General features: G+C 37.7%; 2 protein-coding genes across 8 annotated transcripts; one reads left to right on the forward strand and one right to left on the reverse strand.

Moving 5' to 3' along the window:
• Nucleotides 1-14,588: 14,588 nt before the first annotated feature.
• On the forward strand, nt 14,589-112,038 carry KLHL32 (kelch like family member 32). Of its 7 annotated transcripts, XM_072857858.1 has the most exons (10): nt 14,589-14,611; nt 17,318-17,498; nt 39,775-39,882; nt 50,684-50,782; nt 73,173-73,388; nt 95,465-96,191; nt 105,252-105,310; nt 107,731-107,923; nt 109,971-110,065; nt 111,877-112,038. In XM_072857858.1, the coding sequence occupies exons 1-10, from the start codon at nt 14,589-14,591 to the stop codon at nt 112,036-112,038; spliced, it is 1,863 nt and encodes a 620-aa protein (XP_072713959.1). The 7 variants fall into 7 exon arrangements, with proteins under 7 accessions (XP_072713959.1, XP_072713963.1, XP_072713960.1 ...); XM_072857862.1 differs by lacking the exon at nt 73,173-73,388; XM_072857859.1 differs by lacking the exon at nt 50,684-50,782.
• A 4,704-nt stretch (nt 112,039-116,742) lies between these two features.
• Nucleotides 116,743-217,398, reverse strand: MMS22L (MMS22 like, DNA repair protein). The gene is made up of 25 exons (XM_072855528.1): nt 217,308-217,398; nt 215,456-215,643; nt 213,054-213,179; nt 209,801-209,853; nt 206,711-206,798; nt 206,437-206,614; nt 205,224-205,317; nt 203,125-203,255; nt 199,047-199,160; nt 196,505-196,684; nt 190,373-190,435; nt 183,936-184,055; nt 183,284-183,510; nt 180,252-180,761; nt 148,901-149,091; nt 146,275-146,425; nt 141,504-141,646; nt 140,604-140,746; nt 140,286-140,445; nt 137,871-138,040; nt 130,024-130,235; nt 127,482-127,648; nt 125,944-126,040; nt 124,593-124,760; nt 116,743-122,334 (listed from the first exon to the last, which is right to left on the reverse strand). Exons 2-25 carry the CDS (start codon nt 215,632-215,634, stop codon nt 122,253-122,255), a joined length of 3,747 nt encoding a protein of 1,248 aa, XP_072711629.1. The 5' UTR covers nt 215,635-215,643; nt 217,308-217,398; the 3' UTR covers nt 116,743-122,252.
• Between the last annotated feature and the right edge of the window lie 70,960 nt (nt 217,399-288,358).

Here is a 288,358-nt window from a genome sequence, read left to right on the forward strand (position 1 = left end):
TGCATGCCCCAGATCACAATTTTGTGAGACAGTAACTGCTATGCAGCAAGCAGTATTGAAGGTGACTTGTATATACCTCTTCAGTCTGTCTTCCCTCTGATTAGACCTTACAGGTTTCTTCTTAAAGACAAGCATAGAATTATAACATACAGGAGCATCTTTACAGTTACTGCTGCATGTTTAACTGTGACAGTGCCAGTATGTTCATGTATGTATAACTTATACTGGAAGAGTCCTCTACAAAATCTCACAGCTGTCTCTTTCTAGGAGAAATAAACAGTAAGGTGTCGGTCTGTCCTGTACATCCTGTCAGATTATGTCTTTCTGAAATATATCATATTTCAAAAATGTAGTAGTAAGTAGTAATAATTGGGGTAGTCTACTACAAGGTGGGGGAGAGAAACTTCTGGAGGAAAACTCTTTCTGCGACTTTCTGTTGGAGGGTAATTAACTAACTTCCCATCACAGAAGAGATGGTATGTGATTAGTGTGTGGGGCAGATGGAAGGTGGCAGAAGTGGTCATTCCTTCCTTGGGGCAGCTGATCATCCTGGAAGGAGTATTTCCACCTGGAAGATGGGTCTGGCAGGATAAGAGAAGTGCAGCAAGGAGCTGTGAACTTTCAGTGCAAGGGACAAGACCCTAAGAGGCCACCAAGAGGAGCAGGGAGCAGGTGCCTGTCAGGCTCTCTGTGACTGAAAGAGGATATTTCCAAAAAGCGGAGATGTCTGTGCAGACTTTATTGCTTATGGCTTTTGTGATTGCAGTGTGTAACAAAACTTGGAGATGGGCAGCCCTCTCCATTCTCTCCCCCTACTTCTCACCCACAAACAATGGCCAGAAATACTTTTGTCTGTAAGTCTTATTTATTCTGGTCATCTAAGTAGTTTGGATTTTCTCTTTCAAACTAGAATTCTTTAATGTTTTAATCAAATCTGGCCTTTTGATATAGAAGTGTTTTAATCGCTCTGACTTTGTTGTAAGGAAGAGATCTAGATTAGATGGCTCTACTTCAGAGCTCTAGCTAATTTCAGGTCCTGTCACTCCTACTTAAACTTGTAAGTCAATTAGAAGTGAGTAGTATGAAAAGCTAAATGTGAAAATTCCTTTTATACTTAAAGCAGCTTGCAGCTCAACAGTAATACAGGCATCACTGTAATACAAGAATTTGTGCTGGAATGGCATTAACCAGGCTTATAGAAGTTTTGATATAATCTAAGTGTGGAAAAAGGGCCCTAGGGGAGTGTGTATGTCTTCCTAATATTGTTACCCCTCATTGACTTTATTTTTAACACAAACAAGTCATATGAGAAGAATTTCAGTTTGCCTTTTTTTTTTTTAATCAAACATCACGTGTTAGGAAGTGTTGGAATTAGAAATAGCTATGCCTTTTCTTGTAGTAAGATGGTAATAGGCAACTTCAATTTGGGCATTGGAGCACTTAGCTTTTTTCCTTTTCTAGCATTCTTAGCTTCATGGGCATGTAACCTTTTAACACTTTTTAAAAGGTTAACTAAAGAAAAAAATCTGGAAGAGCTGTACTGACTGCATGGAAGAGTAGCATAATTGGAACCACTAGCACTGAGCTCTGCTGCCCGAGTAAAGGTATTATTCATTATAATCCAGGTATTATTCATTATAATCCAGCACAGATATTGTCAGGTATTATTCATTATAATCCAGCACAGTCAGCAGAAAGTGAAGGCGTGTTCTGCAGATACTTCTCCACAAAAAAGATGTGAAACTTGGTGATCTTGATTTCTATTCTAAAACCTAGAGGGAATGGGTTCAACAGGCATTGATTCTTTTGGTTGCTTTCTTCCAAATCTGATATTTTTTTGTCACATGCTGGTTTTAGTCCAGGATCTTCCCTGCCCTTGGCTCTTTGTCTGTCTTCTCTGTGCCTTCCCAGTCTTCACTCCTGAACTGAGCTTTCAGCCTTCTTGCCCAGCAATTAGAATTATTCCCAGCTGACTTCTGGCTTCTCTTCCTATGATCGTGCTGTAGAAAAATCCATCCTTTCTCTTCTGTTTTGCCCAGATACTAATCTGATTTTAGTATTGTGCACTATTCCACTGTTTCCCCTCCCCCTTTGCAAAAGAGGAAAACAAAGAAACAACTGGAAGCCATCCCACCTGGTCATCATCACCAGCTTGCTCCTTATCATCTTTTGTTTCCTCTTCCATCTTCTTTCCCACTCTTCATCATCTTCTTGGCCTCGTCCAAATCTGCTTCATCATCAAGATGAATGACTCCCTGCCCAATTTGCTTAAAGCTGCCAGAAATCTTTTGATGCCCTCTTCTCTTTGCAGAAAGGTGTTTGCAAATATCTTTGTTTTCTTACATTGAAGGGTGGAGGAATAGTTGGTAAGCCAGTTATGTTGCAGCAGGCTAGAAAGCAACTCCTGTTCCTCCAGAGCAGAGTTCTGTACTTTAGTGTTTGATTTAAATGGCAGATTATTTTTTCTGTCCAGAAAAAGTGTCAAGAACCCAGAAGCTCTGTAATAAAGGAAGATTCTGAATGCCATGTTCTGTCCTTGACTTGACTGGAAATTTTAACTTTGTGCAAAGCCATGTTTTAAATTAGCAGTGTATATGTTAACAAAGGATCTCCAATTACATATTGGAATTTTTTAAAAAATATTCATTAATAACTGGTTCACATCTCTTACATTCTCCCCCCCCCCCCGTTTCCATGTATTTATGAAAGACAAAACATCATAAATAGAGAAAAACACATTTATAAAACTGCCTAAGATGGTTCCTATGTTAGGAGTTTGCTAGAACTTTGAATGTTCTTGCACAACACTTGTGTTTGGTGTGGGGATTCAAAAGCCTTGTTTGTGCTAATAACATTGCATGGCCCATTCCAGGCCAGAGCTTGAAACTCAAACATCCTTATCAGTAGACCTTTACAACGATCTCTGGCAAGTTTGTGACCTGAGCCATCTAATGCTCTCCCAAAACATTTCCAGGCATGGCTTGGGAGTTAGTCAGTGACTTTTCCCAGTTAGTTGTTTGGATGTAGCCATGTTATTTTGGAGGCCACAAGAGACCAAATGTGGGCTAGTTGGCTGTATGGGCAATGGAACCAGCACTGGCACTGTTAAATTTGCTAATATTGATGAAACTTTCCCTGCCTTCTGAGGATGCATGTAGGTGAAATTATCTACACTTCCAATGAAGAATTGTCTAGGGTTTCCTTTGGTTTATTAACGTATATGAAAAATTTCATGCTAATTTAATGATATGAGGTAAAATTGATAGTGATTTTAGTGATCAGTTACTGTATGACTTGAATAAACTGTCAAAATAGAAACATGGAGGTCAGTAAGCTGTTGCAGTGCTCTGATGTTTGGAGAACTGCCAGTTGGTTGTACTGTTATGTATAGGCTTTTTTTTTTTCTGATTGCTGGTGTTGAAAGCACCCACTGAACACACAGCAAGTATTTTATGCTATTGTAATTATGCTGGGCAGGGGAAAGACTCCTTGAAATAGTCTGGTCACTGTCCTGGAGGTATAGATTAGAAGTATAGTTCTGCCACCCTGTGGCTACTGAAGGTCATTCTTAGAAGGTGCATGTTTACTTAGCTACTGGTACTCACAGCCTTTTTCTTTTAAACTTCATGAATGCTATTTTGTGGAGAAAGTTGAAGGATTATTGTAGGTCCCATAGAGATGTATAAACTCTCTATGCTTTTATTAAAAGATATAAATACTCATTGACTGGAAATGCCATTAGTTAATAAATCTCATGATGGTGTAGTATGTAGACATGTAACTGGTCACTTCAGTTGTGCAAGGCTGTCTACTATCCAGCAATCACTTATGCTTTTCTTAGTATTTTGATGTGATTTAAAGCAGAAAATGTGATCATTTATGTTTCAGTCATAGATATAAAATGTATAAGTTCATGTAGACTAATTGACAAGATTGTAGACTATCTACAGTACTGTATACTCCTGTCTGGCGTAAATACTCCATATGCAGATTTGAAGTGGTTTCAAAAACACACCCATGTATTTTTGACTCTTACTAATCTAGAAAAGAATGATTGTTGTGTTCAATAAAAGTGCCTTGATGGTTGTGACAGTTAAAAATCCAAGGCTTATCTGAGTGAGGCTCTGAAGTTGACAGCATTTCAGAGCACACCTCACTCTTGTGTGTCCATTTCAGTGTTCATTTCTAGAGTTATCAGGAGAAATAATTATGATCTCTCTAGTTAAATTTCTGTTCCTCTCCACTATAAAGCATTCTGACCTCATTTAGAGAAGCCTTCCACATTTTGCAACAAACATGTTGAATTTCCCAGAAGGAAAATGCTTAGGTTTAAAAAATAGGGTTTTTTGTTGTTTTTTTTTATCCGATGCAAATGCCATTCCAAAAGAAAGTTCAGTTACAAACTACTGAAGTCACCCTGTCTCTTCTTTTCTTTTTTTGAGCTCTACAGGAAAAATCTTGAAAGCATACTTTGGCAAAGTAACTGAAGATTTAGGTTCATGCCAGCAGCAGTATGCCTTAAAACTAAAATGCCAGAGAGCTTTCATCCTGTCCCTTTATGATGACTGTGGACTCAATGTATGGTTTAGATACTTTCTCATCTTTCTGAAACTTGGGATAACAAATATGCAAAGCACTCTCAAAGTGAAGTAAGTTCATAGAATCATAGAATAGTTTGGGTTGGAAGAGACCTTTAGACGTCATCTAGTCCAGCTCTCTGCAGTGAGCTGGGACATCTAGTCCAACCCCCTGCAGTGAGCTGGGACATCGTCAACTAGATCAAGATCAAGTTATAATATTGTTCTCCCAACCATTCCCTAACAATGGCACATGAGTCAGCTGTAAGGAATGGCCTTCTCCTTTTGCCAGGTGAGTAATTAGTACCATAGCTTAAATGATAGCAACAGTGAGTGGCTCTAAAAAGCTAAGCTGATAGTGCACAATGGTATGTTATTATAGCTGTATAAAACTGATCTTTTTTTCAAATGAAAGATGTTAAAGAGTATACACACATCCTGGAAACAAATGTGTTCTTGAAAGTCATCAGACTCCAAATACCTGGTTTCTAGCAGAACTGCAGACTTTTTCCTTTCATGGGTAGTATGCTACTGCATTAAGTTATATGATTGCATGTGGTTTTATCAGTAGAATGCAACAACCTCTTGCTCAAGCGGTAATGTAGGTAAAATATGCCTTAAGTTACACAGACGACCATAAACCTGGCTTGCTTTTTTTAATCTGAATGCCTCTTCAGAAAAAATGTTCTGAATACTCATATGCAGGTACATAGAAAGTATAAAGCCACAAAGGGGATATAAAGACATAAAGATGTGGTTCTGCTCTTACAGCCTTTACGCCTCTGATTTCATTTTATATTTCTGTGGCTTAAGATCTTAATGATTTGTGAAGCCAGATGGCAATTTGGTAGTGATAGACAATAAACTTCATGATTCTAATTGACTGTAGCTGATGGCCTAAAGATAGCAGTGACCTTTCCAGTCTCACAAGAAAATAGTTTCTAACTAATCAGAAGAGTGTAACAGTTTTATTTTTCTTACTGTGTTTTTACTTTATTGATTTTGCTGAATGTTTTCTTGCACTGTTTTGACTGACTCGTATTTTTCCACGCAAATCCAGGTTTTCAGTTTTTTCACTCCCTTGGTATTATAATTTTCCTTAAATCTAAGATTTTTTTTTATACTATAAATGCTTTCTCTTGAAGGCCACTATATTGAGGCACTAAATTAGATGAGAAACTTGTGGTTAAGCTGAGTTACGGTTTCACTGACAACATGGGGCAGTGGCAGGGTTTTCCTCACAGTTGTGATGTTCTTGAACATTTTTGTATGGAATGAGAAAAATCTTTCAATTCTCAAAGATCTTAATGAAAAAGGGAAAAAGTAGTGTCTCCCAGGCAAGCGGCAGAAGTGTGTTAATATATTCAGATGAGCAAGTTTGCAATCAAATTTTTTTTAGCTGTTTTCGAAGTGTTTCCCTTTTGACAAATTAATTTGGCAGAACTCTGACAAAAAATGGAAGATAATGCTGTCCTTTATTTTCTGTGAATAGTGAGCTTATATAGTCTTGTTTCTGAAGAGACTCTTACTCTGAGAGAAGGCGAAATACAGCTTGAAAGGATGATTTATTCTGACCTACTAAAACCAGAGTACTTTAAAGACAAAACCAGAAGCTCCTACGAATAAGGATCTAAACTAGGACAGAAAATTGCCATGGGTAAATCTTAATGGTCTTATTCTGCATTTGTGACAGCCTCCTTCAGGATGTGCTATGAAGTCATTCTGGAAGGAAATGGATGTAGTGTACTTCTGATAGTTTTTTAAATGTTGCATTTTCTTTTTAAATAAAGATGAAATTTAAATCAGATATTTGAAGTTGTCAAAGGGAAAATAACATTTCACAGCGTCCAAATGCTTTATCTTCATGACATATCTAGTTGGTTCAAAATTTTGCTTTTTTATAGTAAAGAGTAATGTGATGCTTATGATCCCTTTGGTTCATTTTTGCACCTGGTGTATGTTGTTATTTCTTCTAACTTAAAGTGAAGAAGTGTGGGTTTAAGTGAAATTGTTTTTTCAATACTTAAAATACACATTTTGAAATGGAGTGACTTGAGGGGAGGAAGGTAACTACTTGAAAATGCAAAATCTCTTTTGAATTCTTTATGTATTGAGTACTTTTAGTATTGTTAACAAATCTTTATGTATGTGAATTTTCATAAGTTTCTATCTAATCTAGTTTGGCACACTGCAAATTTTGTGAAAAGAATGTTGTTTCACCATTTCCCAACATAAGAGTCAGAATTAAGAATATTAATAAATATATTTAAATGAAATATTGCTAACTGGAAAGATACATTATCTGTACTCATAGAAACAAAAAAAAAATCACATTTAGTGGGAAGTTTTACAAATCAACAGGTTTTAATGGTTACTGACAAGTCAGACAACCTCAGTTTAGGAAGATAACTAAAAGCTACATATGTGAAATAAGATTAAAATCTTTACTTAAATCCTCAGGGTTTGGCTAGCTGGTTTGAATGGGTGTTAAAATTAATTATTTAAAATATGTTTTTTAATAGGCACTATTAGTTTAGATAATGGCAAAATAGATAAATGAGTGGCTTTCCCAATTCAAAGTAAAAAATTAAAGGAGCAGAAATTAGAGGGCTTTTCACACACTAGAGGAGTTGATAGGCAGAGTAATACTTAACTAATGCAGTGCCATTCTGTGAAGTTTAGTGGTAAATAGGAGACCAGGAACCTTATTTGTGATCAATGGGGTGAAAGCCTTAAGTGGTACAAGTGTAAAGGACTCCACAGTTCCCAAACTTTCTCACCACATCCTGTATTAGGAGATGAAGAGCATAGATCTTCCCAGAAAGGCAAGCCAGATTTTCTGTCGCTGAGTGGATCAGAAGCAGCAGGAACAGCTGTGAGGAGTGAAGCAGTAGCTGCTTCATTCCACTTGAAGACATCCCCAAGGACTCTCAGCAGCCTGCTCTCCTACCTTGCTCCAAATGTGGATCATCAAAGGAGCAGGGATGTCACAGCTGGTTGCACTGAAGATTTACGTGTGATAGCTGTGTGGATCTCAGTGAGCTGTTTGAAAGATATTTGGCTCGAATTTCTTGTTGCAGTTTTCACAGTTATACTCTTTTCTTTAGGGAGGGAAAAGGCATCAGTTGCTGTGTAATTTTCTGACCTGTCTTTTAAAGGAGTTCTGAGACTGGCCGTGTTTGCAAGAGGATCTCTTCTGTCTGCAGAAGCATCTTTCGGTATCTCTTGAATATTGTATTAAGCTGGACTCTGTGAAGCGGTAGCTGCCTGTGTTTCACTTTGATTTTTCTCAAATTACAATTTGTCAGTCTTGCCAAATTTCTGGGAAGGGCAGTCTCACTTCTCCCACAGCAGCACAATGTGTTACTTAGAACTGTGGAGGCAGCCAAGAGGGCAGCAGATGGATGGAAAGAGCAGCTCAGCCCAGGTGGAAGAGGATCCTCCTTTGTAAACTGCTAAAGACAATGAGCAATGATTAAGTGATCTGTACAGCTCCATTGAAATGGAGTTTTCTGACTTCTAGATAGGCAATAAACCCCAGGCTGGGGCTCAGGGGATGGGAGAGGAGTGAGCATCTTGTGGGGAGGGGCATAATTTAGTAACTGCTGCCTCAGATGTAATTGCCTTAGTAAAGAAGAGAGAACTCATTTCTTGTCAAACACTATCTTATTTTTGTAATAAGAACACATTTAAAATCAGGATTTTCAAATTGCTTAATTTCTGACTTGTTAACAAAAATAATGCTTATGTCATGTTCTGTAAGTGAGTTCACAATGAGGTAGATTGTAACTCAGTTCTTATTTACATGAAGTAAATGTGAAAATTATTGATGAAACTGCCAAAGTGATATTTATTTTATATAAGCTGGAATTATGTAGAAAAGCTTTATGTTTTCAGGCATTATTAATAGACTGTAGTTTCCATTATTAATATATATTTTTACTAGTTTGCAAGACAAAGCAAGCATGATTAGAGGGGAAAAAATGTTTTTTAGGCACCAAATCTAAAATACAGAGCCTGTTTATGCACAGAATTAGTTCTGTGATGATCTGGACTATGGTTTAAGTCCTTCTGTAAAATTGGATGTGTAAGCTAGAAAAAAAAGCTTATTACTTGTGGGGAAAAATAGTGAATTTTGTGGCATTCAAGTTATTTTCAGTAGTAAACTAGACTAAATGTGAGTTTTGTTTTGATTTCCAGTACCCCTCCCTGCCTTAATCTCGTCCATATTCTGTTGGCATGTAGTTTCAAGAATTAATCGGGAATAGTTTATTTCCTGCAGTTCATTTCTAAATGATACAAGGAAAAAAACCCCAAAATTATGAGAAAAGGCGTGACTGAAATTCTCTCAATGCCTCAGATGCATTCTGTGTAAATCTTGAACGTGGTATTGGTTCCTCAAGATTAAACTAATTTAAATGAATGAGAGCTTTTTCTGAAAAAGGACACATGCATTCTGCCAGTAAATTATTTTTGGAAATAAACTGCTTTGTCTAGTATTTCCAAAACAATATTACAATCAACTAAAGTAAAGAAATACTGCTTGCTTAAAGACTATTTTTTAATAATCTTTGAACAAATAATTGAACTATACTGCTAATTTAGATTAGAGAAGCATAGCCTGGCAATATGTGATGGATGCAGCAGAGTGGCACACTGTTCCAAGGTTTCCTGAGAGAGTAAAAAACCTACTTTTTACTCTGCTGCATCATAAGACTAAGACAAAAAATGTATAGAAAGACTGACATTTTGTGAGGCTGCCACAGAACAAACACTGCTTTGATATATTAGTTGGACATAATAATTTGTATGGACAGTGTGATTTCTTTTGAATTGCTTATCTTTGAAATTGCTAGATATACTGTGTTTTCATGGAAAACTACTGGTCTCCCCCCATTCCCCACCAAATTATTGTTAAATTCTTTCAGCACTAACTGGATCATTACTGGGTTTTTTTGTTTGCAAATTTTTAATTTTTTGAAGTTTTCTAGGATGTGAGCACACTAATGAAGCAATAAGAAAATAAAAGTTAGTTGCAAAATATAATAGGATCAGTGGTTAGTGATGTGCACTGTAAACTTGTAAGAAGTGAATGTCTCAAAGAAATAACATGCAAAAAATGTTTTATGGCAAATTCAGCGTGTATCTCAAACCTAAGATCTAGAGAGCGTTTTCTGTTTGGCCTATATTTTTCCTGTTAATCTCCAGCATAATGGAGTATTTCACTAGAACAGAAGGATTTAGGTGGAATTAAAGTTTTCCATTTAAACCAAAAGTCTTATCTTTAAATTTATAAACTAATCTTTTAAACCGATTTAATTACTTAAAGTAGTTAAATAGAAAGACAATAGTATATCTTAAACATTCTAATGCAAAGAGTTTCCTTATGTACCAATGACAGTTAGTTTACATAAAGAAGATGGATCCAGCTATCTGAAACAGAAAAAACTGGTTGGTACAAGCGATTTTGGAACTGTCCTGGCACAGCACATCCATGTAACAGGTGGAAGTGCCTTTTTTTTTTTACAAGGATAAATATATCATAACTTCCAATTATGAAAAATTTTGAGCAGCATTAAGTAATTTTGTATTGCTAAGCAAAATCAGTGCAGTATTGATTAAATTATTTACACACTGTTGTAGTACTCTTGTTATTAAATCTACATCACATATACAAGTGAGGCATGCTGCGCTGGCACTTGAGAGGAGAAAGGATGTATGACAAAACTTAGGAAAGATTGATTTGTCTGGGTAAAACATTGAACTCAATATGGGACTGTCTGGATGTTTTGTTAATTCTTTGAAGCATATGCCTTAGTTATTTTAGAAGGAAAACTTTTACTTCCAGGCCTTGGCCCTCCTCCTGTTTGCTTTCACTGCTGCTTGGGTTTTTTTTATGGGCCAGAGAGTTTGGATCTTTTGAAAAGGTCAGAGAGAGCTTGAATTTCTTCCCTACCAGTCTCTGGCTGGTGTAGGATTTCCTAACTGCAGCCAGCAATATCAGGACTGTTGGACATTTCTTGACTTAAAAATTGGAAGATTGGAGAAGATGAGGAAGAAAAATTTATTAAAGTTTCCTATTCATGTTTGTAAAAATGTGAATTTTTACAGTGGCTTTACTGTTTTCAGGGGATTTTATCATGATAAGAATACTTGTTTCTACAGTGCTGTGATGAGTAGGAAGGAGGGTGGCCTGCTGAAACTCAGGGTGATTTGATCAAGAAGCTTAACAGTTTGTTGAGCTGTATTTCTGGTAGTGCTGCCTCTGGATCATGAGGGGGACAGAAATAGAGAGAAAGTCCTTAGTAGCCTGTGTGCACTCAAGGGCCCAGTTAGGCCCATGTTTTGAGGTGCCTCTGGATGTGATTGCAGAGCGGCATGAAAACAAGTCCAACAATGTGGAAAAAAACAAAGCAGTGTATCCTAGACATCTTTTGCAAACCTTGATGAAAGCTCCCTTGAAAATGCTATCAAGGTGTTTGAAGGCATTTGAGAGACTTTTCCTATTCTGAAGCTTGAGTTCCTAGGAGAAGAATGGCTTTTTTCCTTCATTCTTCAGAAAGTGTTAAGTTCTGATCCCCTGAGACTGAAAAAAGTAACTTTGCTCAGACATGACATCAAGGTGGATTGCTTTGGACAGTGGCTAGAAAACCAATAAGCTATGTTCTTTGTATAGAAAACACTTGCATAAGAACAAAAATTTCTATATACATATTATATCTTTTATATGTTATGTATTATATATTTCAACAGAATGTCTGATAAGTGTATCTGCATAGACTTGATTATTGTAAAAGTTCTCATTTGTTTTAGCAGAATACTCAGACACCTTCTTAAGTATATTTCTGTTTTCTGTTTGTAATGCATTGATTTGTGATACAAGGAATTCTGCATATCTGAGGTGAGTTGCTTCTGGCCACTGTCTCTCCAAACAGCAGAGTTCAAACTTTTGATTTGGATGTCCATATTCACAGCTGTGGTGGAGTAAAGAATTTTTGCTCTAGAATTCTTTGTACCAGTGTGGGTAGTGCTGGCACGTATATGGATGTTGTAGTGGTGTAATAGTTATGGATATTAGTTCTGTATTAGCAGTTCTGGTGTAGGACTTAGGCCATTTAAGGACCTAGTTAAAACTTTTGTGTATATCAGTCAAGTTAACTGTTGAGTCTCTCCTTTTGGTACTGATGAATGCAAAATTTGAACTTAGAAGCCTGTTCCGACCACAGAAATGTTGCATAGGTCACATATGGGTGTATACAATAGCAGGTACATTGATCAGGAGATGTGTTTGCTTCATTAGTTGCCAGCACCTGGACCACTAACTTACGGTCACTAATATGCTGTGTTTTTCTGTCTCTTGAAGGGTAAAGTGAATTGTCTTAATATAACTAGAAACCGAGTTGATGGTGAGAGTGAAATTTTCTGAAACCATCATTGGGAAGCACTGCATACCAATTTGCTGAGCATGCAGCTGAATCATTGGCATAAGTTCTCAAGGACCTCATCCCCTTGCTCAGCATTATAGCCTTTTGTGAAAAGGGAGAAAAATATGAAAACATTTCCGTTCTTCAAATGTTGCTGAATTGTAATACTTAATTGTTAATGAGTTACATTAAATGATTCACTTATGGTCTAAATAAGCAGCCAAAGCAGTCAAACCTTTTTTGACTATTCTATTAAAATCTATTTTTTTTTTCTTTTGTACCTGATATATGAAGTTGAAATGTCATGTGTCAGCTGTGCTGGCTGTTACACCAGTTAACAATTTGCCATACAACCCTGTTTTCAACAACTTATTTCTTTGGACACTTCTGCTGTTCGGGATGTAGTTTTCTATGCCAGGTGCCTGTCCCAGGCTGAAGTTTTAGAAGTTGCTGTTTTTGAGATTGAGATGGAGGAAAACTATATTTTACCTAGCTAAACACACAATTGTATCTGAACTGAGTGGATGTTACTCCTTCTGTGGTTTGGAGTAAGGACTTGAAATCTACAAGGAGTTCTCAAGAGTGTTCCTTATATTGTCAGGACAATCCAGCTAAACAAAGTTATCAGCCTCCAAAATTCAAAACTCTTGGATGGGTCTACTTGGTCCTTCCACTGCTGTGGTGCAGGTGACAGCACTTGCAGAAAGGTAGATGTCACTGTGCCTCTCTATCAAGTAGTAACTGTAGTTTTGTCTGTAGAATGAAAAATTGTAATTCAGGAGAATAGGAAAAGGATTAATAGTCCTTTCTTGCAGGTTGCTTTTTTGTTATCTGGGGAATGACTAAGGGCTTAATTCTGCCTTCACACATCCATTGCAGAGTCTCCCTGAAATTAGTGTAGTGGCTTTCAAAGTAAAACTACCTGTCAGCGTAAGGTTAAGGGGCAAAATTAAGAACAAATTAATATAAGCAAAGAACTGGATTATTTGTACTTTTGTTTAATTAGTAACACTACAAAAGGGTGTTTGTGGTGTTTGAGTACTGATCTCAGTGGAAGCCTCTGAGAGCACCTGGAATAGGGCATCATTTTAATTGGAAAGCAGAACAAACCCCTTGTATTAAAGATGACTGCTTTTACAGGGGCACACTGGCAACCAGCAGAGATGGAAAAGTTCTGTCACCTTGTTCAGGTACTGGGAGGTCAGTGTGAGATCTGTAACAGTTTGACAACTTTGGGGAATAATTATCTGTTAGAACATCCTTTATCCTTTTTGTTGCAAAAGCAACTTTCAGTAGTCATTAAGCAGCATAGGTTAATTTGTATGGTCACTTTAATATTTTGCCTTTTATAAAAGCTATAGAGTTTATAAATCTGATCATACTGCTTGTATGTACTGTACTGTTTGTATTTGCCAGAGGGTTTGTTTATAGAATCATAGAATCATTTAGGTTGGAAAAGACCCTTAAGATCATCAAGTCCAACTGTTAACCTAGCACTGCCAAGTCCACCACTACACCATGTCCCTAAGCACCACATCTACATGTCTTTTAAATACCTCCAGGGATGGTGACTCCACCACTTCCCTGGGCAGCCTGTTCCAATGCTTGACAACCCTTTCAGTGAAGAAATGTTTCCTAATATCCAATCTAAACCTCCCCTGGTGCAACTTGAGGACATTTCCTCTCATCCTATGGCTTGTTACTTGGGAGAAGAGACTGACACCCCCCTCGCTACAACCTCCTTTCAGGCAGTTGTAGAGAGCAATAAGGTCTCCCCTGAGCCTCCTCTTCTCCAGGCTAAACAACCCCAGTTCCCTCAGCTGCTCCTCAGAAGACTTGTGCTCTAGACGCTTCACCAGTTTCGTTGCCCTTCATCCAGGTTGACACTGTTACTTGGTCATAGCACTGATTAGTTGATGAAGAATGTTGCTCTGTGGGAAGCTGGAGCTGTCTTTTGGAGTATACAGTAGACCTGTCCCCTGTCCCCTACCAAATTGTGTCTTTAGGAAAAGTTAATATAGTCAAAACATGAGTTTAGGTGTATGGCAAACCTCTTAGACCCTAGACATGCCTGTGAGATTACCCTGTGAGAGATGTAAGATTTTTATAGCTGTATGTTTTTTAGGGAAGTAAGCAAACACCAGTAGATGCTTCTGGCCTTCTCTTCAATTTGAGGTATTTTTGTGAAGATACTTCCCTCCTCACCATTCTTCCATGTTTTTTGAAATAATATGTATTCCTGAGTTTGCAGAAAGGAGACATGCCTCAAGGGCAGTAGTGCAGGAAGTTCAGATGGTAGGGTGTGAAACTCTAGGAAAGACTAGAGGAAAGGCCGCTTTCAGACTGTACTCAATCTAGCCAATAAAATTTCACGTGCACCTAATCTATATGGTATGTCTTTCTGCAATAGAAGAATTGAAGAAAGTTGCTTTTGAATTACACATCCTGAAAGTATTGATCTTTAAGGCTGAGGCTATGTATGCTTTGAATTGTAATGTTCCTCTCCTTTCTCTCTTTCTAGCTGGAATGCTTGCTGCTTTTCCTACAAGATTATAAGCTTTGATATTCAGAAGAGCAAAACTGAAAGATGCCATCTGAGAGGTGCCTGAGGTATAGTACTTGGTAGCGTGCAGGAAGTCATTTACATTTAGGATGATGTTTACCAAAGCATCAGTTAACAGTAGAAAAGTGAAATTAATATTTTTGTTCATTAGGTAGGAATTCACATTATTAAATACATATCCATGTTGTAATCTGCAAAATATTACTTTCTTGTTGCCACATATCTCTAGCAAAGAGAAGCATGCCTAGGATTGATTTGGGACCCACAGTCTCCTCATATGTTGTCTTGTTTATGCTTTTGTCTATACTTGGAATTTTTGATTGTGGAAGCAACTGGCATTTTACATTCATGCATTTGAATTCGTGGCTGGTGATCATTTTTGGTGTGTGTAGTATTCCACAATTCAGGAGATATATTACTCTTCCAGTTCTTTGAAATGGCTTCAAAACATTCTCTCCAAACTCATCTTCCTGCCTTCCAGAACCTCCCATTCTGTCTCTTTCCCTCTTATAGAGTCTTAATCATCTATATGTACTTGCCAGTCTAGCCTTTCTCATTTATTTGTATTGCCCACTGTCTCATCAGAGAATTTGATATTTATAATTTAATTAGTTTCTGGGAGCACTTTCAGACAGAACACTGAGCAGAATTTATTAATCTAGTTGCTTTTCTGCAGAACCTTGCACTAGTCTGATATACTGGTAGTTGTTCTGTTTTACAGGGTAGTTAACGGGGCTGATCTGGGAGCTCAGAGATCTACCTAATATTACTGGGACATCATATCATTCCAGTTCTGTTCCCCTTTCCCTCCCATGCTTCTGCAGCAGAAGACAATCAGGCATTCCTTGCATTTTATAGATAGCTGTTGAGCTCATCAACTGACAATATCACTACAAAGTGGCCATGTTATGTTTAATGAATCAGTGCTTTTTCATTCATAAATTCCAGTTCAATTGCCTTGCATGGGTATACATTCTTCATATGTTGTTATCACGAGGGTTACAGGCAATTGATTTTTTGCTTTGGTCATTGAATTGAAAAAAGGATTATGATAGAGCTCAATTTAAAACCACAGATGCCTGATTTTATGTGTGTGTGTCTACGTACACACACATATATAAAATTTCCCCATAAAAATTACCCTTGTGCCTTATCCCCCCGATCTGTTTTCTGTTGAGTGAAATAGTCCTTTTCCACAAGAAAAGGACTTCCTTCTCTGGATGATGGTGAAAAAAGCAAGAGGAATGGAGGTCTTGGTTCACAGCACTGGGAGAGAGGCTAATAAAAACAGAAATAAAGAAAAACCATTTCTAGGTATAATTAGCTTATTATACTCGCACTAGTTTGATTTAGTCACTTTGCTATAGAAATTACAGAAGGGAAATAATTGTTGGAAATAATTCCCTTGTATTTTAACAAGTTACATTTCTTGATAATTGTAATTTAGAATATCAGTGGGGTTCCACAAATGGAACAGCTGAAGGAAAAAGAATCGAGTGAATCATTTTGAAATGTATGTAGGGTATGTCCATGTGTGAAACCTGAACTATTAGAGAGGGGGTGAAATTCAGATACAGATTATTCCTGTGTAATTCCAATTTGGCCATCCTTCTTCTAGAAGTAATGTCTTAGTTCTTGTGTTTTTAAAAGATTAGGTTAGATTAGAGCAAACGGTCTGCAAGGCAGGTTTGCATTAGTTTACAAATGCCCAAGGTGCAGAAGGTGGGATAAGCAGTACAGAGAGTGTGTGTTGATGGAAAGGAGAATATAGCAGCCACACAGCTGCTGCATAGCATGTGTATGGAGTGAATTACATGATTGTAGTGGAAAGAAGATAGCTTATTTACCCCTTATTAAAAAAAAAAATTTGTACCTTCACTTTGATTTACTCAGGAATGACTCTCTGTAAACTCATCTTCTATAAAGACCTAGATGCTTGGGCAATATAAATTGGTATAGTCTCACAGATTTCAAATAAACTGCATTGTTTTGTGCCAAAGAGGATTTGCAGATTTGTTTGATTTGTTTCTGTTTGCATCAACAGTTATATTGTCTCTTCCTTCTGCTGTAGAAAAGGAAGCTGCAATCAGACAGTCCTAGGCTGGATGACATGGAAATCTTGTATTCATACAAGGAGATATTCAGAGGTGGTGGCAGGCCTCAGCATTTTAAAAACAAGCAAACATCCTCCCCCCCCCCAATACAAAACAGACAAACAAAAAACCCCCACAACACTTCATAAATGTGAATAACCTGAAACAGTCTGAAAACATTCAGTAATGCAGTATCAGACTTCAACAGCCACCTGAGACCATGATCTTCATTCTTTTTAGTAGGACTAGTTATGTGCATACATACTCCTTTCCACTAATGCATCAGTTTGACCACTTAAAGTTTTCTGTTGCTGCATTGGCCTAGGCCCTTTATTCTTCTCACTTAATTCTAAGATGATTCTGAATTAATCCTATGAGTCTAGCTGACTTCCAGAGCAGCAAATGAAAATCAGAACAATTGAGGTTTTTAAATTCAAGTATATAATCAGGTTTCATAATACTTTGTTATAACAAAAGTTATACTGAGCTTTTCTTGTGATGTCTATACTATGTAAGGATTTTTGCCTGACAGGGTGCATGACTCTTTTTTTCTGTCCAAGAATTATGAATCTTGTCTTAGAAAAAGTTTTTCTATATTTCTGACAGAATCTACTTGTTTCCTACATTTTTTGACAAAATTTTTCCCCTTTTCCTTCTCAGCGTTCAGGAAATGCTGACAGGTCAGAGGCTTTGTCAGTCCAGCTCCCATAATGATGCTGTCCTCGCAGCCCTGAACCAACAAAGAAGTGATGGCATACTTTGTGATATCACCCTTATTGCTGAAGAGCAGAAATTCCATGCACATAAAGCAGTCCTGGCAGCCTGCAGTGACTACTTCCGAGTAAGTCCAAAGATTTTTTTTATTTTCTCATAATGATATTAAAAATTACCCCGGGAGGGTGGGGGAAGCAGGGATGGTTATAGATATCATACTGAACAAGCTTTAAATTTGAGCTTATAGAAAATTCAGGATTATTGTACATTCAATAGAGTATACAACTTTAAATATCCACATACATGTCATAGAAAAGAAATATTAAGACCATAATTAAGTTTTTTATCATTATTTATGATTATTCTTCCCCCCCCCCAAGATAAGCAGTACACATCTTTCTATGAATCTTATGCCCCACTAAAGTCAGAAAGTGGAAGATTTTTTTGTAGAACCCAGACATTTGAGACAGTTGTGATTAGAGCATGGAAGGATGGGGAGAGGAAATGTAAATATTAATAAATGCAGTTTAAGTCAGCTTGAGAGTGGATTTTGTAGGGATGTAAATGGTTACTCTTAAAGAGGAGAGACCATAGTAATTTTTTAAGCGTAATAAAACTCCTTTTCAGAAACAAATGTGTCTGAAATGTAAAGATTAAAATATTCCCTGGGAAATCTAATTCAGGTAGTCAGCATGGAAAATTGAACCCAGGTGCTAAAATTGGAGTAACTGAAAAATGGAGTTTTCTGATAGGAAGAGCATTCTTCATATGAAGCAATTCTACTAAGCTTCGTTATAATGTACCTGTTCAAAAAGTTGGACTGTCTATAGCTTTTTAGTTGGCTGGTGTTTTTAAGTGTGAGTCATCCTGTTGTTATTCAGAAACTAAAGCTAAATTAATTTAAAGGTCCGTTTTCTCTAACAAAGTAAGTTTATTTAATATTTTGCCTACACTGTAATTGTAGTGCTACGAACTTCTTTATGGTGACCTTTTTGTTTTATTACAATAGTAATACAGTGTATGACAACTGTTCTATATCCTTGTAATATAGTGTATGACAACTGTTCTATATCCTTAATCATCTGAGCAGAATTTTTATCTTCCTGTCAACACTCTCTCTCCCTTTTGGTTAGAATTGAGACTTAATTTATTCTGTGTATTTAAGAAATATTGTTAACCTTGATGTTACTTTCACTGTGATGATGTTGAGCCAATTGATTGCTCATTTTCTGAGCTTGTCTGCATGCTTATGTGTTCCACTACTGCAGACTTTGTACTGCCATAGCTGCTAATGTTGCTTTGTGATGGTGCCCTGGCCTGTTGTAACACAGATTGCTTACCACTTTTTTTCCTTTTATCCCAGTGCACAGAGAGGGATTTTGGAGCTCTCTAGCTCTAGCAAGTGATATATATACTTGTTGATGATAGATATACTACAGGGCTGCTGTTCTGGTTTGATTGAAATATTTTAATAAGGGTGCCATATCATTCTTCCGCACCTGTGACATACATTCCTTCCAGAGCTCGTTGTACCCTGTGCATAGAATTATCGTAGAGTGGGCAGCTGTACCCAGTGTTCAAGCAGTATGATAGGAACAGCTTCTGCTTTGGTCGCTTATGGATTGACCTTGAGATTTGGGGCACTGTGACTCACCTTGTTATTTCCAGTTAAGTTACTTGGTATTTGCTGGACAGTTATTGCAAACTAAAATCTTAATGCCCTATGGAAAAGAAAAAAACCAGTTTTACAATGGATCAAATTCCTAATTGCTATGTAAATCTTCTCAAGTAAAAAAAAAAGTGATCTATGCAGCATTTAGTAATTTGATCTGCCTCAAAATTTTTGTAATTTGATATGATATATTCTTCAGACTTTAAGTATCAGCTATAAATACGGAACTTGTGCTTTCTGAAATCAGCCAAACAGTTTCTATTATTAATGGACAAAAAGCTTTGTTAGAAAATTGTGGAATGAGATTTATGTTCTGTAGGAAGGTGGCAAAAAAGTTACTATATACTGTGTTCCTGATTCTAATAATTTAGAAAAAAGCACAAGTTGATTAATAAGTAATAATGTTTTGTATTTAAACTGAGATTATTAATGGTTTTATATCTAGGGGGATTTTGCCCAATTTGAGCTACCCAAGTATTCATTTTCTAAGATTTAGGAGAATGATGCCAAGCTTCATTCAGAGTCAGTGAAGAGAAACGGGCATTTCCAGAGGATGATAAAGGCGGATAGAAGATTTATTTAAAATGAAATGAATCACCATCTGGAAGTGCCAGATCTCCCTCCACTGGTCATAAAGACTAGACTCACATGCTTCAAACTTAGCTGTTAAAATTACCTAAGATTATTTCTACCCTTTAGTTTTTTCTGGATTTTCTCAGAGGAATTCTTGGAAGAACCTTGCAGACTTTCTAACCCTGAAGAAGCCATTGCCGCTGGAAACTTAACCTTTCGCTAATTTTTATGAGGGTTTTTTTTTTTTCCATATAAGCACAGGACTGCAGTGGACAGGATTCTGGGCACATCAGATGTTGGAGTTGCCTCGAATAAAACTGAGATGACAACACTATACATCAGTGTGACAGAAAGAACTTGCCTACTGTAGCTTCTGGTTTCTAAGGCTTATAGATTTGATTAATATACCAGCCTACCTTCAGCTCTGTCTGGAGAGGCTGTCATGCAATTCTTAAGATCTCACAGATTACTCAAGAAATATGTTCATTTCTACGTGGGGCTCTATCAGAATGAATCAGCATGATTTTTTTCTGTTTGTTTTCTTTTTTGCCACTCTTGTAAAACAGCTTGTACAAGAATCTGGATATTTGCTTACTACAGAGCCCTTTTACGGTTTTCTATGTGTTCTGTGTCTACTTTGATTTAGATGGAGCTACTTCTGAAATTGTGGTGTTTTCTTGATGAGAATAACAAGTCATCTGAGTAGCAGGTTTTTTTCAAATTGCCACTTATTTCTTCCTTTACTGCAAAGAAGTTTGTTAACACTTTTGAAGGATAACTAAATGTGTGTTGTTACAGACAGAGGGAATTGGAGCCACTGTATGTGGAAGAGTGGAGAAGGTCACACAGAGGTTGCCTTACAATTTTTTCTTTGAGGTTGTAGTCTGGAGTAAAATCTTCATTTGCTTTTCTAAGACAAGCCAGAGGCCTGAGCATCAGCAAAATAAAAAGGGCCAGCCTTCTAGGGTAACAGCTTGCCATCCCTTCTTCTAGTTGCTATAGTAGTTCCAGTGTTTCAGCACAGCTGGAATTTAAATCCTAAGAATAGCACCTGATTTGGGAGTTTTTAACACTTGTACACCAAAATGTTGTGGGTTTGGTTTTTCTTTTTTAAGAAAAAAAAAGCCCTTAGGAAATTGCGTAGAAAGACTGCATTAAAAATACAGAGTTAAATTGCAAGATTTGACACCTGAAAATTAGGGTTTTCAAATTTTCTGTTCAGCATCTCCTGAAGGACCTCTTCTTTCAAAATGAGCTAAGGAATACAGTAGTCAGCTCCATACCCTAAAAGATTCATATAGAGAATAGTGAACATATGTATTTTTATGAATTATTTTTTTAAGCAACAAACAGCATTTTAGGCCAACTTTTCCATATGACATGCTGCAATTTGCTATTTGTCTCAGTCTATTGCAGTGAAACAAGGCAGTTGAGTTAGTGAGTGACTGTGATAGCTCTAGCAAGCTAACTGATTTCCAATTAAAAGATTCTTTTTTTTTTTTTCCCCCTCTGGGAGCAAAATGAAATGTTACTGCATGACTTCATTAGCAGGCATTTACAGTGTTGGCAGCTGATTATATAACCTCAAGATTTTCTTGTACAAAATGCATTGGTTTTCCAGTCAGAAAAATTCCTTTCTTCTTCCTTATTTTTCACTTGAGTGGGTTCATAGTCACAGGACTTTGATCTTTCTCAAAGATGCAGATTTTCCATGTAATCCGGATGAACAAAATTATATCAATTAACTAGAATAGATTTTAAAATGTCAATAATATTCTAATTTTTTCCACAGTGAGCATGTTCAATTCTTAGAAGAATCTTTCTTCTCTGAAATGAACTAGTAGATATTAATTTTACATACAGACTTTGTACTTATAACTGTCACAGTTGATTCTTAAGCAGTTTATTTTCAGGTTCTTTTCTGTGCTGTCTTTCCTCCCTGTCAACAGATAATTTCTTTGTGTGTACACAACATTGCTGATTGATTGTGTTTTGCAATGTATTGCATTGTTTCTTGATAAGATTAGAGAATTAGTTCTTATAAACAAATCCTTGCGGTATGAAAGATTGTATGATGCAAATAGCTTTTGAGGTCTTGTTACATGAATCATAAAGAGGAAAAGGCTCTCCCTAACACATCTTAGAGAGAGGTCTAAGGACCTAGTTCTGAGGAATCAGAATTACCTGCTGCTCTTGCAGTATAATGTGATTTTGTTTTTCAGTATTTTACCATTGATGTGCATGTACCAAATAAACAGTATTTTCCTTGCTATTGCACCCTGGAAGTGATGCTACCTAGAAATTGTCTTTCCAGAGCTAACATTTTTAAATGTTATCTTTCCATTGGACTGAATCAACTCTCTTATTCTAGTAATATTGTTACTAGAACAACTCTATTATTCTAGTAACATCTAGTAGTTACTGAGACTTTTGTGCCAAAAGAGGCTCTTACCCTCCCTTTTAGCTTCCTGTGTAGGTTGATAAATACTTCCTCTTCTTACATGTCTAAACTTTTCCTGGGATAATTTTAAATTCATTTTCTCAGTTGGAAATTATGATATATTTGAGAAACTAAAGTATTTATTCTGTATTAATTGCCTAACACAGCTTTTGTAGATCTCAGTCACATAGATTCACTGTATCATCTAATATTGTTTCTAAACTAATGCTTTTTTCATTTTTCACAAGCATATAGAGTCACTGCTTTTGTTAAATGCTGTAGACACTTTTTTTTGATAACTACTGCAGGTTCTTTAACTCAAATCATTCAAAGTATACCCTTCATAAGGATATTACCTTCTTGTAATAACTGCCTAGCAAGTAACTTGAAGTGAATTCCCGTATGTCTGTTGTCTACCTGCAACTTGCACCTGAAAGCAGTGTTTTAATGAATTTGAAACCTGAAGTTCTAAGTTAGACCAGTCTTTGTGAAGAAGATAGCAAAACAAAGGAAATGCAATTGAACAACAGCTCCTGCTTCAATTGATGGAACTGGTTGGCTCTTGTTCAAATGCATCTCCTTCTTGTATACAAGCTATTGTAAGCAGAATTCACAAATGTAGATCAATGTTTGGAATGGATTTTGGTTTTGTTGAGTTCTGAGCAACTCGGGCAAGTAAGGCAGTGCCAAATGCACTCTTTGTAAATACAATGTCAACAGAAGTCTACTGTGGAGGAAAAGCCTCCAAATGAAAATAATTAATTATTGTAAATCAAACAATGTTATCCTAATTAGTACTACTCAAATATTTGTTTATATTTTTTCATTATGTAATAGATATAGTTGATCACCACTAGAATATGTTAATAACCCACAGTTGTCCTTTATTGGACTCCTTGGTAGAAGAGAGATATAGAGCTACTAGAGATAGTCCAGCAAAGGGCCACGAAGATGATGAAGGCACTGGAGCTTCTCTCCTGTGAGGAGAGGCTGAGAGAGCTGGGACTGTTTAGCCTGGAGCAGAGAATGCTCAGGGGGATCTTATCACGGTATATAAACACTTGAAGGCACGGTGCGTAGAGGACAGAGACAGGCTTTTTTCAATGGTGCCCAGTGACAGGACAAGGGGCAACGGGCACAAACAGAAACACTGGAGGTTTCCTCTGAATGTCAAGAAATGCTTTTTTCCCCTGTGAGGGTAACTGAGCACTGGCACATGTTGCCCAGGGAGATTGTGGAGTCTCCATGCACAGAGATATTCAGAAGCCATCTAGACATGGCCCTGGGCAACTGGCTCTGCTGGAGCAGGGGATTGGACAAGATGACTTCCAGGGGTGCCTTCCAACCTCAACTGTTCTATGATTCACAGTGGGACTAAAACAATAAAGACAGTTTCCTAGAACGTTTTAGTTAAACTGAAGGTCTCCTTTTGTGTTAAGGTACTAAAAATGTAGGTGTAACTGATGTGGTATGGCTATGATCTGTAGCTGAAATGACCATGTCTCCCCTTTCCCCATCCATGTTCTTTTTGTGAAACCTACCCTTTTAGGATTGACCAAGGACTGAGGAAGTGCAAAAACCTGGTAGATTCTGAACCAACGCTATTTTTCACCAACTCCTGAATGCATATCTGATACAGACTTGTTTGGAATAGTACAGGCTGAAATCCAATATTCTTTTAGGTGTAGTAGGATAATACTATAGGAATAGTCTGTGTTACATTCAAACTATGCAGAATATCATAATGGGTTTGGGAAAATCTGTGTACTACTTGTAAGGATTCAAGAGGGCAAAGAAAAGCAAGCCTATTTGTGAACCTGACTCTTAGTACAAAAATCCTCCTCTAGTGCTCAAGTTAGAAAGCTAGTCTGTTAGTTGTTCAGAAGCAGTCATACCTATCCATATATGGCTTGGGACTAGAGAAGCACCGTACGTGGACATAACTGTTCGTTTGGAAATTGGCACATCCATGATACACCGATGCACATACAACAGATAAACTACAGGTACAATTGTAGGGGTGTCGGATGAATATCCCAGAGGTGGCAAACCGTGCACCCTGTTATGATTCCTTTCATCCTTGCCTTCTTATCTTTGTTCTCACTGATGATAACTTACATGAAAATTGAAACATTTTCCATGAAATACCAAGCAATCTTTCTGCTGCCATCGTGATTTATGCACAGCTAGTAATATCACAGCTATGTGGCATCTCTCATTTACTTATACATTCTTGCCATCTTCTTACTCTTAACATTCTTCCCCACAGTCTGAGAAGCCTCAAGACTTTTGCCCAATTAATTCCTTTGCCGTACTAATTCATATTGTGCTGTGCCATTCTCCAGTATCAATGCCCTAACTCAGAAGCAGTTCCCAATTGCCCTACAAAACTTCAGAACAGGATATAGTATTCTCATTTACTGTCACACCAGCAGTTTTCTTGTCTAAGAACTTTGATAAAGATGTCTCTTTTAAATGTGCTTAACACTGAGATAAAACTGTTTTCTCCCCTTCTTAACCCTCTTTTTAATCTCTCTTTTTTTATTTATGCATTCTTCCCATGTAAGAATACTAACTGCAAACTTGGGAAGGAATATAGTCTTAGTCTTGCAATTATTGACCTGGTAGTGTTCACTACCATACAGTGATGCTGTAAGAAATCTAAGGAATATTTCAGCATGCTAAAGGTTTAGCACTATATTTTAATTCTTCTGCACGTGAAATCAGCTAAATGTGGCCCAATACACATGGTTTTGGGTGATGCCAACAATGCACAAGATATTTGAAGATTCATAGTAGTGTCTGGTGTTGTGAACATGTTACTTATACGTCACCTCTTGAGAAATGAGAACTCAGTGCTGCTTGCTTCTCATTGGGAAAAAAACTTGCCTAAAATAAGAGAAGGGCTGGAAAAAATAAGTTTGGTTTTGTTTTGTTGTGGGTTTTTTTTTTAAATTGTCCTCGTAGCATAATATAAAGGTTTAAATACAAATTAGAGTTTTGTTACTAATTATTCAGTAATCTAGTTATAGTTGAATGTCAAAAAACAGCACATTCCTTCACTTCTTAAAATATTGTTTGATATAGGGATTGTCAATATTTTTACTAAGTTTAATCAAATTGTTGGAAGTAATGTAGCATGGACAGTTGTGAGGTGGCTTGTATAAAAACCTTTGTAATGTTTATCTGAACAAACTTTTTTACTTCTGAAGTATACACAAAAATGGTTTGCAAAAGTTTTAAAGCTTTCTAAATAATTATTTTACTATTCTTTCAAAGTGGACAAAATAAGGGAGTATATCTGGGTTATTTTACTTTGTTCATCCTTATCTTTGCAATTAATGTTTTTTTTTATTTTGTGAGACTCTGAAGTAGTTTTCCTTTGCTGCAGACAGAATTCCCACAGCTCAGCAGTGTGGGTGCTATCAAAAACATTTACAAGAGTCTTCTCTTTTCTGAATTCTATTTTCGAATTCCCAGCAGTTGTTATGCTGTCAGTGTAAAGATGTTTCTGTTGCAATTCTCATAGTATGTAAAAGAGTTAATTGCAATTCCGCCACTGCTGGATGGTAGACAATATGGTGTCTTATATTCTGAGTTATCCTCTTGATTTTTTCTTTTTCTTTTTTGAAGCCCCTATATGGTAAGTATGTGCACTATGAGTAAGTATGGCAGAGTCAACTCTGCAGTTAGTGAGATAGGTCATAGGAGACTGTGGCTCATTGTCTCTAATTAAATTAGTGTTATAACAACACATGGTGTTTGGTTACTATTTCATTGATGCATTTTCTCAGTATAAAAGCAGGACAGAAAGGAGTCATTGCAGCCATGTTGCTGTGATTGCCAATTTTCTTTGTCATCTTCTTTGCTTGCACCAGGCTACCTCAGGTCAGTTTTGCAGTGCTGCTATAGCAAGTGTTCTGAAGCTGGGCTGGGCTCAACTGCAGTTTCTGTGTTGCTAAGTGTCTGCCTGTGGAAAGCCGATTTCTTGGAGCAGGCTTGTGGTAGAGAAGTGTTTCATACCTGTTTTCTTCTATATAGTCTAGTGAGGAAGTCTTACATTTTAGAACATTGTTGGATGCAGTAGACACTATTCTATATTTTGCAGTCTCCATCAGTATCTTCCTACACAGCCTCAGGAGAAATTAAAGCTATTATTCTGTGGGTGTAGTAAAGCTGAAAACACCTTCTGCTCCAACCACCTGAGTGAATTATTTGGGCAGTGTGTCACTTTTAGCTTCAGTGAGTAGGATCCACATACCATTTTAATAACATGAGAAGTACCCAAAGAAAGAGGCAAGACTGCTGAAGAGCTAAAAATATGATCCATATGTTGCACTTGTACATATAGCAGGTGTTAGGATGTTTTAACACTATTGAAATAGCTGTTTTTCCTTTGGATGCTCCCTCAGGGTTTCTTGCATTCCCCTCCATTTGTATAAGAAGCCTATCACAATGCACATGCTTTTGCCTTTTTTGTTGCACATCGTGCTCATTGGAAGTTCTAGAAGAAATATCTTTCTTTAAACAAATCCTTCAATTGCTTCATTGTCAACAGTGCCATTTTTTTACACGCTGTTAACAACTTCATTTCAGTAGAGTGAAATGTGATATTGGCTAGCTGTATTCACATCACTGTAGGCCTTCATCTAGTAAAAGGTTGGATTTAAGCAGTGGAACCTCTACATTTGACTGTCCCGAACATCTTTGTAAAATGCTGCTGGTTGCTTATCTTCGGCAGGAGTTAATCTGCCTAAGTCAACCTGTTTTCAAATTTAGACATCTAAAAACCTCTTTAAGTCCCAATCCACTCTTACTGGGTGACTAATGTGCAAGTGCCAAATTAATTAAACTGCCTCTCTGTCTACTACTGAATAGGTAGTGCCTCAAAAGAGGGAGGTGCCCTTAACAGCTTTGGGTGAGAACGTAGGAATGGCAACACTATGTTGGATCATTGACTAGTTGCTTTAGCAGTAGCTGTTTTGTGATACCTGGAGAAAAAGAGTAAAACCAGGCTAAGTGTATGTGATGTGTCCCTGAGAATTCCCCAGCTGTTTTCAGCTCAGGGGCGTTTCCTGAGCAGGGTGTGATTCCTGTCTATTCAGCCATCCTAAATAAGTCTCTCATCCAAGCTTTTATCCTCTTTCCCATTGAGCCTATGTAAGATTTCTCATCCACAGTGTTCTCTGACAAGGTAGCCCACTGCCTGTTTTGTGAAGAACTATTTTGTTTGTTCTGAATCTGATTTCCACCGGTTTCACTTGATTCCTTCTAGTTCTTCTATTGGAAAAGACATCGAACCATCAGTTCCTAGGTATTCTTCTCATGGCACTCAATCATCTCTTTTCCAGGTTGGAGATTTCTGACTTATTCAGATGCTACTCAAATGGAAGCTGTTCCATATTCTTGATTACGCTTTTTGCCCATCTCTGAAGCTTTTACAGCTCTAGTATATCTTGAGATGAGGGTAAGAGAATTGCGTGCAGCAGCAGGCAAAGCATAGATTTCTGCATGGGTATAGGGTTGACTTCTGTTTTATTCTCTCTTGCCTAACAATTTCTAAGCTTTGATTACTTTTTTCCTATTGCTGAGCACTGGGATGACTTTTTCATTAAACTCTCATATGCTAATTTTATAGCTGCTATTTCATAAACCAACCACTCCCTTTTACAGTTTATCACATTTTGCCCATGTCCTTACTACCTTGAATAGCTTTGTCTCAATGGACTTTCTAGCCACACTGCTCTCACCCTTGTCCAGATCTTCTCTGGATATGTTAAATAGCCCAAACTGAGATGCTCCACTGGAATCATCACTCCCTGTGAAAACTGGCTGTTCTCTTTTCTTGTTCACTGTTTTATGTCTTCAGTCACTTATCCAAGCAAAGGTATCTCCTCTTTTCTCTCTTGCCTGGTTTGTCTTCAAGGCCTTTGAAGACCTTTGTCAAAAGCTTTTTGTGAATCCACTTTGTGGAGAAGTAATGGTTAGAGCCTAGCATAACATCCTCTTCACCAGTAGGCTGCAGCTATTACTTTTATATGTACAAAAACAATTTTATGTTTGTGTGCGTATGTGTACAAAAATCCAATTACTAATTACCTTTTGCTTAGACATATGTAGCATTCTTAGCTACTGACAAAATAAGAGCCTGGCCTTCCAAGGTTATAAGGTACCAGCTATACAAGTAGGCAACAAATGTACATAAAGCCCATTTGAAATAAAAATTACTGAATATTAGGACACATTATGAAATGTCCATCTGCATTTTCAGAAGCTGTCATACCTGGCATTTAAGGATCTAGCTTGCCAGAGTTAGATTTCAACCCAGAAGGGGTAGGTCTCAAGCCTACAGAATTTATGGGGATAATTAAATTGACATAATCGTGGTCTGTTAGTTTAGCGGTGTTTGTTTGTTGGAGATGAAGGGAGAGCCAAAGGATAAATGAGCACAGTCAAATGTAGACTACTAAAAATAAAATGAAGAGATGATTTTGTAGAGGCATTTGTTCCAGAGGAGATAGCTGGTGGAGGGCAGAGCTCAGCTAATGATGAAAGCTACTGTGACAAATGACTGCAGTATTAACACAAGCTTGGTTAGCCAAGTCATTCTTCTTTTATTTAGTAAATTGTTAGTGTTTCATTACTTTTGTAGGTTTTATCAGTAAAAGGATGTGGAAAACCAAAGAAAAATGGTCAGTGAGCTGGTTTTATTTTCTGGCCTTTGTACAAAATAATTTAATAAATATGTTGGTGGGAATTAACGTTACTTTTTAGCAAAATTATGCTGTAATCTTAATGGAAAGCAGGATTTGTAATCATAATGGAAAATAGGATTGTTTTAGAAGATATGAAGGGTATCTAGTTCAAACCCTCATAAAATGGACCAGATATGAAAGGTATCTAGTACAAACCTTCATAAAATGAACCATTTCAAATTTCAACATTAGGCTTCTCACATAACAAGTATGCTTTTGCAGTTATGCTGCAGAATAGAAGATAATTGTTGTAGTTTACTATTGGTTGGAACATTTGGATGTCAGTGTCTACTGACATTTATGTCACATTATAAATGGCTTCTGAAGAAGCTAATTATAATAACTAAGATTATGTTACTCCAGTTCTGTTAGACTAAGCCTTGCTGTACAACTATTTAGTTATGGCTGGTATGCGCTGAGGTGGGAAACTTGTCTTGATGGTACTGTATGAAGTATGTTTTAAAAATAAGCCCCTTAAAGGTGTCAAAGTTTTGATCGTGGTTTTCCTGCAAAAAGACATCACAAGAAGCTTTGCCTCCCTGAATGAAATGTATTCTGGTAGTTAAAGTGCTAGTTCAAGAGCTAACTGACTTTTATTCCAGTTTTATTTTCGGCTTGCTTTTGATATCACTTGCTAAAATCATCAAAGGACACGAACAATAGGCTTATGCATTCACTGGGAAACATTAAACCAATTTAAGCCAAAATTTGCAAATGTGACTCATACTTTTCTTTGCTTGACTGGAGATGCTGGGAAAAAAAAATCTGGTTTTAGTTATGCTGCTCCCTTTATATTCCAAAAGGCAGGCCTGCTCAAGAGTGACTGTTGTTAACACAGACTGTACATTACTGCAGATTTCTGTGGTGCTTTGTATAGTACTGTTCTTACAATTCAGTTTTCTTGCTTTCTGCCACAATGAAAACAATAATTTTGGTATTCAGGACCACCTATGACAACTCATTTTGAAATATTGGGACTAATAAGGTTACTGTAGCTGTAGTAGTTCACTGTTAATTTTTTTTTATTCTGATATGGGGTTGCACATGAAAATTGTAGAATTATTTTGTTTCTACAGCACAACTTAGACTACTTTTGAATATAGGTCTTTTTATCGATGATGCAGCAACTCGTTAGGAGTAGTATGCTACAATCTGTCCTTTTTCTTTGTGTCTTAAATTATTTTTGTGCATCTAAGCAGAAATTTGGGGAAGACACATTACACTGATTATTAAACTCTGACTGTCAAGACATGAATTAGGTTTGATGCCGGTTCAGCCAAAAATGTAACTTGTTGGCAACAAATGCTTATATTGTTGTTTATTTTAACTGGGAGTGAAGACCCTGTGCCTTGTTACAACCAAGAAAATTACTTTGTTCTTGCCAGGTTACTCCCAAAAAAATGTGCACTATACAAACAGGAAAAAATATCACATCCTTAGGTCCTCTAAACAGTAGGGTAGCTCATTACTTCAGTTTTCATTACTTATTTCTAAAGATACTAAGAATTGTATTAACAATGCAATGCAACAAGTGCATTGCATATATAGTTGATTTGGTAAGCTCACAGGGGCTGCGTAATCATGTATCACTGTCTGACTCTGTGGTGTACTCAAAGAAACACGAAAGGTTCAGTGGTACTTGCTTTGCTAACAGTAATATGTGAGACTTCAGTACTGTGCATAAAATTGTATATTTTGCTCAGTTTTTCTTTTATTTCTTTAACTATATTCCCTTAAACTATGAATGGTAGCTGACCTTTTCATTTTACAGGATTCACTTTAGTTGCATGGCAAATGCTTAAAAAACAATATTTAGGTAGATTTCATTGAACAGATGAATTACGGCAGGCTCAGTTATCACTGATTGACATTATGTGACATTTTCTCAGGGAATTTACATAGAACTTTTTCAGAAGAATCACGTAATGAGCCTCTTAATCATATTTCATGCAGCTGGTATTGATGGATATGTTTTTCAGTGTGTGAGAGACTCTAGAGGACATGGCTGATGATTGATTTAGGATAGGCTTAAACTGGGAGGAAAACAAAGCAAAAATATAACATGCTAGTTATGAGAAGAACAAGCCACATTTTTACATGCAGTAAGGAAACATTCACATATTAAATTCGTTATTTGGAAAAGTATATGTTACATATCTAGAACATAGTTGATATTTGAGGGGGACATTGTCATCTCTCAAAGCAATATTTTGACTCCTGTTAATAGATCCTGAATATTTTTTTTTGTTCTGATAGGTGAACACAGCAAAGAAGAAATAACATTGCTTATGTAATGAAGGATTAGAACATGGAAGTTAAGAGCACCTAAAGGTTAATTCAGGAGTAGTACAACAAAGGGGATTAAATAGATTATGATTTATTTATTTAATATTACTGTTACATGAACAGTGAGGTGCTATTTTTAGTACAAACTGCAAAGGAGAATGTTTTGGCCTGAAAGAGTTTATAGTCCAAATAGATAAGACAGTCTCAGGACTGGATACTTGCAAGTTTGAGGGACCTATATACAGATAGGCTTAGGTCCCAAATCAGCAAGAATGCACGACTGAGCTGTTGCATTGATGTCAGTAAGATTTCTCACAGGCTTAAAATTACACATGTGATAAAAAAAAATCTGGAGGTATCACATCATAACTGAGTTCCCTGAGTAGTGTAGGAAATTGATCCAAGATCTCTGAAGTGTTAGTTTACTTTCTTCATAGCTTTTCTGATGCATGAGATGAGAAGTACAATCAATTTCCTGTGAAGAAAAAGATGTGAAACAGGTGAATACAGAAGTAAGTGCATATACTGTGGGAAGTTAATTTGAATAAAACACTGCACTTAATGAAGATGCCTATTTTAAAATAATTTTAAAAAGAACTCAACCAATATCATTGTGGAATTGTGGAGGCAGAAGTTTGAGATGACAATTCTGCTCTTCTAAAACATTAAAACAATGCTAGATAGTATTATTTACCTTAAAAATTCAGTGCAAGAAGATAGATAGCTAGGGAAAGCCTTGGTGATTACATTGATCAGTTCTTTACCAATTAGTTTGCTAGACAGACAGAATAGATGTTCACTCACTTTCAAAATTGTTGTGGTTTTTTTTTCAGCTATGAATATATATTAAGTTATTTATTTTCTTCAGACGTGTTTCTGAATGGGGTGGGAAAAAGTTAGTTAAATTGTTAACGTGACTACAAAACAAGTTGTTCAGTGCATTTTAACTTTTTCCCATAGAGCTCAGCCTCAGTAATAAGAGGCTGGGTGGGATGGCATACTTGAGGTTTAATTTATGGTAAGACTGGTTAAAAATTTTTCCCATAACACTTGACCAGAGTGCTTACAATATAGTTGATAAGTAGAAAAGTAGGAATGAGTTTTTCATACAGAGCTCTATTGTGCTGGTTTTGGCTGGGATAGAGTTAATTTTCTTTATAGTAGCTAGTATGGGGCTATGTTTTGCATTTGTGCTGGAAACGGTGTTGATAACACTGATGTTTTAGTTGTTGCTGCACTAGTCAAGGACTTTTCAGCTTCCCATGCTCTGCCAGGTGCACAAGGAGTTGGGAGGGGACACAGCCAAGAGAGTTGATTCAAACTGACCAAAGGGCTATTCCATACCATATGATGGCATGCTCAGTATATAAATCTGGGGGAAGAAGAAGGAAGGGGGGGACACGTTCAGAGTGATGGTGTTTGTCTTCCCAAGTAACCATTACATGTGATGGAGCCCTGCTTTCCTGGAGATGGCTGAACACCTGCCTGCCGATAGTAAGGAGTGAATGAATTTCTTGCTTTGCTTTGCTTGCGTGCACGGCTTTTGCTTTCCCTATTAAACTGTCTTGATCTCAACCCACGAGTTTTCTCACTTTTACTCTTCTGATTCTGTCCCCCATCCCACTAAGGGGGGAGTGAGCGAGCAGCTGTCTGGTGCTTAGTTGCTGGCTGGGGTTAAACCACAACGTCTATACTGACTTAGAGATGAGAAAGCTCATGCGCATTGAGCTTAACTTGCTGTTAGTTCATCTTGACTTCCTGGGTGTTCATCTTTTTGACTGTGGTGCAATGAAAGGAACTACAAGAATGCTAGTTCACTCTGTGCCAACTTTCCACTCTCCCTATCTGGTGGTGATTGTGAGGAAGTACAGCAAATGCTTATGCACTTTACAGGAGAGAATGTGTCAGATTTCTGGACAGCCACACAAGAGCAACAGCTGAAAGTAAAGGCAGGCTCTTGTACATCAGTTGCAAAAGCTTTCAACTGTGAGTTGTCAAAGATGAAAGGTGATGGTAAGTGAGTGGGAGATGGACTGAGTTGAGATATTTGCATTGTGTTGTGCAAAACAAGCTTCGCCTTGCTGACACCCTATGAACATCATGTGAATTAAGCTTTTAATGGAGGCAATTCTAAAGTATCCCAGGACTTTATTATTGTGCTTTTTATCTGCTGCTAAGTCTGTGGTCTAACAAGAATTTGTGTAGTTCAGAGCTATGCATTGATGGGGATGCATATCCAAATGTTCGTTTTGTATTGTAGTGGACTTGGAACTAGGGCTGCTGGTAGTTATCAAAACAATGTTTGAGAAAATGGAGGAAATTTGGAAATGTTGCTCTTTGGGTTGCTGTAGATCACTGTAGTAAGCTCAGCTTACTTTCTGATTTTTGAAAGCTTAGATTTATTTTGAAAGTTGCATTTAGAGTTGAATCAAACAAAAATGGATAACGATGAATGTCTCTCCATATTCTTGCTGAGGGAACTTTGAGATGTTTTAGAGGTAAATGCGATGCACTGGAACCATGTACTTTATTCTTAGAAGAGCCAGGGTATTTCTTGAAGGCAGTAATTTAAATGGTCATTTGCTCACCTCCCATTTGGAACATATCAGAAAAGTCGGTTAGGGACTGATGCAGCTGAAATAAGGGATGAACATAGAAGGTCAAGATAGGCAAACTGAAGGCATTTTGTGTGGATTCAGCCTGTCATAATTGGTGATCTGTAACTTTTTTTTTTAAAGACCCATTCATCTAAGGCTTTTAAACTAGAAATGACTCTATGTGAATTCAGAGAAGTGAAAGAAAATTCTGGTTCTTATATATAGTAATCTGTCACAGGAAACAAGGTGCAAATATTTCTCAGTTTACTATTGCTATCATTGTTTGTAGCTTTCATTCCAGAAATACTTATCTTCAGAAGTTCTTCTGTTGTCCTAAAATGAATATGCTAAAAGGACACAGTTCACTCTTACCTCTTCAGCTTTCATTCTTCAGTTCAGTTCACTCAACCCATTACTCTTAGTATTAAAGTTTTCATCTATTTTAGCCATCTCAGCTAAGCTAAGTGTTTAGGCTTCCTCTACAGTTACAGCGTAGAAAAGATATTTCATCCCACTAAGTTCTGTAAATTGGTGTCTAAACATGCCTATTTCTATCTATTTATTACCCAGAAAACACTTTCACTCACTTTTGTTTTACAGCTACCTAACTTCAGATACTGTTATTACAGGCCCTGATGATAATTTCCTCTCCTTTTCTCTCAAGTTTCCAGGTATTTTACCAATTTCCCTTCTATCCAGTATTTACCCAATGTATTGTATTATTGCTTCTTTAATGACTCTATTAATTTCCTTTAAACTTCTCTTAAATGTTAAACAGGTTTTATGCAGATTTATATTAGAATCCAGTGGTTACCTCAGTGTTCAATTTTTTTTTAACTCCCAGCAGAAAGCTTATAAAAGCTCAATAATAAGAATTCCAGTTTGTTTCCCCAGGTATAGCAGTAAATTACTTATAATTTTGGTCACTATATATTTTTTTTAACAGCATTTGTTCTTTTTCTATTCATTTACCTGTCTCCTGAGGCTGCATATGTTTTATGATTCTGTTTCTTGCCTTTAAAAGGCCACGAAGTTGTGTGGAATTCACTAAAAGAGTTTACTTGTGTAAAATATCGTACAACTTGGTTAAGTTGTTTTGTGATGATTTACTGCTTGCTATGCCTGACATGGCTGGAAGATTGATGTGTACAAATGAGGACAAGCTCATTACTCTCATGGATATGGATCATCTGACTACATAAGAAAATGACTTAAAGGCAAGGAGCAATTTTGTACCTCACCATTGCAAAAGTGAGCAATTTGTATTTTGGGGATTTTGAATATCATCTTGTGTTTCTGTGACCCTGGTGTCTGTTCTTAAAGCTATGTGTCATGAAGGAGTCTGTACATGTTGCTGCAGTGCTGCCTAAGTGATTAAATCAATGTATATAGACATTTTTTTGGTCTCATTTATACTTATTTTAACAGTAATACATTATTCTGATTTGGTGGTGTTTTACACCCATCTCACATTTTGCTTTTGAAAGCTAAGCAGGAGCAAAAGCTGAGCATGGATAGTTAAACCCAATGACTGTGTTAAGCATCTTTTACTTAGGCTATTCTGCCTGGTTACATCAGATCTGATCACATCTGAGCCTAGTCACCCTATTGTTGTATGCCATTCAGTTCTGAGCTCTTGTCATCTCTTGTGTTCTATGTCTGCAGGAGAAACCATTTTAGAAAGGTGCCTTTGGCTGCTGAGGGCAAAGTAGCGAAACTGCATGCAAGTGTGCAGTGTATTAAACGCCCACCAACTTGCCATGTTACTTTGAAGTCAAATTTTCGAGAGTCTGAGAGTTGTTTTATGGCTTGATTATTTTTATCTAAGGACTGTGTGCTTTGTCTTTTTCCTTTGGTAATAGTTTTCTAGTTCTGTTTCTGTTTCAGGCCAAGATTAGAAGAAGAATGGAGGGTTGATTCCTCCCATCCTCCTCTTTTTACAGCTAATAAAGTGTCTGCCCACCCCAAAAACATGAGGCCATCCTAATTTGTGGCTTCTTAAACAAGTGTGAACTCAGGTAGAGCTCAAATGGAATATATCCATTTGTGACAGGATGTTGATCCCTGAATTTTGGAACAGTTGGCACAGAATGGCAAGTGGATTGTGTTTACTTAATCACTTTTTGGGGAATTGGTTTACTTAATTAAAATCTTGACTAAAACAGCAGAATTTTAAAAAATCACTGTATTTCCCACAATATTGGCTCATTGACTGATTGGATGGCAGAATGAGACCTGGATATTTAAAGGAACTGGAAGAAAAGATGGGTCCTCTCACCAATGGATTTCTTTATAAAAGGGATCTTTGTTTAACACATTGGCAACTTGTACTGTCCATTCTCATGAAGGTCTTGGAGGAGAAATGAGGCATTTTCAAAGAAGATTTTATTTTGTCCAAGCAGAAGTATTTTAAAATAAACTATGAAATATTAGCATTGTTGAAGGAAATTAATAACTAAAAATAATTATCATTTCATGCTTAGCCAAATTTGGTAACTTTTCTGGTAAGTTTGACTTTGAATTGTGCACTTGTCCAAATATTTTATTTCATTGTTTTTCTTGTCTGTCACTTGTACATCCACCTGAGATGTTTATCTTATTGCCTTGTTTTTAATGTACCCCAGGGAAAAATAAAGTAGCCTACTAGCCTGGCATTAAAAGCATGACTGATGGATCTATTTAAGCTCACAAAACCTCAGAGTGTTTTCAGAGATGCATCTGAAATTGGAGTCTGACAGCCCAACTGTAACTCACTCTCCAGGTATTGGTGAAGTCTCAAGCCAGAATTTAATGATCCATGTGTTTCTACAGTGAAAACTATAGTATTCAAGTACAGCAATGCAAATTAAAGACCTGAGTTTGAGCTCAATTTCTGCCTGTGATTGAACAGATTTTTTTTCATTCTGGATTAAAACTTTAAACTATCAGGCTGAGAAGGAAATTTGCCTGCTGGTGAAGGCAGTGTGGATCACTGAGCAGTATTAAGTTCATCTGTGTGGGAGACTACTTTCCTGGAGGCTAATCCACTTCAGCTGAATGTGAACTGTCTGAGGACTGTTGCATACCTTATCTTTTGATTACATTCTTTGGCCTTGCCCCCTGAAAAACAAATGTAGTTCATATTCAGTATCAAAAACTTCCACAGAATACTCAGAGGATAGTATGAGAGAAAATGAACTCCATATAGCAGATGGCACGCAAAGCCATAGTCCTGTGGTTTCCTGGCAGCTACAGTTCTGATAGCCCATTGCACTATTTAGACTATGCCTGTACTAGTAAATAAGATGCAAAAGGGCTTGTTTTCTGGCCCTAAAAGCAACTGACACAGCATGGCTTGTGTCCATATGGCTAAACCTTCTCCCCTCTGCAAACAGGTTGGCTTTATCTGTGCTGTCTATTTGGAACAGTGGTGGCTTGAGTTATCCTCTAAACCATAGTCTGGGCATTGCCTGGGAGAGTGCTAGTTGCAGGGGGTCAAGGCTGTGCACATTAAACTCTGTGGATGATTATAGAGAGTAACTGAGTTAGCAGCCTGATCCTGCTGAGTTTACTAAGGTAGGTGTAGTAATAAACCCTGTGTAAGGACCATGTTGGAATCCCTGTGATACAATAGAATGATGTCCTAAAGGTAAATTTAGTAAGTCTACAAAGAAAAACTCTCCCAGTTCTTCGTAGAAGTGACTCATGGTCTACAGATGAGATTCACTGAGTTTCTTTGTATCTGTAAGCTTAGAATCATAGAATCATTAAGGTTGGAAAAGACCTCTAGGATCATCTAGTGCAACTGTCAACCCAACACCTCCATGCCTACTAAACCATGTCCTGAAGTGCCATGTCTACATGGTTTTTTTAGCTCCTCTAGGGATGGTGACTCTACTACTTCCCTGGGCAGCCTGTTCCAATGCTTGACAACCCTTTCAGTAAAGACATTTTTCCTAATATCCAATCTAAACCTCTCCTGACGCAACTTGAGGCCATTTCCTCTCATCCTAAGCTTAACCCATTGTGTGGGACATCCAGCCCTTGATCAGAATAGAAACTTTATTAGTAGCCACACTTTTTTGATGGTTCCTATGTACAGGTAGGCAGTGTACAGATAGTTGCTGTAGCACAGTTAGAGAATGCAGAGCATGCAGAATCTTGTATCACTGAGTATTTCCAGCCTTTCTGCAGGCACTCTGTGACAGAACTGAGTGCACAGAATGTGGGCAAATCTACCCCTGTACAAGCTATGTAGACAGGTGTTGCTTTGAGACTTTACTCTCTTTATTCAGGAATTTATGTGGGAAAGGGAATATTATCCAAAAAGTTTATTTAGTAGTGAATTTCTGAGAAGAGAAGCTTGTCTTTTCCACACACAAACTGAAGGTCTGCCTTTGCAAGGAGCAGGTGGCTGTTGGGTACCTTGCAGCTCTTGGCAAGCCCTGAAGCCTCACAATAGCTATTAAAGCTAATTTTATACAGTGACAATGAAATGACAATGAAATGTCCACCTCTGATTACATTTTTAATTGAATTAGAAAAGTGTCTGAACTTGTTAGAAAAATTTTTTTCTATCTAGGTATATTTCATGGCTGTGTCTTACTACATTTGTTTGATAAACCTTTTAAACTTTTTGACACTTCTTTTCTGTTGCCAGTTTGGAAGAAGCCCTGATATCACTTTATTGAAATAGAAATTGCAAAAATACAAGGAGTGACCATGTGATAAATGTCACTCTTGCTTATACTGGATGATTTCCAGGCAACAGACTTATGTCAAATTATGATGATTTAATGATGAAAATGCTAACACTTTCAGAAGAAATTACTTTCAGGAAACACTCAGCTCTTGAAAGAAGCCACCTGGGTCTAGGTGAATGCTATGTGCTAAACTGTTAGAGGGGGTAGGACTTATTTCGTAAGAAGTGCTCCTTTACTGGAGTTCTCCAAGGTGATGTTTGGTAGCCTCTGTAGAGACGTTAACAATTTGGCACAAAACCTACTGGGGATAAGTTTAGACTCTCTTTAGCAATGACAGATGGTAGAACTGTTCAGTTTATTTGTTCGCAGTTTACTGTCTGAAGACTGTGAGTGGTATATTTTGTTAAAAAATGTGTGGGAGAGTGACAAAGATAAAGGTTGCTTTTCTGGAAAAGTATTGGACTGGAGAATGTGACTGATAAGAGGAGGGAAGGAGTGGTAAGTAGGGATACTGCAGCGGGAGTGCAATCTGGGAGGGAAGAGTGAGGGACAAAGACAGGAGTCTAAGTTTAACAGGGGTGGGAAGAAAAAGATTCCTACAGGGACCCAAAGTCTGAGTAGGGTTGCTTCAGTCTAGGCTCTGAAGACTGATGGTCTGGAAAGCAAGACTGGATGAAAGGGACAGTTGCTCTCTTCAGTGTTATTTTCTGGGAAGTTCCATAGCACCTTGCCATTCTCCAGTTTAGGTTTTATTATCTGAGAAACTGGAGCAATAACAAGTAAGGAGAGGTTGTAAGTTTAGGTGACTGCATCTCCATCCTTGCTCCTCATTCAATGACTTAAGTATTATACTGTTCACATTCCAGTCTGAGGTGCTGATTTGGAAAGGGTTGTTTATAAGAGATAGTGTGTTAATGCCCTTTCTTCTCATACAAGTAACTGTATATGGCTTATTGTTTCTTCTTATATATAATGATACTATACATAAGTATTATTTCTAGTGGTGCTTGTGTAGACTTTTTTTTTCCCCAGAATCCAGTTCTTTATCTTTTTTTATTGAATGATACCTTATTGTCTGACTGTTTCCATTCATTGCACCTGAATTACTTAATTAGGAAGTATAGATACATGGATGAAAGGGATTTGTTTCAGTTTTTTCAGAATAAGTTTTTGTATTTCCTTATTGATAAAAGGACTCAGTTGCAAGATTGATTGCTATGGCGTTGGTATTGAAAACTTGGTATAGATTTCATTCTAACTCGCAAGTCTGTTGCTATTTAGAATTCTTATCCAAGGAAAAACAAAGGGTAGTGAAGGTGGAAAAATCAATCCTGTTCTTCCTGGACCTTCACTGGGGGTTGTTTTCAATGGTTAATAACATTTCTTTTCTTTCCATAGGCAATGTTCAGTCTCTGCATGGTTGAAAGCGAAGCTGATGAGGTGAATTTGCATGGCGTCACAAGCCTCGGTTTAAAACAAGCCCTGGACTTTGCATATACTGGACAGGTACTGTACGGTTCTTCAAATTAAGAGATACAAATGAAAGCAAACTGCAATAAAAACTGAAGATGAGCTTTACAAAGGTATTAGAAATAATTTTTCTTGTGCACTGCCCTGTACAAGGTCTTTTGATTTAACAGATCTTAAAAGATTTTGGAAATATTGGGGTTTTTTTTCTTTCTCTATAGGGGGATTGTCTAATAAAAACACTGTTTATGTGCATTTTTACCAGGTAGTGAACCATGTAGGACTCATATGCTACTTTTATGGTGGCCTGGTTATTTATAAGAACTTAATGTGAGTTGATTCTGCATGCTAAATAAATGTAAAGAAAGGAAAAATACCCTAGGTGTTTTCCTAATAATAAATATTTATAAACTCTTCTGTGTTTGGAAAATTATATAATTGAGGGGAAAAGTAGTCTGTTACTCTCTGGACGCAAGCGGTCCAAGCATCTTTGTAAATGCTTAGAGGTACTCTACATCTTTATTGTAGTACTTTTCATGATAGCAGGTTAGGTATCACGTTATGTTACTTCAGAAAATGTAGAGTGATTCTCCTCTTCCTGTCCCGTCGTCCCCCCGTCGTCCCCCCGTCGTCCCCCGTCGTCCCCCCGTCGTGCCCCCGTCCCCCCAAAAAAAAAATAAAATCTGCCATATCTGTACACTGTATGCTTGGACAGTGTTGCTATATGACTTCATCTCAGTTCAGAGTTCATGGATAGTGAGCTCAGAACTTCTTAACATCCAGCTATTTTTGCCTTGGACTCTAAAATTTTAGATAACCAAACTATTTCTGGAAATATTGCTAGAACAATTGAATTTGTTGATGTATATTTGTTAGTTAATTTTGAAAATGAAAGCTTAAATCCATATTACATTATTCTGGAAGAGTTGTTGGGTTCTATAAATTTAAGGCATCTGTTTCCATACTGTGGATTGAGTATATGGCCTTCATTTTTTCAAAGGGAATTAAATAGAAATAAGGAAAGAATTTTTTTTTTACCTGTTTTAAAGGAGCTATTTTTGTCACCAGCCCACACAACAGTTATACTTTAGCATTGGCCTTAAAGATTAGCACTTGAAATTTCTGTGTTTCTGCTATTGTGGAAAACATAATTTATTCAAAGATTTCTTTCATACAAACAAGAGACAGAGATGTCATGCTATATTACTGAATTGGCCGAAGATCTCAGTACGTGGCTTGTCATTGGCATGCTTTTTGTTCTTTCAGTTGAAAGTTTTGATATACAAAATCAAATGTTTCCTGTGCTGTGGAGCACCTGTATCATCTTAAAGTCATTTGAGACTATAGGTTGATTATTCTGAAAATAGAACTCTTGTTGCTAAACAGAAGTGTCCAAAAGATACTTTCCAAAGCCAATTTTGAGAAGATGGGTTGTAATTGACTTCTATCTGACCCATCCTGTCCACTGTGAATAGAGGTACACTCCCCTATCTTTCAGCAAAATTCAAAGTCTAATAAACCTGTGTAAAATATGTGGAGAACCCTGAAAGGATGGAAAGAATGGTTTTGTGTTATTGTAAGCCAACAATCCACCCCACCTTGCTTCCAGGATAGTATCCTCAGCTCCCTAGTAAATAATATGTGCCTTCTATCCTTGATCCTTTAGAGACTTTTGAGTCTTTCATTTTGAGGTATAATCTACTTTGAATAAATGAGTGGGCTTCTTGAGTTAAATATACAAATAAATATATATATATATATATATATATATATATAAAAGTGAATATAGGGCAAAATTTGCACTCTGTTGTGCCTATCAGATACACCAAGTACTACTTCGAAGCACAGAGAAATGAGAAGGTTTCTCTAGGAGTTCTCTTGTAAAGATGCCTTTGAAGCATAACTTGGTGATATGCGGGTCTGAGAATTAGCAGTGTTGAATTTTCCCTTTTCTCCTTGAAATTCTCTTCTGGCACTACGTTTATATGTATTGAGCATTGCTTATGTACTGACTCAGGCTGACAGAATCTGGGTGAACGTTTCAAGGTAGTGCATGGGAGTAATCCACAAAGGCTATTAATAAATAACTGGATTACTGCATGCTTACATCAGAGAGAGTTCTGAAAACAAAGTCGTCTTTAGTTTGGGTCTGTGAACTCCTTCTGATTTTAAAAAACAAACAAACAAAATATTTCTTAGTAACCCAAAACTCATTCATGCCAATTACAACCTTATATTGCTCTGAAAATGTAGGTATCAAGACATGATCTGATGTGCCTCATAAAAGTGAAAGCCATGCACTCTTTTATTATTTTTTTAACATGTTTGGCCAAAATGGTAGTCCAAAAAAATTGCTGTTTCTTTATGTGGAACTGTGGAACTGACAACAATTTAGGGACAGTCCTAAGGTATCCATGTCTAAACAGATAAATATTTAGTTTCAGCTTTCTTCTCTTTATTTCTTTAACATTTTGCTAAACTTGCATTCAATTTGAAGTGTAGTAACTCAAATGTAACTTTCTGTGTAAAATAATATATTGGAGACATCTGGTGGAAATATGTAATATTGCATGATGACAATATTTGATGCCTGCAGTTTTTGAAAGTTATCAAAATTAAGAAATCTAATTTTTAGCATGACATTGCAATCTGAAATGAAACTCTGACATCCTTGCATCTTTTTTTTTTTTTAATTTGAAATATGCCTGTAGACTTAAAATGCCAACTTTATCTTCCTGTCTACCTAGGCAGACAGTGCCTTATCGTAATTACTGCTGGAAATATTTTGCTTTTAAGTGAAAATTGATTGTTCAACAGCAGAAAGGATTGTAGTAAAACTCAAATTAAATATAAATAATATTAATCCATTACTATGGTCCCTAATAATCACAAAGAAAGAAATGTTTTATAGAAATAAATAAAAACTAACAAAAGGAATAGCAACAGAATTTGGTCTTGTTCCATGCATGTAGGCTCTCAGTAGTCCTCTAATAATGAAATCTTTGGCAAAAAAATGTCTTAAATGCCTTCCCTTTTGCTCTTAGGCATTTTACCATGCACTCCCCATATTCAGAATTCGGAGATACAACTCTCTTCCTGTTGTAGTTGATGTATCCTTTCTTCATAAAAGGGCTTTAAGGTCATTCTATCTTTTACTTCACAGCTGGCAGCAATAAGGCCAGTGACTGGGTTACTCAGTGACTAGATTACACTTCCTCCTCACAGGCATTTTGCAAGTGCATTGGCATTGGAAGGAAGGTGGATGAAGTACAATCAATACAGAAACTATGTATTTTAGATATTAATATAGAGAAACAGTTGTTGGTGCAGGGTTTGGAGCTCACAATTCCTTCTAAGTAAGAGTCTTAACCACTGGGTTAGAGTGTCATAGGCACTGTTGCCTGCTCTTTTTGCCTTTGTTTGTTTGTTTTTAACTAGGCTTTTACCAAGAGACATAATCTCATTTGGAGGAATGGGATAACCCCTAAATAGGCCAGTGTAGTTGCATCACTCATCATTACAAGAAAAGGTGCTTTTGATCAAAAGAAAACCTTTGGGCATTTGAAGTTTCAGTGCTGAAAACAGGCTCTTATAAGTGCCATGGGACTGAATAAGCTGTTTGAACTGAAACTTTGAGGGTCCTAATTTTAGATGAGGCTCTTGCATTCCTCCTCAAATTTAGGTCCAGCAAGGTACATCATTTATGTTGATCTCATGTACCTATATAAAATCTAAGTGATACCATCATTTGAATTGGCTGACAGACACTGCAGTATAGTTTCAAGAAAGAAGAATTGTGCAAGAACACTGGGTTTAATTTGCAGTAGATGATTGTGATCCTAATTCAACAAAAATACAAATACATAGTTGGAGTCCTATGTATACTGAAATGCTTCGCTGACTTGGATCTTCCTTCTTTGTAATTATGTTCTATCATATGTCTTTAGTGTATGGTAATAGAAATATTTTGCTTTTAGATAGAATTTTGTTTGAGGACTTCAAAACACATTACAAAAGCAAGTAATCGCTGTCCTTACTTTGTGGCCTCATAGACAGGAAATTATTTTGGGAGAAAATAACTTTCCAAAGACCACACAGCAAACCAGCAGCTTTAATAGGGCTTAATACCAAGTTCTCCTGACCAAGTCCTGTTTTCCGAACTGTCTGGTGTCTCTTTCTTTTTCTAAACCATAATATTTTGTTTCTGTATTAATAGAAATTAAGTTGTCTTCTTGAAGTTATAAATTATTCTAAATTACCAAAGCTGAAATGAATCAGTGAGGCAGCCCTAATATAAGAGATGTTTTATGTTCAGCTCTTTCTCCAAAAATGAATTTTGGGATAAGTCGTCCTGTGGAATCTTCTTATCCCAAGATTGACACAGCCTTACACCCTGCCTATAGAAAGAATGTTGAAATGTTTCCTTTTCTTGAAAGCCACATACGAAGTTCCATTTGTAATGATTCAAAAATAGTCTTTAAACTTTTTCTGTTTCTTAGCATATTTAACAGATTTTTCTTTTACTCACAAAATGCTAACATAGCAGCAGTCTTTAATAAAGGTGATATCAGTGTATTATTCTAGTTACAAATCTAGAACTTCATGGTATTTTCAGATATATTGTTTTTTCATGTGCTTGAGTTGCTCTCTGTTACTTTAATGCATTATCAATGTAAGTCCTACTTAATTACTGCCTTTATTTACTAACTTGACCTTGTATTCAGTTAGTTTAAAAACTATCATCCTGTAACAGCTATTATCACTTTACCAAACAGGTTTCTTGAACTGGTAGGGGCACCATCTGGAGATTTATAGTTATTTCTTTAACAAAAAAACCATGAAAGAGTGAAAGGTCTTCTCAGATAGTAAAGAAATAGTAGAAATAAATATTTGTAAGTACAACTATTTCTCCTGATAATTGCTTTGATTCCTTTATAGAATCTTGGCTTTCATCTCTCATCAAATCCACCCCCCCCCCCCATTTGTTGGTGACAGTTTTTGTAGTGATCAACCAGTATTTCACCTGTCATTTTCAGTTAAAACCAGGGGGACAGAGCTCTCAATATCTTAGCACCTCTTATTTTGTTAATCCTTTCTAGCTCACTTGTGGATGAGGTGTATTGCAAAGCTGTATTGTGATGTTTGGTTTTCTTGGGTAAGTGACCTCCTGTGTCCTGTGCATGGCAGTTCCACTGGTTGCCTTTTGATTAAAGTGAATCATAGGGTTCGATTAAACTGCCTGGTGTCCCTACCAAAAGTGACTTCAACTATCCTTGTTCTTTTCTACTGGGGACAACATGCTAAGGTCCTGGAAAACTGATTATGGCAGTATTATGTCTTACTGTAAATACTTAACATCATTTTTCAATGCAATTTCAAAGCCAAAAATATAAATTTGATACTTGGTTTTGGACACTTCCTCTTTTACTTCTATCAGGAGGATAATCTTGTTTCTGTGCCTAGCACTAGGTCACAGCTACTAGGTGTTAGGTTCACAGTTCAGCTACAGGTTGCCCAGAAGGCTTAGAATAATACAGGGCTTGCTTAACTCAGTTTATGCAGTTTATTGCAGAGAACATTAAATGTTTCCTGTTATTTGCTCTTGATAGGTATCAAGCTATGGACAAGACAGCTTTTCTAGAGCTGAAAGTAACCAAAGTAATGAAACGTCATCCCCAATAGTGAATTTGCTTGGAGTCCTACTTATAATAATGGTATTTACTTATTTACTTATAACGGTACTTACTTCATAACAGTGTGAAGCTGTGTCAGGGGAAGTTCAGATTGGACATTAGGAAAAGGCTCTTCACTGAGAGGGTGGTTGATCACTGGAACAGCCTCCCCAGGGAAGTGGTTACAGCACCAAGCCTGTCAGAGTTCAAGGAGCGTCTGGATGACACTCTTAGTCATATGGTTTAGTTTTAGGTTGTCCTGCGAGGAGCAGGGAGCTGGACTCGGTGATCCTTATGGGTCCCTTCCAGTTGGAGATATTCTACGATTCTATGATTTATATGCTGTGCATTTAACATAGATTTTTCATTTAGTTTTCTGGAAAAATATTATGACATATTTTGGAGAAATGCTGGTCATGGTTCCTTCTGGCATTGACTAATGAGACATCCAGGTTTTGTAACGAGTACTATCAAACATTTTGTGCCAGGGCTTTGGGCAGTTGCCCACAGGGGACTGACTAGAACATTCTTCCCCTGCTCACATTTTTTTGAAGCAGTACTTCTCAACGTGCGAGGAGCTCAGGATTCAACTGAAGCACGAATGAACTGGGAAACAGGCAGAAGTGCTAACTGGTTGCGAGTGAAATGCAGTCTAAATTGCTCTAAAAAAGTTACTTTTTTTGATTGCTCTGAAGCACATAGAATTGTCTCCAGAGGGGAAAAACAAGTGGTACTTTTGTTAGATGCCTGTCTCGTTTGAAATGCTGATCACTGCAAGTGGAGTCAAGAAGGAATTTTCTTTTGCATCAGCCTGGCAGGACTCATAGGATTTTTTTTTCTTGTTTTCTGTGTTAAATTCCATATGGTTTACTTTCTAGAATTTTCTGACGTGACATTATGTATTTCCTTATTGTTATAGCATAATGCTGGTTTATTTTTAATGTGGATCATGCCACCACCTCACTTACTCCATGGCCCCTCAAACAGCTGTATGGAAATGAGAAGGAAATACAGGGGTATAAATGAGTAGCTGGAATGAAGGCGATAGAATTGCATTCTCAATCTCTCCATCTTTGTCTGGGCACACAGTTTAGCCTCCTTGGGCCTAAAGTAGCTTTAGTTTAGTGTCTTTAAAAGTGTCTGGATGAAATATAATTGCCTGCAATACACAGGGAATAGATTAAATCATCTAATTGTTCTTTCCAGATAGAAACCTCATGTGACTCCATAGAGGTGATAGTTAATCTGGACCTTACCTTCTCCCTTAGGCTGTAAGTTTCTTTGTTGGGAAGGATGGTTTAAGGAGTTTCCTTCTCACTCTCTTTTGTCTATTACTGCCCTTTTTGCTATGACCATACAATTTTTTTGTTGGCCTATACTGGTTTGTTGGTTGTAGGGGGGTGGGAGGCATTAAAAGAGTAGGAGGATGTTCTCAGTCTGGGCAATGTGGAGGTGGGGCATGAGTAGTTGTCCTTGAGAAGATGGTGGTTCATATACTGCTCCTAGCCCAAGAGGTCGTAGCTGCTAGTTGCTCCGTGTTGCCAACAAGTCTCCCAAAGAAAACTCATTGAAGAGAGAGGCAAGATTTGTGATCCCAGTTTCTTTTCCACGCTTACCCAGAGCCCTAAGGTGTACTGGGTTGGAGGGGATGCAGGGTGAGTTGGGAAAGGAAGAGGGAAGTCTTGGGGGAAGGAGGAATGAATTCCAGTTTTAGAACTGCTGCCCAGATGGCAGATGTACAGGGGCGTGTTCAGGGCCATGTCTATCTGTGACCATGGGGCTGATTACAGAATTCCCTTTTCTGCCTCAGAATTGTGCTTCAGAAGCTCAGGTTTAATTTACGAAAGTTTCTAATTCTTGCATTTGCAGAGCAGCTTTCCTCAATATATCAGCAAAGCATAAATGGATGCATTTCCATATAGATTTAAATTGTATGTCTAAGAAATGTGGATCTAAGAAACTGTATAATCTGCCTTTCTGGATCTGGTGAACTCAGCATTCTGTTGCAAAGAAACACCAAATCTTTGCATCCTTTCTATCCCTCGGCTTACGGATCTGACCACAAGAGGGAGTGAACTGGATTTAGTGCGTGTTCTCTGAAGGGTTTGTGTGATGATAGAGGGTAGAATGGCTGCCCTGAAGAACAGGATTCCTGTTTGAAAACACAGTCGTTGTGGGGGAGGAGAAAAATAGCTTGACAAAGGAGATCAGTTTGAAAACGGGTGGTACATCAGACCTGGTGGCTTGGGAAAGTACGTTATGCAGGCCAGCCGCAAGATCTATCCATTGTATACAGGGAGAAGATGATTAAGCTGATTTTCTTGAGTAGCATCATGGGCCAGAGAAAAGTTGAGAGCATAATGAAAATTAACCCTCAGAAATAAGGGTTGAATAGAGGATTGATTGTAAGATGCAGCCAGGTGCAATACCTGAATTGCATCTAATTAATCGTAATATAAAAATAGCACCAAAACCAGTCTTAAGATGGCATGTGTCACACAAAGGCACATCTTTCACTGGTGAAGATTGCGAAGTTTGCCAGAAGTCGATGGTTCCAAATTACTCTGAGTTTCTGCCCTGATAATTATGCCTCATTAACCCTTGGGTTGAGGATGGAGTAGGGAAAATGATTAAGCTTTTCTCTTTAGTTTTCACACTAATAATTTGTGATGAATTTTGAAGGTGTGAATCCAAAGTAGATCTTAGTTTCCCTCTCCTTAATTTTCAATAAGCATCACTGAAGACTTCAGAGCTATTGTTTTAAGGGTTAGACAAAGAGAGGAGAGTCAGTCACTGTGTGTACTTGTGGTGAGCACATGGTGGTATTTATGTGCATTTACTGTTAAGATTCAGCTGGATGGCCTATATAGCATATAAACAGCTATGCTGGTAATTAATAAAAATCAAGTAATTGTATTAATGTATAGAAGCTAAGAGGTGTGGAATAATTGTGAGTTACACCAGTTTCAGTAGAAGGAAGGCTTGCAATGTTTTCTTCCTTCTTATTGTTCTCTTTTTCTTGTGGGTTTCCCCAGCATGCAGTTTGCTGATGGTGAACATTTAGCATAGATGAATTAGTATTTTTGCCTATATCCAAATGAGTATCAAATAAAAATTCAGATAGTTACATTTAAGGCAAAGTCTTGGGAACAGACAAAATAGACTTTCCTCAGTTATCTTGGGAAACACAAAGGTGAATATGTTATCTTGGCAGAAAAAATCTTGCATGATACAGAAAAGCTGTAAGAAATGGAAAAACATGTAAGAAATATGTCTGCCACCTTGAAATTAACTTTTGTTGCTGACTTTGTGCAAATCACCTCTAGGTCACCCTCCTTGCCTCTTGTCCTACTTCTCATAATGCTACTAGTGTTATTTGTAAATGGATTCCTGTAGCTTTAAAATACGTTAATATTATCACAGTTAAATATAGTTTGTCTATGCCTACAACACAGTAATCTGCTTAGGGTTCTGGTTCTCTTCATATTGTGTCTTTAACAATGCTAAGCTGGTGGCTGGCACTTAGTAGGTAATATGGCATCAGATGACAACTTCCTCAGTGTAAATGATGTCTGAATAACAAACACTGCAAGGTCTAAACCAGCTTGTTTTGTCAGTCTGACCTTGAGTTCTCACTTGAAAATATTTGACGGTGCTGCTCATTTTTTCTAAATATACCTATTGGAGATATATTTGTAACTGAAATCTTTTCTAGCTTTCCATTGAGCTACCTCTCGTCATGCATAGCAACCTCATTGGCACCAGCCAAAAACCTGGATTGTGCTGGGCCTGATTCTCATTTACATTAAGATCCTTACACATCTTTCTGGCTAGATAAAGAACTTTTATACAGTATGTAAATTACATATATGTTCACTTAAAACCTAGTATGAATATATATAGTGATTTGCACAAGTTTTAAGCATGTCATACACTGACAGAACTCAATGTAAATGAGTTCTTGATATAAACAAGGATCAATCCCTTTCTCTCCTGTTCCTAGTATATCCATTATGTTGGAGATGATTTGTGGTTTTGCTTGAAGAAATGCATACATGTGTTTTTCATTTCCCTCAAAAACAGTTTAACTGCAAAAGATGCAGATGAGTGTCTTTCCTTTTGTTTGCCGTCCTCCTTATTCCACTGCATTTGAGACATACAAATGATGCTGTGAGATAAAACTAAATTGTGTGGGCAGAAGAAAAAAGGATCTGAAAAAAGCTTTACTTCCCTGTGGAGCAGTGAGAGACTGACCTCATGTGGTGTGAAACCAAAGTTGCCAGGGGAAATACAAAAAGTATAAAACTCTGAACAAATTGAGTATCTTTGAAAAATTAATTTTCCTTATGCATTTCTGATTTTTGTTGGATGCTGCACCACTTATATTTAAATGTAATATTAGTTTGGATAGTTTGTAATGTGATTGCTGATGATAAGTTGACCAGTGTCTGTATTCCCAAAGACCTTTTTGTGTCCTGAAAGGGATGCTTTAACAAGCTGACCCCAAGACAGCAGGCTAGGAGCTGAGGCCCAATTATCCTGGCTGCTGCCTGTGTGTGATTTTAATTGAAATGAGTAGGAGTTTCATGTGAGCAAGTGACAGGATAATTGGTCTTGGTTTCTAAGCCCTTTCTGGCACTTCCCCAGCAGCATGCTCACTCTGTGCCTTCACAGCCTTGCTCTGTAAAATTGAAGACAGTGGTTAGGAAAATTATGAAGTGGTACCATGCAGAATGGGAAGGGTGTTCCTAGCCTGTATATTTTTTTACAAGCATGAATAATAGTAATACTGGAGACTTCTGAGTCAGTTCTGTTGGCCTTATTCATCAGTATATATGGAAGCATCCAGGTATATGGATAACAAAAGGAGGTTCTGTTATTTTGAAAAGTGTCCTTTTTAAATAAATAACATGCATTTAGTTTTAAAGGATTTAGGGGGTAATGTTGCTTATGGACTTTCACAGGAAAATCTGATTAAAAATCCTTTGGGCAATTCAGGTGAACTTTAAAAAACTCGGTTCCCATCCTGCAAAGACTTCTCTATATGCTTAATTGTACTCTTTCTGTTCTTTATGTTGACTTAAATGTCTGAAATAACAAAGGCCTGTAGTATTTTCTACAAGTACTCTGAGTTCTACATGACTAACCTTCCATTTTCTTCTTCACAGATCCTCTTGGAACCAGGAGTGATACAGGATGTCCTAGCAGCTGGGAGTCATTTGCAGCTGCTGGAGCTTCTCAGTTTATGTTCTTACTATCTCATTCAGGTGAGGCTTCTCTGCCTGATTATCAGCCATTTCTGTTTGGTAAACTTTTGTTTCAAGCCTAATTTCAGTAGGAGAGTATTAGTACAATACCTGGTGTAACCTAAATGGCAATAAACTGTATTTCAGGAGACCTGAATTTTGAGTGTTGTAATTTGGGTATCGGTTTGTGATAGATGCTTTCTCCTTCCATCCATTTTGTCCATTTCAGTCCTGAAAACAAGGATGGTTCACTGATTAGTATCAATGCATGGGAGTTTGATCCCCTCCTTTACCAGAGAATTTGCTTTCTTCTGCCTCAGTTTACCAAATGTTAAATATTTCCCTATTGTGATCACGAGTACTGTGAAGCATTCAGATGCGTAAGTTCACAACAGAATATTGGTGCGTATTCCGGGGCACTACTACCTCTCACTGAAGGGATATGGCTTATTACAGTGGCACCTTATTCTCAGCTGGCCTCGTGCCCATAATGCTGATAATATTGTCAACATTAGGGCTATCATTATGAAGCAAAAAATATGAATCCAGTAAAACAGTGTTTTGTGCTTGGCTTGTATAGGAGATGGCTCACGATCGTAGCAAGAACGTAGCTTTGATGTGTATCTATTGAAAGCCTTATTAAAAAAAATGGCAATGGCAATTCCACAGAACTGTTTCCTTTTTTTGTAATTTTCCAGTATTGTTTCTGAAATAGGGTGCGTTGGATGTATCCGTGCAACAGTTGGGCACAGAAATGCATGTTGGCACAATCCTCTCTGTATGCACTTGCCTTCCAACAGCATAACTGCTGTTGAACAGTCTGAGTGTGCTTGGCAGCACACTGAGCTACTGAGTACCGTAGGCATGCAGGATCTTATGTTAAGAGCTTCAGGACATACTTGAAGGCTCTGTGTCTTATGGAGAAAGAGTCTGTTCTTTGAGTATTAGCCTTAGGGAAGCCTTCAAAATATATGTTCAGACAATAAGGTGGTATGTATTTGTGCATTATAAATTGATTAGAAAGTTAAAGGAGCTGGTAGAGTACTGCAGTTTGTATCTGTTTGTTTTCAGGAGTGTAAGGAGGATTTAATTTTTCTGAGAAAATAGACATGGACTGTAATGCAAAAGATGGTTGGTTTGAGAAATAAGAAATGTGAGATGCCAAATAAGCCACAAAACCATTTAGCCTACCAGTTGTCAGGCAGGCATGGGGAAGGGGTTACTGTAATGAGAAGGAAGGTAAGAGTCTAACATTGATAGTCATACAGTGTATTTAATGACCCCCTAACAGATCAGTCAGCATGAGCATGTCTCTGCTGCTTGCATGCTCTGCCTTTGTCAGAAATTGAACCAAAGAGACTATTGCAGCAAAGAAGCTAGGGGAAATATTAAAGAGTAGGGAAGAAGCTGAGTATTGTAGTGCTGGTGAGGTAGGGACATGAGAGGACTATAGGAAAGGAGCAGGTACATGCCCAATGTAAGTCCTCATACTAACTTCTTCCGTGGCCTGTGTTGAGTAGCCTCTGGTATTTGTAGCTCTTCCCTGGGCACCATCTTAATCCTTTTAATCCCAAGGTCACTGCAGTGGAAAGACAACTGTAGAATTAGCAGTGCTTTGGATCTCGTCCTTGATGTGCAAGCCATAGTAAAGTATTTAAGAACAGACTGCTAATGAATTTTAAAAAAAAAGCAACCCCCCCCCCAAAAACAAACAAACAAAAACAAACAAAACAAACAAAATCAACCTCAAAACCACCACCCCCCCAAAAAAAAAAAAAAAAGAACAACCACCACCCAACAAAAAACAGAGTGAGCAAACATTGCTGCCAAATTACTCTGTAATTAACAGACCAGTAAAAATTCTCTGGAGGTGACAGTCAATATGCAGTTACTCAAATGATGCAAAAGAGCTCTGTTGTACTCTGAGTAGTGTGCCAAGGTAGGGTAACTGGAGCTACACTGGTGTAAAAATGAAGAGGAAGTGGGACCCAGTGTCCAGATATACAATGATGGAGATAGGGAATAAGGTAGGGGATGAAGGGCAGGGAATAAGGAGGAGAATATATGTTGGGAGGCAGAAAGCAGTGGTAGTTCTGTAAAGTATTTTTGAATGAGGGTCTCATTGTAAGGTTTTGAATCTGCATGGATATCTGTGGGATGACTGTAGCTTACATCATGTCGGGCTCTAGACAGTATTTTACTCTTTTTACAGTATTTTTTTTACCAGGTTCACCCCAACAAGGCCTATCTGTAGACAGATTTGCATTCTGAATAGATCACGGTAAGAATTTATCTGTCTTGTTTGTTCTGCAGAGTTGCAGTCCATACAAGTAGTCAACCTTGAGTAGTTCTGTAAGCCTTTTTAACAGAGGTCAACAAGGTATTGTGCATAAAGACTGCGATATCTTTCAGGGTCCAAATTAATTATATCAAATATCTGTTTATATTCTACATACCTTTGGGTAATTTTAAAAATATCTATTGCTTTATTTTAGTACTACCTAAAAATAAAATCAAAGTAGTTAAAGAAGGCTTCCTTAAAGCCACTTTATCCTTGCTGTAGTTGGTAACTGGGGTGTCTTGTCACCCCGCATGCTATGATACAGATGATGGGAAGAGAATAATGCTTGCCCTTTCTCTTCTTTCTGACGAGTCTGAGTGCTGCAGAGTTCTTCATTTACTGTATTAATGAAATTCTTTTTTGCTGTTTTGAGTTGTTCAGTTATCATGAACTTAGCTTAGTTTAGCATAAATTCAGGAAATATAATATGTGGGATCCAGCTGTCATTTATTATGTAATGATGACGCAGAGTTTTAACTTACTAGGATTGTCTTTAATTGTTTGGATTGGAGCAGGCTTTTCCCATATAAGAGTGCTGCTCTTATTGTTCAAGCTCTTTTCTTTCTCTAGATGTTCCAGCTTGTCAGTTTTTTGGAACTCAAGACAGTTTCATCTCTTCTTGCTACTTTTATCTGGGGCCTGTAATTATTCCATGGATTTCAATAAGGATTTTTTTTGCTACAAATGCAATTGGCATGGCCTGTACACATATCTGTTCCAAGGCATATTTGTAGTCTGTGAGGTTCCAAAGACGACTGTACTGATCTAATTCATCTAATTTATCTTGTCAAAGATGATTTGCAGTGCACTGGGGGCAGATTCATTTCCAGCCAACGCTGACTCTTGTATTCACTGATCTTTAAGGAATTTCGTCTCAGTTGTCTCAGAATAAACAAGATGTTATTTTGACCATAAGACAGATCCTCTTATAGGCCAACCAACTTAGAGCACTTTAATTTGTTGATAAATCTCAAAAAGATTTCTGTAACAAACCATTTGAATCATAATTATGGCATTTTTATGAAGAGTTTTTGATCAAAGGAAAGACAGAAAAAAGGAGAGGAACATTCTTTCCCTCTACCCCTAATTCAGTAATATCCATCTCAGATGTTTATGATAGCATGACACAATGGAAGTTTCTGACAACACTGCTAGTTTACTAAATGTGTTTTATCGTCTATAAACTTCACATTATCGAATGTTCTGTAGCATCTAATGTTGATTCCATTTTTGTCATTGGAAAACTCATTCTCATTTTGGATTGATAATTTACTAATTTTTATTTTAAAAGAATTGTAGATCGTATTTTCTCTACTTGCAAACACGAGAAATGCCTAAGCGTTCCTTACTTTAGGTCTTAATTCCAGCTTTGTATTGTGCAGACTTCTCCCCCTGCCTCAGCAGTGTCATATCTTGAATTATGATTACTCCCCAGCCTTTGCTGTTTGGAGGTTTTGTTTTTAGCTTCTTTTGTAGAGGAAGACTTTTTTGAAGCATGCTGATGTATTTTATTGGAGATACATGCATATTCATGAATCTCTCCCATCATAATATCTGCATGATTCTCAGGTACTTTAAACAATGAAACAAGGCTTGAAATCTCACACATCCATCTCAACCTAAACAAACGGTAAGGCAACATGATTGTTCTTAGCTGTATTGCTGCTACATACATGTGGGAGAGCTAAGCTGAAGACTTGAGCTTTGTGTATCTTGAATTGCGCTAAGGTCCATGATCACGCACACAGCATTTGCTTGCAGAGTGCACATCTAATTCTCTAACACTCTTGTTTCCTGAGTTCCTTTTCCAGCTCAGATTGATTGTCAGTTTTGGCTGAGGTTTTTCAAAGGAGGCTAAGGCAGAGACCTGCAACCAACAGGTAGACTTTGTTGAAATATAACAGGAACAGGTTATCTGAATGTCTTGTTTCCCTTTTTTAAAAGTTTTAGCCTTTAGAGTTCCAGTGGACCATAACTATCCTACTATGACATTGGAGAAGGCAAGAGAAAGCTAGCTGAAGGCTTTGACTGTGATGGAGATCTGAGAATGGCCTTCTTAAATGGAGCTGTAGAGAACATGGTATTAGGTAGTGTGTTTGTGATGACCTATTTTTCACTTTAAAGTTTGTAAATGTTTTTCTGAAGGGTACATGGTGAGTTTATTCTTATGCAAGAGAATAAATATGTTAAAAGATTTATTCAGAACATAGAAATGTTTGTTTCATAAATATGTCTCAGTTATATATACCAATTGTAGATGTAAGAAGTTTTGTCTTTTTCCTCAGCTGTTTGTGTATTCAGTACCAAAGAAGGCCACAAACTGCAAATTATTTCAACAATCAAAGAGTCTTAATAAGGAGGGAATGCTATTGAGAAAATGAGTTTTTAATGGAATTTCCTTCTACTGAGCAACAGCAACTCAATATTGTGTGGGTATAGCTTTAGTAATCAGTTTTTAAACCAGAGGTTGATTTCCACTGGCATTCAGAGACCTGAGATATAAGACTATCCATATCTGAAACCTTAAATCTAAGTGATTTTTCTGTATTTTCTAAAGTCCAGTATTGTTGTTTTCAATGGAGTTCTATATACCTCCTGAGTTACATTCAAGGTAATAGGGTGATAGGTGTGAGTGAGGGGTTTAGAAGTTGCAGAACTGTCCAAAGCAACCCACTTGCTTCTGAGAGGCAGGACATGGCGTGATTGTTAGCACTTATCCCTTTAACTTTCTGCTGCCAGATCAGGCACATTTTGTGAAGAACAAATTAAGTTTACATACTGGACCGAGTATCATTTATGTTATGTTTATTGGTTGGACAGTTGTGTATTTTCAATACAGCCTTATTAGAATTGGTGTTAGCTGACTGTCCTTGTACTCAGTGCTGGAAATCGTTTCCTATTCTCACAGGTAGCAGCAGCAACTATAGTAGACATGAACAGTGATCCTGATTGCCATTAAAGTTGCCCTGACTGTTAAAAATTGTTCTTGGGATCATAAATGTTTTTGTGTCAAGGGAAGTTAAAAGTTTGATGCCAATTTTCCCATTAGCTTTAACTGCATTAAGTTCCCTGCTAAATGATAAATATACTAGGTTACCTTTTAGAAACTTCATTACAGTGGATAGAACTCTGCGACAGGTATATCTGCCCACTTGCTACTGATATCAGTTATAGCAGCTTTAAAGAGCGCTAATTTAAGCTGAAAAGAACATTTTAGGTGAGTGATTAAAATGAGTCTGAAAAAACACAGCACTGTATAACAACAGTTAATTGGAATTTTCTTGGAGCTGCCTCTATACTGTGTGCTCTGGATGCTTGTATACAAAAGCAGACAGTGAGCAGGATCAGGCCTGTAATGCAAAAAATAGATTAATCAACTCGCAAGTGATAAAATAAGACCTTCTGGAATAATTCTTGGTAATAATCAAAGCAGGCAAATTATCTTGGGTAGGGGCATTTGATTTTTAACTTTCTACTGTAATGGTCAATCTATGCTTGTAAAACAAAATTTTTTTTCATGGTGTATGAGCACCTAATGATCTGGATCTTTTCTTCTACTAATTTTAAACTATTTGAATGTGTTTATAGATTGAAATATGTTACTGTTTTTAAAAGGAAGAAGCTACAAATGAATTTGCCTGTGGAATTAAAAGGAGTGTGCATGGTTTGTTTACATATGTGGTGGAGCAAGAGCTTCAAAGCTATTTATTTTTCTTAAACCCAACTTCTCCATTTGGTACCATGCCAACAACACAATCCCAACTTTCACTAAGATACACTCCTTCAGGGATGAATTAATTCTTACACCAGAGATTGAGAGCATCACCTTTGTATTGCTAGAAGCCCCAGCTCAGTTGGGATTTTAGCTCCTGGGTTTTTCATGTGCAGCAAATTAAACTGCTGGAAAAAAATCTAAAGGTCATCTAGCAACCAAAGCTTGCCTTTTTTTAACTAATACTGAGTTTTTAATCTAAGTACATGCATGCACACTCTCCACCCCCCCACTCCCCCAGAATTAGAGTGGTGTTTTATAAAGCCACCACCATCAAACTTGAGTCTACCAACTTTATCCCATGGTGGAAAGAGTGACCATCCCATACCAAGAATACAAAGTAGACAGAAATAATGTCATCTTGCATTTCGCTGGTTTTCAGTGTTATGCAACCAATCGTTACTGTGCTAGCCTGCTATTTTTTTGAAGGAGCATGTTTTGTCAGCTGTTGAGTCATTGAGCTATTGACAATCATTAGGAAAGTTCTTGTACAAAGCTCAAAAATAACTTTGGGAATTTATCTCCTCTTTCTCTTTAACATACAGATACGTTACAGAGATACAGGTTTATATATATGAAACATGAATGCACTACTGAGGATTCAAACTTAGAATGGGACTCAGGAAAAAAAATGGTGGTGGTTTTCTCAATTTTTCAGTTGGTGTCAGTGAGGAAAGTAAAAACGGTATACCCAGTCACTTTGAATCCCATTCTTACTGTAATCCACTTGCTGCTATTTAGCTGCAATGTGATAGTGGACATTCTGCTCCTGGGCTGTTAACCATTAGAGAAAGTGGTGCAGCTATGGTCAGGAACCTGCTGGCTTTGCATGTGTGTGTTCTGCTTTTCCCAAGGAAGTAATAGTTGGCAAAGCTGGATTGGAACTGCTGATGGATGTATGAAAAAATGATGCTGGAGCATCTAGATTTACTGTTGCTGGCAAGATTAAAGCTCCCCAGCTGTCTAGCTAGTTGTATGGATACACATTGCCGGTCTTCTGTGTCAGAATCGCAGGAAAGGTCACAAGTTGGGAAGAGGCAGATACTGCTATGTCTTCCTTCTCTTTGCAATTTCTGTCAGGAAAGGAGACCAGCTGTGGTGTGTGTTTTTAAAATAGGAACAAAGAAGCTGTATTGCTTCACTGTTTCCTTCCCTGACCTTCTCATGTTGTCTTTCTAGCCAATGTGGCCTCCTTACCTGAACTTTCTTTGCCTCAGCCCCTGAAAGATTTCTGCTTCTGCAATCTTTCTAGTATTTTTATAAAGCTGTAATCAGAGGCTGATGAATCCCAGAATGCTTAGTGTACAAAATTCGTCTTTGTTTTTGTTACCCTCAGATCAATACTAATGTTTTATGTCTCCCCGTCCCTCCCGCCCCCCAATGTCTTTAGCTTTCAATTTTCCTTACCAATTAGATGCAAGAACCCCCAAAATGGCATGATTTGTAATTGGGTAGTGCAGCTACCCTTATCTGCTGGTGTCCTCGGCGACATGCCCAGTTAGCAGTCTGGCAGGAAAATTTGTTTGATTGCAAGAGATGAAACCCGAAAGGCCGAATGGCTGCACTGGAGTTGAAACAAGGCAGTTGGTGCCCTTCCTCCCCAGGCGTGGGCAGCAGGTGGCAGTGTGAGTCCGTAACAGTTTGAGCAGATAAACTCAAGCTAAAATCAGAAAAAATGAAAAGAAAAATTATTTATTTTTACTCCGTATTAGTCTTCTGACCTAATCAGTAAAAAAGTCATTATTCACACAACACTGGGCAATATGCATTGTAATTTTTAACAAATAATAGGAAACTGTTAATGTTTTCACAGGAAATACAGTTCTGTCTTGTGCAGCAATGGTCATTTATCACTGCACTTTGTGAAATCACTCATTTGTTCTAATTTGAATGTAAATGACTCTAAGGTTTTACAAATAAGGTGACAGACTCACATAAATGTAATTGCAGGGTTCATCTCTCTCTTTTTATATATCACTCATTAAGTTATGAATTAAATACATCGTATTAAACCAGGGGCATGTCCAATGATGATATTGTAATGGCAAATTACTCTATGCTATTAGAGGTGTATTTTTTATTCATGGACATTAATTTGTCATTAAGCAGCATTAGTTTAGCACTTTTATGTGGAAGACGTGACCTGAAAGAGGAGACTTACAGCTCTAATGTGAAAGAACTGGAATACAGGCAACAGATATACAGAGCTTTTTTTTACCTCCTGTAAAGAAGCAGAGGGACATTTTATTTAAATTTGCTTTGATCTAAAGCAATTTGAGTTGTGTCAAGCTATTTTAGCGAAGGTATTTCTGAAACATGAAAATGCTTTGGTTATAAAGTATTTACCAATAATGGAAAAGCCAGAATGCTAAGTACAAAATGGTGACTATAAATCATTTGTAACCTATGAACCTGAAGAGAACATTGGGCCTGAAGTGAGTTACAATCTGATTTTATCATAGAAGTATCACTGTGGTAGAGAGTTAATTGTCCATCTTTTCTTTCCCCTGTCCTGGCTTAGACAAAATAGAACTGATTTTTTTCCTTCTTAATTATGAAGTTAAATATCTTTTACCTCCTCTATACTTTGTATTTTTAAACACACTATTATTTTCACAGGGATCAATTTCAAGTTTGAAATGTTAAGCAGGAGCAGAATCTTCTTAAGACAATGAATGAGAAAATGTATTATTTGATGGAATTTGAGAGGCTACTTGGCACTTGAAGTACTAAACTGAGGAAAATAGTGAATGACTCGGTCACATCTCTTGTTAAAGGCAAAAAGTCAGAACTTGATACAAATCTATGTAGTTGATTCCCCACCCCCTGTTACATGTTATGTTTTTCTGATGGCTTAATCATTACTGCTTGATCCATCTATCTGAACTGCTCAGAACACACTCAAATAGTGTGGTGTGCTAGTTAAGAAGAAAGATTTGTAATGAAAATGACTGAAGCCCAAAGTATACATAAGTAGTTTCAGAAATGGAAGTACCCCAAATTGTCATCTAGTTTTAACTACTGTTAAGTACTGTTTCAGTACTTAATAGAGAAACGTTTTTCGCTGAATCATTTCAGTTTGTAGGGGAGGACAAAGAAGGAAATGAGTTCCATGTAAGGCTCTTGATGTTTTCAGTAGATCTCTTAGCAGTGGTAAATGAAACAGCGTTTCAGCACGTTCCATCATTTATAGTGGTTTTTTTGCATAACAGCATCAGAGTAAAATTTGCCAGGGAACCAGTATCTTGTTTCAGAATTGTGATGTAGACTAATTCTATTTAAAACAAAAACTCCATCTCTGTCCAGGGTATTGAATAGGCCTTAAACCCAGAAGGAATATAAATGTATACATGCTGTCTTACTGAATCTTCAGCCCATATGTAATCAGAGATTTGAAAGTTATAAATTGTCCTCATTCATCTCACTAACTCTAAAAATTAAAGATACAAACCTAAAGATTAGTGGTATCAACAATTTTATTAACCATCAATAATGTCCTGCAAGTGTGTTATTCCAAACTGAAAAATGTTTGTAACTTTATTCACTTGTTTTCGTGTGTAATCTATTCTAAACATCTGTTTATTAATTTGGAGGAAGTTGCTGCTAAATTTCCTGTCTGTTTCAACAGAGTCTTACAGAATTTGTGATTTCTACCACAGAGTGTGTCTAGCTGCATAGGTGGCATAGGTGGTTCAGCAGGAACTGAGCTGGTAACATGTGGAATTGTCTCTACAGTAATTTTTATAGGAGCTGTTGTGTCCTCTGTATTAGAGGGCTAGTAATATGTTGGCTGGACTTGCCTCGTAAGCACTTTGACCTTTGTTGTGAAAGTTTCCAAAGCCACTCAAAGGAGGTTTTTTCTAAATTCCAATTCAGTGTTTTCTCCTTGTTTACAATAAGCCACATCTGTTCTAATTATATATGCAAAAGGCCTTAAATTTCCATAGCATCTAAGCACACCTGTTTATCATGGGGAAAGTATTGTAGTAACCTCAGGTATGTTCAGCCCTCAAAACAGATTGGGATTGGAATTCCCACTGACTTGAAATGGCATGTTGTGGACATGGAGAAGGCTAGGGGGACAGGCCCAATGTCATATGCCAGGCCCCAAATCAGTGTTTATATGTGGTTGTATTTTGTTTTTGCCTGCCTCACAATATTTTTACTCATATTTGCAGCATTACCATCTTCATGGGGAACTGAAGTGTGCAGGGAGTATATATATATATATACACAATGGTGATGTCAAGGGCTCCCAGAGACTGATACTGAATGTTTCCTGTAACTAAATACTTGAAAGTATTTGATTACCTAGATACTGTTGTGGGTTTTAACTTGTGTGTGTATTATACACCATTGGTAAAAAGTCCTAACCAAGTTCTGGACTCATATAGCACCATTCAGCCCTGGACCAAAAGCTGAACAGATTGATGGAACATCTTGAAAAGGAATAAAACAAGTAGCAAAAATGATCAGTGTGTGTGTGGTGAATATTTCAGGGTGGGGGAAAACAAACAACATTAGGTATGTGTTTGATAAGCTGTTGTTAGCGTTTTGCTTTTAGGTGTCGTTGAAATCTTTGAGATTTGGTTGTTTTAGCAACATTTCTTATTAAAATTTGTATTTGAAAAGGACTAATTTTTATAACATTGCATGGAATAATCATTGACTAAAAACTTTTTCAGTAAGCTCTAGTTCATTTTTAAAAACAGGGACTGTTCTTGTTAGATTAGCTGCAGAAATACATTCTTTTTGAAGTAACTGAGCTATGTCCCTCCTCTAAATGCCTTTCCAATTTTGTGTTAAAGGGTGTCTGGCTTCACTTCATTCTGATTGTGTTTAAAGGGGAATACAGAAGAGGGGCCCTTCATATACTTCAGGATTTTGAGATACTGGCAAGCATCTGTAGTTGTGAACACTTAGAAATTGGGCCTACAATGATCTATTCTGCCTTTAAAGGTGGTGTCTTCAAGGTGAAATCTTGAAGCCAGTGAGAATTTCATAATTTGGTTACGTGTGTTAAATATATGATGCATTGATTAAATATTTTTCTCTTCTATATTTCTGTGGAAAAAAGCCTTGGTGGTAAAGCATGGAATTCTGACCGTTAGCTGTTTGAGATTCGGGAGGGGGGGATTATTTTTTATTCTTAGTAAGAACTTTTAGAAATTAAATGAACAAAAGTTGACATGAACTTTAAAGGCTCATGCCTTCCTGATGCTTAGCACCTTCAGCAGTGTGAACATTCACATGTGTTATTTTGGGGAGGACTTGTGACTTGTTTGGCACTACTGAAGGTCAGATGTAGGAAATGTCAAACTGGACATTGAGTCAAGGTCCATTTTTTACATTTGAGCTTTGCCCTTTCTAGGTTTTTTGTTTTTGAGTATCAGATTTATAATAATTTCTGACCAAGAGAGTGATAAGTGAATCCCTAGTCAATAATGCTTAAAATACAAGTGAATCCCCCTTGATCCTCACACATACTGAATTATTTTTTTAATTCAGTGGTGCTTCCAGAATTTTTTTATTCTTTTGCTTTTCTTCCCGCATGTGGACTACTACTATCCCTTTTTATCCTGTTTACTTCCTGAAATAAGTTCTGATTATTATGTAGTAAACTTAACTAATCAGCACAGCTCCTAGTCATGGGAAAGAGAGATAATCTTTCCACTGCATAAATTTAGGGACAGAGTGTTGTAGAGGGTTTTATTTTACTGAGACATAATGTTTATACAAAGCATGTTACAGATATTTTGCCGATATATTGAGCTGTATAAATAACCTTAAATTGTGTTAAAGTTGGGGGTGGGATGGGGAAAAAAATAATTATCTAACTATTAGAGCACTGGAGTGGGTTCCAGACATTTGAGGTTCTGGTTTTTGTATCTTCTGCATCATGGGAAATCTTTTAAATTATTCTTCTGCTCCTCCTTTTTTCTCTGTAAAATGAGAATTTGCCTTGGTTTAGTGCTGTGAGCAGAAAATTTCATAGTGATTTTTGAGCTGAGGTCAGATATTGCAGGAGCAGAGAGATACCTGAACAAATAATAGTTTTCCAAATAAAATGGAAATGTTGCCCCTTTATCATTCACATACCTATAATCAGGTTCTTTTAACTGCTGAGTACCTTCATATCTTCCTGCAGCTGCAACAAGTCTCTTGCTCTTCAGAGGAGCGCGAAACCCTCAGAGGTCAAACTGCACAAATATTTCCTTCTTTACCTGTACAGACAATTGGCAAAAAACTTGGTTTATTGCAGTCATTTTTTTAATGCAGAGTTGCAAAATGTTTGTAATCACACAAAGGCAATGGAAACAGTCCTGTACTTCCTAGTCCAGTGGCCAGGGTAACTTTGATCCTACATTCATGAGCCAGAAACTATTTTCTGAAAATTTGGTGAGAACATTTTTGCTTTCATATTCTCTCCATTTTATAAATATCTTTGCTCAAGATCAAATCCTCCAGGAGTCTTTCCTTAAAAAACTAAGTTGAGCACCTTAAATCTTGCAAGGTTGTTTTTCCAGCCTAAAATATTTTCATATCCTTAAAGTGTGGACTTCAGAACTGGGACCAATATTTGAGCAGTAGCCTTAAAAATGCAATGTTGAAGCAGTAAGAGGGTTTGTTTCTTTTATTGGACAGTACTCAGTGTGCATTTTATGATATGAGCTTTTTTTTTGGCGCAACACTGTTCTGAGAACTGATATTGCTATTTATGACCACTTCTTAGTGCTTCCTGATGGCCTGTAAGTGTTGTTCCACATAGAGCCTGGTATATTTTCTGTATCAACTATGTTACTCTTTCTCAGATATTTTTTTTTTAATGTGATCATTTTGCCAAGAAAGCCGGACAATACTCATTGTATCATTCTCATAATTTGTTACCCCACTGCTTTTGCAGAGTCTTCCGCAAACTCTGCGGGCAAAACTTACCATTCTCTGGTTCAGTTAAACTGTTAACAGCATTGGACCAAGAATCAATTCCTTGAGGATTTTGCTGGAAAAAGTTGCACTGCTTTATAACTTACCATTAATAACTTAATTTTGAGATTGTCATTGAACAAATCTTTGATCCATCTAAGATGCATCTTTCTAAAAGTATGTAATATGTGAAATTTATGAAATAATGTAACGCTCAACTTTCTTTAATACTCCTTGTGTTAATTTGTCCCATTTTATTCTGCCAATATTTCTTGTAAACTTGGGAAAATTAGCTCTTTTGAGGTTTCAAAAAAATAAGTTCCCCTACTGATGCCTTATTCCTTTCATACAAGTCAAATGTTAGTAGATAGCTGGGGTGATGTAATTCTTAGAATGCATTAGGAACTACCGATTTCAAATTGGTGACTGATTCTGCTTTGTCTATCAAAATTATACTCAGTATTGAGTTATCCTGCACTGGATTCAGCCTTTCTGTAGATAGAGTATCACATACTGCCTTAAAATTCTGAGAAAGTTTTGTTGTTTTGGCTTGTTTAGCAAATATTTCTGAGATTTGAATTTGTCTGTGTTAATTAACACATCATTCCATACGTTTTAGACAGTTTGTTTCATTCTCTGGTGATATTAGATGTCCAGCTCACTACAGTTACCCTTTTCCAATTCTCCATTTTTAGATGTGTTTATTAGCTTTGTAATCCTTAAGCATTTGGTGACAGGCTGTTGCCTGGGATTCTGAAGCAGAGACAGGTTTTTAAGAAAAGTGGTCCCTTGCTGGGTTTATTACAGAGCACATGTATACATCATTGAAATGTTCCAGAAATAAAATGTCATAAAAAGATTCCGAAACACAGTTGTTTGAATCATATTATATATTCCTTGCACATGAACACCTCCCCTGTTCTTATTTATACCTAGAGTGTTAACATTAGTATATTGATAATTTTGGAATATGCTCCCTGTTTGTTCTTTAGCGCAACGTGATGAGTGTTGACTTCCTTTTTTAGTTAGTCACTATCATGCTATTATCCATCTTCATCATTATACATTTACATTTATGCAGAGCAGTTGGAGGAACTGTCACCCAGCCTCCTTGAGAAGCCATGTCTTCTCTGGATTGTGATTCTAACTCCCCTGCTAGATTCCAGTACTGTTTGCCCCTTGTTATCTCTGGGCTTTTTGTCTGGATCTGCTCTCCTGTTCTTTGGTCTGGGATTTGTCATGCTTCTGCATTTGAAAGTGATAATATCTTTCTCTGACCTGTTGGGGCTCCAAAGTGGATCCTAAGCAGCACGACAGAAATGGACTTTTAACTTTCAGGTTTTGTCATTGTGATTTGGCGCACAGTGGACAATGATGCAGACAGGATCTTGCTTAGCTGTGGAATGGATTATGGACAGTGCAGCTAGAACAGGATGAGATTTTAGCTGCAAAGTTCAAAGAAGTAATTACTGAGCATATCCAAATTATTTATTTTTCTAGAGGTTGATGAAGGGTGGGGGTCAAAGGAAGTTTTTCACAGTGACAGCAACTCCTAAGAGGTATTTCCATTTTGAATATTTTTTAATGTGGAAGAGCAATGGTCTTTTCCAGTCAGTCTCATTCTTAGTAATGTGTAAATGCTTTTTGAGATGTTTTCAGGAGATTTGAGAGATTCATTTTGAGGCGGGAAAACTTCAGCTTTGAAGTATTGAATGTTGGCAAAATAGTAAGTTACTGAAAAAAGGCATTGGAAAGGGGAACTGTCAGGTACCTTAATGCCTCTACTAACAGATCTATCAATATTGTTAATTTTTTTTTTTAAACTTTCCCCCTCCCCTCCATGCTGGTAATGAAGATGGGGATTAAGAACAAAAATCACACTTCAACATATTGTGTATTAGAAACATATTTTCTAATTGTATTTTCACTATGTTTGAAAGTTTTCATACTTTATATTGATTTAAAACTTACTTTGTTTTTCAGAATATTAAGGGGATTTCCTTGCCTACTTTTGAAACAAATCTTAAGAAAATTATTGAAATAATTTTTCTGCCAATAAGTAATTGGTATGTACCAGGACAATTACAAGATCCGTTACTCAAATATAGAAAGAAATTAAATAAGCAATTGGAAAATAATTTCTAAGCATCCTCAGTAGAATCTACTGCATCTCAGTGGATCATACTCAATTCCCATTTGTAACATGTCATGTTATTTCTGTCCTGCCTGGCAGACAGAGGGCTGTTACTGTGTCTCACTTGAGGACCAAGTTTACAGAGAATTTTTGTGTATTGAATCATAGGATGGCTTTGAGCTACTAATGTGATACTATCAAGAAAAAGGCAGTTTGAGTCTAGGGTATTTCATGCAAGGTAATTTATAAAGCTAAGGAAATATTAATGCCTGGTGTATAAAGTACTGCTGAAAAATCATGAGTGCTGTGAAGAGTTTGCCCATACAGAAGAATAAATGAAGTCAAACTGGGAGAGGTGTAGAAGAGGGCAGCTAGGAAGGCCTGTTTTACGTGAGGAGATTAAAAGAGCTTGTCTTGTTTAGTCTAGCAAAATGAGGGCTGAGGAGGACTACGACTGCTTTCTGTAACTACATCAAGGGAATAAATACTGGGGGAGGGGGGAGCAGGGCGAGAGACAGTGCTGTTAAAACTAAATGATAATGTTGGCACAGGAACAAATGCATATAAACTGTCTGAGTAAATTAAGCTGGAAATTAGGAGGCAGAGTCTCAAAATCAGCTGAGTCTTCTTGTAATAGTAGTTGGGAGCAAGAATAGGGCAAGTTTTAAGATGTATCTTTCTTAATTTATGACAAAGATGATTTGATGAGCTTGTCCAGTATAGTAGGGGAATAGGCATCCACTCCTGTATTCTCATGGCCTTAAACTGTTATTAGAGTCTGCAAAAGAATTGGAAGCAATAGTATTGTCCAGTCCTATTTTTTATTTATTCTTCTTGTTGATGGTAATTATTTTTTTAACTGCTACTCCTGTGAACTTTGGGTTTCTAAAGGACAAAACTTGCTCTTTCTGGATTTGACAATATTAGCAACAAAAAAAAGTGAACATTTACCATAAAAGATTGTTGGTGGTTGATGGATTAGCAAAGTAGTTTTCAACTTTCCTCAAGCACTGTAGTAACTCTGAAGAGTTAGCAAAAATATAAAGTAATGAAACATCTGTAAAGACTGTGTACCAATATTTTGTGATTTCTGCTGGAGTAAAGAATGCAGGATTGTCATTCCTCATAACATATTTGAAGAAAAGACAGGCTCCCATAAATGGCAAAACCTGTAAACATTGATAAATCTGATTAAATCCTCCCTTTGGGTTTTTACTGTCTGAAATGGTATAAAAGGGCCAGGTGAAGGGTTAGAGGATCTCCGTGTTCCGTTTCATCCCTGTATCTTTATTTGTTAAATAATACTGATAGCTACAGTTATCTTGCCAGGAATACCTGTCAAGATGTGAAGCCAGGTGAGATGTGAAGCATTTCATTTGGGGAGTATCTGTGCCAGGTGCAGTTAAAAAAAAAATTTAAAAAATTGCCACAGCACCATCTGTTTAGCAAGGGAAAGCAGCTATTGAAAACTCTGCAGAACCTTACCTGTGTTTGTTCCAATGGTACTGTGAAACTTTAACTGTGTAGTCTTAATGTTTCATTATTATATTTCTTTCCATGATACACATAATCATGTATGCAATATATGAAAGGTATGTATAATGAGGGTCACTTAAAATACTTAATTGGATTGCCATTTGGAAATATTTGTACTGTTTAGTAACTTAGATTAATCTGTTTGAGATTCTAGATGATGTTTACTGTTTTGGTTTTGCTTTTGAGTATCTGCATATGGCAGGTTTTACTTTCTTTTTTCGAAGACCACACATATGTCTCATCACTTGAGTAATCTGAGAATGTCATGTCTTTCCACTGTGCTTGTGAAGGTCACAGGCCTCCTCCATGCCTTCGAAGAGGGTGCTCACTAGCACCAGCCATCAGGATTGAAATGGAAAACTAAGAAGATATAGGAAAACACTAAGTGAGAAGGGAAATGAATTCTCATAGGGAAGAGGGAAAATAATAGGGCTGAAATGTTTTGATACTATTCCTCTTGTATGTAGCCCCAGACCTACTTTGAAATAACACCAACGATGCAAAATAACGTTTCACGCTTAAAAGAGAAAACAAAAGCAGGTGTTAGAGAAAGTGTTGAGAAAGCAGTGATCTACCAGAAAAATTAATTTTATAAAATGAGTCATTTAAAAAGTGATCTTTTACTGTGCCTATAAATACATCTACAGTCTGCACTGATCTTATAATAAATGTAAACACAGTTTTATACATTGCAAAATTCTGACCCAGCTGTTCCACTGTGACCAGGCTTCAGCAAAATGTCTCTCATGGTTCAACTGGATGGCTTTGGTGTTTAGTGGAGGAAAATTTCAAATAAGATCTAAAATACAGTTTTTGAAGGCTTTGTGCTTATGCTTAGTATGAAATAGGTATGTCTGCTGCTGTGCTGTTGAGGACGTGCATGATCTGTTATTTCTTATGTAAATGTGTAAGGTTTTGCAGAACTAGAACCTTTGATATAGAAAGGAAGAGCTAGAAACAACAGAACCAGATTTCTCTTAAAATTGTGTTGATCCCTTTTGTTGTCAGATAAGTATATTTTTGTCACTACAATTTTTCATTTTGTTACCATCCCTTATCTATTTAGAGTCTGTCTTTGCTATGATTTATGTCAAGGTTCTCTTCTGAATGGTGCAGCTTGTTCAGAGTATTTAACATAGCAGAGAACCTGGAGGACTTGGGGTCAAGACCCTGTTGTGCTAGGTGCTGCTTAAGGATTTTGAATAAACCCATCCCTGTCCCAGAGACCTCACGCTTCCTTTTTTGTTTTAAAGAGGCTGAACCCCTTTTAGGAAAAGGGGAAATAATGTCACCACGCAACTCTCCTCTGTTACAGCAGCAGGGCTAGTCATTTAATATCTTGATTTATAACAGTGTTGTAATCTAAATAGGAAGCAGGTGGAGTTACAACTGGGTACGATACTTTGGATATTAATGGCTTGGCTTGGCAGTGGAATTCTAAAGCTGTATATACTTTTTCTGTCTTAATTATGCATTCATTAAAAGCTTTTATACCCAACAGAATAAAGTAAATATTGTTTGATCTCTGTAGTGTGCTCCCAGACTGTAGATTTGCACAGCGGGGTCTTGATAATCTGAATAAATTGTATTTCCCCAAGGAGTTTATCTTTCAAATAAGGTCATAAAGAAATGCATTCTTTCCCCTTAGTTCTCCTTGTGCTTTTTCTGCTATTTATAACACGGAGCAGAGGAATAGAAGTATATTGTAGTCTGCTGTATACTTGGTTATGATTAACTTTAATTTATCAATCTGTTACTTACATCCTTTTCTGTGGCTTGTGCAAGGCAATTATTCTTTAAAGTACAAACGAATAAAGATGGATTTGGAAGTAATTTAAATACAATGTTTATATCTATTATTCCTGTTTGACAGTCTATCATATCTCTATATTAAAATACACCTCTGTATTAAAACATGGACAATGTCACATAATTTATTTTGAATATTTAATATTGTCATCTTTCAGATTATGTTTGTTCAGAAAACTGATTTTCTTTTACAAGGGTTTTAAATGTCAGCTCATTGTTAAATTGGTTTGGCATCTAAAGGTTGATACTACTGAATCAGAAGACCAGTAGTGTAGAACAATGGATTCTCTTACTTCAGAGAGGGGGGAGGCGGGGGGGGGTGTATAGTAAGTAGAACGCATAGGATCAAAGGCAGTTTCTCGTTTTAGAAGTAGACACTGATAAATAATTTGGCCAATTTATTAAATTGGTTTGAGTTTACTGTGAGATTTTAGAACTATTTAAACTGTTAGTTGTAAGATCTATATATATAATCTTATACATATTTTCTTAGTCTGAATGTGTTTCAGCAGTGTAACATACATCGTATTAGAAGAGATAGGATCGCTACCTTTCCCTAATTCTCTTCAGCTCTTAGTGGCAGTTCTGCTTGTGTTCATATTTCATCCTTCAGTTCAAGAAAGATAAGTGGCATATATTTAAAAGTTTATGAAAAGAAGATTAAAAGTTTCAATAATTTACATAAGCCTATTTTGTATTGCATGTTTTTAAAGAACATATACTTTGATACAGTGCTGGAAGAAAGTTGCACACAACTTTTAAATTTTGTAGCTGCTCTTTTAACACAATATAATGAAATCTGTGGAAAACAAGAGACTGCCAGAACTCTTATTCATGACGACACCTAAATTTAATTTCATAGTAACCTATTTCATTTTTAACAAAGTTTTTAATTCAATTAAGAGTTTAGTTTGAAAATCTATTCAAATTGGACTGAGTTGACAGTGATTGCTTTGATACTTCCTGTTGGATTTTTGTTTTTAAAGCTAGAAGATAAGGTGCTTTTTTTTTTTTTTAGGTAACTTACATACTGCATTTTAGTCTGATGTTTCTAAAAGTCTTACCACATATGAAGAGCTGATCTGTGGTATACATCTTGCAATCTCAGTGTGACATTTTTGCCCTCTAGTATCATGACGGAGACAGTAATGTATAGTACTGTATAATTTTGATTTGACTATTGGTATGACAGTGTGATAATTTTCAATTGTAAAAGCTAATGCACTACTTGCTTCTTTGGCTGTGAAATACAAACCTGTGGATCAACTCTAACCTTACAAAACCAGAAACAAATGTTTCTGATTACAGGCCAAGACCAGTTTTAACAAAATATACTTGCAATATTCATCAAGCAGTAAACCAGAAGTCCAGCAGGTCACTAACACATTATGTTAGGCGAACCATCAAAAATCCTCTGAAGCTTACCAATGAAAATAAGTAAAAACATAAACCCCCATAATAAATAAATAAATAGACACATAAATAAATAAGCAGCTGAAATAAGTGAACACATACAAATAAAAATAAATACTATTGTAAATAAACAACTGGTGAGAGTTTATTTATCCATTCATAAGTATATTTGGCATCTTCAACTGTATGATAGCTTTCATAAAAAACTTCAATTGGTGTTGATTTGAGGGGACAGGGGAGTCTGGGGGATCATCAAAAATACCCAAACTAAAAATGAAGGCTTACCAGTGTCTTTCAGATTTCACTGCAAATGTGAAGATTTTTCAGGGGAAAACTGCATTTGTGTGTCATATTACTGTTTCTCTCTAATGAGGAAAGATTTTATTATGATACCTGCAGTATTGTCATCTTCTGAAGTCTACCAAAAGTCATAAGTCCTCCTCCATTGACAGTGGGGTTTGATCAGGCCTGTATTTTTAGATGGGCTGTTGATCCTCAGATCACAATGCTTGATTCTTTATTTGTTTATTTTAATCCTCTCCAGATACAGCTGTTGACTACAAAAGAGCTCAATAAATATACACTGAGCTCTTCTAAATTTCTTTCTGGATGTTTGGCATTCATTCAATCAGGGAGTTGTTTGAAAAGATCGTCTTCCAAACCAGGGACAATAAACCATGGTTGTTGCTTGTCAAATGCTGTGATGTTTACTTCGATTATACTCCTGTGCGTTGTTGCCACCATTGCATGGCCATCGCAGAAGTGGTGGTGTGAGGTCTGTGATCTGCAGGTATTAAATCACCGAGCAAGCGCACAAACCAGATACTTCTCCTGTAAAAATTCATTCCTTTCTCTTTCTTTCTGCAATGGGGAGGGATTTATCCTTACCTCCTCTACGTTAGTGTGAAGAGGAGCTGACACTAGCCTATCTGTGGCTTTTGGGATGATGGCTGTTAGTGCTTGTTCTGGCAACGTAAAGAGCTTCTCTTTGTTCTTCCAAGAAAACAATGGGAAACTCCTGTGCGGCAGTTTAAGTAGATAATGAATAGGATTTATCTTTAATGTGCAAGCCTGCCAGGGAAGGCGCGCTGTTCAGACTGGGAGATTATGTAACAAGTAGGAGCCTCCACAGGAATTTGATTCCGTTTCCTCCAGTACTGAGTCCTCTAAGCAGGTGAAAAAAATTTTCTCCACTCTCCATTGCATATGCATAAACAGCTCCACAGTCATTGGGACAGCCACCCAATTCACACGTTCAAGATGTAGTCCATAAAACATTCCAAAAAACCCCCTCTTCGCACTTTCCCATCTTCCCTGTTGCTCTGCTCTATCTGCCAGCCGTGCAGCTCATTTGACATTTACAAGATTTCTTGTCAGTTTCATTTGGTGCTGCCATTCCATCCAGCAGAGCAGTGAAAGTGAAATTGACTTAATTTAGTCTGTTTCTCTTTCCTGCTCTAGTCCCTATGTTAACTAACCAGCAAAGTGAAACTGACAAGACTTCTTGTCATTTTCACACATGGAGCTGGTCAAGGAGAAGGCGGCTGATAGGGAGCAATGCGGTAAATTGGAAGATGAAAACCAGGATTGCGGAGGGGAGAGGAAGAGAAGTGTGAGCGTACAGCAAGAACAGAGAAAACGGGTAAACACGCTTATTTCCCAGACGTCCTGGGTGCTTTTCGCTACTACAGATGAATTCTTGGCCTCTCCCCTGAAGAGCGTCTGGTCTAGAATACCAGTAGTTAGCTGTCCAGATGCTAATTTACAAGGTATGCCAAGTTGAAAACATTACCTTGTAAATATAGGTTATCTGTTACCAGGATGGAAAAAACTTCCTGCACTGAGTTACTGTAGCTTTTGTCTCCACAGATTTTCTGCTGCTAGAAGCGGGGAGGAGGAATATGAGGCCAGCATCCACTATAGGTTGATGTCAGTGGCTGGAAAAAAAGGGTCTACTTGTTCATTGAAGATAAATTTATACATAATAAAATGTAGCTCAGCATCTCGTATTTTGTGAGGTTTCATGGAACTAAAAGTCATACTACACAGGTGCTCTAGTTCAATCAAAACAGTAAATAATGAACAAACAATTGCTTTGTAACAAACCATTGTAGTTAACAAATACATTTTTTTTTAATCCACTTGTTAACTCCTGCGAGCTCTTGTCATATAGTGTAAATCACGCTGGTTTATTATTTGATGTACTAATCCATATTTCTTACAGATGCTATATGCGTATATAACCTTAGTGGTTGCAATATAAAGTAGTACTATCATATATATTTTCATATGCACTGGTAACATTTACACATATATTTTGAATGAGGCTGTGTTAATTAATTTCAAGTTATATTACCTTCCTTCTCCGCAGCTCCAAAAGAACAACCTTTTCTCATTATCTGAGACCTATGGAGTTTTTTATTCTGTTTTGTTTTTTTTTTTTTTTTTTCTGAGATGTATTTTGTTTGCTTCACCCATTTAGGAATTAAATAGTTTTAATTACTTGGACCTGTATAAGCTTGCGGACCTCTTCAACCTGACTTTGTTGGAGAATGCAGTGGTTGACTTCTTAGTAAAACATCTGTCTGAGCTATTGAAGAGTCATCCTGAAGAAGTTCTGGCACTCCCATACTGTCTCCTTCGAGAGGTTTTTAAAAGTGATAGACTCACTTCACTCAGTGAAGAACAAATCTGGCAGGTAAGGAGATTGGTGAACAAGCAGAATGTGTGATACTTTATAAACCATAGCAGTAATCTGTTGTTTTGAAACCCTGGAGCAATCTCGAGGGAGAATAAGCACTTGAGCAAAAACTGTGAATAACAACTGAGGGAAATTTTTAAATGAAATTCAGAAAATGTTGTGTTGTGTTAATGCAATTAGTTTGTTTGAAAGAGAAATGTGTCTTGTTGCTTAACTTGTGTTACTCAGATGTGGCCAGAGATTTTCTTCCAGATCCAACTTCGTTGGTGGGAAGAGATGGCCAATCCAGGCAACTCAATTATCATTGCCTCTGGTGAGGCTAGTGCAGCAAGCCTGGCAGCAAACCTGCTTCTGCAGTCTCTCCCATTCACTTCTGACAAACTTAGCTGTGTAAATTCAGTAGTCATTTAAATTGTTTAGGCCACCACAGCTGAGTTTGCCTGAAGCAAATTAGCGAATCATCACACAGGCTGCTCTGCTCAGAGATGAGTGGAGGCATCAGTGGAAGGTTTGTGGCAAGAAGCTGGTGGTGATCGTTTCTTTTAAAAAAGCTGGCTCTCAAAAAGGACCAGGTTGCTAGCCATAGAATATTAACAAGATAAAAGCATTATGTTGTGACCTTTAGTATGGAAGGGGGTGGGGTGGGAAACCTAATACGAAAAAAACATGTAGCCTGTAAAGAGCAACACCAAAACAAAATCTGTCCTTGGAAACATTCCCGTCATATGTCTGTAAAAATTGCAATTCACAATATAGTAGAAGGAAATCTCTATAACACCGGTTACCCAAACACTTCTTTCTGTTTCCTTTTTGCTGTCATGTTTTATAGAAGAAAAGTATTTCAGGGTATTTCAAGGTAGAAAGTAACTTCCTAAAAAGAAAGCACAGGTTTCTTTCAAGCAAGTGGGTTATCTTGGTCCAACGGAGAAGCCTGAGCATCAGAAGATAGGTTTATATTTCAGTCCTTGTTATTTATCTACTTATCTTTTGGATTCTTCTAAGCAAATCATTTCACCTATATGCCATCATTTTCTCAAAGTGTAGAATGTGTGTTCATCTGTGGGGCACTTCATGTTCTGTAGATGAATAACATCATGCCAGAACAAAATATTTATTCTTAACAAATAAAAATGTCTAGTTAAGCTCTTCAAGCCACAAAGACAGTATGCAGATGTAACTTAACCCTTCAGTTCATATTTGTTTCTGAAACTTTGAGGCTTTAGATTATAGAGTATTTTAAAAAGATGACTTTCTGCAAATATTAATATAAAGTTAGACTTTCGCATGTCCTAGTCTCTGGAGGATGTCTGTACGACAGAACCTGCAGTACACTACCCATGATGGTGGGTTTGGTTTGGGTTTTTTAAGCATGATTTTTAGGCCTAACCCAGTAGTACTACACTACTGGGAGTACTAGCCCGTATTCCCTTTATCAGAAAAGGTTTTGTTGTACAAGTTCATATATGGGGCATGGCTGATTGGCCAATTGGGTTTTATCATAATTTCTCTGCCAGGTTAGTGAAATATCCTAGCTACCTGCTTGGGTATACTTTCGCTAGAAAAGTTGCTGCAGAAAGCCACACAAGTATTATTTAATGCTAGCTCAGTAATGAACAAGCATATACAGAGTCGTATGCCCTATGCAACCTGCTGAAACAAAGTTTGGGAAGTGGGAGTTTTTAAATCTTGTGTCATTGTCCTGTCCTGCAAGAAGAACTCAGAAATAATTTTCTTAATTGTGTGCACTCCAGTCAGTGAACACTTCATGAGGCAAATATGACAAAGCTTCTGTTTCTGTTGCAGGGTCATACTGGGGAGAGATACTTATAGGTAATATGCTGCTTTTTGAGTGACAACAAACTCCACACTGTCCGTTTAAGTGTTATCATAATTGCCTCTGTAAAGGTTACTAATGCTGTTCCGAAGAATTTTTTTTAAACTAGTTTTCTGCTGCAGGCAAAACGTGCGTGTGTCTTTTTAATTCAGTCTGTACAACCAGGAATAAATATATATTTATAAATATTCCAGGTCCCCTGAATGAATTAAAAGACACACATAAATATTTACCAATTTAGGCATTCAGAAGGCAATAAGAAACTGGGTTATTTGCTTTATCTTAGTAAATAAGTAATTCCCTCATAGTCAACCCAATAGAAGAAAATCAAATCAGACCAGCTATATTGCCTCAAGTGTAGTTAAGTTCATCATTTTTGCTAAGGTTATAGTGGTAATGCAATATACCATGGAAGAATCTAATATTCAGCCCAGGGTGAAGATTGGGTATGCCAGAGGATTAGTGTCAGGGTGCTTTATAGAAGTGAAACTTGATGGACAGGCTGGAGACAGATCTACAGAATCTCATTAAATTGCTGAATTGTTCATTACTGAGCACTCTCACTGTAATAAAGTGCTCATTGACTTTGACAAATCCCCATCCCATGTCTTAAGGAAGAACAGCAAAGCAAGAGGTGTTGGGGAAGCTGGAGGAAATTGGCACAAAGTGGGGCAGATAATAGAAAAGCTGATGGGGGATGCTACCGTTTGATTTGTCTGTCTTACCTGTGACTAGTGTGGCCTCCTGCGCACACACATGCATGCATGTTATGGCTATATGAATTCAGTGTGTCCCCAAGGCACCTTTACTAGTAGGGCTCCCATGAAGCCCTAAGCACAAATTAAAGCTTCCCTCAGAGAACCTCTGGAAAGGGTGCCACTGTCTGCAGAGCGCAGTTATTTTCACTAGTTTAAATTTCCAGTGTCCACTGGGCGATTCGATCCTAATGCACATGAAGATTAAGGCAGTTATTTTAATGCATCAAAATGTGTACACGGAGTGATGCTTGAATATGATTTAAACTGAAGTGACTGCAGCTCATATCTGGCACATTTTGGGTTTTTGTTAGACTACGTATTCACAGTTGCCCAATTTTAGTGAATATGGTGAAATATAACCTTGAACAAACCAAGTTTGAGAAAGTTAAACAGTAATATTAATGTCAGTATACAGGCTGTGAATTAATGTAGAATACTACAGTAATTCCTGTTGATTCTTTCAGAAAGAAAAATGTGACTTCCAAACCAGGATAAAGTGGACAAACTAAGTAGTTCATTCCTCTTTCTACCTCTTAAAATCTTAGGAAACTCTTTGGCCTAATGTAGGTGTCTGATTTTTAGTGGAGACAATAGACAAGGAATACAATGATGCATTTCTTAAAACAAGTAAACAACAGAAAGCAAGCCCACCAGAAAACCCCCATAGGCTATGAAATTGGAGCAATTTACAATGCCTTTTTTTAGCTAGGCTAAGCCAGTAACAATGATTATTAGGTGACATAGGATTTGTTTTTATATTGATTTTTTACATTTTACTAGCATGTGAGATTATGAAATCTTTTGTATATATGAAATTTATGATTTGTCAGCTGCATTAAAGTGTGAGTAAACTTAAAGCAGTGACATGGACTAAAGGATTAAATAAAAAAATGAAGAAAACTAGGGAAGAATCCTGAAGAAGTTGGAGGGGAAAAAAGCAGATTCTTTGGTATTTTTCCTCTTCACCATGAGCTGTGCAGCGCACTTTTTTTCACAGGAAATGGTCATGATGAGGACATAAACGTCTAGTTTATCATGAAGTGAAAAGTGAATCTTTTCATAATTGGCCATTACTAGAAAGGCTCATTGGCTCTACTTTAAGGAAGCAGATGAATCCTTTCCCTTGATAATTGAAAAGGTAACCAACCCTGTACAACAGAATGTGTTCTCAGAGAAATCTAGCAGTAGAGGGCTTCTTGTTGGAACCTTAGCAAGTAGAAAGCAAGCCAAAGATTTAAGTAATAAACTTAATGTTTATTACTGATGTTAGGCTTAGTTTTAGTATAGTTATACCTTATCGTGTTCATTATTAAAAACTTCAGTGTCATGAGGCTTAAATGTTCATATTTCAAGGATCATACTTATAGTTACAGATAGAAATATCTACTGGATCATTCTGTCTCCCAGCAATCCATTGGTCAAATGATACTGTATTAATTACAGCACTTGATCCAAGGTGAAGTCTTGAATCACGTTTGGCAAAAAATCTTAACGTGACATCATTGTAGATTAGTTTCTTCCTTCTCTGCTACTGGTTAAGTAGGTTGTTAAAGGATATATATTTTTTAAACAGCTAACATGAAAAATAGATGAATTTTAGTATTTGCCAATACTTCTGAAGTTAAGGTTAGGAGGTTTTTCTTGGTTTTTTACTTTACCATGCAACTCAGTTTCTTGGTAATCAACTGATAAGCAAGCAATCTAGGAAAAATTGGTAGATAAAACTGCATGAGTAGTTTATTCAGCTAGAAAGCATGCAACTATGTCGTGTCTTTTCCAGGGCTAGGCTCCCAAGACATTCCAGCCCTGTTAACTTCCTTGTGTGCAACTTGTGAACTTGTGTTCATAAAGCAGATGTTCCACATATGAAAGTGTAGCACAAGTTATTCCTTTTGTTACTGTGGATGTGATGTGCAAAATCAGTCTTAGGTCTCTGTATTAGAGAAGTGTCTTTGCTTGTATAAATAGAAAAATAAAAGACAGGAAGACTACAGTGTTAAAGGTCAATATGAGTTGTTAAGCATCTATTTTATAAAAATAATAAATGTATAAATTCAATTTCCTTATTAAAGTCCTGTTTATCCTTTTCTAAGGGAAAGTAAAATGCCCTATTTTCAACTGCCTTTTCTTACACTTGAGCTCCATTTTGAATCTTCTGGTGGCATTTGTGGAGGGCCAAAAGTATTCTCAGGCAGAAATCCCACAGAGTTCAGTTCTCTTGGAGATTTTGCGGTGTGCGCATTATAGCAGGCTGTTACAATGGAACAGTTCTCTGCTGAAGACAGGCCCACAGACATCTTCCATACATCTCCAGTGGTGCCCACTTTTTCCTATGCAGAACAGCAGTTTCTAAAGTGGGTTGTCATGTTCCCAGTACAAGCTTGCCATTCCTTCAGTGCAGTACTTGAATTTTTTTTTTTGCTGTCAATCTTTTGATTCTACAGAGCAATTTTTAACATGGAGAGAGCAAAATTCATGTTTCTCAGGGGTATATATATGTTTTGATGAAATGTGGACTAAGTGCCTTGCTAAATGTGAACTTAAGTTTTACTGCAAAACAAGTAACGACATAAAAGAGTAAGTGAAGGAAAGCATCTCGGTAATCAACGTTGTGTTTAAACAGTATATTAGCCTTTCACTGTTCAAGAAATAAGCTTAAGTGCTCTCTTGGGCAATAAGTGAAATCACGTCTGGTGGTCTAATGCTCGTCCCTAGTGAGTATTTAGCCTAAGTAGAAAACCATCATACTAAAACATGGCTGTCAGCCTCTTATCAAGAAAGGCATAGGAGAGAAAAAAGGAGTTTGATGCCTATCAAGGCCAAGGTGAATTGCTGAGGCTATATGGGAAAATCAGCATATTTCCCATGCATGTTTTGCTGTGTTTTCACCCCCTTTTTCACACCCTTTTCATGAGTAGTCTATGTAAAAGTGCCAAAGAGCCACCCTTGAATCCCTGTATCCACTGTGCTGGATCTGTGATGGTTGCACTACGTATCATGACTAGCTGCAAGCAAGATTACGTAGTTACTCTCAAATAAAAACTGTGTGAAAACATAACCTATGATAGGATGTAGGTTTCCTTTTCCTAAGGCTAATCCTCATAATCACAGGTATCTCACCTGAATTGACTGTGTGCAATGGTAATATTCTTTTCGGTCTCTCCAGACTATTTGTGTGGGACTCATTTTTATAAACATAGGCATATGCAGCATTTTTGGTAGGATATCTATGATATATAGGCCAAGCTGGCAGTTGTGGCACAGGCTCTGCAAGGAGGTCAGTGTCTACTGGAGCTGCAGACGAGACAGGGTTCATGCAGGCTACAGTGGATCAAGGCAGTGGATGTACACAGCTGAATCTCACACTCTGCTCTGCTGATGTGCTCAGGTCACGCACATTTTTCCTGATATAATTTCTGCATCATTTGTAATAGTAATGGCATTTTGGCTTACAGTGAAAATGAATGCTGCCCCTGTTGGTGCTGTCCCCTTGCTTTATGAAACACCTTCCCCCTATATCTGCCTTAGCTTAAATCTAATGGGCTCTTAATCTTGTCCTTTACAGTAAACTTTTGTGAACTTTATATATGCTTTTGTTCTGAACTTTTGAAAGTTTCTGCCTGTTATTTCTCGAATGTTGGCTAATCTTGTTACTGTTATTTATCAAGTATAGAGGTATAGAAAGGGATTTTCTATATTAAAACTAGGCTTATGTTAGGAGCAACTGTGTGCTCTTCTAATTTTCTTTTTGATACATGTCAGTTCCAATCAGAAAACTTGATTATTTTGCTGCTGTTGCTGTGAGCAATAGAGAAATTGCTGGAGGGCATTACTTTTGCCTCGGTGTCCTACAGTAATATTGCCTCACCTTATTTATCCCAGATTAACTTCAGAACTGCACAGAGCATCACACCAGTATTTAGGAAGGCTGCTGTGCCCACAGCTCTTGAATTTAAGTCACTTCTTCAGCTAAGCAATGAATGTGTGCTTTGATTTAGAAAGCGAAAAAGAGGACGCCAAGGTGTGCACACAGCAAGACCGCTTCTGTGATATTGCTTTCTGCATTTGAATTAGTCTGTTATGGTGGGGTTTGTGTTGACTGTTATGCTCTTTGTGGCACTGATCTATTGGAGATTAACTGAAATATAATTGTATTAATACACAGGTATATGGTTACATAAAAGAAAGCTGCTGAGGCTGTTGTGAAAGCCAGGCGTGATTGGAAATATACATTACATTCATTTTTTAGTTAAAGAAAAGAACAACATAAATGAAGTCTAAAACCCACAGATACCATGGATGATCAAATGAGGCAGTCTGTTGTTACTATCTTAGTTAATGTCTTCCATTCAGAGATACAAATGTTAGTAATCTCTACTCTTTCAAAATCCCAGTAAAGCTATTTAACACTGTTTCTGATGGATTTAAGCTTGTTGAAAATAATAGAAAATGAGAAGCTCTTTTGAGAATTTCCAGCTCCGTATTTCAACAAGTTTTCCATTGTGAGCTGGTAGAAGCATTACCTCTATTTGTAACTATGGAGCCAAAGAAGATGAAGAAAGAAAATTGAATTCCAGGTTGTCTAAAACCATACAAATTGTCATCAATATGTTAAGAGAGCTACAATCCAGTTTTGGGGTTGTTTCCGCTTGTACCTAAACTAAGTGTGTAAAGTTAGATGAAATAAATTTGCGCCCATATGTCTAGACCTGCTATTAAGTGGGTGCAGTTCAGCATGACTGCTGAGATCTGACCAGCTGTTGTCCCTTGCTATCACTCCTGCCCCAGGACCAGGACACTAGTGGCTCCAGGAGGGTGAGGAGGCAAGGAGATGGAAAAGCAGTGGCACTCCTGGCACTCCTTGCTTACTCCAACAGGGAGACCCTTGGCAGCTTCCGTATGTGTGTGAGTGAGCTGCGGAGCTGGGGGTTTCGTTGCCTCACGACAAAGGGTTCCTTATATTCCTTTGATCACCTTGGACTCCCTCGTGCCAGGGAGAAATGGAAGAAATTATGACAAATACATATGTCAAAAAGATCTTAAGGAGCCTCACTGTGAAGTGGCTTCCAAGCTAGAGGTCTATGTGGGATAGTAATGACAGATGGAAAGATCACAGTCTCTGAAGTGAGAATCTGTGCTGAAAAGCTTTCAAACTGCTCCTTTAGGGTGGAGCCTATTTTAATGTTCGTGTGAAACTGTATGGGTCTGAATTTTATGAGGTTCACCTTTTAGCAGTTGCAGTTGTTTCAGTTTGCTTCAGCTATGATTTAGTTGGTTTAAATAATAAATTTATGTTTGTTTAATCTTGTAGTAGGGAAGCTCTGACATTCCCAATTCATGAGATACGTTTGGGATCTTAAATGCATTTACAAATGTGACTCTAAGTGTTTAAGTCACTTTTTAAAAGAAATAACATTCTTAGGACAAATAGTTGATTTTGAAAAATTAACTCATCACTTAAAAATAATATGAGTCCTGCGTTAACCTGAAGCCCATCATGTGGGGATTAAATCAAAGTCAATAAAATTGACATCATTAAGTGGATGTGATTTGATTAAAAGGGAAACTTCTGTTCTCAAAAAAGCTGAGTGAGCTTGCTAGTGTACTTGCTTGTTCTTTTTGTATTTAAAAAAGGAAGGGGAAAAAATATCCCTTTGTGAAAAATTAGCCAAAAGAAACCAGACCCTAAAATACATATGTAACTTTGTTGTTGTCATGCTGTCCTCTGAGGCACATTCTTCACGGGATTTGAGAAAGCAGAAGTAAATTATCTGCTGACAGGAAAAGGCCTAAATGTTCCCACAGTTAATATTAGTGGGCCCATCCATGTTAAAATGAGGTTCCAGTGGCACTTCAGAGTTGAAGAATCAGGCTCACTAATGCGTAATGTGGACTTCAGTGCCTAATGTTTGATAACTGTGGAGGTGCAGTGGCTGGGAGAAAGTAGGGGACACTTGGACAGCTTTTGGCTCTGAGACCCGGACAGGTAAGCTGACACAGTTCTTGTCAGAGGGCTTAGTTGGTTCATTAAAATAGTAAAGCAGAACAAAACAGAAATAAAGTTCCTGTAGTGAAGGCACTGGTGATATCACTGGTTAAAAAAAAAAACCAAAAACAAAAACAAAAAAAACCACCTGGTGATTTCACTTGGAAAAATTGACCTTGGTGATTTTGTAGTAACATGGCATGTTGAGAGCATACATATATATAAACTGACTAAGGAGAGTATGTACTTTGATGTTCGTTTTTGTGTGTGACCTAAGATATTAATGACATACAAGTCTTGTATAGCTGTTGTCAAGATTATTATAGAAAATGATACATTTTTATGTGATTTGCTGGATTTGCCTATTAAATCCGTAGAAAATTATACCCTAACAATAGGGAAGAAAGGAATAGGAATCTTTCTACATTCAAGAACCATTTAGACTAATTTTCACAGAGCTGAATTGCATTTTTATAGAATTTTGTCGATTTTGTGCCTATTTCATTCTCTAACAATTTTTACTGATGAAAGCTTGTAGATTCCTGTCTCCATAGAGAGCCACTATACTTCTAAAACATATTCCAAGGGAACAAATAGAGAGGAATAGCAATAAAAACAATGTGTATCAGATTGTGAAAGATTGTCATTTCCACTTACAATTATGTACTAGCAACTTATTTTAATGCTAAATGTGTCTATGTAAAGTTTCAGTGCATTTGATGTCAGCCTGAATGTTTCCTCTGAAAATAAAATGAGCAATTCTAGATTTTGAAATTATGGCTGCTGGGGCGGCGGGGGGGGAGGTCCTCTTCTTCCACCTCCCATGTGCTCTGTCCTCACCCCATTTGAGAAAAGAGAAATGCTATCATAAACTTTGATCTCCTTCAACTGAAATCAAATCACAGTTAAGAGTCCTAGTTACACGGCTGTGTTTATGAAGAGATAAGCTTCTGTTCATTGCAACTTCAGAAAAACTTATTGGAGATAAAGCACCTAACAATGTTGGTTTTACCATCACGACAAATGATGGAGGGTCTGAACTTGAGCATTTTGTGATGCATTAGAAAATGGATGGCAAGAAGTTGTTACCTCAGAGCTTCTTGCCATTTGATCCAGTTGTTAAAGAGAGGCAGATCTGTTAGGCTCCATAGGTTTTAGGAACCTATGAAGCTACATTTTAGGGATGTTTATGATGGGGGGGCTTGCTTGTCATTTCTAACTGTCTATGGCTGGACCTGTTTGAAAGGAAAAAGCGAGGTTCTGTCTCCGGATACCATATTTTGGGTTTGGTTTTTTTGCTTTGCTTTGCTTTGCTCTGGATAGATTGTCACCCTCCACACTCCTTTCTGATGATCTCGTTAAATCAAAATTTACTTTGATTGCAAAGTAATCCTACTTCAAGTAAGTAGAGCCTTTCCAGTGTGATCAATCCCAGCTCATTTATTTTATTTGTGTACACTTCCAGGTGTGATGGTCATTGCAGTGCACAGGAAAATAGAGTGGTTGTCAGTAGTGGGGTAGCTAAAGTCTGTTGCAATAGGGTCTACGCACCAGCTCATACAGGTTTTAAACACACCATTGTACATATGGAGCTAAGGGGTTGCACTGGGCCTTGCTCGTTCCTTTGATCATAGTAGAAGAATGAGTTTAGGTGCAAGAAGCACATTTGTAGGTCTGTCTTTGTAGGGAAGCTCCAAGTGACTGTATAGGAAACTACTCCATGGTTTGAGGACTTAATCACACAAGAACGCACTTCTCTTGAAGCACACTATGGGATAGTTTTGTCTTTGCTGCTCCAAGAAGGTTAAGGAAGAATGCAGTGTTTTATTGCCTGTATGGAAATATGCTTTTCAGCTGCAAAAATATCTCAAATACTGTTGTCAGGTGATATTGAGGGATCCGTTTTGTCCTCAGTTTGATGCCTGCATCTCACCAGGTTTCATTCTGTGGCATGGAGCACAAAAAACTCCACAGGAGTTTGGTAGTGGGGTAAAGAGACTCAGCTGCGGACAGGTTGAGGGGACAGAAGATTTTGATTATGTGTCAGCTGTACCATTGCTGTCTTCTGTCATATCACTTAATTTTTCTCTCTCTTAGTTCCCATGTTGGGAAAATGGTTGAAATGTACACTTCTCTCAGAGAAGCTCGAGTTTTACTGCTTATAAATTGCTTTGAGATACTTGGAAGGAAAGTGCTATATAATTTTGAAGTTCAGATTCCCCAGAAGGTGTAAAATGGCAAACTTCCATGAGCTGTGATAATTTACAACAGCTGAGAGTTTACCTTCTGTCCCTACCTTACTTCACTTTGAGCTTGAGTAGATGAAAACTTTAGTTTTTCCATTATAGCAACTCTTTGCTTTAATATAATATAATTCGTTACCATATATAATGTTATATATTAATGTAGTTCAGCTAGCCTTTTGTAAAGCTGATTTTTGATCATAGTTATTTTATTGCAAATCTAAAAAGCTGAAATATTTTTATTGAGGTTAGTCAATGTCTTCTAGGTAGGCTTCTGTCTAGTCTCATTTCCAGTAAATACAAGAAATGGTAAAATAAATGCATTGGATAAAGTGTGTAAAAGAAATGAATACAGTTTTGAAATGTGTACATTCTATTCTTAACTGTTACTGTAAAACTGACATTTTTTCCTATGTGTTTCATAGGAAACACATACATAAAAAATGAAACTAACACTGTCTCTCTCAGAACCTTTGTGATAAAATAATGGCCTTTCTGGGAAGACCAGTATCATTGTGTAGCACCAGGGAGGAATGAAGCTTGCAGTAAAGCACTGGGCTGAGAACGCAGGGTGGAGGTATTTGGTTGGTGGAGAGTTCATCTTTGGGATGAAGAATTCCTCCCTTCCTCACAAGGATGTTGTGCAGAAACATTTATCAGAAATTTCAGAGGTGGAGATACAGCTGTTAAAATTGTTACTAATGGAGCTGTTTAATTATGACTAAGAAATCTGCCAAAGTCGTGTAGGTTATGTATCCTTCCTTGTACCTGTTGACGACTGTGCAGGACAGTATTTTTGTCTAGCAGCCCTGTGAGGAAATCTGGCAACTGGTGATTGATGCTTCACAGCTTAAATGCTTTAAGAAGATAGATCTTATCAGCACTTGAGAAAAATTGAGAAATATTTTTAATACATTGTGATTCACTTTAACGCCATTAATTTTGATAAATGTTTGCTATTAGTACAGCTGCATTATGTACCTCTACCTTAATCACAGTATCATATCATGAAATGCATCATTCCTGCTGCTAGACAGACTTCAGCCAACAACTCTACTTGCTGCATGTTATTCAGTGCTGAAAGATCAAAATCAAATTTCTGCCTCTTGGGAAGTGGCTCACAGACTGCAGGCTGGTGTTCTGAAAGCTGCAGGTTGTCATCTTGACATCACGTAGATCCCAAACCAGCAAAACTCCAACCAAGAGGCAGAGCATTTCTTATTTAGCAGAGCAAGAGCTTCCTAAAGCAGTACTCTGGACAAATCCACTGCCGCTTTTGCAGAGACTAGTAAGAGGCCAGGGGGACATAAACTAACAAGTGCTTTCACCCTCCAGATCTAATGAACCTTGGGGTTTTCTGATCTTCCTTTTGGGACACATATTTCCTGAAGTCATAACTTACTTATATTTGGCTTCCCTCTCTATTGCCTGAGCCTACTGTCTGATTCCTCAGTCCTCAAAACCCTGTCCATCTGTGAAGCTGTGGGTCTGTGACTGGATGGCAGTGATTATGGTTGGGTCTGGAAGGACGCACGTTTTGTCTTTCTTGCCAGCTGTGCTCTCAAACTCCAGTTTGGGAATGCACTTGAGGGGCCCCCTTGTACACAAAGCCAGCGGCACTGCTGAAGCAGGGGTCTAGCAGTAGCATGGGGATGGCTGAGTGAGAGCTGGGGACAGATAGCAGAATGACAGCATCTTTGAATATGTGGTGTGATCCTTGTGGTGGGGACACTGTGAATGTGAGACTTTGCTATTTGTGTAGAGAGAAGCATGTTTGCTTCTGAGCCTTCCCAAAAAAAGCACGTGGTGGCAGATTCCCAAACTGTTACTTCCCTTCTCCATTGGCATGTTAGGAATGTTTTGGGGTCATTCCCAAGAGTTCACTAAATCTATATGTATACTGTAAACAGCGTCTTTATACTTGGGAAAGGTTGGGCATTTTAATATTTGAAACAGGAGGAAAGGTGGAACTCAGCTGTCAACCAAGTGGAAGCATTGGGGGGAAGTACGTGCCAAGTCACTGGCAGACTGGGCAACTTTTGTCATGCTTTCTTTATCTAGGACTTGGAGCTAATAGATCTTCCTTAATTGGGCTGGGTTGGAGCCTTCATGCTATCTGAGGGTAGTAAGACTTTCCTCACTACACAAAGAAAGAGCACCAGAGAGCCTGGTCCTTTCAACCTACTTACACCAACAGCAGACTTCAATAAATTAAAGTGAAACAGGAACCAGTGAAAATGGCATCTTCTGTGTCAGCAAGGATGTGCAAGCCTGCTCACAGCTTCTTCAGCTGAAGGCACTTGTGTGTTTTCCACTTAGATGAATGTTCTGCTTACATCCCCAAACTTTTAAGGAATTAAAACTTCCATTCTGTAGTGTGAGGAAAAGGTAGAGGAAACAAAATTTCTTAAAAGCCTTTGGTTTTTAAGTTTGGATCAGTCTTCTCTATCCACTCCCCCTTCAGGCAAATATTAATCTTTGCTTCTAAGCTGCTTTTTTGTTTTGGTATGCTGACCTTGGATGTTGGTACACGTTTTGTGATGCTTGACAGACTAGACAACATCCGATGATGACCAAGATCACAGAACAAAAGATTTACAACTCGTCACTTGAAATACTTGCTTCCTTCAGAGGTACAAAGCGGTTCTTTTGATTTACCGCACCTTCCTTACAGCGCTGTTGTGAGGACGGGAAGCCATGTGGCTGGAGCTGGGTGAGGCTGGGAGGGGAAGCGAACTGTAGCTGAGGAGGTGCAGGAAACTTGAATCTTCCATTCTCTCCAGATTTTGCCAAAGCAGCCCCCAATTCTTTTTTTTCTTTTTTTTTCTTTTTATTTGTGAGGCACTCTGCTTCTGTTCTGGTGAGTAAGGTAAGAAACACCTCGTGGGATCGATTCATTTTCTATCCCTTAGAATGTGGGAATGAACAACCCACCAGAAAACTAAATGTTGATGCTGTCAGTGGCATGATAATTGGTCTCTGCTTTCATCTCCAAACAATCCCTTGCTTGGATTCTATTATTCATTCTAAGAGGAAAAGGGTTATTAATGCAGTGTTCTTTAATTTTTTTCTTGTGTGTGTGTGTGTGAGAGAGAGAGGACAGGAGAGCAATAACACAATAAATATATTGGCTAAGAGAAAACATTTGCAAGAGATCCTTGCCCATTTTTTTTAATCTTCTCTTATCATGAAGAATGTGAGCCATGATAAATTGTTCTGCTAATCAAACAGCACTGAAAGGTTAGGTCATTGGAAGTCTTTAGTCATTTTGTGCTTTTCAAGAGTGAATTTGTTAAAATTATGCTGAATACCCACTTAAAGCCTGGGCTGAAAACCCTACCTGTGTTTTATAACTCTGCACTGTCAGAACTCATAATAAGTCAAACATTCTTTCAGAGGTACTCATAAGGGAGAAAAAACCCTGTAAATTTAAGAGTAATTTCAGATTGTAAATGAAAAAGAGAGGCACGACTGTTCATTTGCACCAATCATGCCTTCCTTTCATCTGCTCTGATTAGGCCTGGTGCGGTTTCATCAAACTACTCCATCACTGAGCTGTCACTCCAGTCGTCTGTTGATTGAAAACAATCAGGGCTCTGATGGCACAATTATTCTGACCCTTTAACTAGAGGCTGCTGTGATAATGAAAGGTTGATTATGATAGTTTGTGCCTCTTTCAGTTTGCCAAGAAGGTTAATTTGGGCATCAGACGGATGTTTAATGGGCGCTTGCTGGCTACACTGAGGTAAATGAGAACGTGCAGTCTTCGATATTGCACGGATATAGTTTGGCTGTCAATCATTGTCATTTTGAGTTTGTGCCTCACACTCTGGAAATCACATTTTATTTTTTCCTTGGGATTTAATTTATTCTGTGCCCTGAGGAAGTTCTTTCACTCTGTGACCTTCACAGTAGCTTTCTCTGTCTTTTTTCCCTTCCCTCAAATGGAGCCCAAAGGCATAATACATCTAGAGGAACATTTTTCTTTCATTTTTCACATTAAAAAAAAAGGGAAATTTAAAAATCCCTGTTTATCAACTCACCCCGAACAGAGCAAATGTTTTAATTCTGATTGTAAAATCAGAATGTGCAAATGAAAGCATGCCTGCTTGCTAACGCAGTGCCACACGGGGGGCTGCTTACATAGACACACATTTGTAAAACTGACAAACAGGTAATTTAAAAATGTCTCTGTGTAAAGAGGGTGGGGGATGGCACAGCTTTATTTTCACAGGCTACACGCATATGCGTCAGCCTGGTGCCTTGTAAATATGGTCTCAGTCACTGTACTACAACTTTTTGAGTTGGAAAGCCTCTCTTCAAGGTTCAGGGGCAAAAGGCATTTCATTGCTGATTCAGAGATTATTAATATTTACTGTGTTCAGATTGAGAGAATCCTATGCATAATTTTTTAGTTGTTTGGCTCAAGGTGCAAAAGAAATGCAAATACATCATAATTTTGATTGTTCTACATGCAGCTCATTACGGTCTTATTTTTATGTACATTTTTAATTCAAAATAAAAAGAAGAAAAAGATTTCTATCTTTAAGGCTCTCTGGCATCTAGATTTGAGCCACTCATTTTCCATGCTGCCCACAACTGTAGGTAGTACCTGATTGATACAACTGCAAAGAGAGTCTGGAGGCTGTGCTACGTGGTTATGTACTAACTTCTAAAAATATTCACGTGCAACTCATGGCTTTGAAAAATTGCATTTGGTGGTTTGTTTTTTCTTTTCCTGAAACAATTCTTCACCCATATGTCTTATTCTTAAATGGGTGATACAGTCCAGTGTAGTTCACCTTAAATAAAATGCTTAAATTGATATCCTAAACCCTCTGGGTTTTGTCCTTTGTAGTCTCTGGAGAGACAGAAGGACTGAGACCCTTTAGAGATCCAAATTCAGGCCCTTTGGAAGTCCCTGTTCATTTTTAAAAAGTGGAAGTTCATAGCCTTCAGTGGACTTTGTTTCAGAGCTTTAGTAAATGTCCTGGTTTATTCATAGGTTCTGCTCCTGGACTTGAGATTTGAAGAGCCAGGGTGGTGCTGATGATAGCCAACTGAGACAGTGGTTTTGAGGCAAGAGGTTCCAGTCTGGAACGCCTGAGGCTTGCTGAGTTAGGTAAACTTCAAGGAGAGTCCAAATCATGTGCAAGTTTATGGCCAAAATACATATTTCTAGTGTTCTCAAATGCAAAACTTGGAGTTTACTAGTTCAGTGTTTTAAAGTTCCCTCAGTGCCTTAAAGTGATTGCTGTAGTAACTGTGTTGCTTTCATTACTTTTTTTGGCTTATCAGGCAATAGAAGCAGATCTACAGCACTGTCCAATAAGTTAATGATGCAAAGATATTAATTTAATTTTTTTCTGGCCTAACATTTTTGCTTGAGTTAAGCAACAGGACTGCTCAGGTGAGACTTGTGTTAAAATAAGAGATTTGTAGTTCTTTCTCTTTCCCTGATATATATATACATATATTTAAAAAAATCACCATCAGATTGTCACGCAGAAATCTGATAATTTGTGTTGAATATATCTGATATCAGTCCAGGAAAATATTTCCCTCCACTTTTTCGTATTTAAAATTGTCCTCTCTCCTAAAATGAGAATGTTCACTATGTTATTGTATGTAAGATTTCAATTTGTTTTAATGAGACAATATGAATTCATTGTTTTGAAACCTTATAAAATTTAATGTTTCCTTTTATTTGTTGTTGCTAAAAAAAACCCAACTCCAAAAACCTCATTTTTTCTACCACTGTCACTTTTTGGCTTCATATCAACTATTAGAGACCTTAGATGGTATAAACTGGCATAATTCCTTTGCAGTCTGTGTGGCCATAACATGAATATATCAGCTGAAGATCAGTCCAAGATGACTTTAATGGTGTCCCCGTGCCCCGGCCTATCACAGAGCCTAGGCTTAGAGGACTGTTTTCTCTCCGAGTGTTGTGGACATAAACTTTCCCCGACACTGACTTTGTGACTTAAAGTAGTTTCCAAGTGAACCTGGGTCTAATGAGTATGTCACGCTTTTTTGCACTCATAAAGTAGCTTGGCTTTTCTGGTTAGAAAACCTGCTGTGATGTCAAGTGAAGGTCTGACATGTTTCCCCGCAGAGTGGCATGAGAAGGATTGCAGAAGGACACTGAACGGTCAGGGCACAGTGTTTTCTTGTTTCCTGGGATAGCTGGCAGTCCAAAAGACCAGGTAACTACTCATTGCAGAGTTATCTTCAACAGGGGTGAAACTCTTAATTCAGCTTTAACTTCCACTGCCTCTATGCTCTCTCTGGCTGTGGTACGTATGCAGTACCTATACCATTAACAGCAGTGAGGGAAGGGCCGCACTCCGAGGCTGCGTGAATTGGACTGCTGAAGCACTGTGCTGGAAGCAGAAGCACCCATTGGAAATGCAATGAAATCACAATGCAACATGCAGGTGTGTTTAGATGCTCCAACTGTGGCACAATGTATTTTTTCATCTGTTTTCTGCTGTTTTGAGAATGTACTCCATTGCTAAATCAAGTAATGTAACCTTGGAGAAGAAAAATCCTTTGGGTTAAGGCTTTAGAATAAGAGAATTAATCTGGTTTGAAAATCCTGTCCTTCTGAGGGTCTACTTGTGTCATTTACTTAGTTTAGAAGATGAATATGGCAAAATATATTATTTATTAAAGTTGATATAGGCACTAGGCTGTAGCTTCCTTTTTTCACACACTCACACATTAAAATTAATAGAAGAGAAGCTTCTAGCAGTTTAAACAGAATTTGCCTATATGGCACTAGGAGTAGGAGTATTTCCTTATTTTTGTAAATTATTTAGCAGCGATACAAATATTTTAAAACACAAAATTGTGGATGGTCTCTTTGTTTTTGCTTGCTTACTTGTTTGCGTTTTAAACACAGTTGTAATTTCAAGTGCTATTGGTATCTCCTTAGAGAAGTCTGAATGTCTCTCCCTGCAATGTCATAAAGTGTATAATGGCTTTGAGTTTATTTTGCCAATACTGATTAGAGTTGCTAATCACTACTGACAGAGAGGCTAAAAAAAAGGCGCTATAATTAGTGTATAGACAGGGTGAATTTGGACTTTCTATGTAGGCACCAGGTTTCTAAGTCTGGATTAAACAAAAACTGAGTAAAGGTGGTGGAACTTGCATGTCAGCAAACATCTGTATATTTATCAATGCTACACGGAAGTTTGCGCTTCTGCCGTATGTTCATGAGAGTTATATTTGCCTCCTTTACACTGAAGGAAATTTAGAACTGTATTACAGTCCATCAGTGACTATTTCTACTACAAGCAAAAGACTTGTTTGGGAACTTAATTTTCTGTCTTTTGAACTTCTCCAGCCTTCCAATAACTGCCAGACCATCCAGTGACTACAATATCTGTTCACTCACACAGATAACTCAATTTTCTTCCATGCCTTCATAGTGTGAGACACCATGTTCTGCTAGAGAGCACCATAACAATGTATGCTGCATAACAAATGTATAAGTCTAAGGCTCAGTTTGTGAGTGTCCCTAAAACCATATGACCTGTTCCATAGCCTTGTGTCACAGTTTAGGAGTTGGTCCTGTATTCTATGAATATACATATAAATACCTACATTTGTAGCTTGAATTCCTAGCAGTTATTTTTAAGGAGTGTCCCAAAATGAATTTATGGCATTTAAAACGTGAGTAACAGTCATTGTTATCAACAGCAAGGCAAGGAGATAAAAACATTACAGCTTTTAGCTCTTATGGCCTTTTCTCTGCCTTGGAGTGCCACAGATTAGGTGTGGGTCACACAGAATACTGTAGTCAAATTGTGTTCAACAGTAGCATGAGTTGATCTGGACTGGAGCTTCTAAACGTGTTGTGATTCCCAGACCTCAGTTGCCTCCCTAAGACCTAGTAGAGCTTCTCTGCTCATTATCAAATGCCTACAGACCATCTAGATGATATAGTGATACGCAGGGTTCTTACCCTGCTTTCTAAATTAATATAGTAAAATGCAGTACTCCACTGCAAACTGACCTCAGACGTGGAGTCTGGTACGAGCCAGTAGCAACCTGCACAAAAGACAGCCTGGGATTAAGCTTACCCTCCCCATTGCTGTTGCAGTTGCTTGTCAGAAGGGAAAGGTGGAAGTAGTGCAGACCAAAGATACCTTTAGGTGCAGCATGTAGAGGATCCCAAGGAGGTTGCAATAAAATTAATTTGGAAAGATTCAAAAGTTTTCATCAATAAAGATGCAGGATAGATGAGTGGGGATGAAACAGTGTAGGAAAGGATGGAGAAAGTTTTGGTTCAAAACCGGGAATAGATTGTACATCATCTGTGAGTGCCAGCAGAATCTTTGTATCCCTTTGCACCATTGCTGTGGTGGTTTAGAAATTCTGCGATTTTAGAGAAATGTTAAGCATTATTGGTTTCAGTGAAACATTTTTTACAACTCCAGGAATATTCTCGGTGCAGACCAAACTCAATATGAACCAAATTGCTTTTGCCAAACTTCATGCAGCAGAGAAAATATATTGTAATGGAGATGTCCATCCCTTCTGCTGCAGATCATCACATCCCATATGCAGAAATGAATGCAGATAGTGTGTCTTTAAAAGGTATGAATGTATGTAGTGTTGCTTGTGTGTTTGTATAGTATTTATTGGGGGGTGGGAGGGAGGACAATACATGAAAGAGGATGGGTGAAGTTCTAAGATATTAGCAGGCATTAATGTTAAACTTCCTTTAAAAGCTTTGTGGTTACCAAGACCTGGTTTTACATTAGTGCATGTCTTTTAAAAGACTGTAATGTCTGTCATTATAGCACAGGTGATACCACCATGATGCCATTTTAGATGTAAATGAAGGCATGAACTATAAGCAAAAGAAGCCAATCTATTGGGTGCAAATGATGACAGATAAGAACTCAGTTTTTGTAAATGCTTCTCTTTTAATATAGCAACACACACATCATTCAGTTGGTATGAATTCAGTCGGTGTCTTCGTCATGATGAAGATAGCCTAAATTCCACTTCAATTTCAAGTGTCTAGTCAATGATGAGAGCTGAGTGCTGCTGAAGACTTTCAGGAATGATTCACATGGCCTAAGACATGGAGTAGGGAGTTGCCTAAAACCACTCAGGAGACACCTGACACATGGATTTGGTGGATTTAGAATATGTGAATATAATGCTCAATGATTTCAAGTCCATAAACACTTTCAAATGTATTTAATTAACTCCTTTTTTACTAACAAATCTAAATACATATAGCTAATACACATTTTGAAACTCAATACAGCATTTAACTGACTGAACTACTGTTGCAATTTTTTATGCCCTTCATTGATTCTTTGTTTCACAGGGGTTGAATAGCACAGTGGAGCAAAAGTGCTTCCAATTAATCTTAATAAGAAGGTGGTTTTGGTTTGTCATTTCCCCCCTCTGACAGAATACAGAAGTAGCAATAAATTTCATCTACCATGTGTATATGAAAGCCTTGAGTAAGATAGAAGTCTTTCTTTTCAGCTCCTTCGTGTGACATTCCCATGAGCAATACAGAGCAGTAAGTTTTAGCTGAAACTGTTGTTACCTCACGACTAGTTAGAAACTCCTGCTCCACAAGTTCTTTGTCAGGATGAAATGAAGTACCAAATAGAGGAGTCTGTCCTCATCCAGACCTAGTCAATGTCTTTGTTAATGACTTGGATGAAAGAATAATATGGGTTTTACGTTTTCAGACAATCAGAAGGTAGAATGGTCTCAAGCACATTTGAAAATATAATTAGGATTGAGAATGATCTTGACAGATTGGAGCAGTGGCCTGAATTAAATAGTAGAGAGTTCAGTAATGACAGAGAAAGCATGACACACTGTGGAAGTTCTGCAGAAAAAAGAGGTAGGAATAGTTCTCAGTCATAAGCTTAAACATGAATCAGCAGTATCGTAGTGCACTGACGGTCTTGTGTAGTGATGTACAAACAAGAATGGCATAGATAGTTATGATCAAAGCAATCCTTCCAATCTATTCGCTACTACTACAGCCTTAAAAGGAAGATTTTATCCAGTTTTCAGCAATAAACATTAAGAAAGAGGGGCATTTCCTTTCAATAGCAGAGAACTGTGAGCCAACCAACAGAGGTTTAGAAAATGTGACCCAAGATGGTTTGAGAGACTTTTTAATTCAGAGAAGAAACTGCAGCATACATAACGAAATGCATCAGAAGTGGAGGAGAAAAGGAAGGTAGCAGACTGCTTTTTGTCCTGTATGGATGGATGAATTTCAAGGGTTGGTCTGGGGGTTCCTGAGCTCTGCAGTGTAAACCCAAAGGTGGAAAATGAGGCACTGAGTTGGAGGGTTTAGAGCTCCTGCACAGGTAAAAGGAAAATCTGTCCAAGAGGATAGCTGAGTGTGGGGGTGGTTTTCCTGAGGAAATTTGGATATCTTCATCACTGAAGGTTTTCAAGAATAGCTTACACAACCGTTCTTGAAATGGTTAAGGCCCTTCCTAGCCTCTTTTTAGACCTGGTTGGATTCAATATGCTTTGTGTCATTTAAAGGCTATGTTTAATTTTGGCTGTTGATACCAGCTGCAATTGCTGAACAGTTTTAGAGTCTTTCTTTCTGTCAGTCCCAAACCAGCAGAGCCTCTTCTCTGCTTCTCTCTTATCTGGCTTAATTTCTGATCCCTTTACACCTGTCTCCACTTTCTGAATAAAATAAATGAAGAAGGAAAAAATACTGAAGTATTCAGTATGTATTTTGTTATATTCCTTCAATATTTTGTCATAAGTAGAATGAAAGATGAAGGGGAGAAAGGGCTTTTCTAATCATCTAACTGTAATCTTACTTCTCTTTCTAGTGTACCCATGGTCTCCAGTGATCACATAGTCCCTACATTTATATTATTGCTCCAGCAGCTTGATCCTGGGATATTGTGATCTCCTACAGCATCACTAACAGTTTGCACAGCAAGGGTATTGCATAGCAGTATTGCAATCTGATAACGCTGTGGAAATTCTTTCGGGGGACTGGTGCAATACAAAGCTTTTATATATATTATAGGTGGAGTTTTAGTAGGTATCTTTTATGTTGACTCACATGCATTCATAACTACTTTTTATATTGATTGATATCACTACTGAGGCAAGTGTATAGCTCTTCTTGGAATGCAAGCACAGTTTTCAAAAGACCAAATTTTGACAGAATTGTACACAAATAATTGGTGTCTTGTTTTTCCCTTCCTTCCCCCCACTTTTAGCTGGCTGTGAGGTGGTTGGAACACAACTGCCGCTACCAGTACATGGATGAACTTCTCCAGTATGTCCGCTTTGGCCTTATGGATGTGGATACACTGCATACCGTAGCTCTTTCTCATCCTCTTGTCCAAGCTAGTGAAACTGCGACAGCACTTATTAATGAGGCCTTGGCTTACCACCAGAGCATCTATGCACAGCCAGTTTGGCAAACCAGAAGGACAAAACCTCGCTTCCAGTCAGACACTCTTTACATTATTGGTGGGAAAAAACGTGAAATCTGTAAAGTGAAGGAATTGCGATACTTCAATCCAGTAGATCAAGAGAACGTTCATATCGCAGGGATTGCAAACTGGAGCGAGCTAGCGCCTATGCCTGTAGGGAGAAGCCACCACTGTGTTGCTGTCATGGGAGACTTTCTTTTTGTAGCTGGTGGAGAGGCAGAGCACTCCACAGGGCGCACTTGTGCGGTGAGAACTGCCTGTCGATACGATCCCCGCACTAACTCTTGGGCTGAGATAGCTCCAATGAAGAACTGTCGGGAACACTTTGTGCTGGGAGCAGTGGACGAGTACCTCTATGCAGTAGGGGGCAGAAATGAATTGCGTCAAGTGTTACCTACAGTGGAACGCTATTGCCCCAAGAAGAACAAGTGGACCTTTGTACAGTCCTTTGATCGATCGCTCTCATGCCATGCAGGATATGTGGTGGATGGTCTTCTTTGGATATCAGGTAGAAAACATTTCACACAGTTTGAGGTACTAACAAAATACCAAAATACTGTCTCTAATGAAACTAATAAATCTTCTTAGGTTTATATGTCAGGATAACTTTTGTCTTAGGAGATGGGTATTTCAAAGAATTTAAGCCTGGAAGCATAAAATCAAGCTTGATTAGAAGTATAGGAGCATAACATACCAATACAATATTTTTTGTCTGCTAAATATCTCTCTGTGTTTCCAAGCTGCATATCTCATATGTGCTACCTCCAGTTGGCATTCATAAATCTCAGTGAATCGAAATGATAATGCACTTTTGGATGAATTTCAAGTGACAAATTCTGTGTGCTTCTTAAAAACAAAAAACAAGACCCAGTTTCTGTAGTATGATCTGGTACCACTGCATTTATTCCTGATAATGAAATGGAGAATTAAGTGCTTGTTGGCTTGTGTAGGTCCAGGGCTTGAAGGCAGGTGTATGAACTGCTCCAACTTGCTCTTGAGGATATTGTAACAGGCCAAGATGACCTTTGGTAGAAATCATGCACAGCTCTGTCCATAACCAAGTGTACGGGACTGCCTGTCATAAATCATAGCTTTATGGCACAGATAGATGAAAGTATAGGCCTTGTAATCTTAAACTAACATACCATTTGCAACTCAGTCTGATGTACTTTTTATTTTACATGTGCACAATGATGGGAGTTGAGGACGTTGTGCCATCAATCTTTGTAGTGACTTCTCTGTTATTAGTTGCTTTGGAACAAGGTGCTGTCTACAGAAAATTTGACAGGAGAAAAAAACCCCACCTTTTAGTAAGAAGTGTGTCATGGAAGTTTATAAAGTTGTAATATTTATCAAGCAAGTTAATGAGTAAATGGGGCCAGCCCTTGAGGAAAATGCTCAGTGATTGCCATCTTCACTGCATATACCCTCTGGGGATTTTAACATTGTCTGGGATCCCTCTGGTGAAAAGATGGTATATGAATGAAAGATTAAGTTAGCTACTTAGGCCTTTGTGCTTCTGCCCAGGGAAGTGGTGGAGTCACCACCCCTGGAGGTATTTAAAAGATGTGTAGATGTGCTGCTTAGGGACATGGTTTACTGGTGGACTTGGTAGTGTTAGATTAACAGTTGGACTCGATCTTAAAGGTCTTTTCCAACCTAAACAATTCTATGATTCTGTGACTCTCAAAGTATGTCATTTAGGTATGACATCTGCAAGGATACTCCTTGCAGATGTATCTTTCTGCCCATATGGATTAAGTGCCTTGTGGGAATGGATTCCCAAGCATTGGCAGGGGAGGTAGCAGGTATCTATTTTTATACATATACACTAAAATAATGAATAATGACTTTGGAATTAAAAGCATGACAGAATGCAGAAAATCACCAAGATCCCTGGCAGGTGCTTTGGGTCACTTCCTTCAACAACTGGCATCGACGGAATCATGTAGAGTTTGTGCTGTGTGTTAATTCTGAAGTGTGCACACGGTGGACTTGAGACCCAGGTGCGGTACAGAAACAGGGTTTCTGCTTTAGGGTACCAGCTGGGCACGTTCAGAGCATTACCCTGTTTATTCTCTACCTTTCCTATTTTATCAGTGGAGAGAGATGTGTGCCTGTGATGGGCAATTCAAATACATGGATGCTACTACTGCTGTGTCTTGATTTTTTTTTTTCTCCTCTTGTGGTTTACATTTGTCAGTCTCTATTTATGAAAAACAGGACTTTTTAGGAAATTGTGCTAAATGTATTCATATAAAATCATTGAACGAGCACTAGAAACATCCATGAGAGTGTGGTCCTTGCTCCAGTACATGAAAAAATTAATATTTTTTCTTAATTTATTTTTTTTTCTGTACAAAAAACCCCCAAGGAAGTATTTGATAGAGGTTTTTAAGTGAAATGTGGGACTGGTTGAAGATTAGTTTTAATCTTTCCAGATATGCTAGGAAAGGGAAAATTATGCTGAGGATTAATTAATGTGCTTAGTTACGTAAGTGAAATGCATGCCTGCCTGTGTGTTTAAATACTATCTGCATTTATATAATGAAGCAGTATGATATTCTGTTCAAGAATATGCCTCTAATACAGCTGTAGAATCAGGGGAAGAGGTAAGTGGAAGCCTATTAGATAAACTCTTTAAAACTGGGCAAAACAACAAAATATATTTTGTTATCAGCATTGTTCCATTTATATTTGAAAATACTACCAACATAACTTCTGTTATAAAGTCACAGTAAGGAGCAATGTTTTGGCAGTGCAATAAGATAGACAGGACTTTTCGGTTGTATTTTGTATAGTTTTTCAGAAAATGCTTAGCACTTTTGAGTTGCTAGATTCTGACAGGTTATTATGAATTATGAGAGCATTCTATGCAATACTTCAGTAGGGTATTGATCTGAATTGTGTACTCACAGATTGAAAACTGGGTTCTGTGTATTGAATAGAGCTATTTTATAAATAAAAGTAGATGGAGATGCAATAACTGTAGCTAGCTTTCTATTATTAATTAATTGCTTAGGGCTAGAATGTAGCTCGCTGTACGTGTATATTCAGGGGCAGGGGAATAGTACAGAGAGATGTTTTATTATTCCAAAAATATCAGTAGTCACTGCTCAAAAAATCCACTGTTCATCATCAAATGTAAAGTGTTAGCATAAGAGTAATCAGTATTGCAGGAGGGAACCTAATTTTGAAGTATGTGGCCTAAAATTAAGTAATTAAAAAATTAGTCTGAGTTAGGGATGTTTCTGAGCTGTATCCCTGCTGCTTTTTCTGGGAAATGGGGTCATCAGCAAGAGCTCTCAAAGTCAGTCTGCTACTACCAGCTGGTAAGGTAACCATAAAGATGTGCCCGGTTTTTTAGTAAGTGAATAAATTAAATAGTGATAATATAAGTTTCTAGCCCTTATATTTGTGGAGAGAGTCATCAAAACACAATCCACACACAGACCATTTACTGACTCTATAGCTAAAGCATCAGCGCCTCTGCTACAGCCCCTTGTCATCTAAAGGCTTTGCTAATCAAAAGCTGACTAGACTTAAGGGGTTTCTATTATTATTATTGGGATTCATTGTCGGCTTTACTTTGCTGCTCCTTTGGGACAAATACAAGAAGGAATAAAAAATAATAGAGCATAAAATCTTGTCAAAGGCAGCAGGGAAGGGAAGTGTGTTAAACAAAATGCTGTAAGCACGTGCTGGCAGTAGGAGATGGGTGGCCGGTGTTTGAGGTGTCACAGGGACTCCTAAGCTGCCACCACCCCTTTGGGGCTCTAACCTGCCAGAAGGCTCAGAGGGAGCCTTCTGCACTCGGGAACTGGTTGGATCCTCTGGGCAGCACAAGTAGGTTCAGCTCTTGAGTTTTCTAAGCTCCCTATATTGTGGAACAGATTTTTATATTTGTGTCATTATTTTTTCTCGTCTTTTTTTTTTATTTTTTTCACAGTCTGCATTTTATTTTATTTTCTTATTTTAAAAAGTAGATGAGAATTCATTAAAATAAGTTTTCTGTCTCGACAGTACAGCATTGGGCAGATGGTTTGGAAATTTTATAGAAAGATGAATCTTACAGGCCCCAGTTAACATCTGACACCGTGACCCATTTCACAAACGAATTGCATGCCACATGCTTGAAAAGTGAAGTATTTGAGTGAAAGAGAAACAAAATGCACCAAACCCTTTGGAGTTCAACATTACTAACAATCATTCCCTATAAAAGCAGGGAAATCTTTTCCAGAAGAGTGCGAACTTGAACTATGCCCGTTTCCCTGCATCCTCCGTGGCGTGCACATGCAAATCTGGAGACCTACTTTTCTATACCCGTTAACCTTCCTCCTCCCGTGTAGGTGTAGTGCCCGTGGGGACAGAGTGGGGCAGGGAACCTCTGCCAGGCAGTTCAGCTCTGGGCCATTCCTGCACCTGCAGCTGGGGATAACAAGGCTTCCCCTCTGCCTCAAGTGCTCACGAGATTAGCACATGAAAAGTCTTCTCTAAAGCAAAGTATTATGCTGTTGTTTCGCAGAGGTCCGAGTTGCCTGACCTTAAGTGTGTCAGCTAAAATCACATCTTGACATGCACATGGAAACTCAACTTGGGGGGGGGGTAAACAAGCCAACCCTGTATAGTTGCTTCATATTTAACAGCTTTTTCTTCAAAATTCAAGATTCTTTTCATTTTATTATTATTCTTTCCCTAACAGTGGAGATTTTGACCAAGGAAATGATGGAGATCACATACCTTGGAGAATTATTCTGAGTTTGCAAGTGGTCTGGGGGGGGAAGTATTACCTTACTATCAGTATGCTGCTGTTGTGAGGAGAAGAAAATCTTTTCTCAGTAAATGCCTATAAAATTGTTTTATGAAAAATAGACCTGGAATAAATAGGAATCTACAGTGTCTAACCAAATCAAGTTTTGCAGTGCAGCTGGCACAGAAATTACCAGGAGCAGGAGCTTAACAAGTACATAAAAATTGCCTCAGTGACCCAGGCTTAGTCTGTATATGGAACGGTGTTTCTTTATTATTATTTTTATATTTGAATAAAGATAATGGATCTCACACCTTTCAAGCATGGACATTATAGGTTTGATGCTTCTTAGACTGCATGTAAACATCAGGTTTTAATGCTTTCTAAAAAAACAACCCATAAATAATGATTTTTAAAAAAACAGCCCACAAACAAACTAGGGCTTGTACCCCTCTTGTTTGCAGCTGGATTGCATCTGGGGTGAACAGTATTAATTAGAGCTGCTGGTGGTGTCTTCCAGGGCACTCCTTAGGGTGGGAGAATATGCTCCAGCTCAGCTGTCCTCACTGCACCTGGGCTGGCTGAAGTAAAAGGCAGTGGGCTTGCATGTTGAGGAAGGATTATCTTGTGTTTAACACACAGACATGTAAGAGAGGAGAGATTTCTATTTTAAAATAGCAGAGCACCTTGGGGCGCATGTCATGAGTTTCTATATATTCCCTGGATTTGCTGGAAGGAATACACGTGGGAGCTCTTTGCCAACATGTAGTTTTACACGTCTCCCAGCAAACTCGGATTCGTGCGTGCAGCCTAGCACTTGGGGACTTCGGCGAGAGTTGTGAGATTTTTCTGGGGGATTTGGATTGGATTAGATTTCTCAAGTCATATGAGGGTCTTACTAGGACATGTTATAAATATGGATTATAAATTTTCGATTGGGAAAATGGTGTTGAATCTACTGCCTCCCACCCTTCTCTTTTTGGAGGTGTCTTTATTGAAGCTGCTTTTCAGTGCAGTTTGCGGACTGTTTGGGGGACTGCAACAAACCAAAATATTTCCCATGTGTGGGGAAGGGCTGGACAAGGTGGGCCTTGGACTCCTCCAGGACCTCTCCATGTAGAGGGGCATTGTTGTGTGAGTTGGGAACTTACGGGTCTTGGAGGGCTTAAAAAGCAGGGTTTACAGCCTGCAAGGGAGTGAGCAACAGTGATTGTGGCAGTGTAAAAACATTGTAAGCCCACAGGTTGGATGCTGGGCTTCCTGTGAGTGTGTTCTCGCAGCTCTAAGAGCAAGACAGACACAAGCTTGTCCTGAGAGCACTTCTTGCCTCCTGGAAACTCATAGTCCTCAAAGCAAGCCGCTCATGTCAAAGCGGTGCAATCATCGCTCTCAATTTATAAAACGCAGCGAGCGCTGACCAAACTAAATTTTCTGTCCTTTACCCAGCCAGACATTTTTTTCTCTTTCCTTAACTGATGGGTTACTACTACGTCAGCTGCTATTGCTTGACATTAAATTTAATAGCATGGTTTGTATTTTTAAATACTTCTTTTCAATGCCTCCCTGCCTTTTTCTGCCTTCTTTCCTCATAGAAAACACTGCAGAGAAGTTTAAGAAATTATCTCAGAATTACCCTGTTTTTTCTGGGAAAGTATATATTACTTTTAGTACCATTTAAACTTGTTTTTCTTTTTCCTATTTTTTAAGAATTGCTCTACTTTTGCCCTTTCCCAGCTGCCTGGAGTATTTTTAAAAAAATAGTTCAAGAGGACATTGCAGACTTGTTAAATTTGAATTTTGGCAGAAAATTTTAAACTTTTGCTATAGCACTTCAAAGTTAGGAGGAACTTGAGTTTGAAAATTGATGCAGATATAAGATGGCATATTTAATGACAGATGTATCTATAGAAACCTGTTAAGATGCAGATTATCCCCCTGGGGAGGGGAGATCAAAACTGCCAATCTATAAAATATACTTGTTAGGGGAAGGCATGGAATCTATCTCTGTGAGCACTTTGATTGCAGGGGACAGTGTAGCAGCATGTGGCATCATAACCTAAGAGCAGACAAATCAGCTTGATGACTTTCAAAGCCAAGAATACTGCTGGAGGCAAGGGTACTCCAGTCTAGAAGAAATTAAAACATATAGAGACTGTTATTAATTCCAGATCTATTTTTGTGTAGTCAAATCTGTATGCAAATCCTTAGCATCTCATTTTGGCAGATTAATCTAAAAGTGAAGAGCGGTATGTGAAAGGAATGTAATGATAAAACACCACAGATGAGCAATATTGCAGGGGAAAAAAATGTAAGCTGTGTACTTGATATGAGGGGCTCTTTGTGAAGAGAGGCAAATAATTTTGCTTATTTGATTATTTCATTATTTTATGAGGAAGCAACCCCCTTCTTTCTCTTCTTCCTCCACATCTTTCCCCCCAAATTAAGGTGTCCTTTCTGAACGGAAATACAAGATTCAGTGTTGTGTTTCTGATGCATCTCCTGTAGTTTAACATTCTGGATGTAATCATCCAAATAACTATGATTTTTATTTTTCAAAATACTAATCTGACATCTCATTTTTAAACATTACGCTGGGAGTGAAAATAACTATGTAAAAGAAAATCAAATTACAAAACGGATATTAGAATTGTTTTGTGGATGTGGCTGATGGCCACTAACACTGTGAAGGCTGCACAACAGTGTAGAGACAAATAACAGATTGTGAGATTAGATATGGGAACAGTCACTGCTTTCCAATGCGTGTTCTTCCATGTGTACTTCACAGGTGCTGTGATGGGCAGTGTGTGGCATAGTGTGATGGAAACAGTTTGGAAAGACTACATCACGTCTCGGCTGTCTCGTAGCCTGTAAGCGTCTCTAGGCTGGGAGCTTGTGCTGCCGTCCATGTGTAGGGGCCCCAGTACAGGCTGGTGCTTGCAGAGATGCGCCCAAATAACAGCGTTATTCCTCCCTGCTACTGCAGTTGAAGACAAGATTCTTGAATAGATTTGTCCGTAGTTTCTGCTATCCACTGACCAGATTCTTGGCCTCACTCAAATTATTTGAAGTGATCAGAGGGTACACCTATGTTAGCAAGTAGCTAAGCCCAGTAGGAGCAGATCAGCAGACAAAACCTTGATGCCCAGTTCTCTGTATCTACTCCATCTATAGTTCACGTTTTTTGCTTTGGACTAGATTTATTCTGGTCCTCTGATTTATTCTGGTCCCCACTCAGCTGGTACAAAACCATCCAAAAGACCAGTTATTATTTCACATTAATATGAAATAATATTTCATATTATTTCACATTTTATGCCTCTGTTAGGAACTGAGGCGCAACTGGTACACATCTGGAGTGGAGATTCTGGTTTAACTTGAACGCACAGCAGTACCGCCCTGCAGCCTGAACTGATGTGTGAGAGGCGGGGGAGCCGCTTCAGAATCACAATATGTCTCTGAACCAAAATGCTGTGCTAGGTGCAGCTGGAGGCTGGCAAAATGAGGATTCCCCAGCACGGAGGCATGTTAAGACTGGTTGGGGATAAAAGAAAAAAAACAATGACCTTAGTAGGACTGGGCTCAGCCGGCAGGAATGAAAGCACCTCTGCTGCTGCTCTGTCTGAAACAGGGGATGTCCTTACAAAAAGCGAAGCATAAACAAATTTAATGACAGATGAAATTCCTTCCTCTCATTGCTGTGGATTTTGTCCGTCATTGGCACATGCTGTGAAAACTGTAATGTAAAAAGTTTGTCTGTCAATATGAGTTTCACCGGTGTGTGGCCACTCGTGTGCCCTAGTTAAGTCCAGACCTTCTGGTAGGATGAAAGGTGAGGTGCAGCTTGCAGGCATTATTTCTGGCCTCATCTTCCCATGGGCCCAGGATGGTGACAGAGGGGAGACTGGGACTTGTGGCAGTGCTGCAGTGACACTACGGCCCCAGGAGGCTTGAGCACACTCAAAACCCTGTTTATGCTGGTAAGGTTACAGGCTTGAGACAAGAATTTTTCCACCAGTTTACTCAGTGAGATTTTCCATTTAAAACCAATAGAGTACAGGATGATCGGGGGTTAAACATATACTGTGTTGAGGTAAATAGTTGGTTTGCAGCACCTACTTGGGTCGGACTCTTTTCCGGGCTTTTCTGAGGTGGTTTATACCTTGCTTTCCAAACATAATTGAAAGGTACATATGCTAAATGGTAGCGTTGTTTCTGGTCACTACGGAGGAACCTCCCAACATAAGTCTACAGCTAAACCAGGAGATGTTCTCTCTGTAATACAGACTAAATACAGAATTTCCTTCAAATATAAAGGTGAGTGCAGTTGCACAGAGTTGCGCTATGCTTTCCAGCTGGCAGTGGTGTCCCACGTTGTGCTCTTGGTTAGGCAGAGCTCCTCTCCAACCTCTTCCTTCTCTCTGATGCAAGCCCACCTCCTCCTTCTTTAAACCATGTCACACTGCATGCTCCTTGGAACAGGGACGGGTTTTATCTTTGTGTCTTGATGACAGCTGAATGCACAGTCATTTATAAACAGATCAATTTTTATCTCGTTTTTAGCCCATAGGATTAGCTTTACAAATGAAGTGTGTGTGGGGGTGTTTGCTGTTGCTATTTTGTGTTTCTAGATGTTTGACAAATGTGCTACTTATTACCTTGTAATCAGATTAAAAAGTGCAGTGGAATGTACGCATAAGTGGTGGTATGCAATGTAATTATGTCAGCAAATGAACCCTAGAGTTGGTTATTTTGCTGTACCTATCTTGGTCCTGGTTTTGCTTATACGAAAAAATGTAACCTGTATAAACTCTTTCATAGGTGGAGTAACAAATACTGCACAGTATCAAAACAGGCTCATGGTCTATGATCCTCAGCAGGTGGGTATCTGTGTTGTATGTGTTTTTTCTCATATGTTTTGCTTCAGACAGGTCTCTTACAAAGTCATTGTATGTATTTGCTAAGGCTAAAAATGCTGACCATTTGAATTAGTGGTGTTTTAAATTCACTTTGTACTGATGTGTGTTTAACAGAGTAATGGAGACCCTGACTTTTTATTATATTTTATAAGCCTGTAAGTGTTAGAAACATGTAGATTAAATACAGAAATGTGCTTTAAATCCCCTGTATTTATCACTATTTATTTTGCTTGTTCATTTTTTTGTAATCCAGCAGCCTAGGGCAACGTATACTCAAAGTCAGTGTCACAAAACTGCTCCTTGTCATTGGCATTTCTGCTTTGAATTGCAATACAGGCTTTTTGTTTTCTGCATACTTTTAGAACTATACTACCTGGCTGTGACTTATTCTGCTGACTGCAAGGGTGCCTATCATTTCATTACCCAAGCACCTAAAATATCTTTTAGGGATTATTTCATACATTATGTATGTGTTTTGATTAGGTTAGCATGGCTCAGTAACCATTTCAGAGGGTTAGGGCATGGTTATGCCCTCTTGCTTGTATTAGGAATTAAAAGTCCTAAGCTTGCAATCAGAGTCGCATAGCCTGATTTACACCTGTGTGGAAAAGTATTGACTTTTTCTGATTGTAGGATAGGGGCTTTGATTGCTGTATTTGGAACCAAATTGTGCCAGGAGATACTTCTATGTGGTTCCCACTGACTTTTTAAAGCATAGTGCATACGGGTCCTGAAGCAGAAAGCAGGCAATGACACACCTGCCTCTTTCTTTTTGAGGTACAGTTTTATGCATCGATTGTACAAATCCTGATTCGGTCCTAAATCCAAGTGGTAATTACAGGCAGCAATCTTATTTTGTTTATGAGGGGGACACTCTTATTTAGATACTGCCTCTCTATTGTGTATCTTCCGCTTTACTTGCTGACGTGAAAGTTGCACCCCAAAATACTGGTGGCAGGGCTACTTCAGCGTGCCATGCCGATGGCAAGAAACCCGGCCTGGCACGTAAAGAGTTACAGAGGAAGTGTGCGCTCGCATTCTTCAAATGAGGTCTGCTTCATGTTTGTACACACAAGCTCTTTTTAAAAATTCTGCTGGCATATTGTTTACGGTGGGTACTGGAAACCATCACATCTGCTTGCATCTCGCACAGAATCTCAATAACTCTATCATTCAGCACCAGCGCTTGCTTCTGCGCGAGGCCTTTGTGGCGAGTCGATAATGCCTGCCATCTGCCACAGAGCACACAGCTACCTGCCAACAAGCCAGCTGGGGTGACCTCTGCTTCCCCACTACTGATTAGTATTCACACGCTGGCTTATTAGAAATGACCCCACCAGGCCCCTCTGTTTCTTTGCCTTTGCAGTGCTTTGCGGCTCACCTGGCAGGCACTGCAGTGGAGGAAGCTAAAGATATAATCAGGGGATGCAGGCAGGCTTTGCAAAGCAGATGGTGTCTATAGTCTGGTGTTAAGAGACTGGACTACTAATGCAAACATTAATGCCTAATATTCAACTATTACACATTGAAATGTATAGCTATATATTGTGGAGGTTAAAAGGCAGTAGTATTTGAGGCTCCTGAGTTACCACAAGCGGTAGCACATGTAACACAAAGAACTTCCTCACGGATTTTAACTTCCTCCACTTAAATAAATTAATCTCACCCATTGCCAGGTTGTTTGATTTGGTACGCGTAGCAGGAGCAATTGCTTTCTTAGGTTTAAAATACTGTGCTTTAATCCCTCTTCTTCCATGTCCTCTTGCCCCTCCCCTGAACAGGTAGAATTCTTGAATGTTGCTAACCAGGAAGAAAAATATGCAAAAGGACGTTACTTTGTAAGTGCCCAGAAATAAAGGGTTAGCATTAAACCAAATACGTGAATCATTTGAGGAGATTCTTTAGGAAATTATTTTTCCCTGTTGCTTCATTCCCCAAGGATAAGATCAAATAAGCTTCTGAATAATGAAACGTAGAAGAATTTCTCTTCTCTCATAAGAGAGCTAGTTGGTACGGATAATTTTAGTGCTGTATACAAAGGAGATATCTAATAGTCTTGCTTAAGGAGGATTTGCTACTGAATTATAAAGAAGAAAAAAGCTTTGAAACCTGATGAGCTAAACAGACAAAACACAGAGCAAGAAATACTATTAAATTAATTAATTTAAATGTGAGAACTGTAAACCATGTGTTGAAAGTCCAGTATGTCTATTCAGTGTTATAACCAACATGCACGTTTAATATATGAACAACATAAGCATATACACTTGTGCTTTCTGGCTAAGGGTAAAGAGAACACCACTAACACGCTACTATTATTGTACTCCTAATATAAGTATGTCTTTGAGCAGTGCTGAGACAAGTTTTCTTTTCCTTTCCAGAATAAGTGGTTAAGCCGTAGCCCGATGTTGCAGAGGAGAGTGTATCACTCCATGGCTGCTGTCCAAAGGAAACTTTACGTGTTAGGTGGGAATGATCTGGACTACAACAATGATCGGATCCTGGTTCGGCACATAGACTCCTACAGCATAGATGCTGACCAATGGACGCGTTGCAGCTTCAACATGTTGACAGGCAAGTATTGTACACCAAAAGAGGAAACTCGCTACTATTAGAATAAAACATAAATTCTTTTCCCTTTAGATGCCTTTAGTATGTGGAACTCCATGACTTCCCCTCAATTGCCTCTGATTTGGGGGCCATCACTGGCCAACGAGACACTTTTGATTACTGTTCTGGCATTCAGTGTTCTACAAAACATTTGTCTAAGGATGTTGTAGGATAAATTTTTAAGAAGGTGCACATAAATGTAATTTAATTAAGCAATCAAAAATTCTTTGTCATAGTATTACCAATACTTATTTTTGATTCTCTAAAGGCTTGCCTGCACTGATAGATTTAGCGTCCCTGTTTGAGTGTTCAACAGGCAGATCCATCTCTACCATGATATTGTTTTGTAGTGCTTCCTGCTGGCATTACAGAGCATTGAACTCCATTAACCATCACTTATTTCTAAGCAATATCTTCTTCATAAATTACCCAAAAGGAGGTGTCTTTGTTGGAATTCTGTCAAGTCAGGGACGACTTGAGTATCTTGGTTAGCTACAGAACTGCAAAGTTACTCTTGGCCATCATTAGGAGGAACTGTTACAGTAGCAACGTGAAAAGCACTGCAACTCACTGTCCCTGCCACCGAGTCCACCAAATTTCACTGCCACTTAATACGATTCCCAGATGTACTACTCCCTCGAATCCCTGGGAGAGACAGGTGCATGACATGTTCTCAGAGTAGCACCACCAGCAGCTTTGCAGAAGAGGATGCATTTCCAGCACAGCGTTAATGTTGAGGCCATTCTCTTGCGCAGCAGGCTTGGAGCTCAATTAGTAACAGTATTGGCTGCCAAAAAGTTTCAGCATAGACTGCTATCGGAGTCCTAGAACTGAGCCTACCTCACTTTTCATCCTCTTCCATTTGGCGTTGCGTTCATTTCTGAGATCTACCACTGAAAAGGATACAAAGGAGGTAGGAGCTTAACTAGAAGCTCAGGATAGTTAGAAACACCACGTCAGAGAAATTAACGTCTGACAAACAAGACAGTCACCTTATGTCATTTTCCTCCTGGGAGGTTTAAAAGCTGCTCTATGGCAACTTTGTTCTTTAAGATATTGCATTGGGTTTCTTAATCTCTGGGATCTAGAGAAGGGTTGCTTGGTTTCTGAGCCAGTTCATCAGAGTACTTCATGGACATTGAGGCGAGAGGCATGGATTAAAAAGGAAGAGTAACAGACTGTCAAACAGAACTAGTTTTTCATATCCTTTTTGCTCTCTATTTAATTATTTTATCAACTGGAGGAATTGAGAGCCTTTGAGAAGGACATAATCTGATTTGCAACTGCAAAAGCACTGACACTGCAGGCACCCCTGTTCTGGAGCTGACCCTATGCCACTAAATGCTGTGAGATAGTAACCTCCCCTCAGATATGACCTGGTGGGTTGTTTCCACAACCTGCACCTTGAGAAGCCATCTAAGCCTTTCTTTGCATCTCTGCAACTGGTGGTAAATGTGCCTGTTGCGCTGTGTAGGGCAGATTTTTTTAAGGCTGTATTTATCCTTCAAAACTTCCAAACTTGTTCAGGAGACTGTTGCTATCAGAATGAGCTCGCACAGCAGCTTCTGCAATGTTCACCATACCTGTACCTGGAGGAACAGGGGGATGAACACGTCTGGGCAGAACGGGAGGGGCGTTCGGCTCTCTCGGCCTCCGTGTCTATCTGGATGTGCATGTGTGATAGTAGCTGAGAGGCAGGTGGGGAGCTTGCCTATCACCTATGAAATAACAGGCATACAAAAACCTGTGCTATTGAGGAGACAGCAGATGGTCCCCTGCACAGCCTCAGTTTATTGCTCATCTGGGGTATCTCTCTGGACAGCACCGTGTGGGCTCCCGTGGAGAGCAAAGAACAGCCCACGCACTTCACCTTCACTGTTGCATGTTGTGAATTCTGAAACAGTCAAGTTACTGCCAGGTGCATTTTCATCGTATTACAGAACTCCAACATTTGATGTTAAAAGGGTTAATTAAACACTGAAAGTAGCTTCTATTTCCTTTTTTGCTTTAGGTCAAAATGAGTCTGGAGTCGCCGTCCACAATGGTAGAATATATTTAGTTGGCGGCTATTCGATTTGGACAAATGAGCCTTTGGCATGTATCCAGGTGAGTGATTTAGGTTTCTTTTAAAGTCTTTTCCAATAATTTTGCAAGGATACGTTTTGCACAGAGGTTATTCAAAAAGGAAAATGCATGTGAAGTGGAGAGATTAAGGATGTTTCTTATGCAGCCACTGAACCTGCATAAACACTGAGAGGAAATACCGTGGATATTAAAAATATTTCCAGATGAGCCATTAGATCCAATTATTCTAAGATATTCTAGTAAAACAGGGTTGAAGAGTCTGTCCTTTGGCAAGGTTTGGGTAAAACAGTGGGTATATATTCTCAGGTTACACAATCAAGTTCAAAAGTAAAAGGGTTGCAGAAATGGATGATGGGGCATGGGCTAACAATTTTTCAGCCCGTCTTGTGATTTTATTTTTTTTCGTTCTCTCCAAGTTGTCTTTCTGAAGAGCAGCCAGAGTTAACAAGTTGTTCTTTGACTAAGTTCAGTCAGCCTGCAACCTGCCCTAGCGCTTACTGCTTCAAAGCTTGAATGGGAGTTTTTTGATCCCTGCTGTAGGCAATAGGCTGTTCAACAAACTCTTCTGCTCTCTCATCTTGTATAAGAGCAGCTTACCTGCAGATCCATGGCTTTCAGATATTGCTGTACAGAAATTAGGAATTCTTATCTTTCTGCATTTTTCTGAGTGAAGCAAATCTGCATCACAGCCATCACTTTGTGACCAGCTGGGCAGTTAGGGACAGAAACTCTTGTTTACATCTCAGTTTCTGCACTTTTGCTGATAAACAACATTTTCATTAGCTTCCAACTAAGGATTTTAGGATTTAACCTCTAAACTGTCCCATAAGGCTAGAAGTTAGACTTAGCATAAGAAGGGAATATATTACATGTCAAGCTGCTGGTCTTATAATGAACACTTGTTAGCATGAGTTTGTAAAGAACAGGTCATGCAAGATAAGGAGTTAAAACCATGTTCTGGTCATAGTATAATTTTGTTTTACTAAATTGTCGGATACCATAGCTAACAATTTTTATTGGAAAAATTCATTCAAACTGGCTTCACTAGCTGACATACAGTGCTTCAGATGGAGTAATAGAACAATATCAAGGCAGTGGCTGTACTCCACCAACACGCTCATTTCTAATCAGCAGGTACTTTGCAGTATTGTACCTGGGTTTAAATACTGCTTAGTGACAAATGAAATGATCCTGAGATCTTGCTTTCTTACATGGACATTTGTCCACATCCCCAAACTGGTTGGGAACTGGCAGCCTGCCCGAGACAGTCCCCGCATTAAAGGGAAAAGAAGTATAACAAGCGCTTTGGCAGAGCTGTGTGTGCTGCCCCTTCTCAGTTGTTGGCAGTGTGCCTGGCTTTAACCAGTAAAACTAGCCCTTTTATCTTCAAATTCAGCAAATTTGAGGTTGCTTTCTCCTTTGGAAGAAAAAAAATCCACTTTTTCCATATATCTTCATTTTCTTTGTCATTCATTTATTTGGCCTTTCCAACTCCGACAGAGCTCCCTTGCTCCCTGTATACCACCAAGCTGACAAGTGATTCGTACGTTGCGGTAACAGTAGCACTTCTGTGCAGAGTACCCTACTTGCGTGGTTGCACATTCTGCTGCCAGGAAGCAGGATTCAATGTCGCTGTCTGCTACTGAGTGCCTGAGCTGGGATAAGATTTGGGTGATGAGGATAGCAATAAATCACCAGATCCATAAATAGAACGTAAAAGTGATCTGCAATTACCTTTCTGTTGGGATTGATAGGGTATATATATGCAGTGTGTGCCAGCAAATTTGTTTCTTCTGTGATCCCTGAAATATTTTGTACGCTTTGACCTGCAGGTGCTGGATGTTAGCAAGGAAGGGAAGGAAGAAGTGTTCTATGGGCCTACGCTCCCCTTCGCTTCCAACGGAATAGCAGCATGCTTTCTTCCAGCTCCTTATTTCACATGCCCCAACCTTCAGACTCTGCAAGTGCCTCACCACAGGATCGGCACAATGTGAGACATGGAACGTGCACTTCATAAAATCGGACGTGGAGGGAGAAAAAAAATCAAACCCTGTGTATGGAAGGGTTTCTCTGGATCAGTGAAAAGAATCAATCCACACGGGCTGCTGCTTTACCTGCACACATTTGTCTTAAAGTCGGATCACAGTAGGCAGGAAGGAAGCTACAAAAACTGTCTGCAGTTTCTCTCCTCTGCCTCAGATGTAGAAGCATATATGTGAGAGCATTTGGCATTTCTGCTGGTGACTACTTGCTACCTGTCTCTACTTCATTTCCTTATGCAGCTTTGTAAGGCATTGTGAATGCTCTCAGCTCTTCCTGGGCTGCTCTTTGGAGTCTGCACGTTCAGTTGTTCACCAATGGCACTTTCAAAGCTGTGTTTATGTTGACAAAGATGATATAATACTATGGTACTTATGCAACTTACTTGATACCTTTGGCAAAAAGAATAACAAATGTCTTGACTTCCAATTCAAAACTCCATCGTTTACAGTTTCTCATTTAATAATACTTCATTTGGAATGTAAATACTGCAAAGCAGATTAAAACAAAAATATAAAACAAACAAGCCCTATAGTATAGGAGGAACAGATAAAAATTGTCTCAGCTGAAAGACAGGCACTGAAGCGTCGTGGTTAAACCCAAGTCTGAACTGAATGTGTTTGGGAATCTAAAGATCATTTGGGATGTCATTTACCAAGGTCTACTATCAAATACATGTTACCTTCTGTCATATGATCGGTTCCTCCTGACAGCTGTAGTCTTTTAATGGTGGAGAACAGCCTCTTTACTGTATAATTAAAATGTGCCATTTACTTAATATTTTTAATATCCAGTTTGCAAGGGGTCACCACATTTACAATTATCAGCGCACAGTCTCATTTTGTCCAACATACGGTCCCACAAATCACTGGTCTCCAGAGGCTAAACAGGTGCAGAACAATGTCAATATTTATTTATTTATTCTTTCAGTTTATATAGTGTGTCTCCATTCTGTACTCCAGGCATATGCCAGTTCACAATAAATACTCTAACCTGTTATATTTTGGCTTTGCTTGGCTACTGCAGCCCCTGTCTCTTACTTCTGTCTTTTATTTACATATCTAACAACAACTTCAATGTCTGTAAATATTAACCAAGCATGTAATTAAATCTTTCTCTATTTATGATTTACGGGTACTCTGCACTTCTCTGCTTTACCTACTGATCTGTTCCCTGCCACCGTGCTATCTGAGCAGACCTATGAAATTCCTGCTGACACTCATGCAAATGCCACGTGCAGATTATGCCGCAGCAATAGCCTGTGCTTGCTGGACAGGAACAGGTTTGACTCCGTCCAGTGAGCAGTGTTTCCAAATCAAATGCATCTTTTAACTTTGAAGGGTCTGGTTAGTGATACAGGGGGGTGAACTTTATCACCATTTCTGTCTCCAGCTGGGCAGCGTGCTCATGGAACATCACCTTTCCTTTTCCAGTAATTTTCAGGTTAGAAAGTTTTGTGGGTTTTTTTGCTGAGCTTTCTCGCTCTTGTTGCACAGAGCAGAGCTGTGGCTGCACAGTCTTTGCCTGGCACACTAACTTGAGTGCTGACAATGTCTGCCTCTGCACACAAGCAAGCTGACATCCAGGCAGTACTTTTCTCTAACTGCATGGGAGCTGTATAGGCTGTGCAGCAGGAAATATTTTTTTTGTTTTAATTCCTTTGATCTCCTGGAAATCAGCATGCAAGGGCCAGCTCTCCTAACAGGCCGTTTACACTTTAAAAATCTGACTGCTGCCCTGCGTGGGCTGCAGGGCCTGACCCTGGCAAGTATTCGAAATTCTACTTACGTGTGACTTGCAGGGACACAAACGTTACATGTCTTGTTTTCAAGAGGAGGGTGGCTAAATAATCGAAACGTGTGTGTAGAGATCTGTGGGGCTTTGAGCCTCATCCTGGAGGTGCCACACCAGGTGAGTGATCAGCTTTCGCTCCGGGTGTAGAACTGATGTATACTTGCTATTTCCCAGGTGGTGGGAGAATGAATTTTTTTAGCCTTTGTAAAGCCCAGTGTGCTTCCAGACAATGGTACAAAGTATGTTTTGTATGTCTCAACTTAGTTTTGAGGCTCTTATTCCTAGGCCTCATAGCTTACCACAGCTGTAGCTATGAAATCATTTCTGAACTGCTCCTTCTGGAGAGCGAGGGATTACGATGGATCTGGCCGGCTTGCTGCGGCAGCAAGCTGCGCCAGAGGCCTGGGTTTGAGAAGCAGAGGGGGGCAGCTTCCTTATGCAAAGCAGCATGTGCCTCTTGGTTCAAGGGCCGAAAGGCAGGAGTGTATGGCTAGAAAGTTCTTTATCATGTTTGTTCTGCCCTTTCGATGCTTTCACTGTTCCGGTTGTTACCACCAATTGTCTGTGCTGGTGAATAGCAGTTTTAAACAGCTGTGCAATTGCATTAAAGTAGTTAAGGGTACCACAGCCGCAGAGCCTCAGGACAACACATATGCTCCTATTAGTGTCAAGATTCTGCTCTGGCTCTTAATCATCAGGCTCCAGTGATTACAGAGAAGTCTTTCATGGCAACCTCTTAGCCCCTAAGTTTTTGTGCCACACTTTCCTATCTATCTGGGTCTTTTTGCTTTTGTTGCAGGACCTACAGGACAGATGGGGGTACTTTGCTGTACCTGAAGTCAGAAAATGCCACGTAGCCCTTGCCAGGTGAGCAAAAACCAATTATTTATTGCTAGGTAAGGAAAGACAACAGTGCTGATGCAAGAGCAGGCAGAGAGCACGCCAGTGACAGCAGTGGCTCTGCTCTGGCTGAAGGGTCTCTACTAAGGAGGAGCAGGGGGTGGGAGAGCAAGGCTGGCTTCACCTGCCAGCTGTAGCTGTGCAGGAGTCCTGCTGGCAAAGGCTGCCCAGCGAGCTGAAGCTTCTGAATCAGCATGTCCTTGCTCTGCCATTTTTCCATTTAGTGTCCCTGCCTTCTGAAACCACACCACTTGCAGGCTCCTGTGTGCGAGCTCCAAATCTGCCTCTGCTGTTCCAAATTTTGTACCATTTTTAGCAAACATAAACCTCTGAACCCAACCTTTGCCCCTACCCAGCCTACCAGTGTTGGTACGTACCTCTGAAATGCAGTTTAGCTCAGTTTTTCCACAGAGCCTTAAAGCTGTCCATAATGAGAATATTTCCATGCTGATGGTTCTGTTACTAGAGTCAGATCAGCACAGTGTGAGAGCAGCTGCCCACACAAGTCACTCGGGTTCCCAGCTGGGAGTGTGCAAGGTAATGGCGCAGCTGCAACCAGCAAGAACTCACGAGCGCTTCAGGAAAGAGGTCTCCTTACAAGTGACTAACGCAGCAGCAGTTATTAACTGTCCAGTTCTGTGCATTCCCTTAGATTTACAGATTAAAGCTACTCGTGTGCAACTAGGCTTTTGGGCCGCAAGGGCTTGAGAGCTGTACTGAAGAGCCTTGGCACTTTTATGCCTGTCCTGTGGTCTTCTTTGGGCCATTCCCATAAAGATTAATATTTCATCCTTTATATAGCATACTTCACTTCTGAGTCCTGAGATACATTAATCAGCTCTTTTTAGCTATAAATAACCACAATGGCCATCAGCTGCTTTGTGTTTTTTATCCAAAAAAGATGCTATTTCCAGAAGCAGCAGCACCAACAGCCTCTTCTGCCCCTTTGGTCTCTATGGAGCGTTTCACACCCAAGCACTGACCAAAGAAATCCTTATATGTTATGAGCCAGCATGCAGCAAATCTGCTTCTGTGCACTAGTGTTTTTGTAATCCTTGCATTTCTAGTTGTGGCTTGTGGTTTTCTTCTTAACTTAGCAGCTTTCAGGGAACGTACCTGACTCTCAGAATAGTTCAAACTTCTGTAACTCTCTTCTAAGTTTTGCCTTCCCCGGTTACCCTCCCCCAAACCTGTACAGACATTTAGTACATCAGTTGCAGAATCATGGAGAAATAGATAATTGAATATTCACACATGCAGAAACAACACAGGCAGAATGTGGAACAATGTGGAAACAAGCGCGAAAAGAGGCGGCATCTGTTTATTGAAAATTAGAATGTAGAATAAATTAAGAGGGCAAGGTTAAAACACTTCATCTGCAGGCAGAGTTTGTAGGGGAGGAAGACTTTGCAGGAAGTTTAGCACATAGACTATATAAAGGGCTTATACAGTTTTATTTTTGCAAAACAGGCTGGTATTTTTTTTTTTTTTGAAGGACACATTTTAAAGGGAAAAAAAGTGTCCACATCGAGAATGGTTTTCCAGTAGAGATGATTATATATAGTTGTTTCACAGTAATGCCAGAATTAAAACACTCGTTAACTCTTACTGTGGGTAGATTAGGCTACGTCGCAATGCTTCAAGTACTGAAGAACAGAGTATTTTCAGCAATACCCTCAATTCATGTGAGTGATTTGCTAATTTTTCCACCATTGCCAATACAGGTCATGTTGGCCATTTCTAAAGTGAATAATGAATTTAGCAAAGTTGAATTTTTAATACCAGTTTGGGTGACATTCTACAGGGAGGAGAGTAGATCCAAGATAGTGTTTGATGGACTGAAAAATGCAGTGAATTTGGTTGTGACACGGAATTACCCTGCTGGCATTTCCCAAGGCCTGCAAAGACACCGTAACTATGAATACAGGATCTGAGTTTTATAACTGGGTTTTTTTTATTTTGTTTTATGCATACCTTCACATTTCGTACATTAAGCCTACAAAAGGTTTACCATTTTAAAGCTGTTCAAGTAGACAAAAGCCATATTCTAGTCATTCATCATAAAACAAGCTTAATTATGCTAGGACATATTGACACTGCATCAGATTTTTAATCTTCAACATAATTTTATAACCATTGCTAACAGATGGGCTGATTACACTGAATTTTAGTTTTAAGTAATAGTTAAAAATGATAAAATATGATTAAACTGAAAATACCCATGCATACATAATTTTCAGAAGCTACTGAAAGAAGGAAAACCAGAGCGTGATAAAACCTTTTTTTGTTTCCTGAGGGAAATACATTGCATTTAGGTGGACAGATATCAAAGTTCCGTAAATGACTCTGTAAGTAGTGTATGCTATTGGCAGCTCCTCTTCTGTGCAGTTACAACAGATATGCAGAACCTTATTCTTACCATAGTTCTGCTGCTCTATTCCAGCATAAAAGGCGTCAATTTTTCTATTTCAGAAGCTGTTTTATTGAAACAAGTGCCTTCCCCCCACTATTTTTTGGTCATTGAAAATGAAAGCAAGGAGTAATTTAAATTACTGTGTTCCTGCTCTTTAACAAATGGGAAATTCTGATAAAATAGAGGGAGAGCTTTGTGGGGCTAATGGAAGTTGCATGTGAATTTTGAACAGAAGGTGTCATCTTTTCAGTTCTCATTTTAAGGTTACTGAAGGAAAGATAAGCCAGACTTCCCTCTCCCTGCCATAGTTCATGATGTGCTGGACATGTGTTTCATATCACAAGGATGATAATGGGTCAGAGGTGATCAGTATCCTGAATTCTGGCATAGGGACAATATAAAAATGACATATTTTCTATTCAGCTCTCAATTCTATATATTGCAAAAAGAAAAGGGCATCGTAGTCCTCTACCCACTTATATCCTGAGACAGTCCTCTGGCCAACAAGATCAGCATAGAAAATGCTCACAAGGTTCACACCTGCTGTACTTCAAACAGGTCTCCCGTCAGCATTATTAGTGTTTCTAAATGGAAGGAGATATTGGGCATGGACCATGCAAGAGGCTTGGGGGAAGAAAAAGCTTACTCAGATTTAATATTTTGTTATAACTCCCTTGACTTATGGTGATCCTGTAGTGAGAGTAATTAATGTTCAAAATGGCTTAATACCACCAACTTTTCATATACAGAAGGGGAGCAGGACTCAGCCCAGGTATGTATGTTGAAGTTTCTCTGAATTTCATTAGGAACTTTAGCTACAACCTTTTTTCAGGCTCTTTTCCCCCTCAATTATGGAAGCTACATGTGCAGTAAATGTCCACCTTTGCAAGCAATGTTATTTTTAAACACACTGTGAGAGCCCTTCCCTTCCAAGAAGTACAATGCTGCCCTACTGCTACAAAAATGCAGGCCAAAGGAGGATCCTGTAAAAGGCAAAATCAGGCTATTACTTTATGGTGACGTTCAGACCCAAACTGGAGCAAAACAAAGCTGTCTGGAGCGGGCACGTGTTAGTGCAGTCAACTCACCCGCAGCATGGCTTTGGCACATCAGATCTGACCTGACTTTTAACTCGGACCACTGCTGTGTCCCTGTAGCCTGTGGTTTGCCTTTCAGCCCTCTGTTAATATCAAATGCTCCTGCAAGACAACAGGCTGACAGTCAGCATCGCCTTCCGCAGCAGCATGTGTGGGCAGGTGCTGGCTGAAAAGAAGGGAATGAAGGAAGGACCCAGGTAGGGCTCTTAGCAGGGCTGTTGCTCCAAGCCTGTGAGAGGATGCAAAAGCCTGAATGAGCTGGGTAGAAGAAGCAGAACTGCACTGGTGTCTGTCTGTCCACATACCAATGGTATTGGTACCAGTGAGTTGCTTGTGAGAGTCACTGACCCCTAGCAAATCCACAATCCTCAGGTCGTTTGTGGCAAGCACCTACTTTAAGGTCTGGCATGCCCCTGGAACCATGGCCCCCACCAGCAAACTGATTCACACAGCTGCTGCTGTCAGGGGTTGGTAACACCCAAATGGCAGTTTCTGTTGTCTTCTCTGCAGTCAGTGACAGAGCTCCTAGTAATTACCGGTCTTTATTAGATATGGAGTAAGGCTTGGTATATATCGCTAGGACGGTGAACTTTGGACATACTTTTCTTCATCTGCTGGAAATCACCTTGGATTTGAGGCATGATCCTTTTCCTGTAATCAACAATCTTGTCACAGATTCACAGAAGCCTTGCTTAATAGCTTTCCTGTGATACTCACTTGGGACACAGTGGAAAATGGGCATCTGATCTATATTGCTCAGTGGAAAGCAGATCATCCTGCAAATGGATCAGCAGAGAAAGACATCTCCCCAGCACTTGTGGCAGCTTCGGGTAATTCATTGCCCATTACTCCTGAGAAACAAAGCCTCCAAAAACTGTAAGGCAGGGCAAGGCAGTGATACATCTTCACCCTGTGGTCTGCAGAGGATTTCTGTTCTGATGCTCCCTGGATTTCTCCCAGTCTTGACAACAGATGTCTGAAATTCCCTGTCCCAACACCCACAATGCAAAAAGACTGTGATCTCTCAGTGAGCCTCTGAGCTTGGCATATGACTGACTAGTAATACCAGAAAGGTCTACCGCTTCCAGTTCAGATTTAAAATGCTTATGAAGCACCCATACACGCTGGCAGGAAAACTGCTCAGAAGCAAAAGGTATACGTAAGTTTAACATTAGGAGTTGCTGAGGTGCTCAAAATTATTCTTAGCTGCTCTCCAAAGTCACTGCACACTTAAGTATCTGCTGACTGAACCCTACGGTGATGTTTTCAGCTGCCGCAGAGCCAAGCTGCATGCTACCAGGCTATTGATCCCTGGCAGAGCTAACAGCTGAGCTGCTTCTGCTTTCACACTTTTCCTACTCTGCATACAGGGTCCAATACAGATGCCTCGGCACCCACCCACCAATTTCAGCCTTGCACAAATGACTATGGGGATGAGTCTTTGGTGGAGAGAGAAGAGGAAAGCAGGCTTGGCAGGGGATGAGATCCCTTCTGCTGAAAGAGGTTAAGGATACCACTCATCAGTAGGTAGAAATCTTATTTTCAGATCCCCTCTTTACCTGATTTACAGCAAGGTTCTATCCTGTTGTTTATTAAGCAAAGAGGCAGACTTTGCACCTTATGCAGATGAACTGCTTATCCAGTGTCAAAGCTTTCCAGGATCTGCTCTTTAGCTTAAGCAGTTCTCCATGCATTGTGTAAGGAAGTTAGACATTTGTACTGTTTTTAAACCAAACTGTTCATATGTAAAATAATATAGAAAGGTTTAATTTAAATAACATTCAGTGTCCTAAGTAGCCTTTATATAGACAGCATCTAATATGACATAATACATAATTTCTTTTAGTTCATGGTGGTTTTCAGTCTTTACTTTTTCTATGTTGTACTTAAATTCAGCACTTTCTTCTTTTCTCCTAACTGATTTTGGACTGTTGTTTTGGTGTATACTTAGTAAGTCAGCCCAGACTAACACTCTGCAAGCCTTCATCTCATTAATATTATCAGAACTGTCAGTCACATCTGCAAATGTCCATACCAAATAATTAGACCAAACCAGATTGCCCATTTGGCAGTGGTTGATGAATACAATGCAAAATGCTTTATTTCTGTTCGCATTAACTTTTTGACAGAGAAGAATGATAATTTCCAAACTGTTTAAATTGGTTTCTCATGCACCAGGAGCTGTTACACATTTACATAAAGCTCTGTTGCTTTTTCAGAAACTTCCAACCACTACAGATAGTATTAAATATGTCTTTAACAATCTATTAAACACAACATTAAATGTTTTGTTATAATGTCTGCTCTATCCTTTAAAAGTCAAAGGTTTTACTTTCAGGAAGTAATACTACAGTCAGACATCTGTTCTATCATCTACTGTGTGGTAGGACTCAAATTTCATAAGACATCTCTATTAATCTCTCTTGGAGAGGTTTTTATTTTTTTTATTTATTTATTTTTTTAAAAAGCTTTTTAGAAGCACAATCCTCTTGAGATGAATAAAACTCCTCCCAGGTACAGAAGCTTACAAGAAGCTAAAATGCAAGTTCAATAAGCCACTTTCATAATGAAAAGAACCTCCATGTTCTGCACTATTAAGTAGCCTAAAGAGGCTTTTAGTTACTGCATTATCTGAAGTAACGACAGCTGATTTAGGCAAAAAGATTATCTAGTTTGACTTGATAAAATTACTGTAACGAAAGAGAAGCTGCTCTGAACAAGATTTCAGGGATTTTTGTGGAGCTGTTAGACACAAAAATAATCTTTCCTTCCTATTAATATTGTAAAGTTAAAATCTGAGTAACTTTAAAAGTAAGCAGCCTGTTCTCCAGTGTTGCCATTAGGGGCAAACTTACCACTCCCAAAGTCCAGTAAGTAGTTGCAGAAATATAGGTTATTGAGGGAAGCGAAAAGTGTGAATACCACAGGCATTAATGAAAGTTTCCTGAGAACTTTAGGGGAAAAAAAAAAAAATAGAAAAAGTTACAGAGCTAGACCTGTCCTGGAAAGACCCCCAAAATAATCCATAACTCAGCAAAATATTTGAAAGATCCAACATTCCAGGCAAACAGGAATAATTACTAGCCTATGATCAAATGGAAAAGATTCCCCAAATAAGTATTTTCTTTAGAAGTCTGTGGTCTCTGCTTTTTTCTCACACCATTTACAGCTAGTCTAAGTTAAATGGATAATTAACAGTGTCATGACTAATAAAAAGATCGAGGGATCACTGTAAATTGTGGGTTAAGTTTAAGAACATAGTATTGAAAAGGAAGAGGACAGGAAATCTGAACCTACCTTTTCTCATATTACCCACAAAGACAACAGAAGAGATTTTAGACTGGAATCTGAAAGACTTTAATGTTTTAATACAGGTGTAAGGTTAAGACAGCTATATACATTTTGTGGAACACGTACACAAGCCCTCTTAACAAATGATAGCTTTATCATACTGGCGGAACTCCTGATGAATGCACTGCATTCAAGTTCAGTACTAGAGATCACAGTTTTTCTCATTCTACTAAAATAATAAATTAGAAATTACAAAGTTATGATTTGCTTAAGAACATAATGAGATTTTTCAGAAGTACGGTGTTAAGAGGGTCAGGTCTCATTCAATGTGAATTGAGTTTTGTGAAATTACTTTGATTATTTGAAATCCTGTCTCGTATGTTGCAATACAAGCTCTGCTCATATAGACATTTTAACATGTAATAAATGTGCCATACCTTTCAATTGCCATTCAACAGTATATTGAGAGTTACTCTTCAGATGCATGACAATATTCAAATACCACAGAAATTACTATAATTAATACATAACTTGGGGGGAAAACCCCACAGAATTGATAAATGTACTGCCATTGTAAAGAAAAAGAACTTGGCTAGTGTGTCATAGAGTGCAGTTTTAGGTATCAACAGGGTTGGAACATCCAAGAGGAAAACGATTAATCACCAGCACACTGCTAACCTGTCTCATTTTCCAGTTTTTGTATCTCGTTTTGTCCAGCCTCTGCAAGGTAAGATAAGAATCTTTTATAGGCTTCTCTGTTGAAAAAAACAAAAGAAGGTAACACATTACTTAATCTCACGCATCCTAGGAGTAAAAGCACATAATTCCCCAAAACATTGTTTACATATTGGGATATTAAAACACAGTAACTTTCCTTCTACCCCATCCCCCCATCTATTCAACTGCTTTGTTTGCTGTGAATTTTTAGCATGCCCAGGTTGGAAGAAGAATAAGGATTGCATTGTTTATGGCTACAAATCTACTTGCTTAGTAAACTGCTGTGAAATAGAATTTTTTTTTTTTTTTAACTTTAAAACATGGAGTTTCCAAGACTTGGATGAGATTGGCATTCCAACTTCATCATGCTTGCTATCTGATTTCTGCGTAAGAAATCTCTCTGTGACTCATGCTACAGCACAGTGATGTGAGCTACTGGCACTAGGGTGCAGACTGGCACTGACTGGCACTGCATCATCCTCAGCAAAGGGCAACAACCATTTTAAAATAAACCTGGAATTCAGAAGGGGACTGTCACTCGAGTGGATCTTCCAGAAGAGTGCATATGTGTTGACGAGACTTTTCACCTTAAGTTCATTCTAATACCCTCCAATGTAGACAATATAATTATTGTTAAAAGTACTGCCTTTGACATTTAGGTCTATTCTAATTATCTATCTTTTTCATGAAATATTAACGTGAGTAAACAAAACTGCAGTTTTCATACTACTTCCTTGCAATAACAACACTGGACATCACCTCTATGAGCATCTAATGCAACTTCTGATCTTTGTTTCTTTTATATATATGGGTTTGCACTTTATAATTGCACAGAATATGTTAATATAATGGTATTTAATGGCCAGGACTGAAGAGAGAAAATCAGTTATTAGTGTTCTTACAATAAAATGTTCATGGATCACCTTAGACCACTGGGTAATGGAGCACATTCTAAATACAAATCATTAATACAAAACAAACAGATTTGATAACATATACGTTAAGTGATGAGGCTAAAAGAAATATAGCTCTTCAGTAATCTCCAAGCATATATTTCAGGAAGCTCAACCAACCTGCTTTTTTTTCATATTTTGTAGGTAAAGGGATGAATTTTACCTTATCAACAGTATAAAAAAATATGAAAATTGGCTATGAAATACATTATCAAAAGATCAAAAACAGGCAGTATGAAAATCCTGCATATAATGGTACTTCAGTCTGACCTTGGGTGAATTCCCTTAAATAAAAGCTAATGTATTTGTTGGTAGAGGATAATAAAAAGTGAATAATATAACTACAAATGAGTTAAATATATTTTTCATTAAATGGAAAATTAATACCCTGTGACTAGCCTTTACTGTCTCATGAGTTACATTCTTGCACAACTCTGTCTTCTGGGTTTTTTATAGCCCAGGCCCTGCTGATGTGCACCTCAAAACTTCTCCGGCCTGAGGCGTGAGTAGGATCCTACCCTTTGAGTAGTCCCAGTATGTGCATTAACGCAAACACTGAGGCCAGACCCTTGCTCAGACCACACAAGGGTCAGCCGTCCAGTGAGCAGAACTAAGAGGAGGAGCCCTTTTGGCTTGGATGCCACATTGGATAGAGCTTCCTGGGGTTTTGTAACAGCATTTATTATATAGGTGCTGAGAGTTCACTGCTGCATCTGCACCCAGAGATGCCACGGTCTGTGCAGAGCTGCTCACCTCCTGTGCCATTTCCTCCTAACACCAGATGGATTCACAAGTCAAATATTTCTGTCCTAAGTTCTTGGGGGCAAAGGGAGCAACTGTGAGTCTGTGGTGCCTATCAGAGAGAGGAGGCCAGCCTTTTCTGGACACCCACAACTCTCCGATGTTTATATTACGAGAGAACTCTTGAAATTAAGCCATGGGTATTTCTTTTCCAAGCATCTCAGATCGCACCTGATTATACTGTGATTTTAGATATGACCCATAAAGTCCTCTAAAACAGGAACTGACAGGAAAATTCTTTGGGGCAGGAATTCTTCTGTATTCTGTTTTGCAACATATAGTGTAGTGAGCAGAGGCAACCCTGCTTTGCATAAATTCTACTGGGGTCTGGAGCCCTAGTATCAAAACATCTCTGAAAATATTTAGCAAATATAGATGGCTTAAAACCATGAAAGGCCTGAGCGAAGGGAGATCTCTGGCTGAATGCACTTAAAAATCACTCATTTTTGAGTATCTGTGCTGCTGTCTAACATTGCTTTATTTCAAGAAAATAAACCTCTACGGCTCGTTGTCAAAAAAACAATATTAAATAAAAATCAAACCTCTGTGCAGCATTTCTTCCAAGACCTTGTTTGTGCTCTGAATCCTTCAGAGACTGTGTGATTGTGGGAATCAGGCTGGTAACTAACGTCTGATCCAAGACGGCCACTGTTTCTAGTATGCTGAAAACCCGGTGATCATACACGGCAGTATACTCCTGGATAAACTGCCTGAGGGGGACACAGAGGCATTTAATGCAAGGTCAAAACTAGATGCAGAGAACATGCCAAGAACAACTGAAGAGTCTAATCAGAACAAGCAATCTGGCTGCATGGCAATTTTCGTATTGTTACACTGAAATACTCTACATGGAATACTTTCTCTAAACAAAGCCATGCTTTTGAAGGCTAATGCCAAAAAACCCCACACGTTTATTTTCAAGCAAATTGTCAGATTCTGCTGCTGTTTCACCAGGGCTAACTTGTTCCAGAGCACCTTACTTTGTAATATGTCTGAATGCAAAACTAAAACATGTATTTATTATTTAATAAAAAATAATAATAATAAAAAAGACCAGCAAAACAAGAGGTCTAGATTCAAGTCTGCAGATAAAATGTTGGCATTTCTTATAAAGCTCCAGCAGATCTTAAGCAGGACAGACCAGTGGATGGAAGTGCACCCATTTGTCTTCCTGATGGTTTGAGGCCTTTAAAGATCACAGATTACATTCGAATCAGAAGTAACACCCTAGGGATGAAACATCCCATGAAAGTAATGTATCACATACAGGGAGACTGGCATGCCCACAAACATCCATTCCTATTCCAGTGAGTGTCTCTGGAGCTTTCATCTAGACATGACCCAATACACCAGTGCTTCGGTTTGCAAAATGTCTTCAGGTCTCAGGTTATGCAGCTTTTCTCCTGCACCCACGTGAGAAACAGGATTTATTTTGCAGAGATATGGAATAAATATCATTTACATTATAATAATCTATTATTTATTTGTCACAAAATCAAATCACTCAAAAAAGCAGCTAAGCTTGTGGTATGAGGATTTGATCTCCATTATATACACTTCAAATTAGGCACGCACATCTTTCACAGCACCTAACACTGACCATCTGCATTCATGAGGAGTTTTTCTCATTGCAGCAGCAACATACCTCCCTATTATATACCTTTCAAAACAGTACCTAATCCATCAGAAAGCAGGTATGTTTATCTCCTACTTTTTTGCTCTGGCTTTTTGGCCAAGCTATGTTTAAAACCAGTGCCAAAAGTACCATTATTTGAATACCATAAACAAGTGACAATGCAGTATGTTAAGGATAATTAGTTATTTTAAAAAAACATGTTTGCTGTCAATTGGCTTGCAGTAGCTTCACTGCCAATTGGCATATTTTCTGGTTACCTAAATACAGAAGTCAGCTGGGTGGCACGTTCTCCTCCTGACCCTGCTTGGCAGCCTTCTACCATGTACTGTACGATATCTGTAGATATTTTTTTAACTGTAAAAAGGAAAAAAAAAAAAAAAATCACAAGATTCACACAGAGCTCTTGAACTGACCATCTGGAGAATGTCTTTCATAAAGACTACAATTTTTAAATGAGAAAAAAATGGTTTTATCTTACTTTGATGCAACCGAAATGACTGTGACAGCAGTTAGTTAGATTGGCTATAAAGAACAGAATGAATCACAGATTTATGCAAAAGTCTTATTTTCACCACCATTATACTTTAAACATACAGATTTTTAAGTAGACTATGGTCTCTTTAAGTCAAAGCAGAGAGACACACACTTAGTGGAAACAGAGATTTATTTAAATTTAAGTTCTGTTTGTATTCTTTAATCATTCTTACTTGAATTAAAGCAAAGCAGTCATAGCATTATATCCTGCCCAAAGCTATATAGATCTACTCCTTACTTTCAGTGGCAGGTATTGTTCTGAATTCCACCCTACCTCTTTCTTTAAGGGGAAAAAAAGACTGCAAAACTCCACTATTTTCTTCCCCTTAATTGTTTCCAAATACATATTCAAGTTGCAAGATACAGCTCTTCCTTTATAAAGGTGGAACTGGGCTGCAAGGACTTTTCTACAAGGGTGTGGTGGAGCCCTGTCTAGGCAGGCAGTGAGCTGGTGGCCACAGCAGCACAAGACATTCAGCTCATTCTACTCCACAGCACATTGCAAAGTAGGTACTTTCAGCTTCAGGCAGATATGGCTATGATGGCAAAAGAGGGAAGAAAGGTGTGTGATGATTCAGCTAATTTCCTAAACATGTCTTGTCCTTGAAACCTTTATACAGTAGAATCAAAAAGTACTTTATTAGAAAAAATTCCCAGGAGAAGTTAGAGGTGAATCCCCATTTTGTTTAATGCCTCTACTGGCAGCAAGAAGTGGAAATTTTGAGCTTGTGCACACATGCACATTCATTATACAACTGTGGGGTGAACAGAGTGCTTCATTTTTTAAGAAGCTAAAAATAAGGAAGTTCTCACTACCAAACAAAGCATGCTAAAAGAAGAAAGAAAACTCAAAGATGCCTTCACAGAGCAACACGCTACTTTTAATCTGTTTATAATGCCTCTATGGGGAGAACATACGCTAGTCTTATTTGGTCTCAAACCTTTAGGTGCAAGAAAGCTTCCACAGTTACGAAGTCTGGGAGAAATGAGGTGGGAAGGATGGGGAGAAAGGAAACACTCTTCAGGTTCCTGAGAAGTTGATCACTAGTTCATTAGAGAGAGAAACGAGGCAGGACTTCTCTGCTTCTTGGAGACAGAAGTCCAAGACCAGTTAATGAAAAAAGAAAGCTGTCCAGTTTATCTGGCCAAAGTATTTAATTCACCTCATCTAAGAGTCTTAAATATTGGGATGAAAGATGCTCAGCAGTACAAAACTCTTACAGGTGTGCAGAGATGTATTGAAAGCAAACAAGCAGCTCACCTTGTAGCTCATTAACCAACACCACGCATTTCAACACAGCTGGGAGAACTAAGTCAATGTCACATAGTTCAGTGCTCTGGGTTCTCTGAAGTACTTCAAGAATGAAAGCAAGAACTGAGGCCAAGCGAGGAGGTGGAGCATTACCTTTGAACTGCATGTAGTTTTCACTGGGAAGACAAAGTAAACCAAAACAGAGTCTATAATTTGTTTTTTTTCCATTCAATGCAAGAACCATACACCTTAAAATAACTTTGTGATATTTCAGCAGGAGGCCTATTACATAGATTTCTATCTTTATCTAGGCTCTATTTGTAGAATAGAATGGCTTCTATTTGTCTTAGTCTTAGAAAAGACTCCCAAGTTATCAGAGGATAGTGATGCCTTCTGACTCTTCTGTTGAGGGAAGTGAGAAATAGCAGCTATCATAATTATAGTTAAAAAGCCAAGTGTGACTATAAAAGTTAAAATATAAAGGCAGCTTCATAAAATAACTGAAAAAAAAAATAATAGAGGAATCAAGATTCTAAGACCCTAAACCAACATCCAAAATGCAACTGTTGTTCAATTACTTTATTTAGCTTTATGTGCTTTTGTCAACTCACAATCCAACTTGTTATAACAGTGCTGCTGTTACACCAGTACTGTTATTTTATTTTTGTCAACAGTATGTTGTAATGGGACAGCCAATGTCTACTTTTGCTCTGTCACCATTAACACAATCATGTCCAGTATAAAACTGGTCACAAAGATAAAAGGTGACCTGTCAATCTGCAACAAGAGCAAATTTTGACATCACGCACATTGAATGTTCCAATTTGAACGGCTTGATTTGTTATTTTTCAAAAAAAGGATACAAAAATCTGAACTACTGTTAATTTGACATTACAAACTACTTTACTGAAATCTGAAGACCATAAGTTTAAATTGAAGCATTCAGGACAGAAAAGTGCAGCTAAAAAGAACACAGCATTTATTCATCAGTTAGCAAGAGCACTCTCAAAAGCTGCAAAATAACTTTTTAGATACTTACCATTAGGTACCATTAGCAACTCAAAAAAAGGCATGCATGTTTCCTGAGCAATGCATCAATTAAAAACCACTATCCTTGTTAAAAACTTACTAAGGCATGCTTCTACAACTTTCAAATTAAACCTGACTTTCAGAGATCTGAGTATTTCATTGCACAGCTTCAGAGCAGTGGTATAACTTGACAAATGAAAGTTGTAACGCTTTACTTCTGTATTCCTTGTATCGTGTGGTCTTACTTTAATATTAGCAACTCTGAAACGTTCTATCCCATTAATTTACAATGAGACTTTCACACTAATTTTTTTTGGGGTGCTCTTCCACTAAAACGGTTCTCTGGCCTGGATAATAGACCCCTGATCATGTGGACCAATTTCCTCTGTGCAGCAGCAAGATACTCACTAGCTTTCATATGTCAAAATGACTAGCAAACTCTGTATGTATTTATGTATAGACCTACTGGCTGCCTCCTGACCACCCAACAGTTTGTAAATCAGACTGCTGCTCAGTTCTAAGACATTCTTCCCAGATCAATAAGGAATGTTTCATGTCTTACAAGTCACCAAGTGCCACTATGCTTTCAGAACTTACTTTCCACTATCAATCTTAAAATTCACACATGCATGCACACATTCACAAATAACTTTAAGATGATAAAGTCTGAGTATTCATAAAGTTAAAAATATGTCAGAAATAAGACTATGAAATCTTAATTCACTCCTTCAATATGCGACAAAACAGGCTTTACTTACAGGATTGCCTATAATATTTACCTAAGATCAACACCAAAATTCTCTTAATCAACATGTATACACACTCTTTAACACAGAAAAATACAGTTACCTTGGACATAAGCAATCACCTTATATTTGAGGGAGTTTAATTCCTCTCCCAACATAGGCAAAAAGTACAGATTGTTCCCTGTTCTGCAGAACACAAACCAAAGCTTTGGCCTTTCAGCAGCAGAGACCCAGCATTTATAGCTGCTGCTGACATCGTGCAAGTAGTGACAGCCCAGTGAACAAGTACTCTCTCCTTGCCTCTATGTCTCCCTCTTCCCACACCCCAGATTTTCCGTTTCCCCTGGGTAGCTGGCACACCTGTGTACACCCTGACACTGACAGCAACAAGGCCTCCCATGCACAGGTCACTGGTAACTATAAGCACTACAACTCTGTGACCCTAAATACAGCCTGAGACACACATATATGATGATGTATATTGCAATGTAATTTTTCTAGAAAAATACTTGCTTTTCATGTGGCCCCATGTGATATTTTTTCTTACAGTCTAGAACCTTTATCCTCAATGACTCTCTCACTAGTCTCCAGATCTTCCCAATTTTACTCTCCTGATGTATACACAATGTCCTTCCTTTGCTCCCTGCCCGGCAACTTACAGGCTCTTCCCACAGCCAAACTATCAGTTAACTGAGAAGAAAACAGTGGCGTTGCCTTCCTCATTAGCTATTTGTGAAATCTGAATAAGTGATTTTTTTTACTGCACTGGTCCTTACTTTATGACATGCAGAGTGGTCTTCCGTAGACGGAGCATCTGGGGGGCTGTAATGGAACTGCATAAAGCAGTCAGCATAGGATGCTGTCTGGCTCCAAGCACAGTCGGAGAAGAAGGGAGAAATCGTCCAAAATACTGTTGAATAATGCTCCCAAGCAGTTGATTTAAATAGGCACCCTGTGTTTGGGACTGACAACATATAAAGGACAGGCCCTGTAGAAGAAAATTTTAGAAAGTGAGAAATTTAATAGATTTTTAACAATACTTGTGAAAAAAATCTTTAACAACCGTTGGCTAAATACTCACTACACACTGTGTAAACTGCTGCATAAAGAGTAAACTACTGCATTACAAATAAGCATCAGTAATTTGCTGCAGATATCATAGTCTACAAATGAAGAAAAAGCCAGGGCAAAGCTTGCAAAGGAGAGAAAAATCTTTTAGTAGACTAATTAATATATTGGAAGATAAGCTTCGGGACATGCAAGCTCCCCTTCAAATTTGAAATAAAACCTTGGCATTTCAGACCTGAGAAAGTGTTCCTGTGCCCAAGAGCTCCTCATTTCTTTTTCAACTCTGTATGTGGTCTCTCAAAGTATATTAGTCAGGTAAGATTTATAAAGGAAGAGAATGAGAGAGAGAGAATACCTCATATGTTTGTAAAGCACCATGTGAAATTTTTGTATGAACGATACAGCAGAAAAATGAGCACTTAGAATTGTGGTCTGACAAGAAAAATTTTGCTCATAGTGTGAACAAATTAGGGTAAATTAGGCACCATTTATAAGGGATTTAGAGGGGGTTTTGAAATCTGTTTAAGATAAGGCTAGAACTGCTGTGATTTGTCCAATATAAGCTATATTGATCCAGAGAAAAATCTATAATGAAAGTACTTGCCCAGAAAGTGCGTATCTGAACACTACCCATAGTTATACAACATATAAACGGTACATCTCTGAAAAAAGAGTATTATTCTTACTGGTACAAGTTGCTGTGAGAGAAAGTTAAGAGTTTCCTTCCCCTTCCTTTGATTACTGAAAGGAAGAACAACAAATCACTAAGAGGAAAAAAAAAAAGTCCAGTGATCTCCTATCACAAGGGTCACAGTCAGCAGCACAAACAGAAACCTCTTGAGAATTCAGTTTTCACAGTAGTATTGTCTAACAAGAATAATGGCGTAAAAGAAGTTCAAGCACAGAGTTCCCTAGACAGCAACTTCAACAGTACTTCAAACTTCCACTAGCATTGCAATCCAGACTCCGCTTTTGGTAGGAGGAGTATCTGCCTGAATATTGATGGTTGCCGAGGTAAGCTAATGCCCCTAATATATGAATTAATAGTTCAAGACAAGCTGCTTTTGTTCCCCAGCTACTGACAGAGAGTATTTCTGCTGCTTTTCGCATAGGAGTCCTTCCCCAAGAAGATTTTCATCTATACCTGTCTGCGTGAACATGACAGAACAATTCTTTCAGAAAAAAAGCAGGCTGAGACATAGCTGAGGGTCATCTTGGCACTTTCTTGAAATGGGGAGTTCCCACCTTTGGTTCCACAGCAAACAAATCCATGAGATTTCAAGGACCTGCCCGAAGACTTGCTGTAGGTGGCCCTCTTGAACACAGACATGTTCGATTAGGGTTTAACTTCACATACTTCTAGAGTTCCTTGGTAATTTTGGTAAGTCCCAATGATAAAAACCACACTTCCTGAACTAGGGCTTTAACAAACAGTTCAGATTCTCTCCTCCTTTTGTGTACATACAGCAAAATTTTGTAGGAAAAAGCAGCTGCTGCTATATCAGAATTCTTAAAAACACTGTTGGCAAGTAGCAGACTCAGAGATACTGTTACAGATGACAGATTATTTAGTATGTAAGCTTGAGTGTTTGGTGTTTTCAGTAAGATGTTGCAGCAGGCATAAAGAAGAGTTGCCTGTGCTTTCTCTAGTACAGCTCTTACAAAGAAACAGAAAATGTTCCATAATCCCAAAATCAGAGCTGGTACACTTAAGACTCTAGACTGTTTTAAGACTACAAAAAAAATCTGTGAGAAGGTGTATTAATCTATCTGATAAAGGGGACACAAATAACATCACAACCTTACAGAGAACACCTGTAGTAATACATGAAGAACATAACACCTGTGAAGAATGGACAATGATTATTACTAAAATGAGAGAGTTCTTCAAATTGAGGATCAACAAATGCTGCATAGTATCAAGAAAAGAAGGAAGAAATCAGTTATTATTAAATAATAAGTTACTGCTTTTAAGAAATGATCCCAAAGATACTTAATAGGTGCAATAAAAAGCAAAAAATATTAGAATTTTATTATCTGAAGGAACACTGACTAATTATTGCAGATCTTCTAATAGTTTCATTTGAAGATGGATCAACAAACCTAGCCTGATCCTTCATAAGAGCATTTTCATTTTCTGAGTTGAAGTAAACTGATTCTAATTTTTTGGGGTGTGGGATGGGGAAAGATGTAATCTGAAAAAAAAGGAAAGAATTAAAAAAAAAAAACCACCACCACCAAAAAAACCCCAACACCCTGTCAAGACCATTACTGAAAGATACTCTTCTTGACTAGAGAAGAAAAAAAGGACATAAGTTAACTAGTGGGTTTTTTCTTTAGTTATCTGATGAGGATAGAGAGAGCTCTTGAAACCCTGTAAGAAGAGCTGTTAAGAAGCATTTAAAAACACAGAAGACAACTTTTCTTCTGTAACCTAATGTTTTCTTTAGAAAGGATTCTAGGTTCCTTTTTGGTCGGTCAGGCAGAGAGGCTGCCTCTCAAAAAAGGTGTAATTTTTAAACCCACGTAGTAATACCAAAATTCTCTCTTCAATAAGGAGGATCCTCATCATTTTTCCTAATGAAAGTTAGATGATTAACACCAACTGCTTCCAAGATACAAATTCTTTTTTCCAGTGAGACAACAGTGAGAAAAATCACCTTCCATTTTGTTGGGAGCCAGAAAAACACCGCTAAACAAAAACCCCTTCTCTTCCACGTAGCAGAAAAATCGGTAAATCAGTCCTCACAGATGAAGGGCACATCTACAGCATCGAAGCGCTTCAGGGAAGAATCATCACAACTTTGACCCTGACCCTTCTACTGTTTCCTAAAAGTTTCCAGATAAGAACTTGGATTTCTCTTTTGGAGGCCCATTGACTTTAGCTCAACACTGTGTTCTTTATTTTGGACTCGTTTTTTTCTTGCATAAGTGCAGAGAGCAACAGACCTGCACAAGGTCTGACAACACCATATCCCAAGTGGCACAAGGGATAAATTACCAACACTGCACAGTAGCTGCAAATCTCTCAGTACCATGGCAAAATATCCTAGGCAGCGCTGGTGAGGATGTGATTACAAGGAAATCACATAGAACTTTCTTCTTTTAAATCCTACCAGTAATTAACAGAGATGAAGGAAGCTACTGTTCATATGAGAGAAAAGAAACACATGCTACTGGACTGCAATTCTGGACCAGAGATCTGAAATCAATCACATCAGACCCCTAGGACAATCCCTACAAAGCAGATGGACTTTAAAGGGTTGACAGAGCCACCCTCTTTTTCTTAACTATGTTCTTTAGCCATCTTCTGAGGTTAAAAAAAAGAAAAAAAAAAAACCAAACCAAAAAAACAAAGACATTTTAAGGAGAGCAGAGGGGCATGACAACATCTGCTCCTCATTTTAGCAGAAAGGCAACTGATTCCTGTGCGTGTTCACTGCAGGAACCTTTTGTGGCCAGAGCTGCCTCTTTCTTCTGATTTATCCATATATCTGTAAATCACCTGTGGAGAGCGAAGAACCGATTAGTATGGATTACTGGCACTATTCACTGCAGAAATGCCAAGCTACCTAATGATGACTTATAATATCAGTCCTGCTGTTGGAATAAATCTGCTGTTCACCAATTAATGTTGTACAATTCCTATTAAACACATACTATAATTCACAAAACGTATTAATAAGCTTGCTCAAATATCAGACCACAGATGTGGCTCACAGGAGGGCTTTTAAGGTCTGATCTCTGACAAATGCTGAGCCTGCACAGGCCCATTAAAATCACTGGAAAATGTATGTGCCAAGCACTACTTAGAATTAAGCTCTTTCACCACTCTCCTGTATTTAGATAGAAATCAACCATCTTCTGTGTTTGGACAGGATTAACGCCGATAAATCAAGCAGGGTATCCTACCTTTCCCATCATTGCGTATATTATGCTTATTCCATGCACCTACACTCTATTCTACAAGATATATTTAAACTAGTACTTCTTCTCTAAAATAAGTTCTGTACACTGCTTCAGTTCTTTCCCATATTACTGGTAAATGCGTACCAAAGTTCCTCCAAATCATTCTCCAAGAAATCCATCCAAGAGCAATCTCAACTGCTCTCAAATTTCCTGCGGTAAGCTTCAGCAATCACTATCGCACAAATCAACTCAACTTATTTTTACAATGGCAAAATATCTAATGTTAGATTTTACATGCCCCACTCTCTCATAATTAAGAACAGTCCCATAAAATTATAAAAAGGCTGTTCATTCATGTTCTTCATGCTTTACTTTCTGAAGTCCATCATTCAAACAACTCTGAGGACAATTTTGATATCATATCCAAACAAAATCTTTATTAGGTCATCAAATATTATCAAAACAGATGATGCACAGTGAAAGAAATAATATCCAGACAGTAACATTTTAGGCAAGACAAAAAATACTGTTTAAAAGTTGCTAGAGCTAAGCTATTTTGACAAGGCAGAATCAGTGACTGAGTCTGAAGGAAACTTCTAGATGAGTTCAATGTATAGTGGAGAACAGATCAGTTCCCAATAACTGTCAAAAGGCACAGCTGTATAGCCCAAATTTATATATACAGTAAACAGAAACATAACAAGTAAACACAGTCAGTCTAAATTGAGGAGAGAGAAATGCAACGTCTAGTCTTAATTAGCGCATTTGACAATTATTTGTGCTTGTGCAAAATTAAACAAAGGCTGTAATTTTGATCTATTAAAAATAAACCTGTCGGGTGGGAGGGGTGGGGAGGTGACGGACAGTGGAATACAGTCATCAGTTTCAATGAATTGTGAACTATACTTTGGGGAGAGAAGAAGGAGCTTCGTATGTTGTCCTAAAAAATGAAAAATTGGCCTCTGCCATTTTAGGGTGACAAAGGCGATGCCCTCTCTTAGTACAACACAGTGACAACAACATTGTTCTTGTTTTAAGCCCGCTGCCCAAGTTGTGTGGCCAGCTGCATTATCATTACACAGGGTATGTGACCGTTTGGGAACCTTTTTCTATACAATTCAGAAATTCTATAGGATTTCATAAGATTGCTGCATCAATGAATGTGTGAAATTAATTACCTGCTACTAAGACTGATTTCAAATCCTTTTCAAAACCCACATAAAAGGATCAAACAAACCACATTAAGATTAGTTGTTAAAAGCTCTGGAAAGAGGGAAGTTTTGCAAACCATTGCTTGCAAACTAATATATTTTCTGAGATCTAAGAAGGTTCTTTAGACAAAGGAGGAGGAGCCCACACTGAAGGAGCTGAAGAAGGAGAATTCAGAACAAAAAAAAAGAAGAGAAGATTGAGATGGAGCCTGGAACTTTTCAGAAGACTGGAAAAAAGGAAAAAAAAAAAGGATTGAAAAGACCTCTGAGTAGAAATGCTACTCAAGGGCTTTTATGCTTTGACTATGAATAAAGAATTTGCATGTATAAGAAGATATTTTGCATGGTCTCCAAATTCCTGTTTCTTTATTTTCATGTAACTGCCAAAGGATTAATTCGTAAGCTAGAGTATTAACAGAGACAGATCTAAGGAACAATGTTTGTCTAACTTTAGGGTGAATTAAGGCTCCTGCACTAAAATACCACTGCTCCACCTCCAGGAATGGGCACCAGACATAGGCAGCCACCCAAAGAGAGTCTGATCACACATTTCACCAGCAGCTTAAGCTAGTCAAGGTGGGGTTATTTCCAGAGGATGCTGTTTCTCTGTCTTTCCTCTCACCATGTTTACACACTTTCTTTCCACATACACTGCTTTATCTTTTCCGATATGCCCATCTGGGGGGTTGGGGTTTTTTTGTTTGCTTGTTTTGTGGGGCTAGTTACTTGTTGAATCAGCTCACAAATCATCCCACATTCACAGAAACATTAAAGCAAATTAAATGGGAATGCACATGGTCATGGAAGGGAATGAATTTAGCCTTAAGCCAACTTGCCTTAAGCCAACTGTGAAACGATAACCTGAGAAATCAGAGAGTGCCTAGAATCCATTTGATCTCAAAGGAGCTCAGAAGCAGTCCTAAGAGAATATTTTTTTTAAACTGATACTGAAATACTTTCATTCTGAGTTGATCCAAAAATCAGGAATTTTTCCACTTTCCCACATAAAGGGGAAGGAAATATTTTGGAATGAATGAAGCAGTTTGAAGCACTTAAAAATGTTGGAACTTTGTAAATACAGACAATTAATAAAATGTAGAAGTTCCATATTGAAATAGGAAAAATAAGTCTCCTCTTTGTCTCCTCTCCCCAGAATTGTTTGTCAAATTAAAGAATTACTGGTTTTCTAGAAGCAGCATTTGTCTAAAATAAACTATTTGGTCAATAAGATCATCTAGCTTAGCGGAAAGCACATGGACTACACAGCAGACTGCTGAAGAGTACGACAGTGAGGTCAGGAAGTCAGAGACTGACAAAGAAAACAAGAAACAAGGGTCCACAACACTTGAACTTCAAAAACAACTTGAGTGGCTTCATCTTAAAACTACATCCATAAGTGCAGACTACAGAGAAACAGTGCTCTCTGACTAAAATACTAAATTAGAAAGCAGACAGTCACACTCTGTGGTAATATCAGTGTCCAGATGGTCCTACATGTATATAGCTTCTGAAAATACCTACAGAGCAGCAAAGCAAGTCATATTCTGCACATCATTACATAATCATATTCACTTCCATATGACATGCCATTGATCACAATGCAACTTGTGAAAGGAATAAATCTGAGGGATGTTTACAATGTCACCACTGCATTGTTTCACAATACAATCCTGTAAAGTAATCAGTTAAGACTGCAATCAAGACGAAGACTAAGAGGGAAAGGAAAAAAGCAAGCAAAAAAGACCCAAGGATTTACAAGGAAGAACATGTCAACTTATTTATTTTAAAAATACATTCTTTTCTCTTCCTCACCCACAGGAATTAGTCTCTTTCTACAGCATCAACAAGCCTTACAGAGTTTCAAGATTGAAAGGTAAGCAGAGGGAAGAATAGAAGGAATAACGGTCAAGAAGGCTTTAGTCATGTAAGTGTAAGCAGCAGGAATTTGATTCAGCAAAACACATTCTCAAACTATTAAGATAAAACAGTGCCATCATATGCAGAGGATTGTCTTTTGTTCCTAAGAGCAAGGGGCGGGGGGGGGGAAGAGTAGCTCATCTTTAATTATCTACAGTTAGCCAAGTCAAGGATGATTTAAAACATTTGTTTGCTCTGTCATCTCAACAAGTGTCTTGATCAGAAATCTCTCGCATCAGAGACCAGTGTAAACAGCAGGTTGGCTAAAAGCTTCTCTATATACAGCGATTAGACTAGCAGCTCTGGAGCGTACCACAGCATAGCTGCAGGCAATGAAAGGAAAGCCAATTGGGGTAGCATTTTTCCTTCCACTTCTACAAGAAGAAAGAAATCCTCTTGCTCCTTCTTTAAATTCAGTCAACGCTTGTTTTGATTAGGGAAAAAGAAAACATCCTCTGCAATATGAATCTTTTCCTGAAGATACGTTTGTCTGCTGATAATAGAGTTTAGATCTTTACCTGAAGATAAAGAGGTAGACTTTCCTGAATGGCAGACAGCAAAGCCACAGGCAGCTCTTTGTCCTGCTGGAGCACAGAGTGCGGCAGCAGTAAGCAATCCACGATGCGGAACAGGAGTTGCTGCGCTTTGGAAGTAGCCAGTATCGGTGCCCAGAACTTTACCAGACATCCTGTTGGGGGGGGGGGGATAAAAAAAAATATCAAGAAATCCCAAAGCAATTTACAGTCAGGAAAAAAAAAAATTAAGAAATCCTACAGAGGCTATTATGCTAAATTAGATAATCCAAGAGTAGCAACAGCACTGAAACATCTCACTCCCATGTACTCAATTCCATGGCATCCCCTTAGAAAAAGCCCAGTCAAGACAACTCAAAGTCCATTTACAGTTCCTGAAAGTACTAAATTGATTCAATAAATTACAATTACAAGTTTTTAGGCAAGTGAAGCTGCTTTAGGAAAAGTACAGTAACGCTAAAGAAAGGACAGTCTCTCACATCCCTGCAGAAAAATAACTAAACTTGATACATAACACTATTGCAATCAGCACACATGCACTTAAACATTTACCTTAGTGTGTGCATTCATCACATTTTAGAGAGAGACACTACCTTTGCCTTCCCTTCACATTTACCTAACACCACTGTGGCCACATCAGCAACTACTCACACAGCAATTCAATGTTAGGAAAACATTAAATATCTTTCAAATTGTATTTAATGTGTCTAATTCAGCAGATTAAAAAGAATGAGGAGCAGCCAGCTCCATTAAACCAGCATGGTCTCTCCAGATCTTTGTGGGCTCTTAGTTCATGAAATGAGAGCCTCGGAGAACATCTTTCTTGTTTTCAACACATTAACGTATCACTTGGGCAGCTTTGAGCCTGTTTTAAGATCTTCCTTTTGAGTTGCAAAAAAAAATGTAAAAAGGTGTTGATGTGTAAATACCCTAACTTTGAGAAACATCTTTATTGCGGGTGAGGTGTAATTTTTCTTGAGAAAATAACTCTATACTCGTGAGTGTAAATACTCAAAATATAGATTAAATAAAACAAGATTCCTATGTAGTAATTCCCACAGACGTTCTTAACTTTCTATTTAATTAGAAGCAAGAAAAAGTTTGCTGGGTTGAAAATACAGGACTATCCCCAAAAAATATGTTTAAGACTGAAAATAATGAATGATCAAAAGTAGGCTGTTACAAGATATTATTAATCTATAAAAGTCATCCATTATTATATCGAAAAAGAACGCGAAACAACATTAATCTTGTGGAGTGAAAGAAAACACAATGATCAATCACAGAGAAAGAGAATGATCACTTAATAATACTTCTAATAATGTTGTCTAAGCTTCCTGTTTTGAAAGAAACATGCTCATTCTGGCTAAAAGTACTTCTATCATCACTCCTGTGATGTATGGGACAGTAGAAGACACAATCTGATCACAGACAGGAGGTGTTTAGATTTGTTAAGCTTCTTGCTTTGTCCTTATAATTTAACAAGCCCACAGAATGTGAAGAAGTGATTGAAATACACTTAAAATACTTTTTTCTTTTAAACCTTTTTTATGTTTTCTTAACTAAAAAGAAAGGACAATTTCTCACACATAACAGCATGACTGAAGATTAATCATTTCCTATTGCAAAGAACAGAAAGGAAAATACCAATCTAAAATTACTTTACAAGACTCCAGCCCAACATCTGGATATCAATAAACATTTAATTTGACATACGTCTTGTATAACAAAATATGCAGATCTTGCAATAGAAAAATAAATTATTTTACAAAATTCATATTCCATTACATTTGATACACCTTCTACATCGTGGCCACACTTTTCACTGTAGTCCTTATAATCATGATATACGCTGCGTGTATATGCAAATCATTACCTCTGTCTTTAAGAGACGTACGGTTCACCCTATTTTTAAAGGCAAGTGGGTCAGATGAATGCAAGTGGGTCACATGCATTCATAATAAACAGCACTTTTCCATCTTATCAGTGGTTCTACACTTTCATGAACAAATACCAGAATTTGAACTTTAATAAAGGACAGAGTGTATGTAAGAGGAGCAGTTCTAACAGGAAGCAAGTTACATTCCTAAGCCAACCTGTCCACTATCATAACTCCAGTAAATATGATGTAGCATGTCATAACACTGCTTCACTGGCTTGTTACAGTTTCTGTTTTTGTTTAGGTAAAACAGGTGGTTTTCAGTGGTTAGGCATCAGGATAAAAACCAAAGAAAATCAGTGGAAGAAAATTAAATACCTAACTGTAACATCTTGGTGACTTTGCTTTTTTAAACCATTAAGATGGACAGTAGAGAGGGGAAAAAAAAAAGTATTAAAAATCACATTTTACTGATTCTTTAAAACTATTTCCCAAAAGAAAAGAGGTTGCAAAATAATTACCTATGATCCAGTATGTAAGTTGCAGACCTTCTGGAGGTCCTTTTACCTTCAGATAAGGTTTTACATACTTTAATACATCACCTAAATACTCCAGAGTTTTTGCTACCATGGCAGACTTCTCAGGGAGCGTCTGAAGGTCACTGTAAATTCTACCAACAGCCTGAGGAAACAGAAACATTGAAATAAATATAAATAAACTTACTAAGTCTCTTACTAGGTTTGTGCGAGTAATTTATTTGCGTACACCAAACAAAATCTGATACACAATTCCTTTTCCCTAAAATTGTCCTATGAAGCTAACACAGAGATGCACAGTACCTTAATGAATTGAACAAGAGCATTTTTAGGGTCTTGCTTGAAAACTGACTCTTCAACATGAGCCTTTGAAAGAATGTTTTCTACTTCTGAGAGTTTAAAAATCAGTCTTGTCATTTCAGTCAGCTGCTCCATATAGGCTTTCCCTGTTTGTTACAAGAGAGCACAGCAGTAAATATAGTATAGTTATGCTTTTCGATTTACTTTAGTCCCAAAATCATAAAACGAAACAAGATTTTAAAATGTCTAAAATACAAGGATTCTACAACCGACTGCATCTCTCTAGACAAAGAACGTGTGTCTAAACTAGTTATGTTTCTAATACAGATATACAAGAATGAAGCGTGTTAAGTATGGATAACCAAGTCTTTCATTTTAGTGACAGTTTTCTTAAAAATCTACAAAATGTGTATGAAAAAGTCACTAGAAGATGTGTTCTACAAATAATTAGAACTGCAGTGTTTTATAGAAGAAGTGATGAAGTATTGCTCTAAGAAAGCAAATATCCAATATAGAAAAGGGAAGAATTACTTGCAACTGGGTTTTTTTCCTTTTTTCTTTTAGGGCATTCACAGAATGATTTCTGACTATTTACTTCAGATTTTCACTTTTTTCAGAGCAGTTTCTCCATGGGGGAAAAATAGCTTGTCTCCTTGGGAGCAAGTTTTTGTTCTTTGCTTCCAAGGAAACAAGCTCTTTTATCTTTGTTTGTGATAAATTTGTCATATGCAGAGCAGGCAAACTATCAATAAATAGCACAAGCAGCGTAAAGGAACACATTTTGTAATTAGGTAAAAGTAAAGGAATACAAACAAAAATACATTTTGTAATTAGCCGAAAATGTTTGCCAGTTTTGCAATATAGAATCATTACTGCAAACATTAGGGAAATGTGAACACTTACCAACTGTTCGCTCAGCATCTGTCTTGGCCAGCATACCAGTCGGTTGATCTATGAACATTTGCAAAATGCACCGAAACCAAGAACGTACTGTCAAAGCTTCATAGGATGTATATCCCATACTAGAAAAAGCTTCACACAGTGCACTGCATGAATACAACAGGAAGAAAAAGGTAAAGAGATCTAATAAAAGTATGCAAAAAGGTGGCAGAGTGTCTCATTTGGCTGTAGACATATAGAAACAGTGCACAGAAACAATTAGAAATAAAGTAGCAGAAAGGCCAACTGGCATTCCTTTTGTGTACTCTACAGACTGCTCACAATATCCTGATGCCTAAATACAGAGAACATGATAAATTTGGTAATGCCACACATGGTAGTAGAAAAGCATACATACATATGTTTTCTCTACATAAAACAGAGGGAGCAAAATTCACACAATAGGAAATGCCTTATTCTAACAATGGATAATTTGACAGTACTATCTAAATTGCCGATGTACAATGCTGGGAATAGTTTAGCTGAATCAACCTGGAACTTCATATTGACACTGCTTAAGCTACCCCAGCCTTTCATATAAAGCTAGCTCAGGTGCTCCATGCTACTCTGAAGTCTGCTTAGTCCTAGCTACATAAAAGATGGAGAAGAGAAGGTCTGCTTTAGAAAATAAAGATATGTCATGTTAGAAATAGATCAAAAAGGGAAACCTAAAAAGGCAGCTTGGAGATGACAAAGGAAACCGTTACACTTGATGTACACTTACAAATGTATGTATTTATGTATGTATGCACACACAAGTATATACATTCACACACAGAGCAAATTTGCTGTATACTTTCAATCAAACACTTGCTACTGTTCTACCAGCCAGGTGTCAGGCCGAAGTCAATGGCACCATCAACACTCAACGCACAATCCCTGTACTCTACTCTTCAGTATTCCCAAAGTTTTACTTGCCTTACCACCGTGGGTAGCTGCTGTAGTCACTTTTTCCCAAGCATATTGGCCCCGCATCATTAATTCTGCAGAAACTCCTTGCTAATGGACAGCAGGTCTGTTCTGCACCCTGTTTGCAATTCCTATCGGATAAGCTCCGTGTGTGCTTCAGGTCAGTGAAATTTCTTGAAAACAGTTACACCTTTTTATTTGAGAGACTTCCTCCCTGGTCAGTCCTAGGTGCTTTGACTTTAATGAAAAACGCTTGTACTCTTTTCTTGATATATGTACATACAAATATACTTATTTTCTACTGAATTTTTACTCATGCTTGCAACAGAAAGTCAACAGAGGTCCAGATGGAAACCAAACTGGATTCTGTTTCTCACTGAACAACATTATTAAAGTTTTTTTTCCTGTTTCATTTAGTTAAAACCAATGACAACTGTATTTTTTGTCTGAACATCCCTGCTGAAGTACTCTTGACAAAATAAATAAGGGGACCAAATGCAAGCAAATAAAATATAAAAAATTATAATTAAATTCCAGTACCAAAAGAAAAAAAAACAGGATGCCTACAGACTTAATGCTCTTTGCAATAATGTATAAACAACAAAAAATTCCAGCCTTCTGTGATCTTGATGTACACAGCTAGTCTACTTGGCCCCAAAGGCTGCCCCAACGTTTTCTGCTGTAGTCTCGCTCTTGCTTCAGTTGCTTGCTGGTAGGTAGGCCACTTAAGCATCTTCCTAAAACTAGAGAGGAATATGCTCCTAATCCTTAAGAAAGGAAAGAACAATAACTACCTGCTAGAAGCATGGCAAGTGGTACTTTTAAACCAGTGAGCTTATACACATGCTAAAAGTTAGTTTAAACAGGTTATAATACTATTGTGCACTACACAATATGGATCTGGAGAGGAACTTTTAGGCACTACTGCAAAAGAAATGCCAAAGCTTGTGTGTATATTCCTAAGGGCACAGCTTTGTCCATCAGAACCTTTATTATCAATATTGAAATAGCTGATATGCAGAATAAGCTTCAATCTTAGAGACCAGGCAGAGCTTGCAGGGTATACAGCAGCATCAGCAATGAAATAATCTTTTGACTTTTTAACTGAGAATGTTTGATGTGAAAATTATCACAACGCAGTAACCATGAAGTCTTAAGATCCCAGCACTTAGCCACTTCGATAACTTTTGCTCTACAACTGCCTAAGGTAAGTAAGTACATGAATCATGCTACAAAAAATTGCTGCCTTATTAGGATATAATAAAATGACAGTGTTTAGAGTATATCTCTGTATAATTCTACCAAAAAAGTCTTATCATAGGTACTCATTGTCCTTTCACAAGGAAATCTGAGCACCTTACAGCTCTGTTGATGAGGTAGGGACATACCTTTGCCTAGTCTCACCTTGTTGGCCTTGAGGTAACTGATAGGGGAAACAGACAATTCTCCTTGAGGCTTGGCAATCACAACCCCAACAGCTTAGGGGTACAAATATTTGCCTCTGTGTGAGTGCTTTCTGTCCCATGCTTCCAGCAGGTGGGAAAATTCAGAAAAGCAGAGAGTAACAGGGAGCGAGAACATATGAGAGAACCAGAGTGAGAAAGTACATACACATAAGCAAAAGACAAATACCCATCATCACTCAGCTGTGCAGTCATGCTTTTTACTGATAGTTCTCTCAATACGGATCCATGAACCTGACATTTTCAGTTAGTCCATGGTACAACCCTGCAAGAGGAGGGCAAGGTCCTCTCATTCCTTTCTAAGGCGGTACTTGGAAGTAAAGGTTTGAATTCCCTCTTAAGTGCAAGACCCACTTAACTTTCCAAATTCTTGCACAAGTGCTCTAACCTCTCAACTAATGTACACCAGGTCACTATCATAAATGCTAACTGCATTTTTAGATGAAATTATGGCAGCAGGGCTGTAGGGGGAACTCAGTATTAGCTATGTGTGCATGTTCTGCGTTTGCCAATGCAACCATGCTCTCAGATACTTGGGAACAGGAATGCTTTGACTGTGGTTCCACATACAGTAAACGTCACCTCAGCCAGCACAGCAACGTATCTGTGGATACATATATAACAATGTCAGGTGCTTAATGAATACTGCTAATGAATACTTAAGTAACTGCTTTCAATCACTTAAGCGTTTACTGGGGGAACAAGTAATTAGCCTTAAGCACCTACATTATACCAAAATTCCAGTTTAGGCATCAAAATGTTTTTCTTGATCTCACCTGAAGAGCAACAAAATTCAAATTATAAATGGGCATTTATGCGCTTAATTGCTGTTTCATTCAGCATGTGCTAGGTATCTGCAACTTTGCATGAAACTCACCCTATGAAGATCATACAAGAGAAAGACAGCAAATCAGAGGACTGAGTGCTTCTCTCCTGAGTTCCAAACTGACACCAGGAACTAAATTCAACCTCTTTTAACATCTCCCTGCCAGAAGGCCATAGCCTCATCTTTGTCAATCACACTGAAATAGTCTTTACCATATCCTGCTTTACAGCATGCTCCTTAGTACAGTATGTGCCCTAAAAATGTGCAACGTTTTTCACTTTCAAAGACAGTCCAACATAGAAACACTCTCTCTTTCTCTCTCATCTCTCACCTCCCCTGCTTCCAAAGCCTGATTCAGAAGCGGGGCAAAGGGAGAAAACAAACCCACACCACAACCACCCATCTATCTTAAGTTCATGGAGACCTACTTAAAGCAAATAAAATTTCTCAGGTATATAAAATTCTGACTGGACAGAGTCCTAGGCAATCTGCTCTAGCTGACCCTGCTACTTGAGCAGAAGCACTGGACAAGTTAGACTACATGATCTCAAGAGTCCCTTCCAACCTAAACAATTCTGTGATTCTATGAAAATTGGCATGTAAAACATAGGAATGTGATCAATTTTCTAAACCTATTATTTAATTTAAAGCATCCATTTATCAGGTCTCAGAAACGTGAGCTACATGCACTCAGAAAGTGTTCCAAGCTTGCCAAAAAGAAAGTTTTAATGCATGCATTTCCTTACAATAATTTTCCTTATATTTTCAATACTGCCCAACCCATCCTCCTGAGCTTCCTGCAGCAGTTCTTCATCTTGAAGAAGTCAAAATATTTAAACATTTAATACTTACTATATAGCAGCTTCAGATTTCTGTGATAAAGTTTATCTTGACTATTTATAAGAAGATTTAGGTTTTTGTGTTAAGTGTAACTGGTAGGGGAAAAATAAGTCCAGTACTTTTAACTAGAAATTTTAAAATTTACCAGGTTACATTATTCAACTTCAAGTGCAGCTAGGGCAGGAGGCTACTGCCTTGCCAAACTGTAACAACTTTGCCCAAGTGTAACAACAATAGAGGGGTGGATAACTATAACTATGCAAATTAAAAATAGGTTATGGGTTCAGGCATTTCACTTTGACGCAGTGTTGCTCTTCACAGAAGTACTTCTCTGAAGATATTGTCTAGGTCCCCATTTTCCAAAATCTGTTAGTAACAACACTGTTTCCATTCAGAAAAAATAAGTGGTTTGCTATATAAAAGACAAATAACTTTTTCAAACTACTTACCTATCTTCCTGACAAATTTTCAGTATCTTAAGCTATTTACACATAAAACCAAACAAACAATCCAACCCAAATAACACCCACTATCCCCTGTGAAATGTGCCAGATGATTTCAAGAAACCTAGAACTTTAAGCAGATACAAAGAACCTGGACCATCTTAATGAAACATTACTGTTTGAAGCAATATTTTACACAAGTCTAATGAAGGAATGACAAGGTACTGGAAGAAAAAGTAGTCGCAATTTTTCACCTGTTTTGAATTAGGTGACTTAGATATCTTGATACCAGCTGAGGCCCCACCATGTCATCCCATCCAAACAGCTGCATCATGGATAGAACGGGCTGTGGCTGGAGATCTGATAGGGCTTTGCTAGGTATGTCCAAAGCTAAGAGAGTAAAACCTGATTTTAAAGAGAGAAAAACATATCACCATGTTAACAGTTTCTCAGTACATCCCTGTTCCACTAAAAAGCATTGAAAATTAATTATGATTAATAATGTGCAGTCTGGGAGTACCAGAAATCTCAATTAAAACTGGGCAACTATTCTAACAGATAGCGTTTGCACACATGTTAAAATGTAGTCTCTGTCCCAAGGAGTTTTTAAGTCAACATGACACACTGAATGCAAAGGAGGTAAAATGGATCCAAACATACACAATTTTAAACATATTCACGAAACCACAGATTATAAGTCCTGAAGGCATAGCTTTACCACCTATGCAATAAAAACTATGTCTTAAAAATTTGCTTTTTTGTCTTCTTGGCCTCCCTTTCTTGCCTCCATCCACCACTTCTTCCCTTGTACACGTAAGTATTACTGTGCTTTACAGGGTTGAGTTTTATTTATTTACTTTGTTGTTTTTATACTCTTCTCTCAGTGAAGAACTGTATCTGGAAAGAATTCACTCAGTAAAAGCTGGTACCTTTCTATTTTTAGAATAGACTTGCATGTATCAGAAGTTACTGTGTAAATAAAGCACTATGGACAAAGTTATTCTTGAAAAAAGGATCTTCATGTAACAGTTGCAGATCTAGAAACTGGGACAGTACTTTGCGCAGAGTTTTTGTTAATGAAGCATAACCTTTTGCTGTTTCCGTTAGGTCTACTGTGGAATCTATATCTAACACGACCAGAATAAAAAAATATAGCACATTCTTTATGCTGCAAATGACAAATGCATTTAAACTCAGGAGGAAAATGTAATCTGAAATGCTGAGCAGTTATTAGGTTATAGGAAATGAGAGGCATCAAACGAGTCAGGACAACTGACTTTGGAGGGCAATGAAATAAAGGGCCTCACTAGTTCCCAAATTCTCCAATTCAAGTTAAATATAAATGTAATATTAATTTATTAAAGTAATGCTTTGTAAAACTGCATGCATTGAGAACCTGACTTTGAATTAGACAAAAAAGGCTAGTTTTCAGAAACAACAATGAAGCTATTTTAGTTAACGGTATAGGGACAGACCACCTTAAGCTATGAAGGACTTCACATTTCTTTACGTGCCTTGGAATAAAAAAGGAAGGTCATACAGAGTCCCCACTCTGCCTTAGGTGAGGAAGCAATTTGTGCCACCCTTCTTCCAGATTATCACATTGTTTCTGCAGCATCAGCCATAATATGGGTGGGGGAGAAATGGGAGACTGAAAGGATAATGTAAGTCCCAGGCTATTTGCCTGGCAGGGGGAGCAGGAGAGCTGTGACAGCTGCGCTCTCCTCTGGGCTGCAGCCTCTAAGGCAAGAAGCTCATACAGTGTGGGAAGGGTTTGCCTTCCTCTGTAGTACTGCCTTACACATCTCTATAAAGCAGGTCACAACTGCACTCCCCTGCTTCTAAGCAGAGTTTATAATAGGTTGCTCTTCTTGCTATTTCACTGTGTTAATATAAAATAAAAAGATATGACACCGTAGGAAATGAATGAAAGTTTTGACATTAACAACCTCTTCCTTTGATTTGTATTGCTGTTTCCCATACGTGCTTCAGCAGTATGAGACCACTACCGTTGCACGCTGCCTCCTTCATTAATGTTACCTACTAACTCCTGCAGAGCTGCTTCAAATTAAGGGTCTTTTAACTTTTCTATTACTAACTCAGTACTTCTGAGCTTGTAACTTTATCTAATTCACATTGTGATGGGAAAAAAATATTTTATATTTCACTTCTCTAAATTTTAGTTAAATGGATACAAGATTTCATTGTAATTACAGAATAGAATGCTAGCTACTGACGTTAAAGATCAAACTGGGATTTCTTTCTATACACTGCCACACTGACTCATTGCAAGTGGAGTTCACATACATATGGAATGTTGTACTTTGAGATTAAAACCCTTCAGTGTAAAGATAAATAATTAAAACAAATTATGAAATAGTTTTATGACCATGACCATAAATGTTCAGCAAAAAACAAGTCATGTAATCAACCTTTAGAATTGTGTTCAAATGTAAAATCTTATTTAAAAAAATTTAGTTTGAATTGCAACCATAATGAAAAGAATAGTTCAACACAAAATTATAATAAACTTCTACAAAAAGATGTAAATTCTAGGTATAGTGAAAGAAGTTAGTCTCATTTATATTGTATAACATTTGCAGTGTTGATTATAATCTGTGACTAGTAGGGAAAAAGAAGTCAGGCTTGTATAGCTTCAAACCCCTTTGGAGTTCTCAATCTGTTTGTATTCTATCAAGTAATTCAACACTACAGTGTTTCTTCTTGTCAAAATATTTAGCATAGAATCTACTTTTTGCATTTATTCATACTGAAGTCACTACATGGAAGTAGAAATATCCCAAAATACAAAATCCTTGAAAGTTTGTGATCCAGACAATAGCACCAAATCCGGTAGTCGCAGGGAGGGTCAATGCTGACCTGCAGCTGTATCAGCAAGCTGTGGGGAAGGTGGCATCTGTGACATTCTCTGGCTCTTCAAATAGGGGAAGAAATTTCTCCAGAGAGCACTGGCGACAGCAAGGTGGTGCTCTTTAGCCACTAATGGAAGCTGTGCGTCTGGGGCCGTGTTCCCTAGGTGAAGTCCCTGGCTTAGACGTTTGTGCACACTCCTAAGGAGAAACAAAAACAATGTTTACGTTCAATAAATGAAAAATTCACCTCTTTTAAAAACGCATTTACAACTACTTTAAACCGTAGAGCCTGAGAACTGGAGGATCATTTTATGCAATTAACATCTTTATGCAAAGACATTATGCATACCAGTTATTTGATGGATGATTGATGGCATATTAAGCACCATAAAGTTAATGTTAATTACTAATGTCAACCATTAATTATATGCTTTTTAATATGTCAGATCAAAATGAGAAATAGGCAGCTTTAAAATTAATATCTGCATTTTGCAACTGCTAGCATGACAAGCAAGTCTGCTTACAATCCAAAGCCAGACGCTTTTTCAAAATTTTTGTCAGTAGGGTTTTTAGGATAGGGTTGTGTACAGCAAATAATGGCAAATGATTTTGATCAATTGTAAAGCTTCCTTCTGAAACCTATTTCTCATTTGTAAAAGCTCACTAGGTACAAGTTTTGATAAGAGAAAAGATTCATTTTATCCTGATGCGCTGCAGACAATTAGGTTTGACAGCAATGCCCACAGCTTTGTTAGTACAGTAAGGACAAAAGTTACCACTACACATAACTCCCGTCTCTTCCTGAGACAATGTGGCATGAATTCAATAACGCACTCAATTTTCTTTGATTCTTCTAGTACCATTCCTGCTACTTAATCTAATTTGGAAGTTGTGACTTTCTAGAGGTTTAATAGAGATATGTCTGCAGGGAATCAATGTTCTCAGAGAAATGGGGGGGGAAGAAGCATTAATAAATTTGTCTGGTAGAGCAGGATAGGAGGCATTACTGCACCGGGCTGATCAACTAAATAACATGCTTATTAAAAACAATCGGTAGGAATGCACTATCATTCCTGTTCCTATTTATCTTCTGGTCAACTCAATTGAGATTGTGCATTAAAGCACAGGCAGCATTATTACATTTGCTTTATTAAATTCTATAAACAGCACTGTAAAGTCAGAGTCAAGATATTTATAAGATAATGGCAAACAGCAGAGGCATCGAGACTTGCCTTAACACTAACATTTGTAGACTGTAATTTTTTTTTCTTAATTGCCATTCTCACAATAGCAAGTGTTTCACCAAACTCTTCCCCTAGATCTTTATTCTGTGCTCACTCTAATTTGAAATAAACCAAAACAAAAATAGAAAAAACTCCAGCCCCTAGTTCCCTTCTGGGAATGTGGGAAAATTATGAAAGAATTACACAACTCACAGCACTCATTAGGACATCTGAAATGGAATAATTTTAAATAAAGAGTAGGCTGGCTGCAAGGCCTTCCCGTACTAGGGCTGATATTAGGAGCGCATCTCATTATATCAAATTAGTATCCAAAAATTCTGCCTAACACATAATTTAAAACATAAAACATACTGGCTGTCAAAGGTAACGATACCTTATGCCTGCCTGCAGGCATCCATTAGTTTCAATAGGACAGAGAGAGAATTGAGTACCAGCTACTTTTCGAATGGCTACATTTAAGAGACATGGAAGAGTACGTAATATCAGGAGGAATCAAATATTTCTTTCAGAGATGGTGCGAGTCCAAACACAGGAACAGAAGCCAGGAATTCTAAACCCAACACTTATTCCCTCTGTGGCTTCACATAAATTATACAGCCTTTGTTAGCCTCAGTTTCCCAGCCATGATATTTGGATAGTAAGACAGCTTACCCTTTAAGGATGATGTGAAAACAATCAATGCTTAGAAACTGAGGATTATATTCAGTATGTCAGTTGGTATTCCTATTTTCAAGGCATATTCTCCAAGTCAACATAAATTGAAATAGAAGAGAAATTAGAATAAAAAGTCAAGCAATACTTCTTTAGGAGTATCCCTTACTAAAAAAAGGACAAAGAAAAGGGTGCAGAAATAGTGAGGTCTAGAGGACAAACAATGAAAAAGTAAAAGCAGGGCTAAAGAAGCAAATTAAAAATATATTTTTGCCCATTACAAGAAAAAAAAAGTTTAACAGTAAAAACATAAAGGGCTTTTTTGGTTTATGTTGTTAAGAAAGGAAAGCACGATACCTCACAGTGCAGAGAATAAAACTTACGGGACCAAATTCTGCCCTACTTACATCCAGACTACACTGTAAAATTGCACAAAGACCTTTTTCTCTCCTCTAAATTGCCTCTCTGAAGAAGGGTGCCTTGCATCTCCTTTAGCCATCTATGCAAAGTAGAAGGGTGTACAGACTTCCAAAGTAAGGTAATATATCTCTGTGTCAGTGGAAGGGCAACACGTACAAATCAGTATTTATGTTTATTCATAGTAACCTACACAAATGCTTGCAATAAGGTAAATGCTTAGAATCGATGGGGCATCAATGTGTGCTGCACCTGATGTAGCCAGCTACTTCTACCAACAAGGAATTTTTTTTTATTGCATAAAAATATGGATAAATACTATTTCACTTTTTTCCAGGCTTCTACATTTTTCTAACACTAGACAAGCATAGCATCAAACATCACTCCATTCTGAAACTATATCCATGTAGTTTTCCATCATGTTAAGAGCTCTGGAACCACTGGTTGCCTCATTACAATGGTAATAACTTGGTGTAGTTTTTACTTGTTTTAAATCGTGGATTTCCCATTTCTGTAAAGAGAGGTGTGTTTTTTCATTTTGCCATCAGATCAAATAAACCCTGGGTTTATAAAAGAAGGGAATGTTTGTGCTACCTCAACGCAGATTGTGCTGGATGTATAGGTACAGCAGTAGTATGCGGGATTATTTTCTACATCCTACACCTGGGTAAGGAATTGCTGACATTTATCTGGATGCAGATATTGTAATCATGAACCATGCTTTTGCAAACATAAACCATGCCTTTGCAAGCCTGGATTACTAAAACGGAGTGAAACTCTAGGTCAAGCTGGAAAAGTAAAACACAAAATGCAGAAGCCTGCCTATATAATGGAAACTCAAGTCACTACTAGTCCCTAGTCTGGTCTGGCTGCATATTGGCATCTGCACTCAATACCATGTCATTTAATCTGATCTACAAGGGTTCAGAACTCCCCAACACGAGAGAAGACCTCTCTCCTCCTATCAGCATTGCCAGGGACACATACTACCACTCTCGGGGCCCCCCAGACTATAAATAAAGGCACTGGTTTCTTCACAGACAGTACTTCCAGTTCCGCTGCTCCCAGACCATGCCAGGCCAGCCACAGTACCCAAGAACTCAGCTGCCCAGTACAGCCAAGATTAAGCTCAGGAAAGTCTTTTTAAAGGACCTGAATGACCTTTTGATGTTGAAACGAATAATTAAAAAAAAAAAAAACACACACCTGCAGGACCAACACCCTTGGATAAATCTAGGGAGACTGGCTAGAGATATGTGAGTATTTCTAAAATGATAAATGGCTTTGATGCTTAGAATTTCAACTCCTAACATCAGTTCTTTCAAGGAAAAGTCAGGCCAAGTAAAATGAAATAAAGCATCACCACACTCGGATTCAAAGACAGGTAATAGGGGCTTTGTGCTCTCTGCAGACCAACAGACTTGAGTAATACTTGAACTTGGAGATTCCCCTTCCAAACATTCTCCCTCTTTTTGCATCACCGTAAGATCATCACCACAGTTTCTCATTTTGATATTTTGGCAGCAAATGCACTGTGCCTTGGTCCTATTTTAATGTTGCCATAGAGGTGGTAACAGCAACAGAAGTGGTTGGGGGAAGCTGAGGTTTCTTCAGCTGTAGGGTAGCTATGAAGATTTCAGGATAAAGAACTGAAGAGATACAGAGATTAGCTGATGCAGGGAACAACAAAGTGAGAGTTTTGATTTCAGTGAAGAAGACAGAGGAGTTTATGTTTTCTCAACAAACCCCAGACACACAGGTGATGTCAGCTACTCGGAAACATGCACAACAATAAAACTATCATCTTAGGGTCTCCCAAAAATCAAAAGCTACATTAATACAATGAAAACCATATTTGTTTCTGCTGAAAAGATTAGCAACAAGTTACACAACAAAGATGGCACTAAAATAAAATCCAAAATAGAAGTGCCAATGTTTACATCCATTTTATACGGAAAGGTGTTTCGGCTTTCCTTCCCCTCTTACTTGCCAACACAAAGAAATTATATAGCACTATCGTATGGCAAAACATTGGGCTTTCCTGTAAAAATCTATCCAGTCATATTTTCTGTGGTTGTATAAATCTCACTGCAGTGATACACTCAAAATTTGTGCTACTGTTACAGGTGAAAAACTCCGAGATCTCTGCTAGACAGCAGTCCACTCAGCTTCAGTGACCAAACAATATTTACCAAGTAGCATTTCAGAATTTAGTTCAAAATTACTCATCAAATTTCACTTCCTTCAAATGCCATAAAACATCAATACTTTTTTAATACCTCTACTCATTTCTTCCTTTCATTCCACCAGAATTGTTGCTTCTTACAGTGACCAGAACTGAAAGCGAGGTTTCGGCAGAAGCCACGCACATTTCCAGTAACTAGTCCTATCCAAGATTAAGCTGAAAAGGATCCTTGTGTGCCCTCCATATGCCTTTGAAAATAATCCAGTATGGGTAATCAAACAGTTGACTATTATACATGACAGTTATAGAAAATTGCAAATATAGCACTTATTTCATTGATCCATACGGATATCAACTCCCATGTTGACAAACTCACTGTTCAACTTCTACTTCGTAATTTGTTCATAAGCATTTACTTATTTTTATGTCTGTGCTTCAAACATGCAGTTTACACTAAATACATGTACATTTCTGAAGTTATAACCTGTTATACCACCATAAAATATAATACAAAGTGTGAAGGAGAACACATTTTTAGAGTGAGTTAATTACTTTTATATAGAATTTTTCAAAACATTCAAAAAAGAAAAGCTAGTTTAAGTATGGACTATAATACTGGCATTCACAAAGGCAAGGACAAAACAGTTGCATCTGGGTTCAAGTCTGCTTTCACGCAGTATCATGGAGCTGTGCCAAGGTACAAGTAACAAACTGTATGATCCTACCTCTCTTATACATGCAGATTCATGAAAATGAAATGGATCTGCATCCACAGAAGTGGCGCACTAGCTACACAGTGGTTCCACAATGCTCCAGCTGCTCCGAGAAGAAAGTGCCCAAACTAATCATGCTTAGAGACCGGTGGAAAGTCATAGATGTGGGTTTCAGGCATCTCACGGTAAAGGCTTTTGGCTTCCTCGTCACTAGTGAATGATGCGACCACTTGACCTGACGTGTAAAAAAGGGAACGTTCTTTCTCTTGGCCATAGTTTTGAATGCAAGCAGGCCGGGTTGCAGAGCGCTGCACTGAACTCTTGGTTATCAGCGTGTTTAGTAGGTGCACTGACAGCATGCTTGCAAGAATTTTAAGTGCTATAACACCTGGTTTATGGCCTCAAAGTGCCTCAGCTGGATGCTAACAGCTAAGGCCTGTGAAAACAGCCTTAGTGTCTCTGCGCACACAAGTTTAGGTACTTGGGGAACTTCAGTGGTTAAAACTGAGTCACCTACAGGCTTTCAGACACTTCCACATTCAGGCTGTTTCTGTGAAACATGCATGAAGGAAGGTGACTAAATTCTATCCAAGTCTGATTCAAACAACAAAGTCCTCTCTTAAATCTGTTTCTAAGCTCTTTGGGACACAATTTCTTTTTATATCCCTTTATATAGCACCCAGTATATTGAGACTGGTATGACCGCAGTAGCAACCGGACAGAAGAAATAATCCCACCTCAAATCAGAATCTCTCAATTTAAGTTGTTTCCATATCTGCAATGTACGTACAAAGTACCTATAAAGTTTCTTCATATTTGAGCAACAGCCTTTCCACTCTTTGATAACTCAAAAAAAAACCCCAAAAGAGCACAGAATTTTAACCCACCTTTATGAATTAAAACACAGATTTCAGAAAGATAAGCAACACGAGAAACTTAAGGCCAAAAATAATTTTTCCCATCCATTAAAAAGAAACATTTGAAAAAAATCCCAGTTTATAATGAAAGTGTCAGCACCGTGTAAGCTACAATTATAGCATCACCACCACCACAGAGCTGTACTGCTGAATGTACAAACAGAACTCGAAAAATCATAATACAATATTATCAAACATTAACATACCCCCATCGGATCAGTATTTATTAAATCATGTTTGTGTTCTTCCTTCAGTTTAATTTGCTTCAATAATCCATAATAAACTGCATGTTTAAATGTTTACTGCAAAAACGATCTCTGAATAATATGCCTGGTTATGTATGTGTATGATGATCACTGATTGGTATGATGAGGTAGGGAAGGGTAACAAGGGAAGAGGGATGCTTTTCAGAACTCTAACATCCAGGATTCTTATCAAATGCTTTAATTCATCCATTAGTGCTTAAGTTTTTTATAGCACAGACTTGCACAACATCATACATGTCAGTGTTACAACATGCCTTCACCAGGCACAACCATGTGAAGCATACGCAGAGTGACATGTCTTAGATGTTGGATGAGATCCAAAGGGATAAAAGGATGCAATGGTTAAAAAGCAGGGCACAGATCTCGGACTCCTGAATTGTAATTCCTGAACTGCTCACTTAGTCAGATCACCCTCTTTTGACTGGGAAGTCCCCTAGGTGCCTGCAATTCAGCTACGCAAATGCCTTCAGCTAAGCATCTAACCCACAATCTCAGTCTACTGGGGCCCAGAAAGTTGATCATGACTAACTTACACCAAGAAAAGCAGGCTGCACAAAGTGCAGCAGTAGCTACCTTCATTTTAAAACCTGGAAGACACTTTTTTTTTTTAATATAACAACCAATGAGTCACAGCTTCAGGGTGGAGGGCACCTAGGTCCAGTTTTGATAGACTGGTTTTGGGATCAGGCTCCGCTCTTGGATTTTGAGTTTTACATTAAGTCAGTCACTGGATCAAAATGAGAAATCCCAGAACAAGGACTGGAGCCTATGGCATTCTTCCCTCCCTGTATTACGTCCTAACCACTAGTAACAGATATTTAATTGTTCAGACTATCCGTTGTTTGTTATTAAAAACAAACAAACAAAAAACCCAAACCAAAACACACCCAAGCAAACATGTTTAAGTATGCATCTTCAGTAGTGTGACTCTACAATGGTTTGTCACTCTTCGTGACATTAAATCAGATGTCTCTGGACCCACCAGATACACACTGGATTCAATCCTTCACTTCATATTTTCTGTAGGTTAGCAGCAGACAAAGTCCCACACAGGAGGCAAGAGTGGTTTGTTTTATAAGACACACATGCTGTACGTGCCAAACAAGTTGCTGCTCAGCTGGACCTGTTACTGTATGCCATCAGACCATCGTACCTTGGAAGACCCCAACACCATTTGAGAGCAGGAGTCTTCCAAGTTCTGGTATTCTCCTAGCTCATCTGAACAGAGCTGGCAGGCAGGCAGATGGCCCTAGGGCTCAGGAGTAAAAGGTCAAGCAAGGCCTAAATCACCATAACACTCTAGGACTGAGGTGCTTCAGACCATAATTTAAAGGACTTGTTTATATATGTGTGTGTGCAGATATACATATATATAGAGAGATAAATAAAAAAATATCAAGGCATGTAGCTTACGCTGTAAGAGACACACACAGACATTAGGGCAGCATTTCAATTAGGACAGCTTCTTTGTAAAACCTTAGCTAATCATTGCTAAAAGATACTCCACCTTCCTCCACCCTAAAATCCTAACCGTACTGTTTTCTTTTTTCCCACACACACATCAGGAAAACATTGACCCTAAACATCCTAAAACATATTTTGCATTATGTTCCCTTAATTGAAAAAATGCCTATTAACAAAATAAAAAAGGCTACAGATCCTTTCAATTTACCACACATCAATCGCTGCCTGAGTAGAAGCAGATCACATACTTTTTCCTATTGAAGATACAGTGGGTTTAAAGGGAGTCATTCCAATTCTTTCATTGATGGTATAAATTTTCAAATCTCAGTGGAAGAGCCTAGTATATTCCTATTGTTAGTGGATCATTGACAGAACAGACTCAACAGTTAAGAAGCTTCTAATGTGACAATTTATATAACCAGAGTAATTAAAGTATATTAGAAATCCAGATAATCTCCCCCAATCAAACCAATGAAGGGCAGCCCATGGGCATTCAAATCACACACTGCAATTTAGCTCAGGGTCACCTTCCCAAGTTAAATAATATCAACAGAAAATACCTTAAAGTAAATGATCCTTACTCATTACTAAACCTATTTGGGAAATTACATAAAGCTCTTTGAAGATACAAATATTTTAAGGAGAGTTAACCATTTTAAACAACTACTTTTTTCCTTCTAGTGATTTGAAGACTAAAGCCAAGTTTCATTTCTCAGACATTACTTGGGATATTCACTAAAACATAGGAAAGAGTGGGGGAAATGTGACAGATCCTTTTAAAGGTTATAATGCAAGTACAGCAGCAGCAATATTTTCTCACATTACCGGAGTGCGCATTAGTACAGACGATGCAGGTTGTCAGTAATTAAATAAGAATACTATCAACAGCTAGGGAATCTAGCTCTTATGATTTTTTAATATTCTCACAAGCAATTATATTTTTTGGCTATTTCTGCTTGGGTTTTTCCTTGTTTGTTTGTTTTATGTATCTTCTACAAGTAAGTCTATCAACTGCAAAATTAAAAGCATTTTATTACATTACATTTTGACATAAAATAAAAAATAAATCAAAGCCTGCACTCTTTATAAAGCTTTCCAAGTTTAAGCTTATATTAAAAAAACAAACAAAAAAACGCCAAAACATAACCACTGCAACTGTCCCCATAATAAGCAAAAATGGGAAACATACACTATTCAAATTTTACGTCAACGTTCCTAACTTTTTTTTTTAAACAACAGATGCTGTAATACATAGCTTGGCAACTACTGCATTAGAGAAGTATGATTCAACCAATGTGGCTCTGTCTGAAACTAATACAGAGGAATTTGGCAGATCTATGTTCTTCACTAAATTCTTTAGATTTAAATGTAACAGTAGAAACAGCATGTAGCATAGAAAAAAGTGAACTGAAAGTCTCAGGTTTTAAGACAGTCATCTTTTCCACAGCAATATGGAAACAATAATATGTTATGTTAGGATATATAATCAGCACAGTTACCTCTCCTTGCTTGATGCATTTTCCCAGTCAAGGAATCACTACAATTGTCAAAAGTGACCATGATCTAATCCACTTCAAAGTTTTCAAACTAAGCGTTCAAAGTAAGAGATGTTAGTTTGTCAAGCTGCAGCATCTCTGAACACGGCCATCCCTTGAAACTTTAAATATATTCACTCTTTGGGACTTCATCTTCTGGACTTTTAGAAGGAAGTAGCACATAGGAGTGACAAAGACAACTCAGTATCTAGGTTTAATTCACAGATACTCCTTTACTTTTTTCTACTGGAGGGCAAAAGTTGCACAAAGGCCGAAGTAGTACTAGCCTGAACATTCCCGCCCTTTACTGGAGAGCAGTAAAAGTTCCCAGGATACCACCAACAGACTTGGCAGAGACAAGAGGATAAAAAAAGTCTATTTTAAAACTCATGGAGTTGCAGGAAGAAATGTGGAAATCCTTCAAATAGGAAAGTGGACAGACAGCAACTGCTGAAAAGTTTAACTCAGAAATAAAAAAAAAACCCAAACCAGAAATGAAGTGACCTCCAAGCAGAGTCAGTTCTCCCTCTATTATACCACTCCTTTCATCACATTCTTCCTGCAGCGACCTTTCCCCCATGCACTATATGGCAGAAGAGAGACCTGGAACGTGTTATGATCAGCCTGTCCTGTCCTTCTGACTCTCCCAGATGACTGTGAATGCAGTGAGACTTGCAATGATCCAGGCCAAAAGAGATGCCATAATCGTGAGATGCAAGTGAAAGCTGTCATATAAACACTTGGAAGAATTTTCCACTGGTTGCTTGAGGAAGGTCTTAAATATATGGGGAAATGGGCCAGCAGTCTACCTGAAACACTTCTTATTCAATTACAAGAAACAGCAAGTATTTGGAAAAGAACTAGCATAAAATAAAATAATGGACAAAGGAAAAGGAAATAAAGCTTGAAATTCTTCTTTACTGGCTGGATTCCCTTTACTTTAAAGAGAAGCAAAGTAAGCATCACCAAAATGGTGATTCTACAATGTGCAATATTGAAGATGGGGCAATAAGTTCCAATGATTTTCTATGCACTTAACTTTACATTTTAGAGGAAAGCTGTTCATTAATAGGTCTGCATTCATCACAGATACAAAATGTCAACACATCTTATATTGCTCCTTCGATCTACTGGTAGGTAGGTAATACTGTTTATTTTTAGATGTGGAGCACTAGGAAACGTTTTTCTTAATTACTCTGAAATGTTATTGTGGATCTCTTCTAGAACACTAATATTTTCCTAAAGCATTAACTATTTTGTAAGCAATCAAACAGCATAACAGTCCCTTAGTTAACCACTAATTAATTAATCAGTAAAGTGTTTTACCCATTTTTTAATGGTTAGGCTTGATGAGTATTCCCTGTATATGCCCAGGTGAAGAAATGTCCAAGGCAACATCTGCAGGACCACACTAATAATAATAAAAAAAAAATATTATCTGCACATCAAAGAGCTCATCTCCTGGTATCAAGGTTCTCATCTTCACTGGGATGGAAAGTGTTAATGCTGTGAATAAAAGGTTTTCAACTGCAGCTGAATCATGTGAAGATTATCAATATAGCAGCAATGTACAAAGGGGCTTCAGCAAGGTTACAGAGTTTAATATAATCCTCTCTATAGCTAAGCGCAGTAATAGAGAAACCTGTGTTCACTGTGACAGCATGTTGTGTGTGCTCAGTAATACTTTTAAAATATACAGAGAGAACAAGAAATCCCCAACATCTTTACTATACTCAAAGACAAAATAAAGATATTAACAAGAACAGACACACAACCCTAAAACACAAAGGTACAGAAAAGCCAACCATTCAGAGCTGCAGAATATTAGTTAGCACTTTCTCCTTAACCCTTCTCAAAGGGTTTAACTACATCACCGAAAAGACAAGTTGTTATGACCGTAATTTAAATGCAAGCAACAAAGCTCTAGCCTGCTTTGGCTAGGTCTGCTGGGAGGGAATATTGCATCTACTTCAGCCACCCTAGCAAATTTGTGCCAGAGAGCTGTTGTCTTTTCCTAACCACATTTAACTAAGATAAGGTTGCAAGAGCAGCAAAGACAACATAACTTGCGTTAATTCAGTGCAACTAGTTCACATTTCAGCTTGTGGAACAGTCTCGGGAAAAACAGACAGCTAATTTGAGCCCAGCTGCAATTTTCCTTCATTACCTTCACTGGTATTTGGCCAAGTTAACTTCTCCCCTGTATTACACAGGCATATGCTAAGATCACAGTTTGCATCGTGTCTTTAATGCAAAGTATAAATTGGAACACACACACACACACAAACACAGTGACCCTCTGCTGCTCCAAAATCTCAAGTCCCAGGAGAGTCAGTCCAGGTACTCACTTCAGCAGCAGGGCTCAGCCATCCACAGACCTCAGCCAAGCATTCCATGCTAGATTCTGCACTGTTCAAGGCACTGGGAGTCATCTTGTTGCTTTGAAAAGGTAAGTCAGTGCTCAGTTCTTTCAAGGAACAACACAGAAAAGCAAACACTTAAAAAGACATTTAGTTCACCTAAGCAGACTTTCAGCATAGGTCAGATTCAGAATTTTTTAATCCTCTGAAAGAACAAATAGAGAAAAAGAAAGGAAAAAAACAGACAGGGTGCATTCGAAATTGATACTACCCTAAGCTGCTGTTTTCCCCTTTTTAGTTCTCATACATACAAAAAACTCACCTAAACCGTACTTCGTATTTCTAAATCCTTGTCATTTCACATAACTTAAAATAGCTCCATTTCAATTCTTAAAAGCCTTATTTTGAATAGCAAACAACCTTCATTTTTAACAACCTTCCCATGACAGCTCTTCCTTCTTGCCATCAGAGCAGGATGGACTTAAAACCAGAGACTCGAGGGTCACAGCAAATAAGCTGACTTAGCACCATCTGCTCCCTGTTAAAGACCACCTTTCTTCAAAATATTCAAAAACAAGATCCACTCAACCCCGTCAAGGCCTTCTGACTGAGCTCTTTGCTTGCAAAGTTCTAGGAAGATGCCACACATCAAACAATATCCTGGTATTATATGCGACAGTCTCGCCTTGAATACATACTGTTGAGTACAAAACCCACGTTCTCCATTGTTACTGAGAAGTAAGTGTCACAGAATGGTTGAGGTTGGAAGGGACCTCTGGAGGTCATCTGGTCCAACCCCCCTGCTCAAGCAGGGACACCTAGAGCTGGTTGCCCAGGACCGTGTCCAGACGGCTTTTGAATATCTCCAAGGATGGAGACTCCACAACCTCCCTGAACAAGGGCTCGGTCACCCTCACAGTGAAAAAGTGTTTCCTGATGTTTGCAGGGAACCTCCTGTGTTTCAGTTTGTGCCCACTGCTTCTGGTCCTGTCACTGGGCACCACTGAAAAGAGCCTGGCTCTGTCTTCTTCGCACCCTCCCTGCAGATATTTCTATACATTGATAAGATCCCCCGAGCGTTCTCTGCTCCAGGCTGAACAGTCCCAGCTCTCTCAGCCTTTCCTCATAGGAGACACACTCCAGTCCTGTAATCATCTTTGTAGCCCTTCACTTGACTCTCTCCAGGAGCTCCACATTTCCCTTGTACTGAGGAGCCCAGAACTGGACCCAGTACTCCAGGTGTAGCCCCACCAGTGCTGAGCAGAGGAAAGGATCACCTCCCTCCACCTACTGGCAATGCTCTGCCTAATACAGCCCAGGATAACATCAGCCTTCTTTGTGACAAGGGCACAGTGCTGGCTCAAAACCTTGATGAAGGTATATGGAAACCTTCCATGTTATTATAAAATGAATCATGCATGAATATAATTTATAGTGAGAATCAGAATGCCAGTTTATCTGAGAAATTGAAATAAAGTAGAAATGCTGAAGTGAAAAAATTAGTGCTTCTGATTTCAGTCATGTTACTAATACAGAGACAAACTGCAGATTGCAAATGGGTACCTTCCAGAGAACTCTTCTGTTAGAGCAAAACTTCTAAAATTTGTTATCTTCTAGAAATTGTGTGTTAAACAGGATTTCTGTTTGATTGGTTTTTTGTTTGTGGCTTTGGGTTTTTTGGAGGAGGGGCAGTGGGGTTTTTTGTTTGTTTTGTGGGTTTTTATTAAGAGCTAGAGTCATAGAAAAATCTAAATTGGAAGGGACCTCTAGAGGTCACCTGGTCCAACCCCTGCTCAAAGCAAGGCCAATCTTGAATAACCCTAAGGAGGGAAATTTTACAAACTGACTTAGAAACTTGTTCCCATGTTGGAATATTCTGTGAAAATTTTATCCTTATATCTAATAAAAACTTCCTTCACCGCAATCTCAGTCCATTGCTTCCCACCACTATACACTTCTCTGAAGGGTCTGATTCCATCTTGTCTATAATCCTCCCATTAGATTGTCGTACAAAACAATAAAATGCCTCCCCCTTCCCCCCCCCAGCCCCCATCCAAGCCTTCTTTTCCTAAAGATGAACAAACTCAGTTTTCTCTGCTTCCCCTCATAGGGCATGTGCTCCCCTAATCATATTGGTGGTCCTCTGCTGGACTTAAATCAGTATTTCCAATGTTCTTCTTGTGCTGCTTACTTATACCACATAATTTACTTGGAACACATTCTTCTAGAACACCAAGAGAGCAATGAAGTGTAGCCATCTATAGCTACACAATGACCCAGACTCTGATACAACAAATGTTCTGATTTTTTACAAGCTAAGCCTTTTTTACCAATTCCCTACTGTCTTTTTTTCGCAAAAAAATTCCACAAGAAATGATAACTATGCAGTGTGACTGGAATGCCAATCACCTGGTTCTGAAAGGCCAGTACTGAAACCCATTTTTAAGCACAATCATTTCCAAAATCCTGCCTTTAGCTCTTTCGTGGGACTCTGAGATCAGGACAACACCAGTTGACAGAGAATTTTAATGGTGGGACAGGTTCATATCTTCTGTAAGCTATTGTTTACACTTTTTAAAAAGTAATTTTTCACACAGTAAAAATATCTAAAAAAAAAAAAATTTAAAGCTTAACAGGTTGACCTTAAACAGGCAAGTTCTTACAATTCAGAGCCCAGTAGTTTAATGGACTCCCAGTGCTGATGGACTCCCCACACTGGGGAACAGACACTCACATACTGTACTAAAGTGGATCTCTGTTTAAGCTCACAGTGTTTCATTCAAACACATCAAAAGTGTACAGATCACTTTGGAAACGCTTACAATTTGAGAGATGTGATGGTAAATTTATGGCCATGTAAAGATCATTAAAATTCTTCTTAGTCACACTATGAAAGAATTAAAGTTTGACAAATTGCTTGAAAGAAATTCACTGAGGTCAACTTCACCACATCTCTCAAATGTTTTCCTTTATCTAGCACAGTTTTAGAAATGCAGTTTCTCTCTCTGAGCATGTTCTCACCCAGACTCAAGTACCAAGAAGACAAAGAGAAACTTGTAAAATAGCCATTCTGGCTGCAGAAATTCAAATGTTGAGTTGGTGTCACCTCAGTTGAAATTTCTTGATCTGATCAAGAGATGTGAAATGGACTCGGAGGATAACTACACAAAGTCCCAAGGGGAGGTAAAGGAACAGTATCAAAATATAAACCTCAAATACTGAAAACAAACTAGAAGTACTACTAGCCATAGTAATCTCTTCAGACATTCCGAATATAATTTCCAGTAACACACCTGTCTTACCATTACACCTGTAACACCTTGTTATTATCACGCCACCCTTATTTTTCAGGTAGGAAGCCTGAGAAAATACTTCAAGTTCTCTGCGTTTCTCAATTTAAAACAAGACTGTAACAGAGAGAGGAAGCGTAGTTCAAGTAAAGTTTTTCTTTTTTAAAATGAAACTCTCTTGCTCCAGCTCCTCTAGTTGCCTTTGCAGAAAATCAAAAACTATATGCACACGGATACTCTCTAGCAACCTGCTGGGAATCATATACTGTAAGTGGTTTAGGAAAGTCTTTCTCTCCAAGAGACACAACAGATTTTGGAAGGCAGGCAACCTGTACTCAAGATAATGAATCAACTTGTTTCCAAATTCCAAAACAAAGTATTTTATTTCCTTCCTGAAAAATCAATTGTGTTCTTTATGGAATATCTGTTGTGTTAAAAGATGCTGTTTGTGTAATACATCTCTTTACTGAAGGAGATTACTTTAGGTACCAAACATCCCCTATTAACACTGTTCCCAACATTTGGAAATGCAGACAGTAGAGATAATTTTCTGTCATCCAGGAAGAACGGTAGGTTTGCTAAACTTTTATCATCATCCCCTCTGACACACAGTAAAAATCACTGTTAGAATTGATAGTTTATTAGATCAAAGCTACCATCAACAATGCCAATTCTGCCTGGTCATGTTAACAGGAAAATGCTTTATGAGTTCTACCACTGGGCATCTATTTAACTTCCAGCACCAGCTATGCTGTAAAACCGTGCACATAATTTATTTGGTGACCTGCGCGTGTGGGAAGCATTATCCAGGCGAAACTTCTCACAGTCTGACAAAATGCTTTGATTTGCACTGTTCAGATGATTGAACAACGAGACTTTAAGCAATCACCAACAATAGCTTTTATCTCCAAATGTGCTAAAAGTGTAATACTACATGAGAGCAGCCTATTGCTTTAAGACCAGTTTTGGTAAAATACAAGTGATTGGATAAATACTACATTTTTAAACTTGTACACATCTTGTCCATTAGGCTTAAGTATTAGTAAAGTTCACGTTTATCTTAAACATCATTTTAGCAATTTCCTCACACAACAATCATAATTCCTCCATGGTATCCTCTTTGCTTACATATAGCTTAAAATACACATTAATTCAAATTAGGTGAAGGAAACAGAAAACAGCCATTCACAATTCCTCAAGTTACTGCTGTCTTTTCTTTCAGATAGTATTCAACAGTCTTCAAAACAGTTCCTAGTTTAAGTCTGCCACATGTAGTCGATGACAGATAGGTGTGTCATCAAATTCTCTTCTCTGCATCACAGCAGAACTGATTTAATTACTCCCACAGTAATACAAATACAGGTATGTAATAAATTCCTACATAATGCCAACAATGCAGATTCAGTAAGTTACTGTGTTTTTCAGTGCAGACGTATTGCTACTACTCTGCAAGGCTTCCTAGAGTTTAATCTATTCTTTCTCTATACTGTAAAAAACATTTGATTTATAATAATCTGACACATGCTGCAACATCTTCCAAAAAAGACTCACCTCAGACAGGAAACATGCTCCATAAGATATTATTATATCTGATATCCCATTGTATTTTATACCAAAACAGAAAAGGATGTTGTTTAAAAACTTGCAGCACATAATTTTTATAAAACATTCTGCTTCTATGGGCTTGTTTGGTACTTTTTTGAATTCCTTAAGATGCACTCCACTCGCGTAGTTCATAAATTTTTTTTTTTTTTTGAGAAAGCAGCTGATAAAGGCATTTTCTGATGTTTTTACATAAAAACGACTACAGTGACAAACCAGCATGAGCCTTGGGACACCTACAAGCTCCTACTACTCTGCCTACCTTCAGCATGTCATGTCCTTGCTACACAGCGTCACCTACCAAAGACAGATGACACAATGTTAATAACATCAGAAATAACTGTTCACAGTTTTCTATGCAGCTGCGGAAAGAATTCAGAGACCTTGCAAGACACACAGAGTTAAATGTTTAAGCTGTTTTTCCTATTTTGATCTTCAAAACCTTAAACTAGAAAATCCCTTGAGTGAAAAGTCAGAGAAAGGCTGCCATCCCTTCTAGGGTTAAAAGATGCTTTTGTAAGATTTTAGGTCAGATTAACCTTTTGCTCACAATAGGACTGGTTATTGGTTTTATTTTTTACTGTCTTTAACACAGGTAAAAAATCAATATGAAGCGAGACAAAGGGCTCTGGAGGCCCTGGCTACACCAGCTTTTGGTTTGGCTCATGCACAATCCTACAACATGCTGAGGCTGGGAAGGATTAGCCTGCTTGTGTTGAGTAAACCGATGATACTCAATAAACAGTTTCTGTTGTAAACCCCTTAGGACGTGCAAAGCCACACTAGTTGGCATTAGACCAGATAAGCTGCCGAACCAGCTGTAATCTCATTTAGACCTGAGCTGATCCTCCTGTCCTTTCATTCCACAGGATCAAAGCAAACCACTGAGGAGGCAGCTGTATTATAGCAGCAGTGCTTGCTGGATGCGGCAAACATTTCATAAATTCCTCTCCTTGAAGCAAGCCTGCACATAATCTACCCAGAGCCAGTTCAATCAATGGATTTCTGAATTCATTAGTCTTATTATTACAGGATAACTGTTTTCTCCACATAGTGTGGTAGTTGTTGCAAGCCAACTTTGCAAAACAGCTCTTACTGCTGACCATATCTTTCTGGTAATGTGCCTTTGCATTTTTGCTGTGCCACATGAAAATGATTCAAATGACTTCAACGCGGTATTTTTTTAAAGACTGGAAATAAAACCAATTCACAAATATTCAAGTAGGAAGCACTGAAATATAGTAAATTCTTCCAAGCATAATTACTGGCTACCTGCTCGCATGCTTCCATGCATCCGTAATAATGACCAATGTTTTCTGAGCTCAATGACAGCAAATGATAACAGTGAAAGCAGAAATTACATTGTTGTGGTAGCATAAATACAGACTAAAATTACAGATGTGAAAGGAGTCACTCTAAAAAAAAGATTTCTATTTGCCTTTTACTCTGTGTTCTCTGGAATTACAAAGAAAAAATATTTTCATTGTTAAAGAAATGAATAGCACAACTTAAAAAAAAAAAAAACAACAAACAGAAAACCACAAAAGCAACAGGTCTTTTTAAACTAAGCAAAAATGAAATCCGTGACACTGGATCAAATAAGACTTGAGGATGCAAAATTCGATTTCTGTACACCATTTGGAGTTGCCACTGTGCAATTATAGCTAAAACATTTTATAGTGTAACCTTAAGAGCTTTAGAAGAACAGAAAGTGTAATTCAGAAAACGTGTCAACTACTCCATTTCCCACCAGTGAAGTCTGCAATATAACACATATTCACAGATAAACAAAGTAAAATTAGATGTGTAAGTTACATTGGAATAGGGAAATACTATTAAAAAATATTTTTCAGTCCTTTGATTTGCTAATTGTATTAATTGTTAATGTAAAGACCTAAGTTTCCCGGTGAGGGTGCATTGGGGGGGGCGGGGAAGGATGTAAGAAGAATTATGTACTACAGCAGCAATTTTTTGGGTCACATACAAGTAACGTTAGTGATTCTTGGATCACTCCTTGAAGAATGAACAGTAGCCACACAACTAAATTTGGCCAGAAAAATAGGGGAGACCAGGTAACCTTTACAATTAAAGTAAAAATAGCAGCGTTTGTAACTCACCATTATTTGCAGCCAGTATAAATACACAATACATTCATGCACACAAACCGAAAAAACACGGAGGATCCCTCATAGAGAACTGCTCTGAGTTTACAAAGCACAAGAGAAATATCTGTATCACCTTGGCACACACATCCTAACCTACACTACACAGATCTATTGGACCCCTGTATCTGGCCATTAATGTTTTTAATAAGGGTACGAAAAAAACTATCCCTGTAATAAAAAGCTTCAATGAAGTTGTTAAAATCAGATGTTTAACACATGCAAATGATTTTTAACAGATTACAGAGATGAGATGTTTAGTACGAAACTTTAAGCACTAAAGCACAGATGTGCTAGAGCATGTCATACGCAGCTGGCAAAGATGAACAAAAGGTATTTGCACCTATCGTCTACAGATGTGTAAAAAAATCCCAGCACACATCTCTTCCTCAATCACTTAGAAACCATCTGATGTGTTAGTTAATGATTCCCCTCTCTCCACTTCATTCTTCAGACATAAAGGGGTCCCATTTAACATAATCACTTAATAACAGCAAAGTGATGGGTATCAGAACCCTAATTCTTCTAATATTTGCAAAATCCAGCTCTTTGTAATAATAATAACACCATGATAGCAAACTGTAAAACTGTGTAATTATACTTTAATTGTATTGTGAGGCATGCATTAATCACAAAGTTTAAGTACCAAGGATGGAATTATAATAATTCTGTAAAACAAATTTAAGCTAGCTAAGTAGGTCAGAACCACTAGCATGCAACAGGAGACCTCTGGGAATTTATCAGTTAATGGCTATTTATGTGCAAATGAGCGCCCTCCAACCCTCCCAAATCCTGTGTAGCTGAAGGGTATTTCTGTTAACCAGGAGCATGCTTAACTGCTGAGGCATAAATTAAACCATTTATTGGAATGATTTTAATTCTTCTCTCCCCCCACCCACTCTTACTACTCCCTCCACCCTCCCCAGCAGCACAATTTACAGTACTAATTTACATGGAGATAGGATTGCTGAAGAGTTTTCAGAAATTACTCTGTTTCGGGGGGGGGGGGGGGGGGGGAGAAAAAGAGAAGGAAAAAAAACTGAGAGAAAAACTTTCAGTAAGAGACAGCAGCAATGCTATACTTAATCTTCAAATCTTCCAGAGGGCAGGTTGAGTTATTAGAAATTCCAGAGGTTCAGTATCACAGCAGTGCAGTGGAAACCCTTTCATAATGAACTCTAATGAAATGAAATTCTGTTTTATGTCCTCATGTTCTAAACTTGGAGAAGACAATGAAGCTCAAGGGGGACTGCATCAACTGTATTTTCTGTCGTAATGCTCAGGCTGTACACATATCAAAGGTTTTCTTTCCAGAAGGAAAACAACAAAGATCTCTTGGCTGCAGGTAAAAAACACCTTCAATTTTTGAGTTTGACTTGGAAAAAACTAGTCATTTTTGATGTCTTAGGAAAATAGATACCTTTACAAAATACTCAGAATCAAGATGTATTGAATTTTCACTATGATGTAAAATGGGGATGATTTACAGACAATACAAATGATTTCTCAACACTTATAATCATAGCAGTAATTCAGTACAGCAAGGTAATGCAAGCATAACCTCAAGATTCACTTTTAGGCTTATATTTTCATATGTTTGGGGTTTCTTTTTTCTAAGCACATGCACACATTTTCTTGCAAAGCCTAGGGTCCCAGAACAATAAAACAGTAAAAGTTTGATTAGCCTAACATCAATTAACCATAGGTCCCTGTTACCCTAAACAGGGTCATGTCTCCCCAATGTCTAATAATTATATTGTAAAATCCCTTGATTGCCTGAATGTATTCACTCTCCCTATGACATTTGGATAATCACGGCTGTGCTATAGTTAATTAAGATGATCACAGTGCTTTACTTTCTGATGTCATCTTGGCACCTAATACGAAACTCCAGGTAAATGTAACACACTGAACACGTACACACACAGCATTTCCTCCCCAAATCAAGCCGTTGTAGAATACCCTAGAATATATAGGTGTGGTGTGAATCAGAGGAATTCCCTGGGAGCAAACCTTCAGCAGCTTTAAAATATTTTAGGCAGATACCTGGAACACTTAAGTATTTTCAAATGCACATTGCCAATAGCTAATCAATATATTCCTGTCCAGAAAAACAAAGAATGCCAATGAAAATATTTGCTTTTATTCTCACAAGTGACTTTTTGTAAGGAAAACAAGACTGCAAAAGCCAGTAAGAGAAAACCTCGTTGTCCTGGCAAGCACACACGTACTTGCCTGTTCCTCCCTTCTCCTGCCCCTCAATCAGGAGAGGACACAGCCCCGGCTGCGGCGAACGCTCCTGCTGCGTGCATAATGGCTGCCGTGGCTGCCTGTGCAGCCCCTGCATTACCATATAGAGAACCAGAAGGTTTCTGTTTCTTAACATGGATTTGCAAGCACACACGTTAAACCAGAGACTTCATACCACTCTTTGATAACAGCCAGAAATTAATAAATGAACAGAACTATTTGACAAAAAAAAAAGTTCACTCGTATTTTCAGAAAGAATTAGCACAGCTGTATTATCAGAGCCTGCGAGAAGCCCACGGTTACCTCTCTGTTCCCTACAGTGAGGGGCTGCAGCCTTGATTATGTCTGTACCTTCCAGCCATTGGCAGGGTCTCAGCATTGCCCTAAGGCTTTAATTAACCCCAATTAGAGATAAACAGGGCCTTCTGGTTGTGAAAGAGGAGAGAATAGACAGTGTCTTCAGCTTATCAGGGAACGAAGTAAACCACAAACTGTTTTTACCTTGCTCTTCTTGCTCCTCCCTCCCAACGTCAGGAAGGGACCCGCACAAGAGCATGAGATGATGCACGATGTGCACGTTGCAGAGTATGCTCTACTCTTTCCATTTTGTTTTTAGGGAGGATAGGGTGGCATACTATTTCAGGTTCGTTTCACATTAGGCACATTTTCACTGCCCCTGGTTTAGTACCACTGGAAAGAAAGCTGGAGCATTTAGACATTGGCAATTAATGGCACTTGGACTCGCTCCAAGCCAAATAAAACATGACAACACACGCATACATGCCCTGTATCAATTAGCTTTCTTTAGAAAATGTCTAAAAAAGCATTTTCAAAGTAGTTTTCTAGACAGATTTCGAGACTTGAATGCAAAACCACCAAAAACCCAGCACCCTCTTCAGCAGAGCCACTGTGCTGCGCACACAGTACAAGCCACCCTCACGCTCCCAACTCCAGAAATTCCAAGAACTAGTAGGATACAGAACCACTAAACAGGTTCAACTTCCCCTCCCCCCCCATAGAAAGGGGAAATTAAAAAGAGTGCAGATACTACAAATCAAAATGAATGACAGATTTCCAAAGTCAAATTTTATGGTAGATTACAGTTTCAGGTACAGTTTCTTTACCTTCTGATTCCACCGAGTTTTAGTTCTGTAAAGAAAAGCACAGCATACAGTTTAGGAAGCATCCTTACTAATCTGTCACCAGCCGCATTGAGCGCTCCTTAATATCAAATCACAGAAACATCAGTGAAGGGCTGAGTACCATCTCGAGAGCCAGTTAGGGAGTTCATCTCAGCAGTCTGGTAAGCTTACAAAGACTACCCTCTGGCAAATGTTTGTCTAACGCATTGTCTAAAAAGTAAAAAAAATGAAACTCAGTTCCACAACTCTCTCTTGCAGTCTGCCAGAGTGTTGACATTTGCAGCCCACTCTAAATAACCACACTAAACTTCTGCCCCAAATTAAGCTCATTCCTTCCTTGCTGGCATGAAGAACAACAGAAAACGTGGCTTCTTTGCAACGCCCTTTTACATACTGGATAAATTCTAGCATGTCTCCTCTCAACCTTTCCCAGCTAAAATCAGTTCCATCAAACTTCTACAAACTTCCTACTCTCATCATTCACTTCTGTGACTCTCTCCAATTTTCAATTTATTCATGAATGTTTTCTAAACTGACATGTCCAGAACTGCATACAGAACTACAGCTAAAGACAGAATAAGCAGATCCTCTCACCTGCAGAAGTTTTATTAGCACACCCCACCATTATATTTAAATTTATTTATTTTTTTCTTAAGCGGAGTCACATTAACCCCTGCTTCCTAATATCATACAGGCTGTGTGCATGAAAGAAAGTTACTATTAAAAGTTAACTGAAATCTGTCTATTGGCTAAATTTCAAATTTTCTTATAGCCACTATGGTCTTACAAATTAATGTAAACAAATATCCATGTAAATACAGGTGAAAACATAAGCACCATGCCCACCCCCCACTCCCGTTTTAAGATACTAGGGAAGCCATTTGAACTACCATTCACAAACAATTTTGGTTTTCCTCCCCACACCAGGCACTGTGCTAGTGCAGGGACAAAATAGGGGACCTTGCAGCCATCTGTGCTGAGTGGACAGCAAAGTCCACAAGCAAGGGCAGGACAGACAGATGGGGTAACAGCTATGGTAGCTACCTCACTTTAACCAACCCCAGATGTGGTGATCCTCTTTGTTTCTCTCACCTCATGGTGCCTACTACCTCCCCATACTTTGACAGTACAGCTGCCACACCAAGCATTTCATATGTTGTATTTGCATTTCTCCTTCCTGATTTCAGTACTTGGCCTTTACTATTTTGTCTTGCTGATAATTTTTTTTTTTTCAAAATACCAAAGTAATTTTAAATTCTGGCTCTGCTTTCCATTTGAACACAGAGAAATATCCTATAATTTTTGTCCACATACAAACTCAGACAAAGTCTGTAACTCATTTTCATCTACTACAACTAGTTGTGCTAAACAGGTCCTCATTTTCAGTGATCTGAAGTGATACCATTAAACATTGATAATACTAAGATAATACAAATAACACTGAAGCCTCACACTAATTACATTCTTTATGAAAATTTTATCTTTCCCATAGACTGACATCATTTTACAGTAAAACTGTTTGTAGTTGTAAGGCTGCTGTTGTCTTTTCTCTTCCTTTTTTGTTACAATACCCAGAAACAAGTAAAACTGGAAGTCGTTTTATGTCCCAGAAGAAATTTCATCACGAGCAAAAGCATCCCAGGGGAAGAAGAATCAATGGTATATACCCAGAAAGCAGAAAAACAGAAAACAGTAAACAGAAACCACAGAACATATTTAGATTCATCCCTTCTCTTAATTTAGTCACTGGTTTCATAAAAGCACGAAATTAATTTTGCTGATGAGGTAGTCCCATAAGTTAGTAGTAAGAGAGGCTGACGCTGGTAGTTTACAGCTGTCAGGAACAGAATCTGAAACAAACTTGGAAAAAATGAAGCAAGTGGCTAATTATCATCACTGTAGCTATTACTCAGTTTCCAAAGCACCAGTGATGGAGGTGGGGGGAACAAAACCCAAAAGCTTGTTCTACTGAACCACGGAACTGAATTTTTCAGAACTGCACAGACTACTACAATTTGTGTTGTGCTCAGCACCTGGCAGGTGCTTTGCTTGCCTTCTGGTTTCCTCCATTAAGATAAGTATATTCATGTGTTCCGTTAGCATAAGGATTCTCCTTCGAGTTCGTTCAGATTTTTTTTTTCTCCTCTTTAAAGGTCAACTTTCTTTAAAACACGCAGGCACAAATTAACTCTCCTCTCCAGAGATCACCTCCTTTCACAGGGGCTAGCAATGGAGAGAAGAGTACAAAGGGAAATATTTTGTGTGAAGCAGACACACACCTGTATATAGCTCAGTGCACGCAGACGACTCGCCTAACCATTCTTGAAGAGAACAGTGGCTTGCTCTTGTCCCAAAATGTACGCTCGCGATTTTATCAATCAGGTTTGCGATTCTCTGCTAAGAGAAGAGACCAGAAACAGAGGGGAATAGGTGGGCAGCGGCACAGAGTGCACTCGGGTATGCCAGAGCGCCTGAGCACGTCTTCCCGAGCCGGCTACCCATCTGCTTTCCCCATCCTTCTGCGCAGACTGTCAGTAGGAGGCAGCATCGACTCTGACAGCAGCAGCTCTGCACCGCAAAGTAGTTGGGAGCTAGCTTCATTCTTCTGTCATTATATAAGCAAGATGACACTGTTCTCTAATCCAGCCAAAGCTGATAAGTACCATCAACCTGTCACTTCCTACATTTCAAATTCTAACATTGCAGCATCAAAGAGTTTTTACATTTCGATTTCTTTTGCTGGCAGCGGTCGGTAGCCTCTCATTCTCCCACGGTGTTCTAATGCAGCATTTGCACACCGGGGTTACTCCCAGCCTGAATAGCAGGTCATCCCCTACTCACTGAGCTCATCTGCGGCCCATGTGCTAGGCAATTTAGATCCAATCAGCCCTTATTTAGCTCAAGAGTAATGAGCAGCATAGTGACACAGACTTAAGCCTGACCCTCAGGACACTGCTCATCAAGCAGTAAAACTGTGACAAAATCATTCATCTTCCACCCGCTGGCAAGAAATAATACTCGCACTCACTGTATTACTTTTTCAAGATATAGAAAAAAAAAAAGTCCTGAATTTTCATGATGTGAGACATTAATTTGCAGAAAGCTGAATTCCCTTAAACCCCCCTGTTGCTATGAGCTCACCAGGGGGAAATAGGCCTTAGGAGACTGAAATGGAATAAAGAAAATTGCTTCAGCTTTCTTTTCATTTTAAATAAGCCTTAAATCTGACAAGAGATATCCTAAAGAGAGAAGAAATATATATCTTGTAAGGTAACGAAGAAACAATCAAAATTAAGAGATTAGAAGGCTACTTGCATATAATGGTTTTATTGGCAAAAATATTTCTTTGTTTAACATCCACAGCAAAAAAATATTCCATATAAAAAGCCATTCTCATACCTCGTGTGAAGAATGAAAGAAGGAAAACTGAGAGGAAAGTTAATTTGGGGAAAATAGTTTCATAAGTAAGACCCCTCCATCAGAAAACAAATCTGCGCTTCATGTCCTTCAGGGAGCACGTATTTCTCTAAATAACTGCAGGGTCCCAACCAGCAGGTTCTCAGTACACCTGGATATGATTTTACTCTCTTTTTTTGGTAGATTTACTCTTTCACAACAGTAAGTCTTGTACTGCTGTCAGGTAGGCCACAAAAAGCTTATGTGGATTAATTTTTGGTAGATAAAATGGATACAATGCATGAGAGACAGAAAGGTGTTTCAACTTGTAGCACAAGGGACAGAGCTGTGTATCTTCATGATTGATGTCTGAGTACTAGACTTGAGTTTCTTTAGCTTCGGGTGTCTACCAAGACTGGCTTTGTTTGGGCATCAACAATCAGAAGGTCCTTTGACAGCTTTTGTTGTTTCAGTTTGTTCTTAAAGTGATTCTAGAATAGAATAGAATTTTTCAGTTGAAAGGGACCTACAATGATCATCTCGTCCAACTGCCTGACCAATTCAGGGCTGACCAAAAGATAAAGCATGTTATTAAGGGCATTGTCCAAATGCCTCAAACACTGACAGGCTTGGGGCATCGACCACCTCTTTAGGGAGCCTGTTCCAGTGTTTGACCACCTTCTCAGTAAAGAAATGCTTCCTAATGTCCAGTCTAATCCTCCTCTGGTGCAGCTTTGAACCATTCCCACGCATCCTGTCACTGGATACCAAGGGGAAGAGACCAGCACCTCCCTCTCCACTTCCCCTCCTCAGGAAGCTGTAGAGAGCAATGAGGTCGCCCCTCAGCCTTCTTTTCTCCGAAGCAGACAAACCCAAAGTCGTTAGCCGCTCCTCATAGGACATGCCTTCCAGCCCTGTCACCAGCTTTGCTGCCCTCCTTCTAAGGCAGATGCACTCTATTAGATCTTAAACGCCAATATGAAATTGATTTTAATCAATTACTCAGCTCTTACGTGGCTGCCTACTGATTCAAGAAACTACAGTGAGAAGTGGAAGTGAATATTCTTGCAAACCTGAACCAATGCTAGACATACACAGGAACTTTCTGTAAGCAAAGTATTAAGTATACAGCTCCAGTGCACACTGTATCTCATTTCATTCCTTTGTATAGTTGTAGTCTCAGAGCAGAGGACACACAAAACATGTTGGTTTTAGCTAGTCATCTTTGAAGATCAGAATACAAGGGACACAGCTATAAAAACCACTACTTTAGACCAAAAAAAAATCTGGAGAAAAAAAAAAATCTCAAATCCCGCATAAAGTAGGAGGAAGAGAAAAGAAAACAAGTTTTAATTACCAGAGCCACACCTTAAGACAACAACTGTAGCTAACAACACATACAGTACTCCCACAGAAAATGATAACAGATTACTTTTAAGGATTTAGAGACAGCAAACCTCTCTAAATGCTGTCTATTCTAAAGCAGTGCTTGCCATGCTCTAAAGCAGTTAGAGTCTAGATTTTCTTTACACTCATTCAAACCTCAGTTTTATTAATGGAGTAACTGAACTTTAAAAAAAACATAAAAATACTTTAAACCACATGTCAAGTTAGCACAGCAAGACACGCTTGCTCCCCAAGCATAAGATCTATGTTGTGAAATCAAAAAGGAAGGACTTATTTCCTTTTTCCACACAGGTAAGCAAAGTTCATAGCAACTTTTACTGACTTTCTAATGGTCATTCATTAAGCCTGGGAGATCTTAGTGCTAAACTAAGATCTTCTGACTCTCGCTTCAGTGGTTTAGTCCCAGAGTTGCCCTCTGTGCTTATCAGGACATCACAGACGGTAGCTCTAAATATACTCACGGGATGGGATGGGGGGTAAGAGAAGACTCATGCTCTTCCAAACTCTTCTGGATACAGTTTTCAGAAGTTCAACATCAGAAAATACATTTTACAAAGACTAACAGTAAGACCCCTGAGGGGGAAGAAAAGGAGGGAGGGGGAAGGACCTTTCTATTCTCCTCCTGAGCTTATCTACTGACTTACATGGTAACAGAGAGGGAGAGATGCTTCTGTTGGTCTCAGAAAGCTTCCCACAGGCTGTTTTGATGGCAAGTATAACACAAATAAAATTACAAATGACTATACATTTCCATAGCAAAGATATACTGGATAATCCATTCCTATCGTGATTTCTCTCACAACCTCAAGGCTAGACACACTGTAACAGATAGAAACATCCAGTTCTGCTGTTATCCATCACCCAATTATTAATGTAACTTTTAATTTGAGACAGGTTTACCCAATTAGTATTCCTGTAGAGCTTATGAAATTTACACACTGAAATTTTCAATAACTTTTCACGTCCTTCAACACTGGCAGAAGAGTACAAATGGGCATAAATATGCAAGAATTGTTTTCAAAATAAAATTACCATTTATTACATTATTACGTTTGTGGTACCTCTCATTTCTCCTATGGGAATCAGTAGCAAGTCTCCCTGAAACTAGGCAAAGATGTTTGGAGTACAACAGTGACTTTACACCTGGGCAGGTACTTGCATTTTATAATCCTGTAACTCAGTGCTAATACACTACAAAAACCAAATGCCAGGATGATAATAATGAGAGAAAGCTCATGTCAGAGCAACACCTGATTACAATAAAAGACATTTTAACACGTCTCAAGTACTTCTTTTAAGAATAGCATAGTGCAATGCTGAAACCTACTGTTTCCAGGCACTCAGCAGATTTGGCTGAGTCTGTGTCCATTTTTACAGCGAGTTCTGTCAAATCCATTAAATGCCTGTATTTTTATTAACCTAGGGTTTCTCTTTGTGTCATGAGGCACTCAGATGACAGGTAGCACTAGAGATTTGGAACAAATGAAAGCACACATGGGCAAGCATCCTGCATTTATCTTTCACTAAAGAAGAAGAAGAAAAAAAAATCTGGATTCTAAACACTGCTTAAAAAACAGAAACAAAAAATAAAGGAAAAACTTATGTCTGAGCTAGAATCTGAATGCTCCAAGTACAGACAGGAAGGAAGCACTTTGCATTTTTATTTTGCGAAGTTTCTTGATTGTTTACTGTTTATTTTACATATGTTTTTAAAAAGGAGACTGTATTAAAATACAATCTTGCACTTCATACCCAATCTCACTATGAAGATCAAATACTTGGAAGTGCCAGCAAGTAGCATCTTGTTTCCAATTATCCACTCACCACATATCAAAAACTAATAAAAATGAGTTCTCCTGCCAAGTCGTATTTCTATTTAAACATATGGACACCAAAATAATCATAATGATAACAATAAAAAAAAAAGTGGTTTAAAAAGGCTTATTTAAAACAGTCTAAGCATAGGTAAATACAGCAATCAAAAGCTACCAGTACTTTTCTAGCAGACAACAAAAATACAAGAAAAACCTGGAAAGGGTTATTTCAAAACACAGTAGTGTAAAAATGGTGAAGGTGGGGGTCTCTTTTCAGATGCCTTTTAAGAAAAAAGAAAGGAAGAAAACAAGCGCACTTTCAAAACCTTGTATGCCAAGTTGTAGCCCAGAGCAAGTTTTCACTGCTATGTTACAAACCCTTGAAAATAAAGGTTTATAATGGAAATGCTGACAGATCCTTAACCATAGCAGCATGAATAGCTATAATTAAAAGAAGAGCTTTTGGCTACACCTCACTCTGCAAATGAAAGATTGCCATTTTTACAGTATCCTCAAATAAAAGCAACTGGGAAACCTGGAATGCGATTCTAGCAATCCAACAAGATATGTTAAAGGGGACTGCTAAAACTATTTGACATTTTAAGCTTTAAATACTGAGGCATTTAGTTAACGTAACCAAGTCAGTATTTTCATAATGATACTTAATCAGCAATAAAGAATGCTCCTGTGAGCCATCATCTGGGGTTAGCAGAAAGTGGCACATGAAGTTATTATTTCCTAACAGCCTAGAGGGAGCCGCTTCTCTCTTTAATCAGTGATCTCACTTCCTTCCTACCCGTAAATTCCCTGTCATACAGTTATAAAATTATTAGCGTGCAGTGTACATAAAAATGACAGTTATGAAAGGCCTACTATCTTATATCTGCCTGGATTTTAAAAACAGGAGTGAGAACGGCATTGAACCATTTCATCCTTTTCCGAGTTTGAAGACAGACCAGGCCTAATCAGTCTGGTTAAGCCAATAATAGTTTAACATCTGGTTGGCACAAAGTCCTCCAAATCTTCTCAACGAAGAAACTGTTTTTAGTGTTGTTTTACTTGTATGGCAACAGAGGAGTCTGGCAGACAGTGAGTCTGTCAAAGTGGGAGAGCACAGCGGTAACATCTTCCTGTTCCATACAACCTGAAGATCAAAGTATTTTATAAACGTTAAGGAATTAAGCCTCTCTGTTGATGGGATAAATAGGCAGGTAACAGTAACCAAATGTATAAATACAGAAGCTGAAATAAAGAACAGTTAAAAACAAGGCTCTAATAATCTTTCTCATACAAATTAGTATTTGAGCGTGTTGGCAATTCAAATATTTCAGCAGACCTCCTTTCTGTAAGAAAAGGTATGAATACTGTCCTGTACCTTGTCCGTGATGACCTCAGAAGTCTGTTATGAACGTCTATGCCCCCTCTCTGTGTTACAAGAGGACCACATAACCCCCAGCTCTGGAAAGCTTCAGAACAATGCCAAGTTATGAAACAGGCAACTTTTACAGCAGTCTCAAATTTCTCCCTCTTTCATCTTTAAAAGCCACACAACAAATGCTGTGTATTAGCTAATGGAGAAAATGTCAAAGTATTTTTGAAGTCTCCAATTTATTCCAGTAAATACATTCAGTTGAACTGAAATAATAAATAATAAATCAACTAAACTTAGTTTCGTGCTTCATCTTTTTTCAAAAGACTGCCTGAAAAACAGTTATCTTTGGATGTATAAGCTATTGACAGCTGCAGTCAAACTACTAGACAATAACAAAGAACCTAGTTAAAGAAAGATCTTGCATATGGGCCTGACTATTCCTATTATGCACTCTTCCACAGCTCTTTCCACATATTTCAGTCTTGCACATTTGAAGTAATGGCAGATCAATAGCTGCCTCTTAATATCTTATAAAAAAAGGCAGTTTGGGCTTCAAACTGGAGGACTACCTCTGAAAGGCATCCGTAGACAAAAATATGCTTATTGAAGGGCACTGTGGATGTTGAAAACTGAACTAGTACATCAAAGCAAAACTGCTTGAAAGTGGTGAAATATGATTTCCTGCTTTCCTCCTGAACCCCAAACAAGTATTTAAATCTCCATAACTGTTGTATTTGATTACAACCTTGGTGAAAGAGAAAAAAATAGAATGAATAGTCTGAAAAATAGAATAGATTCACTGAACAAAAAGAGAAAAACAAAACAAAACAAACACCAAAACCCCCTAACTTAAGTAATTTAGTACAGATGATAATTTTGAAGTTTCCTGTGCCAAAAGAAAGATGGATGACTTTCTACAGAGCCACTAATTCATAACAAAATATCAGGGATGTCAAATGTAATGTCCCAAAATAGTAAGGAAACATTTCTAAGATTCTAAATGCGGTGAGGTATTGGTGGATTTTGAAGTTTAACGTGTCATTCACAGTCCTCCAGAGATTTTGCTTTCCTTTTACTCTATTTCAGTAAGAAATTAATATGAACTACAGTTTAACCCTAAAAACAAAAACAACATGCCAGTCTATATCCACAGTTTAACTAAATGACTTACCGAAGTCTGGCTAGAACAACCTGAAGAAAATTTAGGACCATACTCAGTTCAGCTCCTCGACAAGCAGGCAGCAGCATAGTAAAGCCATCATTTAGCAACTTTTCCTCAGAAAGGCTCAAGTAGCAGCTGGTCTCAAACACTTCTTGGACACCATCAATGTAGGTTGAAAGTAGAGTCCAGAGATTCTGTTTCTGTGTGTAGTCATTTTTGGTTACTAAAAACTCCTTTGCCTTCTCACGGAAAGCATTTGAGAGTTTCTCGGCTAGGACACTAATGTCCATGTTCTTCTCAACATAAATCAAAAGGAAAGCAAAATGGCCTCTCCAGATGAGAGCTCTCTGAGACACGGTGATGGAAGATGGAGTCAGGAAATCCAGAAGATCCAACACTCGACTCTCTATATCTTCTGTCTCTGCAACAATTGCCAGCATGAGGAACAGGTTAAAAAAGTTCTGCAGCCCCACTTCCGTCAGCTCCTGCATTCTTCTCCGATGGAACTTGGAATAAATTCTACATTAAAAAAACAAACCAAACAAACAGGAAACAGAAAGTTTCTTAAAATATGCAATTTTCTATCTGCTTGATACACTAAAATTGTATTTTCATGCTTTTAGTTTACTGTTATCCTCTTCCAATAACCCTTAATTTTTAAATATCCTCTTTCCCTCCTCTCTTCTACTCTCTTGGCTAGTGGAACAAACATCCTGTTTCATTTTTTGCTCGCAATACAAGGTACACATTAAGAGTTTCAGCCCCGGGTACAGCCTAACCTTTCTCCCTTATCCAACCTCTAGTACAAAGTTGAGCACAATGTTATGAGCAGTCTCTCTCTACTTTGTCTGTGATGGGTGTCCTTCATACCATGCCTTCACATCAATCAAATTTAGCCCATGAGGGCTGCTAGGAAAGGAAATTGCCAAGTGGCATCTCTTAGCAACAGCAAAGAATTCCTGTACCCCAACTTCTTCCCTAGAAACCCCCTTATTTCCACGCAGCACAAAGATAATTCCAAAAAGACCAGGGACCCTCCTTCCTTTAGCTACTGATTTCTGTTCTTGTTATACTCCCACAGCTGCGGCAATCAAAGGCTCACCTACATAACCATCACTGCACTAAAAGGGAAAGGAAGATTTCTGATGGAAAGCTCCTTTTCTCCACAGTGCTTTGCCAAAGTCTGTACCAACCTGTATTGCACACCTACTGCATGGACTGCGGACTACAAGTCTGGGAGAAAACAGGGAAACTGAGGCATTTGGGAGAGGAACCTCTCTCCAGCAGGAAGATGTTAAGAAACTTTAAACGGTATTGCTTATATGACAGTGCTCAAGTCATACATAGCTGATGGTGAGAAGCACTGCTACTCTGCAACTTTAAAGTGGTTGTCAAAAAGCAGAAAGCTTTTACATAGGTATCTTTTCTGTGACCTTTGCTCGGATCTGGGCTTTTAAATAAATGTCACCATTCCTATGACAGAGGAATAAGATGAAAATGGCTTGCTTAACTTTTTGATTTGTGTGTTTAAAACCTTGGGTATATCCTTCACCTTTAATTTAAAGTAAGTTCCACATACAGTAGTTAAACATCCATAAATGCTGTTTTCCTATTCTGTCACCTGGAAAAATAGTTGGAAATGGTGCTGAGGTTATCAAAACTAGCCACCAAAAATTACAACAAATCCAATTAATGTTGTTTAGTAGTAAATTACTACTGACAGGCATTTATGTTCTTCATGCATCAATTAATGCTTGGTTAGCTGCTGAAAACAGAGTTCATCCCAAAATCATAGCTGTAGGCTGTTAAATTTTGCTACTTGTGTAATTGATTTATTCAAGGTAGAAATGATGAATACTGGTTGAGCAGACTGACACAGAGTATGCTGTGTATTATTATTCCCCCTCTTAAATTAGGGAAAGTAACAAGCTATAATAGCACAAAAATGTAAGTATAATTTGTTTTCAGTAAAAACAGAGCAGACTAATTAAAATTACTAACTAAAGCAAGACACTGATTCAGCATCCAACAACATATTTGTTTCTATGTAGTTGTAGTAATTTTTAAACCTGAACTTTATTGACTGTAACAACTCATGAAGTGTACATAGACATTAGATATACTTTCCCTTTCTGATAGCCAAGATAACCCACCCTTCTTTCTTGGATGAAACATACCACATAGCTTTGTAAGGTGTGCATACACATCTGCATTTTTAATATATTTATCACTTGCATACAAAAGGTTTTATTAATACTTAATAAGTTTGTAATTAATTTTATTAGTACTTAACACAATCTTTTTTAAAAAAAATCAAAACAAAAAACCCAAAACAAAACTAATTCTAAGTCTTCTAAATCCAATGAAAAAAAAATTTTTAAAAGTTAGCACCTTTATTGATCAGTACAATTTCATTATATATAATATAGTAAAAGTTTTAAGGATTCCGTAAGTATATAAAACATCGGGATTTTGATTGAGACCATATATATTTTATGGCTTTTTAGATCTGACCATCTTAATTAGTATGTTTCAAAATTAAATGAAAAATTAAAACCCTCAAAAAAAAAAATTGTGAGAAATTCTGGAAACAGTGAAAAAGAAAATGGAAATATAAATGAAGTTACAGGCCTAGCAAGAGACAGTCTGCATGTTCTTGGACAACACATGGTTTACATGCAGCTCAAACAGAATTTCTGTGCTTTAATTACATTACCTGTCTGGCAATAGGGTTGTACCACCGTATAGGTTGCCAGTGCACCAAATTCCTGGCCTGTGGGATGAAGTAAATCATCACAGGCTATGGATGCCAAGGCGATTCTTGGACCCAGCTCTTGGACCCTGTCACAGCCTCAGCTGGCAACAGAAACTTCAGGGAACAACTGCCTTCTTCAGATTATGAATCGCCCTGGGTTCCTCATCCCCTTTACTTTCTCATGAGCGCAGTACCTCCCCCTTGCTTTGGTATGTGGCTGGAAGGGCCATGCAGTCTGACTGACTAGACCTCTTACAACACGAGACAAACTAAATAGCAGCCATACCGTCCTTTAATTTGTTTCCAAGGATGCACGCCACTGTTCTCTGCCTCTTCTTTCATCATCCGTGCCAAAATGCTGAGAAAAATGAAGTAACTGTTGCTGGACTTGTACAGGGCAGGGATCTGCTGTTCACAACAGCAGCTTTTCACCAACTCAAGCATTGACAAAGAAGTTTTACTAATATTTGCCAGACCCTTCAGACCAAGCCAAGGAACAGTAAAGCAACTGTTCTAAAAGAATAAATGAAACCAGAAAAGATTATAAGTAACAATAAATGTTAATATTCCAAAGGCAATAAGATGCAATCCTTCACACAAACAAAAGAACATGTTCCTACCACAACTCAAAAAATAAAAATGCATTGTAACTATGTGCAAAGTGTTTTTACAAGATCTTAACATCAGTAGTCCTGATGAAAAATAAGAGTAAAAATATATTATAATTCATTCTATTGTGACACAATGTAATGGACCATAACATATATTTAAACATGAATTCTTAAATAAATATAGCAAATTTAGGGATACTGCCATTGACTAGTCAGATTTACAAAAGTGTAGAAATCAAGCTTGGCTAGAGGAGAATCAGAATTAATTGCTAAAAATCGAGGACTGTCCACATGCAATTCTACATTTTTATATATTCATCTACTTACCAGGTTCTTGCTGTAATAATCCCAGAGTATGGTGACAATAGATAGGTTCAAGTCCCAGAAACTACACAAAGTCAAACAGCACTGAAGATGCATTCGTAAGTGTTCCTCTAACACACCAGTCTTGAAAAGGGAATAAAAAGTTTATTGTAGGAGGGGAGCATCACCTTGTCTATACGTAAACCCAATACTACCAGACTATTAAGAATAATTTCCTAATATAAAAATTATTTTAAATTATATAATGTTGAGTAAATTAATCTGCTAATACGAGCAATGAACTAGAGGATAAAAGCTGACAATTGCATCCTGCAATTCAGCCAATATAATAGTTCATCATGCACCATTTTCAGGTGTCCACAGTGTTGTAGACAAAATAAGATAACAGCCAACTCAAAATTGTGAGCCTAAGTTGGAACATGACTGCATGGTACAGAACCTCACAAAACAGTAAATGGGGCATTTAGCTATACTGAATGCATAAGTCAGGTGAATGCTTAAGCCCTCTGTCATGGAAGCCCAAAGGAAAGCTCATTCACTACTGAAACAGAGGGAAGCTACAATTATCTGAGAGCTCGTGTTTTTCTTTATAATATTCCAAAGAGGAGGATCTTTTTTGTCTGAATCATGTTCCTTCTCAAACCGCTGCAACATGGCTATACTGCTAACATCCCAGACAACTCTAAATCAAGGGCAAATAGGTCTCTGAACACTGGAAAAAAAAAAAAAAAACAAACCAAAAAAACAGACAAAAAACTTCCCACAACACACCACATTTTTCATATTCATCAGTTCCAAGGAAAGGAAGGCTCATAGGAAAGAAAACAGGAAATTCCAAACAATTCAAACACAGTGAAGCATTTGGGTTGTAATTCTGGGATACTGAGAGTGGGATTCATCTCATCCAGCTTTTGATGTCAGCAAAACTGGACTTGCATCGGAGCTAGAATATTAGGAGCTCCATGCTCAGACTGAAATCACATGTTTAATCCAGCCTATTTTAGACATCTACTTTAGGATGATAAGTAAGCCCTGGAAGGGCTTTATTGTCTCCACTGACTATAAAAGTGGTTTAGTGGACCACCTTGTGTGTAGTTGTCTTAAGGGAAGACTTTTACACATGGAAGTCTAACACATCTCTGGGACAGTAGCGAACTCGTTCTGTGACAAGAGAACCCTCTGGCCTACTTCTAGCTTTCAAATACATCTAAACACTGTACGGGCCTGCAATTTCTAACAGCATAAAATAAGCTAAAGAGGAATAAAAGAGGTAAGAAAAATAAAAAAGATACAGGATGAGTTTTATGACTCAAAATCATAGCCCCAGGAAGGGGAATGAAGGAAACCATGCCTCAGATAACTTCCCAATATTTATCTCCTTCAGTTCCAATTACAGTGCTAGGTCCTGAATTATGTCCCAAGCTCACCCAGCTCAGAAAACACTTAAATAACAAAATTTAAAAAAAAATAAAAAAATCACTGATGTCAGGTGATGGAAAAAGATAGCATTAGGTTGCGTTGGGGGTTTTTTGTTTGTTTGTTTGGGGGGTTGTTTGTTTGTTGTTTTAAAATAGTCTTTCATTAAGTACCTGTTACTGGAAGAGCAGAACTTCTGCTCTTACCCACAATGCTACTTCTTATGGCTTACTATGTCTTAGAGCTGCTTCTTTTCCTGTCTTCAATGCTACACAGAGGAGTTATAACTCATTAACTTATCTCTACCTGGCTATACATTCATGTGGAAAACATTATTTGCTACACTTTATCAGAACACTGTAAACAATTACACCAATCATCTACAATAACTTCTTATCATGTCTGCCTTATTTTCTCATGAACAATTAATGTAGGGCATATGGCTTCTAAAGTGGTATATTTCTAAAACAACTTGAAAATTGAAAAGGCATTTTCAGTTGTCATAGAACATTATATATTCAAGACATTATGTATAACAACATACGAAAAACACTGAAATAGAAAAGAAACTCTTCAAGAGAGATTCATTAAAAGATGTACAGAATAATAGTTCAAATATAATAAAAATCCCTACAAATGAGAGGTGATCCTCAAGTACTGTTTTTATATACAACATAACTGTAGCTATTTAAATTGGTAGTCTTCCCAAAATAACAATCTTATACAAAAAAAACATGGAACAGTACTGCAGCCATTTTTAATAGCTGCTATCTTCTTTTATGAATAAAAGCAAGAGTCTTGATATAAAACAAAAAACTGCAGCTGAACATAACTCTTTCTCTAGAGAGATCTACCCAGTTACGAGAGATGTAAAAAAAAAAAAACAACAAACCAACCCAAACCAAAACACACACCCTTTAGAAAGAGAATGCTTAGTCTTAAAACTGTAATTTGTGCATAGGATTATGTTTAGAACCTAATTCAACAAACAATGACTGCTTCAGTTAAATTAATTCAACAATAAACATGGTATTGTGAGCAGCTTCAATTTCAACCATTATTTATCTGTCCAACAATAGTTTTAGAACAGCTTCCAAAACCAAGATAGTACTGAAAGCTTTATCTCAAATTTAATATGAAAGAGTTCTCCAGACTTCAAATATCCCTGGGATTAATGGATTCTCCAATTGCTCTTTTGCTTAAAATGGTCTCTTGCACTGCTGGAAATACTATCAGAACTCTTGAGGTAGTCAGCTTTTAATTTATTGCAGAAGGGAGGAACACCAGATACTATCAAAATGATAGTACTATCTAAACACAACATTTTTCTCTTATGACCTCCTACTGTAGTAACAAAATTGGTTTCTTAGAACTCCAACAAATACTTCTGTATCTCTTTTAAAGTAGAATTAAACAAAAAATATAGTGAAGGTATAACAAAATTGAGGCAGAAATGAAACACCATGAAGCATTTATTTTCTAAAATGAGAGAAGGCTAATAAGGCAGACTGCTATTAGTTCTTACAAAGAAAAAAGCTTTTGATTCTCACTTAGAATAAAACTTTGTAAACACAATTTCATCTTATACTGACAATTCATAAATTTAGTCAGTTTGATGTTGCCTAGTATACAAATACAGCTATGTTAATATTCCTAGTACAACAATTTTCATTTTGTAGTACAAATAGAATTGTAAACCAGCTCTACTTTTGTCATTAGCCCAGTAACAGAAATGCAGATTACAACAGAAGTAGGGAATACCTCATGTAACTAGTTTCCCTGTAAATGTCCTTTTTTGTGATACAGATGGGAGATCTTTCACACAAGCAATTGTCTTCAACTCTATCCATCAAGAATTTTAGAAGAGAGAGTAGTTTCTGGCTGAGAAACTGACCAGTCGGTCAACTGTTTGAAGCTGAAAGGATATATCCACAGAAGCAGAACTCTACACTTGCCCAGGTATCCATTATTGCTCCTATCTTTATTTACAGCTCACAAATAGAGTATTTTTGCTTCCCATCTCCATTGGTCCCCTAACCTGAACAGCACCTTCACATATTTCCCTTGCTCTGAAGCAGGCTGACTATAACCTTATAAAGAAGGAGCTCCTACCTGGAGACAGGGCACTGCAGCACCCCTCTGCCACCTTCACCTGGACGTGGGACACCTTCCTCAGGAAGTCTTTATCACTCCCAAAATCAGGCATATGCTGAATTAAGGTGGCCCAGGCTCTCTGCTGCCCGCATGAGGGCTGCCCTCTCTGTGCTGGGGATCACTAAACTCAACAGTTTTACTGAAACTACCAAAATGCTGCAGGTTTAACACTGGTTAGTCATTTTTGCATCCCAATACTTAGCTGTCCTAAGGATGTTAAAGCTAATTCCAGCTTCTGCTGATTCATCATCAAAGGTGACCATTCTTTTCTCTACTTTCATGATGCTCCCTTACCCTCAAAATCCATGTCTGCAACAGTGCCTATTAAATCATCTTTTCACAACATAGAAATTGAAGCTCACATGAAGAGAAATTAACAGTTACTGGTACAGAGAGATTATCAATTTACATTATAAATGTATGATCTGCACCTTTTTCAGATGCTTTTGAACACACAAAACTATGCATACTTGATTTCATCTCCATTTCCCCCCATGCTTTATATATTCCCATTCTCCTTCTGAACATGTATAGTCTACAAGCTTTTGAAGTTAGGGAGCAACAAGCACGAGTGGATTACGAGGTTGATGGACATACTATGTACTAAACGTGATTAGTTTTTAAGCTCCCATATGAAATGGGAGCTTCCAAAAATGAAGTTCCTAACCACCAATTCCTGCTCTCTCTTGCAAATGAGTGATTCGGCACTATCATTTCTTCTAACTTATTTTGCACAGCTATTACTGTGCATCTCTAGTATAGATAACAGAAGGTATATGCTGAAAAGGATGGCTCAGGTAGGATTTACTAACAAACTCAAGCCAGGTGTTAGTGGGCAGTATCATCAATACTATTCTGTTGTTCATTGAAAGAGCACTATTCTCCCTTGTGCTTTTTCCTGCTTCTCCACGTTCCATTTCATTATTGACTTCTTGATATCTCATTGTGCTTCTCATTCCTACATTTTCTGGTCTCAAAAATACTCACTCAGCAGATACTTCAGAGATACGAAAGGATAAGATAAAAGATAAGGGTGGCCACATGAAAGTGACAGATCAACACAGGAGATGGACGTGTCTACTGGCAAAAGAAAACCTCCTTCCTAGACACTGTCAAGAAGGCTGGTGTGCAGGGATAGGAAGCGGGATGCTTTTTTAAATAAAAGTACCTATGTGTACTCGTGCATGCACATATAGGGACTAATGCTCTCCAAGGAGCATTTCCTACAAGCAGCTAATTCCATAACGCAAGAAAAAATAATGAACAACAAAAAAAGGAAATAAACTAGATGGCTCCTTAGATGGTTGGTAATAGTTGCAAACATATTCTTGGCAAGCGAGGGTTTGTTTTAATTTCAACAGTGGTAGCCTTTGGAAATTAAAACAGATATTTGCCTCATATTACTGTATCATGATTGACTCATTATTCAAATCTTCTGAACTTGGCCACCTAGCTGCCTTTCTAAACTGTCTACAATTCAGTACTTGTTTAACAGAAGCATCAAAAAGCTGTATATTTTACGTATATTCAACTTCAGAATAATCTTTATTCAAAATAATAAACATTCACAAGAAGAGAGGAATATTTTGAAGAAAAACATAACTACAAGCATCCTCTTCCTGTTTCTCAGGTTGCTGACATACTGACGATGCAACAAAGGAAGGTGGCTAGTAAGAGGCATAAAACCTGTGAATAGCTTATTTCATCTAAATCTCTCCTACCACAAAATGGTAAACATCCAATAAGTGATGTAATCACTGTAGTTTTAATGTATATGCACAGTGCGTGTATTCAGTTATATACTGTGAAGTCATTCAAAGAGTTAACCTTTTAAGCTGAAAGACTCCATAAACAAATGTTAGAGTTTATGCATAACATGATTTTTCAACTTTTTAAAACCCTATCTGTTGTTTCAACTATCCTCACAACTACAAAATATCTTTGTAAAAACTCTAGTTGTAACAAGTATTGTTCCGTACTCCAGCTTCAACCACAGCTGTTGCTACTGCATGAGCAAGGCAGTAACAAAAAAAAAAAACCACCTCATTCCTCTTCTGCTTTCAACAACAAAACTTTGCAGCATTTTTTTTTATTTCATCTGAGACCAAATACAAAAATAAACATGTTTATTCTCGTCTTAAGCATACACAAATTAAAGAAATTATTTTTATAGGTGTTGCTGATACAGCATTTGCAATTTGTACCATGCAACTTCAGAACAAATTTACAGAGCTGCAATGTTACGTATTTAAAAATGTGATGAACAGCATATTTAAAAGCATTTTAAAAGGAGGTCAATTCTGACCTCTGGGCCATGAAGCATTGCATTAACAGTTCTGCAGAAAGAAAAATGATAAGGTATGAAATGAGTGCTCAGAAACTAGAACCTTATCAGTAAGAGTTTGATTCAAGCCTGTAAGACAAATTGCTCAGCAAGGCAAGTCACCTTCCTGCTGTGATGAGGATATAGCTGAATTTTCAATGCAACTGACTATCTCCCTCATCATGTCTCCTCAACTTGATATCCTTACATTCACTATCTGGTTTACATTTTCTAAGCATCCAGTTCTTATTCTGAATACATCTTGTCTGAGTAGCCATATACCTACCCTCCTAGGATAATTATCTTTTTCTTTTATCTGACAATTTAGCATCAAGCACAACCACTTTAAAGCAAGTGTAACTGCTAACAAGGAGGGAACTGTATACTGCCATAGTTCAGCTATGTCAAGGATGTGCATTTACCTGTGATAAAAACACCAGAATTCCAAAAATACACTTGTTAGTTGGACTTTGTTTCATGCACTGTCTTTTCCTGAAAGCATCCCTGACACTTTCCTTGTTCATTATTTCTTCCTTTACACACTTACTTGAGCATCAGTGGACTTTTTAAGGAGTTCTTCCACAAATTTCCAATTGGATTCCTTCTGTTTCTGAAAAATAATGATTATCAGCATGAAATAGCATTTGTATTCCTCACAGGAATCATTATGTAATAACATGAAAATAAGCAGGCAAGAGATTTCCAGAAATATTTCATTTCATGACAGCATATTGTAGTCATCATTGAAAACAGCTTTTTTGTTTTATGAATGTAATTGATATCTGTCCTAAAAATTAGACCTCAAAACCAAATAAAGAGCCAAAAATAGAGTACACAATTTAAACTGATTTAAGTGAGTCATTTGCAATCCCAACCTTCACTTTTAGTAAAGAAGCAAAACATTCAGGCATTTTTGATTAGTAGAAGTAGTAAGTATGTCTTGCAATTTCTTTCTTTAACATTCTGTAAAAAGGAAGATATAAGGGGTAAGAAGTAGGAAAAGGTACAATCTCACCTTTTCTTGTTTTTTCCCTTTCAATTAAAAAAACCCACTTCTAAGTAATTTTTCCCAAGCCAAACATTAAGGATTGTTTTGGCCAATTTGGTAAGGAGTTGGCCAGATAGTACTGGCCTATATAGATAGAAAAAAAAAAAAACAGGGTAGGTCAAATATGGCCCATATTTCATATTCTTCAGCTTGAAAGACAGATGACTATCCATATGAATCAACTAGACCATGCTAGTGAAGTAAAAGAGTTGCATAGCACAGTATATTAAAAAGGAAGGAGAAAAATATATTTAGGCAAAGTGGGAAAGAAAAGGGTAGAAGGTTTTGTAACTAAGGCTATTTCCCAGGAAAAAAAATAAAAGGCAACCAACTCAACATACTTAGAATTCTAGGAGGTCCAAAAATCATCTCTTAGACTCAGCTATGTATATAGCTTGTGTAGATAACTAGATGTGTGAACACAGTACTTGCATCATTGTCCTGCCTTACTCCTTCCCTCCACCAGCACAACTGTAAAGCCTTGTAAACTATTCTGCAGATATCTGTCCTTTACATGTCTGTATAGAGCTTACAGTAAAGAGCATCTTATGCTTTGGTAGTTGAAATATAACTACTTTCCATCAGCAACACCATCATGCCCCATCCTCCTCTGCTACTGACTACACTACTTAATGCTGTGACTTGGTGACAATTCCACACAGAACTCCAGAGAGTACAGAGAGGATTTTAAAAATGAACTCTTTAAAAAGATGCACTAATACTTATGTAACACAATTTGACTACTTGGTGGGTTTACACTTTTGCATGACAAGAAAATGAGAATTCTGAAAGATTGCAGATGGTAGCAAGTCGCAGTCTGTAGACTGTTTGTAGAACAAATATGAACGAAAGGACAGATCTGCAGAAAGTTACACCAAAGCTGTGATTTCATGATTCAGGAACTTGAGCAGTATCAATTAAAGAGTTCCCACTGCTTCTCCTCATCCTGCCAGCTGCTCTTCCTGCCCTCACAGCTGTAGCATGCCACTGCTCAGTTGTTCTGGTACTTCTGTTTGGGGGACACAGTGTGAACCAGATCAGTGAACTGACTCAGAGCTTTAAGAGAGAAAGAAAGAATGAAAAAGGGAGGAGGGCCTGACCTAGGTCATAGAATAGGGACACAAATAATTGTGCCAGAACAGCAGAGGGCATATCATGCCTAGGGTGGTAAAACAGGACTTCTTAAGCTGTTACTGATGCCAAAACCTTTGTATCATGAAACCAGAGCTAGCATCCTGTCAGAAGGAGAGGCCACTGCATCAGCAAGTAGCCAAGGAGTAAAGGCAGCACTTAAATAATGAGTAAAACCCAGGAAGCGTGCAATCAGCATTCCCAGACAGTTCTGGCTAGTATTTACATCAGATTTTTATTTTGACTGCTGTATTTTAGAGCTTGATGTTATGTGAATACCTACACACTGGTATGGTCCTACTGCAGACTCCAAGTAAAGCTAATCAACTGCTCAAAAGCCAGATTTATCAGAGATGAGTAGATATTAGAGAGTCATGCTAAATGGCTATGAGATCTCTGAATGCCTTCATCAGCCTGCTCAGAACATGCTTTTAGCACTCCCATAGTCCAAGGACACATGATTTATACAAAAGGTGCTTATTGCCAAAGTTCCAGCTCATCTGCAGCATGCAGATCACCTTACAAGATCCTGGAGTAATCTAGGGCAAACTCCTGACACCAACTGGAATTGATTACAAGAGTGCACCCAGGTTCAGCCCAAACTCAGGAAAGAATGACACCAGCTACGCTCTTTTTTTTTTTTTTTTTTTTTTTTTTGCCTCCATTGTCTCTATCTTTTAACAGACTTGTTTCATTCAAATCCCACTAAATTTACATCCTAACAGGATTCCCTGCTACACTGTCAATACGGCATGGCAACTGTTTACAATCCATCCTTGTCACAGAATAGGTAGAATCTTCATCTCTTACTCCAAACCTGCTGGCTTACAACATCCTCCCTCCACCCCCAAAGAGTCCTAAAATCAACAGAACCTGGAGACCTTACAGTGCATTAAAGTGCTGCTAAAACCAACAACTTGAGCTGAGACCCTCTGGGTTCGCAGGAAGAAACTTTTGCAAGGACTAACAGCTGACTACCTGCAAGAGCCATACTAGGCTTCTCAGCTGGAAGTCCATGTTTGCATATCTTGCCACGTAGTCATTTCAGATTATTCTATTCAAAGGCAAGAATTCTTAGCCCCAAGTAATTCTGCCTGTATTTCCCTAGCCCACAGTACATTGAAACTGACCCCTGCAATGTTCAGAAGTAGCAAATTTTCTCATCAGGTCACATTTGGTTTTTAAATGTACAAACCCTGCTTTTCAGAAGAGTGAAGTGGGACCTGCATTGGGGGTATGGAAAGAGACTATACATCCCTCAGAACAGAGTCTCTAAGAAACCTGGCCAAAATTTTCTAGTTTAAAAAAATGGTCTCATATGTATGAAATATATATTCAATATATATGAATCATTGCATATTTGAAATTACGTTATATGAGCTAGTGGAAAAAATAAAAAGCAAGTCTGAAACCTATTTAGAATTTTAAAAGCTTTCATAATAACCTCAAGGCCATGCAGACCACATTAAAAAATTGAAAATCTTCCACAGATGACATAGGCTTAGAGGCAATTTTTGCTACAGAACACATGAATAACCATCATTATGACACATCACCCTCCCACCTCTGATCACAGTTAATTAAAAGAAAGCATGTGTCATGAAGCTATCGCATCAGATGTTTAACCAACAAAACAGGACTACATTAAGCCCTGATGTAATTCCACTGACTTCACAAATTTATATCACGGACTATTTTATCTTATAATGTTCAAAGAATGTTTGAGGTTGTAGTTCGGGGGCGGGGGGGACAGGGACGGATGGACCTAAATAAGTGGTTACCATCAACTATCTATGACAGATTACATTCCTGTGGTGTGTGAAGAGGCACTGTTGTTACTGATAGATTTTTTTGTAAGCACCCATGGCACTTACAAGAACAGGGACTGCTGGACAAACTCACAGCCACCCTCCCAAAAATACAAAGCACAGCTAACAGTTTGGACATAAAGACTACTGGAAACATCAAGAGGAGCATGCACAGGATGGTCTCATGATTTACAAATCGAGACTTGGAAATTCTCTTCTCCCAGGTGGGCTCTAAGGAAAAAATATTATTTAATCTTGGGCAAGTCACTTCCTGTCACTACATCTCAGATTCCTACTTTAAAATAAGAACAACTGGAAACCTTTTTTCCATTCTATATCTGTTTGGCTTATTTAAATAATATAGTGCCTAGGGCAAAAAATAATCTCTCACGAGGCTAAATACATAGTACGTATCAGTATGACACACAGGGAAAAAATCCAATGATCTAAGTAAACACTATCACTGCATTTTGATTAGGGCATAAAATACAAGAAATCCAGGATAAATGTCTGTTTCACACTGGTTTCTGTATTCAACCTGGGAATAACCTTTTCTCTCCATCTAAGTTCCTCTAATAAGCAGGGAGTGTAGTAATTCTGTCTTCCCAATGTCCCTCTGAAATACACTATGGACTGTGGTCCTCCCTCACTACTGTAGTAACGGGGCAAAAGCAAGGCAAGCTTGAGACAACCTTCAGTGTAACAATCAGATGTGGTCTGCAATTTTACACTGCATCAATGTGTAAGAAGTTGCTTCATTTTGCCATGGTATTATTAGAAAAGACTGAACCACATGATAATGAGCAGCCTGTCACGGGATCCTAAAGGATCTGTCAGCCCGCAAGCAGCAGAAGCATCAGTGTCCCACATTCATCAAGTTCTCTAGTCACTAGAAATGGTCATGGGTTTTTTAACTAAGTATTCAAGCACTGAGTTACCACACCTTCCCTATCTTTTTTTGGGGGTTTTTTTTTGACAAATCAGGGAATTTGCAAGATAAAAATCAATGAAAGGAATTCTTTCTTTTATTAGAAAGTCTAATTTTACTTATGATTAAAAGCATTCACAGAAGTTCAACATTCTTCATTCCCTCTCTGTTTATATACTAATGCTTTTAAAGATTAAGGGGGGGATTTTAAGTTATCAAAACAAATTGATCAACTGATGTGATCAGACTCTTCCCTATTTACAGATCTGCAGTTCACAAACATGTTTCAAGGTTTTAACCTTTCGTCCTATGTCAGGACAGGAAAACAAGGTAAAGATTTTAACAGAAAAAGGGTATGACCTTTCCAATTTTAATACACACTATGAAATTACAAATAATAAAAGACTTCACAAGAAAGGGAAATTAAGACCAATTTGTGGAAGAAGCAATATATAGCTGATGCTTGGCAAACTAGGGAATATAAGCAATCCAGCTGAAATGTAAAAAAACCCCAAACCAGAACAAAAAAAAACACCAACACCCCTACCCAAATACAACTACAGTGAGGTAAAAGATAAAAGAACAGAAGGACAGATGACAGAAGATGGCATGACCTGATTCTCCCTAGTGCCAAAACCACTATCAGACAAAAACAAACAAACAGACATACAATGAAACCCCACAAAAAACTAGATTTCTGGGTCTTCAGCTATCAACTTTGGCTTCTAGTCAGCTCCCTCTATAGTCAGTTAAGAAAAATTGGCAGCTTTCATACCTCTCAAAATGAATTGCCTCAGCAAGTGCCTATTTCCTTCCCAATTAATGATTAGAACCTTAAAACTAGGCAGGATGAATCTCAGAGTAAGAGGCTAAAAGAAGGGTCAGGGTTTACATGACCCCAGAACTGCAGAAAACTGCAGTGAGCTCCATGAAGGGATTTGATGCGTCAGTACCAAGTATGGCCCTACATACATCTTACAGGTGTAGGAATGGCATGTGCAGGTCTCATCTAGGCCCCTTACAGAATGCATAGTAATGTCAAGTCCCTCACAATGAGATTCACAGACAAGAACCTGATTAATCTGGGACTATCCTGCTCTAGCCAGTAGAAAAATCTAAGGCCATCTTCTAAAAGCAAATGCCTTGCAACTTACTGCAGAAGTTCCTAAACAGAAGCTTGAATTCAACAGTTAGTGTCTGTTGGTATCACACCAACACAGAAAATTAAGCTGTATACACAAATATACATGCAACTCATCATGCCATTGCTGTGATGCAAAGGGAATACAATTAGACAGACTGGAATTTATCCAGAGCAGAGCTACCACTTTAAAAAAAAAAAGTGGCATTAACAATTACACAGTCAATGTTTGAGGTTTACACTTCATACAGTACAATCTAATGTGTTCAGTTCCTAAAACAACAAACCCAGTGAAGCATTTATGCTGCAGGCAGACAGTCTTAAAACATATGCTACATCATTAACTATATGTGCTACTAACTACTTGGGATATTTCAAGTTTCCCTAATACAGTAATCTACTGAATATCTGGTATATAACATGAATACATCAGGGGCTCCTGCAATGTTTACTGACTTGTACAAAGCATACCTTAACACCACCAACCTTAAAGGACCTTTTTTTAAGGAGTGTGAAAATTCCTGTATTACAACATGAATTGTTTTCTGTCAACAAAATAACCAAAGTTAGACAGCTAAATAAATTATAATAACTTTTACGTATTTAGAAAAAAGCATACACACCTTTTCATCTAGATTTCCATTACGGTCAAACTGGTAGAGTGATGCCAGATGAGTAATAATCCACCAGCTAAAACTCAATGGGTCTTTACACTGAATTGTTTCAAAACCAGACATCCTTTCAGAACTACTTGGCCTTTCAAAGATATTCTTTAGAGTTTTGTTCACCAAGCTCCAGAAACACTGTAGAAAATGCAAAAGTAAATTTGAACTGTGTTGAATAACAAAGCCTATGTTAACAATTTTCTAAACAATACTGTCCTATTGATTAATTTGCTTTTACAGAGAACAAGCAAGATGACAGCCATTTAAAGAAAATAACAAAAAGCAGCATTCAGTATTACCAGAGAAAACCTGAAGCTACTTTAGAATGTCCTCTCTCAAATGCCAGTAGAAAGCAATGTGAAAGGACAAGCTTTGGTCACAAGGAACAACATGGTGTGGTACTTCACAGGCAAAATTACAAGCTGATGGAATGACGATGTGCAGACGGGATGGTGCACCAACACTCACATGAGAGAGATTAGAGTTCTTTAATGAAGACTTTTTATAACAGATTTTTGAAAAACTTAGTGCCAGACTAGCCTAACCAAGAGGAATATAGTAGTAGATGGTAGAGAATGAGTCTGAAAGACAGCAAACTGAGATTCAGATTCCCTGTTTTGTTCCAAGTCTGTTCTAGTGTAGTCAATCAGGAGCTGGTAGAAGGCATTCAGACCAGAATGTGGAATGTCTAATTAAAACTATTGTCCTTGGGAAGTGAAACACATCCTGGAGAAGTATGTAAGCTAATTAACATGTTTTGGGAACAAACTGAAGCTACTAGTAGAAGTGTGATAAGAAGCACCCTCAGGTGAACTGTCCTCATTATAATACTAAAAGTCACACCCCTTGAGCTGGAGACCCCAGCCCAAGCAGAGACACCTCACCTTTGGGCATGCACAGAATATTAAAGTAATACTGTAGCTTTAAGAATAAGACAAGAAAATGTAACCAATAGAAAACTGCTTTACGTAATTACTTATGCATATGTATAACTAGACTGTGTAAATACTGTACCTGTATGAAAGAGCGGGGGGCTAGCTTTGTGGAGCTACCACATAGCACCCGGTCTTGCACAAAACTTGAAATAAACTGGTATCTCGGCTCTGCGTGCATATTGGGTGTTGCACACCAGGTAATGAACTCTGTGAGACACCACCAGCACTGACAAACCGATTAATTCTCTTTGGCTCAGATCCCTGTCTATACCACAATATTACTTCTTCTTACATCCTATGCCTATCGTCCCTAATTATACAGAAACTCTCTGGAACTTCTTTGCACCTGTACTTCACCCACCTTAGCTGGGTCCTGATCCTAACTTATGCTTCAAAGTGCTAGTGCAAACACTTAACACTAACAAAGTTTCACTTGTGTTGTCCACCTTTACATCTGTTGTCATTAACGAATAAATAGCTATCAGTACAAACACTCTACTGTGAAGTACTTCATTCTATACTAAGTGAACAGTACTCATTGCGCAGATGGCAGCTTTGGTTTTTATAAAGATTATTTCAGAAAACTTTCAAAGCATTTTGACACTTCTTAATATTCATTCAGAGAAACATCAGCTCAATTCTAACCAGCAGTCAAGAAAGAAAACTCAAAACACTAGAAAATATTAGCAAAGGAAAAGAACAAAATAGAAAACATCATTATGCAATGTATAAAATCATACACCTAACCCATATTTGGAATACTGCATGCAATCCTGGTACTCTGACATTCAAAATAGGATGTAGTAGTATGGAAAAAGGTTCAGAGAAGGGTGACAAAGATGACCACAGGTAGAGAATGGCGCCTGTAAAAAGAATGACTGAATACAGTAAGACTCTTCAGCCTAGAAAAGGCAGAGGGTAGGAGATACCAGAAAAAAACCTGAAGAAGCATATAAAGTCATATTGGTATAAGGAAGGAGAACAGGTAGTGATTGTCTGTTCCAATAAAAGTATAAGAGGACATCAAAAGAAGTCAGCAACAACAAGATTCAAAAAGAAAAAACAGGTTGTTCTTGTATACATAGTTAAGGTATGGGTATCAAAGACAGAAACATGGGCTAGATGGATCATTGGTCTGACTGTACCCGTATTTCTAATGCCTGGAGATGAATGACATAACGCATAACAATAAGCATGACATAACACATAAATTGCAAATAACAATACATTTTTTAAAAAATGGCTAAAGATGGTTTGTTTTCTTTTGTTCTACCATACAACTCTCACAGTCTGTTCCTTTGCTTTGCTTAGCACAAGGAGCACTCCTTATCAGTGCCCTAGGTCATAACCAAACAGTACACTGCAAACCTAGAGTCAGGACTTGATGCACATTCAAGATGGCGGCCTAAAGCATCACAGTTAGCATGCAGTCCTCCTAAAGCAAATATGAAGTTCAGGTCTATCATCAGGTATGTGAACTGGCACATTCATGGCAATCTGGGAACATTTGGTGACTGTATTGCATATGTAACATGCATGCATATGTAACAGTATTCTTCCATTACCTCTGTGTGAGACCCTTTACTTCTGTGGTCCAGCAGCTGAATAAGTAGAATCCATAATTCTTTAATGCAGGTACAGGGATAATGGTGAGTAGTAAGAGCCTCAGAAGGTCTCACCTGAAAGAGAATATGCAATACAATTATTCAGGGAAGTGTTATTTTTGAAATTGCATTTTATGTACCAATATTTCCTCTGGTTTTGGTTGTTTGGGGTTTTTTGCAGTTAAATAATATAGCTACAATTACATATTGGAAAGTGCATTATTTCATTAACATCCAAAATATATCTCTCATACAACAAAGACTGTTTCCTAATTCTACACAAGTTACAAGTTGTGCTATTTCTTAGTTTCTTCTGAGCCACTTTCAAACTTTATTTAATCAAATGAAAATGGGATTCTGAGGCTTAAATGAAAAGGAATTGCAATAAATACTGATTCATTGTCTGACAGTAGGGAAAAGAGAAAATGATTTATTAGATTTTCTTGATGTTCTTGGGAAGATAAGAAAAAGATTTCAAATGATTTAATAGCTATTACTGTTGTTATTTTTAACAGAAAAATCCCTAATGACTAGGCATAATGCTAGTAGAATATGTTTTTGTTGGCATGAGGATGTTAATGTTCCCACAACATTTCACAAAATCTGCTTTTCGGTAAATTTACTGCAAGGCATTCTTTTAATATGCAGAAAACAGCATATTTCAAGTCATGTACGTTATTTGATTACTACTCCATATTTAACAAAATTCACTCAGACTGATGCATTTCAAATGCAAAGTAGTCTTCTTGTGATTCATCTTTCAGTTTTACATTCCCTGAATTGTGAAACAAAATAAGCAAAACAGCAAAAGGAAGTGCTAAATACATAAAAATTCTCTGTACGCTTTAATGTTTAAGACCTACCAGCACTGTATTTGAAATAATCATAGTATAGACAAAACTTTACTTACTCTGTCTTAGGACCTATGAATCCACTGAACTGTATTCAGAGGTGGTAAAAATAGTGAGAAAAACTTTGCTTAAATAGCATAATTCAGCACATTTTACCTTCAGCAAGGACACAATGGCAGAAATGTAGAAAGAAAAGAGGCAAGACAAAGCAGCTCATACTCAATTTATCCCTAAACAATGAGTAGTCCAAGTTTGAATAATCAACCTACACCCCTCTAAAGCGAACAGAGGGGAATGGGCACCTAGAGAGACTAATTCATCTAACTCACTGCAGGAGAAAGAACTGTTGCTATTCTTCCCTGACAATAAAAAGAACTAGGGTGACTAGTTTAGACAACTAAGTCCTAGACACCTAGATCTGATGAGATGAATCCTGAATTTTTATATCCTCATGCTCTTCCTGATCCATTCATGCACAACTGTTCTCGAATCACACTGGTACTTAAAATCATTTCTGAATTTGGAAACCTAATTGTGTAAATTAAAAACTAAATCAAAGTACACAATGCCAGTGACAGCAGTAGCTGTGTGAAACAGACATTACAGAAGTGGGAGTGAATGACTAAAATCCACACTCACAATTAGAAGAACAAGTACATCACCAATAGTTTAAAATCTGTATAATATTCTATAAGGATACAGACTTTTTATTTATCATCCATCTTTAGAATAATACGTTTACAACTACTGTTTTCATACAGCTCCAAATCAGGTTTAAATACTGAACACTTAATTATAAATATGAATTTATATGTATTTAAGTGTGACACATAATTTGTTTTTCTCTCTCTATAAAGAACCTTGCTTACCCTATGAAATTGCCAGGGTGGACCCTGACAATCAATTTAAGAAAATCATGAGGTTAAGACTGAATTATGTAAAATAATTCTATTATTCACATTCCACATATGCTGTTTAGACTTCTTCATGTGTCTATGCCTCCTCACGCTTTTAGTTAAAAATGTTATGGGAATCTCTCAACAACCTGAATTAATCTTATGTAAATATTATCTTGAGAATAAACATCAGTGTGACTACTAAAGTCTATTGAAAAATTCATTATTTAACTTCCCAAACTTCTAACTTCCCAAAACTGAAGCACCTCAAAAATACTCTGGTTATGAGTCATCACCAAAGAGCAAAACAGATCCCTCAGAAAGGAGCAGTCTACTTATTACAGATGCACTATAACACTGGAGGATTTTATGGAATTATTAGGTACACAAACTATCTTACAAGTGAAAGTTTCAGGCCTTTTGCATGGAGTACCAGCTGTTGCAGCAACTAGGTTTCTTCATCTACTACTTGCATCTACTACTGTGCTCTTCTACAAGATAGCAGGATCTCTTCTGCAGGAGATGTGCAGTATCCGTCCAGGATAGAGTTTGGCCAGTAGTATCAAAGCAAGACACCATACAGATACTGGTTAGACTAAGGATAACAGAGACATTGTTTTCTTCAGAGATAGGATGGATTTCCTCTTGCAACATCCTGAGTTCAGTATATTGGTAAGTATGGTTATAACCTCAAATTGTGGTACTGTTGGAACAATAGAGCTCTGGTGCCAGAGATGTGCTACTGAAAATAGAAAGAAGATATCCAAGGATATATATTGCTCTGCCAAATGTATCTCAGGGCACAATGGCCTCAGTACATGATCCAAGTCAAGCATCTTGATACCAGAGCTGCCCAAGAAACAGATCTGAAAATATGAGTCTGGAGGATTAGAGTTTATGTCCCTTCTTCCAAGGATCCCCAGAAATGTTAAGAGCTGCACTTCTGAATATTCTCAGCCAAAGCTTAATGACATGTTTTAGTGATGAGCTGACAGTGTCATCTATTATGGGTATCAGTTCTGTTTTCAACAATTTTGAGGGACATTATTTCCATTACTGGATTATAGCAACAAATGCATACTAGAGGAGGCACCAGCTGAAGAGACGTTATCCAGCTCAAGTGTAAGCTCTGCTTCAGAAATTAACTCAAATAGAACTAGTTCAAGCTGTGTGGCCCAAGCCTAGGGAGAGCTGAAGAAAAAGCAGTGGCAAAACAATCTTCTCTCTTTGTAATGTGGCTCTGTGGAAGTAGGATGAATCTGTCATTTTAACATCTGACATTTCAAAGCCTACCATCAAGCACAATGGTCAACAGATACTATTTGAATCTTCCTTTAAAAAAATTACTCTTATCTATTTGCCTTTTGATGGGGGAGGAGGTTGCAGTATTATCTGATAATTTAATAGATCAAACCTGATTTTAAAAGGTAACAGAGTTCTCTACAGAAAGACAGTTTAAAAGAACAGTTATCAAATGCTAGTACAGCCATTCCCCCCTCAAACAGTAATATGAAAGAAGTGGGACTCCATTTTTCATGTCTTTGTACTAGGAAAACACAAACTATACAGCGGTCACTGCTACTTATTCTGAGTTCAGTCCAGCACTCATGGATCACACATGCCCGGCCAAAGCAGGTTTCACAATAACACAGTCAAAGAAGATTACGCAGCTCTTTTACTAGCTGCTATATGGAGCTATTATGACTTTCTAGCTTTGGAGTGCTCAAAACAAGTGAGAAAAACACTGCAGCTGTAGAAGGAAAGAACAAGAAAAGAGAAGGACAAGTTTTCCCTTGACAAATGTAAAAGCACTGTAACAGAAAGATGAGGTTGCGGAAATAGGAGCAGTGCAACAATAAACTGTAATATGACATTCTGTAAGTGTCCAGTTAGCTTACTGCCAGGATTACAGTTATTCTCTTTTTGTTCCTGTTGAGAGAGTTTGAAAAGATTTTTTTTTTTGCATCTCTAGCTCTAAACCTTTTAGACTGTGCCATGTTTGGCATTAAACCTGGAACACTGAACTTAGGAAATGTGGCACTCACTTCTGCTCTCTACACAGTGCATTTCAGTATTACTCTCTCATTCAACTGCCAGATGGTCATGAATAAATATAACACAATTTGAGCTCCTAACAAATAACACTCTTTAAAACATGGAGATGTAAAGTCATACATAACATTTAAAACTTAGCAGTAAGAAGTCATCTATGCATTGGTACAATATCTAATTCATATGGTTCCCAATACAAGCATCTAACTGCCCATCTCCTATATAAAGAAAAAAAGTTACCTTTATATACTTGTTGATGGACAGGCTTATTAAATCAGATATGAGATTTCCACAGTGTGTTTCAAATAAACTGATACTGGTTAAATTCTCTCCAGTTAGATTTATGAAATGGTTAGCATATACGACTTGTCCTAAAACACAAAAGAAAATTAGACCTATTTAGTCCTGGGTTTGGCTGTAGGAATACAAGAAAGAGAATTTTTTTTTCTATTCTATATACTTTAGAATTAGTTTGTTGAGCTGTATGTAATTTTAATTTACAAACACATTTGGGAAAGTTCATCCATTCTAAGTTCAAGCTAGTCCCTTCATTATTACATTGAAGTCTGGTATTATTCTGGTTGACAGTAAAATAGTTTGGCACTTTACAGCCTTTTATTGGCACAGTTTTTGCAGTGGAATAAAGATTTATTTATCTGCAAGTTCCTCTTTGTCACATGCCAGTGCGCATGTTCTGAAATCACTACATGTTTTGCAGATATGCAAGTTGATGACAAACAATTCTGGAGAGGTCTAACACTCTCCTTTGGATGTGTTGATGTAAAAAGCTGGCATTATTATATTCCAACTTGAGCATCTGTAGACATTAACACAGATAAAATGGTAAAACTAAGAGGCTGTAAGATCTTATCCCACAAGCTTTTCAACAGTACAACTCCCGTGACATCAGTGGAACAGAAGATATGTAGAACGAGCCTGTATTTTATGCTTGGAAATGCAGGGTGAAGCCCTGAACCCACTATCCTGCCATTGGTCTCAGGAGTGTGAAGTTTCTACTCAGTGTACTTTACAGAAAGAGATGAGAACCTAAGAAATTCTAAAAGGCATGTAAGAATACAAGATAATATATGCAGAGATACTACTGTCTTGATTAGTAAATTCTGTTGTTAAAAAGCACAAGCTTTCTCTTATGAAAATGGATTACTGCATTATTACTCAGAACTTTATCTAGAAATAAATATAGAATTCTGGACATTAAATTTGCCTCCAACAGTTTTCCCATCCTTTCTCCAAAAGGCCCCAAAAAAGGAAAACACCTTATCCCACAACAGATCATAAAAGAAACTTAGAATTAAAGAACAAAGAGCCAACCCACACATTATCCAGTAACACAGACGTGCAGAAACAATGAAGATGCATTAATCCGAGGAAGGCTGTGTTGTGACAGCACTCAGGTGAAAGCTAATCCAAGATTTCAGATTCAGTACCGGTTACCCAGGCTAAACATACAGTGCATTCTTTCTAGACCTCAACATTACTCCAACTGTTGCAACTCCTATATGGAACTTATATTGATAATTTATAATTAGGGCGAGGGGGGAGGTTTGGTTGTAGTGGCATAATGATTACAGAAGAAAATACAATTTTGTGATTTATTTTGCTAGCATGGACATGAACAATAGATATAAACTCTCACAAAGCAAATAAAGTTCTCTTCTGCATTTTAACAATCCTTCTTCAGCAGACTGAACTACTTTGAAGTTGGGTTCTTCATTGCATTCCATGACCTTTTTTATCTAGCTTCTATGAACAGCTTACTCTTATCAATCTACTTTTAGCACTTAAAAAAAAAAAAAAGGTATTGCCTTGCCCTTTTCTTGCTGTACTTTTACAAGCTCCCCTGACTGAGGCTTCTTTTGCCCAATATTTTCTTAGTGTCACATACAGTTAACAATACAAACTCTCTGTTCTGAGATTCTTTGTTCTGGTCCATCCTTGGACACTTCTCCTACATTCTTTTCATCAAATTGCTGTTCACTCTCATGCATTCCGGATCTCTGCAAATGCATTTTTATTTGCAATGTCAAGAAATGTATTGTTATTAAATATTTAGTATGTTGTAAGCGTTAGTTGAGAACAAACTTTGTAATCTTGGTCAAGTTTTGATAGAACAAATTCCTAATACTATTTCATTTAATTTGAGCTACATGAAGATTCACAAAGAACCTGCCTTCACCATATTTGAGTTTACCCCATTAAATTTAGCTATGCTTAAAAACTACCAAAAGTAGTAAATTATTCTGGACAAATTAAGATGAGAAATCCAGGTTAAGTCATATGTACAAGAATAAGTTCAAGAAAAAAACCTGCATACTTACTCATCATTTTTTCACCTAGTACATGAAGAACTTCCAATACTAGCCAATTAATATCCAAGTGGAGGTGTAGTAAATGCCATGATGGGGGAAAGACCTTTGATTAGAAATACAGACATTTATTTATTTTTAACATTTCTTTAGCAAATTCTGGATACTGTACTAAGACATGTGAAGATGGGCGTACATTTTGCCTGCAGTGAACATTATGGATATCTATGATCAAATACACTGTAACATACAAACATGCCATTCAGTTAAAGAAAAAAAAAAAAAAAGGAAAACAAACAAAAAACCTTCATGACAATTCTGTCTGTAGAAGATGTTCGTGAAGTCTTTAATCTGATCTAAACTACAATTTAAACACAATGTCTTGATTCAAGCTTGACAGATTACAACACCCTTAGTTATCCTGTCCTTTCCAGAAAAGTATTAGGTAGCACACAAACTACTAAAGTAAAGAGTGCTCTTAAAGTAATTCCAAAATTTCAATATTCTCTTCCTTAAAGTTTACTTGAAATTACTGTTTCTTTCATCAGCTCAACCGTGGCCCTACTGACAAGCTAAACAAACCAAAACATTCAAAATGCTGCTTCTCAGTGGATCATTCATCTCCAGATACTAGTTTATACAACCTAAGACTGAAATTTCTTTTTTCTTTCTAAAATGTTTGAAAGCATTAGTTATTATATGTATGTACAAATCTTAATGGTGTATATTTCACTACTGTTTAATGTTGCAGTGCCTACTTCCACATCTGCACTTTTCTTCTTTATATGCATGATCTTTTCCTATTTTGAGTCAGATTTCAGAATGTATTTTTTAAAAAGTGCCCTTCCTACTGGGAAGCTTGGAAATTTTAACCATTAGTAAGGACAAACACCAAGGAATTTATTAAACATGCTATGCTATTTCAGGCCTACTTATCTACCTGTGATTGTTATTATCACTTGTATAGTGCAGGAAGAATTCTAAAAGCTATAAAACATAAAAATAAATAGATAAATAAGAACAACAACAGAAAATCCAGAGCTCATTAGTTGTGTTTGCCAAGTATGGGATGGCACTTAGTTAATAAAGGGAAAAAAAACCCAAAATACAAAGTGTAACTTCAATTTCAGCCTGAAGAAAGATTAATTCTTATTCAGACAAAATTTATCAAGTTGAATATGTACTGTTACACACACACACACAAAAAATTCTAAAAGACATCAACCTTTGCTTGATGTTGAATAGTAAATGCTGCCAGGACACTACTAGGGAGTTCACAAAGGTGACCAATGTGCATGGTCAAAGCATGAAGCTCTTCCACCAACATTGATGGTAACTGTGCTTCTAGTTCTTCATATGGATGGAGCATTCCATCATTTTCCACTTTAGGGGGTTCCAGATACCTGAACACACATACACAGAGACACAATCAGAAAATGGATAAAAAGCAGCCCCACAAAGCTCAGTACAGAAGTTAGTAAACTGTGTGCAAATCTCACCTGAAGATGAAAACTTTCACATAATGCAAAAACTCAATACATTGATGCCTGATGCTCTCTGCTTCACAGTGCAAGTTTGCAGCTTGACCTGAAGTAAAAGAGACCAATAGCTTAAAGCAGATGTGCCCACACTGTGACTCATGTAACATATGCATTCTCCACAGCAATTAAACCAGACCACTGGAAATCCACCCTCTTTTCTGGGGACAACTTGGGAGGTGGCTGGTGGCAAACACCCACTTCTAAGTGTCATCGTGCTAGAGGGATCCATTCTTTATTTTATCATCTCAGGCGCATATCCAGATACAGAGGGAAAAGAAGGCATCCAGTCCCTCAGGAAAGGTGGCAGAGGCAAGCAATTAGTGCTAGAAGAAATCATTCAGCCCTACTGCCCTGCTCCCTGTCTGCTTCCAAGACACCTTCAGAAAAGACGTGTGAAACAATTTCTCAGCATCCTTTTCTCTTGGGGGACTTAAGCAGGTGGACTACAAACATGCTTTGTAACTTCTCTTCCTAGGAAGCATCACATTGTTGCACAGTGCCTTAAGATGTGTCATGCTAAGACCCATCCATTCACAATCTTGTAGCCTGCCTTTCACTTTGCAGCTCTGTATCCTTTCAGCCAGTTATTGCGGCTATGTGTCTCCTTTTCCTTTGCTCTCTGAAACTGTTGTTCTCATGGTGTTACCCTCCTTATCTTGCACCTGCAAGCTCAAACACCTGCAAGCTCAAAAACATTGTTACAGCAGAGATTCATTGGAAGCTATCGCCACTGGTGTGAGAATCGCTCCTTATTTATTCCCACACCTTGCCTTGTAGCTTTCAGCTTACATTAGAGGAAGATGAAACTTAGTGCATAACAAAGCAGATACATTTAAATACCCAATAATTACTGCCCAATAATATATATACACAAATGCTTAGCAACCAGTCAGCCTGCAAAACTTGTACCTGATTAAGCACGTGCCAATCATTGTTAAGAGCACCATAAACAGGAACAGCAAATGAGGAGTTTGAGCAGGCCCCAGTGAAAGTGTATTGCACTAGAGGAGATGCGTGGCAAAAACTCTTTGTCATCTACTGCACTGGACTGCACGTCCAGGGAAAGGCAGTTGCCTTTGCTCCTCTCCCCACCTGGCCACTGGGGAGTCTTCCTTTTCCTTTTCTTGCTCTCTCTCTCCCCTTTGTTTCCCCTGTCCCCTCCAGGTAACCTTGAAGTTCACATATGCCACTTGTTACGGACCCCACAAATAAAGCTTTGTGCATATAAGCCTATCTTAACATCTTTTGAGCAACAACACTCACCAAGTGAGGCAAATCAACTGGTACAAGTACCATAATATTCCAGTGTAGAGCCTACCCCCACCACATAAGAAGCCATAGGATCTGCTATAGTAATGAACCATAGGTTTAGAGGCTCAAATCACTCTGTTCTAAAGGAATTATTTATAGATATTACTGCTGCTCTGCAGCAATTACAAATATTTTATCCAAAGTTCTTGGAAGTTCTGTTTAACCAAAATTTTGTGTTACAGTATTTCACTACAAAATCTTTTGCATACTGTCATAAATCATTGATCAATTAAGTGGAACAAAATAGGAACAGTAGAGTGTCAAGAACAGATCAGGCATTAAAAAAAAAAAAAAAGGCAAAACAACACGGAGCATAAGAAAAGATTTTATATGGCTTCCATATTACACAGTTCTCAGTACCAAGTCTCCAAAGCTCATTAAGACTGATAGGAAATTAAATGAAATGTACGATATTGATACCTGTATAAACACATGTGCACAACAAAGATTTACGGAGCTAAAACTCTAAACTGGTGTTTTAAACAGTGGCAATAGTGCATTTATCTAAGACATCAATAATACCTAACATCACACTGCCTGATCATTTTAAATATTTTAATCCTCACGACACTCCTCTACTACTAGCCCGCTTGTATCAAGGGGGAACTGAGTCACAGATGTATCAGTGGCTTGCTCTAAGTCACAGAGAAAGCCTGGTGCAAAGCATAAAATTCAACAGTTTTTTTTATTTTCCTAGCTTATTTGAGAACAGAAAGAACAGGATACAGAGAAGAGAACCAAGCAGATGCTTACATTTAAGGGAAAAAGAACTACAGAACAGTTTCTTGGTGTCCAGCTACCATATAAAAGTTCAAATGTAATTTAAAATAAGGCTATTTCCACTTATGTATTAAATGTCAGCAAAATTAGACTTTTAAGATACAATCAACAAAAGCATATGAAAGAAGCTTGATAATAATTTCATACCAATTATTTAAATGGCAGAGCATGACAATATCAAATCAAAATAAAAATAATGATGTGTAAAAATATTCACTTGTACTCTTAGAACACTAACAATTTATCTGTAATGAGAAGATACCACAGACAGTTTATTTCTGAGTAATTACTGAACTTCTCAACTTGCTAAGTAATTCAGCCTTCAAACTTAAAATAAGCCCAAGGCTGCAATAATCCTTCAGAAACATACTGCTTCTCATGCCTTAGTATTTAATTGAAACAAAGCATTTTGTAGTGATCCCATTTTATTGATCCTGCTGCAAAGATAAATTAAGTTTGTAAATAACTCTAAACTAAGCAAATATCACTAACTTGTTTAAATGGAAGCTAACAGAACACTGAAAAAAGTCCCAACCCACTACCTTTGTAACTGAAATAGTTATTGGGAGTTTTGATGCAACTTTCAATTTTTAATTAAACAAGTTAATAGTTTTGCCAAATTCTACCTTAGGGGTGACACCTTAGCTCAAGTCAAATTAATGCGAAATTCCCCACTAAGGTCAGAATTGCCCCGTACACCTACTACACACGCAGATCTGGCTCCAAATTGACTCACAACATTTCCACTACCTATTTTCACACTACCTTACATCCCTTGGTTGCCTATATTTGTACTCTTACTGCAGGTTTATGCTGTTTATATGGCTGTTCTGTGGCACACTCCATGAGCCCTTGGTCAAGAGTCAAAGCACAAGTGTAATCTGTGATAATACACTTCTATAATGAAAAGGTAGTCAGATACCTATCCCAATGTCAAAGTAAATGTGTTAAACTTACCAAAATCAGATGAACTCATTTGTACTAGGTTTTCCAGTCTGTATATCTGTTGCCTAATTAAAGGAATACAAAGGTTTATGGTATTTATATAGGTAAAAGCTGTTTAACTACATTTTAGTAAGTTCTAAATAGAACACAGAGAGGTGAGAGGTGTTCCTTGCTTTGTATTTCTGAAAAAGCTTACCGAAATGTAACTTAGGAAAGAGTATTAGTGGAAGGTAGCTGACACATCCAAGTGTGAAGGGATGACGATGGATAGAATTTTTGCTTGTTTTTAAAACACTAAATACAGGTTACTGTATTTATACAGTACAAAACTAGCTAAATATCGGGGGAGAAAAAAAACAACCACACACACAAAAACCCTGAAAGCCATTCCCTGTAAGTGTTCTTTCCATAAGCATAACTCAACTTCATAGTTGAAAGTTAGTCCTCATGGCATATGCTCAGTATACCCTAAAATCAATTCACTTGTGAATGAACACTAGTAAATTCTATCAGCAGCTTTTCCTGCTTTCCGCTTAGGGTGATCTGCTGCTTAACTTGAGCACAAAAGATAAACAGCAGCAAATATAGTAGAGTAAAAGGAGAAAGTGTTTCTAGAAAAGTTAAAACTCAGTTCAGTTTTGGAAGGGAGAGGGCGCATTTTTAAAGAAGCTGCTAACTGCCACTGCAAATGAAAATTTAAAAAAAGCTGTAACATAGGTAAGTACTCAGCCATATTCTGCAACAACTGTTATTTTCAAGTGGTCTCAAGTATAGTCTCCACAGAGATAACATGGTACTAAACTGAATACATGAAAAGCGCAACTGTCTAAGACAGACTTTTGAAAGAAAATGCTGCATAAATTGAGGAAGGAGCACTCTGCCTCATTTCTTATACAGTCAAAGCAGCAACTACGGAATGATTCAAAAACAGGATACTTGGATCCAACCCAGATGAAATGTTCTTATGAAAAAAAAAATTGAAAACTAGGAATTGCCCACAAGGAACCAAAAACCCAGGTTGTAACCTGCATATTAAAAGGCAGGCACATATTAAAGTTATCTCCCTTAGCTCTTCCTTCGTTGGATAAAATCATGTCAGCTACCCAAGATTACCTTCAGCCATTTAGGTGAGTTGTGGAGGTTTTTTTGTTTGTTTTGAAATCAAAGCTGAATTTCTGCATGAATTTTTCAAGTATTTCAACCATGTAGAAACAAAGGAAGTCTAAAGCAGGATGACTTTATGAAAGAGCGCTGTTGAGGCTGAAGGTTAGAGAGAGAATGTTAGAAAGGAGCCAATTGGGGGGGGGAAGGGAAGACTCCCCCAAATGGCAGGGGAGGGGAAGACTCTCTACTGAATTGACAAAAGACAGAATACAGTAGGCTGATAAAATAAAAGCACAAACTAGGCATGAGAAGCATAACAAAGATATCATCAGTTAAATAAGTAATTTTCATTTCAATTTGCATTTGTACCTCAAAGATTGATCCTCATGGTTGTTAATCATTAAATAATTTGTTTTGCAAATAAATATTCTGACAGTTAAACTGGTACTTCTGTTTATTAATCAAAGATATATTGTCTTAATATACCCACTTGAATGGTTACATAGCTCTTTGACTCACACATCTTCAATCACATAAAAAAAAACAGGTAAGAATGCTTTTTACTGTGCAATTAATGTTTTTAACTTGCAGTTCTGCTATATATTATTATTTATTACAATATTTAAAAATATTAAATAACAATCTTTAATATTTACAGACACATTAAAAAAGACTAGGTTTCTGTCAGCATGTATTTAAACATAGATCTTATCTGTACTTTATAAACTGAACTATTTACAGCCACCTTGTCCTCAAGAATCATTATAACTTGTACTTAACACATATTATTTCTACAATGGAAAAAGGAGTTCTCCTACTTTCAGTTGTCAACTGGTCTATAAATGAAAGTGTTCCATTTTATGACTGAACAAATGAACTGAAAGAGAGAATATCTTTGCAGAGGGACTTGTCACACCAAAAGACAGCTTAGCAACCAAACTCTCATAGCCAAGAGTCAGCTGAAATCCATTATTCCTACCAGTTCAGTAGGTTTTAAAACATGTATAGCTTGAATAACTTAAAAACCTCAATAAAATATATTATGCCTTATGTTCACCTGTATTACAATTACAGAACAGTTTATATTACAGAAAAAAAATTAATTTAATTCAAGAGATCAACTACATCACTGACTCAATGCCCAGTGATTTTATGTTAATAAACAGTTAACAAACAGATCAGAGTAAATGCTGAAAGGGATACAGTGTTTCTTTTAACTAAGTTATCCTCTGATCTCCTTCATTATCAGATTTTTTTAAATCACAATGAAGTCAAAGCTTGTATCAAACAAGCAAAGATAAATAATACTGGTTTTAACATATGTCCTGTCATCTATGACATCATGTTTCAATAAGCCAGACCCTATTAATGATGTTTCACATCATGCCCTTGGTCACACCCTAAAGGGATGGAAGAATCCACTACAATCAAAGGAATGATGGAATACGTCACATATATTTGTGGAATCATACAAAAGCTCCTCTCCCATCCACTCTCCGTATGTGCTGTATATTCTGAGGATTATCAGTAGCAAAGAGGATTATCGGTGATCTGTGTATTTGCATTGACCAGATTAAACATCTACATTGAATTAGTCAAACACTGAGTAACTGTATCTGAAGAGATTGCTGAAGCTATCCTAATCCAAACAATTGAAGGAAGTGCAGCATCCAGCTTTTACAGTATTTGATTTTTAACCTCCACTTTTCTTTATGCACAAAAAAAGGACTTAAAATCTTCAAAAGACAACTTTAATTATATGAGTAGCACAATCTCATTCAAGGAAATCTTATATAGTTTATTCATATATTCTGAAGCTAGAGCCTTCTAAATTAGTCACAACACTGTACTATACTTACAATAACTATACTTATTTTTTTATCTGGTCATGGCTAAGATATACACCACACTACTTAGAAACTTATTAAGTCCCATAGTATTAAAAATCTGTGACACAAAATTTACTTCTCGTAATTCTGTCTGTGTCTTATCCATCACTTACTAGAGTGTTACAACAGACAGCATAATCTTTTTGGATGCCTTGCATAGCCCACAGTCTTTTATGATTTTACTATCAAAACCTTGAAAAGTTTGTTACATCCTTAAGGTGGATATAACTACAGGAGTGGATTAATTGTAAAATACACTAACATTATCATACCTAAGTAATCCAAAGAGAAGTCCACAGGATTCAACTAATGCCATTTCAGTAACCCACTGAAAGCCAAACATTTCCACTACATCTTCTTCATAGTCATTTGGAGAAGGATCTAGTCTCAGCAAAACCCTGTAAAATAGAGCCAACAATATTCACACATTCCCTAGTAATAAACCTATAGAATACAATATCTACAGCTGGCTTAGGTATCACTGGTATTTTATCAATACATCAGCAACATGTATACTATAGATAGGAAGGTGAAGCAGTGCTCTCAAATGACAGGCTGTTATACCTTTTATAGCCATATAATATATAGTACATAAAATATGACAACTCCTAGCTTCAAGAGCATAAAAACATGATATAGTCACAGGGCACAGTATATTTTAGAAACAAATAAAAATTAATAAGCTACCACCTTGAAGCATCTTCATCCTTACAAAGGGGCTGAGACATAACAGACAGGCTGTCCTTAACAGAAGAGGCTGCTACGTTAGATAACGTGCTCCACTGTAAGCGTATGGTTGGAATCTGCCTCAATGGACACTACATGCTTTATAACTAATGCTAGAATATACATTTGCTCCTTTATATACATTTAATAATATTCATATAGAACATGTCGATAAAAGCACATTAATAAAAGCACACTTTTAGGTAGGTGAACTGATGAGGGTCACAAAATGTGACTTCATTATTATAACTTAAATTAACACTAGGCCATGACTACCCTTTGCTCTGGCTAAAGAAAAAAAAAAATAAAATCAGAATCACCATTTTACTCAAAGTGGGGAAAATCAGACATCTGTATAGATTGTTAAAACATTACTAATTGTGCAAATATAAAAATATTTCACTAATGTGCTTTCAAAAAAAAAAAAAATCACAGCAAGTTGTATAACAACAACAACAACGACATGAAAACAAATTATTTCGGAATTTTCCCACTGAATTCCACAGAATACTTCAGCGTAGATGAAGCTGAGTTCACTAAGATGCAAGAAATATTTCTGTTTTTAAAAATAAAAAGGTACTGGGAAAGCACTTGGTTTTCATTATATTACACACCAAATTCATATTCTTTTTGAACTATGCACTATTACCAGTTCAGTTCTCAGAGGCAAAAAGAGCATCTGCTGAATAATCAGCTCAGTCTCCCACAACACCTGTAGTTCACTTGGTAACAGTCTAAACATTGGTCTGTTTTGAAGCCTTTAGCAATTAAATCCAGTTACTCCTGTTCTAGATAATGAAGATAGAGGAGTCCCTCACATGCAGGCTTTTCCAAGAATTTACAATCCAAGTAGACAAAGTGAATAAACAACAGGAGAACAGTATTATCATGACTGTAGTGATCTGGGAAACCTGTATACATACAAGCTCCTGAGTGAATTTTCACATGACATTGTTACTGTCATGAAATGTTTCTTTGTCAGTGTGGAATCCACTACAGATATGTTAATGCAGACACAGGCTCTCTCAATCCTCTGCTTGACATCAATTTGAATGAATGTGCTCTGATCCAACCAAAAAAATATGATAAATAAGGTATTTATAGGATATAGGAAATGGGGGATGTGCAGCAGAACCCCCTTTAAGGCTTTACAGAAAAGGCTGTGGAAATGAAGGTTAAAAAAACCCCAAAGTAACAACATAAAATATGAGGCTTGGCAGGAGAAACCCACAGTAAGTATTCAAGTTCAAAGGTATAAAGAAAGCACTCGGGAAGTCAGACAGACAGAAAGATTATGCTTTTGTAGGGAAAAACAAGACAACCCCTGCAGGATTAGCAAATGGCACAGAAAACTAAGCTGGATCATGGACAGTAAGGAAGATACTAACTAAACCAAAGTAACATTTTAGAATCTCATGGCAAATACTTGTTATGCATGTAACTTCTGAACCTTAAATCCAGAATGCATGCAAAGGTAGAGTTTTGAGAAAGATGGTCTTAAAGCTACAAAGGACAGTCCCAGCAACGTGGGGAAGCTGGGCAGAGCAGGTTTGCTTCTGTCACATGGAAAAGAGAGGAAGGGCCAGCATCGAATGGAGCGTACGACTGGAAAGAGCAGTGCTGCAACCTCTTCAGAAATTTAAGGCATCTTGGATGCTGTTGCCCAACAGGCCAGTTTTGAAGCATCCTAACAAGCCTGTAAGAAGTCCTTTACAATATCTTAAAGTAAGTTCACAAAGCTAGGAACTGGACCTAGAACACTGTTCAAAGCAGTGCATCAAACGCAATTGCCCTTCCTGCTTTGGTATACCACCAGATTGATCTCAGGATCATAAGAGCTGAAGAACAAACTGATCTGGAAACCCTGTCAGCATTTAGAGGCACAAAATACCAGCGGAAAGAACATCTTAGAAGGGTATTATATTTGGAACTTAAAAAACCCCCCTACCTCTTAAGAGATCCGCTTGCTAAATAAGACTCTGCAGAGAAGCTTCTCCCTCCATTTTGGTTGTCAAAAGCACAAGAAAAACAAGGCGGCTTTGAGTTCTCATTCTCCACTTGCATTGCCATCTCCAAGCTTTCAGTGAGAAACGGGGGTGTGGAGGAAGCCACAAAGTCATCATCCATTGTTTCCACCTGATCCAGAAAATAAATAGATAAATTAAAACACACTCATGGTGTTTCTTCGAATAATTTTCTCATTGTTACAACTCCCCATAATCCCTCAGATCAAGTGAGGACACACATTTGACCAACTGTAACATCAAACTAACACAGAGAGATACCACCAAGAAAGGCAATCGTGGTCTCATGCCCTGCCACACAGTTCCGCTGCTTTGTGTGACTTCATCTTCCTCCATCACAACCTGTTCAAGGAATCACATCAGTGAAAAGCTAACCCTACAAAAACCAAAATAGGTTCATTTTCTTCTGGTTTAGCTCTCTAAATTGACGACTCATGAGGTTAGACTAGCACGGGGGTAAAATAAGAGGCAAGAATGCCTTACAAGGCATGGGCAAGCTACTTTCAGCAACACCTCTGCGACCAGAGTAGCTACACTACAAAAATACATCATGCATTAGAGGCTCCCAGTTGACCATGACTTTAAGGCAATATTACAGCTCAAGTTCTCTAAGAAGCAGTAAATACACCCCACGTGATAATTATGGAAGCCTGAAATGCTAAAGTTTTAAAGCTCAGAAGACGATTCTGACATAGGTCAAGTTCTATTTAAAAAGTCTGACTTCCCAGGAATCTGAAAAAAAGAGAAACAGAAGAAAAAGCAGAAGGAAGATCATGTCCAAAAGAAGTTCACTGTGTACTTAATACTAGTGAATTAGTATTTTATACAACATGCTGAAAGAGTAGATCTAGGCAACAGGTACCACAGAGTTCTACAATAACATGCAAACAATATAACTAAAACTATTAACTCTAAATTAAGTTTTCAATTTCATTGCAGGCAATTTTTGATACTGTTCTTGCAGAAACCAGTTTACACCGTGGCTAGAGGTTGGTAATACAGAGGCTTGACTGAAAAATGAGCTCAAGGAAAAAAAAGAAAAGTTTCTGGCCTACTTTCACCCATTCATTCACACCCCTGCGGTGCAGTCGGCTGTGCAGCAGAAGTGAAAGGGTGACTTCAGTGCTCCAGTTTACAGCAGGACCCTATGTATAGGCACGTTAGCACAACTGGCAAGGCAGAAATAAGCAGCTAACAGGAATGCCCTAAATCAGAAGAAGAGTTTCTAAGGAAAGTCTGTTCAATTTAGGGTATCAAAATCGCCCCATAAAATAGAAAACACTGGGAAAAAAGTACAAAAAGGGCAGCTCTTCATGGTCGCAACTCACGTCAGTTCTGTACTCGTCTATCACATCCCTGACCCAGCGGAACCAATTACTGACTTTAAGCACCGCAGCCTTAGCCAGCCGCGCTGGACAACTTCCCAGGCGGTTGCAATCCGCGGGCAGGAGCTGCAAACCGGCGACGCAGCCGCCGGGAGCAGCACCCCAGCAGCCTGCCGGACGCCGGGAAGCGGCCACCAGGCAGCACACCCGCCGGGGACCTGCCAGGAACACGACGCCCACCCGTAACACCCGCGGCCCAGCGCCGCTCCCCTCTCCCCAGAGGCGCTTCCCCGCCGCGCCGCGCCGGGCCGGGCCGGGCCAAGCCAGGCCTGGGCCGAGTCGGGGGAGGTGCATCAGCCCCCGTAGACCGCGGCGAGCCAGGGACGGGACGGGACGGGACGGGACGGGACGGGACGGGACGTGGGAGCGGGTAGGAAGGACGGCGCGGTACCTGCGCGCTGGCGGGAGCACCGCTCCCCTTCCGCGCCCGGACACTTTTCCGTACGTCCCGCGCGGCACCGTCACCCCAGCACTGCGCAAGCGCCGCGGCACCGATTGGCCGCCGGCCGCTCCTCCTTCCCCCGCCGCCCGGCTCTCCTCCGCCCCGCGAGGGAGGGAGGAAAGAAGGAAGGAAGAACGCTTACCCGCTCCCTTCCTCACTGCCGCCCGCCCCTCGCCGTGCCTGCCCGCCCGCCCGCCTGCCTGCCTGCCTGCCTGCCTGCCTGCCTCAGGGCGAAGCGTCGCGCGCGCCCCCAGCCGCCACCCGCGAGGCGGCTCCCTGCGGCCCCCGGTCGGTCGGTCGGTCGGCCGGCCGGCCTCGCCGCTGCGGGGCCGCTGCTGGCCCCCGTCCTGGCAGTGGGTGCCCTCGCCGCCCGCTGGGCCTCTGCCCGCCATCTGGAGGGCCCCTCCAGGCACGCGCGGTCCCCGGCGTGCCCGCAGGCCCCGCCGTGCTTCCCTCGGCGTGAACTCCTGCCTCCCTCCCTCCTGCCCCTTGCTCCCCGACCCCCTTCCTCTTTTCACCCATGCTGTGGCTACATCTCCCAGTCCCTGTCAGTTCACAATGTGCTTCTTACTCGCCCACTTCTTGAAATTTAGGTGGGGTTTCATGGCAGCCCCTCTCAGTGCGTCCCTTGCCTGGCCAGCCACCACAACTTGCGTCTGGCCACTTATCACCTGACTGCCACCACCTTGCCACTGCTAGTAAGTGCCCCAAATCAGACTGGTGCTTCCCAATCTTCCTGTATTTCAACTGTCCGCTACCTTTGGTTTTCTTCGCGTCTAGCCTGTACCTGAACCTCATGTGCCTCCTTCACCTCGGTTCACCCATCCCTATGGACCCTCACAGCCATGGGCAAGAGGTCCTGGTCTTTTCTGATGCCTTACAGACCCTGATCCAACATTCCCACGTCTGTCAGGTACTGCTGCCATCTCGAGACACAAGCAATTTGCAACCAGCATGGGAAGTGGTGTTTAATACATTTGAAATTCAAGCTGGCTATCGCTCTTCCCATTTACCGAAGCACCTTCATTGGGTATGACAGTCACCACTGAAGAGGGGCCAGGGAGAAAGTCCTAAAACCTGTGCCTGGCATAATTTAGCTTAAAATACATACTGTGCACCTAGCGGTTTCTGGGTCTTTTTAATAATTATTATAGTATTTGGATCGCCTTGGTTTGATTTCATTTCAAAATGCTCTTCCAGTTTTGCCTTTTTTTTGGGTGTAAATTAGCAGCAGTGCATGAAACTTTTGTTTCTAACAAAGTTGCTGTAAAAAGTTTTGCTGTTGCTGCTACAGCTTGCTGTGAAAACTCTCGTGTGATTAAAAATGCTTCGTTTGCTCCTGTGTCTGTAAGAATCCCTCATTTCCTTCTTTAAATTCCTGTCTAATTAAAAAAACACTACATCATGGTTAAATAAAACTGTACCCAGGATAACCCTGATTTCCATATGCAGATTTATCTGCACTGACAGCCCCCTCTCCCTCTCTTAGTCTTTCTGTTTCCTCTCTCCCTCCCTCTCTCTCCCTCTTTCTCTTCCCCTCTCTTTCTCTTCCTCTCTGTCTTTTTGTCTCTCTTTATGTCTATTGCATTATGCCTGAATAATTTTCAGCCTTTTTTTTTTTCCTCCCCTCTTGCACGCACATGCTAAAATAACTAGACAAAGATGCAAGGTGGTTGGTGCAGTCCCTGTCTCTAGGACAAAACCAAGAAAGCTCGTGATTGCAATGTCACCTTTCTTTTTTTTCTTTTTTTTTCCCCACCCATGCTCGGTGATTAAACTTCCCCAGGATAGGGAAGAAAAAGGAGCTGGAAATGAAATAGGGTTGAGGAAAAATCCCATTGCAGCAGCTGCAGCCAGTGGTGTCTGCTGCCAGATGTGCTAAGGTTCCTGGGGTCCTTGACACTAAAAGGCAGTATTAAAGTATTTGGAGACAAAAGCTGCATCCTCAGTGATCATTTTCTTTATTTAACATGGCAGCAGGCGCCGTGTGGGGGAAAATCAACACGCTGGATGTTGAATTGGACTTTTCTCCTTTCTAGGATGAAAGGATGTTATCTATCCCGTGCCAAGAGGGAACTGAGGTAAGAGAGCTGATCCAGCTCCTGCTTTTTCATAGTATATTTCCTGAGCATCTTTTCTGAAACAACCTATATATATATATGTATATATTTCTATATTTCTGTATTTGTGTATTCGGTTTCAAGTCAGTAAGTGGTAATGTTTTTTTTCTGTCTTCACATCAACCCAGAGAAAGTTAATTCACAATATATATTCAGAGCTTGTTCGGAAGAGTCGTTTTGTGGGTTTTTTTTCAAATACGTTTTTGTTTCGAGAGAAGACTTCAGCAGTGACATCATGGTCGACTGCTGATATTAAAACCGATTTTCAGAGTCTTAAAAAAAAAAAGCCAGTAACTTTGCGATAAGAAATTGTGCTGGAGATTCATATGCTCTGTTTTTCGGTTGCACTCCAAATATTGGAAGTCTTATTAAAGCGATAGTGAGATTTTTTTTTATTATTATTATTTCTAGCACAGAAGCGATGAATGCTGCATAATTAAGTACAGTATTTAATTTGGCTGTTGTGAAGCAAAAGAATAAGGTAATAATTTTTATTGTACTAATCAGACTCAAGATGTTCTCTGTGTTAATTGGGTTAAAAAAATTGCAGTACTTATTAGAAATTCTAATTTCACAATGCAGCACTGACAATAAGCTCAGCCAGTGAATTATTCACATCTTTAATTTGCTCTCTTAATGACAGTGTTCTGTAATCAGAGTGCAGAGACTGCTTCCTATGCATTATGTATGATGTTCAGGACTTAAATGCAGGACATTATGAAGCCTCTCAGTGGCTCAGTAATTAGTTTTCCACAAGACAGGGCTTAGATATTCACAGATAAAAGTCTACAGTTGAGATAATGTTAAGGTGGTGACTCATGCTAACAAAAGCAGGGAAGTTCAAATTTAATGCTGAAACTGCTCTCCGTTCTCCCTCATTGTGCGTAGGTGCAGGGGGAGGGGAAGAAAGTCTTCAGAACTAGCCCGCCATGGTGAGTACGCTGCGGACAGCCCACGGGGGCAAACCGGGGGCTCATTCCACTTTGGAGCCGAGCTTTGGGCAACTTCACTGGTCGGAGGGTGGAGGTGGAGTTGCATTTTGTGCCTCTTTTTATAGGTTGTGAGAAGGGCAATAATGTACACACCATCAGAGAGAAATCATCAGTAGGAGAGATTAAATGTATTTGAAAGGATTTTGTCTGAAGCACCGGCATTTGTAACTTTGTCAAATTAGGATGTTTTGGATGGGTGCTACTTTGTTATGTGTGGAAACTTTGAGAACACCTGATGCTTGCTATATTGCTGTTGTACCTATTTCAGCTGTCATGGTCTTTGCTGTATACACATTCTGGAAAACATCTTATTTTTCTAAGTTAAGTTCTCACCAACCGAGACGTGAATTGTAATGCGGGTCTGTTCTTTTTTCCTTCAATCATTTACCTGGTGTTACATCAGGTGATTTAAATGTAGGGTATATGCATGGTTTTGTAATTTTCCTACTTCTATGTGCTGCTTATGACAGAATAAAACCCAAGAATATTGAAATGAAGTTGGAAAATGTTACTTTTTCCATACTTAGTCGCTAGTCAGACTGGCAGTGAGTTCTCACATTAGAACAATCATAAATTTTTACTGGAAACAAAATACCTGACTAGAGAAGGTTATTTACTTATTTTGTGTTAACTCTCCAAAGACTACTCTGAAATAAACATATTATTGTGCAGTGTTTACAGGATTGCGATTCTAATTATTAAAGATGGTCTACCAACATAAGTTTTAGGCTTAAATTTAAAAAAACCCTCTAAAGATCCCAACATGATAGTCAAGTACAGATATGGGATTAAGAATTTTGCCTACATCTAGATTTTTGAAGCAAAATATTTTAAAGCTAGTTCCTTTAAAAAATTTTCATCAAAGACTACATCTGGAATTCGGTGTTATTAGCAGCTGTTGCTAGTGTTGTCTGGCCTTAAGGCCATGGGACAAGTTACTAAGTCATTGCTCTTAGCAAACAAAGTGCTATATACTGTGACCGGATTAGACATTATGTTTATGTATAGTCCAGTCCTGAAAGTAATTATCATTAAACTGGTGAATAAAGAAGCTGCAGAGTAGATCGATATCGCTAGGTGATCCATAGCTAGAAGATTGTATCAGAACCCAAGTGATTGTCTACATGAAGAAATTGATTGAGTCTTTTGCAGAATATGACTTTCATTCCAAGTCAAGATCCCACAGCAAGTGGTATTGTAATATGGTATGACTGTCGCTACATAGCTACATTTCTTCGGTCACGTCAGCATAGAATCATGCAGTTGAAAAGGACTCCAAGGAGGTGTCATGCCCACCCCCTCACTCTTCCTTCAAAGCCAGGATCAATAAAATTTGTCTTTTTAAATGAACACTTGCCTGTCTTCATAAAGATTTGTTATGATTACTTACCCAAGTAACCTATTCCAACATTTCACTAGTCTTCCCATTAGAAAGTTTTTCCTGCTTTCTGATCTTAAACTTAACTTGTCGAAAGTAAATTACTAGAACCTATTACTTTTTGCACAGTGGTTACAGGGAATTTATTTTCCTCTTTACATATTTGAGATTCTTAGTCATGTTTTCACTGTGTTCTTCTCTTAACCAATCCCAATTCATTGGTTTCTTCTTTATAGAAAAAAAAAAAAGCTTTTTTTTTTCCTTGTACTTCAAATCATTAATTCTGGTTGGTGTCCTCTGGCTTCTCGCTGTTTCTTCTTTCTTGAAATGCACTGCTCCAGACTGAGGCATGATATTCCAACTGCCATATAAGTTCTACATTTTCATTTAATGAAAGGTATTTTGTCACTTCCGTTGTTTTCTTAAGAAAATCTTAACAATGTGACTTGTACATTGCGGGTGCAATGACGTCTGTTAATCCAGGATACCATCTAGTACAATATGAAAAGATGCAACGTGTTTGAATAGGTTTTTAATTCAAAGGTTTATGCTCCTAGCAGGAGTCTTCATGGACATACCATCCAATAGCCTTAACTCTCACGGTAACTGCCTGTGATGTCCAGATGTGAGCCATCATGAAAAGAATATCTGAAGTGTTCAGACCCGAGAGGATTGTTTCAGGAAGCACTAACGGAGAGTCAAAATTTTAGCCTGTGCCTCTGTTGTAAAGTAGCTTGCGTGTCCAGAAGTTAGCCCGTTCTAACTAGCCTAGCAGATTCATTTTACATCTGAGCTATGTATCTGGGAAAGAGCAAATTGTTGTCTACCCAGTCTGTTAAAGTGGAGCTCAATACATTTTTAGCTCTGAGGAAGGAAGGGCCCATTATCATTCCTAGGTCGGAGGGACAGAGTTCATACTGTCCTTGAGTTGTCATGGCATATGAGGAGAACAACATTTCCAAAGCCAGTGGAATGGAAGAGTCATGTGTCTGAAGAATTAAAGATGACTTGCGACGTTACCAGGGGATCAGGGTTAATATAATCTGGTCATGAAGACATAGTGGCTACCAAAGAAAATTTTAAGGACCTTTATGTGATTACGCAGGCATGTATTTCATATATTTGGAATGTAATCCTTTTACTGTTCCTCTTACTGGCTTGTAACTTCCCGAGTTCAGGAATATTGCAAATTTTTTTGAGTGATCTCATTCATATTTCTGTATTTGTTCTTATACCAAAAGCAATAAAAAGTTAAGAAAAATCCAACCATAATATAATTCCAGAAGTAGTATTTTATGCTTTTGTTTATGTTGCTCCAGGCTCAAGTACCATTATAAATATTAGGTTCTGAAGTGGTATGATGAGTTAAGTATTTCCAAATGTCTTCTCTTAATCTAGCCTAATAATGCAGTCCTTTCATATGCATAATTCCCATGAAAACCAGTGGGAGTACTACATTGTAGAAGGAATAATGGATACATATGCCAGGGTATCTCCCTTTTGAGTCATTATTTTAACTTGATTGACAAAGAATAAGGTTAACCAAAAGAAACAAATATTGAGAGTGGAAAGAGAGTTATTGATAATATTTTGAATTCCAAATTTATCTGTTTCTCCTCTGAAAGATATATACCAATGGAATAACAGTAATCAGAATATCTGCTAGAAATCTCAAATGCATTTACATTCACTAGTGCTTTCCAGGAAATATTTCGCAAGTAGATCATACGCATTCTAGTCAGTAAAATTCCATATAATTGCCTCGATATTAAGAATTCCAACATATATATAAACCTATGTATATATTATATAAAGTACAATAGAGATAAATATTCATACTATAAACTCAGCTTGGGCTTTTTTTGCAAAGTCAAACTAGAAATAGCATAATGTACTGTATGAGTTCACATACTCAATCTTCTGTAAAATGTAAATCCGTAAAACTTTGCAGTTCTTGTCGGCATCCATAGTAGGCCAGAAAAAGTAGTAGTAAGAATACTCAATCTGCACGAAAGCATCTTGATGCTTGCAACTGGCTTCTCTTCTGTCTCATCACCTATACATACTTTCTGTACCTACTCTCATGCTAGGAGCTACTTCGTATCCTCATTAAACTCCAGCTTTCATTACTCACTTGCTAATTTTTCAGCCATTCTTTTTAAACTTTTCCCCATGCTTGATTTGAAGCTCAGGAGGCTTTTACTATTCCCAAAGCATCCCTTCTTAAAACTCTTGTTATGTTGCTACATGAGTTGACAACAGTTAGACTGCTGATGTCCTTGAGATCTCTTCCTATCACACTATCTTTTTTTCATTGTTTTTTTGCAGTATCCCGTTTCTTGTCTCTTTATGTTTAGATTGCAAGGTCTCTGGTGAAAACAGAGCACTTTCAGGCTCTGTCTTAATACAATGAATAATCATAACAATAGCAATGCAAATAACATGTGAAGTTAATAATTTTAACTGCTACCGTTTTAATTCCTGGTAACACAGACAGACTTTTCAACTCCTAACACTTCTTTGCAATAGAATTCCATTTGGATCCTGGGAAGTTGACAGGTTAGGGCAGTAGGAAACCGAGGAAGAAAGGGGCTGAATACAAGGAAGCAGAACTTGTCCTCAAAATATTTCTGTTCAGTGCTCTCTATTTGTTATCTTTGCTTCTCCTATGTAATACTTCATCAAAAAGACCCTAGGTCCGATAACAATTGTGTTGAAAGCTTTTTGGCTCTTGGGTACATAACTTGATTCTGGTGTGTGGTACACAGTGGTAATACAGACTGTAGGTACGGCTGAAGGATTGTATCAGTCCAGCTGTAGACTGAGTGTGTTTTTGACAGAAGGAATAGCTTTGTCTGAGAGTGGCTGTGGTGGAGCAAAAAATTTCTGTGAAAAAGAGACATTATAAAGCTGTGGTGGGGGCACCACAGTACAAAGAGGGGTCAGGATGTTGAAAGGCAATGCAGCTTGCTGGCACAGGGACTGGCAAGGAGATCCATGAAGGGTTACTGGACAAGGAGGGACATAGAAATGTGACTGAAATAAGTAGAACTCTAAGAGCTATGAGCTCTTGAGCATAAATGTGTACAGGGTTTAGAATCAAGGTCAGGCTGGGAGAAGACTATAGAGACTAGGCAATGTCAAGGAGGAGTTTGTTCAAAAAGTGAGGGGGAAAAGATGATGCACAGTCCTGGAAAGAACCAGTGCTTTTAAGATGATGTGTGATACATACATGTTCTAGATGTTGGAGGATGGGTTTCTGGCTATCAGCATTTTGGTGTACTGTGTGTTGGTAGCATCAAATGTCAAGAAATACTTGGGGCAGTGGAAGGCACAACTCTGCAATCCAATATGAAGCTTAGCAGGAACCTCTGGCTAAACCGTATCACAAACTTTTTGGCGCAGAATTTTTAAAAACAGAATATCTAGAAAATATTAGATCGTTGATATTAGAAAGCATACCAATGATCCGTGTGGATATGAATGTGGGGATCACACAGAGGCACTCTTGAGTGTAAACCACATTTTCAAACAGGTGTCTAAAAAGCAAATTAGCTAGCTTTAACCAGTGTAATTTTAGAATTACAATAATAATACAAGAAAGTGTATCTCCAATGAACTTCATCTGTGTTTTCCAAAAGTATACTATTTTGTCTGTTCTTTGTCTCATCTCAGTAATATTCCCTTTTCATTTTCTCAGTGCTTTGTGCTCTTTGCCTCAGTGTAACGTGCCAAAAAGAAAATTTTGGATGACTATTGGGTACTTTGCATGACTTCAAAGATTTTGAATTAAAAAATCTGTTGATTCCCCCCCCCCCTGACTTTTATAGTAATATTTATATAATGGAAGAAAAAAGTGCCCTGTGTATCATCTCAGGTCCTCATTTAGCAACTTAGAAAACAGAGATGTCATTAGCACAAGGGGTACAAAGGCAATGGCTCAAATTCAGTTTCTCATTCCACGTAGCTTATCTGTATGATTTCAGGAACTCAGTTCATCCTTGTATCTCCGTCCCTCAACTGTGTAATAGAAAAGGAAATCTTCCTAGTTTTTGCGGAATCTAAAGTTCAAATCTCTTTGGACCATATGAATTTTACTGCAGGTTTTCTCATTTAGTATATCATTAAAGCACAGCAGTGACATCTTACTCTCATTTAAAGTCTCCAGGAGGCTCCTAGATACTCTAGGACCTGAGCAAATATATAAAAATAAGTTGGTATGAACAAGTGTGGAGATTAACAAATGTTTCCAATGGTCAATGAAAAGAAGTTCTGTTGAGCATCTCTCTAGTGAGATTCCTGAAAGGAGGTGGGCGAAGAGCTGATTTTTAAAATTAAACAGGAACAGTCTGTGGAAGGGGTCATTTAGTATACTGCCCGAGAAACTTCTTTTACACAAAACATATTTTTATAACTGTAGTGTATTTCTAGATTTACAAGGGAAAGTTTTCAAACTACTCATTCTTAAAAGGAGTTCTGCATTGTGGTCTTCAAATTTTAATTGAGTTCTTTAGTTTCCTTTTATTTATTGTTTATTTTAGGTTATCACTCCCCTGTTCATCTTTTGCACACCTTTATTATGATTTCCCATTGCTCCATTTCTTAGAACTTGGTAACAACACAATCATATAGCCCTGAAGCTTTTCTTCATCCATTTAGATTTCATCAACCATGATATTTATTTCAGTCTGTGGGATGAGGTTCTCCGAACTGTGTGTCATAGAGCTACATTTTATCTAACTATACTAAAAATGTATTTATAAAACTATTTCCTATTAGGTTTGTTGGTTTTGTTTTGGTTTTTTTCCCCTGGGGAAAAACGAATAGTGAAGAAAGGAAGACCTTTCTCTTTAAAGGGATTCCAAAACCTAATAGGAACCAGTAAAAACAAATGCTTTTAAAAATGTATATAGAAATCATAGAATCATTAAGGTTGGAAAATACCTCCAAGATCATCTAGTCCAACTGTCAACCCAACACCTCCATGCCTACTAAACCATGTCCTGAAGTGCCACGTCTACACATTTTTTGAACTCCTCCAAGGATAGTGACTCCACCACCTCTTTGGGCAGCCTGTTCCAATGCTTGACCACCCTGTCAGTAAAGACATTTTTCCTAATATCCAATCTAAACCTCTCCTGACGCAACTTGAGGCCATTTCCTCTTGTCCTAAAGGCCTTGAGGCCCTTTGAGGCCTTTAGGCGATGAGGCCACTTCCTCTCGCCAGTACAGGTTGTCTGAAGATGAGCCATTAACCAGTACATTAAGACAACTGTATACAGATACCACTTTTCATCAGTTGATCTCAAAGCCTTTGCCAAAGTAAATGAGCTTAACCTTAATTTTGCAGATGCCCTGTCTACCTAATTTGTAAAACATGCGTGTAAAATGATGTAATCTTTGTTTTGACAGCAACCACTTAAATAAATATGGCTGAAACATACATTCTAGCTGAAGAGTTCGTAATAGCAAACTTTAATATGACTGTACAAAGAAACTATTCTGAAGTGTCTATCATGGAGAAGAAAGGAAGGGTTTTGTTCCCAGTATCTGGTATCTAGCCTTCAAAGGGCTAGGTCTTTATGATAAGTGAAAATAATGCTACTGTTACGATCCTATCTCTAGATGTCCATACTGTGATCTGAATATGAGTTGTACTATCCTTTCTGCAGAGAAAGGTTTTACAAGATAGGAGGGTGATGATGGTGTCTGATGACTAGATCTGAAATCTCCAGAGGCAAATTTCTTCCTGGGAGGAGAGGAGAGGAAGTTTGTCTGTCTGTCACTGGAGTAATTTTCCACTTCGTAAAGTGCCTTATATTTCATTCTGTCTACAGTATTTTTAGTAAACACACACACACACACAGAAGCTGCAAGGAATTACAAATTTTTTAGAGATTTCTCAGGTTTCCTGATGAGAGTTTTGTACCGTAATTTGCCAGGTGTGTTTATATGACTTAGAAGTACGTTAAACTTTCCTTGTTGTCAGTCTGACGTGAAGTTTGAGCTTGGAACAATGGAAGTAGAGAGCAGTGAGAATAAAGTGACAGCTGTCTCACACCAAGCTTAAAGTACAGAAATGAAAATACGTTATCATGAAAACCATATTGGAAAATGTGTCTCAAATTAGCTAGTGGGCATAAGTAATGAATCATATGTAATTGCATGTTGTATATTCTAATAGATTTAACAGGACTTACCAAAATATGGAAACTGCTATTTTTGAAAAATGAAAATTGTACAATGGTATTACATAACAGATTAGATCTAATAATTTCAAGTAAGTTGATAAAAGCTGTAAAATTGCGCTATAATTAAGTTTAGAGCTAACCACTTTTAGTCAACCTTATCCAGTAAAATAACACTCCAAAGATATTTTAATTTATCCCTTGCTCAGATTGATGTGGTTTTCAGTATATGGCTATCCTTTGTGGACTAAATTAGGAAAATAACCTCTCCCAGTTCAACACTGAGTGCAAATACAAGCTGAATGTTCCAGGAGATTGTGGCAGCCCATCTTAGAGAAAAGACTGAGGCAGTGGTCCTCTCTTATCACGACTCCTTTTGGAAAAAATGCATTTTCAAAGGTGCATTGAATGAATGGTATTTGTGTTTCACCAAGGGATGAACTGTAAGTAGCCCTTGCAATTCTGAGTGTATAGGGCTCACCCTGACACTTTGGTAGGAAAAGCTCTTGCATAGTCCCTTGTCCTGGTGAATGAACAAATATGGTTCTCAGCAAAAAACCCAAACAAACCCTAGGATCTGATCATTTAAATTCGTGACAAAAATTTATAATTTTATTCCAGTGTGCTGCTGCTCACTAGAGCAGACATTTGATATAATCAGGTATTTGAGAGTGGATTCTTCCTACACTAATAGAAGGAAGAGAGATCTTTTTTTGGTTTGAGCATAATGAACACCAGAGACAGTATTGTTGGCTGAGATGATGAAAATTGTTTAGACTTCACCTGGAGGAGGTATTAGCCTATTTAAGTTGAATTTTAATGTTTTTAATGGAAGGTACGGTATCATAAAGCATGCACAAACAATAAAAAAAAAAAAGCCAGCAGGAAACCTATTGAGAGACTTGGAAAAGAGAATAAACGTCACTGCTCAACTGTTCCTAGGTATTTACCAATAGAGAACACCTCTATACTGCTCAGTAAGCAGATGGAGTACAAAAATTTACCAGGTTAGTGGAACGGAATGGGTAGGAGAACTTACAGTGAAAATCTGGAAAATTATTTTAAAATAGATTTATTTTAGAGGTTTTAAAAATAACAGCTGATTATTTTTTTTCTGTCTTCAAGTTATGAATATGCAGTTTGAGATACTTAAAGTGACCAAGGTTCCTGAACCTTTATTCTCTGGAAATTGTTTCTTGTTTCTAAAGTTTTAGAATCCATGTTTCTGATTGCTTTTGAATATTCTGATCTTGATTTTTAGTATTTAGCTAAGTCATACTTTAGATATTCACAGGAAAGCAGGGAGTATTTTTAGATAAATGTTGCCAGTCATCTTTACTAATTGAATCTCTTGTATATTAGCACAGTGATATAGACTTTTTGAAATCAATACCGTATCTTAATACTTCTTAGAGCAAGCTGTTATTAGCACTGAAATCAGCTAGATATACCAGATAATCATAGCTACACAAAAGTCACCTATCCATTATAAGTAAACAGTATGATAATTAACCCACAAGATTTTTCCTGACCCTAAAACGGGGGTCAGTCAAGCTGATTATGTCATATTTGAAGTGCAAAGACACTGGCTAGGGTCTCAAAAATAATATCACTGAATTAGCATATTGTTTTGTCCGAGCTGATACATTGTACATCTTAACACACCAGTTAAATTGGACGCAGCTTTGTGCTGATGCAATACTGCTGTCTACTTCTGCTTCAGGAGCTACCTTGATCCAAACACATTTGTGGGATATCTTCCCAGTACTCTGCTGCAAACACGAACTGCATTTTCTCACCATATTAGTTTTGAATAGTAGATATTGAAAAACTCAGGGTTCAAAATGTTAATGCTTCTCAAACTATTATTAGTTGGGAAGGCAAAGTAGTCTTCTATTTCACTGGTGGTAACACTGTTTATGAACTTGCTCTTACTCCAGCTCAAATGTAAAGTTTGTTACATTTATAAAGTATGTTACATAAGTTTATGTAACATACTTTATAAGTTTATAAGTTACATTAATAAAGTTAAGTAAATTGTTGTGCAAAGCTTAGTATTATACAATAGTCTGAAAGGAGATTTTTTCCATTTAAATTCTGCATTGTTAAGTTGCAGTAATAACAGAAGTGATATGATCCATCTCTTGTTAAGAACAGTGTTCTCCAATTGCTGCTTTAAACATATATTCAGGACTGTGTAATGTCTTCCAGAGAGATCCAGTAAAATGTAGATAGCGATAAGTCTAAGTCTTAGGAATTTTCTTCCCCCCCCCCCCGCCTCCCAAGCAGCTTAATGGGAAATAAATTAAAAAATGTCTGACCTCTTTTCTAATAGCTGAGCTTGGACTTCTGTGTGTCATCTTTCAAGGCTGTGGTAGTTAACAGCTTAACAAAGCTTTGTTCATGAACACGTTTTGGTGCATCTGCTCATCTGTTCTTTCCTTCTGATAGTACAGAGGGGTCACTTAATTAAGGACAAGTGTAAGACTACTACCTTTCTGGACCCTGTATGAGTCACCAGCAGCGTAACCCTCTTATGAAAAATATTATGAAGACAACTTCAAGTTCAGGAGATGAACACAGTCTCGGTCTTGCAGAAACACAAAATACTGACTGCTGGAAGAATATGTCAGGGAAAGAATTATGGTATGCTTGTTATGTTCTTCTTTTCCTTCCCTTGGACTGCTGTCAGAGATGCTGTCACAGGCTGGATATTGAACCAGTTGGACTTATGATCTGATCCCATTCAAATGTTCTTAAAGCAACTGTCTGTTATACCTAACATCTGATCCAAAGGGTAGATAATTAACTGCCTAATACAAAGAAACCTGTGGCATAGTAGCAAAATGCACATTTCCTTACACATTGTACATTTCTCTAGCTATTTGCAGCACTTTTTGGCAGAATGTTAGCAAGAGTAGAAAATGGATGAAATACTTCAATTCCATGCCATCTTCTGGACATTGTTTATGTGCATGATTCCTGATGACCAAGAGCAGTGAGAGCTAGATTGCCTGTCATGGTGATTAAAATGAGTCTTGTGGAAGTTTGGTGCCTAAATCCTAGAAAATAACCCAGGAAATCAATGCTCTCACAGCTGCCTAAATCTGCATGTGCCTAAGACTCAGCACATGTATGTTACTATGATCTTAATTACCATGGACACTTAAATTTAGATTCCTGCACGTAGTTACCCAGTGTGACCACTACATCATTGCTTAATATCTGTTAAAATCTAGAGATAAAAAAGGGTGGCGCTGAAATGCTGCCTTCGTCTTTGGAGGTGTCTGATATGTTTTGGGAGAGGTACTCAGTGCACTCCCAGTGCAGCTGGGCAGCACTAAGTTCTGCATAAATCCCTAAGTGTGGTCACATCTCTGTTTTCCCGTAGCCGGTTTTAACTACGAGGTTGTTCAATAGTCTGAGGGGGATGATTAGGGAAGGGGAGCTGGTGGATATTGGGCTTTTTGGTACTGAGCCACTGTGCAGGCAGGAATGCCAGAATCATAGGGCAAGGGAGAATAAGAGAGAGTGGCTGGCTGCATGATGGAGAGATGGAGAGAGGGGAAGGAGCAGCATACTGGTCTGTTTATATACTTTGAATTAGAGATTTTTGGTTTAAGAAATAGTTCTGTAAGACTAAATGCATCCTTATTTCCTATGGGTTTGTATTTGTGAATTGATATTTTAATTGAGTAATACTCAGGCTGCAGTATAAACTCACCCTTTATTAGACAAGAGAGGTTTGAAAGAGAAGCCTTGACTGAGAAGTAGATTCTGCACTGCTAAGTAAAAATTGCATTCACTTAATTAATTTTTTTTTGGCTAGCAGACACCCTATCCAGCTGCCTGCTTTCACAAAGTTTGTAGGAATGTTCTGTCTTTGAGACCTTTTCCCATGTATTGGACTTAGATGGAATTGGTTACTGGAAGTGATCAAGAGGAGCTGAGCAAGGTAACAGTACTCATTTTTCAGGAAACCATGTAAAAAGGAACAATAGTCTTTGGTACAAGGAGCTTTTTGTTCTCTCAGAGTCTACAAAAATACTGCTAAACTTGCTGTCTTAGTAAAGATATGGTGTTTCTTTCATTTAAACTCATTTAAATATACTCATTATTTCTTATTCATAGAAATCTGATCCATATCCTGAAGAATCAGGTCAGATGCCAGGCTTCTAGGAGTAACAGCTTCTGATGGAAAGCTATTACTGCTGCTTCTCTCTACTCTTACCCTAGAAAACTGCACCACACACCCTGCATTCTTATTTCCTTACTCTCCTCTGCTCTTCATATCTCTATTATTTTATGGTTTATAGCATTCACTGTTTTATCCTTTTCTCAAATGATTGTTTTACAATGGATTATTCACTTTTCTAGCTCCAAATAATCCATTCCTTTCCCTCAATACTTCATAATCAATGGCAAAAAAATCAGAAATCATTGCCAGGTAGACATTGTGTGTGCTTTTTAAAAGCATTGGGTTTATTTCGTAATGCTTTAGAAATCTTTAGAATTTTCAGTTAAAATTATGTCATTTCACATTATCTCTGTGTCATCAATTTTCTTAATCTAGGAAAAGAAAACATTGGAATATGTCTAGGAACATGAAGCGATAAATAGTAAAAAGTTGACAGTTGGTAGTAGTATTTTATTAGAATCATCTTTGATAACAACTCCTCTGGTACCTGTTATATGTGCTCATGAATAGCCACTGAACTAACACAAAACATCTGCTGCTTTGGCTGAATTTGAATACCCCAATCTGATAACCTTGTAGAGAAATTTACCAGTTGCCTAGAATTGAAATTCACATACCAGTCCTGATCCATCGAAGAGAGTGAGTCTCCACACATCCAGAAATACATGTCAGTAGATCCAAATACAGGACCAGATTTTAAGTGTTGAGCATTGATTATTTTGTATTGTTATGTTTTACATAGAATTTTACAGTTCAGAGATAAAGAATACCTGTAATTATACAGGTAAATATGCAGGCACTGCCTACAATGTAGCCCTTGAAAAATAGGTAAAAAAATTTGTTTATTTAAAATTGGATTCACTGATACATGCACAGACAGTATGTGTAGATTTTATGGTGAGTAAGAAAACTTTACATGCAAGACCTGTTCATATTCCAGATTCTTCACATTTTACAGAATTCTTCACCTAAGCAACAATTAAGCAAATGTTCCTTTTGCAGTATCATAGGTAGTTACAAGTTGGTTTTGGGAAGTATTTTAAATGCTATATGTTGAAATCAATTTTCCAAGAAAAAAATAGCACTCTTGCATACTTGTGCCATTTTCTGTGATTATTCGTGCAATATATTTTCTTCTGATTGTTGTCAGTTATGTTTGACTGAAGCTTTTACCCTAATTCTGTTTATTCTATAAAGAAAAGATGATCATCTTTCTAGTCAGAGAACAAAATAATTCAAGTTCAAGCTCTTGGCCAATCCGTATTTAAAAAATGATACTTTTCTTATCTCTTCTATCGGTTAAAGTGATTGACTATTAAATGTTTTCTTCTCTGGAAATCATTGAGTGGACTTACATTTTTTCCCTACTTTTTTAAAACTAAGTGTAATTTAGACTTTAATGGAGAGTCTGTTTTACTTAATGAAATCTAAGCTTTCTGTTATTTTCCATCTTATGCCTTTTAACTTTTCCAGTTTTTTATTAGAAATAATTTTGACGTTATGACTTAAGAAATAAGGTTGTATACTTGCTACAATTACTCTTTTTGCTCTTTGAGTGTTTTTTTTCTAGTTCTTCCAGCCTGCCTTCTTGCTGTGGGCTTGAAGATCAGATATATTGAAAGGTGATAACCATAAATGTTTTAATCTGTATTGGGATTTTACCTGTTTCAGATGCTTCAAAACTTAGAAACAAATAACCACTTTACTCTGTCAAAGTCTGTATTTTTTGAATCAGAAGGAACAGTGGAAAAAATAAGTTTGCAAAGTTTGTTCTAATGCAAAATATTTAAATCCAGTTTGAGCTTTCATTCTTGAATATCATTAGCCCATATGTGTGGCATGGTTCTGTAAATCCAGGCAATGAAATCTTTTGCAGAAAATTAAATAGTTCTCATTTAAGCATAGCTTATTAAATTCTCAGTTGTCTTAATACCATAACAGCTGGAGCAGACTCGAGACCTGATGCAGGAGTTCCTAGGGCTGCTTCTTGAAAGTGCTTTTCTATTTTTCTGGGAAATTTACACAGTAACTTTAAGACACAAGTTTCTGTATTTGATAGGAGTTGGCGGAAAGTCAGTGCTGGAGCATGAAGGAGAAACTGTGTAAAGAGCAACTTGCAAGTTACTTCTTGTAGCAGTTTTGGGGATTGACCCAGACTTACTTCTATGTTCTTGGAAAAAAAGTAGCAAGACCTCATTTTTTCAAGTGTGTGTATATGCAGGAATATATGCCAAGTATACATATTTGTAGGTCTATGTATGTGTGTATGTGTTTGTGTATAGTTGGTTACATTGTTGTTTTATAGGGAGGTCTGACTCCATTCAGTCTCATCCTCTGCTTGATTCATTTGGCTGAATTATAACATTATTCCATGAGTAAGATTGTCTTCAGTCCTCTATTTCAAAAAGGAGAGGCAGAAGCTTTTTATATACTTTATATTTTTTGTATACTTTAAATTTTTTTGTGTATGTGCTTGTGTGTTTATTCCCTTTCCTTGTAATAAGAATAGTTCTGCTGTAATAAGTTTATATTTTTTCGTTTTGATTATATGATTTTCAATGCTTTATAAGATTCTCAGGTTATGATCTTGTGGACCAGGAAAAACTTGTCAATCATATGTTGCTGTTCCTTCTCAAGCTCCCAGCTTTTAGGAGAAATGAGTTACATACTAAATATTTCTCAGGTATATTGCTTGCTGTGTGTGTAACAGATATAGTAGTCTGTTATCTGATAATGAATGAGAAATGCAGTGTTCTGTGCAAATACTAAAAACTAAAAATGGTATGCATATCCATGAGGGGAAGATGTGTAGTACCCAAGACAATTACCATATGAAATCTGAGTATTGCGCATTTTTTATTAATTGCATTGGTGGCTATTTTGGGGCTTTCCTTTTTCAGATCAGAAGTTCTAAGGGGCTGAGAAATCTGTCATATCTAATATGCCATTTTCTGATATTAAATGGTTTGTCAAAATTCCCAGCAAGCTCAGGAGTTTGGCTGGTTTTTCCATATCCATTAGGTGTCTCTCTTTAGCGTATCATTAGGAGGTTTTGGTACTGTCATTTGTTTTAGTAGTTGAAAGATGTTTTATCTTTTTTGTCTTTCCATTTTAAACACACTACTGACTGGCTTTACTTATACAACAGGGGTTTTTTCCCCCTAGAAGCTGTTTTGTAGAGATTCATACTCTGTCCCTTTGCATATTCTTCAGATCTGTTGAAATAGTGTCTTTGAGTTTCAGGTTTGATGCCAGCAAGGTTGCATCATCTTTCTTCTTTCCTAAGTACTCTGTGCCATAGATGTTCTGGAATTGAAATATGAAAACTTACAACTTTCTTTGGCAAAGTGTTTAATTTTAAATTCAGACTGAAAGTTTTTTTTTTTTTAATACGCTGACTGGCATAGCTCCAGTACTTATCCTTAAATACTTTTTTTTTTTTTTAATTTGTTTGTTATGCTAGAAACTCCTCCTTATATGTCAGTTGTTGCAACTGACCAGTCAGACTTGCTTCATTTACTAACCAGAAAATGAATTTACAGAAGAGTACTATCTCCCTGTGCAATGGTAGATTTCATCCTGTATACTTGGGAATAATGGAACAGGTGTCTCAAAGAATGTGATCTGAAGTACACTTTGCAAGTGCATTTATAAAAGTTTATTTCTAATTGTTCTCTAAATGATATGGAGATATTTAATAGAATGATATCATAATAAAAATATGGATCTTGTTAACACTGAGTAATTAAATTTGGTGGGTTTTAGTCTGGATTCACTTCTTAAAAGTTTCCCTTGGTTTAAGCCAGGAAAGCTGCAGCTTTTTTTTCTTTTATTTTTGTGATTATTCTGTTTAACCTCTGATTGATCTCTATGACAGGTAAGGAGAGGAACTAGAAGACCTTTCAAGGCCCCTTTTAGTATTTAGTTTTTCATTCTATTATTGTGTTTAACTGTTTTACCTATTTTTGTCTGGTGTTTTATTCTAAGTAATGCTAGTTTTTTCAGTTGGTGAGTAACTAAGACTTTTTTCACATACGTCCAGTCTGTTACCTGTTCTTCTTTTACCTTCACTTTGTCATTTTTGAGTTCAGGTGACCAAACATCAGCAGAATTTTCAAAGACAGGATTATAATTCATATTATAATGGCATGTATTTGTCATATTGTTATCTGCACGTCTTTCTCCGTTCTCAAATGCTAGAAAGTTTTAAGGTAGGCACTCTAAGCTAATTGTGGCATGAATTAATAATTCTAATAAAAATTAACTAATTTAAGAATTTTTTTATAGATACTTCCTCTTCTCATACATTTAACATCATGTATAACCTACAAGTAAAATCTAAAATGATATCATGAGTTTCTTGATCAATGGAGAATTCTCTCAAAGAAAAGTCAGAGAGCCAGTCTACAAGTGTAGAATGAAACCTGTTACTTTTTGCTAAAAAGTTACAAAAAAAGAGGAAGTATTCCAAAAAGGCTATATTGAAAGATTTGCTAAACTTCCTTCACTATTTTATCTATAAGTATATCTCTAAAATTCACAAAATTATGCATAAACAAAAGAGTGCAACTCTGGACCAAGTGACAGATTTTCTTAGAAGAACTTTAAAGAAAGGAAATAAGAATATGAAGAGGAGTTTGTTTGTTTGTTTGTTTGTTTTCTTTTTTTCAGCTATGCAATTAGCAAATGGAGTTGGTACCAAATGAAAGAATTTGAGTTCCAGAACTGGGAGATCACAAAATACAGAGCTCTTTGCACACAAGAGCAATGAATTCAGTTTATTGCTTATAGCTTTATTATTTTAATCAATGCCAAGACTTCCTATACTTAAAGCTTTCTTTGACATCCCATATCAAGGGAAGCCAGAAAAAGTTCAGTATTCCTATAGCCATACTGCTTCTAGAAATCATGATTCCTTTTTCTGTCTGGCTTTGGGGGAGATGGCTGCCATACAGATTGCACATGCTATTGCCTGCTGAGATGTAGAACGTACATGTGATGAAGAAGCCTAAAATTTGGAGGATGATCCCACATTGGTCTGTGGGGTATGGTAAAGTTTTGTGTGACCTACCTTTGCATTAAACTAACAAAAGGCAAACATCAGCAGGTAATATTAAAAACTATAGTATGATCCTGATGTGCTTTAAATTCTGCATTAGACAGACTGGAACTTCTAAAAGAAAAAAGAAAAAGCACAAAAAACTACCTTATGAATAAAATTGTCATATATGTAAAGAGGAACAGAAAGTACAAAACTGAGGTCAGTACTGTTTTCATCTATCTCTTCTATTTTGACATTTTTGTTAGGGAGCTAGGAAATCAATAATGGCTAATTTCATTGGCAAGGATTAGAGAGCACATAGGCAGGAACACTCAGGATGTGTATAGTTGCTTTCAAGGGCACTTTGAGTAAAATATATTTATTATAAAGTGAATTGAATGGTTCTTTTTGTCTAATTGGCTTATATATCAAGCATTAATTCTTCAGAATACTCAATGTGTAAAACAAAGTTTGTGATATTGGATATACAAGACGTATTTTGTTTATTTCAGTTACTTTCATACCCTCATAACGAATGCCTGTCTGGTAATCTGGGCCCTTTCATAAGAATCATAAATCATAATAAATGTAACTCAAAGTGTCAGTATAATACAGAAAGTGTCCTAATAACTCCTTGCTAATCAATAATGTTTAAAAATTAAATATAGTCTATGTGCATAATCTGTGATGTAGTTTCTCTGAAAGAAAAATGTGGGGGTTTGTACCTGCTGTAGGATGTTAACTAATCAGCATCTGGAGAATTAGATGTATTAGTTCTGGAGTTAAGAATGTGGTTGCACACTGAATACCCAGCAACAGAAAACGCTCAGATGTTGGCAGGAGAAAAAAAGAAATTCCTCAAAGCTGAGGAGGAGCCAGATGTGCTTTCAAGCAAAGCATTTGGGCCAACTGACTTGAGCCTGAGCTATGCAAGACCACCAGGAGGAAATGGTGAGTGACAGTAGGAGGTGACTCCGTGCAGTGGGGGTTGGAGACAACAATCTGACAACCTGACCTGTTGTCTAGAGAAGTTTTCTGCTTGCCTGGGATCTGGATCAGGGACATTGTGGAGAGACTGCCAAAGCTTGTCCAGACCTATGACTGTTACCTCCTGCTGTTCTTCCATGTGGGCACCAATGATAGTGCCAGGGGCAACCTGGAGAGTATCAAAACTGACTACAGAGCTCTGGAGGTGATACTTAGGGATATGGGGGCCCAGGTGTTGTTCTTGATCTTGCAGGGAAGGGGTGTAAGGATGCTACATGTCAGCACTTGGTTGCGGGGCTGTTGGTGGCAACAGGGATTGCTTGAGGATCAGCATCTGCTTTGAAGAGATGGGGATCCATCCCCCTAAGCAGGGCAACAGTATCTTTGGCAGCAGGATGTCTGACCTGGTAGAAGGCTTTCAATTAACCACACCAGAAGAGGGCAAGAGTTACTGACAACCCTGTAAGGAAGTGATAATCAGGGTTGATGAGCAAAATGCCTGGAGTGATGTGAATGAAAGGCAGCACAAAATCAAAAAAACAAGGCTTAAGTGGTGTCATCTCAAGCATTTGTGTGTAAACAAGGAAGTGCCTACAAGGCACCATTATGGAAAAAAAACCCAGACCCTTTCTGAGAAATCAGCATGCTGAGGTGCCTTTCTGATATGCCTGTACACTAGTGTGGAGAATAAACCCGAGAAGTTAAGAGATCTCTGTGCAGTTGCAGGGCTATGATCTTGTTGGGATCATTGAGATGTGATGAGATGGCTTGCATGATTGCAATGGAAGGATACAGGCTCTTTAGGAAAGACAGGCTGGGAAGAGAAGGTGGAGTTGGACTTTATGTGAGAAAACAGCTGGAATGCATGGAGCTGTTCTAGGGATGAATAATGAGCCAACTGAGAGCTTATGGGTAAGGAGCAGACCAGTATGGGTGACACTGTATTGGGAGTCTGCTATAGGCTGCCTGACCAGAAAGAACAAGTGGATGAGGCCTTCTACAGACAGCTAGAAATAGCCACACATTCCCAGGCCCTGGTTCTCATGGGGGACTTCAGCTACCCTGATACCTGCTGGAGGAACAAAACCGTGGGACATAAGCCAATCCAGGAGGTTCCTGGAGAGCATCAATGACGACTTCCTCACCTAAGTGACAGAGGAGCCAATGAGGAGAGGTGCTCTGCTGGCCCTCACACTCACAAAAAAGGAAGGGCTTATTGAGGATGCGAAGGCTGAAGGCATCCTTGGCTGCAGGGACCATGAGATGGTGCATTTCAGGATCCTGAGAAGAGGGAGCAGGGCAAAAAGCAAGGTCACAACCTTGAACTTCAGGAGAGCTGACTTCAGCCTCTTTAAGGATCTTCTTGGAAGAGTCCTGTGGGATAAGGCTCTGGAGGGAAGAGGGGGCCAAGAAAGCTGATTAATATTCAAGGAACACATCCTCCAAGCTCAAAAGCAGTCCATCCTACTGCACAGGAAGTCAGGCAAAAATGCCAGGAGGCCTGTATGGATCAACAAATTGCTCCTGGAAAAACCCACACTCATAAAGGAAGTGTACAGAAGGTGGAAGCAGGGACAGGTAACGTGTGAGGAATAGAGAGACACTGTCTGATCATGCAGAGACACAGTTAGGAAAGCCAAAACCTACCTGGAGTTGAAGCTGGCAAGGGATACCAAAGGCAGCAAGAAGGGCTTCTATGAGTATATAAGTGGCAAAGGGAAGACTAGGGAAAATGTGGACCCACTGCTGAATGGGGCCAGGGCCATGGTGACACAGCACGTGAAAAAGGCACAGGTACTGAATGCTTTCTTTGCCTCAGTCTTTTACTAGCAAGACTGGCTTTCAGAAATGACAGACCCCAGAGACCAGGAGGAAAGTCTGGAGCAAGGAAGACATACCCTTGGTGGAAGAGGATCAGGTCAGGGCATACTTAAGCAAACTCAACATACACAAGTCTATGGATCCTGATGGAATGCATCCATGAGTACCGAGGGAGCTGGAAAATGTCATTGTGAGGTCACTCTCAATGATCTTTGAACCTTCAAGGTGAACTGGGAGAAGTGCCCAAGGACTGGAGGAAAGCAAACACCACTCCTGTCTTTGAGAAGGGCAGGAAGGAGGGCCTAGGGGACTACAGACCAGTCAGCCTCACCTTGATCCCTGGGAAACTGATGGAATAGCTAATCCTGGATATACTTTCCAGGCACATGAAGGACAAGAAGGTGATCAGGAGTAGTCAGCATGGCTTCACCAAGGGGAAGTCATACTTGACCAACTTCATAACCTTCTATAATGAAATGATTGGCTTCGTAGACAAAGGGAGAGCAGTGAACATTGTCTACCTAGACTTCAGTAAGGCTTTTGACACTGTCTCCCATAAGATCCTCATAGAGAAGCTGTTGAAGTATGGGCTGGCTGAGCAGACAGTGAGGTCGATTGAGAATTGGCTGAATGACCGGGCCCAGAGGGCATTGATCAGTGGTAGTGTGTCTGATTGGAGGACAGTAACTAGTGGTGTAGTCCAGAGGTCAATACTGGGTCCAGTCCTGTTTAACATCTTCATGAATGATCTGGATGATGGGGCAGAATGTAGCCTTAGCAAGTTTGCTGATGATACAAAACTGGGAGGAGTGGCTGACATGCCACAGGCTTGTGCTGTCATCCAGAGGGACCTAAACAGGCTGGAGAAATGGGCTGATAGGAAACTCATGCAGTTCAACAAGGACAAGTGATATGTCCTGCATCTGGGTATGAATAACCCCATGCACCAGTACATTCTGGGGGCCAACTGGCTGGAAAGCAGCTCTGCAGAAAGTTACCTGGGGGTCCTGGTTGCAATCAAGTTGAACATGAGCTAGCAATGTGCCCTTGCCACAAAGAGATCTAGTGGTATCCTGGGCTGCATTAGGAGAGTGCTGCCAGCAGGTCGAGCGAGGTGATCCTTCCCCTCTACTCAGCACTGGTGAGGCCACACCTGGAGTACTGTGTCCAGTTCCGGGCTCCCCAGTACAAGATAGATATGGAGCTACTGAAGAAAGTCCAGTGAAGGGCCACTAAGATGATGAAGGGACTGGAGCATTTCTCCTATGAGGAAAGGCTGAGAGATCTGGGACTCTTTAGCCTGAAGCAGAGAATGCTCAGGGGGGAACTTCTCAACATGTACTATTACCTGAAGTGAGGGAATGAAAAAGAGGGAGCCAGGCTCTTTTCAGTGGTACCCATTGACAGGACCAGAGGCAGTGGGCACAAACTGAAACACAGGAGGGTCCCTCTGAACATCAGGAAACACTTTTTTCACTGGGAGGGTGACCAAGCACTGGCACAGGTTGCCCAGAGAGGTTGTGGAGTCTCTATCCTTGGAGAGATTCAAAAGCTGAACATGGTCCTGGGCAATTTGCTCTAGGTGGGCCTGCTTGAGCAGGGAGGTTGGATCAAATGACCTCCAGAAGTCCCTTCCAACCTCAAACATTCTGTGATTCTGTAAATTCAGCTACAGTTAATACATGTTCCATTTAACTCACTATTTCTGAGCCTATATTTCTGAATAATTTTGGATAACAAACGCTGGCAATGAAGGGCTATGTAATTTTTTTTTTTGTAGTGAAGTAATGTTGTTTAGGTTATAGAAGAAATATCTTTTAATGGTTTCTTTGGAGTAAATAAGCAGAGGAAAACTAGCTCAAGTGTTATGGTTACAAAAAGTTTGATGCAATGTATTCCAAGGTATGTTTGTTCTCTACCTACCATCTTAACTGAGCATTGCTGAGAGGAGAATTGAGTTCTTCACATCCACTTCAAAAAGACTCTTGTAGAAGCAGTAAATCTGCTTCATACTTCTGGTCAGGCTTATTTTAGAAACAATTAAGTACGCAGTTTAATTCCAATGCATATTTTCCATAAAAACAAGAATATTTAATCACTGCTATAAGTCAGTGTAGCTTTATTTGTGATGTCACCACATGATTGGGTTAAATTAATTGTTACTTCTGTAGTATTCCCATATCTTAAAAACAGACTAAGAATTATCTAATATTTTAATGTGATAAAAGGAATACATATTTAGGAACCCAAAATTTTGCATTATTTCCTTTTCATTCACTGTCTCAAAAAAACACTGGCACCTATTTAAATAATGAGAGGTATACAGCTGTACGTATTTTAAGCACACCATAATTAAATATTCTGTCATGAATAAAAGCATGAGTACTTAATTCATTGTGGCTTCTTTGTTGGTGCCCAGCTGACATACACGACAATAAGAGCACCAAGATGTTTTTAGTGATGATTTACACGTCTCTTGTGGTCTCTTAGCCTAGCTGTAGAATAAATTTGTAAATGCAAAACATTTGGAGATGAAAGATGTAATCCAATAGTTTTAGGTGTACTGTGATTAATGCTGTAATTGTGAATGAGCAGTCAAGGAAAGAATTCTGGTACATCCTTACTGTGTTTAACAAATTACAAGGGAGACTAGACAGGACTTTAAACCTTCTTATTAGCACTTACCAGTGCAATACACACTCCGGCGTCACATGACTCAATCACACTTTTGGAGCCGCATAGCTTTTCTGTTCTTCCCATTCAAAATATTGAATGGACTATGTATGCTGTCAGGTAGTTGTATTATGTACTTCTAAAGAATGGTGAAAAAGGCAATGTAGAGAAATCTATATTCCCTTTTCAGTATTGGCACCCTGCTGAGCAAGTATCTCCTCTTACTCTAGGATAGCAACATTACATTAACCATTTCTGAAGGAATTTTCTAAGAGAAGTTTCAACAGAAATATAACAATCTTAAGTCTCTTGGATAATCTTTTTTCCACTATAGAAAGAAAGTATTTAAAAACATAATCATCGTCCTTTAGAGAAGATACTCTATTTTTATACCTGATTAACAGTGCAATATAACATACTACTCATGTTGTTTAATTTATTAAAGTATTGAATATATGCATATAAGTGCCTGAATGTCCCACACTAAATCAGTACTCTACTGTAGGAGATATTTGTGTGAAGATGTGAAATGATGATTTCTTCAGAGAGACTACGTATAAAAACCACCTATGCACCAAACACCTCATTGTGACTTCACTGGAACTGCATACACATTAAAATTAAGCATGTGTTTGCAGTGAACTGAGAACCCAAGCAGAAAAGTGACAGAAAGATGAGATATAGTCAAAATATGTAGAGTTGTGGGCATATATTTCCCTAAGTACTATGTAGATAAACAAAACTTCAAAGCATTAGATTTAATACAAACAAGAAATTTTAGAGGTAATGTTGTTTCAGTCTTTGTTCTCTCTAAGTCTTTTTTCTCTGCTGTTTGTCTTGTCATCTTTTTGATCCTTCCTATTTTGTGTTTATCTGTATTACCTTACACAAAACACTAAGACCTTTAGTGATTACGTGATCAAATAGCTCTGGACAATGGGATTCTGTTAGGCAGACTGTCACTTCACAATAAATTAAACAGTCTGTAGGTATAACAACATATTTTATATGTTACTAATTTATTGTGCTACATTATTAAGTTATAATGATACCTTGACACCTAGGTGTTCCCCCATCTGAATGTCTTTTTTTTTAATATACATGGAAGAGACTGGGAGCTGAGAGTTAATCTGGCTGTTAATTATAGGCTGAATTATTATCATAACAAGACTTAAAACCTGTTGTATGGAGTCCAAACAATATTGGTTAATGCACATCATAATTCTAAACCTGGAACTTGAACTGAGCAGAGCATGTAGCACTTATCACAAACAATCTCTGTAAAACTTCATAGGATATTTATCATAGTGTGTTTAGCATGGTGTCAGGTTTCATTCGTTGATGTCTTCCTGTTGAGAAATGCATCTTTCTAACTGATCGTTCTTTAGCTAAGGAAAAAGACGTGTCTACAAGTTTTAGAATTAATCAGTCTGCATGACATTTAGCAACAGAGAAGCAACATTGCTCAATTTTTATGAGTAACAGTAGGTTGATGTCGAACAATTTTGGGGGGAAAATTCCATGAGCGTAGTCCACTGCTCTCATGAGACTGATGATGTTGAATCTGCCATTTTTGATACCCTAAAATCTGCTGCCACCGGAATTTCTTTTCTTAATGTCAGGACTGCTTTGGCAGTGAGACAGGGGTCATATTGTGGATCTGAAGAAAAACAATTTTGGTGCCAAAAGAGATGAAACAATTGGTGCATAAGGTCAATTGATGTTCTTGCCAATTGCTTCATGGCATTAGACCCTTCTAAATCTTTCTTTAAAAATCTTCCATCAAAAGATTGGAATACATTAATCTTGTCCTTTACTACTCAACAGAAAGGACGAGTAGTTCAGTATTAAATATGAAACTATTTTTATCATGAAAAACAATCTAAAGATTTTAAAAATGGCATTTTTGTCTTTGAACAATGCTATATTATACTTTTATGCCTTTCTAACCTCAGCTGATAGCTATTCATGGGTTTGTTTTAATTTTCCCTATAAAGGGTTGAGAATTAGTTACTTTCTGTTAAAACATACCTAATTATGAAGAACAAGTAAAATCCCATTGCCTTTAGTATAAGAGAAATCAAACTATAGAATACTTTATTTCCTACAGTTTTATCTAGCACTTGGTGAAAATGGCAAACAATAATTCCTGTTTACATCCCTAAGATATATTATTTCTGTCTTTGTGGTTGGTGATACCTGGCTACTTTCTTTGCAAAACTCTCTCTAAATTGGTTTCCTCCTGATTCTGTTTCTTTCGCATGCACCTCTACTAAGACAATATCTACCTAAATTCTTCCATCCTTGTGTGCTTAGTAAGGGTCTTACACCAAATCTGTAACACCACCTTATTTAATCTATTTTTAGCTTAATATTTCTTATCAGTTTCAATGGTCAATTTAGTAAGATTGAAGGTGGAAAATTGGTGATATATTTCATTTAATTTTATACATTTTAATACACTCTAGAAATTGATAGAAAATTGTCTTCATATATACATCCTCTACAACACTAGTAAGGTCAGGTTTATAGGGTAAGTCATCTCAGGGCACTAGTTTAACTCTGTATTAAAATACTGTGCAAACACACAGACTTGATTGTGCATGTATAGAAGGGGAAAATACTAGTAGTGATATTTTCAGTTGCTTTGATTGCCAGTTTATACTGCCAGAATATTCTCAGCAGCTTTGCTTTCCTTAGTCATGGGCACAAAACTGAGCCAGAATCAAGCACACATCTGGAAGTTGGCAATGGATTTTGTTGGCTTGCCCATTTCTTTTGATAAGAAGGGCTTTGTCCCTTAGCATAAGATATAGTTGACCTTGAGTTGTCTGGAATGTTGTTAATGCTGAAGAAATGACTGACAAACAGCAATTATGGAGAAACATGTGGTTGTTGCTATTCTTATGCTCTCATCAGGTATTGTTACACATTTGAGGTCAGACTGTGAAAGGTAACATTGCGGATGAAACAATGAAAAAGAAATAGCATTATTTTCAAACTCTTTATTCATGACTACAGGTATTTTCTATATGATTTGCCCTTTCTATCACAGTGACCTCTACAGACATGATGATGAAAAATATTAACAAAAAGGTAACAACTGATAGCTGGTATAAGAAGTTATTCACAAACACTAAGCTAAAAGCAGACAAATAATTGCATGAGCCGTTGTTGGCATCGCAGCAAGTATAAAGTCAGATCTAGTTTTCAAATTTACTAGTATAAGGACTCCCTGCTGAAAGCATGTACCAGATGCAGGATTTTCTCAAGGTTAAATGTGATTATAGCACACACACATACAAATTGCAGACAGAGATTAAATCACCAAATAATGAGATCTTTTCAAAAGGTAGTATACTACTTTGATTATCCTCTCTACCTTTAAGATATGCTTGTGTTTAAAGTCTTTATAACTATGTTCATTGAGAAACTGCATTTAAGCTGATATTATGTCATTGAACTTGAAGGTCTGTCCATTATATTGTATTACCTGCAGAAAAATTAGTTTCATGTAAAGGATCTACAGTTTTACTTCTGTGTGTCAGCAGTCAGAATTATCTTCAATTTTTTTTTTTGACTGACTCCTTATACATCTGAAATGAGACAATAAAAATCACAGGAAGATATTAATGAAATGGAAACTACTGTAAGAAAATGAAATAGATATGAATAAGTAACATTCTGTGCTCCATACTGAAAACACGTTAGTTTGAATTTATTGCTAACTGTCAAAATCAGTGACTTCAAAACTTCAAAATCCTATAGTGAGGTGGATTTTTAAAAAATATTTTATTATCTCTCTAATATTATGGAGCGATGGTTTAATACAGATGGAAAATAGTGGACCGGTTAGATTGCCATAGCCAGAGGGTCTCTGAAGGCTGTGTCTACCCTAGTGATTTGTCTTGGTGCAATAAGAAATATTTTATGTGAATTGCCCAATGGTATCCATTTGTCTTATGCTGGTTCAGGTCTCCAAGTAGTTTGATGCACAAAAATAAAATTCCTTTTTGAGGAAACTAAATCAGAAGTCCTGATCCAAACGTGTTCCAGTGCTAACACTTTTACATTAAAATTCCTTTTCTGTAGTGATATAAGAGAAAGTATCTGGTAAACAAAACCAAGTTAAAATTAGGTTATGCCAAGCCAGTTTCAAATTCATGAAATGATGATGGAACTGAGTGCATGAACTGATTCAGGGTGATGCTGCAAAGAGTTAATTTTCAAATTAATATGTTAAAGCAGATTCTACTGTATACTGTACTTAGTCCCAGCTTCTGCTCAGAAAGGACTGAATGCTTTCCCCATTCAGAGTAACACCATATTGTGCTATCCAGAAGTTTTTCACAAGCCTCCCCCAAAACAGTGCTATGCCTTGAAGGCATAACTAGAGCTCACTGGAAAGCTGTTCCTTTAAAAAATGCTCATTGAAAGATGCAGTTTCATTGAAATGGAAATGTACACAGTTTCATGGATTAAAAAGCCAGAAGGGAGTACTGTGATCATCTAGCCTGGCACACTGTACAACAGAGACCTCATGGCTGTCTTAGTTTCTTCCCATTTGAACTAGGTCATGTCTTTCTAAAGATAAAAAACCCCTCTACCTTGCTTTTTAAAAAGCATACTTCAAGGATGGGAGTACCTACCACAATTTTCAATGAGGTACTCCTCATTGTTAATTATGCTGTTAATTCTAAGTTTGTCTGTCTTCAGTTTCTAGCCCCTGGGTCTTGTTATGCCTCTGTCTGTGAGACTGAAATGAAATTTATCTTCCTATGTATATATTTATAGACTCTAACCTAGCTATCCATTATACTAAGGAGGTGAAATTTCTTGATTCTTGCCCTTTAGGTCATGTTTTTGAGTACTCTGATGGTTATATTGTGAATACTTAGCTACTTACCAATGTTATTTTTGACTTGCGTATGCAAAAATTGGATGCATTATTTGAATACTGAAGTAGCTGATGCTAAGTAGTGTCTCTATTCCTGCTTGAGATTCCCCTGTTTATACACCCATGTTCACATTCTTTTTTGACTGAGATTAAGAAAAGTTTGGAGCTATCCAGATGGTCTAAAACTGCAGGGGGTTCTTTGCCTGACAGCTTGTATTGTAAGCTTTTAGGTGTTTGTAGTTTACAGCTCTGTTGTCACCTCTAGTGACACTAAATCAGACATTGTTGTATTCTTCCTTGATGCTAAGTCCTTTTTAGGCCACTAATTCTGGGAGAAGTTTTCTTTCCAAAAAGCAGAGAGCTAAGACTACATTTTTAGTTTACTTAAATGCAGTCTTGGGTCTCTGCTTTTGGTTTACTTAAAGAAAGTCACAGTTTGAGATTGGCTTATCCAAACAGCAGCCTTCAGGAAAAATAGAAAAAATGAGGGAGAATGGGAAGGACTAGTCTGATGATGTAGATGATAGTTGTGTTGCCATATCCATTCTGTGTGAGAGTTCAGTGGTTAGGGCATTCAGCCCAGATTTGGGAGATCTTAGCTCACTTTTTTCCTTTGTCTCAGGAAAGACAAACTTACATTTCCTGCTCTCCATGAGAATAGTTTTACTACATGGACAGAAAGTGATTTAGCTGTCTGCCAGCATGAATATTTAAGTGTTTCATGTAAAGCTGAGTAGATGCATGAGTTCAGCAGCGTACTTCAGAATATCTCCTTTTATTCGTTATCTTAACTACAGCAAAGAATCACTTTGACCTAGGAGGTCTCACCTCTCTTTGGAGTATCTTGGCCACTGAGACAATTATGATGCAAGGTTTTTTTAGTTTTCCTGATTACTATTAAAAAAATCAGAATTTCCTATTTCTTGAAAAAATATTCTCACATTTGTATTATTTCTCATGGTGAACAGTGAATATTTAAGCATTTTTAAAATGGTAGACCTTAAATAATGTTTAGAATATGATTTAATGACTTTTAAACTTATTTTATTAAGTACAAATATGCCATCTCTGAGAAATTCCCTTGTAGCTTATGCCAGTAGTACAGACAGGCATTGAAGTGAAGTTAGAAAATGGATGGTGTTTAAGATAAAGTTATTATGCATGTTGTGGCAAAATGTTACCTTGCTAAAAGACAGAATCATATGCCAATTACAAATAGTTTGGTCTTTCCAAAGGAACAATAATTCCCAAGGAAGAATGTGACAGGTATGGATATAGAGCCAGTAGTATTACGGGTCTATTTTCAGTTGTTTACAACTTGCCTAAGTCTGAGAATTTGAAGCAAAATTTTACATGCTGGTGTCTGCCTCAGCTAGCTTGTTATGGTCATTACAGCTAAAAAGGCCCAGTCATTTCAGAGAATGGAGAAAAATAAATTTAAAAAAAAAAAAAACAAAGAAAAAAAAACATTGATGCTATTTGCCATTTAAATATTTCACTGCCCTTGTGCTTTGACACGGGACTAGCTTCTACATCAGGAATATGACTTGGTTGCCCAGGTGAAAAGGTCTCTACCCAAAACTTTGACACTTGGTTCTTCCTTCCCCATTCCTCTCCTTCAACGTTTATTATCCTTTGAAAAACTGTGGTTTGTGTGCTCAGTTTATGTATAGTCAGCAGTGACTTCCTGGAACTTAATTGCTAATACTCTGTCATCACTAAGCATGCTTGATCCTCTCATAGTTTGTAATTGTAACAGATGGCAACTGAATCTACTTCCTGCCTTTGCATCTCCTACATCTAACAAGAGCTTGTGCGTCAACCCCAGACATACAGTTGTCTCATCATTGCTAGCACCTATGCCATTCCTACCGAGCTACTGAACATGCTCCAGACTCAGAGTAAAGTTCCTTCTTAGTGCCTTTCTGAGCCAGAATAGCAATGGGGCATCGGAATTGTGAGTTGCAATGCAGTTCCTTTCAGTTGGGCCGTTGCTAGCGCTAGCCTGGCTGCTGGTGCTTGGGTAGGCCTGAGGTTGAAAACAAAGTGTCTGCTGAGACTGAGACTTAAAAGAGAGAGAAACTGACTGGAAATTGGAGGATGAAATTGAAAGTACTTGTGAAAAAGATTCTTTTTGGAAGTTGGTTTTAGGCTGAGAAGCTGAAACTGAGGGATGAGAGGGATAAGAGTTTAATTTGCCTATGCATCCACTGCACAGGTGAATGTGAGAGAGGAACATGCTTTCCAGCAGGGTTTCATAGATACTTATGGACAGCAGAGGACAAAACATCCAGAATCTTGGTTTTGATTTCAGGCTTTGGAGGAAAGTGTATCTGTGTGGCATGGACTTTTCTGCCCAGTCCGTCTCAGTTTTCCTGGTATCTCCTGTTCCACCCATGTCACCTTGGCCATGGTTCCTTGTCCCAGTGTCATCCAAACTTTTTATATCACTCACTCTTGTGGCTTCCCATTATGGCCTATTTCTCATCACGACCCACGGAACTGATCTCTTCATGCATGCATGCTTCCAGTCTTAGTCAAATCTCCTTTCTGCTTTGCATACACAGTTTCAGATTTCGTGCGTAGCCACGCCAGTTCTTACTTCAAAGACCTCTCCCAGTTCCCAGTCTCATTCGTAATCATGTCCAGTCTCACCTTTTTCTGACCTCTCAGCAAATTTCCCTCCCTACCCTCCATGTGGCAGAGTCTTTCTGATCTAGTATGGGTACTAAAGTAGGATGAATGTTTATCTCAGTCCTCTTGTTTCTTTTTTCCAGTATTTGCCCAGCTAGTCTTAGGTTTCTCCACATCCTTTGCTTCTTTGTCAGAATGCTCTTTCCAAACTCCTTTTCCTGTCCATCCACTACATTTTTCCTTGACCAGACAGTCTTGAACACTTCACTCCCTGACAGTTAAATGAATTCCAGTGCTTATTCCCAGACCACCATCTGTGAAATTTAGATTAACTATGTAAGTATTAAATACAGGTCTCAGTTACAACTGTATTTCAACTTAGTTGGCCTGTTGTTTGAGATGTAACCTTCGGCTTTGTGTGTTGCTCATTTTTGCTCTGAAGACTGAGTTACTGCATTTTCATGCCACTCACTATCTGAGTCTTCATAATCTTAACTATTTTATTTTTACAATCTTCTAGATAAATGAGGGAGGAAAGAGAGTGGTGTTATCCATATAAAATAATTCAGGATATGCAAACTGAAAAAACTTAGAACCTAGTTTTTCAGAGTACTTAACATTGCTGTATATTAACTTCTGTATGTTGAAAGCAGAACTCCTATGGATTACATTTGCAGCTATGTTATCAGCATTTCTGCAAAAGATATTTAAGAAGTAAGTTGGGACAGGATATGTGGGGGCACAATTAATGATGCCTCAGAAAAGCTTGGTTTAAGTGCTGTATCAATGTTATTAAGGCATGCAGCAGGAGGACACAACCCAAGTTTTCCAGGGAAGCTATCACCTCTTTTGATCACGATACCTTCTTTTCAATTGTACAGTTGTTTATTACGCAATTTCCAGGTGCTGCAGCAAATGAAATAAAAATTCTATTTACAGTCATGGTTTCCTATCAGAGCAGATTCATCCTGAGCATTAAATGAATCTGGAGTTTCCTGGGAAAGAATAGTGAATGTTCTTGAAGTACCACAGTGTTGTTATTCAAAAGTACAGGGAGGCAGAATTACTTCTGGATGGGTGGATATAAACCTATTTTAAATGTTTGATATGAAATCCCACTAGCATTCTATTAATTTATCAAGGTAACTGTGATATCTGAAGTTGAAATGTTCATCTGTGGCAAATAACTACTTCTCTGTTCTAAACATAAACTTTGGAAAAGTATTAAATGCTAACAGGACTTAAAAAAAATAAATATGGTAAGTGGTACACAGTGGAGCTGGATGGTTCAATGTGGATGTAATTTGGATGTAATCGTTATAAAAAATCAGCTGCTATTGTTGGCTGATAGGCAGGGCTTTGACAATAAACATTAATTACCTGAGGTTCTTCGGCTGACTATGGCACCAATAAGCATGCTTTGACATACAAAGTAAGTGTGTTTACTGGCTACCAAACTCTTATAAATGGAAATGGGTATAACTGACATTTGGGCCTTTATAGACCTGAGCCACCTCTTTCAACATAAAAGGAAGGATTTAATAACCAAAATTTTGCTGACTAGTGCTTCAAATAGTGCTATTTGAAATGGCCTACCACATTTAACCTAGCCTCTAGCTGTTACTCCAGAAGGACTCAGATTTCCTCTAGTCTCATATTTGTCAGCCCCAGGTCTCAGATACCCTAGGTGCCTGAAATGTCACTGGCTACGTTTGAGCTACTGGGTCATAGTTCTGTAGTCAAGATATACATTTTTGATCTAATTTGTTCAGATTTTGGTCTGGGAGTGATACTTTCCCAGAATACCCTTCAAGACTTAAATGATTTGGGGCTCAGAGATCTCCTGAATTAGGGAAATTTTTTTATTAGGGATTTTTATTTTTAGTAGCCCTTGGTAGATTTTTGTTTCCCCGTGAATTTTTTTGATCATTTTTTGAGTGAAATTTAGCATCCATGATTCTGTGGCCAGAGGTATAATTTAATGACATGTTTGAAGGATTATCTTCTTTTTGTTTCAAATCTTCTGTTAGCTATTTTCCTTTATTGTTTCCTACTGCTTCTATTGGAAGAGACAGTAAAAAATACTTTCCTGTTTACCTTCTTAATGCCACTTTTAATATATGGACCTTGGTATGTCCCCATCTCTTTTCTAGGCTAAAGAATCCTGGTCATTCTTTGTCCAGAAATTGTGTCAACTTCGATCCATTCTTAGTCCTTTTCTGTACATTTTCCAATTATATTGTATTCTTTTTGAGGTAAGAAGGACCACCAGAATTATACACAGTATTCAGACTGCAGCTGTGCTATTAATTTATTCTGTGGCATTATGTTTTTTGTATTCCTTTCACAGTAATTTGCATTTTTCTCTTTGCTTTTTTGACTATTATTAAGCATATTCCTGATATTTCCAGGAAGTGATCTGTTATAACTCCAAGTTACTCCAAGTTAATACTCCAGTATTACTACTGAGTTATAATACTTCAGAGTCTATCACTGTGTATGTAAAGCCAGAATTATTCTTCTTTTGGTCTATCAACTTATATCTGTCTATGCTGAATTTTTATCTGCCTCTTAATTGCCTAGTCACACAGTATCATGATATTTGAAACAACCATTACCTTTACTATCAAAGTGAGCAAACTTTGTAATCTTTCAGCCTCCTTTCAGATCATTTATGAATCTGTTGAACAGCACAGGTTGCAATACAGATCCCAGTGGGACTCTACAGTTTTCACAGTGAAAACTGACAATGTATTCCTACACAGCCAGTTCCAGTGGTCTCTGCAACGGACCCACAATTGGCCAAAGCCAAGCCCCTCAGACAAGCTGGTGGCACCTCTGTGATAACATATTCAAGAAAGGGCAGAAAATATCAGATGGAGAGAGGAGGAGGGAGCAAAAAGACTGAGAGAAATGGCAGAGACAACATCAAGGTCGGAGGAGTAGTAGGAAGAGAAGATACTCCAGGTGCTGGAGCAGATAATCCCTGCAGCTTGTGGAGGACCCACACCAGTGATGATTTTCCTGACAGGAACTGCAGCTCGTGGAGAGCCCACACTAGAGCAGAGAAAAAGTGTGAGAAAGAAGTAGCAGTACAGAGGAACTGCTATGTACTGACTGTAACCCCCCATCCTCCTCGGTGCTGCTCAGGCATGCGGAGAAGTCTGGAGGGCAGGAGTGAAGTTGAGCCTGAGAATGAGGGGAAGAAAGGTGGTTTTTAATGTTTGCCTTTGTTTCCCACTACCTGAATTAGTAATTACATTTTTATTTTAATGGACAATAAATTAAGTTAATTTCCCCCCAAGTTGAGTCTGTTTTGCCTTCAACACTCATTAGTAACCAATCTCCCTGTCTTTATCTCAACCCACGTGCTTTCTCATTCCTGGGTTATCTTCCTGTTTTCACCCCAGTCCTGCTGAGGAGGGAGAGTGAGTGACTGTCTGGGTGGGATTTTGGCTGTTAGCCAAGGTTAACCTACCTCACTACCTTTGCTTTGTCCTTATTATTAATACATACAGGTATTTTTCTGAATGGAATTGCATGGCAATTTTTTTTTTTTTTTTTTAAAGCAAGTCTGATAAGCAACCTTGTTGAATGCAGACTGGAAATTTTAAAAAAAACCCTCTCTGGTCTATATACACATTTACTCCTTCAGAAAAAGTTAATAGATTTGTGAGGCACAAGCTTCTATAAAAATAAGTTCTTCTCTATTATGTCATAGTTATTCGTTTGTCCACTCATTCTATTTTTTAGAATATTAGCACTTAAGTATGGACATTGTTCTTACTTGTCTGCTTCTCTGCTGGACTCCTATGTAATCCCTTTTCAAAAATGCATGTCATGTTAGCTATTTTTCAGTCCTGTAGTGCCAAAGCAATTCAGAGTGATGTTTCATAACATGCTTAGTTGTTTTATTCTTGAATCTTTTAGCAACTTTTGGCAAATATCACTTAGTCAATAGGAAGTTTGTTAATTTTTGTCTTGATTGTTTGGGTTTTTTTGTTCTTCCAGAACTTTGAAAAGTTTCAGAAATGTTGAGTTTGAGATAGACCCTTTAAAATGTTGAATGTAAAGAAAAATTCTGGTAAGCAAAACTCTTTAAGCTCTTCAACAACGATTATGGATCTAAAAATTAGTTTAGTTTTTTTTACTGTCTTCTTTGAGTGTTCCTTAATTCCTACAAGCTCCGTGTCATTCTCCCTGCTCCTCATCTAGTTGAAAAGGCATTTGTTATTAGATTTTCTGCTTTTTGCAAGTTATTCTTCAAACTTTTGGTCTTCATCACTGTATTTTTGCACAAACGATCAGCGTTTATGATTTTTTTCTATTTTACTCATTTGAATACAACTTCTTTTTCCGAAAAATAACTTCCTATATTATTCAGTTGGTCTCCCTGACTATGCTGTAGTAGTCATAACTTTTTCTTGGTCTTTTTGGACCTTTTGATAGTGGTATTCATTTGCTCTGACACTTAAATACAAGGCCTTCAGTTTTCTTAATGACTGCATGTATTCTACCCTTTTTGATGTCTCGTTTCTTTTCCATAAACCCAATTTTTATATAGTTTCCTGTTTTGAAATTAGTAACTTTTTGTTTGTTTGTTTGTTTGTTTCTGCAAAGCTGTTGAAACTCAATATATGGTGGTTGCTGTCACAGCATAGCTCCTGGAAGGTAATACTATGAACAGCATCCTTTGCACTGTCATGGTCAGGACAGTAATTCCTTCTCCTTTTGGAGGTTTTGCCACTAGATGCTCTAATCATTTACAGGAACTAAAAATTAAATGTTACAATCATGCACTAATGTGACAGCCAGTTATCTACTGGAGATTAGGTGAGGTGTTCCCATTATTTTCTGCCTTTGCATTCTCAGTTCATGTGTGGATTCCTGATTCACATAACTTAGTTATCTGATTTAACTCTAAAACTTCCGTAACTTTTAAAAATAAAACTCCACCAACACAACCAGTCTTTCCTATGTACTTTGGTGGTAGTGTTCACTGATTTATCTTCTTCCATCAAGTTTCTGATATAGCTATAAAGTCCATTTCTTATTTGAATCTAAGTGTTTTAAATCCCTTATTTTTACTCTTCCAACATTTGTATAGAAACATAGATATTGTTTCACTTTTATGTTCTTCTGTACTCTATTGTGATCGTTCTTCACTTTTTTATTTGAATTTTACTCTTCTATCTCAGATTTTGAGGTTTTGTGAAGAAGTAGAAGTTTATGCAGAGTTTTTTATGAAACAACTCTTAAAAGATCTATTATCCTGGATGCTTCCCTTGCAAGGGATGCAACCCTTGTTGACTTTCCTGGAACTAGTAGGTTTTTCAAGTGCAAGCAGTCTCATTCTGTTTTGACTTTAGAAAAAGTTCTCTTGTACAGGTTCTGTCTGCCACCAGTTCTTAATATATCCTTCTTCCTGATGTCATTTGTTCAGGCATGTCCGGAGACTTCCACTCTGAGCCTATAGCTGGTACCTAGAACATCTCGGACAATGCTGCCATGGAGCTTCTGGTATTTAGTTTCCCCCAGAACTGCAGGCATTTTGCCTTTGGACTGTTCTCCTGCTCTGCTGTGAGTCCCTGAGGGTGTCTGAGCCTGCCAGCGCTGGCTCCTTCCTGGTATTGGCCCTGACTGGTCACTGCCCTCCTGCACCTGAGAGCCAGGCCATCAAGTGGCACCTTTGAATGTCACAGACTTATTATCAAACTGCAAGCTGGTTTTAACCTGACTGGAATATACCATTCCTTCCACTAAATAATTAATAATAATCTGCCTTCAGATTTCAGTTTGGGAAGCTCACTTTTTATCTGACAGCTTTTATTTCTACAGCTCACTAGTTATATGATAGCATATTTTTAAGGTGGGGGGGCAAGTAAGTTATCTATATAAAATGTATGTATACAAAAATGTAGATGATTGTCAATAGGTGTTGATATTTGAACTCTGGTAAAATTTATATTTGAGCAAATGCTGTTCCAAATAAGTGCCCAAACTGTGATAATTTGAACTATATAAAATCTTGGATAGATAATCCCATTCTAGTTCTTTGATTAAAAAAACCTCACCTAGTATGCAGTTTTCTGGAATGAACAAGTGCCCATCCCTCAATTTCCTAGACCTCTGCAAAGCTGAAACAGACCGGGGCTCCATAGTTATTCTCTGCTTCACCTGGCTTCTGAGAAGCAGTATATAAATGAAGGCAGTCATGCAGCTATTCTAATGAATACTGGAAATTTTGTAGGAGCCATCAGATGTAGCACACAAAAATGGCTTAAACCCATCTTCTTTCCCCTATTTCCATTTCTGTCCCTCTACTGAGATATTTATAGTTATGGGTAACACAGCAATATCCAGAATATTTTATGTAGTTCCTGCTGTTGCGTGATTTATGATGACGTTCATCCCCATCAAGCTCACATTTTTATGCACTGTTACAGTTAACTTGTTTAACAATAATAGCTTGGTTTCTGGGTTAATATAAAAGTATCATCCCTTGATAAGGTAATTAAAAGCTCCTAATTATATATGTTAACATTTTGTCTGACCAAATCTGTATCACTAAGGATGATCAAACATGACAGTATTCCAGACATGGCTGCTGGTAATCCATCAACATTTTTTCTCTTGATTGTCATGTAGTAGAATCCTCTTTAATTAAAGTATTATGCATGAAAATTAAAGAATATTCCTGATTATTGAACATCACAGAAAATGACATTTTAACAAAAAGCATTAATAGAAATCTAACACTTTCTATACTGTTAGATATATGAAGTTAGGGATAGGGTGAAGATAAATCACATACTATGATGCTGATAGTCAACACCAGTTAATACCTGTCACCTACGGGAAATAGGCATCAAGTGTATCATTCAAACGGAAATTTCACCATTGTACACTCTCTTACTTTACTTCAAAATGCACTGCACTGATTCTTCTATGGCAATCATCCCAGGGAACAACAAGATGCATGTGAATTTCTGGTGTATATTATACCTTCAGTGCCATATAATGGAGTACGTATGGTGCCTGCAAGATGACAATATTCAGAAGAAAAGTTCATGTATACAGTCATAATAACAAAGTGGTCTAGCAGGCAAAATCTAGGCTAAATGGACAACTGTTTGTATAAAATTCTCTGAAACATGGTCTATGACAGTACTTCAGTCTTCATTTTATACATTATTCTAGGTGGTACTTATTGTTTTGTAGATAAAAGTAGAAATGTAATTGTGCTGTCACTGAGATACCATTTAATTTTGTTGTTGTTGCTATATGGTACTGTAGTGCAGGAATACTACATTACCTTAGAAGGAAGGATGACAGCGTTACTTCTTAGAAGAAGATATTACTAAAGTAATTATATTTAAACATCTTTCTCTTATCTTTTCTTTCAATTAAAACCATAGACTTAGACTATTATTTGACAAGTTCAATTATACCATCCTCAGACTGTTGCTCCATGAAACATAAAGATAGTTTTATTTGACATAGCATACAGTCAGCCTGTTTCTTTAATGCTTGTTCTTTTTTAGTGCATCTGTTTGCGCTATGATACAGTAAGCATTAGAAAAATGCCCAGTATAGCTCCTTTTTTTTGTTGTTCTTTTTTTTTCTTTTTTAAGATATAAGAGTCTGTGAAAGTGAAAAGTATTCCAAAGTGAGTGTAAACATTTTATTATTTATTTAACAGCAGCATTATTGCTAACTTTCTCACAGTGACTTTGAAATATATACATCTACATTTATATGCGCCAATCAATAAACACAGCATGGACAGGGTAAAAAACCATATTTTCATTCTGAAAGACTGTCCTCATTATATTATAATGTCTTTAAAGTAAGTCACATGTTAGATCTAAACTACTTGACAGATAGCCATTTTAAAGACATTTGTGAATATAATCAATGTAATTCTCAATAGTTATATTTCTAATAACCAATTTGCTGACTTCATGTTCTTGTCAAGATAATTTATACATATACACCATATGTTCTCTGAAATTTTTCTTTGCCCAGGTGAGCATTTAATCTTCCTTTCTCCCTAAAGGAATTATCCACATCCCTGAAATCAGAGGATCCTCCACTTATATTTCCCTTCTGTCAGACCTTCCAGCCTTAAGACCTCAAGTCATAATGATCATCTTTTCAGCAGAGGGCAGCATATGGCATTCTCAGAGCCCATCAATTCCACTGTTTAATTGGCTGTAGAAATCACTGTTGAGCTAAAGGTGATTTTGAAGCACTTCCAACTCTTCTTGACTCTTAGGCAAGATTCAGATTTTGGTATCCTTTGTGATTGTATAGAATATTTCTCAGGGGAATGATCTGTAGTAGTGAATCTATTAAATAAAATGAAAGTTGTTTTTCTTTTTTTTATTGTTACAAGAAAGCAATACTTCTCTGGTTGGAATTGTCTGACTAATGATAGTAAAGTTTGTAGAAAAGATTGCTTTGCTCCAATAAATCTAATAGATGCTAAAAAGTTGCATATCAGATAGTTTTAATTTTTGATAATCTTAGGCCCTCGCCTTCATAATAGTGGTAAACCTATTAGGGGAAGAAGGGCTTGGCAAACCATTTGCTATTGGGTATCAGGCAGCCTAACACTCTGAGCTACTAATTCTGTTTTACAAGCATTTAAAAAAAAAAAGGCAGTTTATTTTTTAATATGCTTTTTTCCCTTGCATTTTGTATAGAAAGAATGAGTTTACATCCATGTTTTATTATTCACATTCTGGTTTTTTAATTATATCATGTAGTTCATTTTCTAAATTATAGACAATTGATACAGTTCATACACTAAGTAATCACCTAATATCCTGCAGAAGAAGCTTCAGGATGATCCTCACCTTTCTGATTTTTTACAATCATGTTTTCAAGTATTCTGTATATGGAATCCTTGTTTATTGATCAGACCAGACGCAAGTTATGCTTCTAGTGCAATATGTTTAAATATCTTTGATTTTGAGCAACTAATTAGAACAGGTCCTTTATTAGCCTTAGGATATGCCTTTATTGCCTTGCTCATTAGATGTAAAAAAGGGTCTTCCATGCAATGTCCAATGAGATGACATTTCTCATACTGAGGGTGATGCTAACATAAATTTGCTCTTTTTTCTTTCCTTTTTTTAACTAACAATTAATGCTTTGTGGTTTACATAAGTTCAAACATTCTCAAAATGACGATTCTTTTTGCATGCTGCAGAGGCTTCTCAATAGATTAAGAAGTTTAACACAATTTTTACAATATCACACAGCCTCTGTTTTCTGGAAGCTACAGAATTATAGAATAGTTTGGGTCAAAAGGGACCTTTAAAGGTCATCTAGTCCAACCCTCTGCAATGAGCAGGGCCATCTTCAACTCCATCAGGTTGCTCAGAGCCCCGTCCAACCAGACCCTGATGTTTCCAGCATTGGGGCATATACACAGAACTATATGGAATGATTGATTCTTTTCACTGTGGTGGTGGAAAAAAATAAGATAAATAAATGTTTTAAGAGCTGCTCCAGATTTTTTGTTTGGTAACTGTGGGGGAATATATTGTTATGTTAGTGTTCTTGAAGTTCTATTTTGGTGTTAATTGAAATGTCTGTTGTTTTTCACAGAAGGGAAGAAAATTTGTAGATGGACTATCTTTTAATAAAACTTAATGCCAACAAGTGGCTTGGCAATGACAATGAATGCCCAAAACTCAAATGTAGAAATAATTTCTTGCTCTTAGCTACTTTCTCATGCTAGTAGCATGAGCATTAACATGAAAAAGGTATTTCTGAGTTAGTTACTTAAAAAAAAGAAAGTAATCATTTGCAACTCTAACTAGTTAAGCTGGCTCTGAGTTAATTGAGTCTTACTATAGAGAAGACGAGAAATCTGTTGACTCTAAGGTAAGTGAAAGGTATTCTAGAAATACATGGTTGACATTTAAGCCAAAACCTTGAAAGAGGCTTGGATTAGCTCACACTGGAGGGCTGGATAGGAGTTTGTTGGTCTAATAGCGAAAGGATTGTGTTCTAAGTGCTGAAGTTGTTCATTTTAGACTGGGTATTAAGACTGCTGGGCTTCATGAAAATATATTTTTTGGATATGATGGTTAAGTCTCTCGTGAAGTTTCATTATAGCCCCTTAAAACCGCTTAAAGCATGACTCAGTCATTTAAGTGTTTTCTCATTGTTAATGTAATCCCTGTTTGTACAGTTCCACTATGTCTCCTTTTTATTCTGTTTCTTTTTTCATACATATATAAACTTTGAGATATATATATATTAAATATGTAACGTTAATTTGTCTGGACCCCCTCCTTTCTTGTTCTCATTTCTTGAAGGAGCATGGTCAGGGGAGAAGCTGTTCTTTCTCCCCTTTGGTACCCTCAGATATCTGTACCCTTTTCATAAGAATTTTTGCAGCCTTATTACTGACTACCTATGAAGCACACAGAAGTGAGCATGACAACCTATGTAATTTAGAACACTTAATTTATCTATTATATCATCCGTTGAGTGATAGCATAATTTGGGCAATTTTAAGTCCAAAATAACCACCCAGTGAGTGGTTAAACCTCTACAGTATAGCATGTCTGAGATATGGTTTGGCAGCTGGAATTTACTCTCTAAAAAAACCCAAAAGATCTTGTGGAGGACTTCAGCTTGGAATGCTTCCTAAGCACAACCAGTGTTTGTGGTACTTCTGTAAAGAAATCTTGGAGCCTTCAAACTATTGTTTCAACATGTTTGAAGTGGTTATGCCTCTGCATACACTAAGAAAATGTTCTCCTCAACCAAGAGCCTTGAGCCATTCCTCATCTTTCCTGACCCTGAGGTTAATAGGGATTCTGGAAGTCCTTTGGAACAAGCTCAGGAGTTCATTGAAGTTATACTGGGTAAAAGATTGTCTCAAGACTTTTTCTGGGTTTTCTCTCAATTTTGTCAGAGCAGAGAGAAGTAAGTGCTTAATACTAGGTATAGGTTTTCCTTTTTCTATAATGCTCCTAGATCATAGATAAATAGTTTCCAGCTATCACTTAAGATTGGTTTAAGGTTATTTCACACTATTATAACAGTTGAAAATGGCTTAAGTGGGGGCTTTGCATTAGTTTTGTTTCTGGGAGTGAACACTCTTGGCAATTAAAGAGAACCTTGAAGCAGGACAGCTATATGAGCCTTATTGAATTTTGAGTTCCAGCTTGCATAACTATGTCACATTTGCTTTAATCCAGAACAGCCACTTCATCTGTGACCTCTCAGCCCTGCTGCTCAAGGGAAACATACAAAATACCCTCAAAAGATAATTCTGGAACTAAAATTCATAACTCTACTGGGCACTAAAAACCATGGACTCAACAGAGACATTGGTTTTATGGCACATTATATTTTTTGCCACCCCAGGATAACCTTTCCATGCTGCACAGACAATAAATTATTTGTGTCTCTCTTGCTCTCTCTCTCTCTCTGTCCCATAGGAGCAAACAAATGTATTGTCTTTCCCTTTCTAATATTTCTCCACCCCATATTTATGAACTATCTTATCTTTTGGTTAATTGAATAGGCAAGTTTGATTAAATTAAAATCTGAGCAATTGTTCTCAACTTTTATTTAGTTTGGAAGATTGCTAATTCTACCTCAGACTGGAGGAAAGTCTTGCATGCCTGAAAGCTTGTCATTTACCCCTCAAATATTTCATTTAGTCTAATAGAAAATAGTAACACTTCTTATAAACTGTACATATTTATACTGTTAGAACACATGGCTAGAGTAGTACCACTTAATTCACAGTAATGTGCTGATTAGATACAACTAATTCCTTCCTTTCCATTCCAGAAGTTTTATAGTAGTTCAGTCTTTTAATAAACAGTTTGGCCAGTCCAAACTCCTTGGTAGCTGTGGTTTTGTATTTTTAATATTTTCTATTTATTATTCTCATGTTATTGTGCATATGGTTTGTAAAACACTTTGAGACTGATCTGGCTAAGGAGTGGTGTGTAATTGTCATGTTTCTTATTGTCCAGCAAAAATGGTAGCAACTAAAGGAACAAAGTGCACTCGATCATAAATGTCCCTGTTTTCAAGATTAAACACTGTCTACAGAATTTGCTAATTTCTGAAGTTCCTTGGCACTCAGTGATGTCCTCTGAAAGTGTGGTAAACTCCAAGCTGTATCAGTAACTGAAGTCTATTCAGTTTCTAGTACAGTCGATAGTGCTTTGATAAAGCTGGAAAATGCTGAAATGCTGACAGTTTCTAAGATAATCCTTTAAAAAGTAGTTGCTAGTACCAATACATTTTAAAACAAAAAAAATATTGCTCAGAAAAAATGCAATAAAATGATGTGTGCATTATTACATACTCTTCAGTGATTTCACGTCAGTGAAAAAAACAGAATCAACAGCACTCACTGTCTCTGCAGGTCTAAGACTTCACAGGAGATGCTTCTGAATACACCCTCATGGTTTGGTGCTTATTCTTAGTTGGGAGAAACAATGCCATAAATTCGGATCTTGCCTCTGTCTCTGGTGTTATAAAACTTCAGTAAAATAAATGAAAGAAAACAAAGAAGGTACAGTATCTGGACTCGTGGCATTATAACATACCATCTGAGTAGACAACACGAATAGCCTGCGGCATAGATCAACTTTAACTGTGGTCTTGTCACATTTCATAAACCGGAGCAAAACTGGGCTTGGTCAGCATATGATACAAGCCTGTAAGAAAACTGTTCATGATTCAGAAAGCGGTACATTTAGTTCAGCTGTTTTGCAGTGTTTCCTCAAAAACTAAAGAATGTCTCACTACAATTAAAGGGGATCTTTTTTTTCTCAGTGGAAGATGGTACAAGAAGAAAGCCAATTCTTTTCATTAAAAAAAATCCACCCTCAGTGTTTCTTCTCTTTTTTTTTTCCTAGTTAATTTTGTTGTTTTATAAAACAACAGACACTTCTGCCAAAAAGTGGAAATTTATTATTGCTTCACATGTAATTGTTTTTTTTCAACATTTTTGCAAATATTTCTGGTGGTAATCACTGGTTTTTACTATTAAATATGATTGAACCATATTTAGCTTCAATCACCTTAAGAAATTTAGGTTCACATCTGGCTATTTTTCCGTGTGACTGTAAACACCAGTCTTTTTTTGGTGTGTATGGGCCTACCTAGCAAAATTACAATTCAGAAACACAAATGTGTGTTGTGTAATAACTTCAGGAAGCTACTAATTTGTTGTAGGATTTATTATTAATATTTAGAATTTAAATTGAAATCTCTGATGTAACAAACCCAGAACACTCTCAAGACTAGTAATTGTAAAACATGATGCTCATCTGCTACTGACCCTGTGGAAAAGATTCAGTGTTTCAAAATAGTCTTTGTTGTGACAAGCACTTAAAGATAGAAACACTACTGCCATAGCATTGGTCCTAGTTGGTCTACTGAGTAAAAGACCTGTTACAAATCCAGTATCAATCCTCTACCCTTTTGATTAATACAGAAACTGTGTGTATTTTTTTATTATATTATAGTATCTCATACTCCTAACTTAAAACCAGAATAATGGTAGAGTTGTTTGTTTGGGGTTGGTTTGTTTGTTTGTTTGTTTTATATTTAGATTCAGTTAATGGAACAAGTATGCAGTTTGCAGTACACTGTGGAATAACTTCAGCTGCATTTAAACAAAAGAACAAAACCTGACATTATGTTTTGTAGTAGCTACTGACTACCTAGAGAGAGGTGGCTTAATTGAGGTGGTTTAATTTGTGTGTTTAATTGATATTGTGTATTTAATTTATATTTTTATTTGATCTTAATTATATCACACGTTATTAAAAATAAGCCTATTCTGTTCTTGCATATGTGTAGTTTAGAAAATGTTTAGGTTTTCATTCATTTTGTGGAATTTCAGTTGCACAATACTACAGTGTTTGTCACACCAAGAGAAAAGCTTAAATCTGTCCTTTCCCTCCCCCTGGCAGAATTTAATAAAATTATGAATCTTCTTTCTTGACAGATTAGGTGAAATCCTGTGTTCAGAAATTAAATTGCTTTCCAGTATATATAAGTAAAGTTTATCTTTGCTGTTGAAACCAAAACATTTTATTCAAAATTCATTGTTGAAGAAACAGAAGGTTAGGACAGGTTGAAGTACTGACCTGTATAGGATCTGTCCCCTCATATAACATTAATCATGGATGTCACTAGTTACCAGCCCTCAAAAGCCCACTTTAGGATATATTTACTATGAAAGTTGAATAAAGGCAGAAACTGAAGAAGATGTGTTGTATGCAATCAACCATATGTGAGTTGATTATATATTATATCATATATATATTATCATATATTCTAAATTGTGAATCCTGACTACTTTCAGGCCTTTAACTGCCCTTCTTCCTAGCCTCTAAAAATACCTTTCACCCTCTATTTACAATTTACACCAATAATCCTAATTTGGAATTTTTTAATGTTGGATTTAGCAAGATTTTATTAATGTAATATGTTGTATGTATGATTAACTCATGCTTGGGGTTTTCTTAGCAGGGTGATTAGAGTAGAAATGTCATCCTTTGGCAACTGCTAATATCCTCATGGAGGCATAAATGGGGTTGGAATCCTTACATCCACAGCAGAGAACATTGCTGTTTGAAGAAACACACTCACACTCTTTGAAGTACCAGGCTTTAACTATCCCTGTGGCTCAGTAGGTGGAATTAAGACACTTGGTTCCTTTGTGCTTTCCAGTTTCAGTGGAACAGCAAGATTTGGAAGTTAGGATTTAGTTCCAGGCTGTGGAGAAGAGCTAGTCTGAAGGTTATAGAGTCTTCTGGTTTGTTCTTTACAGCCTGGTTAAGTTTTCCTTGTTACTTGTTCTTTCTTCTCCTTTCTTCTTTCAGAGCTAATATCCTGGCCCCAGGTCACTTTGCCAGATAATCTTGGTTGCACTCGATGGTTCCTTTCTGTATTTGTTTCTCTGCAATCAGCTGTTCCTCAGCACTCTGTATTTCTTTCAGTTCTCCCCTTCTCTAATCTGTCCCTCGCTGAATCATTCAGATCTCTTCGCCTAATGTTGGACCTTTCCAGACTCACTATCATCCCTGACTCTTTTTTCTAATTCTTTTTAACCAATTGTACATTAAGTCACTTGAACCAACTAACTTCATATCAACTGAGATCTCAGTGAGTCCAGGTATGCAAATAATTTCTTTATTTCAGTCTCTCACTCAGTCCCTGGTATTATGGTTCTTTTGTACCCTCTTTTGCTTTCAAGCAATAGTCCCACTACCCTGGCTCTCAGTTCTCAGTCCTAGTCATCCTAATCAGTCAATCCAAGTGATTTTATCTAACCTAAATCACCAGTTTCACTCATGCCCAACAGCAGCCCCTTGCTGTCCATTCTCCTGCCACACAGATCCTCCTGTGTCCAATTTACTCTCCATTAGTACTGTCTTTCGAGAGTATAGGCGAGACAGTCTCTTTGTTCTCCCAATATATGGATTGGAACATAGGGAAAAACTGCATTATGGAAGAAATATAGGCTCGGTCTTGGGATGGGGATTAGTTTGTGCAGGTGGAATCTTTCATGACTTCAATTTTCAACCGTTACGTGCCCCTCCTAACCTTGTTGTGACTGCAGTTTTCAAAGCCTTATTATCTTGTCCAAATTTAGGTAAATTTTCATCTCATGCTGAATTTTAGTCCCTATTCCACACTATGGGTGAGACCCAAAGGTTTCCACAAAGAAGTAGGTAGAATTTTTGTAAAGGTAATATAATGCATTTTCCCCACCCACTTTGTTTTCAGGAGCTAATAATTTGGGTGAAACTACACCTGTTTTGGTTTGCTTCAGCATCAGGATTGTGAAGGTGTCCAACTATTACTTATACCTATGAAATATTCTTTACATTGTTGACTTTGCTTTTGAAGATGTGTTTGAGTGGGTTTACCAACTCCACTTTCTAGGATGGTTTTGCAGTTTCTTGGAGAGCAAGAATCCAGTCAATCGGTGTTTTTGTGGAAAGGAAAATAATTAAATGTATAATTCTTCTGTGAAAATATACATTTGCAGGATTATAATTTGTTTTCAGAAACAGACGTCTAAAATTTTACTAATTGTGGAGAGTTTTTTTCTCCAGTTTGTCAATCAAGTGTTTTTCTGAGTATCATCTTGATGTCACATATGGCTAATTTTATATTGGTGGTTGAAGCTTCCTAATGGATATATGAATAGCAGAGGCTTGCAGTGATTATTGCTTTTTATATTGTTTCCCATTTAATCTCCCAGCATTTTGTTTTCCAGCTGTAGTAACAGTTAGCGTAAGCCACTAGTATATAAGTAATGCCTCTCAGACATGTTTGCATTGTGTTGTCTGTAGAATTTTTTGCTGTATTTTATTTATTTTCCCCAGAAAATTGATTGGTAGTCAAAAAAATTAATCTGCAGAGTGGTTCTGTTCAGGTCAGGTCAAATTTGCCAAACCTATCAGCTTGAAAAAATTAGTAAGTTCTGCATATCTCTGCTTTAGTACTAGCAAAATAGTTTGATCTGAAAAGCAGTAAAGTGAATGTCAAGTAATGTAGTATCAGAGGAGAGAAGTATCTCCAAAACACTTTTACCAATACTGCAGTGGTGTCAGTCCCTTACTGAAAAATATGGTGCTCTACCCTTATGTCTCTCTGCAGGGGGATGAAGCTGTATTTTTCTTTCCCTAAAAGAATGCTCTTATGATTTAGGGCATTCTAGGTAGACTGATTCTGATCTTTTGTTCTGGAAATGTTTTATTCTGCATGAATTATACAGGGTGGGTCTACATTATCAAGTTGTTTTTTTTTTTTTCTTCTTATTTCTCTCTGCAGCCCAGTTCCTCTGTACACTCCTCAGCCTTTGGCTTACTCTAAATATGGGCCAACTACATTGCCCTAAGATAGCTGTGGAGATCAAAATGGCTCTAGACTGCATTAGAATTGATAGGAAGAGACCTTGGTTGAAATCCATTCTGAATCATGTTTAGAGTAGACTGAGCTGTAACGTAATTTTTTTTCTGACTCAATCATCATATAAGTAAATAGCCCATACAAAGTAGACCTGCATTAGCAGAAGAAACACCAAGCAAAATAACCTTTAGCCTCATGCATTGTCCTGGACAATATTTGATGAAATTTTCATCTTCTTACAGATAGGAGCTGAAACTTAATCTTCCATAATCTTCATGGCTTCCTTTCCATTGATTACTGGACTTCATTTCATAGGGCTGTAATCTGATTGCTTAGCTAGACAACAGAAATAAATTGCAGTTCCCATTACCTCAATCCTTGGTGTTCCAAAAAACACCATGTGGAAAACCAGTAGTGTCCCTACTACATATTTAACTAAGATTTGAAGAAGAACTTTAGAAATTTAGACTGCATATGTCTGGCTAAAAAAATCCCCCACCTCTGTGAGGCTCTGTCTTTGCTTCATATGGCAATCAGAATCCAGAAACACTCTAATGTAATTAGTAGGGATTCCATATGATAGGCTTTACTAGGCCTTTTCAGAAGTATCTAGCTGGTGGGATCTCATTCAAGATCTGATTTTTATCTTTAACTGTGCAGATACCTTAAGTATATTTTTTCAGTCTGGCAGTGTTTATTAAAGATCGTAGGTTTATATTATTGTGGACTGCAAGATATGAGATAAACTGTTTTCTCTGTTGCACCTTAATTTGCACGTAATATTACAAAGAGCTACTACTGGGTGTGGGGGTGGAATTCAGTCACTGGCTGCTTTGCGTTAGTTCTTGGACTTCCAAGAAGGATGCAATTGAAAGACATGGCTTAGGAAAGACAGGTGTGTATCTTCAAAGATTGGATTGATACAATGGTTTATTTCTACGTATTTGTATGGTCCCACTGATAATTTATATCTAACTGCTGTTTTAAAAGACTATTTGAATAATAATTGCTGCAGACATTGCAAGCATATAAATGAACAGGACCACCTATAACATGCAAAACTATATTGTCCCATCCATTTCAAAATTAATTTTTTAATTCTGTTATTGTACAGATGTTAACAGGTACATAAAAGAATGGGGATGTAGGTGGAAAAGTTAGTTGGATTTCTACCACTGTTTGCACCTAATAGCACATCTACTTAAAAGATAGCCTTGTTGTTTCATCACAGATGAAACACACCAGGGTATCACTCAGGATGATTTTGTTACTTGCTACTGTCATATTTTTAAAGCCAGGATCTAGTGCCTAAGAGTTAGCATGTACAGAATCAATTTTCAGCCAGGTATGAATATTGCCTAATTAAGATACCTATAGTACTTCTCATATGTATAATCTTGACTTTGTCATCTTTCTATCATTCATTTTTCTAGGCAATATATGATTAGATCATAAGACTCTTTTAAACTGATATTTGATAAAATATATTACAGAAGGACTTAGAACAGATACACAGATATTTAGATTAATGGTTGTTATTAAAATTACATTCAAGGGCAATCTTCCATTTTGATATCAAACACTGAAATTTTTCAGAGAATGCCGTTTGACCTTCAGGTCTAGTGAACAGCTTGAGATTAGCAAATCACTGAATAAAACTACTGAAACTTACATAATAAAACAGGATTGGAAAAAATGAAATAATTATATAACTAAAGCTGCAAAATAGTGTACGTTTTTATTTTTGAATTTGTATGAATAAAATTGTATAACATAATATTACTTTGCATTTAGATACTGTCAAACAGCATAATACTCTTATCTTCAAAAAATAATATGTTTTGGTTTGCTTTCTTCTTTTTAGTTTAATATTGCTACTAAATAAAAGATTGTAGGATTTTATTTTTTAACCAAAGAAGGGGAAAATAAAATACAGCCACCTCTGGGTAAATTCTTATGGTGAACAACAACAACAAAAGAAGATGCTTACACTTTTATCCCTTGTGGATTTCTTTTTAATATTTCAGAGCAATGAACATATGGCTGTTACTATCAGCACTGGTGTATTTGTGGCGATGCCTATCAACATCCACCAGAGAGCAGGGCAGCTCCAAAACCCACATCTTTTATGCTGTGGAAATTGATGGAGACAGCAACACAGCCAGCTTCTTGGCCAAACAACATGGAATGCAGTTCATTTCAAAGGTCAGCGCATATTTAAACTTGCTTCATTACTCCCACCTTTATGCTTGAGATTTTCATTTTTTTAAAATCAGTTTACCTAGAGGTTCCTTTAGAGACAGAAAAATGAAACTGCTGAATCCTATTTTCATTTGGGGATATCAAGCTTTTTATCAAATTATAGAGGTGGCGTTTCAGAATATTTCATATCTGATCAGAAGGAAAATCCAAAAATAATTTTCTCTTTATTCAGGAGTCTTTCAGGCACTGGGACTGTTTTATTTATTACTTAATATTGTGCTCCAGTCAATCATTTTGAATTCAGACAGGAAAATGGAATTTTTATTTTTAAAAGGAAAAAATCCTGAGGAAAAATGCTATTGGAATGAAGCAGATTTTATTATTTTTAAAAATACAAATATGTCTTTTCTTCCTGCTAACTGTTTTATTTTCCTTTAACCACAGTGCATTAATACGAAGACATATATTAAACAAAGGATCTTGTATAAAATCACATATGAGTTAATTACAGGCATTTTATGTCAGAGCGTTTCTACAACATCTATCATTGAGCTTGAGGAATTATGGCCTTGTAACATAATCAAGGAAAAATCTTTTTCTTTCTTTGGACTAGTATCTCAATGCACATATTTTCTGTATGTGTATCGTGTATGTGTGTATAAACATGAAGTATGTATGTATATTGCATTTAGCTTTCTTTTAACTTTCCATTGGAAGAAGGTTATTCCTGAAGTGTATGTTAGTCTGGTACACAGCCCAAATAGAGGAAACACATTAATATATTTCAGTTCCAGTTACTGGTCTATAAAACTGGACATGTATACCAGTGACATAGTGTTAAATTGTCCTGTTGCTTCTAGTTTAGAAACATCTTGCATCAGTTAAAGTAGATCACAAATAAATTATTAAAACTTTTAATATGTTAATCTGTAGCAGCCTCCATTCATTGACCTGAAAGTTCTTTGCCAATGTTAATGAATTAAGCCTTGAAGTGCTCCTGTTGCTTTTATCTCTACTTTTCAGATGTGAAAAGCAGAGGTAGAGTAAGTAAAACAATTTGTTCAAGATCCACACAGGAAGTCTGTGGCCCAGTGAGAAATGGAAAATACATTTCTAAATTTTCATTTCTGTGCTCTAGCTGTAAGAAATTATCCTAAGAGAGAAAATGTAATCAGCTTATGAAGAAGAGGCAGTGCATTATACATACCTGAACAGCCGCTATGGTCTACCCTAGTCATGAAAATGACTGAAGGGCCCTGAGGAAAACTGCACCCAGTTTTCTGCTAGAAGAATGACGATGACACAGCCTTCCCAATGTGTCACCCTTAGCGTATAAATATTAAAACCACCACAGACTGCTATAATGAGGATGTTAGTTAAAAAATCCCAACAAACACCACTGAGGTATTAGTAAGTATTTCTATAAAGGGTGACTTCAATGATAGGGTTGCTAAAAAGGGTTTCCTCAGGTTTTGAGTAGCACAGAGGTATTTTGTACAAGGGGAATAGGTGACAATTTCTGTTGCTATACAATCTGGGCACTACTTATAGCTAGGTTGCTGGAAAAAAAATTGGTAACATAACAGAGCCAATCACACTGTATTCTTTGTTCTGTAATATTTATCCAGGAAAACACCTTTTTTATTACAGAGATTATGAATTAGAAAAAGCAAAAGATGGAAAGAGAAATGCGGGAGACATAGGAAGGGTTTTTCCTCTGGCTTCTCTGTGAATTTCTTTCTTACTACCTGTTGTATAAGCGACAGATACCTTTCTTAGCATTCTCATTTCAAATATAAAAAAAAAGCTCCTGTGGTATTTAAAGTTTACAGTCTTTAAGCCATGAGGAGCACTGGTAAAGTATTAAAGATTCAAATATGATTAAGCTTAATATTTTTTCAAACTTTTTGTTGGCTTGTAATAAGCTTACACATGTGCTATGTGATAAGACAAGATGATACTAAAACATTATTTGGAAAAATAAACCTGTAAAACGTGATAAAACTTGTTGTCACTAAAATTCCTGGGTAGTTGGGAGTATTAGTAGTATTGCAGTTAGGAGTTCTGCTCCTATTTTAGGTTCCCATATGACAAAGCATTTGAAACATATACTTAAGTTCAATCCTTTTTCAGAAAAAAAATCATAATCATGTGCCTAAGTTCCTTTGGAATAAATGGGATCTAGTCATATGCTTAAGTGCTTTACTGGATAAGGCTGGGCTACTGAATGGGGCTTTTAGGGAAAAAATAGTTTTGTATGAGAAAAGTGACATCAAAGACTGAAAATGCTATCTTTTAAATATGCTACTGTCACCACAGGAAACACGCTCCTGTAGAAATGCTAATTTTGTGTAACTGTGACATCCTTGCTTCAGCATGTTAGTCGCAATTTAGAGTTGCAGTTTAAAGGCATAACTTCCCTTTGGCATAAGTGTACATTTTTACTATGGTAGAGTGAATAATGACAGTGAGTTAAGTGTGTTACTTTGGAGTGCTTCCTCTTGTTAAAGGTTGTTACTTATTAATATGCAGATGCTTGGCAACAAAGTAGGAAAATTGTAACTATGAAGAAGGCTACAGATTAGGTATCACACTGGAATGCGCTTCTTCAAAGTGTAACTCTTGAATGACATTTAGTGTATAAAATCCAAAATGTTAAACTCTTGACATTGTTTGCAATACTATTTAATTTCATATTCTGTACCAGCTAACTTACCAATAGAAACAGTGTAGGTGAAGAGTTCTTTTAAAGCTTACTGTTATGATTTCTCTTAAACTTAAAACCACTGACTTAAAGTTTCTGTAATGAAGACGCTTATTAAATACTGTGAAGATACCCCCAGCGTGTAGGAGAGTCTCACCATTTCTAATCTAACCAAAATATTTTGGAAAGAAATGCTTACTTTGGTTCTAAGTTTTACATTTCTAGGTGATACCATTGCACTCAGCAAAGATTAGAGAAGACAGCAGGTACTAAATATAGTTATGTATCAGAGGTATGCTTTAGAATCAAATGTATGCAGTTGTATTTTGAGTCAGCTCAATTCCTTTATTTTTATCACTATTGTAGCCTAGACTGCACATGAGTCTTGTCTCTATACGGCAAAAAAGACTTTTTATTGTACTGCTAGGTGGCAGGAATAGAGGATATAGTGCCAGCCACTTCAGTTTCATTCTCGTTTCCTTCCCCACTAGTTAAGACAGAGGTTGTAGAGAAGATACAGACTTTATTGCATTTCTCTAGACTCAGAGGGAAGGAGGTGGTAAAAGAGTAAAACTTGAAAAGGGAATGCATGCACACCAACAGTGGGTCGTCAAGAACAATGTCTTTTTTTGGCTGTATAATGCCTCATCCTTACCTCAGTGAAGTCAACAGAAAACCTCCCATTGACGTTCAAGGGAGTGTAGAAGAAATGTTTCTATGTAAATGTATCCAAGTAGCAAATATCACTAGTACTTAAACTCTGTGAGACACTCATAGGAAAATGGAGTGAAAAATTACAATTTGATCTCAGTCTTCCAGCCTTCCAAAGCGGGATTTCTTTTATCCTGGTGTACATTTTGCTCCTGTGTAGTAGATACGAAAACATGAAAAAACACTGGGAAAACTATGCCTAAAATCCATTCGTTTAAAGAAGTAAGACTCTTGCACAAATAGTTTTAATCGACAGCTCTCTTGGCTGAGATTTTAAAGTGAGCACCAAGTTTCAATGGTTTTACAAAAGTCAGACAGAAGAAACACATCAAGTTTTTCTATGTGTGGATTTTATTTTTATTTTTTAATTTGGATTGGTAAAAGTTTTGCATAATGGTGAATTTGAATCTCAAAGTGAGACTAGGGAAGCTGGGTAATGGTGGAAATCAAGTTTACCAACAATTATATTACTGATGCATTAATTGCTGAAAAAAACCCTGTTTAATTGCTGAATCAGTTTTGAAGATTTTGATAAATACATACACATATATATGTATACAAATAAGTATAATGCATATATGAGTGTATGCTTGGACACACCCCCCCGATACATACTTATCCAAGTGTATAAATACAGCTATGTTACAAATTTAATTTACAACAAAGTTTCCTAGCTATATCGGGCATTTATTTTTCATCAGCAAAGCTCTGAAAAATATTATATAAAAGGTACACGGTGTTTGAGAGTTATATCTAAGAATTTGTTCTTGATAAAGCACACTGGGAACACCTGCAGTGAAGTTCAAGGTCTTGATATTCCTAAATTTGTATAGAAACTCCAAACAGGTCTTGGATAAAAAAAAAAGTGAAATGAGGATTTGAAATGAATTATTCTGATCAGGAGTCAAAAATTGATTGTATGTCTGTATATATATATATATATATTTAGAAGGTAAAGTCAGGCTGGGCAGCAAACCCCACTTTTAATAAAGATGGGTTTAATACAGGTACTTTCTAGGAATGAAAACAACATTGCTGAATGACATTTTGACTGTGAGTAAGGTTAGTTTCATATTCTTTCTCTCTCTTTTTATCTTATTTTTTCTTTCTTCTTTTTTCTTGCCCTTTTTCTTTCATGCTCTCTTTCGTTCTCCTCTTTTTTAATTTCCTTTTTCAATCCAGAGACATTTTTAGTGATTTCATGATCATTTCTGTTTCCCAAAGTCTGTATTTTCTTTATTAAGCTTCTTTGGATATTTGCAAGCTGTAAGCAGAGCAGATATAACTTGATGTTTCTGAGTGTATTTATTACTCTTATTTTATGATAAATCCCTTCAATGTTATTGTACCTTTAAAAGTTGAAGTACACAAAATCTAAGGAAACTATGGAAATGCCTCTTGCTGAGCTGGACACGGGCTTAATAGATCCTCTCCAAGAATGTCTGTTAACTTACATCACCTCACTCTATGGACAAGTGTTTTGAATCAATTATTTCCCTCTCAAGTTTTACAGCACATCTTTAGCGTATTATATTTGCTGCAGAGTAAGTTCTGGGGTGAGCATTTGTCCCTGTGTGATTTTTTTTTTTTTTCCTATTCTACTGCTTGTATTTATCTGGAAAAAATATCTTACATTTAAATTACTATGTTAAAATAGATTTTCTCCCTATGCGGTATGTGGTTGTTACAGAAGATGAAGTGATACACCAAGCCTTTTAAACGGGAAAAAAAGACGTGTATGTTATGGGTTTTGATTATCAGTGGAGTTAATTCCTTTGCCTTGGACTGATGTGCGAGAAAATCTGAGGTTTTTTTAGAAGGGAGGGGTTTCTGGAATAGCGACAGATACTTTTGTTACTTTTCCTTCTCCTCTCTGCCATCCTGTGAAGCTACCGAAGTGTCCAAAAAGTGTTCCCCTTGTGGCAAAGAGAGGAAGAAACCCTGCTTCACACTGAAGTCTAAAAGTAGTAATGGCTGCATTTTGCCAAATCTGGGGGGGGGAAGCACGCCTTAGGTGGCACTAAGTTTGTTAACGCAGCTGGTGAATACTCGAGGATTTGAAAATACTGTCAAGATTTTTAACAAGGCATACTACAGTAAAAGCTTTCACTAGTTTTCTTCTGTTTACATATGTGATATTATAACTGATGTTTTCTTTGGTACTACAGTTGCTAATTCATCCTAATTTTGTTAAAAACTGATATTTTTCTCAAATATTGTGCTTCTGGAGTCATGTTTTCTTTCAAAGAAAAGCACATTAGTCTTTCTATAGCATAAAATTAATACCCTCTTAGGCCATTTATTGAAGATTGCAGTATTATTATATTGTACTACTGTAAAATAGCAGCATCTGCTCTTTCAATCTCAGATAAAAATTCTCTTGCATTTCTTGAGCGTTGCGAGGTGTAGATTCAGAAGGACTGTACATCTTTTCCATGGTTTTGGCTGTGCTGTGTAACACTATTCAGATGCATATGTGACAACAGCTTATGTATTCACCCTTCTACCAGGTGAATGCTCCTATGCTTCAAAAGGGCTTTACAAAAAGGCAGAGAATTATGAGCACTCATTAGTTATTACCAATTTATGCTAATATACTAGGAAACTAATCATTTAATCATTCTGATTGAAATGATGGGCATGATTCACATAAGATGTAAATTGGTATAGCCCTATTTAAATCAATGAAACTATACTGATATATGCCAGCTGAGAATCAGGTCCCTCATCTTTATTTGAATAATTTAATGGTAGGCTGACCAGACCATTAGAGAATACAGTTAATAGAACAATCCTATATTGAAACTGGAATGGAATATGGAAGCTGGTAATGTTAGATGATTTTTTTAAATCTTTTTTTTTTCTCTATTGTCCTGATGAGTAGACAAGTCTTAAGTAGATCAAGTTTAAGCTTTGAAGTTAGTGCCATAATGGTACATTTAGCAAACAACTACAATGTGAAAAATATTGGAAAATATTTTTGCACAATACTGTGAAAACAACCCACTTTTTGATGACTTTTGAAGAAAAAAAAAAAAGTCATTTTACCTCTGCAGCTGCTGATATTATTCACCGCTCTGTCTGGCTTTACACTTAACTAGTCTGGTATTAAAATAGTAACTAAAGTGTAAAGAAAGGTGAATTAGAAAACGAAAATCACCGTGATTCATCTAGGTCTTGTCAATGAAAGAATGTTCCCTATCAAACATATTCATTTCAAATTCTGGATGCCTGTCATTGTAAGGAAATAGTGTAAACATGGTTACAAGTCTTCTATTTTTTTAAATGAAAGTATCTTAAATAAGAGTTATGAAATTGCAAACTCTCCCTGGAACTACAACAAATGTTTCTTCTCATTTCTTGCACCTCTGGGACTGTAGCACTGGAAAATGGATGCAAAAACCCATAAATATGCCAGATGCTTGGTACAGGGTTCCTGGCATACATTTAATCCCTCACTATTTTTGTCCCTGAAAGGAGAAAAAAAATCAAGATAAATTGGAATTTTGTTTAATTTAAAACATATTACTGAGCTAATATATGCATGTCTATTTTTTCAGTGATTGCCAGAGATGTTTAGCAAACTGATGTCAATATATCGTGTGTGCATATATTACATTCATGGAATGGTACAGAGTGCATGGTGGGCCAACTCATTTATTTCTATCAATTTACTATGGAAGGTCCTCTGTAGCAAGTGGAAGTGATGCCTCAAGAGGCAGTTCAGGTTTCTTAAGAGCAGTTTGATTTTAAGAACTTTGATGTCAAACATGCAGTCATACAGTTTCCTACATCTTTTAAGTTGTTTTACAAGAAGTATTTTGCAGCACTGAGATCCAACTTAGTTTTGAGGCTGCATTGATAGGCTGTTTTATTTTGTAAATTGATGTAATGACAAATTTAAGCTGTGGAATCTGGATTTTAAGAGAGAAGTGAGACTAGAAGGAGGATTGCTTCACTTGAACAATCACTGCTATGTTTTATAGTACCTCACTTAATTGTTTAACAGTTATAATACTTTTTATTTGTGTAGCAAATGTCATTCAAGACTGTAAAGATTCCTTACCAATTTAAAGTTTCATGGTGTTTCTGAACCTGGATCAATAGCACCGGAGTTCTGAGACATGATTTCAACAAATTTTACTCACATGGATTTTTGAAGTAACTAAAAATATTTAAATCTTTGATTTATGCTCAGAGAATAGTTTCAACCAAAACTAAGTTGGGAGAGGAGTAGGAATTTTGCACAGTGTTGTCTTCAAAATGAAATATCCCAGCAAAACAAAAATTAATATTTCTTTTAATATGTAAACTTCTTGCTTTTTCATTTTAAAATTAAAATTTATAAAACAAAAAAAAAATTAAAAAATGGAAATGCCAAATATTAGACAGAAGTTTTACATTCTGTCTTGGACAATTTTTTAAAAATTGTCACAGACTCACAGAATGTTTGAGGTTGGAAGGGACTTCTGGAGGTCATCTGGTCCAACCCCCCTGCTCAAGCAGGCCCACCTAGAGCCAATTGCCCAGGACCATGTTCAGACAGCTTTTGAGTATCTCCAAGGATAGGGACTCCACAACCTCTCTGGGTGACCTGTGCCAAGGCTTGGTCACCCTCACAGTGAAAGAAGTATTTCCTGATGTTCAGGATGTTCACAGGGACCCTCCTGTGTTTCAGCTGGTGCCCATTGCCTCTGGTCCTGTCACTAGGTACCACTGAAAAGAGCCTGGATCCCTCTTTTTCTTTCCCTCACTTCAAATAATTGTACACATTGATGAGATCCCCCTGAGCCTTCTCTCTTCCAGGCTGAACAGTCCCAGCTCTCTCAGCCTTTCCTCATAGGAGAGACACTCCAGTCCCTTCATCCTCTTAGTGGCCCTTCACTGGACTTTCTCCAGTAGCTCCATATCTCTCTTGTACTGGGGAGCCCAGAACTGGACACAGTACTCCAGGTGTGGCCTCACCAGAGTCCTTACCCAGAGTCCTCACTCTTTTTCTTCCTAATTCTCTTCTTTTGACCACCAAACCAAAGTTCCTTGTTTTTTCCAGCTCTGGTTATCACAACCATTTTATATATTGATAAGATCAATCATTTCAAGGCCACATTAACGCTTTAATAGCAGATTCTGGAATAAAGTACAGAAGTCGTATTTGCTACTGTTTATGGGGAGACAATGCTAGTGAAAATACAAATGAAAACAATGTTTTAAAGAGGAAATTCAGATGAAGTCCTTAATTGTCTGCCTTAAAAGCAATAGCACAATGGAATGGAGAGACTGCAATGGTCTGAGAGGATAATACCTCAGAAAAGTTAATGGCTTCTTTGGAAATGTTTGTTGAAATAATAGTAGTATTGATGTGATAAAACATTTTGTTTAATATTAAACTACATTGTGCTAAGTGGAATTTACAATAGTAAGATCATTTTCTCACTGCTTTGACTTGTGTACTCAGAGTTTTCTTGCTATGGATCTCTCTTCCTTCCCATCAAAAAGGTTTCATACTGTAGCGTGATCTGTCAGAGTCTGTGTAGACAAAAAGGAAGCAACAGACAACTGAGGATTTTGGAGGTAGAAACTCAATGATAGGTGAGGATGAAAATAATTCAGCATCAACTGACATGAAAGTTTTATAGAAAAAAGTCCAGTAACAAGTGGCATCTTCTACAACTTAAATAATAATCATCATAAATAAGGTTGTTTCAAGAACTTTCTTCTCCGTACAAGCTAGCAGCTGGGATTATCCAGCATTCCCATGCCAGGGAAGAGATGGTTATGACGTGTACCCAAAAAGTGAGGGTATTTGGAGGTATTATTACTTTTTCTCAGGGACTGTCATAAAAAAAAGAACTGCTTTGCAGATGATCATTTAGTGCCAGTGTGAACGGAGAGTCTGGCCCCAGGAATATAGAAAGGATGTCCGTAGACATGTGGAAAGTAATTCCTGAACCAAGAAATCTAAACAGTTCTCCTTGACATTGATTTTCATATGTGGAAATCTTCATGGAGAGTCTCAACTGCTTTCGGCATCACCTGAGAAAGCCGTTTTGCAGTCAGGATCAAAACTATGTATGTCTTTATCAGCATATGTTAGCATCTTCAAAGACTTGCCTCGTTCCCAATCTGAGAGGAGTATTTCTAATCAGTGTCTTGGACTGAGTGTGCATATTATAGCATGCACACGCATGCACACACACACACAAGCAAACAAGCACCTGTGTACACTTTTACTTGCACGTCTTTCGGGGACTAGCATAGCTTTGTGTGCCCTCTCTACGTGTGATTAAATATTAATTAGGCTTCTAATATAAGCAAGTGAGTTCACAGGCCCGAGTGCCACATAAATAATGCATGAGGTACCCGAAGGCTCAGCCCGAGAAGCTGATTGGCCACCTTGGATTTGTATAATTATGAAGTTTCATTATTAACAGTGGAAGCAGTGGAGAGATTTGCCTAGCTTGAGGGACTTTGAAAGCATAAGCTGTCTCATTAGGGAAAAAGGGAATAAGGCATAATATGCAAACTTGTTAGTAAAAAAAAAAAAAAGGAATAAAAATTAAGCATAGCTCTTTAACGGGAGTATTTTCTATGTATATACAAACATTTCTAAGTGTATAAAAAGACTGAAATTCAAATAGGTGAGGTCTATACTACAGCTATTTAACAGTTTTGTTTGCAAGAGGTCTTGCTTAAAAGCTTTTGTTCTCCGTATGAAACAATCTTTAATATTTTACAGAAAAATCCACAGGTAGCTTAATGGGTTCTGCAAAGTGAGAGGTACGGAGGTGAAAGAGAATGAACACAGTCCAGGGTTCTTGCTAGAATGTGTGTTGTGCATGCAATTAAATCTCAAGGTCAAACAATTTACAGACAATTACTTTTCTAACATCTCCAGAAATGCCTGCTTACACGTCTTTAATTTTAAATGATACTGATATTCCAATTCTCCCCAAAGGTTAATGCTGACTAAATCCAGCTGTGACCTGACACGATGCGACAGCACAGTGCCTAATTATCCTCTGGATAGTCATTTACTTTAAACCATTAAAGAAATAGGCTGAGAGGAAGATTTAGGACCCAGAAAAAATGTTAGCCTGACTTCTTTCTTCTTGAGGATGGGATGGGCTGAAAAATAAAAATAAAATCTTGCTAAATGTTAGCCATTTGCTTTGATGGCAGAAAATTGTTCATCCCACTCTGTTTTTTTTACAGGTTAAATTGCTAACTAGTTCATTTTATCCATTGCCTACGGCTGGCGCTAAATGTCAGTGACAAATTTTGTACTTGTCTTGAAGAATGAATTAAGTTATGCACAAAAGCTATAGTGCTCTTTTTAAGATGAGTGAATTGCAGACGGAAAAAAAAAGTTGCTCGTTTGAAAAAGGATTATTTCGATTAAAGGCCTTTTCTATTGTAGTGGAAGACAGGTAGTGGTTTAAGATAATTCCGACAGTTACCTCCCACAGAGGCTGCAGTCCTTTACTAGAAATCTCTTTAAGAGCACTTGTGTCAGATTATATACTATGATTATTATCATAAGACCATTTGTGACAGTAAAGGGGGGGAACAATTACAGAAAATGGCAACTATTATTCATTAACTAAGGTAAAACTGGTCTTTCTTCAGTGAGGTCGGCATTCCATCACCGTCACACAAACCTTTCTATGGTTTGTAGCAATGGCAATTAAAAACCCCCAAAGTATTCTCTGCCAAATGTTGGAAAGAAGGAACAGTTCATTCAGCAATTTATATTGAGAAGACCTGGCACAGACTTCACAATCCATCTGGTTTTTAGTTGTCTGGCTCTGGTAGCACCCCATCATCTCCGAGTACAAAGTATCTAAGAATGATTGCTACCATCATAGTGTTTGAAACTCTAAACTGGTTTACTATCCGTAGGCTAAGCCTAAGGGAGCTCTGCATGTTCGTATTTTACTTGGTTTTATTTTCATGTGCACTATATCTGTTTATTGAAAATCTAAGGAGAGCTTAAAGTTGAGACTAGACTTTACAGCTACATCTGTTACAGGGGGGCTTCGTTAGAAAGTGAAAGTATCTCACCCCACTGAGGTGGCATAATTGATGCTCTGTCATACTTACAGTGCCTAATTTGCTCTAGATATAATTACTACTACCGGGAAATAATTATTTTTAGGGGGTTTTTTTGGATTATGAAAGTGCCTGGTATTTCCAACTGTAAGCAGAGTACCATTGTGCTGTGCACTGTACAAAACACAGATTTGAAAGAAATGTTGTTTTTAGTGGCACCCACAGGTTTTGGCAGATACTTTTCTCCTCTCACTGTGTGCATAAATATTTTCACTGATACCAGCTGTAGAAAGTGATATGGTAAATGCTAATCTCAGTACAGTCATAGCAGTCACAAATGGAAGTTAGATCTGTAATTTCAAGTTGAAAGCTGAAATGAAAAATCTAGTGATTATGCACTACTGCCCTAAGCTACTGAAAGATTCCCTCTTTCTCTCTACATTCTCATACTCAGGCAAGGGGATAAGGTTTCCTCCCCAGGAGAAAGAAAAATACAGATTATCAGTTTTCTGGTGATAACACTGCAACTCCTGAAGACAGTCTGGCTCTAAAAAGTAATACAGGCTGGGATACATCTCACCTAACTTTGGACATAGAAAGCATAGATATCGCAGTCTGAGCTAGTCAGTTTTGCTCGTATTCTAGTGAGAGGAGAGAAACAGGTATGACTAGATCCATTCCTTGTAATTTCAGGCTTCTATTTAGGAAGAGATGAATTGCCCTCTGAAGGTGCTTGGTTCTTTCTGTTAACTTTAAAGAGAACCTAAACTTGCTTGCAGTTTTAGATTCCCACATTAGGGCACATGCATCATACCACTGATAATTTTCCTTTTCCTTAATTTTCATCTCTGGCCTGCCTGCTCACACTTGATGAATTCATTTCCATTCCCTATGCATGAAAAAGTGTCCTTCAAAGTTATCATGAAGTATATTTTAAGCTGTTTCTCTGATATATTTTTTCAATTTGTAAATACCCACCCTTTTGACCTTCCCTTTGATAAGCTAGTTAGAATACCTTCAGTCCCATATTTTTGGCCTTTTTTTTATAACCTTGCATCACTTATGTAGCTCTCTTCTAAGTTTTCTACTTCACACATTCTTTGCAGTGTGAATAAGTGTTATAAGAGTGGTCTCACCAAAATTTTGCATGGGGAGAGACTCTTCCTTGCTTCTGTTTTGTGGTATATGAGAATTTTGTTAACTGTTAGTGCCACAACATTGCATGAACAAATTATACTGAGATAGATATTTATCATTTCCTGTAATACTGCTTTTCAAAGAAAAATATTTGGGGTTTTGCTCCCCGTTACCTATTTCCTTGCATTAGACTGTGTAAATAACTATATTTATAACTGTACATTTTGCTGGCTGTGACCATTCAGCTAGGTGGTCCTTTGCAGCAGTTGCACTCAACTCACTGTTTATCATCCTGCTGACCTCTCTGTGTTCTGATAACTCAACTTCCTAAAAATGATTGTTGTTAAAAATATTGTGACATTTGGCCAACAGCTATTCTTTTTGGCATCTACTAAAACCAGCATCGCATATTGATAATTTGATATGTTTGATGATTTGAAATATTGATGAAGAAACTACTGCATTTTGGAACCTGTCAGTGAGTCAGATTTACTACATTTTAGTTACTCAAAGTAACTAAAAGTGGCTTACACAAATTTAAGCATTTTATCTAAGCCATGCAGGCAGCCAATGGAGAGAAAGGCAGTCCCAATCTTCAGAAGGCAGTCCATCTCACCGACTCCTATGGAAAAGCAGATTAAATTTAAATAAAGCAAACAAATTAAAAAAAAGCAAAACCAAACCAAAAATGTCTTTGCAGATGTAACTCCTCCAGAAGAGAAAGAGAGGAGGAAACAGCTCATCGGTCACAGATCATAGTCATATTCCACAGACAGTGTACAAACTGTAGCATGGGCTCTTCAAACACTGGCATATTTCTCTTCACTCAGTAGGTCTTGGAAACTTATCTTACACTAAATATTTAACTTTTAGATGGATAAAATTACATGGGATGAATATCAACCTGTGTTTGAAAATGGGTTTTTACATTTCCTGTTTTATTTATTTGAGAACTAGGAGAATGTTATTTAAGAAAATGTAAGGGTCAAATATGTTAAATATTGTGTTCAGTTCTGCAGAGTAATAGAAACATTTCAGTTTCATGTTTATTCTTAGAATAGAATTCTGGAAACTGTATCTTTTCCTTATGGCCTTTTTTTCACATCTTAATTATTGGATGGTCCCCTGGTAAATTCTATCTTTTACTAAAAGTTGTAATTATGTTCAGCTGAAACCTTCAGCTTGGGCTAGAGAACTTTCTGCTGAACGTTATTATAATTCCCAGGACAAATCCATACAGAATCATAGTTTCTGATCCAGAGACCCTGCCTCTTTGAGAGCACTTCCTGAAGTGGAAAAAGACTCATCAAGAAAATATTTCATCACTGTTACAGCTGTAGCTTTGAGAACTGTCTTCCCAGTAATATTACTTCATAAAATAAAGACGAATTTGCAAAGGACTGAGTGTGAATATCCTTTGGTAGCTAAGAAGTGACTTAAAATATTTGAAATATTTCTAGTGGATAAATTTCAACTACTTTTTGTAAATGCTCGAGAAATGCATATATATGTTTAGTACTAAGAAGTACAGAGCATACGTCTGTTTTGTTTTGTTTTCCTTTTAAAGCTAAATGCGTAAACTAATGCAAAAGTTCTGCTTTCACTAATTTTATTTAGTAATTCACTCTGTGAGCATTTGGATAGAAATCAGTGGGAACTTTTGTGGAATAAGTTAGTACTTTCTGTAAGCATGGGTAAGAAAATATGCTCCTCACAAACAATACCAAGAGGCAAACAAGATGTAAATCTGCATATTCTGGTTAAAAATTAACGACTAATGAAGTGGGCACAATACAAGAATTGGGGGGGGGGGGAGGGACTAAAATTCAAATATTCAAAGTAAACCTATTGATATTATTAGGTAGCAAGGTGTAATTATTTGTAGTGGGAATAAGTGGGGATATTAGAAATAACACACATGTTCCTGGCACAGGTTTTATTGTGTATAGAGCATCTTGGTGATCTGAGATTTCCATTTTTCATATTGAACTCATTTCAGTGTAGTAGTTTAATTTCTTTCCTGCAGCGTTACCCTTCACCTGTTGAATCAAAGTGTAAGTGCCTGGTAACTTAGAGTATCAGCAATTTTTCTTCCTCTTTTTCTGGGAATATGCTTCCTCTCAGTAATGAATTAATGGTATATCCAGGCAGAAAGAAATGCAGAAAGCAAAAATACCCCTTTGGTTGCAGAAGAGGAAGAACGCTGTCCTCGCTGCAGGCTCAGCTCCTGCTGGCTGCTCCTGACGACACACCTGGCACTGCAGGGCAGAGTCCGCTGGGTGAACAGCAGGCACTGGCCTCCCTCAGCTCCACATGCCTAAGAGGTGCATTTGTGACAACATCCAGCTTGTTTAAAAATGATTGTAGGAAAGAGAAAGGATGCCGTGCTGTTTGTCTGGAGGGAGTCAATCTACTTGCCGCTGGCAGTAAGGTACTAGAAATCATATGATGTGCAACCATGGGCAGAATAAAAGCTGATCAGTGAGGTTGTTACATTAATGATCAGTAATATGAAAAAGATAGTAAAAACCTTGAGCTCTAGTCCCTCCCCATACACAGATTTGTGAAATCTGCATTTCACAAATGCAGATTTGAATTCAAAATGGTGCATTTTGAGTTTGAGTTAATAATAAAATCTTGTTAATGTTTTACTTAAGGAAACATTTCTATGCATAACAAGAATTCTTCCTGTAGGATTTTTAAAGTGCCATAGTTGCTGGTTATTGTAACAGACATTACCCATGGTTTGGGTTTTGTTTGGTTTTTTTTTTTCTTCCTAAATGAGAAATATTCTGTTTTCAACTGAAAATCACTATCGACTGAAATTTATCACTTGGTCATGTTGCCAAAAAGCTGGTCCAGCCTCGTTTTCCTCTTTCCTCCTTTCTAACATACACTTATCTTGGTCTTTTCTTAAGTGGTGGTTTCAGACACATTCAACCTTTTTTTCTGGATAATAATCATTAGTTTTAGACTTTCAGAACATCTTTCCTGAGGCTTCTTTGTCAGCCCACTTCCCCTCAGGATAGCTCAAGGTCCATTTGGATAAGTTGCATCTTCCCTTGCATGCGTCCTCTAAGGAAACTTAACCTTTAGTGTCTCTTTAATGCATAACCCATTCCAAAACAATCCCCACTTAGCCCCAGTTCCAAAATAACACAGTCAAGCCTATAGTAATCTTAAGCCTAAGCCTTTATTGTTGTGCCAGTGACATAAGGATCCATGATTCTGCATAGGTTCTTTCACAATGAGAGATAATTCATTTTTATTTCTAGTAGAAATTAAATTTTCATTCTTGCTTTAGTTTTTTTTTTTTTAAATTGTGTTACATAGATTTGCATATATCAGATGTATGCCTGTGAAAAAATAACAAGAAATGTATTTTGAAGTTGTTGGGTAACTCCAGCTTGAACGATGATGAAAAGGGAGCCATCATTGCCTTACTAGTTTTTTTTCCTTGTTATTTCAAATTCACTACAGCCAGGAAAGGACACATTTGGATGTGTTTGGCAGAGATTCCTAAGGGTAACAGAAGCCGTACACAAGCAAGAACAAAGTCAGATTAGTTTAATTTTGCTTTTTTAAATACTGTCTTGGCATGTGAAATGTTCTGAAGCTAAGGGCATTGCATAAATAGAAACTGTATTATGCTATGGTGTTTATCAAATGCTCCTCATCTCCTGCACCACCCCCATAAATCCACCAAAGCTTTTATTATTCAGGGGTGGGAAGGTAGGCAGAATGGAGTGGAAGCTACAGAATGATTTAACACTGTGGGAACTTAATCAATAAGGCTGTTGCAGAGAACTCCTGGGAAAGAGTGTTGTTTTCCATCCAGATGATAATGAGGCAGACTAGCAGCAACCTCTGGAGGAGGAATGCTGGAGCAGTGAATCTGTGGTACAGCTTTGCTAGTTGCTAATTAATAGTTTGAGGCCAAGGAGACACCTTTTTGCCGCTCTGCTACTTGTAGTTTCTTTCTGGCTTGTCCCACATGCCTGTTTCACTATTGGGGTCACTCTGTACTGAATTAGATTCTGGAACTTTATCCAAATTTAACAACAGTGCTAAAAATCAGGTGTACCTTTCTTCTCCCTCCTTTGTTCTTGGCATTATTAGTACATTTATATTACTATATAGCACTTAATCCTTCCCTATATTGCAAAAATAGTATTCTTGTGTAGTCTCTTATTCCCTGTGCCTTGCATCCCAGTTTCAGACAGCTGAACTTATTTTGGTGTTTGACATCTGTGGTCTGACTGGAAAACATCAACAAAGGCCAAGCTGGATTAGCAGTTAAACATGACTAATATTTGTGATGAGCAAATTTAAATAATTTTAAGTGGTGTTAGCTTGAAGAGGTTGAGAATGCTCGTTTCATGATAGTTAAGTTCAGTATTGATTTTTCTCACCTTTATCTGGAGTCCACAACAGAACAGGGATCCACTTTAACACAGCTAAAGCTCTGCCTGAATGATGCCATTATATCTGTATCTTTGTGACACGTATTCTTGTAGTCCTTTGGTTCTTCCAACCTCCAATGTAATGATGTACAGAAGAAGTACAGTATTGTACAGAAGAAGTATAGAAGTAGAGAGAAAGCAAGTGTTATCTCCATTGTCAGAGAAGAATTTAGGCAATGGGAATTAAATAGTGAGGTCAATGTTGGCCATAAAGCAGATGGCCATAAAGCAATGTTGGCCACTGCAATCTAGTAGTGTATTGAATCCAGGTTTTCAAAGCACATTTTATGGGAGCATCTAAAAGTGTTTCATAGGTAAGAATGAATTCATGCATTGTTTTGCTAAGGCATAGGTAAAAACTACTACATTTGCTAAGAAATACAAGATGACATTTGTTTTAACACAGTGAAAATGAGTCGTAGCCAGTAGCAGTCCTTCCAGGTTTCTAGTCTAGTAGTATCACTACTATATCATCTTACTTCCATAGGATAATTTACTTTAAGATTCTTGAAAGATTTTCTTAAAATGTTTTTCTAAACCGCACTTGCCATAATTAATCAATGGTAAGAACAGACCACATGGATAAAATTCTCTTTATTGATGATATGTAGTGGCTTTTGTTGCATTTAGTTTTGGTTTAGGTCATTCTTTTCTAATTATTTTGTTTTCCTGACTCTTGATTGTCTCATCTTCATGCTAAGCTTGTCGCTACTCTTGTAGTTATCCAAAGCACAAGCATGATAGCAGAGAAAGCTGTGGAGTAACTGTACCTGTGTGCCAAGGTATTTTTCCCAGTTTCACAACAAAAGGCCCTTCAGACTAAAAATGCTCATTTGATTTTTGCTGATCTGAGAAGTCTGTGCCATCTTTGATAATTCACCACAGCAGATCAAGCTTTACATGGAAAATGTTGCATTAACTAGAACTTTCAAGTGTTAAACCTTTTTTAAAAGACGTATTTAAGCTTTGGAGAGGTAACGCAGATAATTTTTTTGCATTGAATTTAAAAAAAAAATTATAATCACTTCATCTACTAATAAGTGAAATGAATCACAGTCTGTGCATTTATGTGGGTTCAAAAATATTTCTGTTTTACCTAGAAATTCAACTGATGTATACCAAATTATCTAGAAAACTTGATTTGGATACAGAGCTCCTGCAGAAATTAGGCATTCATTCCCCTAGGCAACTTTCAGCATTTGAGCCTAAAAATAGCACATTCACAGTATAATTTGTAATTAATAAACCCAGCTGGTATTTAGAGACTACTGACTATGCCATTGATAGTGTTGTTTCCTTGGCTTTCCTATCTGTCCCTCAGTACTAACAGTTTCTGTTGGTCTTGTGCTTTCATAGTAAGCAGTTTGGGGCAGAGACCTTTGAGTCAGTGTCTAGGGAAGCACCTAGTGCTTTGGTTCCCCAATTCAGAGCTGGCATTGTAAGAGACAAATACGCCATAAGTAAATTATTTAGTACTTTAAGTGTCTGCCATCTCGTTCTTCAATGCTCATTCTCATCAGTGACTCGTGCTGCAAAAAGGTTCGATATCATGTTTGTATGGGAGGGCTTGGTAACACTTTTTACAAAATAGGAGATATCTTCACAACTGAAAGAAAACAGCGATATGTTTTATTCATTGGTACACTGAAAATTCTAGTGCAAATAGAGATTTAACTTGGATTTCAGCACAGGGCTGTCACAATGGCATATGGGCAGAAATAGCAGACACCAGATCAGGAGTCATTTCTGGTAGGCACCACAACAATATGTGCATGAGCACACGTGCACATGTATATATACACACTCCCTAAGTACAGTCTTTGTCCTAAATAGATATTCATATATGGCTCATGATTTACAATGATTTTTGTTTGTGAACCAT

The sequence above is a fragment of the Ciconia boyciana genome, chromosome 3, assembly GCF_034638445.1.
Source record: "Ciconia boyciana chromosome 3, ASM3463844v1, whole genome shotgun sequence".
Lineage (NCBI taxonomy): Eukaryota > Metazoa > Chordata > Aves > Ciconiiformes > Ciconiidae > Ciconia > Ciconia boyciana.

What these genes read in the sequence shown, in the direction of transcription:
- MMS22L (XM_072855528.1), bottom strand. Translation starts at nt 215,634, where the DNA reads ATGGATGATGACTTTGTGGCTTCCTCCACACCCCCGTTTCTCACTGAA. An exon ending in GCTTGCTGATACAGCTGCAG is followed by an intron (nt 146,426 to 148,900) that starts GTCAGCATTGAC and finishes CTTTAAAATCAG; the next exon opens with GTTTTACTCTCTTAGCTTTG. An exon ending in ACCACTCTGCATGTCATAAA is followed by an intron (nt 127,649 to 130,023) that starts GTAAGGACCAGT and finishes TTGTCTTCCCAG; the next exon opens with TGAAAACTACATGCAGTTCA.
- KLHL32 (XM_072857858.1), top strand. Translation starts at nt 14,589, where the DNA reads ATGCCATCTGAGAGGTGCCTGAG. An exon ending in CCATCTGAGAGGTGCCTGAG is followed by an intron (nt 14,612 to 17,317) that starts GTATAGTACTTG and finishes TTTCCTTCTCAG; the next exon opens with CGTTCAGGAAATGCTGACAG. An exon ending in CAGCTTCAACATGTTGACAG is followed by an intron (nt 107,924 to 109,970) that starts GCAAGTATTGTA and finishes TTTTTGCTTTAG; the next exon opens with GTCAAAATGAGTCTGGAGTC.